The sequence below is a fragment of the Colletotrichum chrysophilum genome (assembly GCF_026319265.1).
Source record: "Colletotrichum chrysophilum strain AFK26 chromosome Unknown scaffold_16, whole genome shotgun sequence".
In the NCBI taxonomy this organism is placed as follows: domain Eukaryota; kingdom Fungi; phylum Ascomycota; class Sordariomycetes; order Glomerellales; family Glomerellaceae; genus Colletotrichum; species Colletotrichum chrysophilum.
In genome coordinates, this window is record NW_026517303.1 from 1,331 (window position 1) to 225,572 (window position 224,242).

At 55.4% G+C, this 224,242-nt stretch overlaps 50 protein-coding genes and 1 non-coding gene across 51 annotated transcripts; 28 read left to right on the forward strand and 23 right to left on the reverse strand.

Moving 5' to 3' along the window:
• Window positions 1–330: 330 nt before the first annotated feature.
• COL26b_002976 (uncharacterized protein) lies at window positions 331–1,745 on the forward strand (the record flags this gene model as incomplete). Its single annotated transcript, XM_053175882.1, has 4 exons — window positions 331–474; window positions 527–1,297; window positions 1,355–1,496; window positions 1,582–1,745. 4 exons carry the CDS (start codon window positions 331–333, stop codon window positions 1,743–1,745), a joined length of 1,221 nt encoding a protein of 406 aa, XP_053040049.1.
• A 2,243-nt stretch (window positions 1,746–3,988) lies between these two features.
• Window positions 3,989–5,539, forward strand: COL26b_002977 (uncharacterized protein; the record flags this gene model as incomplete). The annotated part of the gene is made up of 1 exon (XM_053175883.1): window positions 3,989–5,539. One exon carries the CDS (start codon window positions 3,989–3,991, stop codon window positions 5,537–5,539), a length of 1,551 nt encoding a protein of 516 aa, XP_053040050.1.
• A 926-nt stretch (window positions 5,540–6,465) lies between these two features.
• On the forward strand, window positions 6,466–9,004 carry COL26b_002978 (uncharacterized protein; the record flags this gene model as incomplete). The annotated part of the gene is made up of 4 exons (XM_053175884.1): window positions 6,466–6,555; window positions 6,609–6,854; window positions 6,893–7,593; window positions 7,648–9,004. 4 exons carry the CDS (start codon window positions 6,466–6,468, stop codon window positions 9,002–9,004), a joined length of 2,394 nt encoding a protein of 797 aa, XP_053040051.1.
• Window positions 9,005–10,957: 1,953 nt separating this feature from the next.
• Window positions 10,958–11,329, reverse strand: COL26b_002979 (uncharacterized protein; the record flags this gene model as incomplete). The annotated part of the gene is made up of 2 exons (XM_053175885.1): window positions 10,958–11,215; window positions 11,279–11,329. 2 exons carry the CDS (start codon window positions 11,327–11,329, stop codon window positions 10,958–10,960), a joined length of 309 nt encoding a protein of 102 aa, XP_053040052.1.
• A 9,426-nt stretch (window positions 11,330–20,755) lies between these two features.
• Window positions 20,756–22,414, forward strand: COL26b_002980 (uncharacterized protein; the record flags this gene model as incomplete). The annotated part of the gene is made up of 3 exons (XM_053175886.1): window positions 20,756–20,825; window positions 20,898–21,821; window positions 21,879–22,414. The coding sequence occupies 3 exons, from the start codon at window positions 20,756–20,758 to the stop codon at window positions 22,412–22,414; spliced, it is 1,530 nt and encodes a 509-aa protein (XP_053040053.1).
• A 5,028-nt stretch (window positions 22,415–27,442) lies between these two features.
• COL26b_002981 (uncharacterized protein) lies at window positions 27,443–29,726 on the reverse strand (the record flags this gene model as incomplete). The annotated part of the gene is made up of 5 exons (XM_053175887.1): window positions 27,443–27,470; window positions 27,532–28,462; window positions 28,609–28,900; window positions 28,966–29,262; window positions 29,316–29,726. The coding sequence occupies 5 exons, from the start codon at window positions 29,724–29,726 to the stop codon at window positions 27,443–27,445; spliced, it is 1,959 nt and encodes a 652-aa protein (XP_053040054.1).
• An 819-nt stretch (window positions 29,727–30,545) lies between these two features.
• On the forward strand, window positions 30,546–32,002 carry COL26b_002982 (uncharacterized protein; the record flags this gene model as incomplete). The annotated part of the gene is made up of 2 exons (XM_053175888.1): window positions 30,546–31,816; window positions 31,933–32,002. The coding sequence occupies 2 exons, from the start codon at window positions 30,546–30,548 to the stop codon at window positions 32,000–32,002; spliced, it is 1,341 nt and encodes a 446-aa protein (XP_053040055.1).
• A 777-nt stretch (window positions 32,003–32,779) lies between these two features.
• On the reverse strand, window positions 32,780–33,831 carry COL26b_002983 (uncharacterized protein; the record flags this gene model as incomplete). The annotated part of the gene is made up of 2 exons (XM_053175889.1): window positions 32,780–33,678; window positions 33,777–33,831. The coding sequence occupies 2 exons, from the start codon at window positions 33,829–33,831 to the stop codon at window positions 32,780–32,782; spliced, it is 954 nt and encodes a 317-aa protein (XP_053040056.1).
• Window positions 33,832–38,726: 4,895 nt separating this feature from the next.
• Window positions 38,727–40,319, forward strand: COL26b_002984 (uncharacterized protein; the record flags this gene model as incomplete). The annotated part of the gene is made up of 1 exon (XM_053175890.1): window positions 38,727–40,319. One exon carries the CDS (start codon window positions 38,727–38,729, stop codon window positions 40,317–40,319), a length of 1,593 nt encoding a protein of 530 aa, XP_053040057.1.
• A 433-nt stretch (window positions 40,320–40,752) lies between these two features.
• Window positions 40,753–42,471, reverse strand: COL26b_002985 (uncharacterized protein; the record flags this gene model as incomplete). The annotated part of the gene is made up of 1 exon (XM_053175891.1): window positions 40,753–42,471. The coding sequence occupies one exon, from the start codon at window positions 42,469–42,471 to the stop codon at window positions 40,753–40,755; it is 1,719 nt and encodes a 572-aa protein (XP_053040058.1).
• Window positions 42,472–51,100: 8,629 nt separating this feature from the next.
• COL26b_002986 (uncharacterized protein) lies at window positions 51,101–52,974 on the forward strand (the record flags this gene model as incomplete). Its single annotated transcript, XM_053175892.1, has 3 exons — window positions 51,101–51,808; window positions 51,884–52,786; window positions 52,882–52,974. 3 exons carry the CDS (start codon window positions 51,101–51,103, stop codon window positions 52,972–52,974), a joined length of 1,704 nt encoding a protein of 567 aa, XP_053040059.1.
• A 7,040-nt stretch (window positions 52,975–60,014) lies between these two features.
• On the forward strand, window positions 60,015–61,413 carry COL26b_002987 (uncharacterized protein; the record flags this gene model as incomplete). Its single annotated transcript, XM_053175893.1, has 5 exons — window positions 60,015–60,258; window positions 60,319–60,549; window positions 60,606–60,673; window positions 60,737–60,906; window positions 60,969–61,413. The coding sequence occupies 5 exons, from the start codon at window positions 60,015–60,017 to the stop codon at window positions 61,411–61,413; spliced, it is 1,158 nt and encodes a 385-aa protein (XP_053040060.1).
• A 4,251-nt stretch (window positions 61,414–65,664) lies between these two features.
• COL26b_002988 (uncharacterized protein) lies at window positions 65,665–67,777 on the forward strand (the record flags this gene model as incomplete). Its single annotated transcript, XM_053175894.1, has 5 exons — window positions 65,665–66,254; window positions 66,303–66,387; window positions 66,435–66,689; window positions 66,741–67,154; window positions 67,211–67,777. 5 exons carry the CDS (start codon window positions 65,665–65,667, stop codon window positions 67,775–67,777), a joined length of 1,911 nt encoding a protein of 636 aa, XP_053040061.1.
• A 709-nt stretch (window positions 67,778–68,486) lies between these two features.
• COL26b_002989 (uncharacterized protein) lies at window positions 68,487–69,989 on the forward strand (the record flags this gene model as incomplete). Its single annotated transcript, XM_053175895.1, has 2 exons — window positions 68,487–68,630; window positions 68,772–69,989. The coding sequence occupies 2 exons, from the start codon at window positions 68,487–68,489 to the stop codon at window positions 69,987–69,989; spliced, it is 1,362 nt and encodes a 453-aa protein (XP_053040062.1).
• A 3,792-nt stretch (window positions 69,990–73,781) lies between these two features.
• Window positions 73,782–76,329, reverse strand: COL26b_002990 (uncharacterized protein; the record flags this gene model as incomplete). Its single annotated transcript, XM_053175896.1, has 2 exons — window positions 73,782–75,857; window positions 75,907–76,329. 2 exons carry the CDS (start codon window positions 76,327–76,329, stop codon window positions 73,782–73,784), a joined length of 2,499 nt encoding a protein of 832 aa, XP_053040063.1.
• A 3,116-nt stretch (window positions 76,330–79,445) lies between these two features.
• On the forward strand, window positions 79,446–81,002 carry COL26b_002991 (uncharacterized protein; the record flags this gene model as incomplete). Its single annotated transcript, XM_053175897.1, has 3 exons — window positions 79,446–79,952; window positions 80,008–80,828; window positions 80,879–81,002. The coding sequence occupies 3 exons, from the start codon at window positions 79,446–79,448 to the stop codon at window positions 81,000–81,002; spliced, it is 1,452 nt and encodes a 483-aa protein (XP_053040064.1).
• Window positions 81,003–84,456: 3,454 nt separating this feature from the next.
• On the reverse strand, window positions 84,457–85,934 carry COL26b_002992 (uncharacterized protein; the record flags this gene model as incomplete). The annotated part of the gene is made up of 4 exons (XM_053175898.1): window positions 84,457–85,012; window positions 85,066–85,143; window positions 85,196–85,692; window positions 85,746–85,934. 4 exons carry the CDS (start codon window positions 85,932–85,934, stop codon window positions 84,457–84,459), a joined length of 1,320 nt encoding a protein of 439 aa, XP_053040065.1.
• Window positions 85,935–89,758: 3,824 nt separating this feature from the next.
• On the forward strand, window positions 89,759–90,753 carry COL26b_002993 (uncharacterized protein; the record flags this gene model as incomplete). Its single annotated transcript, XM_053175899.1, has 3 exons — window positions 89,759–89,786; window positions 89,837–90,272; window positions 90,324–90,753. 3 exons carry the CDS (start codon window positions 89,759–89,761, stop codon window positions 90,751–90,753), a joined length of 894 nt encoding a protein of 297 aa, XP_053040066.1.
• A 1,821-nt stretch (window positions 90,754–92,574) lies between these two features.
• COL26b_002994 (uncharacterized protein) lies at window positions 92,575–94,376 on the forward strand (the record flags this gene model as incomplete). The annotated part of the gene is made up of 2 exons (XM_053175900.1): window positions 92,575–92,877; window positions 92,949–94,376. 2 exons carry the CDS (start codon window positions 92,575–92,577, stop codon window positions 94,374–94,376), a joined length of 1,731 nt encoding a protein of 576 aa, XP_053040067.1.
• Window positions 94,377–95,029: 653 nt separating this feature from the next.
• Window positions 95,030–96,971, reverse strand: COL26b_002995 (uncharacterized protein; the record flags this gene model as incomplete). Its single annotated transcript, XM_053175901.1, has 3 exons — window positions 95,030–96,092; window positions 96,152–96,361; window positions 96,415–96,971. The coding sequence occupies 3 exons, from the start codon at window positions 96,969–96,971 to the stop codon at window positions 95,030–95,032; spliced, it is 1,830 nt and encodes a 609-aa protein (XP_053040068.1).
• Window positions 96,972–98,859: 1,888 nt separating this feature from the next.
• On the reverse strand, window positions 98,860–101,246 carry COL26b_002996 (uncharacterized protein; the record flags this gene model as incomplete). The annotated part of the gene is made up of 3 exons (XM_053175902.1): window positions 98,860–99,042; window positions 99,096–100,435; window positions 100,652–101,246. 3 exons carry the CDS (start codon window positions 101,244–101,246, stop codon window positions 98,860–98,862), a joined length of 2,118 nt encoding a protein of 705 aa, XP_053040069.1.
• Window positions 101,247–102,421: 1,175 nt separating this feature from the next.
• ATG10 (E2-like conjugating enzyme atg10) lies at window positions 102,422–103,268 on the forward strand (the record flags this gene model as incomplete). The annotated part of the gene is made up of 3 exons (XM_053175903.1): window positions 102,422–102,733; window positions 102,791–103,009; window positions 103,095–103,268. 3 exons carry the CDS (start codon window positions 102,422–102,424, stop codon window positions 103,266–103,268), a joined length of 705 nt encoding a protein of 234 aa, XP_053040070.1.
• A 62-nt stretch (window positions 103,269–103,330) lies between these two features.
• COL26b_002998 (uncharacterized protein) lies at window positions 103,331–104,022 on the reverse strand (the record flags this gene model as incomplete). Its single annotated transcript, XM_053175904.1, has 3 exons — window positions 103,331–103,621; window positions 103,675–103,891; window positions 103,940–104,022. The coding sequence occupies 3 exons, from the start codon at window positions 104,020–104,022 to the stop codon at window positions 103,331–103,333; spliced, it is 591 nt and encodes a 196-aa protein (XP_053040071.1).
• A 502-nt stretch (window positions 104,023–104,524) lies between these two features.
• Window positions 104,525–105,730, forward strand: COL26b_002999 (uncharacterized protein; the record flags this gene model as incomplete). The annotated part of the gene is made up of 3 exons (XM_053175905.1): window positions 104,525–104,747; window positions 104,806–105,633; window positions 105,690–105,730. The coding sequence occupies 3 exons, from the start codon at window positions 104,525–104,527 to the stop codon at window positions 105,728–105,730; spliced, it is 1,092 nt and encodes a 363-aa protein (XP_053040072.1).
• Window positions 105,731–107,491: 1,761 nt separating this feature from the next.
• Window positions 107,492–113,966, forward strand: COL26b_003000 (uncharacterized protein; the record flags this gene model as incomplete). The annotated part of the gene is made up of 2 exons (XM_053175906.1): window positions 107,492–113,640; window positions 113,699–113,966. 2 exons carry the CDS (start codon window positions 107,492–107,494, stop codon window positions 113,964–113,966), a joined length of 6,417 nt encoding a protein of 2,138 aa, XP_053040073.1.
• A 460-nt stretch (window positions 113,967–114,426) lies between these two features.
• Window positions 114,427–116,091, reverse strand: COL26b_003001 (uncharacterized protein; the record flags this gene model as incomplete). Its single annotated transcript, XM_053175907.1, has 2 exons — window positions 114,427–114,994; window positions 115,055–116,091. The coding sequence occupies 2 exons, from the start codon at window positions 116,089–116,091 to the stop codon at window positions 114,427–114,429; spliced, it is 1,605 nt and encodes a 534-aa protein (XP_053040074.1).
• Window positions 116,092–116,846: 755 nt separating this feature from the next.
• Window positions 116,847–118,394, forward strand: COL26b_003002 (uncharacterized protein; the record flags this gene model as incomplete). Its single annotated transcript, XM_053175908.1, has 1 exon — window positions 116,847–118,394. The coding sequence occupies one exon, from the start codon at window positions 116,847–116,849 to the stop codon at window positions 118,392–118,394; it is 1,548 nt and encodes a 515-aa protein (XP_053040075.1).
• A 1,074-nt stretch (window positions 118,395–119,468) lies between these two features.
• COL26b_003003 (uncharacterized protein) lies at window positions 119,469–120,383 on the reverse strand (the record flags this gene model as incomplete). Its single annotated transcript, XM_053175909.1, has 2 exons — window positions 119,469–120,129; window positions 120,187–120,383. 2 exons carry the CDS (start codon window positions 120,381–120,383, stop codon window positions 119,469–119,471), a joined length of 858 nt encoding a protein of 285 aa, XP_053040076.1.
• Window positions 120,384–120,665: 282 nt separating this feature from the next.
• COL26b_003004 (uncharacterized protein) lies at window positions 120,666–121,133 on the reverse strand (the record flags this gene model as incomplete). The annotated part of the gene is made up of 2 exons (XM_053175910.1): window positions 120,666–120,904; window positions 120,959–121,133. The coding sequence occupies 2 exons, from the start codon at window positions 121,131–121,133 to the stop codon at window positions 120,666–120,668; spliced, it is 414 nt and encodes a 137-aa protein (XP_053040077.1).
• A 752-nt stretch (window positions 121,134–121,885) lies between these two features.
• FPR4 (peptidylprolyl isomerase fpr4) lies at window positions 121,886–123,537 on the reverse strand (the record flags this gene model as incomplete). The annotated part of the gene is made up of 4 exons (XM_053175911.1): window positions 121,886–122,091; window positions 122,147–122,801; window positions 122,858–123,331; window positions 123,454–123,537. 4 exons carry the CDS (start codon window positions 123,535–123,537, stop codon window positions 121,886–121,888), a joined length of 1,419 nt encoding a protein of 472 aa, XP_053040078.1.
• Window positions 123,538–124,552: 1,015 nt separating this feature from the next.
• Window positions 124,553–125,398, reverse strand: COL26b_003006 (uncharacterized protein; the record flags this gene model as incomplete). Its single annotated transcript, XM_053175912.1, has 2 exons — window positions 124,553–124,767; window positions 124,834–125,398. The coding sequence occupies 2 exons, from the start codon at window positions 125,396–125,398 to the stop codon at window positions 124,553–124,555; spliced, it is 780 nt and encodes a 259-aa protein (XP_053040079.1).
• A 1,317-nt stretch (window positions 125,399–126,715) lies between these two features.
• COL26b_003007 (uncharacterized protein) lies at window positions 126,716–128,885 on the reverse strand (the record flags this gene model as incomplete). Its single annotated transcript, XM_053175913.1, has 3 exons — window positions 126,716–127,863; window positions 127,964–128,189; window positions 128,322–128,885. 3 exons carry the CDS (start codon window positions 128,883–128,885, stop codon window positions 126,716–126,718), a joined length of 1,938 nt encoding a protein of 645 aa, XP_053040080.1.
• A 9,080-nt stretch (window positions 128,886–137,965) lies between these two features.
• COL26b_003008 (uncharacterized protein) lies at window positions 137,966–138,713 on the reverse strand (the record flags this gene model as incomplete). Its single annotated transcript, XM_053175914.1, has 3 exons — window positions 137,966–138,007; window positions 138,061–138,304; window positions 138,361–138,713. The coding sequence occupies 3 exons, from the start codon at window positions 138,711–138,713 to the stop codon at window positions 137,966–137,968; spliced, it is 639 nt and encodes a 212-aa protein (XP_053040081.1).
• Window positions 138,714–141,989: 3,276 nt separating this feature from the next.
• Window positions 141,990–143,647, forward strand: COL26b_003009 (uncharacterized protein; the record flags this gene model as incomplete). Its single annotated transcript, XM_053175915.1, has 2 exons — window positions 141,990–142,181; window positions 142,316–143,647. The coding sequence occupies 2 exons, from the start codon at window positions 141,990–141,992 to the stop codon at window positions 143,645–143,647; spliced, it is 1,524 nt and encodes a 507-aa protein (XP_053040082.1).
• A 1,341-nt stretch (window positions 143,648–144,988) lies between these two features.
• COL26b_003010 (uncharacterized protein) lies at window positions 144,989–146,131 on the forward strand (the record flags this gene model as incomplete). Its single annotated transcript, XM_053175916.1, has 4 exons — window positions 144,989–145,093; window positions 145,153–145,397; window positions 145,464–145,813; window positions 145,881–146,131. 4 exons carry the CDS (start codon window positions 144,989–144,991, stop codon window positions 146,129–146,131), a joined length of 951 nt encoding a protein of 316 aa, XP_053040083.1.
• Window positions 146,132–146,512: 381 nt separating this feature from the next.
• On the forward strand, window positions 146,513–146,584 carry COL26b_003011. The gene has a single exon. It is a non-coding gene; the product is annotated as a tRNA-Asn (tRNA).
• A 281-nt stretch (window positions 146,585–146,865) lies between these two features.
• COL26b_003012 (uncharacterized protein) lies at window positions 146,866–147,909 on the reverse strand (the record flags this gene model as incomplete). The annotated part of the gene is made up of 1 exon (XM_053175917.1): window positions 146,866–147,909. One exon carries the CDS (start codon window positions 147,907–147,909, stop codon window positions 146,866–146,868), a length of 1,044 nt encoding a protein of 347 aa, XP_053040084.1.
• Window positions 147,910–150,415: 2,506 nt separating this feature from the next.
• On the reverse strand, window positions 150,416–153,126 carry COL26b_003013 (uncharacterized protein; the record flags this gene model as incomplete). The annotated part of the gene is made up of 5 exons (XM_053175918.1): window positions 150,416–150,434; window positions 150,521–150,647; window positions 151,086–151,587; window positions 151,690–151,986; window positions 152,035–153,126. The coding sequence occupies 5 exons, from the start codon at window positions 153,124–153,126 to the stop codon at window positions 150,416–150,418; spliced, it is 2,037 nt and encodes a 678-aa protein (XP_053040085.1).
• Window positions 153,127–158,012: 4,886 nt separating this feature from the next.
• COL26b_003014 (uncharacterized protein) lies at window positions 158,013–159,382 on the reverse strand (the record flags this gene model as incomplete). Its single annotated transcript, XM_053175919.1, has 2 exons — window positions 158,013–159,193; window positions 159,298–159,382. 2 exons carry the CDS (start codon window positions 159,380–159,382, stop codon window positions 158,013–158,015), a joined length of 1,266 nt encoding a protein of 421 aa, XP_053040086.1.
• A 1,624-nt stretch (window positions 159,383–161,006) lies between these two features.
• On the forward strand, window positions 161,007–161,996 carry COL26b_003015 (uncharacterized protein; the record flags this gene model as incomplete). The annotated part of the gene is made up of 2 exons (XM_053175920.1): window positions 161,007–161,800; window positions 161,849–161,996. 2 exons carry the CDS (start codon window positions 161,007–161,009, stop codon window positions 161,994–161,996), a joined length of 942 nt encoding a protein of 313 aa, XP_053040087.1.
• A 281-nt stretch (window positions 161,997–162,277) lies between these two features.
• COL26b_003016 (uncharacterized protein) lies at window positions 162,278–162,555 on the forward strand (the record flags this gene model as incomplete). Its single annotated transcript, XM_053175921.1, has 2 exons — window positions 162,278–162,352; window positions 162,406–162,555. The coding sequence occupies 2 exons, from the start codon at window positions 162,278–162,280 to the stop codon at window positions 162,553–162,555; spliced, it is 225 nt and encodes a 74-aa protein (XP_053040088.1).
• A 409-nt stretch (window positions 162,556–162,964) lies between these two features.
• Window positions 162,965–164,941, reverse strand: COL26b_003017 (uncharacterized protein; the record flags this gene model as incomplete). The annotated part of the gene is made up of 1 exon (XM_053175922.1): window positions 162,965–164,941. The coding sequence occupies one exon, from the start codon at window positions 164,939–164,941 to the stop codon at window positions 162,965–162,967; it is 1,977 nt and encodes a 658-aa protein (XP_053040089.1).
• Window positions 164,942–169,511: 4,570 nt separating this feature from the next.
• Window positions 169,512–170,612, forward strand: COL26b_003018 (uncharacterized protein; the record flags this gene model as incomplete). The annotated part of the gene is made up of 2 exons (XM_053175923.1): window positions 169,512–170,039; window positions 170,094–170,612. The coding sequence occupies 2 exons, from the start codon at window positions 169,512–169,514 to the stop codon at window positions 170,610–170,612; spliced, it is 1,047 nt and encodes a 348-aa protein (XP_053040090.1).
• Window positions 170,613–171,544: 932 nt separating this feature from the next.
• Window positions 171,545–171,947, reverse strand: COL26b_003019 (uncharacterized protein; the record flags this gene model as incomplete). The annotated part of the gene is made up of 3 exons (XM_053175924.1): window positions 171,545–171,619; window positions 171,697–171,847; window positions 171,910–171,947. 3 exons carry the CDS (start codon window positions 171,945–171,947, stop codon window positions 171,545–171,547), a joined length of 264 nt encoding a protein of 87 aa, XP_053040091.1.
• Window positions 171,948–176,688: 4,741 nt separating this feature from the next.
• On the forward strand, window positions 176,689–177,549 carry COL26b_003020 (uncharacterized protein; the record flags this gene model as incomplete). Its single annotated transcript, XM_053175925.1, has 3 exons — window positions 176,689–176,760; window positions 176,813–177,008; window positions 177,059–177,549. The coding sequence occupies 3 exons, from the start codon at window positions 176,689–176,691 to the stop codon at window positions 177,547–177,549; spliced, it is 759 nt and encodes a 252-aa protein (XP_053040092.1).
• An 11,271-nt stretch (window positions 177,550–188,820) lies between these two features.
• On the forward strand, window positions 188,821–190,112 carry COL26b_003021 (uncharacterized protein; the record flags this gene model as incomplete). The annotated part of the gene is made up of 3 exons (XM_053175926.1): window positions 188,821–189,121; window positions 189,202–189,519; window positions 189,571–190,112. The coding sequence occupies 3 exons, from the start codon at window positions 188,821–188,823 to the stop codon at window positions 190,110–190,112; spliced, it is 1,161 nt and encodes a 386-aa protein (XP_053040093.1).
• Window positions 190,113–191,911: 1,799 nt separating this feature from the next.
• On the reverse strand, window positions 191,912–192,446 carry COL26b_003022 (uncharacterized protein; the record flags this gene model as incomplete). The annotated part of the gene is made up of 3 exons (XM_053175927.1): window positions 191,912–192,257; window positions 192,307–192,374; window positions 192,438–192,446. 3 exons carry the CDS (start codon window positions 192,444–192,446, stop codon window positions 191,912–191,914), a joined length of 423 nt encoding a protein of 140 aa, XP_053040094.1.
• A 4,035-nt stretch (window positions 192,447–196,481) lies between these two features.
• Window positions 196,482–199,886, forward strand: COL26b_003023 (uncharacterized protein; the record flags this gene model as incomplete). Its single annotated transcript, XM_053175928.1, has 1 exon — window positions 196,482–199,886. The coding sequence occupies one exon, from the start codon at window positions 196,482–196,484 to the stop codon at window positions 199,884–199,886; it is 3,405 nt and encodes a 1,134-aa protein (XP_053040095.1).
• A 5,883-nt stretch (window positions 199,887–205,769) lies between these two features.
• On the forward strand, window positions 205,770–208,120 carry COL26b_003024 (uncharacterized protein; the record flags this gene model as incomplete). The annotated part of the gene is made up of 3 exons (XM_053175929.1): window positions 205,770–206,088; window positions 206,142–207,713; window positions 207,768–208,120. The coding sequence occupies 3 exons, from the start codon at window positions 205,770–205,772 to the stop codon at window positions 208,118–208,120; spliced, it is 2,244 nt and encodes a 747-aa protein (XP_053040096.1).
• Window positions 208,121–209,862: 1,742 nt separating this feature from the next.
• On the forward strand, window positions 209,863–211,236 carry PPE1 (carboxyl methyl esterase; the record flags this gene model as incomplete). Its single annotated transcript, XM_053175930.1, has 3 exons — window positions 209,863–210,089; window positions 210,180–211,018; window positions 211,070–211,236. The coding sequence occupies 3 exons, from the start codon at window positions 209,863–209,865 to the stop codon at window positions 211,234–211,236; spliced, it is 1,233 nt and encodes a 410-aa protein (XP_053040097.1).
• Window positions 211,237–212,189: 953 nt separating this feature from the next.
• COL26b_003026 (uncharacterized protein) lies at window positions 212,190–214,937 on the reverse strand (the record flags this gene model as incomplete). Its single annotated transcript, XM_053175931.1, has 1 exon — window positions 212,190–214,937. One exon carries the CDS (start codon window positions 214,935–214,937, stop codon window positions 212,190–212,192), a length of 2,748 nt encoding a protein of 915 aa, XP_053040098.1.
• Window positions 214,938–224,242: the final 9,305 nt, after the last annotated feature.

Consider the following 224,242-nt stretch of genomic DNA (forward strand, 5'->3'; position numbering starts at 1 on the left):
TGGACAACACATCGAATATTACCACATCGTCGTCGTATATCACCTTGGTCGCTCCTCAGATCGCCTTTAGATTCGGCGGTTGCTCGTCTCATCCTCAACCATGGCGTACCCCGACATCGCGTCCCGAGGGGGCTGCCCTGCGCCTTTCATCTCTGGGTCCCTGTTTCCAGCCGACGAAGGCTGTAAGTGCCATCACAGTGGAAAGATTGAACAAGCCGTTAACCTCTCACAGTCATCAGTGGCCGTCTTTGCCAGAACTTGACAGAAACGCTGTCATGTTGTTTGCCATGCCCGCTCACAGACTGGGTGTACCCAGACTACTTCAACACCATGACAACAGCAGCCAACTGGGTTTGCGTTGCCAGTGCGGCATGCTGCCTATTTCTCCTCCTTTCCTGGGCCGTTTTGCCCGTCGACAAGACGTACAGACACTACCTTAGCATATGCCTGACGATTGCCGTCTTCATTATGAATGTGAGTTACCTCCCGCGAGACGGTGACCACCCCTGATGTCTGACTATATCAGCTTGGCTTTGTTGTACCCCTCGCCGCTGAGCCGGAGCAATGTTACAACGACATCACGCCTCACAGCATGAAGTCGAGCAAGGTTTGCGGCGCGTCTGGTGCATTCCTCCTGCTAGGAGGTTGGGCCGGAGTCATGTGGGTCTTCCTGCGATCACTGTCTCTGCATCTCCAGATCTGCTGGCAAGTCGTTGTCGGCCGCAACTTCATGATCTTTGCCCAAGCCGCCGGCTGGGGAATTCCAATCATTGGCATTGTCGTCGCCCTCGTCTTCAGCGGTGTGTCGTTTCGTTTCGGGGCTACCTGCCACATCAACCACAAGAACAGTCTTGCCGACTTCTGGATTCCACTCCTTGTGTTCGCCGGCCTCACAGTCATCATCCAGTTCGCCACGTTCGGCTACTGTATCAAGGTCTACCTTGCCTCGCTGGCAGACAACAGCGCATCCACCGAAGGCTCGAGCCTGCCCCAGTACTCTCAGAGCATCCGGACCATGACCCCCCGCCAAGCCTACCGACGAGTACGACGCGTGATCTCACTCCAGTGGAGAGGTATTGCCATCGTTCTCATTATCATTGCCGACGTCATCTTCTTCTCTGTCGTTTTCGTGTTTCAGGACAACACAGTCCAAGCAGTGCACGACGACAAGACCATCGCCGCAGACTGGATCACGTGTATCACCCTCACCAAGGGTGACAGAAGCCAGTGTTACGACAAGGCCAAGAACATGGTTGTCAACGAGGCGACCATCACGGCGGTCTTGATTCTACTCGCGGTAAGAAGAGCTTCCCCTGAGAAGTCGACGGGAACCCAAATACTAATTTGATCATAGATGAACGGCATCTGGCTGCTCTTCCTCCTGGGCCGATGGGCCATGGTCCTCGGTTGGATTGATCTTGTCACCTCCTTGGGAGGCAGGAACAAGAAAGAATTCGTGTCGGTGGATGCCCGATACGACGTCAAGAAAGATACCCGTGCGTACGAGATGCTGTCGAGAGACTCGAGCGCTGTTGTAACACCAGTTTCCCCAGTCAAATCCCCCGTTGTAAGTCCCAACAGCGGACGAAGAACGCCCGACTACTTTGGGCAAACAGCCCGCTACCAACCGCCGATGCGGTCCTTCTCAAGCCCCCGCCCGCCGCAAACACCACCCACTTGGGATGCGCGAGCGACGTACGCCCGGCCCGAGTCGCGAGCCCGGCCAGACGGGTTCGAAGACATGAACCCACTTGGGATGAACAGGATATAATGAGACGGAACGACGACGAATGGAACGAAAAAAAAAAAAAAAAGGAAGGAAAACAGTAAAACTCAAAAAAGGAAAAGAAGAGAAGAACGAGGAGGTTTGGGCGAGGAACCACAGTGTTCCATGTCCCCTCAGCTTAAAACACCTATTACCACCACCCCACGGACTCGGTTACCCAAACATGGTTCGCATTATTATCGGCCGAAGCATCTGGACACCACCACGTGCTGGTCATCGACATATCAGCCAACTAACAGAGATGATGTAATGTGGAGGAATAGTCGGCCTTATTTACTGGCCTTGTCACATATTTTTTTTTCATGAACAAAAAAAACCCGAACCATGTAATACCAGCGTCGGCGTCTCGGACTTGTTTAGGCAGCGAAGGGACGGGTACAATACCCACAATTTAGAGACTCTGTACTTTTTAGAGAGAGGGACGGCGGAAGGCGACAAAGGGAACGTCCGGAGCCTCACCGAGGGGGTGGGAGAGGGGACCCAGGTTTCGGGGCGGAAGAAGGCCCTTGACGGGATGGGCGGAACGAATCATGATTTGACGGGGGACGGACATGTAGGCGTTGTCCAAAGTCCGACGAAAATACAAAAAAAACAAGAGTCACGCGACACTATAATGCAAGTTTGCCTATCAAGTACCGGACCATGCAGGACGCAACAAGGCGATTGAGTGGTGAGGAATGAGAGCAGATCCAAAGTACCGAGCAAGGATCATGATGCTGGGTGTGTGAGGGTGAGCATTGCGCGTGTGTGAGTGAGCTGGCGTCGGCGGGATAAGGCAGGACAGCGATGGTCTGGCAAAAGTAAGCCCAGCCGGAATCTGCGGAATGGACGACTGGTTGGGATTAACGAATGATGCGAGGAGCGGCGGAGAGGCTAGCAGGAGTCACCACCCCATCCCATCCCATATACCGCAAATCTCTGCAGAGTGCGCCGGATCGCGCGTATTGTGAAAGTGTTGTTCCCAAGGTCCCGAATCCCAGCGGCGCCAGCCTGGCCGGGGGCCACGGGAAGTGGTGGTGGTTCTTGGTTTTGATTCGATTGATTGTATTCCCAACCCCCAATCCCAGGTCTTCCGCTCCGTCCGGCTTCTTCGGAGGGGGAAGGGGGGAGCGCACACCACACCCACGACATCACAAATCTGACCGTTCAGTCATGTAAGCGGGAAGTGCATTGCAGCAGGCGCCGCTCGGCTGCCCGACTCTCGTTCGATTCGCCTTGGCGTTTTCATAATTATAAGTAGTTTTGGGTGCGCAAAGTGAGTTATACCAAGAAAGGCTGTTTTTTTTTTACTGTTTTCCTCTTTCCATCGCATCTTCGCTTTGAAACGGATCGCATCGTCAACGCATGGAGGAGGAAGAGCACCCTGCGTAGAACCCGACTGTCGAACCACAAACACAAGGTGTATATCAAGCATCCCGCCGCCGCCACTGCCGACGAACAACGAACTGTTCATCCTGACAGCCCTACACTCGGGGAAGCTCACTTGACGAGTACCTTTTGCTGGCCCAGCCTGAGCAGCGTCCAACGGCAGAACCTCAGCAACGTCCTCACTCCGGCCCCATCGAGAGGTTCCATCACGGCGGTTGCATCTGAGCTGAAATTTGCCCGGCTGAACAATAAAGAGGCGAAGCAGCAAACGACGGATCAGAGGCGGGCATTACCGTTCAACGAATTCAGATACGAAAAGCCCTCCCTCAGGTGTCGACACTGGAGAAGACACAGCGCTACAGCATTGACATCTGGTCGGATTGTGCACCGTTGCGCCGGTTCCCCGGGAACGAAACGAACCCAAGGACGAGAGAAATAAGAAAATCGAAACAAGACGGCCCGCCCGTTGCACACGTTGCGATAAACATCGTCTGTGACGTGCATCCGTCCCGGCACGTGGCTGACAGCATCTACCTTGCCGCCAGCAAACACGAAGAGAAAAGCATTGTGAGGTTGCAAGAGGAAAAAAGAGAGAGAGTGTGTGTGAAGTCATTCCACTAATTACCTTACCTTACCTGTCGGCTTCATCGGGACAAGCTTTGCCCCGGCCATCTCCCGTGTCATTGAGGCTTTGTCCTTGCAGCAGTGGAGGGCTGTTCCCGCTGGAAACAGCCTAGCGGATCGAGCTGTGCAGCACCAGCATCAGCTACACCACCACGTTCTGATTGGCCAATCTCCATCTTTATCGCTGTCCAGACGCAAGGAACATCAGTAATGCCGTTCGCCGAGATCTTCAAGCTGCCCCCCGGCTTGCCGGCCAGGGTATGGCGCTGGAGCTCGGGACGTCCCCAGGCTGGGACACTGGTTGATGACATCGAGCAACCGAGCACTCCGCCAGCCAGAGGCGGTGTCTACTTCCCCAGCATAGACGATTCTGCGACAGCCGACCATGGAGCCTCCTCCCCCGGCCTCTGCTTCCGAAAGAGAACCCCGTCGTCGTCATCACCATCATCGCCATTTGCAAACCCGCCTTCAAAACCATCACGTCTAAGGCCCCTCTGCCACCTCGGCTTCATCAGGCTATCGCAGTTCAGGATGTTCCTCCTCCTGGCCTTCGTCTTCCTCGGCGGCTACGTCCACTACCTCTGGAAGGCCGAGGCCGCCCTCGGCGTCGCGTGGACCCCCGACCCGGAGACCAGGCTCTTCGAGCAACGCCCGCTGCTGCCCCCCATCAAGGAGACGAGCATCGAGGCCTACACCCTGCCGCTGCACACAAAGGGCCGCGACGTCGTCGACGAGCACGGCCGCCGCTTCAAGCTGCTGTCCGTCAATTGGTACGGCGCCAGCGACGAGCTCAACATCCCCAGTGGCCTCGACGTCCAGCACCGCGACACCATCGCCCAGACCATTAGAGGTTTGGGATTCAACAGCGTCCGCCTGCCCTACAGCGACGAGATGGTCATCACCGACCCGCCCGTCCCCGCCGAGCTGCTCTCCGCCAACCCGGACCTCGTCGGCATGCACGCCCTCGACGTCTTCGAGGCCTGCGTGACGGCCCTCACCGACGCCGGCATCGCCGTCATCGTCAACAACCACATCACCCACTCGACCTGGTGCTGCGGCGCCGACCCGTGCGACGCCCACTGGGCCAACGACCACCTCGGCCCGCTGTGCCGCATCAAGCAGACCGAGGAGGACTGGATCCAGCACTGGGAGAAGATCATGCTCCGCCTCGTCGACAACCCGCGCGTCATCGGCGTCGACCTGCGCAACGAGGTCCGCGGCCTCTGGGGCACCATGTCGTGGGACAAGTGGGCCACCGCCGCCGAGAAGGCCGGCAACCGTCTGCTGGAGATGAACAAGGACTGGCTTGTGATTGTGGGCGGCACCGAGTCCGGCAACGACCTCACCGGCGTGGCCGACCGCCCCGTCGTGCTCAGCGTGCCCGACCGCGTCGTCTACTCGGCGCACGTCTACGCCTGGTCCGGCTGGGGCAGCGTCGAGGGCCGCTACTCGAAGCGCGGCTACGCGTCCTTCGTGAAGGCGATGCGGAAGAACTGGGCGTACCTCGTCGAGGGCGACCAGGCGCCCGTGTGGGTGGGTGAATTTGGCGCGCCGCACCGTCCGAGTATTGGTGATGCAAACTACTGGAACAACCTGCTGCGGTACCTCAAGGTCATCGACGCCGACTTTGGCTACTGGGCCGTCAACCCGCGCAAGCCCCACGAGAACACCAAGGAGACGTATTCGCTGGTGGAGGACGACTGGGTCACGCCCGTGCTGGACTACAGGATGAAGGACATGGTCGAGATCATGCGGGCTTAGAGCGCACCGCAGTTGGACGACCGGGAGGAGTGCTTGCTTGAGTCACGGATTACGGAGCTTTTGGAGACGGTATGCATTTGATGTCTCGACTGAGTTTTAAAAATTAGGCGTTTGGAGGGTGAATTGGTACTTGGACGAGGTGCCAGCTTCGGATACCCGGCTACCTATTTGGTCAGGCACGAGCTAGAAATTTGAACATGGTGTGTTTGCGAAGTGCTTGTTACACGGCAATTGGACTCATGATTATGACCTTTATCTACGAGCATTGACGTGATCGACTTGTGTGTGTGCTGTATGTGCTGTGTGTTCTGCTTGTGGTCAGACTGTGAGACACAATCTGGACCGAATCCTACTAAACTCACCCAACGCACCCAACGCATTGTGCATTGAGAGCTAGTTCGTGACAATTGATGCCATCAACCATCGCGAAAGCATGCATCCACATTCCTGGGAGCTCTCTCATGGCCCCCCACAAACTGCAAATCGCGTGGGCTTGATGAAACGGTTCGACCCCTCCTCTCCAGACAGCGAGAAGCAGGGACCAGCAGCGGGGCGAGGGGATGGAACGTGGAGCTCACCTAAGCTTCTTATCGATAAAGCATAGGTGGTCCTTCCCTATCGATAAGCAAATTACAGTGGGACCACCCCTCCTTGCCTCTCTGCAACCCCTACGTGCCGGCCGCAAAGGTGGGCAGGCGGGCGGATTGTCGACAAACAAACCCGAAATATGATTAACGGACGGCCTGACCCCGCTGGCCACGTCTGACAACCAAACAGCTCTTCTTCACAACAGGCCCGAGGCTTCTTCTCAACCTTCTCGTACTGATTAAGAGCAAGGTTGATTTCCACCGGCACACCGTTTCCCCGGAAAGCGCTTATGTCGCGCTCGAAGAGAAAGAGAGGACAGGACTCTGAGGAGTAAGTCCATGGCGGGCCAAACGGGACAGCAGCAGCCCGATCGCGGCTTCCGCGAGGCTGTGCTGGGGAGATGCTTCGTCCAGGACGCCGTGGAACGGGTAAGTTCTATCTCCAGGGGAGCTGCTGGGTTGCTGAATCTCCGACCCCTCAGTTTGGCGACGGCGCCCCCGAGATCATCCGGCAGCACGAGCGCGACCACATCCACCAGGTAGCGACCGAGACGATCGTCCAAGGCGTCCCGACGGACCAGATCTTCACCGGGTCGGAGCAGGATGACCCCGCGGCGGCGGCGGAGCAGCAGCCGCTCGAGAAACACGTCCCGCGGATGCCGTACTATCGGAATAACCTGACGGCACTGTCGCAGCGATACAATGTTGGTGTAACCATCGCGGACGAGGTGATGGGATTCCGTTGACACACTCTCTTCTTTCGCAGCTTTACTTCGCGGCGTACGAGAACAGGATATTCGTCTACCGGCCCAAGAGCGCGCTGCGGCATGCGCTCCCCCGCGAGCCGAACCTGATACTGGCCACGAAGCCGGACAAGGTCGCGATCCACGTCGGCGGCACGCTCGATCCCCGCTTCCACCACCAGACGAACCACATCACCACCGGCTTCCTCGGGCGGGAGGAGGTGCTGGTGGCGGCGTACGACGACGGGTCCGTCATCGCGTGGTACGTCGGCTCCATCGCAGACTACGTCGACAGCCGGACGGCCGCCGTGCCGACGCCCTTCTTCCGCGACAACGTGGGGCGCTCGGCGTGGGGCATCGTGGTGCACCAGCAGTCGCGCCTCATCGCCGTCAGCTCCAACCGGTTCGAGGTGACGGTGTTCGCGTTCGCGCTCTCGCGGCTGCCCGAGGCGCTGTGGCGGCGGGACAGGCCGTACAGCCACTGCGAGGCGTGCGTTTTTAAGAGGAAGAGGAACTGGCGCATCGTGATTCCGCTCGGCGACGGCGGGCACAACATACCCAACATCTCCATCTGGGACGACGAGGACGGGTTCGCGGAGAAGGTCGTCGCCATCGACATCAACGGTACGCTGTGGATCCTGGATATCTGGAAGCCCAAGACGAAGGCGATCCAGATCCAGCACAGGACGCATGTGACGCACCATTGGAACTTTCGCCACCAGATGTAAGTCCCCTTTTGATACGGTGTGAAGTTGTGAGCTATACTTACACGTAGCAGGGGTTGGGGTGTTGCGGTTCTACCTTATGAAAGCTTTCTGCCTGCGTACTCGTCGGCAGAGTTGCTTGGGCTGGAGGAGGGCGACATTATGAATTCGAAGCCTCCGCTTGCTGGACGCTGGGTGGAGACACAGAAGAGCCTCGCCAATGTGCGCAACCACCCGTCACCCCTTTCTGCACAAGCGGTCCCAGAGCCCGAGCCCAACGAGATATTTGCTCTCGCTCCAATGGGGTTTGAGGTGCCGCCTTTGGATGGGGGAGCATGGATAGACGACGAACTGGCGGGAAATCCACCGGGGGGCAACGGGCCGGCGCTCACGATAGACGTTGACGACAGCGACGATGAGGAGGAGGAGGAGGACAGCGACAGCGATGGTAGTGCTCCGCTGAACATGCAACCGCCGGCCGAAACATTGTCGTCTGACTCTAGCGACACCGACGGTAGTGCGCCGCTGCACGAAGACGAGATTGAGGACGATAGCGACAGCGACGGTAGTGCTGCGCTGCCGAACTTCTTGGAAGCCCAAGACTGGTTTATGCAACTGCCCGTCAACTACCTCCCGGAACAAGATCCCCCCTTGACGCATGCGTACCCAATCGATGCCGCGCTTGGGGCATTGGAAAAGAACAAAGACCAACCAGGATGGCACACACGCATCGAATCGGAAATTGAACAGTTTCGCGACATGGTCTACCTCCCTCACGAAGGCAAGGCCTTCAGCTGGCCGGACTCGTTGACCGGAAGGGTGCGTTTCCACAAGAGGGAGAGAGTGCGGAACCGCAACACGGTCGACCAGGACCCGGACGTGCTGGACGAGCTCGCGAGCCGGAGCTGCATCATGCGGACCTACGAGTACGACATCGAGCTTAGGAGCATCAACATGGACGACGGCGCGGCGGTGGTCTGCCGGGACCCCATCAACTTCGACCCCGCCCAGAATATGTTCATGCAGCACGCCGAGCGCCTCAACATGATCATCCACGTGCCGGAGCTGTCGCTTGTGGTGGTCGGCTCCGCGATCGGGCGCGTGGTGCTGCTGACGCCCACCCGGACAGCGTATCCGCACGGGCTGCGCAGGGAGGGGTTCAAGGTTAAGAACGGGTTCCGGATCGACTGGGTCCTGCCGACGCGTGCGGACGAAGAGGCGGGCAAGAGGCCTAACAGGAGCCTGTACGGCATCGCGGTGGGCCCCGTGCAGGAGGCCGGCGCGCCTGGGTGTCTTTTGAGAGCGGACGGTGCGGCGGCGCCGTCGCCTGCGACGAGGCGGTACCGGCTTATGCTGCATTACCGCGACCATAGGATTTTGAGTTATGATATTGGAAGGGATGAGAAGGGGGAGCATCTTCTCGTCTTTTGAGCGTGTGGAAGTGGTCTTGAGAGATGGCGAAGGTTAAAGAAAGCGGATATTATTATGAAGTCTCGGTAGCACACGCAGGCTTCGGTTCGGTAAACATGGTTTCTTGGTTTCATGGACATGATTGGCGTTGAGGAGGGGGTTCTTTCCTGATACCCGGCCTATGGTGCCCCTATTTCAGGGGTCACTGGAGCGATATAGCTAGGCCTTGGAAGAATGCATTAAAATTTTGCAACTGCGGTGCTTCGTGTGTTGATGATGATTCCTTTGTGTCAAACGATCCCGCGGCGAGGGGCGGTTGCTGATGTTCTGGGTTCAGTGTCGAGAGGTTGAGGTGAGGGCATGGCTAGAGTATGCTTTACTGCTTACGAGGTCTGCTGCTGATAAGCTCTTGTGATTTATAAAAGAAGGCTTGGTTCGCATGGGAACTGATGTTCTGTGCAATTACATCGTATTCCAGTGAATGTACTTTCATTCTGATGAAGGCTGACATTCGTCCACCCTACGGCGCGAGGAGGAATCCTCGATGAGTTTGGCATTCTTTTGTAGATAACGTATGTTCTCAGTAATATCCCAGCAACGATGTGGAACGGCGAAACAGCGAAACGGCGAAAGTCGGACACGAGCAACGGTGTCATTGGTGCTTCAGGCTTTTGCGTGGCCTGAAGCTTAATACGACTGCCTATATTGGATGGACTGTGGCGATCAACGATACCACATTGTTTCAAAGATTTCTGGATGTATCGTTACGTTATATGCTTTACATACTTCATCCAAGCTGGCGTGCTGCAGCACGTTAAGTGAGTGTACCATCTCCAACCGAGCAAGTTCCAGTGACAGATGCTGATCTCTGGTGATGAGGTGATGCTTGGTGGTGATAGCATATAAACAGCAGTACGTCTCCTTTGATGATACTAGCCACGGCAAAATGATGCGAATGTCGGGGGTGTGTGTTAGAAACTAACAACTCCTCATAAGACTTTGCGTCCATGGGTTCGATTCGGTTAGTGCGAAAAGTCGTTGACGAAGATTTAGTCCTTGTGCGAGGGTGATGGTTTCTCTCGGTAGGTATTCCCGCGAATGAGAGCGTGGATGACAATGAAGACTGACGCCGATCTCATCGCCGACGTGGTTCAAAGTGCGGCTGGGCGTCTAAGATTGATGGAAGGTACCACGGAAGTAAAGACAGGTCTCTTTCGAATAACACACCAGACAACGACATATGATTCTGGTTGCAGCTGAAAAGGTAGTGGGAGAGGGGACTTATATCACGACCTCATAGTCAGGAGGTAAACGGAGGTAGGGCCGGGTGCTCTGCAGACCACTGTCAGCCTGGTTTGCAAGCCTAGCTCCAAAGTGCCATGGATGCTTGGATAGTCTGGAACACTCGTAATCAAGGGGTGTATAAAAGGCTGCTTAGCATGCTGAGTGAGCTTATTCTCCAGCATTGCATTCTATCGCGGTTGTCTGTGATCGACGACAAGAAGAAGAGTGTCAAGACGTCTTTGTCACGGTGTCTCAATGTATCATGCTCACCACGTCGTCGTCGTTGTCACTTGTCATCAGTCCTCCAGGAGACAGACCGCTATTCAATTGCCGTCTTTTAGCGTCACTACGTGAATATTCGCGCTTAATACGCATCTCAGAGTTATCCATCGCACTCCCCTTACGTCACCTATTCTTCAAAGGACCTCCTTCAGAAGCGCTGTTCCCAGACTAAGTCCAAGCAGAGAGCCAAAACAGAATTCGTTACAGTCTTTAGATCTTCAGGAAAATGTGCGCGTTATATACTTATATAGCCTTTAGCAATAGTCAACACAAGCAATACTGCGTTTATTTGTTCCACTTAATGTTAGCTTATTTAGTACTTGAAGTTGAGACCTAGATGCTTTGATTTATAGAGTTTTGACGCCTCCCCTACAGCCTATTGGACAAGCTTCGTACACTTTTCCACATTCAGAAGCAGTTGCCCCCATACTTATCCCCTTCCTGAGGGCCTGTGCTGGCACAGCAAGCTGCGTACGCGGAGATGAACTGGTTCTGGCTGAACTGTCCCAGCCCGCTGAACTGGCAGAGTCCGCCGTCGTTCAACCAAGTCCCCTTGCGATCCACTCCGTCAGGGAACGTGACTCCGTCTCCAGTGACACAGCAGGTGTTGGAAAACTGGTCGGGGTTGGCGGCACCGAAGCCAGTGCAGTAGCACTTGTACTGGGCCTATTCAGAAGATTTGCTATTAGCCAATGACCTATAAGGGCTTGGAGAAGAAATCGTACGCACGTTTGCAACGCCTGCAAGGAGGAGGAGACTCAATGACGAGAAGAACTTCATGATGACGAGGCTGAGCGCTGAGATGCAGACTTATGGTACTATAGTTAAGTTAGTCTCTCGAAGTATTATTCTCGTGATCTCCATCGTACTTACTGAGATTGCGAGCGAATTGAGCTACTTGATGATTGGTGTGATTGTGCCGTTCACTTCCTTCCAGTCTCAAAAGAACAGAGAGTTGTTTTATATCTGACTGATTGTACAAAACGTCCATCGGCTTCGGAGCCTGTGGGATGCGGCAGGGCCGGGCACTAACAAGAGGTTGATTGATTAAATCATATATTCAGAGTTCTCGTCTCCCCATATGGAGCTGACGGCCAGCCTGTAACTTTTTTTCGACTTGTCTGGCTTACACGACAAGATTGGTCTTCCTAACAGTAATGCAGCTGCTCCTCATACCACTTTTGCTCTTGCGCACCGCATGAGGAATTCCTCCCCGACTTCCTGTCCTGACCTCCAGCATCACAGTATGTTAGAGACTGAAAGATTCCCAAAGGCTAAGAGACGGTTATCTCCGGCTCCAAGGTTTTCAAGGGGCTTTTAGGTTTAGGACAGACTGCATAGCATCGTTGTTTTTCTTTTTAGTCCCCTACCGGCAGCAGTTGACAGTTGTCGCGTATCCCCACAAACTCTATGCGCGCGTCTCCCGCAAGATGTCGCAGTCCTCTGTTGCCCGCCAACGGATCACCGCCACAAACCGCAGGCTGTCAATCAACAACCAACGGACTTCGATGATGTAGATTCCTTCGACCCCCAATTGAGTGAGACACTTACACTACGCCTTATGTGCATTCATTCGGTGTGGGCAACAAATGAGACGAAGTTGTTAGACATGCACTATGCCAGGCAGGACCCCTAGTAGGCACTGTTAGAGCGCCTTAGCTGCTGTACTCTATGCCAAGGCCACCGTCCTTCGTCGGGACAAATTTCCTTCTCCCGTACAAGAAAGACCGAGTTCAGGATGGGAACAACCAATCCCCCCGATCATCATTGAGGCTGCTCACATGGCTAGGTCCATCCCGGACAGACCCAAAAACATGTAATGGCACTGATTGAGCCCGAGAAGACTATGAAAAGACGCGTCCGTATGCTTAAGCAAGTACAGGCCGCAGGATGTGCTCAGAACCCGGAGACAAACCTATCAAGTCACTAGAAGCTTTCTGAATAAAGAAGCGCATCGCTCTGTATGACTCTCTCATACAGAACGATGACTTACCATGGTGAGTAGGAAGACAAGAAAGATTAGCAAAGTTAGTCGCAAACTATGGGAAGGCACATTCTGCCGTTCCTCAAATGCCAAACTGATCTCACCTCTGCGGGCCTTATAAGCAGCTACGCCGCAAATGATTGGTTGTTCAAATGAAGTAAGTGATCTTGGCATTTCGATCCTAAGCTTTTCCAGAGTGCTATGCTGTCATCAGTCAAATCTGCTAAAGAGAATCGGCGTACTGCGCAAAGCCTACCATCGCCAGCATTGCCTTGCCCACATGACGGAGTATTCTCACGGACGACAGAGTTGACAGGAGGCGATGAAGGCTCGGTAACGGGAGGAGAGGCTTGTTGGCTGGTTTTCGATTCGGTTCGGCATGATACAACCAAAAAGCAAAACCGCTTGATTTCAACAGCTTGAACACTTCTTGGAGGCATATTTCCGGTTGTCTTTACATGCGAAATGCCGTTGCTGAGCGTCTTCATATATCGCCATGGAGCACGAGATGAAGACCAAGCGAATCCTCATCAAGTTGCGTCTCAACTTGGTTACAGAACCCGCGAGATCTTCGACTTGTTGCACGTCGTCATACGAATTATATATGAAGCGCATTGTTTGCCACAAAGCTACCGACAGGCACAATCGCGTACAATGTGCGTCTGCGCTCGTCTTCAAGGATACCCGAATCATTGCCCGTACATGCTTGTGACTAAGTAAGATTTGCCAGTCGCTTTGGAAATCTTCAGTTACTCCACAGCTATAATACTCAGAATAATCCTTAAACACTAGTCGAAGACAACGACTACGATCTCAGGGCATATCGCGGTGGTATACTACCTTGTGGCCGGTAGCAGCTCTAGGGAAGGGGAGCAGTAACTATGATCTGTGTTAGATGACGGATTTACAATCAATCGAACTTGGTCTTGACTGTCGATTCTCACGGTCTTTTACACTCGCATATGTATCTCCGCCAACGTTTTCTGGCTGTTGCGGAGACTACACCTGCCTCACGCTGAGAACTTTAGGAAAGACCCCAGAGACTTTTTAGATGAGACTCGACGATTCGAGGACCATCTTGGATATTTAAAGAGACAAATGTCAACCTGAAAACACAACGCAAGACAACAATGCGATAGAAAGCCGGCATTCCATTTCCTGCCTACAGTGAAGTGTTCCAGTGAGATCTTCCAACACTGGGAGTGACACAAAGTTCGGAGGTTGCAGAGACTGTTCTTCATCGCTGTTGGTGATGGTTTATTCCCAAGCATTTTCCTACTGCTAAACGCCAACTCTCAACTCAAGGCAGACCCACTCTCAGGTCCAGCTTGTTGATTATTAGAGACGACGTCTTTCTATGTCCGAACAAGAACGGGCATCGATTACCAGGCAATTTGGCTGACCAAAATGGGAAGCTCGAACCAGCAAGCAGCGCCTTTCATAGCTCGGTGAAGTCAGGAGCCACGATGCGTGTCCAATAGCCTATCCCAAAGGTTTTCGAGCTAATACCCAAAGCCACGAGCTCATATTTAGTTACGTGGAGTCACCAAAGAGGGTTTGAGACAACAATATCCTCTGCCGTAGTTGTTGTTCTTCAAGGCTCCGAAGTTTCTGCCTTCACCACAACGACTAGCCTGGCTTCAAACATGCGGAGTAGCAGCATAGTCTACCGATGAGATCAAGGCTTGGTTGTTTCGTGTTTATTCGGACACACTGTGCTCACGGCGTGGTATGACGGCGCCAGACGACAGCTTTAACGTGGCCACGTCCTGCGTTGCGGGAGATGGTACCTCAGTGCAATGTACGTGCTACTGCCAATGCCAATATGTGCTTGAACACAATCGGTGAAGGCCATCTCATTTCGTTTCCCTTGAAAGAACAGATATCACGAACAACTGTAGCCGACAGCTTTATGAAGTCTCGATTCACAGCAGTCAGGGCTGATGTAGACTTGAATTCTGGCTCGCGTACTTCCTGGCAAGTGCTGATACTCGGTTGGGGGGCTGTTTCAGCTCATGGCATCTTAAAAATCGCCCTGGGAAAGTCTCCTATGTCCTAGTTCAGCTTCAAGACAACCGTGGCTGACTGGAAATGAACCAAGTACGGTGAGAACTCAGTCATACTGGAAAAGATGCCATCGCCAGGCTCTCATCTCCTGGAAGCCCAGTCTAATGGCTTTGACATGCACAAGAAAGCCAGGCTATGCATCTCAGGCTTGACGAATTCAATCTCACAATCGGACAGCTCAAGTCAATAAGTCAATTGCCATGCGTCTCTCCAACCTATCACCAACATGACTTTTACGACTCTCCAGATGTGTCTCGTATGGTCACTCACGTCCAGTCACACGTCTGGGATGAATACTCTGCAGACCACATGAAGATAAAAGCACCCCTTGAAGCTACAATGAAACACTGAATCTCGATGCCCCGCCTTATAGAGCGGGAACAGAGCGTCTCATACATCAAGCTAGGTCAGTGGTGGTTCGGCCCGGACCTAGATCCAAGCAAAAATGTCGCTTGACGACGGTGTTTGGAACGAAGCGTTCTGAGACTAACCCGAGAAGAAGGTCATTCTCAGTAACCGCATCTATAGCGTAATCCAGCGATTTCAGGCCGAGGGACGTGAAGTACTCATGCAGCTGACCTTCTTCTTGATCAAAGAAGGTTTCGACTCAGACGAAGACTTCAACGAGTATCTCTGCGGCCTTCTTCATACAGTTGTCGCCAAGTAGAGATCCGATGGCGTTGATCTTGACCCCGTCGCATGTTGGGAATACCATAGTTGACAATGCCAAGATCAACACCTTCATCCTGCACTTGAGAAAGGGCTCTGGAAGAAGGTTCTTGATCACGCTGGCACCCGACGGCACAGAGCTTCTCGGACAGGGGGTCCTCTCCAACATCAACTACCCTGGGGTCAAGAAGGACATCGGTTTGGAGATTGAGTGCTACAATGCTGCTGGGAGTGGTACAGCGGGAGTATTTAATATCTCAAAATTTCTGTCTGGGACATGACGCCGCAAAATAAATTGGGTCGCCATCTTGAATACAGGCAGCTGGGCTCGGATGCATACCTATGACTTGAGAAGCCTTCTGCTAGTAACGAAGAAATGCTTGTGATTCCTAGTCCGACAAATCCACGCCTCGCCCGTGGCTTATACCATAGTTTAATTGGTAGACCAAAGAAGTGAAAAAACGGCTTTGTCGACGCCGAATGAGCGGGGATCGTCGACCATAGGCTCAGTGTTGGTAGAATACTGCGGTAAAGTATCTAACTTCAAAATCACGCACACCAAACTATTGGTTCGGTGGTTGGGAACATGCATAATCAAAACCAGAAGTGGGTGAATTTATAGATATCCGCAGATTACACACATTGCTTGTGGAGTATGCTGTCGTGAGGACAGCCGGGGCAGATGAAATCTACTGACAGTCATCAACGGCGCCACCTACATATGACCTCCGACACTTTGTTAGTCCACAGCAAGACATTTGGATAAATATAAGGCTTTCTAATGGCAGTACATGAGCCTTCAACCCGATCGTGCCTGACGATGTACAAATTTGGCCATTGTTCATCATAGCAGCCGGATGGAAGGGTTGATTCGTCCACGTTGAAGTCGGCGTTGACACGGTTGTAATGGCTTCCCAACCTCAGTTAGTAGCTGTGCTTGAATGTTTCCCATCATCTTTCTTAGTGTATTCGGGACTATTCATATTCTAACGTGAATCTTCGGAGATGGAGGAATACTGTTTGCTAGGCAACAGCAGTGACGGTGATCATTGTTGCTCTGACCAAAAGACCATGAGTGCTCAATTCAAGGTCTATGTTGCCATAATCAGCAAGCGGAAACTCGGCGATGGAGGTAGACTGCCACAGCACACAAAACGGAAGATGGTCAATCAGCGCATTGTTAGGCCCAGACTTTGAGAAGAATACTGGATAGCCCCTTTCATGCTGGACGAGCTAGAAGGTTTTCTACACCCAACCAATTGTCATAGTAAACATTCACTGGGCTTTTACCACACGTCGTATTCATGCAGCTTGCACTTCCCTCAAGATCAATGGCATTGTTCGAAAGCAGAAAGTCGAGTCCACGGACATGCCGGCCCGAGCGGCGCCGCGGAGTGGAGACGCCGCCTTCCGGAAAGGAGCGAAAGCCCCGATGTGGATCCCGCCTCCTTTGTGTGGGAACCGCCGCTAGAAGAAAAATGACATTTTGCTCTGACAAAGTGACCGGGGTCGTGATTGGGCCATCTGAGCGCTGATAAGGCTAAGGTTTAGCGCACTCGTAGGGGCCCGGAACAGGGAATGCTTCCCTGCAGACGCCTGTCGCAAAAGAAGAGCCTCCCCATGCTGCTTTGCTGCCCAGGGACGTCATTTTGGGTTGCCCCCCAACTCCGGGTCGCGATTCCCACCAGCGAGGTTTCAAAATGGGCGGACGTCGTCCGGACTGGGTGATGGTCAGATTCTCGAACGCGAGCCATATTGGATTTCAATGGGTTCAGCCCAGTCTCGTGTCGGCAGACGACAGCATGAAAGCTGGGGTGCAGCGTTGGGACGAAGGGGCATGACAGCGTACGGGGAAACATATATCGGCGAGTTCTCGTTGGATGACACGAAAGGTCTTTATCTTGCGTCCAGATGATGCGGCGTAATGGTGCGACGATATCTCATGCAGATGCCTGCGGCTGAGGTCACCTTTAACGTATCTGGAGGTGTCGCCGCGTCGCCAACGTCATGTAGTGTCTGATCTGATGCCTCAATTGTGCGCTGATCGACCATCATCAACGATTGTAAGATAGTCGCTGCGGAAGCTTGAAAACGAGGCAAGCCTCTCGCAGATCTTGGCAAGTTAGCGAACACTTCCACCTGGTCGACGGATAGCGCGTGGAATGTGGCGTCGTTGTCATCGTCCGGCAAATGTTTAATCGACTTCTGCCGCCTTTCCACGAGTTGATCGTGCTGCACTTTCATTGTTGATGTTGTGTCGTGAAAGCCAAACCGGCCTTTCGTCGGCAATTCTCGTGGGGTTCAGAGAGGCGATGCTTCTTTTACAAGTCCTTCAGTCCCTTCTCAGGTTCTTTGGGTCTGGTCGCACCTCGACAGCCCTCGAGAGTCTAGACAGCGACGTGCCCCATGGCATTGGAATCCAACGTGTGAACCCAGGTTTCTAGTAAACGCGAACCGTTGATTGGGGCTGCGGGAGCGCCCCAGCTGGAGATCGCCGACGGTGGAGGAAGCCAAGTTCGGGGCCTTGGGGGCTTTCTTTGCCATCGAGAGTGGCCCTCGGCATTTTGACAGTGCTGTGTTAGCAAACGAGTTTTAGGAGCACGACTAATGGATTTCCTATCCCCCCACAAGAGGCGCGTCTGCGGACGAGCGCGATGGGGCTGGCAGACTGAGTCCCGAAATCTCCCTTGACATGTGCCGAAAACGGAGCTAGACAGGACTGCCGGCAACGGAGTCAGCATGATAGTGGTTTTCGAGAATCGACCCTGGACACTGAAATTGATGTGTGCTTGCCTCTGTGCCTGTTTCTGTTGGAGGAAGTTATGGTCCGAGATTTTCGGGGTTCGCGAGGAAGAACATCTGCAGGTTGTCGTTCTGGTGGTTTGATCTGGCTGACAGCTCAAATCATGCCACACTGCATATGAAAGATAAAGTAGGCTCAGTTGGTTGGCCCTGGCGATGGCATGAGCCACGGCATGCATGACTGGTCAAGCCTTGCTTGACAGTCTGGGCCACTTTGGAGAATGTCTTGTCAGGAACGAACAGCCTGGCGTTCTCTCATTGGTCTCGAGGCACATGCTGGGCATCGGGGGTCTCTGTCCGTGATGGAGGGTGACCTACGTCCCAAGATCAACGTCAAGCCTGCATCTCCTTCAACTTCTTGGCCAAGCCGAGTGAATAAGAAACCACAATCGCCCTGTTGGTATCCCTCCTACTGAATGACTCCCTAGTTTGAAAACCTGTCAGCGCATGCCACGGCTAAAAAGCAAAGACGAAGACGCCTTGCGATAAGGTCGAGACATGATGGCTGACAGACGAAATGGGGGTGTTTTGGAGGGTGGAGGGGACGGGAATTGTCGTGAAGAGGATTGCCGTATTGGGGCGAATCGATTAAGAAGAAGCAAATGGATTGGGGGGTCCCCAGGCGAGTCCCACGTCGACGAGTCTTGTCCCGTCCGCATCAGTGGAGGGAGGCCGAGTGGGGCATTCCACTGCGATTGCCGGACTGCTGGGCCGCCCGTGCAAGGGCTGGGCTGCAGCAGTCTGTCGCTGGTTTTTAGGGGTGCTCGTCGCTGGAGACGAGACTCGCTCAGTGTTCGGCCGAGGCTGTGCCTGGAAGAGCATTTAGCACGGAACAACCTGACAAGCGGACGGGCAGCCACAATCCAAGCGATCACCTCTGAGTGGACCAGAGGCATTTCGTTGATTCAGCCCAATTACTGTTCACCACTGACAGGTCCCGCTACGCTTGCGCCTATCGGATCTCTTATCTGCAACCTCTTGGTCGATTCACGATTTAATTCATCCTCGGTGGGTGCCAAGCTTTGGGTCGTTGAAGCGAGAGAGGCAGCCCAAGAGCAGGCATTGGGTCAAGAAACTGTATTTGGTCTGTCGACGTTGAAGCCGTCGATAGTTTCGCTGGTTTGTCTTGGCAGGTTGTACTCTGGCCGGTGATGAGTACCTACTAGGTATGATGGAGTGTCGAGGTGGCAGTGTCGCAACTCGGTAGCTATGCGGTATTTGTCCAACATGATGCACAATCCGGGGGCCCTTCGCGGGGAAGACGTGCATAAGACGTTCAGCCGGAGTGAAGCCGCCAGCAACGGTCGATCCACGTCGGCATTGATAGTCGGGGTGAGGCGAGACAGAGATAGGGAATCGGGGAGATTTGCCCACGCGTGTCGGAGGGATAGTCGGAGAGAGGTGTCGCGGCCGGGTGCAGGGACAGGATCAGGTCAGGCCGGGGCGAAGGGACTGATATGGGAAAGGGACATCGGAAATTGATTGATGAGATACACAGTACTGTTAATAATCGTCAGCAAGCTCGTCCCCAGACTCTCACGCGGCGAGGAGGAACCAAAGCACGAGCTTAATTACCGCTCCGGGATACGTATTCTGCGCCGCGACCCGGTGGCATCGTGGCAGCCCCGTCCTGGTCTTCTGGAAAGGCAGGTACCGACTAAAGGGGCGGCGGTGATAGGTTCGCTCCTCGTCGACGAGGACCGACTGACGGACGTCGACGTGTTCCGTCAAGCCTTGCCTTAGCGATAGCTGGGGGAGGGACCTTGGGGGAACGATGAAGCCATCCATCTCCTTCCCGTTGCGCCTGCTGCTGCCACCAGCATCGTCGAATTTCGAGGGACAGTGCTCTCAGCACACAGGCAAGAGCCCAAGGTGAGGTGTAAGTGGTGGCGGTACGTATCTTTCTCAGACTAATGCGAATGACAATGACAGTGACATGAGCGCCGGCCTGAGAAAGCGTGGGGCGCGATAGGTGCAAGGGCATCGGAGGTACGTATCTTTCTACTGCGGTATTCGTAGACCAGCAGGAGCAGGAGCAGGAGCAGGAGCAGGGGTGGTGCCTTCTCGACCAGGATACCCCGAACGGCTGGGACGTGGTGTCCGGGTGTGATCCAGGTCGGAATCGAAGACGCTTTTTGCTCTTACACTCTTTCTGTTACCTCCACTTATTCCACCCGCGCCGAATCGTCCACTCACATGTCTATCTTTGCCTACTGGTCTGTGTTTCTCTTATCTGCCCGCTCACTCACAGCAACCTGTCAGTCACAATGATTACAATTTACACTCCCACAACGCCTCCTCCGTATGCGGATTGCCCACGCTAGCTCCGCCGTCCCAGGCAAGCAATCAAGGCCCCCCCCCAACCGTGAAGCCAGGGATCACCGCAGCAGTGCTCCATCCTGATGCTGCCGCAACCACTGCTTGATGCTCTGCACTTTTATATATGATCCTGCCCGTCCCTCTCATCCCGCAAGCGTCCTCCCGTTCGATCTTTCCACCCAGGCAATTCGTCTCATCCTGTACTCGACCTACCCTGGCCGCTAACCTTCCTCGACAGCTCTGTCCGACGGACAGCTTGCTTTTCAAATAACAATACTCCTTGACATCCCTCCTATTTCTCATCATCCCAACCTTGCGTGAATCTCTCCCACCCACATACGGCACTCACGCCCACAACCGCCACGATGTCTTACAGCCATACAGGAGCTCCTACGGAGTTCAATGGCACCAACGCCGACTTTGGTGGTGACTCCAGTATGTTCTCTTGCCAGCCAGAGAATCTGGATGTTCAATTCCACCATTTTTGATGCTAACCATCGTCGATAGCCACCACCAACCTCAACCAATGGTACCAATCCGGCGACCAATCGTACATTCTCGTCTCCGCCGCCATGGTCCTGCTCATGATTCCCGGTATCGCTTTCCTCTACTCCGGTCTCGCCCGCAGAAAGTCGGCTCTGTCCCAATTATGGGTCGTCATGATGAGCTTTTCCGTCATCGTCTTCCAATGGTACTTCTGGGGATACTCCCTCGCCTTCTCCGAGACTGCCACCAACGGCTTCATCGGCGATCTTCGACACTTCGGCCTGATGAAGGTCCTCGCTACTCCTTCTCAGGGCTCGCCTCTCGTCCCCGCCCTCCTCTACTCCTTCTACCAGATGATGTTCTGCGCCGTCACTGCCGCCCTCGTCGCCGGTGCCACTGCTGAGCGTGGCCGCGTCATTCCCTGCATGGTCTTCATCTTCTTCTGGGCCACTCTCGTCTACAGCCCCGTCGCCTGCTGGGCCTGGAACGCCAACGGATGGGCCTTCAAGTACGGTGTTCTCGACTACGCCGGCGGTGGTCCTGTCGAGATCGGCTCTGGTATGTCGGCTCTGGCCTACTCTTGGGTTCTCGGTCGCCGCAACGAGAAGATGATGCTCAACTTCCGTCCCCACAACATTTCTCTCATCACCCTCGGCACTATTCTCCTCTGGTTCGGCTGGTTGGGCTTCAATGGTGGCTCTGCTTTCGGTGCCAACCTCCGCGCTGCGATGGCCTGCTGGAACTCTTGCTTGACTGCCATGTTCGCCGCCATGACCTGGTGCTTGCTCGATTTCCGTCTGGCTAAGAAGTGGTCCCTTGTCGGCTGGTGCTCCGGTACCATCTCTGGCCTTGTCGCTGCCACCCCTGCTTCCGGTGTCATCACTCCTTGGGCCTCTATCATCCTCGGTGTTGTCGCCGGTGTCGCCTGCAACTTTGGAACTAAGAGTAAGCTAAAAAATCACCCGCAGCAATCCTTTCCATGCTAACCATCCCGCTCTACAGTCAAGTTCCTCCTCAAGATCGACGACTCCCTCGATGTCTTCGCCGAGCACGGTATCGGCGGTATTGTCGGCCTCATCTTCAACGCCTTCTTCGCCTCTGGCTCGATTATCGGTCTCGACGGTGTCAACGTTGGCCTGACCGGCGGCTGGGTTGACGGCAACTGGAAGCTTATGTACATCCAAATCGCCTACATTGTCGCCTGCTGCGCCTACACCTTCGTCATGTCCGCCCTCATCGCCAAGGCTATCGACATGGTCCCCGGCCTTCGCCTGCGTGCTTCCGAGGAGGCCGAGCTCCTGGGTATGGACGACGACCAGCACGGAGAATTCTCCTACGACTACGTCGAGGTCCGCCGTGACTTCCTTGCCTGGACCCCCCACCAGGCCGAGCCCGCCGCCGAGGGCAAGTTCAGCCCTCAACACGGTATCGAGGAGCACCAGCACATGGCCAACAACGGTGGAAGCAGCGGTTCCGACGAGCCCAAGCCTGTCACTCCCGATGGAGAGCTTAGGAGTGAAAAGGCCCCTTCATTGTAAAGGGCTGGGTCGAGTTGTGCTATTTTGAGTTCTAGATACCGTTGATTTCGACGCCATTTAGCGTCAGACGGCGAGGCGTTCCTACAGGATGGGTTTTTGTCTACGGATTTGATTTGATGATGGAAGGATATCCCGCGAAACGCGAAGCGAGCATACATATTCGTTTGTATTAATACCCATGATACAGTGGTACGCCCAAAAGCGAATTTATTCAAAAATTTACGATTACAACATATCTGAAGCCCAATTTTTTTGCGCAAGTGACCTACGTGCCTGTGGACACCAAAGTCCAGACGAACAGACATGCACAGAGTTTCTTCTGTGCGCCCATTACGAGCGAGCGTCACTCAATGTCTCATCCTTCACGACGCCCTAGGAAACATGAGAGCACAAAAACAGCGCACCAGAGTTCTTGGCGGATTCTTGCGGTGTCACAAGTCAGCGGGAGGGTGCGAAACACCGCCGTCAGCTTGGCACAGGCTTTATTCCTGTCCTTCAGAAATCTCATTCGTTCGCAAACCCGAATCGAACACCAGGGCCGGTCGCCCGACCTTGCTTTGCAATTCGGCAAACGGCGTGTGTGTGGGTTGTGCCCAATTTCCCCTCTCCATCTGTTGGACAGTGCTGCTGCTGTCGTATGTATGTACCTGCAAAAGTCATTGACTTTCCCCTCTGCTTTAGACTTTTCGCATGCGATTCAAGCGAGGAGAGTTTCTTTCCCTGCGGATGTTTGTGCCAATGTTCCCCGGATGAAAATTGTCTTGGCATTCTTTGCGTCGCCAGCGTTACTTTTCCATCCGTGGATTTCCAGTCGGGCTGGCTGGTCAGGCATGGCAGAGTTCGGCCGCAATTTGCTCTCTTCGGCCAGGTCGGTCTCGGAGACCGCGGGTGAGAGAGAAGCTGTCAGCGGATTCGTGTTCTCTCCCGGGCAACATGTTCCCTCCCTCCCCTGCTCTACCACCGTACATACCATGGGACGATTGAGGGGGTTTGACGACCAATTCGAGGAGGGATGCCGACCAGTGCGTCTGTGTTATTGTACACTTGGCGAGACCTGCTTTTCCCTTTCGTGGTCACTCAATATACTCTCCTGCGTACTTGGGCGAATCCAAGCCATAACCGCGGCATCGTGCCGCTGTATGTCGGTCAATCACCTCGGTCGGCATACATGAATCCTATGAGCAGCACAATGCCATGACCACGCATCCCTCGAGCACCCCGTCCAGCCCAGGCGAAAGTATCTCCGTCGCGGACGTACACAACACCGTGCCATACGGATACCGCAGCAACTAAACCACCTTCCTGCCTCAACGCACCCCCGGCTCTCTCTTCCGGGTTTTTGCCTTTGGGCATCCAAGGATGCCGCTAGCAGAAAAGCCGCGCCCCGTTCCATCGACGAGGACCCCTGAGGGGGGAGGCCACAATCCACATCGAACTGGCGCCGTTTCTTGCGATCCCCGGTAACCCTGTCAGCTCTCTTAGAAAAAAAAAAAAAAAAAAGTCTCCCCCTACCCCACCCGCACCGAAGTCGCAGAGATAAGGACTCGAACCGTGACTGGTTGTCAACCACCCCCTGGCTGGAGATTTCGACAATCAAATGTGCCCACTTTGTAGTTACGCCGTCTAGCCGTCGGCGAACTACGGAGCGGAGGGAGGCTTCTGAAATGGGTTTTTGGGCGTCAATGACAGGAAGGGCGTCCGAACTGGGGACGGGGGGCGAGATGGGGAGAGATTATCGGTGTGGGACGATATGGGGGTCACACTGGGAAGATGTGGGAGGCCATTTTGCCGATGGAAGAAGAAGAGAAGAGGGACAGAGGTGAGTGAGGAGTGAGAGGCGGGGGCTCTGAGGCAGCTCAGCGTGGGAGAAAGAGGAGCACCGGCCGCCAAGTGGGAGAATTGGGAGCAGCCGCCCATGGGGTTCAACGTCTTGGCACAAACTCAGTACGGGAGAAAGAGAGAAGAGCAGCAAGCAGCAGTCACACGCTCGTTCCGGTAAGAAGTGAGGTTGAAATACTGTGCAGCATCGCGAAATGTGCGTCAACCTGCCTCGCGATGCGGCTGCAGAGCTAAGAGACGCGATGCGCCCGCGAGATCTGGCTCTTTTCTCGATTTCCCCAGATTCTCGGGACGGTTCGCCCCTTGTTTATCTACGTTTTCTTCCTTTTTTAATTCTCCTTGGATGTCGTGCCGCCGAATGAAAAGGAATCCTTCCCGTCCAAGAGCCTCCTGGAGACCCGGGTGTTTGGATCTTGCGGGCGCAAAGGGTGGGTTTGGGGGAGGTGTCTGCGGGCGTTGCGGGCGCAGCGGCGTGGTGTTTTCGCCGGCGCTGGTGTGTGTGTGTGTGTGTGTGTGTGTGTGTGTGTGTGTGTGTGTGTGTGGCGCATGTCACTCTGCTTACCTACCCGAGTAGGTAGGTAGGTAGAAAGGCTAAGGCTGAGGTAACGCAGGGAGATAAGATAGCGATATGCATCTGGTTGTCGTTGGTTTAAAGACCTACCACACACCATATCTAACTTGAACATCACCAAATGACGGATGTCGTTGAAGAAAGAACGAAAGAGCCTCAATTGTGGAACACACGGAACGGCGGCGGTCTTGGCCGTTCCCGACGCGGCGGGACGAACGCACCGAAGAAAACGTGGATGGCTTTGCGTGAGGGTTTTCATCATGTAAATATCGCGTAACCGTTTGACCCCGACACCAGGCCCCCGGGGGGGGAGGGGCCCTTGAGCGAGGTCTTGGCTGGGCGTAGGGCGGACAAATCGGGGCTGGTGCCGTTGGGGATCGATCCTTTGGGTGAGCGTGACTTAGATTACCGAGGGGAAGGATATTGCGATGAAGGGATTGGTTTTTGGGTCTTTTGCACGATCTTTTTGATGGGTTCTTGGTGATTAGGTACTGGTTGTTGTTGGTTCGGCGGGTAACTGACGGAAGTTGGGGTAAGCGGGCTGGGGTGGGCGTTTACCCCAACATCTCCAGATTGGATATGGACCTCGGCTCAACACGTCGGTGAGCTGAGCTGATTGAGCCTTGATCGTGTCTGTGACGGACTTAAGAACATTGATGGAGATTGCTGATAACTTGCATCGACACAGGTAAGTGTTTGAGCTGCACGGATGCGACATCCAGCCTGATCCTTCAGATATCGCACGCCACCTATATGCTCCTGGCCCTAGAGCGCTGAGGTCACCTGGTCGAGTCGATGAGATGGCTTGATGCTTTGAGGTCGAGATTTATCGTATTTTTATTCAAAACGGAGTAGAGGCAAAGCTCTAATCTCGAGGTTGAGTCGATGTTTCACCGCTAGGTGTTCGCTATGCCGCGTGGCCAGTCAGCGATCGAGGCCTCGGTATCTTTCACCGATGATGGAGGGTTAAGATATCATTTGAAAGGCGAGCATGAGAGTACACTATGCTTTGATTGTCTTACTATGGGTTAGTGGCCGTCTCGTGTTCACTCAGTTGTAGGTTCGAACGCTTCTTGTCGTGTGAAAGCCGTTTGTGTTCTTACGTATTTGATGATGTGGCAGGGCCATGCCAATTGGAACCGTGACTTTGCTGCAGCACCCCCACTGAATGAAGTCACAGAGACTAGGTAGAATATGCAGAAATGATACTCGCTACTTCAATAGCACAAGTTGATCTGATTAGAATGGCTGAGGCGCTGCAAATGTCAGTCCGTCGTGACCCTCATCTTCCATTCCGAGATGATGCCCTTTGTCAACCTCGAGAGTTCAGTATTGACAAGAGTTTTGCTAGCCGGGCAGTGTCAGTTGGCCATCCGGGCATTGTCCCCTAGAACTATATCGTAGTGTACCTCATACATTAACGAGGACGACAGTAGAGATAGATAGGGATGACGATGGACGATGACGACGGCAACGACAATAGTGACGATGATAGCGAGTATAGTCGTTTCGACACAGATATAGGATATACGGATTATGCAATGCTTATGTGGTGGAGACTGCCCCGATAGCTAAGTAACACTGCCCGGCTGGCAAAACTCAGTGGCAAAAGAAGCATCTGATTGTCCTGTTCAAGGGCATCTCATGAGCTCTCTGCATATTGAACTTATGTCCTCGCCAGCTATGCCTAAAGCCTGATTGGGCTCCAGCGGACTCTCCATTGAACCGAGATTCAGTCTAGCGAGAGAGAGGTCGCTGGTCTGAACATTCTTCACAGTTCAAAACTCGGTCATTCGGGACAAAAGCTGTAACCCTGGTATAGCTCTTGTTGCAGCAACTTCATTGCCCTCCTAATATTCGCAGCATATCTGAGACCTTTCTTGAGTCACTGTGCCCTCCCTAAATCTAAGATTCAGAAGGCTTATGGGATGACCTGTCCTTGAAATCCAAAGACACCAGCCCTTCTCCGTCAACCTTGAGTGGAAAATAGTGATTGCTCAAAGAACCCGGGTTGCTCGACAGAGCTGTATCAGCGCCCCGCCATAACGGTAAATGGAGGCGATCACGGTGATCTTCAACTTTGTCGTGACCAAAAGCTACGCCACCGTAGTTCAGCGATGTTTCGGAGGCGTCTGATTGTTCATCTTCGCACGACTCGAAATCAGAGATGGCGCTGTCGTGCTTGTCATCCAGGCCTGCTCCATGCGAGGACGAGCTATGCGTCTCGAGGTTGAAGTACTCGATGTAATAGTCCTGGATATCATCTGGCGCCCCCGGCGGATGTGAGACTTGGTTCTTTGCCATGGTGTGGTTCGGGTCCCAAAACTCTTGCATCCATCAGTCAAAACCTGGAAACAGTGGGTGACATAGGTTTTGGTAGTATCGGTTCTCGCGCTGGTCAAGCAGCCGCTTGGTGCGGTGATAGTGTATCGTCCAGGAAAGCGCAGCATATGAAAGAAAGGGTTCGGTTTTGGGGCTGACTTCGCCTGGCGGTGAAGTCTTCGATGGTTTGGCTAAGCAGTATAGGAAGGCAACGCAGATGTCCAGAAGGAGTGTATTGGCGTTGACGAGGGAAAAGGTGGGCTGAAAATGGTGGAGCTGGCTCTCATGAGGCGGACCTAGGAGCGGATTTGTGCTGCGTTTTCTCTGTGCAGCCGAGGTCTTCGGCGCCAATAAGAACTCTCTTGCTGTTTCGTGTACTAGATACACTTTCTTCTTGATTATACGAATGAAATGGCCACAGACATGTTTCAGGTGGTTCTCGAGGGGGTACACGAGTCCATACTCTACGTCGTCGAATGTCAGCTTTGCACGGCGTCCCAGGTGTCTTTCCGGACTTCCATCACCGGAATCATCACCATAGGGAGCTACAGTAAGTGCGATACTGACTTCTTCGATCGTGAGTGGTCGTGCGGCCGCGAGGATGATATTAAGCATCTTTCTAGCTTTCATAGGTTCCGGCCTCGATGCGAGGAGTTCCGAGTAGACGCTGAAGATGTCTCTCGTGTTGAGAATTCCATCAAGATCTCGTCTGGAAGCCCCGCTCTCGACTTTCTTTTCCAAGAGACTCAACACGAGCGAGACCCAGAGAAAGGTGCGATCAGCTCGCTTCACGAGCTCGGCTTGCAAGCTCTTGAGGAGGCCGACGGGTAGACCCCGGTCAATGAGGTCTTCGATTTTCGCAGCAACCACCCGAGATACATCGTCACTGATCGATTCCGTCTCATCTTCAGCCCTCAGTCGCATCATCTCGTACGATTGTCGACGGGCTCCTGAGCCACTCGTGGACCTCCTGCGTTTGCCCAGTGCGACTTTGATCTGATTCTCAGGGCGGCTCGTTATCAGTACCCTGAGTTTGGATTGCTGCTGCAAGCCGTCGCTCGCGAAGTGTTCGGCTATGCAGCGCAGTAGAACCCCTCGAGGTTTCGGTTCACATTCGTCTATTCCGTCCAGGATGCAGATGGTAGACTTAGCATCGCCGTGAACGGTCGATTGGGAAAATGCAACCCATAGTTTTTCAATGCTTTCCAAGTCCTCTCCACGAAGTTTCTGGCAGCGCGTAAGGTCTTTCTGCTGGGTATAAAGCTGGTGCAGAATAGCCTGAATCCCCCTTGCAACATCAGACTGCTCCTCGTTGTCTGATTTGAAAAAGAAGTAGCAAACGTTGAGTGCATTCGCTTGTGAGAGTTCCTTGAAATGGTCGACGAGGTAAGAAGCGAACACTGATTTCCCGCAACCCGGGTCGGCCGATATCCATAGAAGAGGAGACCCAGTTGATTCGTACCAGCTCTAAATTTTTTGTGTTCAAAGTACCAAGTGCAAGTTCCCTCGATTGGTGCCGGGTTTCTGGCCCTATGTGAAGCGTAGTTGGAGCTATTCAGTGCTGTCATGAGATTGTCTGATTCCAGAAAGATGGCCTTTTGAGCGTCATCTGCCAGACGACCAAGCCTGAACTTGATAGCGGAGAACCTCTTTTCCGTGATCGTGCCGAATCGGCACATGCCTCGGTGATCACTCTCGATGGCGATGGCCTTCTCGGAAGAGTGCCCTAACACAGCCGAATCTTTCTCGACAACCTTTTGTGAAACATCAGCACCTTTGTTGCAAATGTAACTGACAAGTTGGGAGTCAATCCACCTACCAAGGTATTCAGATAATCCATCTTCAGTGTTTCATAGCAGGAGATGATCTTGAGACTAGAACAACGCTTGAGGAATGCCTCTGAGATATTGGCCATGCGCTTAGAGTTTGGCTCAAGGTCCTTGGAAAGCTGGGTATTGGTGTTTGCCCCGAGCGATGCCGTCTTCAGAAGACGTGTCGTCATCGTGCTCCAACTTGCAAGGGACAAGTCCTTGTGTGGTGTACCAAAGAAGAAGACTCCACTGATTCTTTTGGCGAGGAACATGTGCTCGTCGCTGTCAAGCGCCTTCAGATACGCCTATGTATGACTATCAGCTTCAGAAGTTCTCAAGACGGCTGACGAAGATTGACCTGCTTAAACACAAGACCGCCCAGAGAATGGCATATAAAGATGAGTGGGCGGTCCTGCTCCTCGATAGATTCTCTATCGGCCAGCAAACCCTCCAGAAGTCGGCCACTGAAGACATCGATGTCTGACGTGGACTTGCTAAATTGGACCGTAGAATTGTACCAAAATGACATGACTCTTGCCACCGGCACAATTTGGGGAACGAAACTCCTAAGCCAATTGGTGCCGGTTTTCTCGTCGGTCCAAGTCTTGAGATAATGGCCGTTCAGCCCGTGGATGGCAACGATATCGGTTCCCTCGAGCGCGGCCGAATGCCGAGGGACAATTGTATGGAGGCCATAGTCCGGCTTTTCAGTAGATGTCGTTGATTTGCCCGACTGACTCTTGGATCTGGAAAGGAAACTCCAGTCCATCGCTGCTGTTGCTCTGCTAGAAGCTAGGCAGCTGCACACCTGCCGTCATCAACCAGTGCCTATTACCGGTTTGCCCTTTCATGCTGATTGATCTGCGGGGTTGGCAGTCACGTCACGTGTAAAGCGAGCCTGATTCTGCCTGTGCCTGCAGGTGCAGGTGAAGTTGCAGTAGTGAGTTCTGATATCCCCAAAGTGATTGGCTAATTAATGGGATGTGATGGTGGCAGTTGTGGCTGGACATGGAAGGGGCAATGAGTAATTCACACTGAGTCAAATATACGAATCACGAGTTTGTCTTCAAAAGCAAAAGACGGCCATGGCATTCTCATACGACATCCGCCGGGTTTTGGTTTTTTGGCGAGAGGCAGATCGCTGCACAAACCAACGAATGTCACAGTTTTCTTGCACTTCCCACTTTCCGGGTCGCCAGGCATCCATCGGATCTTAATAAGAGAGACCCTAGTTGATGGCTTGACCGCATGCGGCTGATCGAGCCGGAATCGTCAATATGTACTCATCGAAAATGTGTTGGATCAAGGGAATGTTGTTGGGTTGTTGACAAGTCCCCAGTTTAAACGCTGTCAACTCCTGTTAGTGAACTACTTTCAATTGCGACAGGCAGTCACATTATCAAAGCCAGTACATTAACCCATGTCTTTCGCAGAGGCAGCCATTTGAAAGGTTGTTGCGGGGGCGGGGCATCCCTTCGTGTTGGACACTTGTTTGTCAATCTCCCAACTTCATCATCGCTGTGGACTCCTCAGCAGACTACATATTTCGACCGCATACCATAAAAGTGCTTACCTTGCGCCAGAAACCATGGATAGCGACGATGAAGAGCATAACGACTACGGTTATCCCGGTGATGGACCCTGGGAAGATAATGACCCCTGGGACAATGATGACCCCTGGGATGATGACGATCACCTCGGGGCTCATGATCCCCAAGCAATGTTGAGCGCTCTTCTCGCTATGGCCGGCGCATCGGCCGGAAATTTCGGAAGTGGCAGCGATGACGGTCAATACGATCCTAGAGAGAAGTTCGCTCGGGAAATGGAAAGGCGTATCGATCTCAGGCGCCAGACATGGACCTGGTTCGACATTGACTGGTCAAAAGATCGCGGTTATTATGACCCGGTTGATGACTGGGATTGTGGGGATATGATGAGCAACACACCTCCTGAATGCAACATTGACCCTCGCCCTGTTCTTCACGATCGGAGATGGACAGACATCCAGATCTGTGATCGCGGCAAAGAGCTATGCACCGGAGAACCTCAGCCGGACGACCTTGCGAGTTGGAGTCTCGGTGCCATTTACCAGCGAATGACCGACATAGACGAGCTAATGCTTCATATCAAAGACGTCTGGCCTGTCAAGATGTTCGAAATCAACTCCGTGCGGGCCTCTGCCACAGTCGCCCTCAAAGATGCCCCTCCCAGCCATCATGTGGACCTTGCCAAAAGGCTTCTTCTCGAACACAACATGTTGCGCAAAATCACTCTTGAGCGTTCGCGGTCATCTATTAGACCGCTTACCCTGCTCGATGTTCCGCCAGAAGTTCTCGGCTTCGTGGCGGAGCACCTCGACGGCAATGACAACGAAGACCCCAAACAGGTCGAGAAACCATACATGGCACGCGGCTATCGCGACATCCAAAGCCTTCGCCTCACCTGTCAGACCCTCAACATCGTATCTTCGCCTGCTCTCCTGCACTGTGTGACAGTTCAGATGACGAAGAGTTCTTTTGATCGATTCAAATACATCGCTGAGCGCCCACACTTGCGCAACGGCATTGAACGAGTCCGCATTTCGCTTGGCTATTTCTGCGCCAATGTAGCAGCATCTGCATGGAATTTCGCGGCTTACGCGGTGTGGATGCTCGAGTTTGCGCTTTATCGGAAAGACGAGAGGGGGCAGACCATCCTACACAGCATTATGGCCTACAACGAGGATGCGAAACCGCGACACCAGCAGCTTCAGGATCTCTTGACCTCTTGGAAAGACCTCCGTGATACCCCGAGAGATGGCGCTGATGGAGAACAGAGATGGCTGGCTCTTTTCCGTCAACAACATGCACTCGTGGAGATGTATGAAGCCTACAGGCACAGTTTGAATGAGTATGAAGCGGTTCGACAAAACTTCGTCCACGAAGTTGTCAATGCACTGTCTCAGATGCCCCGATTCACTCGTTTGGAAGTATCAGATTATCTATGGAGGTCGCAATCGATCAGTACCGTGTGCGGGGATTTGGAAATGGCGTTGGTCCGCGATGAGAACTTCATGAGGGGAGACCGCTACGTAGGACTCTTCACGAAGCCGATGCAATGGGATCGCCTTGCGCGATTCTCGCCCACGGGGAGTGATTCTTCTTTTGAGACTTCACCTCACTCATGCACGAGACGTACTTGAATTTCTCAGTCGGCGACTGGTATCTGCCGTCTATCATGAAGCCCAGGCAATGGGCGCGGCCACTTTTGCTTTTATTCCACGCCGTGTGCATTGATTCGACAAGGCTTAACAGCTTCATACGGGATGGGCCGATGCACTTTCGTGAATTCAAAAATATCTGTATGGCTCGAGGAACCTGGACAGAGGCGCTGGATGTGATGCGCGAGAAGTACGATCTGAGTGCCTACGACGCGCCAAAAACTTCCTTTACCGCCACCCATTCGCTTTTTGATCTTCGTGGCGCCGAAGTTGGGCTTATGGATGACGATGAGCAGCACGCTGCCTTTGAGACCACAATTTCTGGTCGCCCTTCAACTTGACGTGCATATCGCTATATCAAACACGAGACAGAAGACAACCCTTTTCGGCCTTTTGAGCAACATATTGTGTAAGACTCGGGCTTAAACCCCTCAGCCGGTGCCAATTCTGGAAGACGACTACGAGACTGGCTTAAATTCAGATAGAGCAAGCACCTCTTAAGGGTTCCGACAGCAGGAGACAATCAGAAAATTAAAGCTAGTTATCAGTTTTAGATCTTCAATTGCTTTCCTCTAAAATAGCTCTTATCATCGTCGAAGTGCAAATAAGTCTACCTCCAATTCTCATGACCTCACACCCTCCGTCTTCAACTTTTGCCACAGCTTCTCTTCCTCCACCAGGATGTTTTTCCCGCTGAAGTCACCCTCAAAGTCGATGTCGGGCAGCAGGCTCTGGTACGGCACCACACGTACCCTCACATCCGACCTCTCCTTGCTCCCAAACTGCATAGCCTCGACAACTTGCCCGTCGCCATACGCGGCGTCCGTCACGATGCGCAGCATTACCTCGGCACACTCCGTAGCCGACATGTTCATGTCTTGCTCGCGAACTTTTCCTACGCAGTACGGTTGGAGCACTGCTGGTGTGAACGTGGTCGCGGGGCACATGGACGCGACTCGGATGCCGAGGCGGGCCTTCATCTGGGCCAGGCTCAGAGTGAAGGAGTTGAGAGCGCCCTTAGTGGCGTTGTAGAGCGGCGTGCCGATGGTTGGGAGGTATGCGCTCAGGGACGACACGAAGATCAAGTTGCCTGCAATCTTGTTCTGCAGCCAGTAGTCGATGGCGATCTGAGCGAAACGAATGGGCCCCATGGCGTTAACGGCGAAGATGTTGTACACTCCGGGGGTAGCGTTTGGGTCATCCTTGGCCAGCGGCGAGACACCCGGAAGATCCCAGAAAGAGCTTGTTGGAGGCTCCCTATAGATTTGCGTCAATACGTACTCCATGCTACTGAGGCAAGCCCATGATTCGTACCAGATGCCAGCTCCGGGGCAGAGAAGGTCGACCCTGCCAAAAGTCTTTAGGGCAAACTCCCACGTCTCTGATACCTGAGCCCAGTTGGACTGATCCATCTTGTGATAGACGGCAGATGGCGACTCATCTTTGGATGGATGGGGATACTTGGCGATGAGTTCCTCTGCCTCCGGACGCAGAGCAATGTCAGCAAAGATAACGGAGCAGCCTGTTGTTAGCAGCTGCTCGGCAAATGCAAGGTTGATACCTAGAGTGGATTTCGATCAGACCACGACGTTCCGGGTATATCAGGGGTTTAGCACATACCACTGCCAGCGCCGGTGACGACGGCGAACTTGCCCTTGGCGTCCCAGGAAGTCATTATGCCTTTTGAATACAAGATGTAAGTTTCGATGATGTTCAGGTCAGTTTGAGCCAAGAACTGAGGGGAATGTTAGTGCATTTATGAAAATATCTTCAACAGAAAGTGGATAGCGCCGCTGCAGAGTCCCTTTTCCCATGGGACAAAGTCCGAGGCATTGTGGAACTCGAGACCCTGGCAGCATGAAGAAACAGCTCATATTGTAACCTTTGATGGACCAACGGTTGGTTCAGAGATTCTTCATATGCAAGAGCCAACGTTGAAGCAGGGGTTATGTGGATCCAGACTGTCCAAATGGTCATAAGCCAAGGGTCAAAAGCATCATATGTCTTGGTGCCGAGCAAGACGATGACTCGAAAAAGCAGACCCTCTTTCAATGTGATGATGACCTGGGGTCACAATGTATGTTGGGTTACTGATGCAAAAAGACCTTGCGCCAGGCGTTGCGGGATCTCAACGGTTTCTGGCCACAGTGAGGGCTTCTGATGGAACCGCGCCTCGCATCAAAAAGGCCTCATGATAGACTCCGAGACAACTCCCGACTTACCGGTCTTACAATTCCGCTCTGTATGCAGGTGATACGTTGTTTCTGACAGACAGGCTGCAAGGCGCTGAGCTGCGGGAGCCTGATTCTGTGCCCATGTGCCCCACCTTGACGACGATGCCTTCATCAGCTCCTCCACCCTCCTCAGCCGTCACATACGACCATACCCACTGGAAAACTCGGGATCCCGTCCGATCTCCCATAGATAAGCCAGTGAGGGATGGAGTAGTAGTTGGGTCGGTGACGACCGGCGAATGCCCGTTGTTGTATGTTTTTGCCCTTTCTGTATCCTTTTTTGAAGCTGGGGCGGAGGGGCGATTGGTGGGGATGTCTTCATGACGTATGGTTGGGGACGATGTGTCGGTTACCAAACTCCTCAGGACCATCACGCGTCTAGATGAAACGCAATTTCAAGCTGTGCAAGAGGAAATTTACAGTAAACATATGCAAAGTCTTAGCTTCCTGACCATCGCTGAACAGGTGGAAATTTAGCATCTGGGTTGAGGCCGTGAGTAGAAGCAGTAACCTAGCAACAGATAGTCAGGCATTAAACTCGCAGATTCATGCATATTAATCGCAAATGTTGCTCTTTAGCTCGGGGGATCTATAAGAAGAAGAAAAACACAACATTCTCGGACGTTCTCGGCTAATGCCCTTACGTGGTCGATTAAAGGCAGGCGCCTGGTCATTTTAAGAGATTTCCCTGCCCGGCTTTGTCAACGTCTGACTTTCAGCACATCCATCACATTGTAGAGAGCTCTCACTATGGTGCAATCTCGACATTTGGTAATGGTCCGGATTTCACAAGATGATCTGGCATACCTGCCTCGTTACCTTGCGTTACCTCCAGTTTTGGACCGAAACCCGATGCCATTCTGCGGTGTGAGGACAGATCAGTGTACATGACGAGCTCACAAGCTCTCTAATTGGGAAACAATCCAATCGGATTTGTGGAAGGCAGTCCCGATCTGCGCGACATTCGTGACATGAGAGCGTAAGTGCCCGGAACAAAGCACGGCAACGGATACGCCCGAGTTTGAGCAGAGAGGAGACGGACGAAGAGCGTGAAAGCCCATTCAGAAATTCCGTGTTAAATGATGAAATGTCATCTCATATTGGCTCACGCGCCTCCCCAATTTGTGTCTTCGTTATTCCAGGGACAAACAGTGCATGGGCTAAGTAATATCCCTACTCCGAAGAACATATGTACATACAACGCATTCGGTATAGGAGGTGATCTACATTTAGTCAACTGTGTATTTTGAATATTGAAAATACTTCCTAGACAACCCAAGCCGGAGTGGGCACCAACGCTGCTGAGGTCTAAGAGGATCTATATTCCCATAAAGTATGAAGCTACAACGTATGAGTTGAGACAGCGTCTCAGCGATGCGATTTTCCGCCGGCCTGGTTTAGCACGCGGCACAGAGTGAAGCTCCTATGCTACACGTTGTCCTTAAAGTGGCATGTTCAAGTGCCCTACTGATACTTGCACCCACGTGTGGTTTAATACACTTCAGAGACCATCCGTAGTCGCCACCGCAGGAGGCACGTCACAGCCCCGACGCCGCCCACAACCATCAGACTTCCCCTTGACACGTAGATTGGTAGCCCGTCGGGTATTGTCAGTCAAAAGAGAAAGTCTCATGAAAAAGATCACATGCAACACCGAGCATTCGCTGGTCGTCTCCGACCCAACTACTACTTCGGCCCTCGCTGGTTTATCGATGGGAGAGCGGACGGGATCCCGAGTTCTCCAGTGGGTATGGCCGCATGTGGTGGTTTCTCGAAGATACTGACTGATGTAGCCGTGGAGTAACTCCTGTCGGCAAATTGGCTCGCTCAAACCCGATCCCTTGCAGTTGCGCCTGGCGAGATATGCTCCCAACAGGATGCCATGTGCAGCATGTGAATCTTCACCGCTTGACTGACGCTCGACGAACGATAGCGAGCTCGATCTTGTGCCATCATGTCAGTTCAGGCTATCACAGGGCAGTTGGTCTCAGGGGAAGGAGTCATCTCCAATCAGGAGAAGACATCGACAAGGCAGGCCGTGGTGACTCTAACGGTCTCAACCAGTCAGAAGCCCGCGTACAACTGCCATGATGTGAGATGGACTCATGTTCCAGACAAACTGCAGCGGCCTCACCCGAAGCAGCATGCCTCATTACCCAACACGGAAGTGAACCCTCCTGGACATCTCCGGTCTAGGGAGAAGACAGCCACTAAGCGCCACAGACGCTGCCCCTGCCTGACAGCACTCACTATACCTCGAACCACAGAACCCCATCACCATCGCATGCGCTTCATAGCCCTGTCGTCATGATCACAGACAGACAGCCAATGGACGAGAGCAGCCCCTTTGGCCCCTGTCGTCTACATCGCACAACGTCAAAGCTTGGCTGCGTCCTTCGCGACAAACGGCATCACCAACTCACGGGATGTCAGCCGCACCGCAACGTCGAGCCAACGGCCTCGGTGCTGCCTGATCTATTCTTTGATGAGAATCCGGCAGTTCGGGACCAATGACGAGATGAGGGGGCGATGAGAGGCCGCTCGCCATCATCCCGGGGTCGTAGCCATGGTGAGTTGACCGGACTGGCCGTTCCTACAACCCTCTGAGCCCTCCCGAGTCTGACAGCGAGGCATTCTGGAAGACGGAGGCATCCTGGAAGAAATGTTACCAGCAATCCGGTATGCGCAAAGCAGCACTGCAAAAAACAGGAAGCCTTGTGAGGTCAAAGTGACGGCTGCCGTGGGTCAAGAGTGTGGTTGGTGGCCGCGTGGAAGGCGGCCGTGGAAGGCTGTGGATGGCTGTTAGTCTAAAAATGGACCCCACCCGCGACGGTCTGAGTGGAAGGAGAATAGGATGCCGGAGGGGACAGCCGGCCCGTTCGGCGGCCGTGGGGGCTGTGTGTGGTCCGTTTGCAGCGTAGTTCGGTGGGTTCCAGCGGCCCGTTTGGGCGGCCCAGAGGGAGGCCAGTCCCGCCCTACACCAGCGGCCGACGGCGACACTCGGCCAATGGGAGCGCTCGGCAGGAGAGGGAAGCCGTGGCTGAATGGAGAGGGAAGGACGGTGCTGCTTCCCCTCGAACTCTCGGACGGTGAACAGCGCTGTGGAAGCCAAAAACCAGTGGATTAGGTAATGGAAGCCGCCTAACCTAAGCCTTGAACGGCGTGGTGAGCGAAACATTACGGGGGACATCCATCCCCTCTCGGTCCAGTGTTCCTCGGTGTCGGCCGTGCGGTGCGGCGTCTCCACTTTTAACATCTTCACTCCAGGTCGTCGACCAGGGTGTCGCCTACTCTCAACTTCGACTTCGACTCTTTCATCGACACTTGGCCAGGGTCGCCATCGCACTCTGACGAACCACAGCGCACGAAACAGGCAAAGTCGTCGTGTTTCTGCTCGTCGTCGCATCGTCAAGTCCCCCTCGTGCTCCTCCCTCTACCCCACAGCGCGTATGCTGTCCTATCTCGACGGCTGACGGGGGGCGAGAGAAACAAAAAAGGTCTTTGCGCGCAAGAGAACGGATCATTATCTCATATTGTTCATGCATCGAAGCAGTCCAGGCGCCAGGGGGGGCTCCCATGCCCGCCGCCTGCGCGCGTCTGAAGTCTGCGGTGTCTGCTTCGCTTGCTCAAGCTTCTACAAACCACCTGATCTGGTTTCACAACCCCAAACTCTGTCGCGCGCCGCCCAACTACATGCGCTCAGTCACCACTCGCAAAGCTGCGGGCGGACGACCTCTCCTCTCCCACAATCCCGGGACTACGGCTCCCATGAAGGGGGGTTGACGAAGAGAGGGCGGCGCCAGGGGTCGGGCTGCGGTAAGGCCAGCGCAGACACGCAGGACCACACTGACACTGCGACTGGGACTGGAGAAGGACAGAAATGCGGGCTACGGAAAATGGAATTGTGTCTTTCTAGAAGGTCAATCTGACCAGCTCCTCGACGCAGGGGCATGCCAGCCAGTAGCTGCCCTCACTTTGCCATTGACTCCCTTCTCCCGCGCATCCCACCCCCTCCTCCTGCTTCCCATATCATTTCCATGGGACTTGACGCCCACCACTCGCGTGAGCACTTGGCCCTGCCCAGGTCTCGTCGGGCCTCCTCCTCCCACTGCCCCCTGGTTCCAACAATAATCCAGCATCGCCAACGGCATCTTTCCTCTCTCTGGCTGGGGGTCTCTTCATCGTTGGCCTCACTCAGCCCCTCCCCGCCCCTCCCCCGGCATACGTGCCTCGTCGTGCCTGGTCTATAAGAAGTCGATGGACGTATCACCATGGAGACCCCTATCAGCGCAGTCTCCAGGAAGCATATAGGACTCTGCCGCACCTTCTCAGCCTAATGTCTTCTCCCACTGCCGTCCCAGTCTCCAAGTTCAGAGAGCTTTCTCTCACCAGGATGCCTCCCACAACCAGATCGCAGGCTCAGCGGCAAGTGCCCCAAGAACAAGACGACGAGGACTCATCCGAATATCATGACTCCAGCTCCGAGTCCGAGTCCGAGAGCGGCTCCAGCAGCGACGACGCCATGAGCGAAGACGACGACGATGACAACGGGGAGGGAGACGAGCCCGACGTTGTCACGTCTCCCTCCAAACTATCTTACAGACTCGACAGGCTGTCTCCCGAGGACCGCAAACGCGTCCGCAAGACCTTCAAGAAGCCGCCGCAGCTCTCCCTGAAGCTCTGCCTCCTCCACGACAACCACTACGGGTTCGAGATGACGGAGCTGGTGCACCGCTCCATCCGCATCGGAGGCCCCGGCAGCCGCTGGAACGGTCTTCACTGCTCCTGCAGGGCGACAGACAGCCGGGACGGGCTGCCTTGCAAGCACCTGATCTGGCTCCTGGACCAGGTCGTCAAGCAGACGCTGTACGACCACGACCCGTCGTCTCCGCTGACCATGACGCCCGGCGGCTTCCCAGAGGAAATCGGAGACCCGTACAACGACATATCAGCTTTCCATTCAGACGTGCTCGCCGACGGCCTGCACGTCTTCAACCCCGACTTCGGAACCGGAGACGACTCCGACGACTCGGATGCCTCCGACGAATCCGACGAATCCGATTCCTCGGAAGAAGGCGACACATCGCGTCCTCTCGACCGGCCCATCCCGCACCGCATCCAGGAAGTGCGCGAGATGCTCTCCGCCATCTCCTCCAGCGCCCCAGAGGACTTCCGCCCCGACCTCCTCTCCTCGCCAACCTCCTCCTCCCGGCGCAGCAAAAAGAGCCCCATCAAACGGCGCGACCTCGAGGCCACAGTCTTCCGCATGCTCCTCGCCAACGACGAGTTCTTCCACTACTTCCTCTCCCAGATGCGCTCCACCGACCCCGTCAACGATCCCTTCCGCAAGCTCTCCCAGCGCGTCGACCGCGTCCTGCACGAGCTCGACGCCTTCGCCGCAGGAGACCCCTCCCGCCCCGCCTCCGCAGAAGGGCCCCGCGACGTCGCCTGGGCCGCCCGCCACATCACCGGCGTCGTCGCCCTCATCCGCACCAACATCTTCACCCGCGAGCGGCCCCTCGAGCCGTGGGAGCGCTCCAGCGCCGCCCGCGCCCTCGTCCGCATCCTCGCCGGCGTCGTCGAGCGCAACCGCGACTTCGTGCCCCCCGGTCTGAGGACGGCGGCGTCATCCGTCCCGCGGCAGGACCGGAACCTCTTCCTCCGCCTCGTCGGCGACCGCGACGAGGGCTTCGTGCTGAACGTGCTCGACCTGCTCCCCCCGGACGCCGCCGCGCCGTTCCTGCACACCCTCGAAGCCATCCAGGACCAGCTGGGCGTCCATGGCGCCCCCGCGAGCTACGTCGAAAAGTTCCGCTCGCTCATGTCGCGGCTGAGGAGGCGGGCGAGCGTCGCGTCCTCCTCGACGCCTGCGACGGGATCCAAACGGCAGAGTCAGGGCCCGGATCGAGGCAGCAAGAGGGTGAAGTGAGTCGCTGTCTCTTGTACAGAGAGACCTCCTCGTTGTCACCTTATGGAGGGGACCGGCTTTCCTACCATGCTTCACTTCTTCTGGCTGGCTGTCTGCGACATTTGCCTCCGTCTTTTTCCACCCTCCCCTTTGATCACAAACCCTCTGTTCATCACAGTCGACATTTCCTTGATTTTCTGTAGTTGAATATCCCCCCAGGCAGGTTTCTTTGCACACACACCATCTTTCCGTCTAGACTGCCCAGCTGTTGTACATAGAACATTGAGCCCAAGGCCCTATTTGGGTGCTTGTGCAAGAACTGGTGTACATTTATCTTAATCGGAGTTTTGTTCTGTAATTTAACATACCATGACCCATCACTCAAACTCATCTAGCCCCCTCCTCCTATTCATTACATGATTAAGTGTGCGTCCTTCTCATGACAAGCCTCTCGTCATAACTCTGCCTGCAGTTTTTCCAGCTGTTCGAGTACGTCGCGCAACGAGGGTCTGTCAAAGTAGTTGTCCTTCCAACCGCCTTCTGCCTTCATCCGCTCCCTCATGGCCAAGAAGTCTTCTGCCCAGGAAATCTCCTTCTTCCACCAGGCTGATGCGGCCTTCTTGATGTCCTTCTGGTCATCGCCGTTTTCCGCATTCGTAAACGCCATCTTGCTCCCCTTTCTGACGATTCTGCTGTTAAGAGTGGCTCGACGTCCGCGGGTGCAACGATCAATGAGAGCCCTCAGTTTAGGCGGTGTCCTGAGGTAATCCGGAAACTCGATATGCGCTTCTCGACGGTAGGATTGCCAAATAGAGGCTTGCTGCGGAGCGCCAGCGCCTTCAAACAAACACCACAGTACTCTTCCAAGCATATACACCTCTGAAGATTCCTGCTCTTGGGGACTCAGTCCCCACCAACAAATATTGTAGCCCCTTTCGGGATTCGTGTACTCTTCTCTATCCTGAAGCGACTCGAAGTCCGGGCACAACCTCTTCAAAAGTTCAACATAGTGGTCTTTGGCATCGTCAGGCATATTCTCGTCAGTGGCCAGGATACGAATGTACTCGATGGCGTTGACTTCTGGTGAGGCGAACTCGCACCATACCCCGCGCTGTTCAAAATCGCACATGATGGCGTCTCTATTTTCAGACAGCACGACGTTGTCCAAGCGAAGGTCTGGGTAGAAGGTGCCAGAGGTTTCCCGATAGTGTACCACACCGGAGGTGATCTGTGTGGCCCATTTGAACTGCTCCGCCGGTGTCAATGTGTTGCTTGCCTGCAAAAATGGCACGATGTCCCTCATCGTCCCGTATCGGTGGAACTCTAGAGTAAATCCAAGGACCGCCACCTTACTTCCGAAGGTGCACTGCTTCGTAACAAGATGAACTGGCCGTGACATGATGCTCGGGTGTGGCTTTGCTGACAAGAGTAGTTTCATCTCATGATACAGGTATTTGGTGTAACTGGTCAAGGTCTTGAAGATCCATTCGGTGCCTCGGATCCGAACGAGACATACGCTGTCGTGAATCTGCTCGACCACGTGTACTTCGGATATGTCAACGCACTCGGGCATCTCGACTGAAGGACCCCACATTTCAGAAAGAGCGGCTGATGAAAGTAGCTGGCGTTCTAGATAGTAGGTAGGTGCGACTTCGATCTGAATGGCCCTGGTATCGAGCGATAGATCCTTGAACACGATCCGAGACCCAAAGGGTACCGAGGTAAAGAGTGACCCGGGTTCGACGAGGCTCTTGGTCCAATACTGCAAAGCGCGGAGGATGTGCTTGGCAACGTTGAGCTGTTGTACCCGCGTCCGGTCTCTTGTATGGAAAGCCACGTCAAGGTCCAGCAGTTGGCGAACCTCTTGTGACTGGGTCGACTGTTCCGGGATGAAGGCATCGATGCGCATCGGTGTGATGGACTTCAGGAACAACGGCAGGACGTAAAACTGAGTCCCGAGGCCCGTACAACCGTCAATCCGCCAGAGAGGGTCGGGGAGGGGATCGAGACTGTCAATTCGGTTCTTCGGATTGAGCTGGGACGCATCCCAGTCCGCCGATAGCGGTTGCCTTGAATCGGCATTGTCATTATGGCTAATTTCGCGTCTCGAGGCGTCAGTGAAGGCGGCCGTAGGATGAATAATGTCGTGTATTATGTCCGACGCCAACTCCATCTTGTGGCGACAACGACGTCAAGTTTCAGAGGCCCAGTGAGACCAGGTCGTCCAATAGCGCAAAGGTTGTATAGTGAAGATGTTTCACGGCATCGAACCACGTTGCTTGTGGCAGTCAACGTCAGAGTTAGCGACAGACAGGTGGCGCGTGGGGGAAGGACGGGTGATCAAGTGACGGATCGCCGAAGGCTGGGTTGTTGGTCGCGTCGAGCGATGCTGTGAGACGTTGGAGGACGAAAGAGGGCGGGGGGATGCTGAAGGTCTCCTCCTGGCTGGCCTTATCCGCGATGAGCGACCAACGGGAACTATGGAAGACGATGGCGGGGCGACCGGGGAGAGGCGCGGAGGTTACGGGTTCGGCTGGGCGTGATCGTGGACGTGGGTATTTTGCATGATTATGCTGGGATCCGATTTGTGTGTTTGTGTGCTTGCCCTGCAGGTAGCTGCAGACAGACGTCGACCGGCGTCTGGGAGGGCGTGAGCTGATTGGTTGGGGCCGAGAGGGCTGACTGCGGGAGCAAGGAAAATGATGTTGGTTCGACCGGAGAGGGAAGTGGACTTGACTGCCCATGTGCTGGTGCCAGGGTCCAGTTCAGTCGCGAGTCGCGAGATGTTGGATCCAAAGTGGCTGGGGAGGGGGGGAGGTTTCGAAGCCCGAACTTTTGCAGACGTTACCTTAAGGTATTTTAACTTACACACCGAGGCAGTCGGACAAGCGCGGATCAAAAACGGGGTGGTCCTGCAACGGCAGTGCCGTCCACTCAGAGAACCAAGTGGCGACTTCCATTGCCTGTACTCCGTAAGCCGCATCGCCTTGGCAAGAGCCACGGCTTCCCCAGGTAAGGTGACCGACGTCAGATAAGGTGATATGTGAGGTGAGGCAGCTGCTGGCTGGCTGGCCAGGCAAGTCCTTCCGATGAGATGGCTGCTTGCTGTGTCGTGCGTGCCTTCTAAGTTGTGGAAGGCAGGCACATCACATGTTGGAAGAAGGTGCGATTCTGAGAGTAAGCAGCATGTACCTTGAGGAAGGTAGGTAGATGGGCAGGAGATTACATACGTTCCTTCCCTACATACCTTCCCTTCTTACCCATGGAAGGTAGGCAAGTAGGTAGGAAGGAGGCAGTGGAGGCTAAGGTAGAAAGCCAAGAATGCAGAAGCAAAACAAACCTGGAAGCTCACGGTCGAGGCCAGCTCAGCTGAAACTGCTTTCCTTGCCGATGGCGGTTGGAAGCTGCATGGCTCCTGCCTTGTTAGGTTCGTTATCGGCCTCGTCGTTTCTTTTTCCTCTTCACGGACGCCTCACTCCAACAATCTCCAACGGCCACTTCGCTGCCCCTCAATTCAAAAGGGCCCCGCCATCTCCCAGACCCCGTGTCTTAGACAAAGCACTCGTAGGGCAGTGAGAGCGACCAGCCGTTATGCAGTGTAAAGAACCTCGCCTTAGGCGGGTGGTTGCTAGCCCGGCTTGTTTCATTCGGGAAGACGGCTGATTGCAAGCTTGGGTCCAGATCGCGCCTGAGCAGAGGGCACAGCAGGCGGTATGCGGGCAATAGCCGCCATAAGCTCAAGTGGGAATCCCGTTGGCCAGAGACCGAATATATTACTTGAATGTGATAGATGATATAAATGCCATCCTCAGTCGCCGACGGCTGACGGCCGCGTAATCGGACCGCTTGGGACTGGCACAGTGGTACCTCCGGCGACAGATGCAAGCCATGCAAGCAGCACATCAGGCCAGTCGACACGGGAACTTGCCACTAAATAAAGTGCAAGCCGTTGACGTGAGTAACCGGACTTCGGACATGTCGTACCGGTCGTTTCGGTGTCGCGAGAGCTGGATGCCTTACTCGCAGTGACAATCCATCTGGCGGATTGTCCAGAAGCCCATCTCAACAGTCCATGTGTCAGCCAAGGCATCGCAGAAGGAACAAATCGCGGGAGCGCCCGCCTCGAGAAGGAAATAACAAGACCTGGAGAGCGCGGCATCTTTTCAAGGATCGTCACAAGAGCTGCCCTGTGCTTCGAGACCGTACCAGGTCCGCATGAGCACTGATACAGAGTACATCCCCCTACATTACATACGTGCCTGGGTACGTTCCATTGCCCTATATGGTAAGGTACGGGCGGGCAGACAGGCACAGCTTCGTACCTAGGTATGATGGCATCGTCAACTAACAAGGTAGGTAGATAAGGTACTAAGGCAAGGTATGTCGGTAGGTAGGCAAGAAAAAGGCCAAGTTGCTGGAATATCTGACGATGAGGGGAGGAAACAAACACGCAGCAACAGACGGGACGGACCTTACCTTCCATGCCTCTCCACTCCTCCTTCCCCCAACCACCACCTGCACCTGCCTCACCTGAAGTCAGAAGTACCGTGCTTGCCCGTGGTCTGTCTGCCTCGCCTTGCCTTGCCTTAGGTAATGCGCCTGCTTTGTGCCGTCCCGTCCGTTCTGGGTGCCGGGCAGCATCCAATGGAAGGAGGCTCCTGCCGGCACGGAGGAAGGGGCACATGAATGCCATTGGCAGTTGGATAGGACGGGAAGGAAGGCAGTAGGAGGCGTCAGAGACATACTGGCCCAGGCCCTGCCATCACCAAGCTTGTCTCGACCAGGCAAGGTGCCAGGAACGTCCAGCTCGAAGTTGCCATGAAATGACGCTAGAGACGCCCTTCCGTCTGTCCAAGGGCTGGGAAAGTTCGACGCTGCATCCGGAAGCAGCTGCACTTGAGATGCACCCCACGTGATGCTCGAACGCCAGCTGCACCTTCATCGTGCTTTCCACCCATTCATCCATCCACCCGTCCATCCGTCCATCCCTCGCCAATCCTCCCCAAAAAAAAATTTGACTGCTGGGGTTTGCTTTTGTGCCAACCCAGAGTAGTCCGATCGCAGCCGGATCTACTGCTCCTCGATTGGCCGGTCCAGTCAGTCCCGTCATCTTTCACTTCGGCGTTGCTGCACCATGTCCTTCGCTACCCTACCTCACGGCCGCTTTACCCCAACTTTCGGAGATCCTTGAGATCATGTTCATCCCATCTGGTCCTGGCACTCTCCGGCGCCACCCTTCTTCCGACGTCCTGGCCATACGGCACCTCTCGGTCTCTCGCTTTCCTCTCTCAGTTCTGCGCCATGCTTGTCCATCGTGCCTTGCCGCCACTGTACAGCACGTCCAGCTGTTGGAGCAAGCGTCGTCCTCAACAAATTCTGGTCGTCCATCCCTTTGATGAGATGCTGTTTCCTCTCTGCAAGTCACCAAACCATCACATCATTCGCTGCTTGTCCTCCATCACCATGCAGGTTCTGTGGGGGGCTTGCGAGACTTTGACCACTGCCGGCAGCACCATCTTTGGGGGTCAAGAAGGGCCGGACGGGGCCGTCCTCTCAGTTCCAAGTACAGAGACGCCCCTGGGATAACTCAAGCAATACTGCAGCCATAATATGGACGTGCCTATGAGTTCATGAAAGGCCGCACAGCCTCTGTCCGCCTACAGATGGAACAAGACGACGACCCTTGCACTTCCTTCCCCTCAACAACTTCCCCGAGAATTGTTTGAGCGGCTGGCCGCCCAGGCTGAGTCCAGACGCCGTGTACGCCGAGCTGCATTTCGGGAACCAGCCGCCTCCCCTCGCCGGTGTCAATGCCACCGTGCCGCGACCCTGGAAAGAACCGGTTACCCATTATAGCCGCCTTTTCGATGGGTCAAATGGTTGCTTGCCACGACAAGCGCAAATCTTGAGAAATCATCACCGTCTCTCTGCCCACTTTCGAGGAAGTTTCCCGATGAAAACCTGGCCGTCCTTGAGGTTCGTTCTCACCGGGTGGATATATCCACTCCTTGCCATAGGCCGATGCTGGTGCCCGAGTCTCCCGCCCGCCCGCTCGGCCACTTTGCCTTCACCGAGTGCAAGGTTGGCCTTGCTCCGGCGGAGGCTAGAGTGACGGAACGTCTTCCGCAGGTGGACCATGCAAGTGCGGCTGCACCTACATTACATATGGAACACTGTAGGTTATTTCGACCTGACCGAATGCCCGCAAGTTGTTGACAAACGACACAGATCCGACCTTCATCCAAGGATACCGCCTGTTCAAACAATCCCCACGGGCTTGTAACCCTCAGCTTGCCGACTTCCAGCTGGGGAGGTCTACAAGCCTAACTCGGAAGAGCAGTGCCTCTGCAAGTCCGGTAATGGATTGACGGTGCCGGGCTTTGAACTCTCACGGTTGAAAGCTCTCGTTAACTCTTCGTTGATGGTCTTGGCATACACAGAAGTTGCCAGAAAAAAAAAGTTGACCACTAGCGACACCTCGATCGGATTTGGACCTCCGCGTCCGTTATTCGTCAATTCACATGTTGCCGGCCACTGGGCCAGGGTGTGTGGCAGTGGGCCACCCCCAATCCTACCGTCCCGCTCCTATCAACTCCCGCCAGCCCAGAAAAAAAATATGCTGCATTCCAAGGTTGCCGTCACACAGAAACGCAAGTTTCTGCACGGATACAGCAGCGAGGAGGACGGAAGAAGCGCAGAGCATTGGCGAGAAGTCCAACAGTGGTGGGAGATTGACGTGTTTTTCGCACGAGTGGGCCGCAAAATAATTCGCGCTACACTAGGAGACATGCGAGCTACCTAGACTCACGCACACCCTCATTTGAACGTCCCGGGGTCTGTTCATACGATTACGGATCGATTCTCTCGGCTCGTTGGGTAACCATCCACATATAACACTCCCAGCTCACCGGTTGCCCATTTGAGCTTAAACCAGCCACGGTATCCTGCGTCCCTCTACGCCGATGCCCCTCACTCCCCGATGCTTGCTTTCCTTCTCGTCACCGTCACTGTTGGAAAGACAAGACAAGACGAACTTTGTGCACCCGACGGGCGACCAAGCTTGGTTCAGGGATCGAACTCATGTACTTTGTGCGGCAGGTGCGAAATACTGACTTCACCTCGCCTCACACAACTGGCACGGCTTCATGCAGAGAAACGTCGGATGTTGATTTGATACGAGGCCATTAGTGGGTGGTTCCCTGACCTCATCAGCTGCATCGATCAAGGCGTCCGTTATTGGTGGTGGCCGCGCATGCAGGGCCTGCTCGGCAGGCTCCCTTGCCATTGAAAAGGCCAAAACCGTTGACCGACATATTTTCCAAGAAGAGATGGGGAGTGTTTGCTCTCTGCCGGGACACCATTTTGCATGATCCGCATGATGCACCTCGTCGACCGTCCAACGATTTGACAGATGCGAATTCCAGAAGAGGACAACCTTTCGTGGCCGAGAACCTAGAAACCGCAGCCTGGTACTCTTCTGGAATCGACGGGCGAGCTGCAGATAGCGCGGTCAATTGCTGGGTCGTCGCCAGCTGTGTCAAATCATCAGTCGCCTGGCGGACCGCCATCCATGGATGACGGCTAAAGCAGGGGGGCGGCGTCAAGGGCGGTCAAGGCTGTCTGGTTGGACATGGGGCTGGCGAGACGCAAAAGTGCGTATCCTGCAAGCTTCACTTTTTTTTTCGACAATCGGCAGGGCTCTTCACACAGCGTCTCGCTTGACGGCCCAGCGCCGCGGCGCGGCCTGGCCATGTGGACTTGGGCAGCGGTGGTGTTGGTGTTGGTGTTGGTGTTGGTGATGGTGGCAGTGGCAGTGGCCTTGTTGGTAGGTGTGGTGGGTGGTGTACGCACGCCCGGTTACTGGACCAGACACGGCTACATCATCCTCTAGAGCGGAGGATGCTGATGCTCCTCAATCATATGTAAGCCACTGACAGAGTCAACTGACAGCCTGGCCGATCGGCCAATAGACTGGGAAATCAGCCAATTGAGAGTCGGTATTCGACCAACGGAGCGCCTTCGATCCGACAAGATGGAGAAGAAGCTTCTCCCCCCAAATCCCCAAGATTTTTGTCGACCGTTTTTCTGGGACTGATGTCGTGTCTATCTCGGCTATAGTGGAGGCGACAGGGGGGCATCATCGCATTGTGCCTCGAAGAGACATTTCCATCCACCACACCTTTGCGCCGTCTCATGGACAAGCGGTGACGGCCCCTGGGTTGCGACGGATGCACTTCCCTAAAGAAAACCAACAACGAGGCTCTTCCCAGCACCCACACATACGATATAGGTGCCAGACCGCGGACGTACACACCTCTTTGACTTAGCTCCTCCAGAGACTTACCAACCTGGTCAAAGAGGTGAACGGTGTCAGACCCTCGGGACCGTGGCGCTTTCCGATGGAACGTTGAGAAGCGTGGAGGTCAGATTGGCAAACAGATGATTAATGAGCCAAATCCGGGGGGTTTGCGGCCGCAGGGGAATTGGTTGGCTGCCTCGGCCTGCTGGTAACATGGCACGGTACAGGGTGTTAGCCGGGCGATGAAGTATGATGACTCCTCGTCTGGTCAGATCACGTCGTCGCCCGCATGGGGTCATTAATGACAACTTCACGTAAGCACTCGCACCCGAAAGCCCACATGTTAGGCAATGCCTAGCCTTGAGCAACCACTCGTCTCCCGAAACCAACCGAGGACCCCGGAGGCCACGATGCGCTTTCTCGTTGGCGGCGTTCGCTGCGGTAAATGATCATGAGAATCAGCAGATCCCACGGCTGAGATTAGCCTCGGGGTCTTGCTGGCGCTTAGTCTTGGGCTCTCCAGCTAGGCAGACGGAGCAAACAGACAGCTGCTGGTAACACAAGAAGAGACGCAACGGAAAGGTAGAATCAGGATCAGCACTGCTCACGACATTCGGTACCATGGCGCCCTCTTCCCCACCCCTGCTGCTCTGTTCCCATCAGACGGGCAGCCTGAAATCCATCCACTCGGCAGGGGCGGGAAGATGCTCGGCTCCTCCTCTCGCGTGGCGTGGCGTGGCCTCAGAACCCCTGTCCTTTTCATGAGTACCCCTCAGACCGGTGAAATACAATTCAGCACGGGTGCAGCCCACTTCCTCAACTTCTCTCACCGAGTCTTCTCACTTCAGCCTCGACTCCTTCGACAGAGACTGACCGACCAGCACAGGCACGCCAATCGCCAGCAACAGAGTCTCTATCGGCACGCTCTCTGATCTTAGCCAGCCCGCGCGCGCAACGTTCTGCTCCACCGCAGGAGACATTGCTAAAGCGAGCATCGAGAACCCCAACGGCTCCGAAATCTGGTCGCGAGCAGGCGAGACAGCGCGAGACGCCTGGGCTCAGACCACGACCAAAAAGCACGTTGCGACAGCAGCGAAAAGCCAGCAAGAAGGAATCCGGGACGCAGAAACAGCGACAGAAGCAGACGCACCTAGACAACAGAGCGGTATACCATACCAATCGAGCACGCACGTACACTCGCAGCCAGATACCGTTGAGAGTCGGCAGCACAGCGCACACTTGCCTTGCCGCCTTTTCCTTTCGTTGTTTCCCCCCGTTTCGGCCGAGTGTCTGCTGTCAAACAGGGCCTGTCTCTCTCTGTCTGTCTCTGTTGCTCTTCACAATTGCCCATTCTAGCCCGACTCCCTATTGTTCGCTTCCACTCCTCTTTTCTTTCCCCTACACTGACTTGTTCTTCCTCCGCCTCCTGTTTCTCGCCGAGTCATCAACCCTCCTCTCCTTTCCCCTACCTTACCCTCTTTCCAGTACTCCACTCGCGCACAAGGGGTGCCATTATGTGGCAATGGCTCTCGTGAGACCGTAGCTCCCCCACCCCCTCCCGGTGAGGCGCAATTTTCTACGCTGCCCTTGTGCTTCGCTGTGCCTGCTCACTCCTGGCTGCCTGCCTGCTGCTGCTACTGTTGCTGCTGCTGCTGCTACTGCTGCTGCTGCTGCTGCTTGTCTCTGCTGTATACATTATACACGCCACCGGTTGTGGTACTTCGTCTCGCTACTAGGCTCTGTCCAACACACCCTCTCTCGTCGCATCAATCATGGTAAGAGATGTCCCTGCTTCCCGGCTTGCGGCAGCGTGCATGGGATATATCACCGATCTTCCCCATTGTCCTTCCAGCCCAGCTGCCGTCTTAGCACCCGCATCATTGCACACACGCTGTCCCCTCATATCTTTTGTTAGCCCAGGCTTTTCTATCTTTGCTGGTCACGCCCCCTCCTCCGTTTGCCCTATCACCCAAATGTGCGGTGAATTGATTTCGTCTTAGAATCATCATAATCTCAAGAGGCGCCGGCCTCACGGCCTCGAGGACGAATCTCCTTTAGTGCCAGCGCAACAGAGCTCGCAGCCTCTCCTAGCTCCTCCTCCATTTGACTTCCACTGTCTACACCCAGACCTCAAACATCAGATTAATCAAATCGCATCCTTCTACAACCTCCAAGGGTACCAACTTCATCAAGCAGCCCTGGAAACTTACTTTGGCACATATTACGACCAGCCGCCCAAAAGACATAGGCCATTACCAGAGAACTCGATGTCTTCGCACATGCCCGGCGGTTCCATTGCTCAGGGCTCTTCGGAGAAGTCTCAGCAGGCCATACACTACGGTCAACATCATTTTGCTGATGGCGAACCGGGACCTTCCGCCGGTCTTCATGGTTCTGGTCTTGCAACTGGGCTAGTTGAAGGCATAGCCGGCCTTCTAGGAGGTTGTTGCCAAACGTGCTTCTCTCCTTGTACATTTACTGTTCCTGAGGGTATGTACGCATCATGTTTCCCGGTGTCCTAGTTTGGTCGTTTATTCACAGGCTATCAGGGTACCAGCTCGTCCCAGCACCAAGTGCCTTTGACTATGGAGCTACCACCGGTTATGAGGTCGAGAAACGGCCTTCAGTGAACGTCGCTCAACAGGATGTCTATGTACCGACAACCATACCGCCCAACGAGTCCACCGCATTCTCGAGCGCAGACTCTGGGCTGATGGGCACCTACGTGACGAGCTATCAGTCTGCACAAGAAAGCCCGAACCAGGCTCTGACGGTACCGCCTGCTGTATCCGACAACCTGGTATACACTGACATACCGGTGCCTGCCTACTACACCAATGCTCCAAATGCCTCCGCTCCTGACGCTTCTCAAAACTCGTCGGGCATCACCAGCCATCCTGCGCCCACGAATGATTTGCTCTCAACTCCATACAATACTGCACTCGTAGGTCCATCTCTACCTCCAACCATGCAACATCAACGGGACCTGGCCGCAGTGGCCTCGGAATATCCGTATGCCATGCCGGAAATGTGCGTCAAGGATGAGGACATCGGGCAATCGGGCTCGGCTTCTCGGCTTGATATCGTCTACTCTCATCAGCGAGCCCCGGCCTCGAAGCGTGGACCGTTCAAGGATATCAGGCAGCGCCAGGAGACGGCCAACACCAGGAAGATTGGATCGTGCGTGCGCTGCAAGATGCAAAGAATTCGCGTGAGTAAAGACCAGGATGCGTCTGGACAGACGTCGGGTGAGGCATCCCAGAAAGACGACTGATGATTTGACCAGTGCGTACCGGATCCCGACGATGAAACCGCGTGCTGCCTTACCTGCAAGCCCAAAGCGAATAGTATCCACCACAAGCACCTCTCTCGTCTCCCTTGTATCCGTGCGAAGCTCACTGACGTCAAATGCATGAAGCCGGGCCAGGTGCATGGGTTTGAATGGACGCTGCGCTGGGGAGACAACGGCCCTGTAGACAACATCGCCAACTGGGCGTCTTCGGATGTGAAGATCATCAGAGTGACGGAGGGCTACGCGCGGGGGATGTCGGTGCAGCTTCACGTGCGTGAATTTATTCCTCAGCCAGGCGACAAGCTGGAGCGTTCTTGGGTGGGACCGGATGGTTCGAAGAAGTCGGTACCGATTCCTCCCTACGCCATAACCGACCTCGATGAAGCCCAGGCAGCGTACCAGGACTACATCAAAAGGGGCGTCGTCGACTGCTTCTCGTCGTTAGTTGAGGGCGTAATGGGCGCCCGGGATCATCTACTCTTCACAACTTATAGCAAGGCTTGGCAGCTTTCTCAAGATCCGAGAATCTCTCCAGAAGAGCGGGAGCTTTTGACGCAAACTTTGGAGCTGTGGGTGGCGGTTCGCTTAACCACAAAGTCGGTGGAGATTGTGGGAAACGAGACGCTCGGCATGGACCGTAACATCCTGGACAACAGCAGCCCACAGCATGGAAAGATCCCTCTTCCGCCAGTCATGGGCGCCCAGCTGGACTTAGTCCTCATCCAGCATATCCAGACGAGGCTCAGACGCGACATGCTGGAGAAACTCCAGAAGATGACCCAGCAAAACAAGCAGAAGACATGGCTGACAACGTACCTGGTGACATTCATACTACTACACAACATTGCGCTTCTGGCAAACCACGATGCATCTTACGCCAGAAAACACGGGATGAAGGTGAGAAGACTAGAGTCAGAACGGGAGAATCGATTAGACTTGGGACGCGACGCTTTGTATTTGGATGGATTGCTGACAGATGACTGTCATTACAGACAAAGTTCGCTCGAGAGGCAGATGTTCAAGAGTATCACTGGGGTACGTACGACTGCTGGGATCGAGTGATCTTTTATCGTCCCAGCGAGTGATTTTGTTGAGTAAGACATGCTGACGGACCACTGGTGGATAGGAGGCACGATTCTTCTGGCATACTTCCACTACTGCAACAAGAACGTGGCCCCATTTAGCGAAGACTGCAGAGATCAGGATTTGCAACAGCTGGCTCAATTGGACGAACAAGCGATCCAATTTGTTCACTGGACTCGATCACAGGTCATGGCACACAGTAAGCGGGGTTTCTTCATTTTTTCACGATGCGGCGGAGCCATTCAACCACTCCACTGATCTTGGAGACGATGATCTCGTGCTCTTAATGTGCCAGATGAGGGGCAAAGGACTCAGCTGCGTTGAGACTAGTGACTAACGTGATGGAAACCAGGAAACGAGTGGGACGAGCTTTACGAGGACAACGCATACGAGAAGCCATACTTTTTCGTCAGTCAACTCTTCCAGCGAGACTGGCGACCCCAAGACTGGTCAGCCCATGACCTGGAACCCCGAAACTTGGAAAACTGCGCGTGTTAGGCGAACCGAGGGTGGAATTGCCGTGGTGCGTGGCGCGAGCGGGGAGGATCTCCTTTTTCTTTTTTCCACTTTCATCATGTCTGGGACCAGGGAGGGATGCACTGCAGGGGCTTGCAGAGGCGCAATGCGAGCAGGCCAAAAGAGAAGTCGTTGGCTTTCAACGTCTGGCATGGAATCGGAGTTTTTTAGGCCAAGCCCTCGCCGGTTCTACCGCCTCTACTGTGCTGGGACTCTCGATCGGAGATCTGTCCATGTCTGTCGAGTTTGCCGAGCGACGAGGAAGAATGTATTTTGGCAGTTCCTTTTGTCGGGATACCATGTTTTTTTCGTTGCGAAAGAATGGGGATGCCGGCGGAAGCCATAACGATGATGACAAGCGGAGAAAATGTTCAGCGAAACACTTGGCGTGTGTATGTGCGCGCGTGGCCGTTGTAATGTATTGCGTTATCAAGCTCAAGGTGCAATTTGCCGTGAGGGATCAAAATCACAAGCGTCCAGTCATGTTTGTGTTTCGCCGGGTGCAAATAGGCGACAACAGTCCCGATCCGGAGAGGCGATGGAGCTGCAGACGACGTTGGGGGATGGAATGGGATTCGTACGATAATTCAGATACTGGTTCAGTAACGAACGTCGTTTATCATTCCTTTTGGCTGGTGGCATCGCATCAGTGGCCATCACATGAACTCTGGATTCTGTTGGAATCTTTGACGAACCATGTCTCGGGTGGGTTTGTAGATCAGCGATAGGTGTGCCGTTGGACAGGGTCCTGCATGTGTCCTGCAGTCGAGTGTGCCGTAGAAGGTGTGGAGTCCAACGCCATTCGTAGGAGTCCTTCACCGGCCGTCGCAGGCCCCCGCCATTTCATCACATTTCATCTGCATCTCTGGTTCGCGGGCCGGGCCAGTGCTGTCAAAAAAAACTTAAATCCCAGACAAGACAGAGCTCAGACAGGCTGATGGGCACAGATAAACGCGCGCAAATGAACAGCAAGAGAAAATCGGAATGTAGCCCTCGAGTGGCAATCTGGGGATCAAGGGGGTGGGAGGAGAGGGGATCGGAATGGAGGCTGGGGGTTTCATGGAAGGGGGGGTTCGAGATTGGGATGTTGGGACGGGGATGGGGATGGGGATGGGGATGCCGATGGAGGGGGGACGGGAAATTGGAATGGAGAAATGCGGTGTGGTGTTCGTTTGTAAGTAGACCAGTTCGTCAACATGAAGACGGGAATGAAGGAGCATGCGCCGGTCTAGACTTTTTTTTTTGTTGGTTCGACAGTCACGATTTCCTATCTCAAGAGAGTGCTTGTGGCGAGATTGAGCAGAATTTATTACACGGAGGGGTAGAAAAAGAAAATGGTGGAAAATCAACAAGAAAGAACCATGAGGGTCCCCTGACGTGCCGTGCCATGCCATCCATCTGGCTTCGCAACACCTCACGCATCCGAACTGGCTATCCGTGTCGCTTGCCAGGAAAGCTCCCACATTCTCTCGCTGGATGGGATCGAATCCCCTCGGCAACTATTCGTACGGTCCGGATCCGGTAAGGAAACCCAGCCGGCCAGCGGGTGCGCAAACTGCCATTGGCCTGCAGGTCGCAATGCGGCCACGGATTTGCAAGGTTCCCGGGAACGGAGAGGTCGGAGAGGAGGGGCGCGAGGAGCGTTCAAGGGTGGATGACGGTCACCGGTCGAGGTCGTGGTGGTGGGTTGGGCGATGAAGTTCAATGAGGTGTAGTCAAGAGTGGAGAAGGTGAGGTCGGAATCTGGGCGATACGTTCCCGTGGCCCCACTCCCCCATCCCTTCCACTGGAAGTCCACACTCACTGTCATCGGACGGCGGGCGCCAGCCATCTGTGGGAAGTGGCAGGGATGTGACTCGTCAATGGAAGGCGCGTCCGGAACGGCTTGCAGTGGTCCCAACCATCGGTGTCAGGGGTCGCGGCTTCTGCATCCCGTTCGCCTATTCTTCGGCTGCCTACCTCTGTGCATGGGCCCCAGGCGCAGACAGAGCAGAAACCAGTAAATGCTTTCCCGGGACATGTCCAATTCAACATCGCCAACTCCCGATGGGACAGCCGTCGACGTCCCTCTCCAGTCGTCGTCTCCGGCTTCCCCTACGAATACGGACTGGACGTGGACGGGACGCACAGAGTCTGCTGCGACGTCGTCTTCAACCGCCGCCACACCAAAATTCCCTTTTTGCTCTGCCTTCTCTTTATGGAGTATGTCTGCCCAGACAGACCCCTCGGGCCTTCTCCATCAGCCCCCCCCTCTCCACCATTGCAGGTTCCCTTCTTTGCTTTTTCCTCATTCTATCCTCGGTTTATGTATGTCTCCAGTTGCTCGCGTCTGTGGGACAAAACGCCTCTACCCACAGCACAGCAGCGCAGATGCAGATACAAGGTATCTTTTCGTTTACGGTACGTATCTCGTACTCGAGGTCCCAGTGCGTGCCTCTAGCGGATACACGTCGTCCTGAGATTCTTCATTGCTTTTCCCGTTGGGACACAGTTACGTTACCCATGCTGTCGACTCCACGTTCCGACATGGATAGCTTAGACACACTCACAATAGCGCAACGGATTCTGCCAAATCTGCAAGAAAAACCCTCCAGCCAGCTGCGAAAAAGCCATCGCTGCAGTTCCCAACTTCGGGGCATGCAACCAAACAAGATTCGGCTTCAATTTTCAACCACATGGCTCGACTTTTTTCCCACTTGTTTTAGCTACCACCCTGGACCTGGAACACATCGCGGCGTGCAGGGGGCCCTGAAGCCGCCTGCGATTCGTCCTCGCTCCATCTGATTTACGGCTTCTCGTCCAGGCTCCCGAGATCGAACAAGGTTGCGTTGGACAAACGACGAGCGCCGCAACCAACAGCAGGCCCGAATGACGAGATGCGCCAAAGCAAAGGGAACCTCAGCTTCGGGTAGCCGTACTTTGAGGCACGGTAGACGCTAATCTTCTCGCCTACAACCGTCCCAAAACCAGCCCAGGGCCACGACAGAAATGAATCGGTGGAAAGCAGCGCAGCACGCCCATCGTCGTCGCGCTGTACTGCTATTACCACATTAGCTTGAGGTGAAGGCAGTTAGTTGACTGGCCAGTCCAGTCTGCCCACGCTCCATCCAACCATCAGCACCATGACACACATTCACTGGATGGCACAACATGGATCGGATCGACCATGGTTTGCCAACATCGACCTCCCGGAGCGCACAAAGCCATTTTACTGCCCGGCCTACGGGGCCTGGAAACGCCAACCACACCGCTCGACCGTGCCTGGTGCTCCCGAACACCCGTCGACCCGTCATCGCCCCGACGGCTTCACCTCCTAGTGCACGTTACACAGCGGACATAAAACGTCCATGCTGATCATCTCCCGCAGCGTCGCGACTTCTGTCGAATTTAATTTTTTTTGTTCTTTCAATCCCTTTTCCTCACCCCTTCTCGATGCCCGTCTCGTCTCGCGGGATCTTGGTCGATCGTACGGATACACTGGCCAAAGAGGCGCTCGCCACAAAACGTGGCTTTTGCTCTCCTACCAAGGAAAGTCGTCAAAAACATTGTCTCTCAGTGCACGCCCTGGCTCCACAGCACCCTGCCCTGCTGGGCAGCTCCATGGCTGAGAAGAGAGTTGGTGATCCATGTTCATCCAATGTCGAGCTCCCTCGTCCGTCTCTGTCGCTGGCGCCGCGGTCCCCGTTGCATCCCTCCTCTTATCCACCACCGCCTGGCTTGCTTCAATCTGCATGGAAGCGTCCGTTTGTCAATCCACATTGGAAAGACTTGGTCACCACTTGTCTTCGATTCCCGTCACGATCCCGTCATGGAATAGAAAGGCGACATCCGTGCCACCACGAGGATGGAGTTCCATCGGAGTAAGTCTATCTTCCTTCCACTTGTCTCTAGCGCGCATCGGATCAATCCCTGTAGCTAGCTGCCGTTCTTGTTGCAGGCCAGCAGCTAGCAATCCGTTCGTTCGTTCGTACGTGCGTATGCATGTAGGTACATACAATCGACGAATGCCTAGGCGCACAGCATGCCCAAGCCAAGATACCTACACTACACACATCATCAACAACACGGATGAGCGAAGGCGCATCCATTTTTACCCTAGCTTGGTCTGCAATTGGCCCTCTCGACTGGTCTGGTGTCTACATTTCAATCTCGGTTTTCGTCCATCGGATTCTTGCGTCTATTTGCTCAATTTCTTTCTATCCCTCGCGACTCGCCACACAGCTGTCGTCGCGGAGGAGGAAAAAAAAAAAAGGATTTTCTGGACCCAACGACGAATGGACGTTTACGGATGCGTGCCCCTCCCGCAGCCACTGTTTCTAGCCCACCCAGCTCCCCTCATGCATCGCGTCGTCGTCCACGTCCCTCCACCCTGTCCAGGTGTCTTTTTTTGCGAACCCCGCCGTCTCACATGAACCAACGTCCATTGCTTAATCAACTCTTATTCTCACACTCGTTCTGCTGTCCACACCCATGCCCGCAAAGCCAAGGGCATGCCTGCTGTCAGGATACGCAGAACAATGACAGGATGAAGCAGCTGGGGCTGAGCTGAAGCACGGCACTTCGCTGGATACCGACCCTAGGTGCGCGCGTGCGCGCGTGCGCATCGTACCTTTTTTTTTCTTTATTTTTATTTTTTCTATTACCATGCTGGATTCAGGTCGGTTCATCATAATCACGGCTCAGCCTAGCCCGGCCAGCCCCAAACCATCCTCTACTCCCCTATCTTTTCTTCTTTTCCGCCGGGTACCTGCGAGGTTGCTATGCGCTTTCATCTCATGTCGTCGCACTGGGCCGTCTGGCTAGCTACCTCTTTCACTCCTGTCGAGGACAACACACAACACACGGTAGGGGATCGAGAAAAAAAAAAAAAAAGGTAGCCAGGTGCAGGTACTTGGGTCCCTCCTCACCGGTTCGGGACAGTGCTTTCTTTCTGTGCCTTTCCTTCCTTACCTTTCCACGTCCCATCCCGCGGCGCCTACCTCAGATTGTGGATTGTGGATGAAGCAGGTGCAAATACCCATCTTTCTTTCCCTCCAGTTTGGAAACACCCATGACAGTGCTTGCAGCAACAAATGTAAGGCAAGGCAAGGTTGGCTTGCTAGGAAGGCGTGTGTGTTACTTCCTTGCCGCATCTATTCCACTCCACGTCTGCCTTTCTCTCTCTTGCCTCTCTCTACCGGTATCCATACCTCTTTCCAAAGTCGTTTGTGTATCGATCGCATCTAGTGCACCTGCGACTTGTCATTCTGCTGCTCCTGCTCCTGCTGCGGCTGCTGCTTCTCATGCTCGTCTCGACTTGCACCTACCTTACCTTACCTTACCTTCGTGCTTGCTTCCCGTCCCTGCCTCATCTGCCTACCTTGCCATATTTTTATTTTATTCTGCACACCTTACCTGAGGTAGCTGCGACTCCATCTCCCTTCCGTTCTTTGGTCCTCTGACCTCATTACTGTTTCTTCTCCGGCCTTGACTTAAAATGTCTTGACGGGACCACTGGGAAACTAGCATCGCATCGCATCACACATCGTCTCACTTACCTCCCCCAGTCCTCCCAACGGCCCGGCTCACCAATCCAGCCCTTGCCTCGCCTTACCTTGCCGCTCTCCCGCACTTCCTGCTTCCGCGCGCGCACACGCATGATAGGTACGCATTAAGCAAGCAGCGGGCATCTACGGTGTCTTGACGGGATCGTTGTTTTGTTCACGGTACCCTCCCCGTACATCATCGTCGCCGCCTGTCTCTTTTCTTCCATCACCTTTAGTTCGCCAAAAACCCCTACGCGGCGGGCAGGCGCGCGCATTCGGGTACTTGCCTTCCCAGGGTCCCAGCAGACCATACGGTCACCGCGGCTTCCTGCCTTGCTATCTCGTCGTTGCCCGTCCCGTGTGTCCTTCCTCGCGAGGAAGAGGGAAACGAAGAAAAGAAAAAGAAGGAAACTTGGGCCATATCACACCCACCGCTCAAACAAGCAGTCGGTCCCTTCCTTCACCGACTGCAACTGCCTCTCCTACCTGGGAAGGAAAGGGGTCCCTCGAAGGTATATTAGTTTCTTCGTCTGCCAGATCTCATGACAGCTCCTCACAACCTCTTCCCCAACAGTTTCTTCTCCCGCCCACGTTGACGACCCGACCCGCGTCTCTTACTTCCATCTCAATTTCCCGTCCTTCCTTTGGAGTTCTGCACCAGCCCAGACTGTCTCTGCCGCGTATATACAGTCGCTCCCACACGGGAAATCTTGTCATCTCTCACTCTCCCACACGCATACACAAGGCATCGCTGCTCTTTGTGTAGCTTCCTTCGAGTGATACTCCAAGCCTTTCCTTGATTCGGGTCCTTCTCCCTCCCTCTATCTATCTCTCTATCTCTCTACTTCTTCACGGCCGTCGTCGTCTATTACGTGCTTCACAACGCACAACAGAGTAATATCGGACACCCATCTCCAGGTTTGTCGTCCCTCGACCCGGCTTACTCATCGCGGAGCCCCGTCGTTTCTAACATGTCGGTTTTCAGTTCTCACATCAGCAAGATGGCGTCCACTGCAGTTGGTCCGGTCATGGGTGCCGCCGCGGCATCTGCTGTCCACCATATCCATCACATCGACTGTAACGCTCCAGTCGCGGATGTTCCTGGTCTCCCCACCGACTTTCCCGAGACACTGGACCTCGAATCAGCCTGGGCCGGCCCGCAATTCACCCAAGAGTCGCAGTACACGTACAACCTCACCAACACAGACCTCCATGAGCTGATGGCTGCGCTGAAGCACTTCAAAGGTATGTCGACCCCGATCCCTCTTCAAACGGTCTGACCGTTGACATTTCTCTCCGAAACAGCCTTGGGCCTTGACGGCGATCTTGTCAACCCAGACAACTTTCCCCTCCCTACCCTGGGAGCCGCCCTTGACCGCATCGCCCACGACATCCATCAAGGCAAGGGTTTTGCCGTGGTCCGCGGCATTGACCCGCAAAAGCACTCGGTTGAGGATCTTACGGTACTCTATCTTGGCATCCAGGGGTACATTGCCAACCAACGTGGCCGCCAGGACAAGAAGGGAAACATGCTTGGTACGTGACGTTGGCTTAACCGTCCGTGCTCAGCAAGATGCTAATTTCGTCCCCAGTTCACATTGTTGCAGACAACACCACAAAAGCCAAGGCGGATCATCACCGTCATTCCACTTCATCAATTGTAAGTACACCTTTGCCGTCATCGTCGTCGTCGACGGCCTGCTAATTCGGCCCTCTCTTCCAGACGTTTCACAACGAGGAGTCTGGAGACATCATCAGTTGGTTGACCAGAGCCACCGCTGCTGCTGGTGGCAAGTGCATCATCGCCTCTGCCCACACTGTCTACAACGTTCTCGCCGCCACTCGACCTGACATCATCCGCACACTGTCTCGTTCCGACTGGCCCTTTGCCCTGTATGTCTAACTGTCTCAGTGTGACCCGACATACCCGAGCTGCTTTCCTGACTTGCTTATAGTCCCAAGTTCCAATGTCGTCCCATCCTCTTCCACCAAGATGGCAAGATCATCATCAACTTCGGCCGCACGCCCCTGATGGGCACTGCTGCGCATCCCCGACCGGCACATTTCCCCACCCTCACCCCTCGTCAGATTGAGGCTCTCGATGCCGTGGAGACCATCGCCAAGGCGACACAGATGGAAATCCAAACCCGCCCTGGTGACATTCACTTCATCAACAACCTCGCAATCCTTCACCGTCGCGAAGGCTTTGTCAACGGCCAAGCACCCAGCGAGAAGCGCCATCTCGTTCGCATGCGCGTACGCAACGACAAACTGGGCTGGTCTCTCCCCGAGGAGCTGAAGCGCGAGTGGTACGACGCCTTCGAGAAGCCCGCCGACCGTGTCTGGCACCTGGAACCCATGCCGGATGCCTTTTTTCCTCTCCGCAAGTACCCCAACTAATTTTGCTGTCTTCCGTTACATGTTCATGCCGGGGAACTTTGAAGGAGCATCGTCAAAGACTGGAGAAGGGGCGTCACGGTTGCATTTCTTCTGCTTGCATTGTTTATCCCTGGGAACACGGGCTCCCTATGGCGTGGAGCGACTACTGCATCATCTATTATTTGCTTTTTCCCTCACCGTTCCCTATTACCCTGGTCGCCTCAAAAGTTTATTCCCTTACCTTGTCATTCACGGTCAGATGAGCACGGAGTCAATGGGAGTTCGCGAAGTAGAGCGCGGGCAAGAAAAAAGCATGTATACATGGATGGGATGTAAGACCAGGAGTTCGTTGTAATAGAAATTAATTACCCATTCACCGTCTTTCCCAACTAGTGAGGATCGCAAGCGCTGATCATTGACCGGATGTTCCAAACGTGGAACATCGGACTTTTTTTTCTGGCAGAGATATGGGCAAGACAAACCGGTGTGGTTTCGCCTCAGTCAAATGTCAACCGCGTGGCTGCAGGTGCGGCGGCCACTGATCACACGACCGAGGTGCTGGAACTCTACAACCATGCAGCACCGGTCAGAGAGCCGCGAGCAATCATTGGATGCTCCAAGACATCGGTGAGCGGGTGCCAATTCCGGGAAAGTGGACGTCAAGCCAAATTTTCAACTGGCCATGGCCCCTTCGGATGGCCGGCTGGCCGACTGATTGACGACCTCTGTCTCGAGCAACGGGATGCTACAGAGGGAAAACACTCGGAGCAAAGCCGGCTTGCGTGTCCGGTTTGTGCAACTGCGAGATGGTTGATTTTTCTGGAAAAGATTCCCATGGTCAAGCGCAAAAAGCCGGTCAGTGTCCTCCATACCGGCCTGCAGATGGAGATGCAACGGGACACGACAGCATGACACGAACGAACGGCCGCTTGACTGTTTGCGGATTTGAGTTATCGGGATTTCTTCTTTTTCTTTTTCCTTCAACGTACGAATACGTGCATGTGACGCTCCCGTGTCAAGCTCGCGATGGAGAGAGAGGGGACCAGCAGCAGCAAAAACGAGAAAAAGCAAACACTCGAGGACGACAGGCATCACTGCCCGATATTCCTATGAAAGGGGCAAACGGCCATCAGACAACATGTGGATTCCGGTCAGAGATGCCTTGACCGGTCAAAGGCTGACCGACACTTGGGCATGGAAGGCCGCAGGCGTTGGGGCCAGGGAGTGGCTTCAGCAGTTCTCGCCAGTGCTCACCGGTAGTGGGCGGCGACAGTCGTTTCAACGTGTGGCCAAAAAAATAAAAATAAAGAAAAGCATGCACAGAGGCATGGCCCCAAGCGATGTCGAGTCTGCAAGGTCTGCCGACGACAGGACGGTAGACGAGTGGCTGCAGGCTTGACGGGACGACGACACGCGGTGGTTTGACGTCTGCACAACGGCCGGCCAGGCAGGTGGTGTCGCTGCCGAAGAGGATGCATGTTCACATCGGGTGCATGCGATTGCCGGATCGTTGGCTGCTATGGTCTAAGTTCCCGGGGCCTTTCCAGGGTTTGGTTGCTGGTGACAGGATCGAATGTCGGCTGGGAACGACGACGCATCGCTTCCGTACAAGGGATGGGATGATATGGGGATGAGGAAGGACGGTGGACGCATTGGAAGGAGTGGACATTGAAGGGGAGTCGTGTGGGAACCTTTCTGCTATCTTCGGAAGCGCGTCGGCTCTGTATCGAGACCCCTATGCCGGGATATTTTTCTTTTCGACTGTCTTCAATGTTGAAGGGTCTGGGGTTTTGGTGATGACGATGATTGCTCTTGACGAACACCTTCCCATCGTGGGCAGGCAGGTCAAGGATGGGATTTGCAGCCTCTGCACGTATGCGTACACAACGAAGCCAGCAGCAAAGAGGAGAAGCAGGAGGAAGAAGAGGAGCGTCAGGGTTCAACGTGTTGCGCAATTGCTTTTTGAACATGCACATGGGTGGAGTTTTCTTGGGGATCGAAAAGCGACGCTGGTCCGACGTCGGTAGTATGGATTTCTCTGCGTCGGTCTCAGTTGCAGCGTGGCCCTTGACCTCTTCCTTTTCGTTTGGCGGCTGTTTTGCTTCTCCGCCATCTTGCATTTTTTTCTGACTCCCAGTTGTTGCTATTTCTTTTTCGCTACCAGGAACACACTGTACATGACCGGGGAGTTGTCATCGTTTCCTAGCGCAGGCGATCGATCGAGGGAGATGAATGGGGTCGGGAGTGAGAGAGGGGCGTCTTTGTAAGTGAGACTTTTCAAAGTTGCCTGGGGTTGGTCGTGTTTTCGGCGGGCAGTATGGGGAGACAGATAACTTTTTTGGTGCATCATTCGCAAAGGGCGCTAAGAGGTTTTATTTGGTTCTGCTTTTTTGCTTGTATTCTGCCTTATCTTTGCTTATTCGACCTGCCTGTGCGCCAAGCCGCGTCTTTTTGTAAAGGATGAGAAGGAAAAGGAAAAAGAAAGGATGATGGGTCGCTAGCAGAAAAGATGAGGCAGGGAGGAGGGGTACTCTTGAGAACGGGTAACTAATCAAAAAGCGTCCACGGCATGCGGCCAAGAACCTGAAATGGGACCATGCGCGGTCACTTTGGATTATTGAAGTGTTAGTTCGGGGTGGGCACGATGTCAGTTTTGCGTATTTGCGTGGTATCGTGCGCTTGTGTCAATGTGTGTTGGAGCAGGGGTGTGTGTGTGTGTGTGTGTGTGTGTGTGTGTGTGTGTTGTGTGATAGATGACAGTCTCAACGACGGTGGGGTTTTTCTCTCTGCTCGCTTGCCATCCGGTGCCGTCTCGCGAGAGAGGGGGAGGGGCTGGAATCAGAGCTGACGGACAGCTGAGCTCTGGTGGTGACTGGTGGCTTGATTACGGAACAGCAGCTGGGACGAGCCAGCAATGTCGCCGTTGAAACGTGGTTGGGCGGCGTCGAGGATGAGGATGCGTCTGGGGGAAAAAGAAAAGGGCGTGATGCAAGTGTGGTTTGGCTGGATGACAGCGGACGTCGGCTGGAGCTAGTAGTCGAGGGTTATGCCTGTATCTGTCTTTTTTGAGGTTTGCCTTTGCCTTCCCCCCAAAGATGCAGTCACGTGAATCTGCAGACGGTTCGCGAGACGTAAGGTTTGGATACTGTGACGGGAACGTAGCTCAACGACGGTGGCCAGTGCGTGGACGACCCGGGGGCAGCTGTCGGCGATCCAATTGGCCAATGGTCCGTTTCCTCAGGACCGGATCCATCTTCCCGTTGGAAAGCCAAGACAGGCCAGATGGTCCAGGCCGTGCGTCGAATGAGATTGCCGCATTCAACGACACCTAGGTGCCGCCCCCCTAAAGCCAGACCAGAGCCTCCCTGAACTTGGAATCCCTCCAAACGACGCGACGACGCCTCTATCGCGAATCCCATCACACGCACCACCGCCGTCCATCCGCCATCCAGCACATCCCAGGGCTGCTCCCGCGGCGCGTATCATTCGCAAGCATCCGAGAGATTGTCCTTGCTCTGTTTGCTTCGTTTTTCCTGGCCCCCCTTCTCTTCACCTCAGCGCGTCTCTTTCCGCCTGTTCATTCTGCTTTCGTCCGGGGTCTTGGGCCCCCTTTACCCGACTTACCCGTCAAGGTGGCCAATTGGGTGTGACGGAACACCCATCCCGATAGCTGGGGGCAACGTGCCTTAGTCCGACAGCTCGAAGAATCTCTCGCCCCCTTTTCTGCATCGACGGGCATCCCGAACGCGACCTCGCTATCTGCCGTGGGTTGCGCCTGCATCATCAGTCCAGCAATCCAATCCATCCACCTAGCTACCTCTGAAGGATATTCATGGGACCGCCGCGGTACACTCGGATGTGAAACGTACCCCGTCTGACCGCCAACCTGCACCTCGGTATTGCACCTGCCACACGCCCCTCCCACGTCACGTATTTCAAGGTCACACCTTTTCTCCTTCTGCCGCTGTCATCGGGCTCGTCTGGCTGGCTGAAGCAGGCCCAGCGTATCGTTGCTTTCTTTGTGTGCGTTGGTGGTGGAGCAGCCCGCCATCCCGAGTCATCGACGCAGTACGTCCGATAGGCGCGCCGTCCGACGTAGCGTGCAGAGTGCGCGCGCGCATCTCGCGGTGGTGCTTGCTGCATCAGGTTTATCCGTTTGACTTGACGACGTCAAGTTGCAGCGAAAAGGGGAGGATCTCGTTCGTTTTTGTCGTTGCAAGCCGTTGATCCGTCTTGGCTTTTGACTTTGAGACTGCCGCGTGACGTGTGACAATGGCACCCCGTCAGGCCGGCTACCTCCGGGTTCCCGGCGAGGAGGAGTCCCCGTACGGAGGACAGCAACTGCCCCGCCGAAGCCGCTCCGGGTCCTCGGGGCGGAGGGAGAAGCGCCTGCCCAGCGAGAAGCCGCTGCCTGCGCTGCCGCCGGGTACGCCGGCCGACGCCACGTTCCCCATCAGCCTCGACGATGACGATGACCACAACGTCTCGCCGAGTGAGCGGAGCTACCGCCGTGCAACGGTCGCCATTGGCCTAGCCATCCTCGTTACCATTCTCGGTTTTCTGATTGCGTTCGCGGTGCTGGGGTTCGGGCTGGGCGTGGACGGTATGAGGCACGGGCCGGATGGGATGGCCAAGAACTTTGGGGGCGATGATTGTCCGTGTCGGCAAGACCCCGATGTGCCGCAGTATTTCAGGACGAGCCCGGAGCTGTGGGCCGGGCCGACGGCGACGGGAGCGGCCGCCTTTATGGCGCAGACGAGGGTTCTTCCCACGGGCAGCTTTGTCCCCAACGCGCCTCTGCAGACGGATGTGCCGATTGAGGGAATGAAGGGAGGGAATGAGAGCATCTTCAACATGATGGGGTGAGTCTTGCCGCCTGGGAAGGTGGAAATGAGTGCTGACCGCGGCAGATATCTCACGCCGTATCAACCGAGTCCTGGTTTCGGTGTGGAGGAGTATGCATTGCCTGAGGGTGCGGACATTGTCCAGGTCCAGGTATGTAGCCCCCAGTGTGAGTCGAGGGCTTGACTGACATGTACCAGATGCTCTCTCGCCATGGGTCCAGATATCCCACAATGGGCTCCAACGTCTTCGACTTTGGACAAAAGGTTGCCAAGGCCAGTGACACGCTCAAGGCGATGGGCGCGCTGAGCTTCCTGAACAACTGGAGGTATCAGCTGGGCCATGAGATTCTTGTCCCCAAGGGTCGTCAGGAGTTGTTTGACTCTGGCATCCTGCACTCGTACATGTACTCTTCGCTGTACAACCCCAACAGCAAGATCATTGTGCGGACGACGGTATGCTCAGCATCTGTTTGCGACCATTCTATATGACTAACGCACTTGTAGACGCAAGACAGGATGCTCAAGTCCGCCGAGTACTGGCTCGCGGGCTTCTTCGGTCTCGAGTGGACCAGGAACGCCACCATCGAAGTCATCATTGAGCAGGACAGGGCCAACAATTCCCTCGCCGGCTACCTCAACTGCCCCAACGCCCGCAAGCAGAACGGCGGCGACGAGGCGGCCAAGATTTGGGTCTCGAACTACCTCGCCAACGCCACGGCCCGTCTCAAGGACATGGTTGATGGCTTCGACTGGACGATTGAGGACACCTACGCCGCGCAGACCATGTGCCCCTATGAGACGGTCGCCTACGGGTTCAGCCGCTTCTGCGACCTCTTTACGTATGAGGAATGGGTTGGCTTTTCGTACTCTGTCGATCTCGCTTTTGCTGGCAACAATGCCTTCCAGAACCCCACAGGAGTAAGTCACTGTCACGCATGGTTGCCCTTAGGGATGTATGTATTGACAAAACGCAGCGCGCTGTCGGTATCGGCTGGCAACAAGAGGTCATTGCCCGCCTCCAGAACCACACCCTAGGCTACTCGGGCTCTCAGATCAACGTCACGCTCGACAACAACACGGAGACCTTCCCCCTGAACCAGAGCCTCTACTTCGACTTCTCCCACGACACAAACATCGCCTCCATCCTGACCGCGTTCGGCTTCAAGCAGTTTGCCCAGCTGCTCCAGCCCACGGAGTACCCCGGCAAGCACAACTTCACCGTCTCGCACATCACGCCTTTTGGCGCGCGCCTCGACATCGAGATTATCAAGACGCCGAAGCCGTTCAAGGCCGACCGTTCCGGGTACGAGGAGTCCGGCGGCGAGACGAAGTACATCCACTTCGTGCTCAACCAGAGGACGCTCCCGCTGGGATGGAGTTTCCCCGAGTGCGACGTGGAGCGGAAGGACGGCTGGTGCGATCTGGACACGTTCTTGGAGGTGCAGGAGGAGATGCCCAAGCTTGCGGACTACGAGCGGGCTTGTCACGGGGACATTGAGACTGTGCCTTACGGCGTTGTGTACGATGGCCGACCCATGTAAGCAAAGGAAAGTGTGACGATTAGTGTGTTTGCGTGGTTTTGTTTGTGTACATATTTCATTCGTTTCCCCGTCTGCTCGACGGACGGCCTGTGTCGTGTTTGGGTTCCTCGGGCGTAATCAAGGTCTTTAGATTTTCTTGGCGTAGATGGGCTGTGCAACGCCCACGATTTCACCTTCTTTAGCTGTCTAATTTCATGCAAAACCCCTCGCGGGGGAAATTATCGAGATACTGACGCTTTGAGAATACGAGACTGGTGCCTGGATTGGCCGGGACCCCGCGAAATGCATTCCGGGGATGCTACCACCACTGAGGCTATGCACAGGTTTTAGCGTGTTTCCTGCTTCACAGCCTCCTTTTGAGACACCTTTACGATGTTCTGTATCAACAGCTGGCTTGTTTTCGCGTGTTTTGAGGGCTTTCCCTTCTGTTTCTTCCGGGTTCACGATCCTGCGAGAATGCTAGAACGGAGATGGACTCAGGAGTGTGACTGGAAATTTGAAGTCACTGACGTTGACATGCAAGGGATGTCATTGTGGGGCGACGGGCTCTGAGCTGAGGGTGAGATTATCTGAGGCTGCACGACGAAATTGTCTTGAAGATGATCTATAAGACGAGGGGTGATCTCTCACGTTGATGGGTAGATCTCGGCCAACAGCAGACCCTACTACTCACATTCGTTTCAACAAGAATACCACAATCGTTTGAATCATGAGATCCGGGGCCCTCAGCGCGGTGCTCGCGTCACTCGGCACCGTGACGAGAGCGCAGAATTGCACCTTCGACTCAATCACGCCCTCACAGGACCTCGTCTGGTGCCAATGCGAAGGCGACTACCTCTGCGCCAAACTCGATGTCCGCAACCCAAAACCCACCCCCTCACATCCTCACTTACTAACCTCTCTTCTCACCAGGTACCCTTGAACTACCTCAACCCGGGACTCGCCCGCGCCACCGTCCCGCTCATCAAGCTCCCCGCGGCGCCCTCCTCCCCAGACGGGCCCTACCGCGGCGCCCTCCTCCCCAGACGGGCCCTACCGCGGCATGATCCTCACCAACCCAGGCGGCCCCGGCGGCTCAGGCATCGAGCTCATCAGCCAGAACGGCGCCCTGATCGCCCAGGCCATCGGGACCAACTACGACATCGTCGGCTTCGACCCCCGCGGCATCGGGCTGAGCGAGCCGCGGCCGAACTGCTCCGCGGGGATCCTCGCTCAAACACAGCAGTCCAGGGAGGCGCCGAGGCTGCAGGACGCGTACTTCCAGTCCTTCATCGACTTCGGCAGGGCGCTCGGGGAGCAGTGCGCGGAGCAGGCCGGCGGGTCGACGGGGGCGGGGAGGCATATGACGACGGCCGTCACGGCGCGGGACATGCTCAGCATCGTGGACGCCTTCGCGCGGACGCCTGACGGGGCGCGCGCGGCGACTAATGCTAGCCTGCTGAACTACTACGGCATCAGCTACGGCACGTTTCTCGGGCAGACGTTCGCGAGCATGTTCCCGGACCGCGTGGGGCATGTCGCGCTGGACGGGGTGGTGGACCCGGCGGCGTTCCAGGCGAATGGGACGTGGCGGAGTGTGAATCACCTCGATGGTGTTGTTGGCGCGTTCTTTGTGTATTGTCACGCCGCGGGGCCGGAGGCGTGTGCGTATTACACGGGGACGACGGCGATGGACATCTTTGAGCGGTGGAAGGCGTCGTTTGAGAGGCTGGACGCGGGGAGGGCGACGGCGGAGGGTTGGGGGAATAGCAGCGAGATCGCGGCGGCGCTGTTGACGTTCAAGGTCGGGATGTTGGCGATGGCGGTGCAGCCGCTGGAGATGTTCGGGCCCGTGGCGGAGGCGCTTGTAGGGCTGGAGCAGGCGTTGGAGGGCGGTGTCTTGGGACAGTGGACGGAGCAGGTCAACGGGCTGATTGGGGATCCCGGGGTCGCGTCGTATGCTGCGACGAGCCCGGAGCAGGGGCTCGGCGTGATCTGCTCTGACCAGGAGAACAAGCAGTACGGCAAGGGGTTGGAGGAGATACGGGGGCTGATTGACCAGCTCGAGGGGCAGAGCGTTATCGGGGAGACGTGGATCAGGTTCACGCTGGGCTGTACGGGTTGGAAGATCAAGAGCGATGATGTGTTTACGGGCCCGTATGGAGGTGAGACGAAGGGGAGGGTGTTGTTTGTGAGCAACACATTTGATCCGACGACGCCGATTGAGAAGTAAGTCTGCTGGTCCCTCGAGTGCTGGTTATCTGTCTTGCTTACTCCATTTACAGTGCTATTTCCAACGCCCCGAGCTTCAAAAACGCGAGGAGACTGACGATTGAGGGCACGGGTGTAAGTCTAATCTAGTATTCTGTCGTTGATTATCCGCCTAGGCTAACGTGGACACAGCACACCGGCACGGCAACGAACAATTTGTGTGCTTACGGGGTTGTCAAATCTTACTTCCAAGACACGATTTGTGGAAAAGATATATACTGTCCGCTTGAAACAGGGCCGTTTGGGGTTCAGTTGGAGGGTTCGATCCAGGAGAATCTCGAGGCAGCGGGCTTGGAGAACCTTCATGACCTATTTTAGTTTCCCCAAACAGGGTCATGTTCAGCTTACATCGATGAAAAAACTTTCAACAAAGTATGCCAGAGTTTTCTCACTGAGCCTAGCCTTCTGATACACTCGCAACTCTGTAGTTGGCACACCAGGTCTTGCGCACTCTTCTGGGGCGATGTCTAATTGCACTTCGTTTGTCCCCAGTAGCCAGTACTCTCTGTGTATTGAATGGTACTCTATGCAGTTTAAGCTTATACTTGATTAAGGCACGTTCACGAGGCTTTTAAAAGTGAAGGAAAAGTCGTCGCCAACCACACGTATCGTGATGGCCTCCACATCCACCGCTAAGGGTCACAAAAAAAAGGCAAAAACATACAACAACAGGCATTCGCCGGTCGTCACCGACCCGACTACTACTCTGTCCCTCACTGGCTTGTCTATGGGAGAGCGAACGGGATCCCGAGTTTTCCAGTGGGTATGGTCGTATGTGGAAGACATTGAAAGCGAAGAGGCTCATGGAGGCTTCGTCGACAGGATCATCCTGGGCTATGTGATAGTTGCACACGTATTGTCTACAATGAAGTTCACCCTCTGCTCTGTCTTCATCTGTCATAGAATCTGAGCTTATAGGATAGTATTACGATTCTCAGCGTCTAGTCAGAGGGATCGATTCAGGAGAATCTTGAGACAGCTGGCTTAGCGAACCTCTACGACCTCTTTGAGTGTCTCAAAATATAACCAAATTGCAGCTTGCACGCAGTTATTGCCTTCTAGCCTGTTCGTATATGGCCTCGGCCTTTTTGGGTCGGCCCTGGGGTGAGGGGATATTGTAGCTCAAAGAAGCTAAGGCTGGAATTGGATGCACCACGCCGGCGACTCTTGTTACTGTGTTGAATAGCACACGCCGTGGGTAGCTTGATGTAACAAGTTGGACTATTTTTTCGAGGCTTTGACACATACTAAGTCTACAACAGGAGCAATGAGCCGTGGCTCAACGGGTATCTTCTGCCATGCGTGCACTCGCTAGTTGCAGTAACAATCGCAGTCGCCCTTCGGAGTAGCCATCCATCGTCCGTTGTCACCACTTTGGCACTGCAATATTTTATAAGCAAAGGAACTTCAGGCCTTGATTCAACGACAAGTGGTGGAATACTCACTCTGCCTTCGCATAAGCTTGCGCACCTGTCTGAGTCGGCAGCATTGCAGTTAGACTCCCACTGGAAGAGCAGCATGGTCAGTAAAACTACATCATGTAGACAGCCAGGGGCTATGGTACGAACAGAAGGATCTCCGATTGAGGCGCAAGCCTGTCCAATTTGTAGATATACTTCTGCCGCAGTTGAAGAGACACAGACCGCGGCTGCGATGGCAAGGAGTGAGAAGCGCATAGCTGAGGTGTAAATTTGATGTGATCGGGACAGTCGATTGCTTCTGAGACTAACGCAATGATCGTCGAATGGTGGGAAACAGTAACACAGCCTTGGATATGAATATTAAGCGGCTATACTGATATCTTTAAGTACCCCAATTGGATCCTTGCATCGGCAGGTGACTTGAGATGTGGAATATATTGGAACGAGTCTTGGTTTCTATCTTAACTTTCTTTTAGATTGAACGGTATCAGATTGTCAAGTACTCTTACAGTCGCAGAATAGCAAAACTGACTCATACAATCAATCAAATCACACCTTAAAAGCAGTAAATCTAATCGATCTATGTAGCGTTTAGTAGCAGTTGCGTACATGAACCGCTCAATCATTTTACATGACACAAACCTTATCCAGATTGTCAACAAATCGTCGTTCCAAAATCAGACGACATGCCCGGGGAGAAGAGCACCTTGGGTTTACAACTCTCCTGGAGTCTACCTAACCCCGCATTCTGATGTCCATTCTCAAGGCCTCAGTGCTGTTGCAGGCAATTAGGATGGCGAAGTCAAGGTCTGCGGCCTTCTCAGTCGTAGTAAGAAGAAACTTCAGGAAATCGACACCACCAACTCGCCCAAGTCAAACTGAAATCGCCTGCAACCCGAAAGGTCATCTACAGTTCACTCCGAATCGCAGGAGTTGAACGAGCCTGAGTCATTGACGTCCGCAGAGACGCCAAGCACCTCGTCCAAGGGCTTGGTTCATATTAAGCCTAGTTGACGCATGCCCCGACTCAGCTGCTTCCTCGCCTCCTACGGTTTCAATGTTCTCCACGAAATTCCGGCACCCTCGGAAATCGCAATGCTCTTAGAAATCAGAAAGCTCTCGAAAAACATACCAGCTATATCTATTCGTCGACAGGGTTATCCGGGGCCACGTGATGATTTCACAAGCACTTTCCAAGACAGATTTGAACTTATGCGTCCATTTTGCCACTGCCAAAGCCTGGTCGTGTTCATCCTCACTATCCCGGCTACTTGCTGTGCTCATCGCCACTGACCACTCACACCCGCAATATCTGAACCTCATTGCCAATGGTCACAAGCACCGCAATAATCGGCAGACAGCAATGATGAAAATTGAGGACGCACGCTGTATTTCTTGACGCAGCATGCGAGCTTACAGGACAGTCGTCCGATTCTGTACGGGCAACAGGGTCGAAGTTCGCCTCGACCCAAAAAGAAAGCGAGACCGACACATCGGTTGGCTTGGTTCCTGAAGAAGAAGAGTTGTGATTTTGTGAAATATACTACTTAAGCAGTTATTGCAAGATAAATATCTTATGGGGCAGAACAACATGGCCCTTCAGAAGAAAATACGAGGTTCTCTAAATCCCTCATGGTTCAGGATGCAGAGAATGGCCGGGGAACGTCTGCTCCATCTTGCGCCTACCACCGTCACTGAAACGCCACTGCCGAGCAGCGACCGAAGAGAACAAGACGCAAGACTCTTGAATCCACGCCTGAATACTCCGGCGCCTGGGAAAACGGAAAGAAGCGGAACGGTTGGCCCATCTCCTTCGAAGGGATCCATCCAAGCCACCGCGCAACCAACGGATCTCCAGAGATCACTGATCAATGTTATCAAAACCAAAATGTTCAACACGCCCCACGATTGGCTGTCCTATTCACAGCGCCTCAATAGAAGACTCATTACATAGTCACTGTCGGTCCGCCGTGAAAAATGTGGTTAGGACCGTCCATTGAGAGATCCTTTTGGACGGTCGTATTTGAGTCTAAGAGAACCCCTCAAGTAACGACCGAGGCCGCATTGCCGTATCGCCAGCCGGAGACATAGTTACACAAGCAATTCGCCAAACGATTCAGCAAGACCATTTAATATTATGCTGAATATCTCGAGCACAAAGCTCTATATACAAACAAACAAAGCGTAAATGACAAGAACAACGTCTGAGTGTGTGCCTCTTCATAAACCTAAGCACCACCTCTTTTTCATGATTCATCCACACCAATCTAACAAATGTTTCCCAACATGGGTATCAATCGCTAATCCAGTATTCCAGAAAAAACCATCCCTTTTTACTCGCTAGAAGTGTCCGGGCTCTTCGGGCCCGGCTCGACCTCCCCGTGTCCCTCGCTGTTGGCGATGGCACTCTGCAGGGCACTCGTCAGGTCGACGTGGAAGAACGGCCTGTTCAAACCGTGAACCACGACACCTCTTCTCTTGGTGGCCAGGCCCCTTGTGCCGCGCTCGTGATGCAAGCCCGTAGATGACACGGGGTCGATCGCGTCGTACGCCCCGCTCTTACCAGACTCCTCGTCCGCGTGACGGGAGTTCCTAGCGTGGGACGAGATTTCCTTCTCATTGGCCTCCTTCTCCGCGACCGCCGCAGCCGACTCGGCTCCACCAATCTCGGCAACGCTGAAAATGGACTTCCAGCGGTGCTGCAGGCCGTCGCCGCGGTCGGCGGGGAATCCGAAGCCTGCGGCGACGAGGGCGCGCTTGGTCCAGCGGTTGTTGATGCAGGCGATATGCCAGTTGACCTTATCGGGCGCCGCATAGCGGTCAAGCTGGTTGCGGACGTCGATGAGCTGCTGGATTGAGGTGAGATCGACGTTGTTAACACAGCTGAAGTCGAGGATGACGGCCTTGAGCGTGGGCTTGTTCTCGGAAGCGGCGATCTGGGCGGCGGCCTTCGAAGCCTTGCGGGACGGGCCGGGGTCGTTCCAGGGTCGGTCTCCGAGGCGACCGTAGCTCTGGAGGTTGGTACGGCGAGTGCGCTCGAAGACGTACTCAGTGAAGTACTCAAGGGAGTGACTGGCGTTCGGGTAGTTGAAGCCCTCGGAGAAGCGGTAGATGAAAATACCGGGGTAGGGCTGGTCGAGCTCGACCTCGGGGTTAGTACCATCGCCGTGGTCGATCGGGAGGAAGACATTGCGAGCCGCGTTATCGCCGGCATCGAAGGTGCCGTACTCGCCAACGACTTGCCTGTGGTCTTCTCCGATGACATGGTCGCCGATAACGGAGTGGATCTTGACCTTGCCAAGGAATCGGCCCTGGCCTCGGAGGATCCGCCAGAAGAGGAGGGCGGCGGAGATGACGACGGTAGCGTAGATGCCGTTCTCGATGGAAGAGAAGACGGTCACGAAGACACCAACGAAGAAGATGAGAACCTCGAAGGGAGAGACACGCCAGAACTGGTAAACAGTGTTGGGAGGCGTAATCAAGTCTCCGACGGCGTGGATAATGACGGCGGCCAGGGAGGCGCTAGAGATGTAGAAGAAGACGGCCGTCAGTGCGTAGATAGCAAGCAAGACGATGAGACCTGTGATGACACCGGCAAAAGGGGTCCTGACACCAGCCTTGGACTTGATGGCGGTACGGCTGAAAGATCCGGTAGAAGGGTACCCGCCGAGGAACGGAGCGATGACATTCGTAACACCGATGGCGACAAACTCCTGGGAGGGGTTGATGGTGTAGTTGTTGACACGGCCGAAGGACTTGGAGATGGCGACGTGCTCGATAACAAGAACGATGATACTGGCGGGAAGGAAGGGCAGGAAGGCACTGATGAGGTCGGTATCGATCTTGGGGGTACCGACGTCCTGGAATCCTCGGGGAACATCGCCAAGAATCTTGAACATGGGGTTGTCGCGCCTGTGCATGTTGACCAGCCAACTGATCATGGTGTAGAGCAGGATGACGAAGACAGTTCGCAAGGTTGACAGGAAGAAGAACAGCTTCGACCTCTGGGGGTATTTCTTCGCGGCGGTGGTGAAGACGTATCGGAGGAGGTAGAGCCAGGTCAAGGCAGTCAGGCCCATTGCCGCATCCATCTTGGTCTTGGGAAGGTTCTTCAGGGTGTTGATGAGGACCATGTAGGTAGCATCACGAGTGTTGACACCCTTGATACCCAGCAACGTCGTGAGCTGACCGACCGCGATGCTGATGGCCGAGCCCGTCATGAAGGCGGAAAGCGAAGTCAGGGAAATCAGGTTGACGATCCATCCCATGCGAATCAGACCGATGAACAGGATGATGGCGCCCGCGATGATAGCGAGTGCCGATGCAATCTGATGTCCTTCGTACTGGGGGAAGTCGGCTTGAACATCGGTGATGAGGTTGCCAACGACAGTTGACATGACAGCGACAGGCTGGGGTCTGTTAGTAGCGCACAAAACTATGCTTCAGGGGCAAACTTACGCCAATCGTAATATCCTTGGATGTAGCAAAGAACCAGTAGAGAATAACACCCATGAAGGATGAATAGAGACCGAATTCGGGATCGAGCTTCGCCAGCAGCGCGTACGCCATGCCCTGAGGGACGACGACAGCACCAACAGTGACACCGGCAACCAAGTCACCCATGAACCACTGCAGGTTGTAGTGACCAATCCAGGTGAGGAAGGGGAAGAGGGAGCGGATGTACTGAACAACCTCTTCGCCCGTGGGCACAAGTTCGAGGAACCATTCTGCGGTTGTCGGCTCCTCCTCGACGAAGGTGTCTGAAGACTGAACGGAGAAGACAGACTCTCCACGGAGCATCTCCTCGTTCTCGGGCCTGTCGAGCTTGATGCCCAAGACCTTGGCCAGGCCGTGGCCGATCTTTGAGCCTGCGCCCGGCATGTTGGTTGAATTGGCGAGGGTTGAAGTGGTCGGACAGGCGGCTAAGGAAGCGAGTAACCAAAGGTACTTGCTGACTCTCTCTCAAGGGAAGACGCCCCCAAGGATATATAGGACTCGCTGGGGCTACCGTGCCACACACACGAATTGGGCCCTTGCAAACTGCCCCGGAATAAACCGACTGAGCGGTGGGTGAAAGGAATTTGAACCAGGGTGCGATATATGAGAGCTGAATGTCGCAAGAGGTGACTAGAACGCTTTCAGGCCTCGAACCTCGACGGAGGTGGCGGTTTGGGGTAGTAGGTGCGAGATTGACACCTCCCACAAAGCCCTTGCAAAGTTGCGCAATCGAATCAAGGGGATATTAATTGGTCGAGACCCAACTCAATGACGAGTTCGTGAACGCCCCCCGACTCAGGCAGACAGTAGTGATCTGACGGCGTCTGATAAGGCCAACTGGTGCGCTCGCAATCACACAGCTGAAAAGAAAGGTGTGTCCGTTTGGGACAACAGTGACGATCAGGTGTCAATGTTGAAGGACCGGAGGGTGTTGCGCGCGCGCGAGGCGGTAAAGTTGTGCAACTGGAACGGAAGCTCTTCAAAGCTCTTCGAAGCTCTTCAACAGGTTATTGAGGACGGGCCTCGAGGTTATTAATTGAGTTCAGAGACTTCGGTAGTGGAGTGCCAAGTGCCAAGCAGAGGCTCTACGGTCCTCCCGCTGGACAAGACGATGGATCTCGTGGGCCAAGAGATGTGGCTCCGGGATGACGGCGGCAGCCAAGAAATGAAATGCTGCAGAGAGGCCGAGGAGAAGACGACGGCGAGAAACGAGAAAACCCTGACGTGGGGTGGGCGAATCACTCAGGATGCGACTGTCAGGGAATGATGGCGCGGCTTTAACAGGCGACAATGTCCCAAGCACGGGTTGGAGGGAGCGGAAGAGTCTTTTGTTATGGTGGTTGTACGGGCACTCCTCCCGCGATGTCGAAACCGGGGCGATGTCGCCATCGAGTCTTTGCCAGACCAAGCTTAGCGGGGCCTCCGATGGGGACGGGATATGCTGCGAGTCCAATTATCTTATACCCACAACGCGAGGAGGTACCCGCGCGTTGTTGGTTATTTGATATTGGAATGACACAGGCAGCGGTACAAATGCAAATGCTCGCTCAATTGATTTTTTCTTTAGGCGCCAAAGACGGAAGAATGCCCGCGTGGGGGAACGGGCGACGCTCGAGGCGGTCTCACTCTCGGAGGTATGCGTCGCGTGGTCAGCCAAAGAGACTGCAAGGTCGAGCCACGGGAGCACCCAAGTTGTGTCACAAAGAGTGCGGATGCAGAATACTCGAAAGAGTTATTTGTACGTACAACTCGCATGGAGGAAAATCCGGGTCCCCTATCCCCGGGTGGACATTTTGCAGAATGCCAATGCCTGGAGTGTCGTCAGTCATGGAGCCGGGGCGAAATGTGCCTTGATGACAGAGGTGATAATATGGCGATGTTGAAAAATCAGAGCTGACGGTCGGATGAGGTATGTGCATTCTGTTGTGCAACAAGTGTTCCAACAGAGGGGTCGAGTCTCCAGCGAACTACCGCTTTGGGTGCGGGATTGGACGATCTGACCAATGAGGTTCAGCTTCCGCAACTCGGCGATGGTGCAATAGCACCCTTGTTTGAGGTGATGGCTAGTGGAGCAGATGGGTGCGGAGATGCTCAACCTGGTTGGCCCATTTTTGAGATGGACTGTTGCTATTGAGGCAAAGTGCGGTACGAAGCTTTCCCTGCCGTGGATGCCAACCGGGCTGTTCCCTGACCTTGTCGGAATTAAACTCCAAAGACGCCGACACGGTCGGAACGCCTTCGCACAGAAACGGGCCTCAATGGTTCCAATGGCTTTTAGACGTGCGAATCAGACAGGCCAGGCGTTGGCTGGACTCGACTGGAGGAGGCCATGCCATCGTAGTGACAGATGGATGAGAGTCTGGAGAGACAGGGGACGGGCTGGCCCCCAGGTCCAGGTGATGGGGTTTGTGGATGGGAGCTCGAAGGACGACTCTGTCAGCTTTGGCTGGAATTCGGATCCGTGACAAATCGACGCTGGACTCGGGGCTCCGTCGGACGGATGTGGTTGCGGATGACCAGACGTCATGGGTGTCCGCATGTACCACAATGCCAAGACGCCCACGACGCCGCATGACGAAAGTCATGCGACACGTGTTGATGACTAAGATTTCGCGAGATTGTTCTACCGGACCGGATGCCTTCTCAATTATGTAAGCGATCTATGTGGCGATGCAGCTGGACTGTGGCTTCAGTGTGGCGCATCATCTCTTAAATTCCCAAGCATTCCCGAGGGCCAAATGCTTGGGATATCCAGGTCAGTCGAACCCCTTTACCGTGCATTACCAGCCACCGGCGCACCACCGTCCGGGACTGTTGACTCGGCGACTAGGCGTCTGGACGCACTGCCGAAAGAAAAAGAAAAAAGAACAAAATGTTATGTAAAGTCTTGGCGCCGTCAGGAAGCGATCGCCTTGAACGACCTGGAGGCTAGGTTCAACTCTGGAGGCTGGATGCCCTGAAGCTCACTGCTCCGATTGCCTTCTTGGGCGAGAGCTGAGTGCATCAGCCACTCAGGAGCCGCAGAAGGCGGGAGCTGAAGCCTCGAGGCCCCCAAACCCCCGGACAGCAACGCGTAAAAACACGGCCGCTACAGCGACCGCGAACTCCCCTACCCCCCCTCTCCGGCCCCCTCCTCTCACCGGGCAACTGAGCCGCCTTAGTCAGAAAGGAAACATCAGCAACACCACAACCATCGCTGCGCTCCTCTGCCTGTGCCTGTTCCATCGGCAACACCAAAAACTGCAATCACCAACCTCCTCACCCCGCCCTTGGGCCAAAAATAGCAGTCCACGAGGTGTTCCTCACCTCGCTACACTGCAATTGCCCCCTTTTTGTGCTGGGCATTATCGTTCTCTATCCCCAGGGCTCTACTTTTTGTCTGGATATTCCCGTATAATTCGTTGTAATTCCCAATTCTTAGAGTGAATGTAGCCAAAAACCACCCCTGCCTACGTTATCAACCTTACCTTATTCCGCATATTCCCCTTCCATTCGCAAACATGCCGTCCAGTCCGACCAGAGATCCATTCACCGGCCCCCCGGCGCCGCATGCCTTTGTGCAGTCACACGCGAAAACCACCGAGCTGCTCCCGCCCCCCTCGCCGCGGACGCATCGCGCCTTGCGCAAACTGCAGTCGGCGCACAACCTTGGCTCCAAGGCCGCCCTCCAACAGATCCCGCCCCTGCAGCCCTCCTTGATCGCGCAGCAGCGACTGACACAACGCAACATCTCGCCCACGCGACGCGATGCGAGCACCTCCTCCGCCATGAACGTGAACAGATCACCGCAGCGAGGACGGTCCAACAGCGATGCGACGAACCACCACCACCTGAACGCCATGGCTGCCACGAAGCGCAGCATGATGGGTATCAACCCGCGGTACCTCAACATGTCTCTGCACCAGCTCATCAAGGACGGCCCAATCGAAGGAGATTCCGTCGAGGCGCTGGGAATGGCCCGTCGCAAGGTCTTGAGCGAGGGTATCAAAAGCGACAGTGACGGCATGGTATGTGCTTCTCCCCTACCTCACGTGCCTCTTAACCTAATGCGCCATTGAACAGTCTACGCTGCGTATCTACGTCTGGATCATCCTTCTTGACACTCCTGTCCTCCCCACCGACGACTATCTTGCTCTCATCCACCGCGGCGCGTCCCCGGCGTACTCCAAGATCCGCAACGATACTTTCCGCACCCTCACCACCGACCCGTTGTTCCGCCGACGCGTCAGCGAGGCAAGTCTCATCCGCCTCCTCAATGCCGTCGCCTGGCGCCTGCACGACGCTCGCGAGCAGCAGCGAAGTCGCGATCGCGACCGCGACCGCTCGCTCAGCCGACCCAGCACCGGACGAAGCTCCATATCCCACGACAGCTCGAACTCGACAGCCACCGCGCACTCCACGAACCCCGCCTCACCTTCTGCCCGCAATCGCGCGCGAGCTTTGACCTTAACAACGGAGGGCTCCGAGTCTTGCCACGCTGCCGAGCCGGGGACGTATGTACAGGGAATGAATGTGTTGGCAGCTCCCTTCCTATATGCTGCGCGCAGTGAGGCCGAGGCGTTCACTGCGTTCTACACCCTGCTCACACGGGAGTGCCCCGGATACATTCGAGGCGCAATGGATGGCGTCCACAAGGGGTTGGCTCTGGTGGACAAGGTCTTGGCGACTGTCGACTCCAAGCTGAGCGGATACCTTCACTCCAAGGGCTTGACAGCTGAGATCTACGCATTCCCTTCCGTCCTGACATTGTGCGCCTGCACACCTCCGCTACCCGAGGTCTTGCGCCTGTGGGACTTTCTCTTCGCCTACGGGCCTCACCTGAACATTCTCTGCATCGTGGCCCAGCTCATGGGCATGCGGGACCAGCTGATGAGCTCGCCGAGGTAAGCTGCTTTGCACAAGTTGGAGTATCAGATCACTAACGAAAGTCCAGCCCTAACAAGCTCTTGCGCTCGTTCCCTTCGCTCCAGGCGGATAAGATTATTGAACGCACGCTCTGGATCATTGAGAGAATACCACACGACACATACGCCGCCATTGTCACCCACGCCCAGTGACAGATCAACTACGACCCAGGGGTTCGGAACACGAAAAGACGAGTCCTTTTGTGATGAATGTCGCAACACCCATTGTACTATACCAAAGACCTTTACGACTTGATGATGGAAACTCAAAAATACGGATGGGGGTACCGAGACGAGGCTTAATGATACGATGCAGCCACGGGTCCAGGAACACGAGAAGCACGATGAAGGGGGGATGACAAAGGAAGCACGTTGCGCCCCCTGATGTATATATGTTGAACTTAATTAATATGATTTTATGCCGACGAAGGATGTCTGGTCGTCTGACGGGGTGGCGTGAAGCCCTCCTCAACTTGACACAAACATGAGGCCGTCGCCATGAACATCGTTGGAGGTTTGCTGTTTTCCGGGCTCATCCAAAAATGAAAATCTCGGCTGCGCTGCCGGATAGGTTACGCCTTCCTACCTACCTTGATGATACAGCCAGCAACACCTACAAACTGATCCGCATGCAGGGCTAGTATGGTGGCTCAAGTAGGCTGGCCGTTGGCAGCCGTTGCCTAGCGTCTACTGAAAGTGACGGTCAAAAGTGCAGACTTATGAGCATGGTAGGCTCGGTCTTCGAAGGTAGAGCTGGGCTTTCAGCCTTTTTCTTTGTTCCTTCTTTCTGTGTTTCCTTACTTCAGGATTCCATCTACCTGTATTATTCCCAAGGTCACGACTACTGCTCCCGCTTCCCGAGTTCATCTTACGATAGCCATCATCTTTCGTTGGTCATCTACTATATTCGGTGTCCGTTATCACAACGAGAGAATACATCAGGACCACCAGAGAAAGTGCCATCTTGGGTAAGGGGATCATCAGCTTATGCTTCTACGTATAGAAGACGATGGTCAAGAACATCATTTTCAGTCTGTTGTCATCAAACACGTCGTGATTATCTATCTGGTGATATTTCTGTAGGATTCCCAGCTTCTACGACAGGCGAAAGATGTTTATATCATTTTTGCTGGGGCTCCTCTACGCATGGCAACGATCAGTGAAGACCTATTTGCGTGAATCCGCTAGCGTCCAATTATGATTGATCTAATATACGAAATAGCTTAGGTTTATTGTCTTTGTCTTAGATTATCCTGGTCAAAATCGTCGTGCTCTTTCTTCTCCTCCAGGCCGTTGGAAGCATTGTTGCCCGTCAGGAGCTCACCTGTTTGGAGATACATCTACCGCAAAGTGACAGTGAAAGATCAACACCACCTTTCAGGCGTATTCTCAAGTATAGTAATCAGAAGAAGAGGGAGACTGGCGGACAACATTGACCTGCAGAACTCCATGTGCCGACAGCAGCAATGAACTAAATCAGGTGCTAAATGGGGCCATTTCAAGATTTCTGGTATAATCCTCCCACCACCATCATTGCCGCCCTCAAGTATTGGATCACAAACCACGAGAATTCATAGATGTGTTCAAACAGAATGACAGTGCGCTGAAGTCTCTAGACATCCTGCCCAGTTGTCTGTGGGCCAGAGCGGTACCTACTCTGCTACTACGACTTTCTATAAAACGGACATAGATTGCAAAGTGGCTATAGACTGGGCTTTCTCCGTAATGTAATCCCAGGCTTGATTCGCTCGACTCTTGTGGCTGACACTTCTGGTAGTGATTTACGTCAAATGAATCCATACCGAGCAAGGCGCTGTGATTAGACAGTTCTGATCACAAACGTGATTGAAATAAACACGAAACGTCTGAAGACACGGGCGGATAGTGACGAAGAAGCAACCACAGGTATATGTCTATTCAACAGAACCTAGCATCGGCCCAACTTCTGAATAGCTTTCACTTCCATTACACTTTCAAGCTCACCAACCCGGCCAAATTGTCAAAAAAATACAAAGGCAGACATTGGTTTGTGAGAAGGTAGTTCTTCGCCGTCAGATATCCTGTTGCGTAGTGACTTGGGGATGCTCATCTCCTCAAAGGTCTGCTTTGAGGAAAAGCAGTTTACGCTGCGACTATCTGGTTATATGAATGATACAACACAAATTATGGTAGAGTGGTTCTTCAAATTGATCATAAGTAGGATATCCGTTGTCCTCCAGGACCTCCCCGCTAGAACGTGCTCATATGTTGACAAATGAATGAGCTGGAATGTGGCAGCCGATGATAATAGCTCCGTTCTAAGTATCCTAACTCTTTCGAAGGACAATACTCCATCCAAGGCGACAGATACTGGTGATAATTTCAGCTTGAGCTTAGGTAGTATTGCCTTGAGTGAGTTGTAGCCTCACTTGTGATGTTTGCATCCCGCATTGCAAGGGATGATCCAATAGAAGACAGACGGAAATGACATCCATTGCTTTGTTGTTTTCAGCCATCACAGCATACTAAAATTATATTTAACCTCGAGCAAGAGAAACTAGCAGTAGTGCTGTGATACAGATAAACAGAGGCGAACGCGGGTTGGACGAACAGGGCTTTTTCGGCACACTATACAACAACAGGTCAAGGGTCTTTTAATTTCTCCAGAGAGCCCAGATCATATTTTTTCTTCAAGCCTTCAGGCTGAGCCTCAGGGAACCCTTTCCGGATTCATGACGACTCGATGGTGAAATACAACCGTTGCTACAGGTCAGCCCAGCACTATCTTCACAGGTGTAGTTTTTCTCAAGCATTCACATGCGAATAACATGAAAGTGAGGGTGAAGAACAACGACGAAACCAAATGTCGCATCATGCAGAGAATGCCTGACTTTACAGAGCCTCACCAGGCGAACCCGCACCGAGTATACGAGACGCGTCTTGCTGACTTCTCCTCTCGAGATGGAATTGACCGTGTCGTAGTTGTTTGATTTGAAGTGTGCTGAATGAAGTTCCCAACGTATTAATATACTTGCCGACTGACATATGATGTGTTGACTGCCTCTGTGGTCGTTAGCTGCCTTGTGTCCCAACACCCCCCATGTATGAGTATAAGTTGATTCTCTGTGAGGGACTTTCTTTCCTTTCCGCAGAAGCAATGATAGCTGCTAGAAAATTCGGTGGACGCGAGGGCAGTATTGGCGGCGATGATTTACACAACACGCAATACATGGCTTCACGTTCATTTTGATCGAGTAGGCTTTGGAAAAATAACAAAATATTGCTTCGTCACTTCTAAACATTTCTGTAAAGCTATTCGTGATTGAATAGGGATTATTCAGACTTCGTACCCCTAGCGATGTTGTTTCGTCATGCTAATCAAACTGTCATCCCCTCTCGACTTTCTACTACATACATACAATGTCCGATCTCGTGTTGGACAATTTTCCTTTCTTATCATACCTTTGTCATGAATCGTCAAACAAAAGAAAACAAGCCTTGGTCAAAGTACCCGGCTGCGTGACATCCCCGCGATGTAGACTTCCCAGCACCCAGCACCCAAAACTCCAGTCCCTCCATCTATAGTTATAATCGCTAACATCTTGGCAAATGGGTATCCCAAACTCCTCTACTGCTCCAACTTTGAACGCTGCGCCTGATCATGCGCCATCTTCTCCTCTCTCCTCGGTCTCTCGTCGTCGTCGCTGCTACTGTGATCAGACACACACGTCGTAGACGGCAGGACATGATCTATAGAGTGCGACGTGATATCGATGGTCGTGCGGACGTTGATCACCGGCCTGGGCCAGGGCTGAGGCTCCCGGTGCTGATACCTCTGCCCGAGGTCCGACGACGGCCTGGACTCGGGGTACTCGTGCTCGTCGCTGCCCCTGTCTTCCCGGGCGGTCTTGTTGAGCTCAATGTCAGAGCCCTCAGGCGACAGCGCCCTCTCGATGTCGTCGTACGTGCGGATGGTGGAGTCGCTGTGGTCTGTGATCCCCTTCGTCCGGGGAGTGGCAGCCTCTTTGTTGATGGGGTGGCCAGAGCTGGGTCCTGAAGGACGGGAGTGTTTGCTGTTTGTGCTCCATCCGAAGCCCCAGCCTTGGAAGAGGGGGCGCATGCTGGTCACTGAAGCGGCGATAATGCCGAGGGCGGGCTCTAGTACGGTCCAAATCGCGATGTCACTATTGACAGGATGTCAGCATCGTCTCTGTGACAAGGTGGCGGTCATACTTACATCGTCTCGTATAGGAAGTCCGTGGAGATAGCGAGACGTCTGATGAAGGGAATCCGAATGATGAGAGCTACACCGGCACTACCATGGCATTAGTAGAGGCGCCTGTCAGCTATGGGATTCATTCACTTACACCATGCCCATGCTGAGAAGCACGGCGACCAACGCCTTGGTCCGGCGGTTGAGATTGACATTCCACAACAAGGCTATCGGTAACAACCCGATACACCAGTCCGAAACCGCCGAGATAATGCTGTGCGCGATGGTGGCGTCGGGGACGATGTTGTAGTTGATGCATTTCCCCTTCTCGCCGTATAGCTGTCTCCAAAAGTATGAGGGCGGGCTGCACTGGAACGTCATGATGAAGAAGTAGGCGATGGAAATAAGCAAGACGATGACCATGTTGACGTAGATGACCCATCGGTGGACCTTGTTGAGGGCGAGTCGGAGGAGTAGCAAGCAGATGGACGTTCGGATCGCGAGGGTGATGGGCGAGTAGATGACTTCGCAGATGTACCACGCCCTTAGGGAGATGGCAGCTTGTTCAACCGTGAGCTCTGTGAGGTGTTTCCCGGTGGCGCCTTGGATGACTCCGTGAAGCGCGACGGCGCCGTAGACTGTGTACATGATCTGTCCTTTATGTGAGTATGGCTGACGGGGAATCGAGACATCTCCAGACTTACCATTGCGAGGAAGATGAGGTAGTCATCTGCTCCAACACTCTTCACGATCCGTACCTTTACGTACGCTCTGGCGAGTGTGAAGAGGCCAGCCGCGATGAGGAAAGACAACTGCACTGCGAACAGCGTCATGCCACGGTTGTGGACATCGCCGTGAGCGTCTCGCGCAAAGATTAAACTCGTGTTGTCCATGTTGACAGAATTACAATAGCTTTGTTTGAGGAACAAGGAGAAACCGCCATCAACCGTCCCATGATCATGGGATGGGGAGGGGACTTATAAGTCCAGCCTCCAGGCAAAGTCGTGCCGGCCCCATCTGTCAAAAAAGAACTCCTCTGGTGGGGGGCCTAGAAAAAGAAATTGAAAAAGAAATACGGCGTTCATGGAGGGTTCTCTGGCGGTATGACGGCGAGCGGGTTTCTTGATCAGGTACGTCTGCAAGCCGATGGATTGAGGAGCACACTCGCATCTCCCGTGCAGGGTCGTGCAGGGGTCAGATACTTCCGTGTCCCAGGTTTTGAGTGATTCGTTGGGAAAGTAAGATCAGGGCCGTCTATATACGGACTGCTTGTATGCATACATGTAGGAACGATATTGCCAGCTGACAGGTGCCCATCTTCGAAGCCCTGGTATGTCTACGGCCCCGAGTGGCTCCTCTGCAAGTGGTATGCATCTTGAAAGAGGCGAGAATCCACAGCTGGAGAAAAGAAACCCCCACTGTCAGAATTCGGCTACCAACATGATCGAGAGATCAGACGAACAGAGACTGCTGGTGTAACAGGAATCGTGGCTGGACGAGTGATTTGGAAAGAGGAGTCGGGCAGATACTACTCCCGAATGCTACGACTTCCATGAGAAACGGTCGACTGGCGGCGTGAGAAGTGCCGTCGCCAGGCAGAGAAACTGCCCGTGACCAAAGCTCCTCTGACCGGGTCTCTTCATCCTTGATTCCGGGTATCATATGAGACTCGGTTCCTGAAGCAAGATTGAAATATGATATATCTCGCATATCAGTCCTAGGCTTTGAGGGTTGGATCTGAAGCCCACATTGTGGGATCTTGGCGCCGCCTGATCACAACCGTGCTTCTAAGCCTCGATTACCGAAGGCATGATGTGTCACCTTCTGCAAACGCAGAATGTTGCGTGATGCCGAAGATGTCTTAGCTATCACGTCTTGCAGATATCACAGTGGCGGAGGGTCCGTAGCCGTCGAACGATCTGGAGATTCGTCAGTACGCTATGGCCATTCGAATCCCACGAGAAGAAGAAACCATCAGAACCAGCTTTGGGCCTCAATTTTGGGAACAAAGAGGCCTTCGCTCGATCGCTCACTTCTCGTTTGTGATATCCGGTATGGAGCAAGCTCGATTTTAGCCGTCTGGCTCGTTGCTCTCTATCGACCTGGTCCACATCAGGTTTAAAATATTACCGCCCCCATCAATTTCGATAAACTTTTCATTTTTCGTATTGCGATCCAGCAAAGTACCGACGGCGATTTCAAAGTTCCGCCTGACCGTGAAATTAGCACGAGGTAGATTGCTGCTGATTCTGATGGGAGACACAGAGCTACCCTGGATGATCCGTCCGAATCCTGCCATCTCCTTAGACTCTCCTCGGGGCAGGGCTGGCAAAGGGTGTCGTACGATTGTAGGAAATAAGGCACGTAAGGTAAAGTGACATGCATATCACCCACATTGCAAGATGGACAGGTGCGATGGGTGGGTAGCAGCCGAGAGCTACATCCCAGGAGTACCGGCCGTAGGCCCAAAGCTCAGCCTTTCCCGCCCCAGGTCCAGGGGTCCTTTACGAGCCACTGGGGCACGTCGGATTGATCGGCCAACGGTCGTGAGCGCTTGGCCTGCGAGGTTGTCGAAAATGTGGGCGCGCAACGGGGAAGACGGCCCAGGCCAAGCCGGCGCAAGAGTCCAAGACTTCAAGTGACCTGTCAAATGCAACAGAGTGGGCAATGAGCAGAGGACCCGGACTGTGAGCAGAAAGGATCGGATTCTGGCCGTATATTCGTAACGGCTGACGGTTGCTTTGTAGGATGGGCAAGAGAAAAAAAGAAAGGTGTTGGCGCTATGTGGAGGGGAAGTCGTGGTGGAGGTCGAGCAGCAACGCTGCGGAGGCCAGGGTGGCACAGGCCCGGGGGACCTCCGGAGGCAGGGGCCGAGGATTCATCTCGCCAATCGATTGGAAGAGGGCAACTGTGCCAGTCACGATACCGAGGGTTCCTACTGGGGCAGATCTCTTGATGCTGGGCAGGTGCCGCGGTGGCATTCGGAGCGGGACATGTTTGCCTGCCAACGTCTCAAAGGTTGCATCTGACAAGAGCTTGGGGCAGCCTACCGGCCGAAGCGCACTTCGAGGAAGGCCTTTGATGTGACCCGGCCTGCGCGGCATCATGCTGTGCTTCAGGTTGCGAGACGCCCAGGGCGACGTCGAGATCTGAGGTGACAGCTCACGAAGCGGACCCGGCGCTCCTTGTCCGTCCCTGGTTCCCCGGCTGCACAATGCATTGATGTGGGATGAACTGTACTGGGCCGGGCCATCAAGTTTTCGTTGCCCTGGCCGAAGCCGCGCACAAAGAAAACTCTGTCGAAATCCTGCAGCCTGTTCCTTTCTTTTGTGGTTTCTCGTGCGATCGATTCGAAGAGTATTTTCGTCGTCGCTGTTGTTGGACCCGATACACGAGAAATGACCAGCCAAAAAAATGACTCGTCAGTTCAAAGTATCTTTGAGTGGTCCGGAGACCCTCTCCATTATCCGCTACTTTGGCAATTATGCGCCGCTACTGACTCGCTCGGTTTCTTTTCTTCATCTCCTCGGGTCTTTTGCAAAATGTCTCTCGGGAGTCGGGAACGGCTTGCCAGCCACGTTCGGACTATGTCGGGCAGTGTCTAGCCTTGAGAAATGGCGCAGAGAAGTTGTCTCGTGGTGTAGTGTCGAGAACACCAAAGGTTGCCCGTGTATATTAAAAACTACAGGAGTCACCGTTGTCCTCGATACCCTCCAATTTTGCTTGGGATTAGATACCGTCCACTCGACGCAGGAAACTAAAGGCTGGACTGCCAATAACAGCTCTGATATGCCGTTTTGCCATCGCTGCGAACGCCGGCGCTGGCCTCTGGAAAATGAAACCTTTTGGCCCGAGGTCGAGCCGTCGAGGAAAAAGAAAGCGTTCTAGTTTGATGGTCAGATTATGACGTTGCGAAGGTGGGTCCTCTCTCGCTTCAGGACACAAGTGGCTGAACAGCGGAGGAGTGAGGGGTAGAGCCACGAAAAGTGAAATAACAAACAACCGGAGCTTGGTAAGCGTACTTCGGACGTTCAAATTGGGACCGCTTCGGCCTCCGACAGATGTTCAGAGATGTGCCCCACATTGACACCGATCGCCGTTGTAGTCGCGGGTCTGGATTGCGGAGGCGGGGCCGAGATGCACAGACCTTCCGGCCGAAGTCTCCGGACGATCGATCGAAGTCATTACGTCGACATTACCGTAGCGAGACCCTTTGAATCAGTTGATGTGAGTCCTGCACAATGCTGTGTCCCATCTGTTGTTTCGTACGCACGTGGTAAAACCACTTAGGGCAGTGTAGAAACGATTGAATACATCAATCGGTTCATCAAAAAGAAGATACCGTTGAGCGGTGAATATGGCATCCTGGAGTAAACGCTCCGGCCAGGGCCGTCAGCAAGACTGCACAATCTTTTGCCGCAAAGACACTGATTTTGGTGCATGCATCATGACGAGCAAGGGAGTAGCGCCTGGGCGTCGACCATGTAATGTGCCTGCAATTGCAGTCACGATGACGTCGATGATGAGGTATGTGGATAACCCGCCTGCACCATGCCTTCCTCGGTCGAAGACATATACAGAAGGAAGCCGCTTGTGAGCTCATCTCAATCATCCGACGGTGCTTCATTTGTGATTTGCACCTTACCCAAACACCACACTTCAGAGTTTCTCCAGCCCATATTGCAAACCAAGATTACACGAACGCACTTGCGCCAAGATGACGGACAAGTCTCAATTCCAAGAGGGTATGGCACACAATGCCTCTGTAATAGCACCAGCACTAATTGAACACCAGGCCACAGCGTCCCGGTGACGGATCAGAGCTTCCCAGGAAAGGAGGGAAAGCTGCCCATCACCCCTCAGTTTGATCGCATTCCAGACGGCCATGGCGGCTCAAAGCTTTACCAAGCTGCTGGAAAGCTCAAGGACAAGAAGGCCATCATCACAGGTGGCGACTCGGGTATCGGTAGAGCATCCGCCATTCTGTTCGCTATGGAGGGTGCCGACTCACTCATCGCCTACCTGAAGGAGGAGGAGGAGGATGCACAGGAGACCAAGAAGCGCGTCGAGGCCTACGGCCGAAAGTGCTACCTGGTTCCCACTGACCTCACCGACCGTGCAAACTGCCAAAAGGTCGTCGACGCGGCAATCGAAAAGATGGGCGGCATCGACATTTTGTTCAACAACGCCGCATACCAGATGATGAAGGAGAACATCAAGGACCTCTCCGAGTACGTGAATGACCTTTGTATGTGAGACTCGATCACTGACGGTGCTTTCAGGGACCAATGGGTGCATACGTTCAACGTCAACATCCATTCCTTCTTCTACCTCTCCAAGTACGCCCTGCCTCACATGAAGAAGGGTTCGACCATCATCAACAACGCGAGCATCAACGCCTACGTCGGCCGTCCAGACCTGCTTGACTACACTTCGACGAAAGGTGCCATCATCTCATTCACACGAGGCCTGAGCAACCAGTTTGTCGACAAGGGCATTCGTGTCAATGCCATCGCTCCAGGACCCGTCTGGACGCCGCTCATCCCTGCCACGATGAACGAGGAGGCACAGAAGCAATTCACCGCCCCAATGGGCCGTCCAGCGCAGCCCTCTGAGATTGCGACCTGCGTGGTGTTCCTCGCATCGACTGACAGCTCATGCATCAGCGGCCAGACAATTCACTGCAATGGTGGAACCATCGTCAACGGTTAAGTCGTGAGAGTTGCACACATTGGGCCAGTAGGGCACGTACACTAGTCTAGTAATTAGCCGGTGCAACCAGATGAATAACGTATGACCCATTTAATCTTCGGCTTTACATCCGACGATGCAAGCCTCTTTGCGGGGTAACTTAATCAGGCCAAGCCTTAGTCTCGGTCTGCAATAATGCCTCGCCATTTCAAACAGATGGCAAGAGAAGACAATCGTGAGCTCGAGTTGTCTAGAAGCTTGCCTCGTTGATCATCCCCAATAATTGCTTGGAGCATCGTTGGAGGCACTGGACGCCGTAGACGGCAGAGCTAACCCATTCGGGAGGACAGCATGGATGAAACAGGGGACCGGGATGAAACATGCCCAACCACAGGCCTGACAGGCTGCTAGCCAGCTGCTAGAAGGCAGCGGGGACGACGCGCTTTGCATGACCTGCATTTCGAGAGTGGTTCTGATGCATTTTGTGCATATCCGTCCATATTGAGGCGTATTACCACCGGATCGGCGACTTCTTTTCATTGGACGAGGTGGACGTCTGCTGTTTAGAGCGAGACCGCAGTAACGGTCGCGCCCCTTTATCTTGCTTTCGTTGTTGACTTGACTTGACTTGACTTGACGCGACAGAGCCGAGCTTCCGTGTGTTTAGATAGACGTGCCAGTCGGGGAGCTACGGTGGCTTTCCCGGGCAACCATGTGCTGTTGAGTTTCCGTGTCAAAAACGTGTATTTGCTGAGGCTCGTGGTGAGATAGTTTTGCCACGTAAACTCTGCGGCAACAACAACACAGCAGCGCCGATGCAAGCTTACGTTGGGCGGGTTTGATGGCGGCTTAGATAAGAGTCAATGACGGAAGGGCAGTGGATATGTTCGCGTATCTGATTGTTTCACCGCATCACGGGTCGCGGATCTTTTAGCCCCCAGATTCGCAAATTGTCAAAGTGCCTTGCGGACGACGGGGTATCGATGCTGGGCGCAAACCACTCCACGGGTTTCTGCGACATGACAAGTCGAGGCTTTCTTCGGGTCCCGAACATGTTTGGGGAGAGCTTGACGTCGTTCCCGCAGGCAAGGAGCAGGACGGAGTCATGTCGCCGTGTTCTTGGGCGGCGGGATGCAATGCAAACAGAGATCGATGGGAAACTCTATTGAAGCTTGGTGGTATTGCTGCGGGCCGTTGCTAAGGAATGACATTCTGACACGGGGCAGCACCGCGCGACTGGGCAGCATTCTTTGTACTCTTTTAGGCCGGCAAATAATGCTCCTCCCCCTCCGTCCCCTTTGTCTTCCCAGCAGGCTAGGTAGTGTAATGTAGCTAAGGTAGTCAGTCGTAATCCAATGACAGGACGGCGCTGACTCTGGGGGCCTGCCAGAAATGGGCCCCTCCCATGGTGCCTCCCATGGTGCCTCCTCCAAAATGGAAGGCAAGCGTGGGCATGAGCGTGGGACGTGTCGCGCTTTCCCCTTCCTCGTCGCTCCCTTGTCGCAGGCCCATCCCTTCATTTTCCTTCTCCCCCTTCCAGAACAACTCATCTGGTCTGCCACTGCTTGTTTTGGGCTGAGCCACCCACACGTTCTCCATCCGTTGTTTTTTCCTTTCTTTTTCACTTCTACAACGAGTGTCGCCGTCGACTCCTTCATGCCTCTTGTCCCTCTGGCTTGCTGCTCTGCTTTCTTCTGCCGTATCTGCTTGGGCCCCTCGAGCCGTGCACTCTAGCAGCTGCGAAACCCCACAAGGATCAAGTAAACAAACGAATACCCTACCCTCTGTCGCATCGCATCGCAGTCGCATTCTTCACCCGAATACACCCACGACGCCGGCAACATGTCTGCCACGTACAAGCAGTTTCTGGCTGCTCCCAACTCGTCGCTGCTCGCGCCGAACGCCACCCTCCTCTACATCACCACCACCACCACCATCAATGGACCTACCGACATCATCAAGCACCTCAACACCCAGCGCAACCAGCTGAAGAAGAAGAAGGAGGACATCCTCGACGTCGTTGAGGGTCGCGATGCCATCGCCGCCGAGATTGAGACCTCGCTGGAGTTTGTCACCAGTGGAGGTGCCTACCTGCCTGGCCTTGACGACAACTTCTTGGCTGACCGCACCGTCCACCTGCCAATTGTTTGTCATGCCCCGCGCTCCAGGAGTCTACACTTGAGTGCGCGACCAAGCTAACACGAGGCCCTCCACAGATGCACGTCGTCAACTTTGACAGCGAGGGCAAGATCGCCCAGATCCGCCAAAGCTGGGACCAGGGATCACTCCTCAAGCAGCTCGACATTATCGGAAAGTCCGGCCGCAACTGGCCCATCCGTGACAGCCAGGAGCAGATCAAGATGATCACCAGGGGCCTGAAGGCCACCGGCAAGGTCACCGACGCCCCCGACACCAACGAGCTCATCAACCGGTCCCGTGGCAGCTCGACCAATGCACTCCGCGACCCCCATGCCTCCCTCTCTCTGTTTGCGCCGAGAGAGCAGCAGGCTGAAGAGGGCCCGGCCAGGTCCGTCGTGTCACCTTATGCGGGTACCCGACCTCAGCAGCGGTCTTTCAACGATATCATGAGCGACGAGCCTGCCGACGAGCCCGCCTCTCCCAGCGCAGGACGCGATCGCGTTGCTCCCAAGATCGGTGCCGGAAAGAACTTCCAGCCCAGCCGCCTGTTCGACGCGGACGAGCACGCCCACGTCCCCGACAGCCCCGAGGAGAAGACGTCACCCGAGAAGTTCATCCGTCCCAACCCCAAGAAGTTCCAGCACTTTGACTTTGCCGACGGCTCGGACCCGCAAGACACCCCCAAGCCCGCCGACGGCCGCCCGAAGGCCGGCAAGCACGACAGCAGCTGGGGCTTCGAAGACTTTGTCACCCCTCAAAAGGTCAAGCCTACCAAGACTCTGCGCACCCAGGACGTGCGCCACTGGGATACCGACGTGACCACCGCCGTGAAGGAGACCCCGGTCGCCCGTCCCGTTCAGCAGAAGCCCCGCCGCGATGCCGAGCCGCACTTTGAGTTCCAGGATGACGGCCCGGACGGCGAGCCTAGACCCGCCGGACGCCCCAAGGGTGCGGCGCACAACACTGGTCTGCACCTCTACGAGAACAACCTGTACAGCGAGGACGGCAAGCCCCTGCCTGGAACCGATTCTGATCAGGCCCTTGGTAACATCACCAATCTGAACAACCGCCACAAGGACTTTGACCCTCACTTCGCCATGTCCGACGACTCTCCCAGCCAGCAGGCCGGCCTTCAGCAACGGCCCGGTGTTAGCGACGCTCGCAAGAAGGCGGTGAACATGATGAACGCCAACTGGGAATCCTACGACAGGTCCCCCGCATCCCAGAAGGAAAACATCGAGCCGGCGCCCACGGGCAAGGCCAAGGGTGGCATTCACATTGCCGGCGATGGCATGGGCTCCAGAAAGGCGGTCGAAGACCAGGACGGCGACAAGCGTGGTATCAACATTGCCGGCGACGGTATGGGCGGCAGGAAGGGCACCAACCGCAACTGGCTGTACGGTGGAGATGACGACGAGGAGGACACCCCGAAGGCCGTTCCGCCCAAGGGAGGTTCCAAGCCCGCTGGTCTGACCGCGGCTCAGAAGAGCTTCTGGGACTTTTAATCGACGCCTCTAGATCGGCCCGCCGCATACACCATACGCGCAAGACCTCCGGGGCCACCCTTCTTTGTTTTGTTACGACTCAGATGTCTTGCATGCTGCCCACGATTCACGGGAGCGTTTATTGTTGCGATATTACCAGACCTTGTCTTGTTTACTCCAGAGCGGTCCAGCGCCTGCCCAACTCTTTGGGGGGATGCCTAGCCGAGAAATGCCTGGATGTAAGAATGTGTATTAGCCCCATCCCTACCAGAGAAAGAAGGTTTTGTTGGATCAGGGGTGTTGAAGAGTGAGGAGAGAAAAATAGGGTCCTCTGTTATTGTAAAGTTGCAAAGCCCATGATATCCAACAGACAACTTATTCCTATTCATTCAACGCATTCTTGTTCCATGTGAGATGCCTACCTGTGCACCCAGACTAGGCCCGGGCCGTCTCGTGCCAATGGACGATGTAACATGTTTGCAAACTGGCGGAGCAAGCGAAGAGCCCTGAAAAACGAGCTTGAGAAAATTTCATTTCATTACTGCCAAAGGTCTGAGACCAGGAAACGTCCCTCCTAAAAACTGGTATCCACCAAAAGTTTCCCATGACATCCAAAACGCCGCGCTAATATCCCATCGCTTACAATTCCCAACCAAAGAAACACACACAAAAACTCAGCACAAAAACTTGTAGACCCGCTTCCACCTCGGCCAAGTCCTCTTCTCCTCCTCCTCCTGCGCGACGAGGATGCCGAGGTTAAAGTCGCGCCGCCCCGTCGTGAGGTCCATGGCGTCGGTCTGGATGAAGGTCGTGCGGAAGTAGAGCTTGTGGGCGATGTAGAAGATGGCGACGATGGGGAAGGCGGCGTACCTCAAAAAGAAGTTGCGCGCGACCCACGAGGCCTCCTCGTTCTCCCAGCCGACGGGGAAGGCGCCGACCCAGAACTGGGCGATGAGGACGAGGATGTTCATGGCGAGGCCGCAGTATGAGCCGGTGACGCCGACCTGTGAGCGGAAGGCGAGCTCGTGCAGGCCGTGGCCCTTTGCGCGCCAGGCGTGGCGGAAGCGGATGTGGCACAGGCAGATGGAGGCCCAGGTGAAGACGGAGGAGAGGCCGGAGATGGCGAGCAGCCAGTCGAGGACCTCGTCCTGGGCGTCGAGGTCGGCGAGGTAGGCGATGAGGCCGACGGCGGAGGCGACGCCGATTGCGGTCAGGGGGCGGCCCTTGCGGTCGACGTAGGAGAGGAAGCGAGGCGCCTGCTGCTGGTCCGCGAGGGCGGCGAGGGTGCGCGAGGAGCCGAAGACGGCGGAGTTGCCGACGGAGAGGACGGCGATGAGGATGACGGCGTTCATGACGGAGGGGAGGACGTCGATCTTTGCGTTCTCGATGGCGATGACGAAGGGCGAGGTGGTGATGTCCGCGGGGGAGGTGGCGCCCAGCAGGCGCTTCTCGTTGTACGGGACCAGGAGGCCGATGAGGGTCAGGGCGACGACGTAGAAGAGCGTGATGCGCCAGAAGACCTGCTTGATGGCCGTCGGCAGGGACTTGCGCGGGTTGGCTGTCTCGGCTGCCGCGAGGCCGACGAGCTCGGTGCCGGCGAAGGCGAAGGCCGCCGTGACGAAGACGCTGCAGAGGCCTTTGAAGCCGTTGTGGAACGCGCCCGGGTCGTGCCAGTAGCGGCCGCCTATATAGCCCGAATCTGGGGTGCCGCCGCAGTTGAGGACGATTCCGAGGAGGCTTTGAGGGCGCGTGTTAATGAGAGGCAGCCTTATCGAGGGCGTTTGTATGGGACTTACATGAAGCCAATCACGGCGATGACTTTGATGATTGAAAATATGAATTCGGCCTCGCCATATCCTTTTACGCCGAATAAGTTGATAGCTATGATGCCGACCAAGAAGATTGTGACGAATATCGCTTTGGTGATGCGTCCGTCCCAGTACGTTATCGTTATGGAGGCGGCTATGATCTCAAGGGGAAGCACTATGAGCCATTGTAAGGCGTAGCTGTAAGGCGTTAGTCTGAAGTCGACGATGCGGACCTGTACGAGTGAACTCACTTCCAACCCATCGCAAACCCCCACGAGGGGTCCAGGAACCGCGTCGAATACGCCGAAAAGGAACCCGCAACGGGGAACGCAACGGCCAGCTCTCCCAGCGCCTGACAGGTGCAGTACAGCATGCCGCCGACCAGCGAAAACGCTATCAGCAACGACGCCGGCCCGCCGACCTCGAGCGCCGTCCCCGATGCCACGAACAGGCCCGTGCCGATGGACCCGCCGATGGCAATCATCTGCAGGTGGCGGCCCTTGAGCTTCCTCGACAGCAGCGAGTTGGAGGTCTGCAGGTTCGCGTGGTGGATGTCAAAGTAGTGCACGCCGTTGAGGACGCGCTCCTCGCCGCCACCGGCTTCCTCCATGTCGATGGACGAGTGCTTCGGCCGCGGGTGCTGGCCCGGGTCGCGGCGGAAGGACTCGAGCACGCGGGCGAAGACGCCCGGCGCCGGGGACGGGTCGTAGATTGGCTCGCGCCGCATGCTGTAGCTGCTCCCCAGCGTGAGGGAGTCTTCCTTGATCTTGAGCGTGCTGAGTTCCACGTCTTCGTTGTAAGGCGCCATTCCCGTTGCTGCTTGTGGTGGGCAAGGCTTCGCCGGGGGGGGGGGGTATAGGGTTCTCTGTGGGTTTACACCGCTTCGTCGCGGGGTTCGTCGATCGTCGTCGGCACGGGACTGGTACCGTGATTCCGACTCGCTTGCGATATTCGATGTTTCGATCGATCGGCGTGGCTAACGGACTTTAGGCGTCTGTCAGCTCCGCGGAGGACCTCATGCCTGTCGCAGAAGGGAACAGGGTGGTGATGTTGGCCGCTTGGGAAAATGCCGTCGGGTGGTTCGAGTCGTATGTCGGGTATCGTGCTTCGTCGTCGTAGCAGATCGCCTGGCTTCGCAAGATTGCAATTCAAAGATTTGAAAAACAACGGCGCGACGCAAAGGAGCCTGGCTACCTAAGGGGGTTGGGTGACTCGCCCGTGTAGGGAGATGCTTATCATGCTGCTGCGGCTGTGGCACACCGAAGCAGCGCAGTCCAGTTGCCGCATTGGCGTCGAGAGAGGATGGGCTGGCGGCGGGAAAGGGTGCCTTTCGCTGCTATCTGGCGACAAGGATGTTGCCCGCAACGCCAATCCATCCAACCTGTCGGCGACAAGACGAACGATATCCTCGAACGGGTTAAAGGCCGGGCTGGGGTGGTCAAGGTTCGTTCGGCGAATGGGGGGGACGAGTCGCCGCGACCCAGGCCCCCGATTGAATCCTTTTAGCTTCCTGCCAGGGCTTGTCTATCTCTGGTTCTCTCCCTTGAAGTGTCACATCCCGCGCTGCTGATGATGGACGTGGTGTGTACAAATATGTGTGTGGTACACATGTGAAGAAAACCCACACCATTGTCTCCCGTTATCTCCATCTCGTTCTTGGTATCCTCGCTTCCCGCATCGTCGCAATCGGCAAGGGGAGGCACATGCTTGTCCGGGGGCGCCTTATGGGGGTGCTCCAGCGCCAGCATTGCCCGCCTTCCACCTTTCGATCCACTGACTGACATGCGGGAGAGATTCGTACACCGCACTGGCCAGCTGTAGTGGAAGACCCCTCGCTCGCCATCCCCTGCCTCTCGATCCTTCAGTGATTGTATCCGTGACCTCTTACCACCTGTTTGGGAATTCCTCAGGTTTTGACGATTCGCAAATCAACCTAGCGTTACGCCTTGCGTCGTCTCTTCTAAGCTTCGCTTTGCCTTTTCGATATACTGCGCAAGATCGGCTCGTCCCGCAACGTTTGTTCGTGCTTGCCTTTGCGTTGACAACTGACACCCCCGCGCACGCACGGATGAGGCCCCATCGGCAGGCTGCCAGCCAAACTCATCCCATTTCCTAGGCGCCCAGGCCGTCTTGCGTTGGCAAGGAGCGCCGTGGCGGTTTGACGTGATCAATTCTGGGACATCTCTTACTTTTTTGCGCCTCAGCATACGAGCTATCTTGAGTCTTATCGAGCGTATTGTTTGTGATGGATATTTGGAGAATCAGTCTTTCCCGCCGTCTCCTACATTGCTTTGAAAAATTGTTCCTCTCTTGCAGCGGTGCTCTGAATGTCCATCACTTCGAATCTAGAGGCTCGTCTTGAGGGTTGTACCATCAATCATTCTTTAAATCAACGGCTGCATTATCACTCCCATCATATGAATCAAGGTACATCACAATGCTTCGTCAACCCGAACGCACGCTTACAATCTTCCAATGACATCCACTGGAAACATTTCTTACAACGCGTTTTGTAAAAGCCCAAATCACTCCTTGTACAACGCCACCTGTGCTAGTCGGCATGGATGCCTGCAAAGACACAGTCATGCTGTAATATAAACATAATCCCACACTTGCTTGGTCATTACAAGACGGGGAAGACAGTAGATGACGAGAGACGACCAAGACATGGATCCTCATCAGTCAAGCATATCAAATCAAGCCCACGGCTGCACCTTGAGCTTGCCGTTTTCCCTGGGCTTGCGCGACCATCCCGTGCTGAAAAGCTTGCCCATGTCGAAGCGAGGGAGGGGGTGCGCCTCCGTGTTGAGGACAATCTTGTCCAGGGGGAGCAGGTCGTTGGGAGAGAAGAGGAGATAGAAGTACTTGAGAGTCTCGGCCTGATGGAGCATGTCAGCAACCACTTTATCAAAGCTAGGAGCATGTAACTTACCATCCAGAAACTTTCCAGGTTGTCACGGACGACTGGGGGAATTGTGTTGGCGTTACTCAAACTGGTGAAGCCACCGCCGTCCTCGACCGAGGTGTAGTTGACGAAAGACTTGAACATCTCCCAGCCCCAGTCACGGTACTTCTGATCTCCGGTGATTCTCCACATGTAGAACAAGCTCTCAACAGTCTCTGGACGCTGCAAGTTGTGGACATCCATGGCGTGGACGTCGTAGTCCTCGCGCCACTTGGCGTGCGGGTCGGGGTCGAAGGTCGAAGGCGGATTATGGGAGGCAGAGGCAGGGGCCGGCGGGCTGTCGACGTTGAAGTAGGTGATTTCAGCGGCGAGTCCAGTTGCCATCCATTTGTACATGCCCCAGCAGGTTTGCATGAGCTCGCGAGCCAGCTTCATGTCTGCGTCCTTCTTCTTGTTCCACGTCGGCAGTCTTCTGGCTTCGGCTTCAGGAATACCCCCGGTAGCTCCCAAAGCAATCGTCCCGGGCATGAAACACACCAAGTGGTCCATCTTGGGAGACAAATCGTTCGAGAGACCGTTGGGTCGCTCTCCGAGGACGGTGAAGCCGGAAGGCTTGCTGTATGTGATGAGATGCTTTCGAACTCCCTCCAGGGCATCGTTCCACATTTCCAGGTAAATTGGCTCCTGCTTGTTCGTCTGCAGGTACTGCTTGATCAGGTACTCATAGTACGAGTCGCCGCGGGAGCCCAGGCGAATGTTGTCGCCCCTGAATTTTCCGTCCGTGGCGTAAACGAAGATGGGGACCAGGCCGTCTTGGGCACCGTTGTCGTCGACAACCTGCATGGCCTTTTCAACCTTGTCCCAGAAGTCCTTCTCGCCGGTGAGCTTGGCCAAGTACTTGAATTCGAGTTGCAGAGTCGTCGCCTCGGCAGTCGAGGAAGCACCGCCATCCGCGTGCGACTGGATGCCCTTGTACTGAGCCAGGTTGACGCTGGCCCACGGGACTCCTGACGGCGAGTCGAAGGCGGCCATCAAGCGATCGGCCAAGTCCCTCGCCTTCTCCAAGTATAGGTCTTCGCCGGCCTGGCCGGGGTCGTCGTCCTTTGTGGCAGCTAGGTCGGGGTATTCGTTCGAGAGGTAGTGGGCTGAGAGAAGGCCACCGAGCATTCTGATTGTCGTCTCGAAAGTATTGACGTCCTGGTCCTGGTCGTAGGTTAAGCCTGTGGCGAGCCATTCCCTAGCGTGAGCCAGGCGCGATGTCTGGTTCATCAAGATCATTGTGTCCAGCGAATCGACGATGATCCATCCGAGGCCCTTGGGCGCCATCTGCCGGCCTGTCTTCGCAATCGGGTGGTACTCATCGTAACCTTCAATTCAACATGTCAGCCTACACATCCAAAGAAAGTGCGTCGCAAATCCCAGCTCTTCTTGAGCCAGGTGCCACCTCGGTTGACTGTTCGGCGCCAACCCATGAGAGGCAAGCTCCCCAGCTGCAACAAACCCGTCGCCAATGCTGTCAAGCTCTGGAGCGGTCGCAAATTGGCATCGGCGAGCGGCCGCTTGTGATTGTAGTCTCGACTTACCCCATGCGTAGCGCTCGTAGGAATCCCAGCTGAGCTGGAAGGCCTCGACAACTCGTTCTCGTCGTTTTGTCCAGTCCGCCTTCTTGCCTGCTGGCTCCGCCGAGCCCAGCCATCCGTTGGTCAGCTGCGACGCCGATTGCCGGGTCTTGGACCCCTCGGAGAAGAAGCCAAACCACCAGAGGCCGGTGAAGAGCAGCAGCAGGGTGCCGATTATGGAGCGCTTCCTGCGCCAGAGGGGTCGCCACCTCCGCGAGGCATAGTACGGCTTGTCTTTGTACATGGGAAGCTGGCCCTTTGTGCCCAAGAGGTCCTCGACTCGTCCCTGGACTCCTTGGAAGAGGCCTTGGTTGCGGGCTCTGCTGTTCGCAGCGCCCGAGCCCCAATACCGATCCTCCAGTTGTCGCTGCGGGTTGCTGAAAGAAGGGACATTCTTGGGGACATTGAATGCCATGTCGATGTCGTTCAGGGCGTTGGCCGCGTTGGCTCCGGCCTCAACTGCCTTCTCCTTGATGTTTTGGGCAGCGCGGGCGGCGGTGATTTTGAAGACGTTGAGAGCTGGACTTTTGTGTAGATTGAAGGGGTCGCGGACGTTCATATTACACTCTCAGCATTGTCGCAGTGGAGACCTGGCGGTTTCGAAGAGACGCAACGGGCTGGGAAGGTGCGATTCGGCAGCGCGAGCCAAGAAGAAAGGGCAAAAACGAGATCACCCCCGGCAACGAAGCACAGAAAATGCAAATGCAGTCTACATCAATGGATGCGAAAGAGCGACTGAGACATGCGCACGCGAATCTCGATGATGTGGACTTTTATTGACTGGACCGGAGAGGCGGTATCACCCAGGCGGTAGGCGGGCCACCTAGCCAACTACCTTGCCTACTACCTAGCTACCCAGGCAAGGTACGAATACACCACGGACAGTGACGACTGTTGCCCACCAGGCGCAAATGAGCATGTCCATCTTTTCTGTGCTGTGACCTTCATCCATAAAGCCTCCGTCCTTTTTCTTCTTGTCGTTTCTGTCTCTCTCACTGTCCGTAGCCCACCCGTGCTCTCGTCTGCTTCCTGAGCTTTGGGACTCACCTTTGAGCGAGTAGTCCGTCGCGCCCAGAGCCTTCGGCACGGTTTAGCAGGCTTGGCCTCTCTTCCAACCACCCTTTGGGACCCCTGGACTTGGAAAAGGCCACCTGTAAAAGCCAGAGACCAGTCGCCAATGGCGGGCGGGCACTCCGGGAGATATGGCTGAAATGTGGATGCCAGGAGAAAAGAAGCCCGACATCTCCGGCGCGGCTCTTCGTGACCCAATGGGTGACGCTACTGCGCTGAGTGAGCCACTGTCGGGTGGACATTGGATGGATGTCACTTCTGTGAGTGGCCTGGACTGGGCCCCGTCACTCCCCTGCCAAAGTACCTACCCGCCCAGACCTCCGCTTCCCGTTGCTCGGGCCGGTGGGGTCTGGAAGGGCACACAATCGGCAGCAAGCATCATCAACGTTCCTGAGGTACTGAGACCTAGCGCGCCCAACACCGACGACTTTGATATCGGCCTGTCGCAGAACGAGATGAGAGCATCATAAGGCACACCTAAATTCCAGAAGGGATTGGAAATACGCACAGCAGATCGAACTAAAGTGGAAGACGAATCTTTGGTGATATATCAAATCGCGGCCGGGGTTCATATTCACCAAATATAGCAAATTCATCGATATCCAGACCCCGTCTGAAGCGAAGGGATTTTTTCATACCGACAGCGCCTAACAGAGACCAGACATGTCGTTCAAGGACTATCCATCGCTGGCCCCAGAAGAGTTTGCGGAAGCGTGCCACCACTTTGACAGCCAATACTGCCGCGCGACCTTGGGTCCCCTTCGACAGCGATGGAAAATGAGGGTCTGCACGGCGTTGGACACCTCCTTTGCGATGGGCGTCGAGTACACAACCTACCTGCAAATTATCCGGCCGCTGGAAGCTACACTGGACTGCGGTGATCTCTCCTTGGTTCTGGACAAGTTCTCGTTTGGAGACGGAGAGGCGCCTGGATTAAATGACGAGGCTATGATAGATGCTGAAGAGACTGATGAGGTAATGTCGCCCGATCTATCCTCGTGCGGCTCTTTGCCTGACACTACGAGATGACAGGCCGCCCTTTCCAAGCCGCGCGTCCCAGACGCCGGACATGTTGTCTATGAGGTTCACTTGCACCCGACGTATCGGATGCCATGCCTGTGGTTCACGTTGCACGGGCTGCCAGCAGACGAGCCAGCCTTCAATCTCGATACAGTCTTTCGGAGGCTAGTACCCGACGAATACAAGGACGCCCTCCGCAAGACGGGCGGCATCGGAGGCATTTCCGCCGATGTGAGTGCGAACCAGCTGTGAACCAGTCAATTATAAGTTCTGAAAGAGACCATTTGTAGGTCTGTACTAACACATCATGTCGTAGCATCACCCCCTGACGGGACTTCCCTCTTTCTTCATCCATCCATGCCTCCTCGGAGACGCCATGTCGGGGTTCGACTGTTCCAAGGAGCAGTACATGATGCTCTGGCTGGGCCTGGTCGGCGGTTGCGTTGGGCTCTGGGTGCCCAAGGAGATGGCCACGGATTCCTCCGGCTGAAGCACGCTGCATTATTCCTGCATCTCCCCTTGCTGAACTAGACTACGAGACCCCGCGGGTGCTCAATCGTCGTCGCTGTCCTCTTCCATAGCGACGTCACTGTCGTCATCCTCCTCCTCGTCGCGCTGCCGCTTCTGGCCCCGGTCGGCTGCTTGTGCATCGCTCATCGGTTGGTCACCGCTGGGAGCGGGCTTCGATGCCGCCGCGGCCTCGCCTGGTGCCGGAGCGTTGAAAATGCTTTGCTGCAACTCGGTGACTTCGACATTGGAGGCTCCGGCGGTCGAGTTCGGCATCTTGTACGTGCCGTCAAGCTTCGCGACGAAGTCTGACTTGGACTTGGCGTACTGGATCGACTGGTATCCGGTCAGTAAACGCATTTTCCCGCGGAGTGGTTTGGAAAACACACCAAAGGACGGCCGAGGAATTCAAAGCCCTCAAGAGATCGCATGGCTTGTGTGGCTGCTTGGATGTCGCGGAAGGTGATGTGTGCTTGTCCTCGCATCTTCATGGTCTTCATGGCGACAATGTCGAGAACCGGACCGTACGTAGAGAAGAGCAGATAGAGCTCCGTTCGAAGGTCGTTTTTCTGGATCTTTGCGGACGGGAGATTTGTGACGTAGAGCCTATAGACCATTAGCACACCGTCATGCAATCAGGAGCTGTGAACGTACGTCTGATTGGGAGAGATCTGGGAAACTTTGGCGGGCAGTGATGAGTTGGGCGCAAGGCCGCGAGGAGGGGCGACGGCTGCCATTGCAAGTTCGGTCGACGCGGCAATGGATTGAATAAGTCGTGGAGTGGTTCGTTTCAAGGGTTCGCAAGAGTGATCGTGAGCGCGTCGCGGGTCTGTTGTTGTGTAACTGTCGCGATCTGAATTTTTGATCTTCGTCCGGCCACCGCAGTTTGGCCTTCGGGAGCTTCCTTACTAGCGCCATGCTTCAATTGAGGGGACACCCCAGGGTGGCCTTATGGCCTGAAGTCGGTGCAGACTGAGCGACATGCTTTGCTGAAGCAGCTACGTGACCTCTGCCCCACCATGAGCAGCCGCTCGCGGTACACCGCATTGTACGCAAAGCAGCGTCTTGGGCATGTACCTAGGTGGCAGGTAAGCAGCGCATCGTCTCGCACTGCCACTCGACACTCAACATCCTCTGCTCTTCTCCACCAACACTCGTTCCCTTCCTCGACATCTCCCGCCATTCGACAAAGTAGCGGTAGTAGAGAGCTATACTCCTATCGCAGACGAAACCCTCATCATGGCGCCCCCTCAAGTCCACCACCTCTTCCACGCCCCCATCGCGGACCACTCGTTCTCAGCCGACCGCGAGACGCTGGCCATCGCTCGCGATTCCACCATTGAGCTTTATGGACACGCCGGCAACTCCTTCAAGCTCAAGGACGAGCTGAAGGGGCATGACAAGACCGTCACCAGTGTCGACATTGCTCCCAACAGCGGTCGCATTGTCTCCTGCTCCCAGGGTATGTCGATGCCTGCACCAGCCCCTCAGTCGGTCCCTGAAGCTAACCAGTTCGCCAGACCGTAACGCCCTTGTGTGGGAGCCCTCGCCGAACGGATACAAGCCCACTCTCGTCCTGCTCCGCATCAGCCGCGCCGCTACCTTTGTGCGCTGGTCGCCGTCCGAGACCAAGTTCGCTGTCGGTTCAGGTGACCGCGTTATCGCCATCTGCTACTTCGAGGAGGAAAACGACTGGTGGGTTTCCAAGCACTTGAAGAAGCCCATCCGCAGCACCATCACGTCTGTCGCGTGGCACCCCAACTCCGTCCTTCTCGCCGCCGGATCTACCGATGCCCACGCCAGAGTCCTCTCCAGCTTCATCAAGGGCGTCGACCAGCGCCCGGAACCCACCGCCTGGGGTGAGAGGTTGCCCTTCAACACCGTCTGCGGAGAGTACCTGAACAACTCTGCCGGTTGGGTGCACTCCGTTTCCTTCTCGCCCAGCGGAAACGCTCTGGCTTTCGCCGCCCACGACAGCAGCATCACCGTCGTCTACCCCAGCGCGCCCGAGCAGCCCCCTCGCGCCGTCGTCACCATCTCTACCCAGCTCCTGCCCTTCATGAGCCTTATCTGGAGCAGCGAGGATGAGATCATTGCTGCCGGCTACGACTGCGAGGCGTTCCGCTTCAAGGGCGGTGAGGGCGGCTGGGGCCTGGCCGGAACTCTTGAGTCCAAGGGCCGCCCCGGCCTCGAGGATGCCCGCGAGGAGTCCGCGCTGAACATGTTCAGGCAGATGGATCTCAAGGGCAAGGTCAAGGATGATACCCAACTCAAGACGGTCCACCAGAACACCGTCACCAGAATCCGTTCGTATGAGGAGTCAGGCGGCAACGTCACGAAGTTTACTTGTAAGTTGCACGACCGTCTTTGTCTCTTTGATTACCATGAAACTGACTTGACACAGCTACCGGCGTTGACGGAAGAATTGTCATCTGGAGCACTTAGACTACCCTACATAGCAACTTTGAATGAAATACCACAGTGTCTCAACCTACTCTTCTAGGCCTCTTCCGTACTTTCTGCCAGGCTGTCGTCCCGGCCAGCAGACCTTCGAGAAGACCGGTGAACAAGTTCAGGTCGTTGCACGCACGTATTTAAGATATCGTCAACCCAGGAGCCCTTGGCTGTTCGTCGGCGGACTCTCCAACTCCTCTTCTCAGCCCACAACATGGACTCTCCAATCTCCCCGAGCGAGTTCATCTACAACCCCCGTGGACGGCAGCGGTCGGTACAGAGCGCGACTCTGTCAATCGGTAGCCCCGTGCCAGCGCAACTAAGACCCGCAGAATCGGACGTTCAACATGGGCTGTCATACGGGCCGCAACCGCATCGACTCGACGCTCAGCGATGGCACGTTGAGTTCCGCCAACCCAGTCCAGATAACAGCTCCTGCATGCGCCAAATTGACCGAATATGCTTCGAAGCCGCTCAGAGGTACGTAGACGGCCAAGTCAACAGACATGCGCATAACAATTATCCGGCCAACGACGAACCTCACCGTCAATATGCAACAACCAATCACGGGACATTCAATGGCTTCTTTCAGATTGAAGGATACTTGTTCTCGTCCAACATCAGGCGCATTTGCGATGGGCTATGGGCGCGGTCATGGCAAGAAAGACGCGACATCTACCGGGACCGACAAGCAGTTGGGGACATGGCGAATCTCCTTGACTGGTCCTACACGATTTCGCATGTCGAAGACGACGATACAAAGAGTCGGTCGGAAGCAGAGAGATGTAAGATAGATGCTGCAAGGAAGCTATGTGCATTCCTAGGAGACTTGGAGAGCTGTGATGAGATTGAGGAGCTGGTGTTGCTTGAAAAGGAAGCCTCTCCTTGGCTGAGTTGAGCATTTGGCAGAAACCCAGCAGACATTGAAGCTCGCAGCCTCTTTGGTTTAAGTTAGAGAGGGACACGTGGGGTGGCGTCTTTCAGCGTCACTATGCAGTATGTCTAATCATGATAATCAATATCTCCACTTATACTGAAAATGTCTTCAAAGTCTGCGATCTTTTGCAAGCGTTCATAAAAGTTGAAAAGCCAGATAGAATCACGACTGACTGACAGATGCAGCTGCTCAGGCTATCTTTGACAGTCTCTCAAGAGCTCCAGGCAATCAGCGGGGTACATGCAGCTACCTACATTGATAGCGGCATGTGCCAGCAAACCACAGGTACCCTTGCCCCTGCCACCACTCAATCGTCCCGGTGTCCAGCGTCGTTGACCTCTCACTGATCTAATCCACCCCACCAACACCAAGACCGACCGAACCCAGGCCCGGTCCCTAGCGTGGGCCTCCCAGCTTCCCGCCGTGCCTTTTGTCAACCACCTTTGAACCGCTGCATTATCCTTTCACAATTTTGAGGGGAAACACGTCGTAAACGGTCGGCGATAAATATCGCGACCTTCCTTGCAGTAAGTCCTTTCCTTCGTCAGTGCTGGTTGTTCCTTCCCTGGATCTCGACAGATCTTCAGAAGCATCCAAGTTGTCTGTCGCACTGCCCGCCAAGATTACTCACCGCATACGCAGACAAACGACCCGCCACGCCGCATCGCCTGAAGGACCCCGCCAAAGCTCATTGCTCTGCCGAACGAACGACTTGCGAAGACTTCCACACACCTCTCGATACCACAACTTTGCTCCCTGGCTCTGAAAATTCTTGGGCAATCACACACACCCACCGACATGACCCAGGCGGCATGATGGAATCCTCCATGTCATCCCCAGAGCGCCAGCTCTGCGATCGCCTCAGAGACCTGCCCAGGAGATGGAACTTCCAGTACGACGACAACGCCCACCATGACCTCCTCGACATCCTCTTCTGGTCATTAGCAGGCGGCGACCGCTACATGCCTCTCTTCTTTCCGTCCGGTCGGCCCTCCCACAACCACAAGCTCCACGACGCCCAGGGCGCAGTCGAAGGCGCCGAGTACACCGAAGCCGCCCGCGGCAAGCGATGCGGCCACATATTCAAGCCTGGAGAGGCCTCCTACTCGTGCCGAACCTGTAGTACAGACGACACCTGCGTTTTGTGCAGCCGATGCTTCGACTCGACAGACCACGCCGGTCACATGGTGCGCATCAGCATCTCGGTTGGAAACAGCGGCTGCTGCGACTGCGGTGACGACGAGGCTTGGAAGGTCCCCATGTTCTGCACGATCCACTCCGAGACCGACCCGGATAAGGCAGAGGGCAAGGGCAAGCAAGCGGCCGGCCTGCCGGAGGACCTGGTGCAGAGCATGCAGATGACAATCGGCCGTGTCTTTGACTACATTTGCGACGTCATATCGTGCTCGCCGGAGCAGCTCCGACAGGCCAAGACCCTGGACTCCATTCACGCCGATGAGGAGCTGTCGCGCCTGTCCCCAGAAACATACGGCGAGGGTCCTTCCGATCACACCGAGTATGCGCTGGTCCTCTGGAACGACGAGAAGCACACCGTGGAGGATGTGCAGAATCAGATTGCACGAGCCTGCAGGACCACAGAAGCTCAGGCCCTGGAGCGCGCCACCGAGACGGATCTCATTGGCAGAAGCATTCTCAAGCGGCTCGATGACCTTGATACCTTGCTCGAGATGGCCACGAAACTGGAGCACATCAAGGTCACCGTCACTATCCGGTCATCACGCGACACATTCCGAGAGCAGATGTGCGGCGCAATGATAGAGTGGCTCAGTGACATTTCGGGATGCAGTGTCGGATCGGACCATGCCATCTTGAGGCAGACCGTTTGTCAGGAGATGATGAAGCCTTGGAGGAAGGGCAGCCTCGGCACGCACGCTGTCGTGGGCAAAGACGGCATCTATGATGAAGAGCGATTCCTCAGAAACCTTGAGCAGTCCCAGACCTTCACGCAGCACGTACTTTTGCAAATGCAGCGCATAGCCGCTCAGCAGGCAGCGCGCGCCTTCGATGCTAGTGATGACGAAGATATCGACATGGGCAGAGGGAACGGCACTCCGGACAGCGACGCGGGTGACGACGACGACGACGATGATGAGATGGACGACGACGACATCATGATGGTGGATGTTCGGGCTGAAGCTCCCGGGGACATTGGCCTGGAATGGCGCGGAAACGACCAGGCGTTGGAGGAAGACGAAGCCACCATGGCCGGGTACCCGCCGCCTCCGCCTCCACCAGCACGGCGGGCCGCGCGGGACCGCGACCTGACGCCCTCAGATTCGGATACGGCCGAGCCTCTGATAGCCCCTGCCATCTACGCCAAGGCCAACCTTGAGATTCCCAAGACGCCGGGTCAAGGAGACAAGGTCCCCTCTCCTAAGCCGGGAAGGTACTGGCTCGAAACGCCGCCCGGATACATGAACCGGGAGAACGTCCCCCCCGCCGAGGACGTCTTCCAACGCGTTCGTCTTGATTGGCTCATCCTGTTTGATCTCCGCATGTGGAAGAAGGTCAGAAATGACCTGAGATCCCTCTACATATCGACAGTCGTCTCGATACCCGAATTCAAGCGTATTCTCGGTCTTCGCTTTTCCGGACTATACACCACCTTGGCGCAATTATACTTGATCGGTGACCGAGAGCCAGATCACTCCATCATAAACTTGTCGCTGCAAATGCTTACCACGCCGTCGATCACCGCTGAGATCGTGGAACGAGGCAACTTCATGACAAGTTTGCTCGCCATCTTTTACACATTTCTCACAACTAGGCAGGTGGGGTACCCCTGGGACGTCTCATCGAACGCCGTTCTCGCATTTGACTCGGGATCAGTGACCAACCGGCGGATGTATCACTTCTACCTGGACCTGAAATACCTGTTTGGTTCGCCCCATGTCCAGGAGAAGCTGCGTAGTGAGGAGCGCTACCTGTTGCAGTTCCTAGACCTCGTCAAGCTGCACCAAGGCATTGGTCCGAACGTTAGGGCGGTTGGGGAACACGTCGAGTACGAAACAGACAGCTGGATTACGGCGTCACTGGTCACAAGAGAGATCAACCGACTGGCTCGACAGTTGGCGGATGCCTTCAGAAACGTCCCCGAGAATGAAGCGCACCTCGTGGCTCAAGCAATCAGAATGACAGCCAAGGCCGTGATTCTGCACTCCGTTGGCGCGGAACGCCACCGTTTCAAGCAGGCAGAAATCAAAGATGAGGTCAAGTTCAAGACGCTGGGTGACTTCGAATTCGACAACGAGTCGTCTCGGTACGAGGTTGTCAAGTTCACCGTGGAGGAGGATCCAATCAGCTTTCACCACGCCCTGCACTACACGCTCTCCTGGCTTATCGAATGCGGAAAGTCTCTGCCTGCTTCGAGCATGAAGGCTCTCCTGAGCTTCACCACCCAAGATTTGAGGCTGCCACCGCGCACCATGGGTCGCAAGATGATGCCCAAACGAGACAACTCCCCTGAAGACAACCTCATGGCCACCTTTGACTACCCCCTCCGTGTTTGTGCTTGGCTCGCCCAAATCAAGGCCAACATGTGGGTGCGCAATGGCATCAGCCTTCGCCACCAAGCCGCCACGTATCGTGGAGTCAGCCAGAGAGATGTTTCACACCATCGTGACATTTTCCTGCTTCAAACTGCCATGGTAGTCGCCGATCCGAGTCGTGTTCTTGCGTCCATCATTGACCGGTTTGGTATGGAGAAATGGGTCAAGGGCTTCTTTGAGCAAAAGTCGGCGGCTCAGGATGACGTGCAGCATCTCGACGTGGTTGAAGACATGATCCACCTGCTGATTGTGCTTCTGAGCGACCGCACCTCTTTGATCGCCCCTGGGGATGAGCCCAATTCCAACATCCTTGCCATTCGCCGCGACCTCACCCACATTCTGTGTTTCAAGCCCCTCTCGTTCAATGAGATTAGCAACAAGTTGCCAGAAAAGTGGCAAGAACAAGAAGACTTCCATGCTGTCCTGGACGAGATGGCTTCATTCAAGCCCCCTGAAGGCGTGTCTGACGTTGGCACTTTCGAGCTGAAGCCTGAATTCGTAGAGCACATCGACCCATACATTGCTCACTACAACAAGAACCAGCGAGAGGAGTCTGAGCTGGCGTACCGCAAGAAGATGGCCATCAAGACCGGCAAGCCTGTGGAAGAGATCGTCTACGAGCCCAAGCTTCGACCCATCCCCTCAGGTCTGTTCAAGGACCTGGCCGCGTTCACCGGTACGGGCATGTTCGCGCAGATCGTTTACTACTCTTTGCTGTACCCGTTGGTTGCTGGCCGCCTCACACCAGGCGTCCCCAACACGCGCATCGAGACCTTCCTCCAGGTTGTTCTCCACCTCATCCTCATTGCCATCTCTGAAGACAAAGAGGACGAAAGTATCATGCCAGACGAATCGCACAGCTCCTTCATCTCCATCGCCTTGACGCGTACGGCCCGAAGCAACTTCATGCAAGAAGCACCCACTGCAAAGACAATTGTCTCTCTGCTTGACATGATGTCGACCAAGGAGGAGTTCAAGGCATGCCACTCCAAGATCGGTCTCATTCTCAAGCGAATGCGTCAGAAGCGCCCTCGCAATTTCGAGAACGCTTACATGCGATTGGGCGTCTCAGTCGACCGCATCGATACTGCCTCGCCAGCTACTAACTCGGCCGAGGAGGAGCGAGAGCGGAAGAAGAAGGCGGCACTCTCTCGCCAGGCCAAGGTCATGGCACAGTTTCAGCAGCAACAGAAGAGCTTCCTGGAGAACCAGGGCAACATCGACTGGGGTTCCGACCTCGAGGATGAGGATGAGGTCGAGCAAAACGTCGATCGAAAGAACAACTGGAAGTACCCTACAGGGACCTGCATCCTTTGCCAGGAGGACACGGACGACAGGCGACTCTATGGAACCTTTGCCCTCTTCAATGAAAGCATGGTTCTCAGGCAGACCGACTTGCAAGATCCTGATTTTGTGCGGGAGGCGTTCCATACCCCCTCTAACCTGGACCGATCTGCGGAGGATATCCGTCCCTTTGGAGTCGCCCACGAGAACCGCGAGGAAGTCGTCAAGGTCAATGCCAAGGGCGAGAAGTTTGCTGCGGAACGCCAGACGATTGGCAAGGGGTTCCCCTCAAACTTGTCCCGTCCTGGACCCGTCTCTACCGGCTGTGGGCATATGATGCACTTCAGCTGCTTCGAGATGTACTTTGACGCAACCAATCGCCGGCATCACCACCAGATCGCACGTCATCATCCAGAGAATCTTAGGAGACAGGAGTTCGTCTGCCCTCTGTGCAAAGCTCTCGGCAACGCGTTCCTGCCCATCATCTGGAAGGGCCAGGAAGAGTCATTCCCTGGTCCCTTGCAGTCCCAGCATATCTTCAGAGACTTCCTCGACACTCAGATGAAGTCAGGATACTACATCCTCGGCGCCAGCCGTCCTCCGGATGAAGTCCAAGCATCGTTTGCCAAGTACACTGATGGACATGTCACCAGCGCCTTGGCGGAGAAGGCGTCGCAGCTAGTTGACGAAGCTTGGTCGGCCGATGATTCGGGTCTCGACTCTGTTGTTGTCAACACGCCATTGACGAATGTGTTCCCGACAGCCACCACGCCAGTCTCGAACCGCCGATCGCTGCCGAGCAACAGCTCAACCATTGTCGGCGAATTGGTTCGGGTCTACCGCCGTCTTCGCGATACCATGTCGTCCAACGGTTTCGAGTCTCGCCACACCTACCCCGCTCGTGAGCTTAGAGAGAAGAACGAGCTGGTTTACAGTGACATCCTGGCCAAGCTGGTTGGCTTCTCAGTTTCTGCTGCAGAGATACAACAGCGAGGCACAGAGGCACAGTATGGCTTGACGTTGCTCGAGAAGATTCCTGAGCAAAGCCTCACGCACCTGCGCATCTTGGCTGAGACGGCAACCTCATACATCGCAACTGGCAGCCTCAAGGCAGGCGGTGATAACTTGATAGAGCAGGAGTTCCGCAAAAACAGCGAGCGCCAGCACGTGCAGCTTTTCGTCTCTCAATACTTTGGACAAGAGACGGAGACTGTGAGCCGACCGACCGACATCTACGCGCCGTTGTTGGGACAAGACCCCTTCATCTTCTTTTCGGAGTGCGTGTTTGGTCTGATTCCTGCCCAAAACTTTGACATCACCCACATTCTACGACTATGCTACCTCGCAGAAATTGTCAAGGTTGTCTACCACATGGGTCGCAACATTCAAGTTTCCACCTGGGTCGGTCATCTTCTGAATAAGTCCACGCAAGATCCGGCGCTGAAGAACTTTGCCGAATTCTGCCTTGCAATCACCAAGGTCCGCATGGAGATCAACGTGTCTTCCCACGAGATGCCCAAAGACCTGGGCGAGAACCGCGGGTTCAGCCAGCCCGAGTTGGACAACTTGGAGGGCTACTACACCTTTGTCAAGAAGTACGCCTTGACTTTCTTGAGGAAGAGCATCGTTCTTCTTTACGTCAAGTACGGCGTCGACTTTAACAGCCACGTCTCTCCCCAACCCGATGCGGACGAGCTGGAACGTCTGACCGAAGCCCTCCGCGTCCCGACGTTCGATGAAATGTGTGCCGCGGTCACTGACCACGGCCCATCCTGCGGCTGGCCAGCTTCGACCATGGGTCTGGTCAGCGGCTGGATCCGGCACCAGATCATGTGGCCTGGAGATTTTGACGGCAACCTTCCGAATACCGCTCTGATCAGCCACCCCGGCATATTCGAGCTGGTGGGACTGCCCAAGAACTACGATGCCCTCATAGAAGAGGCCACCAAGCGCAAGTGCCCCACGACCGGCAAGGACGTTTCCGACCCCATGATCTGCCTGCTCTGTGGTGCAGTCTTCTGCGGCCAGGCGGTCTGCTGCCTCAAGGAGGAGACGTCATCCGGAGACCGCGAGCCCCAGAGGGTTGGCGGCTCGCAGCAACATATGCGAAAGTGAGTAACCACATTGTTGACCCCTCGCAAATTCCTTACTGACTGAAATCGCGTCCAGGTGTCAAAAGAACATTGGCTTGTTCCTCAACATTCGCAAATGCTGCATCTTTTACCTCTTCCGCCTCTCGGGCTCCTTCAGCAGCGCCCCCTACATTGACAAGTACGGCGAGACGGATCTCGGACTGCGCCATGGCCGCCAGCTGTACCTTAACCAGAAGCGCTACGACTCGATGCTGAGAAACACGTTCCTCAGCCACGGCATCCCCAGCTTCATCAGCAGGAAGCTGGAAGCGGAGATCAACAACGGAGGGTGGGAGACGATTTGAGAGGCGGAGGTCAACTGTTCGTATGTACAAACGATTGAGTTCTGAAAGGAAGAAAGGGGCCCGACTTTCGCGAGGTTGGGCAATGAACGGAGAGAGAGGGACGGAGTACATTGGTGGCTAGAGTTATTTTCCCTCCAGTGATAGCCCATTTAGTGGATAGACTTTTGCGCATCTCCATCTGCTGCGATTCGGTTGCGCGTTGTTGGGGGCGGGACACGCAAGGAGTTTTCACGGCGGTCGGCCAAATTGTTTTGATCATCACATCATGGTACCTTAGATCACATAGCACATTGCATCTTGATGCGAAGAAGAAAGCTTTTCCCCTCAAATTCTAGGTCCTGACCCGAGCAGACATCTCCTTTTCCCGTGGTATCAAATGTAGGTAATAATAGTAGTAAATGCTGGGACTTTTTGAGTCTCAAGTATATTGTTGCGCCCTTCACACAGCATCAGTCATTCTTCACGTCCCGCCCATCTCCATGTCTTCTTCCTGCTTTATCGGCGGTTCCGTGCTGCTCGCTTCGTCGACCTTGTCCGCCTCCGCGTGCCCATTCGTCAAAACAGCATCAGCGGCGGCAGCATCACTGCCGTTGGCGACCACCCGCCTGAAAATCCGAATAGACCCGTCCTGGCCCGCGCTGACCATGTTGTTCCCGTGGACATCGACCCAGAAGCAGACGCTTCCCTTGCCGTCCCGGTCCTGTCGGTGCGCGGGCATCCTCTGGACGACTTCCTTGGTGACTACGTCCCAAAGGAGAATCTCGCCGTCCTCGCTCGCCGACGCGATAAAGGCCCCCTCGTCAGGCACGATGCCGAAGCATCCCCCGATGGCGAACTTGTTGTTCGCGTGGCCCTGGTACGTCTTCAGGACGGCGCCCGAGACGTAGTCCCACAGGCGGATGCTGTTGTCGAGGTTGAAGGCGAGGACGAAGCGGCCGTTGGGCGAGAAGCAGACGGAGGTGACGGCGGGGTTGTCTTCGTGGACGAGGGTGCGCAGGCATTGGCCTGTGTATGTATCCCAGATACGGCTGTCACCCTTCGTTAGTGTCTCATCCAAGGGGAAGGGGGGGGGGGGGTGCTCTGCTCACATCAGTCCGTCGGTTGAACAACTGACGACCAAGGTCCCGTCGCAGCAAAAGTCGATTCCGCTCACGGGGTCACTGTGCGCGGGCAAACTCCTCATCAGCCTCCCCGCCCTCACGTCCCACAGGAAGACAGCCTCGTCGTAGCTCCCGCTCGCGAGGATGTTGCCCTTGGGCGAGAAGGCCAGGCAGTGCACGTAGTTGTGGTGCCCCAGCAGCGGCGGCATCGGCCTGTGGCTGCTGCCCTCCTTGGCCAGGACGCCGCCCATGCCTTTGGCTGTGACCTTGGGCCGGCCCGTGACCCTGTCCCACAGCCGGATCGCCTTGTCGTCGCTGCCGGACGCGAGGGTGCCGCTGTCGGGGCTCCACGCCACGCAGCTCACACCCGCCATGTGGCCCACCAGCGTGTCCATGTGCTTTCCCGTGTCCGCGTCCCAGATCTTGAGCGTGCCGTCCGCCGAGGCCGACGCGATCCACCTGCCGTCGGGCGATATCCGCACCTGCGACACGGGCTTGCCGTTGTGGCCGCTCAGCACGCGCGTCTCGCGGTAAGTCGGCCGCACGGGACCCTTGCGTGCCGGTGTCGCGGGGGTGACTGCGCCTCCCGTCGTGACTTCAGCGTCCTCCTCTGCGCCAGGCGAGAGTCGTAGTCTGCAGTCGACATTGTCTGCGAGGCTCCGCGAGGATGACGAGCCGCGGGACGTGGAGGCGGGCGTCGGAGAGCGCGAGGGTGATGCGGTCGGGGAGCGGGGTGAGCGGGAGCGAGAGCGCGAGGAGCGGGAGTAGTACGCCCCGTTGAGCTCGTCGTCGCTTGGGGACCTGCTAGGCGTCATGCTAGGACGGGCTCGCTGGGTGGACAGGCGGCGGCGGTGGGTTGTCTTTGTGCGCTTTGCGGCGACGGAGGCAGCCAGCTCGTCGCCGGTGACCGTCAGCTCGTCGGGGGAGCTGTAGCGGGGGGTTGCTGTCTGGTCGAGGAGTTTGCGACGTTTCGGGGGCGGTTCGGGGAGGGGTGTGGAGACTGCTGGGGAGTTGAGGTCTGGCATTTTCCTGGGACCGTCCGCGGTCGTCGCGTCGATCTTGTTGGGTCGGGGAAGCCGCAGGTTGTGAAACTTCGATATGTCGGTATCGAAGGCAAGAAGGGGAAAGTAGGAGGAACTGTCGGGCGGCGAGGGAAAGAGGCCAGGACAAGGCTGAAAGTGACGATGGACATGAACTTTTGGAAGCAGCAGCAAGGAGCAGCAGCAGGGAGCAGGGGGCCTGACGTTTGGCGGTAAAGCGCACTGCACTCACTGTCAGCCTCGTCCCACCGCACGGATCGCCAGAGGGTCGCTGGGGGACGCTAGAAACAATTCAGCGGGTCTGGAATGCTGCAGTGACACTGCGGCTACCGATTGGTCAATGGGCGTTTTGCTGGTGGAGCGGCGCCGTTGAGGTGCACGTAAAAACGGGGCCCTCCCGAACCCCCGGCCGGCTGCCGACGGAGGAGAGAGTTCACGGCGCAACGTCATTTTTGGAGAGTCAGTCTGAGCGATGGGCGATGGCTTCGTCTCATCTTATTCAAGTTCAAACCTGAGGCTATGATCATGAAGCTTGGCCGTTTTGAAGAGTTTTCACTCAATTTGCATTGCTGCGGAACATTCGGCGCACCTTTGACCGCACCGCATCCGTCCATGCCTCAATGCAACCAGATCTAACCGCCCTCATCATCACCACGCCCATCAGCCCAGCTTCTTAAAAAAACACTAGCTAGCCCCATCCATCCTACCACACCCACACTCACCCCGCTACCACCGCCAAGATGGAGAGCCCGTACGAATCCGCCCAGCTTCTCAGGCAACACAGCTCACCCGCATCCCAACACATCCAGATGCAATCCCTCAGCAGCCTCAACAGCGTCAAGATGGACAATCCAAATGACCTCCGCCTCCTGACCTTGAACTGCTGGGGTCTGAAGTACATCTCCACCCTCCGCGCTGCTCGCCTCGAAGCGATCGGCCGGCGCATCCTCTCCCTCCCAAAACCGCCAAACATCGTCTGTCTGCAAGAGTGCTGGGTCACAGCCGACTTCGAATCCATCCGCCACACCCTCGCCCCCATCCTCCCGCATGCAAAGTTCTACTACTCGGGCCCCTTTGGCGGCGGCCTCGCCATCCTCTCGCGATGGCCCATCGTCGAGTCCTCCATGCACCGGTACCCTCTCAACGGGCGTCCCACCGCCTTCTGGCGCGGCGACTGGTACGTCGGCAAGGGCATCGCATGCGCCCAGATCCGCATCCCCGTCGCCGCCGGCGAAGACGACATCGCCACCACCAGAGAGCAGACGCTGAGCATCTTCAACACGCACACCCACTCCCCTTACACCGAGAACCAGCCTGGCGACAGCTACCTCGCCCACCGCCTCGCCCAGGCCTGGGAGATGTCCAAACTCTGCCGCGGCGCCGCGGAGAAGGGTCATCTCGTCCTCGCCATGGGCGACTTCAACATGCGGCCTCTCAGCCTTCCCCACCGCATCATCACCGCCCACGCCCCCGTCCGCGACGTCTGGCGCGAGCTGCACCCGGACTCGTCCCTCGGCGCCGTGGAGGACCCACTCGAGAAAGCCCGCGGCCGCCCGGCGCCCACCGCGGACTTCAACCTCCACGAGAACGGCGCAACCTCGGACGGGCCCTTCAACACCTGGCGCTGGCCCAAGCACCTCCAAAAGAAGCTCGGCGAGGGAAAGCAGCCCGTCGTCATGCCCCCAGACACGATTGATCTCAAAGGCAAGCGACTGGATTACATCTTCTTCGGCGCGCCCACAGATCCAAACGGCGGGGAGTGGGTCATCAAGGAGGCGGAAGTCGGCATGGTAGAGCCTCATCCCACCCTGGGCTGTTCCCTGAGCGACCACTTCGCCGTCGAGGCGACGCTGTCATATCACCCTACCAGGATCCGCAGAGATCCCAGGCTGTCCGCCAGGCTGTCCATCCAGCTTGAACCCTACCTCCTGCAGAGCCTGTCCCTTTCCGATGCTGAGTACGACAGTATTCTGTCCACGGTGCGTGAGTACGTCACGCGTGAGGAGAAGCAGCGTTTTAACAGGGGTATGCACTTCGCTTTCTGGTTCACTGTTCTTTGGGTCTGTCTTATAGGCGTGTGGTGGAGTAAGCACAACGCTGTGGCTTTCATTCTGATGCTCTTTAGCAGCTTCGGTTTGGTCGCGGGTGTTATCGATGGCCTGTTGTCATTGCTATTCTTCAACACAGAGTTGAGGGCCCTCAAGGAGTTCGAATGGGAAATGAAAAATGCCAAGGGTCAAGCTCTTTGGAAATCTGGGAGGGCCTCAGGGATGGAAAAGCCTATGTGAGCGGCAACCCCCAGAATAGTGTCGATGGCGATGATGGGAGAGCCTGTATATACACGATAATGTTTATGTCTTATTTCTATCCAATACCTCTGGTTCGTTTACCTCATCAAACGCCATTACACCACTAGCCACCTCAGTTTAAAATGTTTGAGCCGGTTGCAGGCTTTCAATCTGCGAAGGGTACGCGAACGTTTCGCCCTGTAATACGGCATGGTATGGTTCAGCGTCATACTGTGCAGGAGCCGGCCGGAGCCTGCTTCGAGGCTTGCGCCACGAGTAGCCCAGAAACGCCGTTTGCTTCCTCAGCTGCATCACTTCATATTTCGTGTCCGGGTCCCTGAGCAGCATGTCTCTGGGTCGCTTGCGTTCCTTTTGACCATACTTCCTGACGTACTCTTTCAAGCCATTCTTCCCATCGTAACTTAGCCTTGAGAAACATTCGTCAATGTCGCGATCGATTTGCTTGAGCCGCGTTGAGTCGTAAGGCTGCTTGATGGCATTCATTACAAAAACGACGTGTTCTTCTCTGTAATCACAGGCCGCAAGAGATCTCCTTAGTTTAAGCCAGATTCGGTCGGGGATGGCCTCGTTCCCGTCTACTACATCTTGACCATCAGAGCTTGATGACTCGGACCAGTCACTGATGGGCTCGTCTTCTTCGAAATAACGGGTGTCGAGGTCGCCGCGGATGAGGGGCAGCCACTGTGGCGTTCGTTCACGCAATTGAGACCATTTGATCCCTCGAAACCACGGATGTCTCTTGATATCAGAAGCATCGTTCGGAAACACGTACTGGCGCCGGATGAGACCTTGGTCGCGATACTGCGGAGACGAAAGACGGTGATGCTTCTCCAGAAGCAAGCGGTTAATCAGATCTTTACATGCGTCTGATACTGGAGGTTCTTCGGGAAAAGCCAAGGGTCCCTTGAAATTCTGTCCACAGTTAGTAATAGCAGGTTTTCAGCAGTCCGTATTACTCACGGTGATGTTCTTCTTGGTGTACTGGCGACCCTTATCAGAGATGAATGGCGTATACCCGTAAAGGCATTCATAAAGAATGATTCCGATGCTCCACTAGTCGCATCTGCCATCGTACCTCTCACCCATGACGACTTCTGGAGCCATGTACTGGCTGGTGCCCACAACGGAGCGAGCATGCGACCGGCGCGTGGCAGTGGCTCTCCAGTTGAGAAGATCATCGACCAGAAGGCAGTCTGAGGAACCACGTGGACGATTATTTCCGTTCCTGTTCTCCTGCCCCAATCGCTCCCTGAGGAGTAGCTTGCTGCCTTGGACAACTTGGAAAGGAGGCTCGTGTCGTGTAAAGTTCAGCTGGCATGAGCTCTGCTTTTGTGCTGGATCCGAATTTGACTTTCGGTCTTCATAGTCTCCGTTGAGGGCGAATGTCTGTTTCGAGAGCAGCCCTTGTCGTTGCCATCTGTAGTACGAAGTGTCGTGAGACCAATGGTCGTCGAACGCAAGGCCGAAATCTGAGATCTTGAGATGACCGTCAGCGCCAATGAGAAAGTTGTCGGGCTTCACATCCCGATGAATGCAACCTAGCCTGTGCGCTTCCTCAACACAGAGTATCATCTCGGCAATATAAAACCGTGTCCGTGACTCGCTGAGCACTTTTTCTCGAATCAGCAAGCCTAGGAAGTCGCCCCCAGGCATGTAGTCCATGACAAGATAGAGATTCGCCATGTCTTGGAAGCTGAATAGCAAGGGGACAATCCTGGCGGATAGTTCTTGGTTAGAAAAAAAAAACACCAATAGCAAGAGGCAAGCTCACCATTCGGAATCTGAGGCGGCGACCAAAAAGTCTCTTTCCGCCCGCAAGTGACCTTCTTGGCAGCTTCGAATCATGTCCGACTTTCGAATAATCTTCATGGCGTACACCTCATTGTACTTTCTTCGGACGTACTTATCTCGAACGATCTTTCGGACGAGCTTCACGACACCAAAGCTACCCTTACCGAGGATACTCATGGTCTTGAAGTCATCAACGCATAATCCAAGGGGATGCCCATGCTTGCTGTTTCCCGATGCCTTCGTTGACCATGTGGACAAGATCGACCTGCAGCCCTGAGCTTTGTCGACTCTTTGCTTGCGGAGATTGCTAGACTCTTCCTAGAAGCACAAGTCCATCTGCTGCTGAACCTCCGTGTTGGATAGATGCGAGTGGTTCAAGTGGTGCCGGAGCGCCCAGACACGCTGTCGACGCTGCTCGAGTGGCCCCCTGTGCGCACCACGAGGAGAAAGAATCTCTTCCTAGTAGCTCTCCAAGTAGATCTTGGCTGCGGCGACCTTCTCGATGGTTCGAACCCTCTCAACGTCAACTGGCTGGAGCGGGGGAGCCTCGTCTTCTTGCGATCGCTGCGATCGCTGTGAGGTCTCTTCGGCGGCCGCGAGCCTGCGAGGGCTCTGGTCGCGGTCACCGTTCATCCGGATCGGGACCTTTATATTCTGGATCAAGCGAGAGAAACTGCTGCTGCCGCTTGATCTGGGTCCTGCCTTAACGTCAGCGTCCACCTCGACGTGTTACTCATCTGGCACGGCTGTACCTGCAGAGGAGATACTGAGCTTGGCCCAGCCCTGGATCTTGCGGATCATTGTCCCGTTCTCATGGCGAAGTTTCATCGGGTGGTTTGCCTTGGCGTGGACGGGACTCAGATGGACAGATGGAAGCGGTGCGGTGTACAGCGGAGTGCTGCTGGAACGGCGAGGGGAGGCTTCCATGGCGACGATTGGGTAACTGGCGTGATGTATAAGTTTGCTGATAAACGATCTGTATGAATGACGTAGAGTCCAAAAAGAGAGACGGAAAGCCGACCAGCGATGGGTGCTTGATCTGGCGATGTGTCTGTGGACGTTGATGTTTCCCGGGTTTCAGAGCAAAAGGAAGACGACAAGATAAGTATTCCAGCCACGTTCAGCAAATGACACTCAGCAAGGGATTGGCTTCCGGCAGGGGCAATGTCGTCACTCCTTCTGGTGGCAAGAGGCATGTTTCCACGGCAACTGGCCACCTGCCGAAGCATCACGAGACGGATGGAGCAGCAGGTCCGGGACTAAAATGGAAACAGTAAGGAAATCTTTTCGTTAGGAAACCGAAACTAAGTACAGACCGACCGGAAGAAACCATAACCGGTGCGAAAATTCCTACAACGGAAACTCTTTTGTGGTACGCCAACCAATGCAGTGTAAGTCCTCGCCTCGTCATCCCATCCAACAAAATCTGCTTCCCGCAAAGTGATGATTGCAGATCTTCACAGATAGCCACAGGTCGGAGACTCTCCATTGCGGCACGGCGCAAGCATATGCTCGCAATCCCGCGAACACACATCATTATAAGGGATAGTCATCGTCTGGACGCCGGTGCCCAGCTAGTCCAAGCCATCTTCGTGGTAGACATGCCAGGCAAGTATGTGTACAGTAGGGCACCCTCAGTCGGCGTCTCTTCGCCGAAGGCGGGCATATCGTCAAGACATTTACTTGATCTCAAGGAGCTTGACGTCGAAGGTCAGGGTGCTGTTGGCGGGAATGCCAGGCAGGCCCTTGGAGCCGTAGGCAAGGTGAGCGGGGATGGTCAGACGACGCTCGCCGCCAATAGTCATGCCGAGGATACCGACATCCCAGCCCTTAATGACCTGGCCCTTGCCGGCCTTGAAGGAGAAAGGCTTGCCCTTCTTGTTGGCTGCAGGCAGAGTTAGCATAGCGAAAATTGAAGGATCGTTATCATCTGTGCTTACCATCGAACACCTTGCCATCGTCGAGCTTGCCAATGTAGCGAACACCGACGGTATCGCCGTTCTTGACGGCGCGGCCAGAGCCGACCTTGCGGTCGTCAATGGTGACGCCCTGGACGACCTTGACGCCGACCTTGCCAGCCTGCTTCGCCTTCTCAGCGGAGCCGGTAGGGCCCTGCTCGAGGTTCTTGGCGAACTGGACCTTCTTGTCGGACTTGGGGGTGGACTTCTCCTCGGCGGCGACGGCCTCGCCCTTGTTGTTCTTGAGCTTCTTCTTGTCCTTCTTGGACAGCTTGGACTCGTCCTTGCTCTCGGCGATCAGGTCGTCGAGGCTCTCGGCGGCGCGCTTGTTCTTGCCCTTCTTGGTCTCGACCAGCTTGGGGGCCTCCTCGTCGTCGGAGTCGACCTCCATGACGCGGGGGTCGGCGGTGTCGTCGAGGTCATCGCTGTCCTCGTCAGAGACCTCGCCCATGGCGTACTCGAGCTCATCGGGGGAGAGGTCGTACTCGCCGTCCTCGTCGTCCTCGTCCTCGCTGTCGGAGCCCTCCTCGGCATCGATAACGTAGTTGCCGGTCAGGTGGACAGTGTGGGTACCAGAGACGACGAAGAAGACCTTCTCGCCCTCGGTGACGGTGATGTCAAGAGGCTGCTGGTAGTTCTGTAACATTGTTAGCGGGGTCCTCGAAGGCGTCTGTGGGTTGTGGCGCAACTTACGCGCTCGGTGTCGAGAGTGCAGATGACAAAGTTCTCGAGGTCGAGACCGTCCTCGTCGTCGCTGTCCTCCTCGCTCTCCTCATCCTCGTCGTCGTCGGAAGCCTTGGCCTTGCCCTTCTTGCTCTTGCCGTTGGGCTTGGCATCGTCCATCTCCTCGTCAGAGTCCTCCTCTTCTTGGGCAGCCTCGATCAGCTTCTTGAGGGCGTCGGCCTGCTTCTGCTTCTTGGACTTGGCGGGGTCGCTGGGGCCGCCGTTGGGCTCGTCGTCATCATCAGAGTCCTCGTCATCGTCGTTGGCGGCGATCAGAGCCTTCATGTACTCCTCGTCAATCTCATCATCACCATCCTCCTCGAGGTCGTCGCCGAAGCGCTGCTTGACCAGGCGGAGGGTAGAGCGGGGGACAGCAGGGATGTTTCCGTCGTTGTCAGCCTCAGGCGCCTCGGTAGGGTCAATGGCGGCCATGGTGATGCGGAACTGCAATTGCACAATCAGTCACTGTCGTGAGGCGAATGCGCCGGGCGCGAGTAGCAGTCCAGCAGCGATTCGCGCGCTGGCGCACCCCAGGCTGGGAGCCCAGAGGCGAGGAAGATACTTACAGTGGCAGGGAAGTCGGGAGAAGCGGGAATGAGGACATCGCCAGGAGGGATCTCCAGACCGTAGAGAGCGACAGGCTGGGCCATTTTGCCGGTGTGTGAAGTGTTGCGTTAAAAGAAGTGAAAAGGATGCCGCGTTCGGACTTGTACTGGGAATAATTAAAACGTCAAAGGAGTCAAAGGACCGTTGACTTGAGAATGTCTTGTTTGGGTATCGAGGGAATTGGGGGGGGGGGGGGAGAGATGAGAGATGCAGTGGAGGGAGAGAGAGGTTGTACAGAGAAGGTGAGGTCCAGGTAGAAGAGCTTTTGCCTGAAATTTTTTTTCCTCATCGACGCCTGCCCGGGACCTTTTTTTTTTTTCTGGCGTCGACCCCACCGCCCAAGGCACTAGCGCCGCCTTATCGGTCTTATCCTGTCATAGCAACAGCTGCACAACGACGACCTTGACAGGGAAGCTGCGTCCGGGGAAAGAACTGCATAGGACCCTTGCTCAAGAAAAAAAAAAGATGGACTCCAGTTGCACAATTGCGGACGGTGAGGATGGTGATGGAGCCACCGAGAAGCATCCGCGCACACCGCTCTGTTCTTCCTCCCGCTGCCTCGGCGCGATCCAGCGCAGTTGACATGGGTCTTGGATAACGTCTGAGACCCGCTCTGATGCGATTTATTGGGAGTCTGGCCCGCCGTTGCACGTTGCAGAGGCAGGACATCCGGACTGGAATGCACATCATCTTCACGTCTCGCAAAGACTGTCATACATCTCGAGAGATGAGGATAAATGGCAGGATATCTGATGATACCTTGACCTTTTTCAAGAAGAATTCTTCCCTCTAAAAATCTGCCAAAACCGATTTTTAATAAAGGCTCTGAAAAGAAACTGGGTCTTCAAAACCAACGTGAACCCGCCGTTACAGAAGTAGGACTCGAATGCACACCATCTTGACCACGTCTCGCAAGGCCTGTTATAGATGCTCTGTCTCGAAATTATTTGACGGATGAGGATATCTCTCCAGTGACAATTTGCGAAAGGAAAGATACTAGGAAAAGACAAGCTGTCTTAACAACTCCGTCACACAGCTCACATCTCATCCCCTTCTCGATCACACGCCCTTCGCCTTGCCTGGCCTCACGAACCAAGCCTTGACAACCTGCCACACAACACCCAAAAAGTACACCGTCTGCCCCTCCCCGTAGAACTGCCCGCGATCACCAACATCCGCCATCGAACACGCAATCTCAGCCACCGGCCCCGGGAAGTGCTTGCTGTTCCTCCTCGCATACGCCGCGACGAGGTCGTTCCCATTCGTGATCCCACCTATTCCTCATCATCAGCAAAGCCTCAAAAAAAAAAAAAAAACAAGAGATGCAAAACAAAACTCACCACCACTCCAGAGATTCCCATCCTGAACCCACCGATACCTCTCCCCCGAGAACTTCGTCCCGGGATACTTCTTCCTCAGCAGGTCCTGCACCCCCCTCGGCCCGCACACCGTCCTCCCCTCCAACAAGCCCGCCGCGCCGCACAGGAAGACACCCGTACACACGCTCAGTACATCCGTCTCCTCCCTCTCCGCGTGAGCCCTCAGGAACCCCAGCACGTCCTCCTCCCACTTGCCCCCCGGATCCGGCCCGGGGACGAGCAAGATGTCGAGCCGGCCGGGCTGCACGTCCGGATGGGCAATGTCGTGCGTCGGCGCGATCCGCAGATTCGACGTGATGGGAAGCAACTTCGTCTCAGAGGCGGACGGAGAATAGCCCGCGGAGGTGATGTACGATATCTCCACGCTGGGCGCCAGGTCCCGCATGTGCTTCGGCAGGAGGTCCATCGACTCCAGGTCGAGGTACTCCCTGGACATCATGTGGAAGATGTCGATGCAGGACAGGTCGAGGAGTTGGACCTCTCCCGGCACAAAGACGCCGATCCTGACGACGTTCGTGTTCGCCATGCTGGGACGCTCTGATATTCAATGTCTAGTTGTCTGTGGAGGTTAGCGACGAATAACCAAAGTATTCAGATGTCTCACCTGATCTACCCGTAAGCTGGAAACTCGAGTTGAAAAGCCTCTACCGGTCAGCTCTAGAAACCACATGCAAAGGACCACCGTCGTCTCTTGTATCGTATTTAATGCCGCGACAGCCTCGCTCGACCACCTCACGCCAACCCGACGGCCCTTGTGGCTCCGGACGACGACGGAGTAGCCCCGTCTCCGGCCCCATCCTCGGCCGGCTCTTACGGCCTCTCAACACCGTTGTGAGAATGGGCCGGCCGCCGTTGGCTGCAGGCGGGGAAGCTGATTGGCCATGGCATGACCAACTTCCGAGAGGCGTCGGGTACTGGCGGTCATACAATACTCGACTGTCGTGCTGACATCCGCTGGGCTTAAGCATACCAAAGCCGACGACACGCGGCCTCCAAGTCGACGTCTATCGTCCGGACGGGCTGATGCTGGTTACGTGTTCAGCCTCTCATCCACAGAAACGACCCAGCCGCAGCAGCTGACGAATCTGCAATTATCAAGCACGACGACACACACGAAGGCCACATACACACTGAACAGCGAAGGGAGAAATGTCTACAAATTCACATCATTCGTATTGTTGGTGGCAACTGTCTTCCTATTGACCACTCCCCGATCCACGTTCTAGCGTTGCCATGATCATGAATCGTTCTATGTACACACAATTAAATATTATAGGACTCGTCCATTAATGGGTTCCCGGGATTCTGTGTGTCGGCCTCCCATCTGTTGGTTGTGAGGAACCCACTCTCAGCTGTTCCTGCCGGGCTCGTCCTGTCCCCAGCGGATGCGTCGTCTTTGTCACCCTCTTGGCATCTTTCTGCCTCTGGTGGTTTGAACATTGTCATGCTGGCGTGGATATGTCCTACTCCGTTCGTTCCACTCCGTCTTCCGTATAAGCGAATGCACTTGGACGGCTCTCTCGCTCGTCAAGTTCCTGCGTGTTGCTCCGAGAACTCCGGTTTGAGGCCCCATGAATCCCCAATATCTCTAGAATGCCGATACCATGCCATGCCATGCATATCAAGAATGCCCTCATCTATTTACACATGAGGCTTCTCAGAGCCCCAACGTCTTCAAACACGTTAAATCGAGTTAAAAACCGCCGTTTGGTGGGTCTTGCTAGAATTGGGCTGTGCGTCGAATCGAAGGAAAAAATAAAAGGAGCCAACGCCGCCTATGCCAAGGAGCGCGGTCCAGTCGAAAGGTAGGTAAATGATAACAGTGAAGGGAATATAATTGTCGTTACGCCATTTCGTCTGCTGAAAGTGATTTCGCCCTTTGTCGGGTGACCTTTTTGCTGACCGAGTACACCAGGTCCAGCGTCCAGAAATGGCACAGCTGGGCCTGGGCGCAGGGGATGGCTCCGTAAATGGGAGCCACCAAGGGAACCATGGCGTAGTCGATAAAGTTCTTCTTGACGCTGCGGTAAGAGAAGTTCATGCCGTCGGAAAGACCGGCTTCGGACATCTCGCGCTGGCGGGACTTGACGCAGATGCGGTGGAAGCTCTCGTACAGGAACAGGTAGAGTGCAATCTCCATGAAGCCGAGAGTGCGCAGAACGTTGCAAATGTCAAAGATCCAGCGGAGGTGAGCGACCTCCTCACTGCCCTCGGTGACCCAGACGTACAAAGTGGAAGCGACGACGAGGATGGTCATCTGCAGCGGCAGGAAGTGGGCCTCGAACAGACGGTGGAAGAGGTAGACGATGCGTTCCCAGTTAGGGGCCTGGAGAGTGTCGTGCGTGACATCGGAGAAGATGCCGCTCTCACGGGGTTGCTCGGGGTTCTCCTGGTCAAGAGGGGCCTCGGGGACGTAAACATCAGAGGCGTCGCCGAGAGAGGTGTGCAGAGGGCGGAAAGCGCGAGAGGTGTGCTTGCGCTCTTGCCAGAGCTCGACGACCTTGCGGAGAGCGTATCCGGAATCCAGAGCACCCCACATGTGTCTCATAGCCTGCTTGTACCGGGCCTGCATATCCGAGTAGAGTCCGCGCAGACCCTTGGAGCCGTTGCCGCAAACGTTGCTCTGGCTGACGGGGCTGAGCACGGTTCGGACCGTCAAGTTTCCGTTGAGTGCGAAAAAACACTTCAGGTACATGTGCAAATCCTCACCGATAGCCTCGTTGTCGCAGTCCCAGCCACCGACGCGGTCGACAAGATCCAAGGGAACAGAGTAGACGGACGTGGGAGGCGCAATGGTCGAGCCGCCGTACAATCCAGACATGCCACCGGCACCCCAGAGGATGTCGGCAACACGGACAATGGCGGGAACGGCGTGGGCATTGCGGTCGAAGATGATTGGGGCCGAGTAAAGGGTGGTCTTTGCTGTTTCGGGGTATGATAGGTGCATGGTGGTAAGCAGGGCGAAGTAGTTGGCCGAGAGGTGGCTGTCGGCTGTAGATACCCCACGTTTTGGTCAGCGAATCATTCTACACGCGCAAACATTGGAAACATTGACTGCGGCAGAATCTCTGATTCTGACAAGCGCACGTACCGTCAATTCCTGTAATGATCACATCCTTGCGGGCGGTCATTGAGTATTTTTGGCTCAACTTGCGGGCAGCCCATGCCACGTTGCTTCCCTTTCCGGCGGACTCCCCTGGGATGTCGGAAGGGTGAACAGTGTAGTCGATGCCGCGGAACTTCTTGACGAATTCTTGGATGAGAGACATGGCCTTGAGCTCGACGTTGGGCTCACGCTGCTCCATGCCCAGGTAAACCTAGAGGGGTCCGAGTTAGCGGTTGGACGCATGATTCGGGGCGCGCGTCGTCCAAAGCCGGAGAAAAAGTTTGCCGTGGTTGCGAGTGCTCGACCGGTGGATAGAAGACAACATGTGCAGAAATGGACTTACGTCGTAGCAGCTGCGAGCCTGAGGGTGCGAGGCAAGGACCTCAAGGGTCTCCTTCAGCGTGTCCATCTCCTCCTTGTAGTTGGGAATGATGATGGCGTGAATGACGCGGTCAGGTTCGCCATCGGCGTCGGTGTAGAGCTCGGGCTCGGTGTCGCCAGCTTCGCTACTGGAGGCGGAGCAGCCGTGGGATGAGGTCAACGTCTCGGAGCTGGACAGGGAGGTGGAAGAGCCGCGACGGCGATGAGAGAACTTGTAATCCCTCAGGGTCTTGTTGCGAGCGATCTTCTTGAGGCTGCGGGTCATGTCGAAGACGGCGTAGCAGCATCGGATAGGGAAGGCGAAGACGAGGATGTGAATAAACAGGCAGTAGTATGCGAAGATGACGGTCCAGTAGCCGGCGCCCTTGAACGTCGGCGTGATGGCGCTAAGGCTGTCCTGATGCATATAATTGTAACCTTGTGCCGAAGCAGCTGATTCTTTCGAGATAACCCAGTAACTGAGAGACAGCAGGGCCAGCATGGCCAAGCCGCCTGCACGGCGCGAGGCCCAGGCGAAGAGGGACATTGTCGATGACCGACTGAAGCTATGGGTTGTAGATGGAGGCGGCGCGATACCAGCGATAGGGGCGTCGTCGACGGAAGAGCGACAGAGAGGTGAGTCGTCGACGGCAGAAAGGCGACTGCGAGGTGTCTAATCTGTCGAGGCTTGGATAGGGAATGTGCGAAGCCCGGTTTAGGTTGCTCGAGGGAGGGCGAGACCAACAGCTGCACAAGCAACGGACGGATGAGGGAGAGGAACGGAGGGGGGAAGGAGGGAGTCAAGACCAAGAAGCAGTCGAATGGAGCCCTCTTACCCAGCAGGTCGGACAGCGGTCTCTCGCACGCGCGCTCTCTCTCTCTCTCTCGTCACGTAGGAGGAGGAGTGGTTGGAGTAGTGCAGGTGGGAGGGTTGGCAGAGGGGAGGGGAGGGGAGGAAGAGAGAGGAAGAGGAAAAAAGGGAGGGACTGGAGAAAAATTAGAGTGCGTCTTGTCGGATGATATTCACGAGGAGAGAAGTGCAAGCTAATGGATACGGGACGGGACAGAGAAGGAGAAGGAGGGAAAGAAGTGCAAGGTTAGGTTGAGAGAGTGGATGATTTTCTTGGTTAGGACAGGACAGAGCCAGAGCAGAGAGCAGGCCAGAGGACGGGACTGTGACATGGAGTGTGGTGTGGACACTCGCGCGCACACGGTACAAGTGAATCGAGGCCGTCGGCGGGACAGGGGAAAGGGGGGGGCGGCAGCAGCACTTGTTGATTCTTGGGGGGGAGTTGAAGGTACTGATGGAGATGGGAGCTGGGAGCTTCGTGCGTGTTGTATTGGACCAGACGAGACCTGGAGGCCAGGCATGTACCGGGAAGCGGGTAAGGCTCAGAAAAGGTACTTATTTTATGCAAGTGCGCGCCAGCGTCAGAGCCAGAAGCAGGCCTGAAGCAGCCGCACTTGTTTTGGGGGGCCAGCCGGAGGTGGAAGTACCCTCGCCAGCTTTGAACTCTGAAAAGATACATCAACACATACTCTGTACACTTACCTCATCCACACCGGGAGGTACCTACCTCGATGGAAACACTACCCATAGAGGTTATGCAGCTGTAGGAAGCAGATCGAAGCAGTGAACAGCACCTGCGCCAGCCAAAACATGAGCCAAAGCACTCAAGCAAGACGACAAGACGACACAAGACAAGCAGCAGCAGCAGCACAGCAAAGACTGCGGACGCAGGACTGCTCTGGAGTGGGCGAGGAAGGGGGGCAAGGAGCGTCTGGATTGGCGAGACGACAAACAAGGGGCCAACCCAGCAGCGGTGATGGCAGCCGTAACAGACTGGGGTCCAAACTGGAGCAATGGGGCCAGTCGAGCTACCAGGATATGCCTATGAGCTCAGAGGAGAGAAACCTCGATAGAAGCGATGGGCAACGAGATGGGCGATGGGCCAGTGTGGCATTGGCTGGGCTGGTCTGGTCCTGAATGGGGGATTGATTGGACTGTCGATTGGGACTTGCTGCTGGGAGGGCATCCCATTGGCCTGTCACCGCCGAGCCTGAGAGAGGCCCCAGACAAAATGGGGATGGGTGGTGCCGCCGTGCGTGCTCTGGCTAGCGCATCTCTTGCCCGCCTTCTCTCACATCTGTGGTGGGCGGGCTGCCTCTGCCACCGCTGCTGGTGCTGGTGCTGGTGCTGCCGCTGCTACACTACTGCTGCTGTCTGTCGTGCGGGTGCTTCTGCAGATTTGATGCTGCTCACCACAGTCTCCCGCCTCGACAATTGCGTTAGCGCGAAGTGGGGCATTGGTTCGCAGATGACAGGGGTGGCACGGTCGCGACAGGGTTGGGTTGCCTTGGGAATTTTCTGCGCCTGCACTGAATCGCCCCGCGGGAAATGAGCAATGAGAAATTACCGGCTAAGCGGCCACGCTTGCACCGCCGCACTGTGTACTTGCTGTCCAGCACCTCATCAGTCTGCTCTGCTGTTGGAAGCGGCAGTCACCTCCAGCTCTGCGTGGTTGCCTGCTGTAGACAGACTCTCGACACTGCCTCACTCTCCGCTCTGCGCCCACAATTCCCTCTCGACCGCTGCGGAATGTCTCCTTTCGCCTGCCATGGCGTTCGCAATGCTGATGCCCAGAGAAGCTTCAAACCTTTCTAGCTCACTCCTACACTCTCAACTCTTCCTGCTCTTGTCCCTTTGCCCAGCCACGCGGGGCCATCAACAAGTACCTTCACTTGCTCCATGGCTTTAAGTTACGGACAAGCACAGCAGCAAAGCCAAGCTAGACAGCTCCCCAAATCGAGACACATCGTAACACGCATCGCGCGGGTTCCCCTTCAGGTATATTGCTGACCGCTGCCGTAGATTCGTCTGCTGCGCTCTCTCGTCGTCGCCCGTCGTCGCCCGTCCTCGTTGCTTGCGAGTCGCTACCCGTCGGGCAATGGCTCAGCCGCACTTGGCAGCTACTGCTGTCTTCTTTCCGCGCCCGACTGTCCAAGACTCTGTTCTGTGGTCTGTTCCATCAGCGCTGTCTTGTTCTCTGCTGTTCTGGCCGTCCGCATTCAGATGCCAACAAACCGTGCCTTGCCTGGGCAGACAGGCAAGAATTTGGAAAGTGCTCGCACAGTGCGGTCATTTCCGCATCCTCCAAGCGGCGTCAAAACAACAAGAAAAGAAAAAAGAAAAAGACAGGGCCTTTGGGGCCAAGGACCGCTTTCTGCCTGTGCTAGGTTTCTACCTGGGTACCTACTTTTACCAAGCACCTACGCTAAGAACGCTAAGCTGCTGTAGGGTCGCTCCTCCCGCTCTGACGGACTGGGCTGGCTCTGGGTCGCCCAAACGGCATCCCCTTTGGGGGATTTGGAAAGAAAATAGTACCTTCCCCACTAACAAATTTGCGATGCATCGCCTGGGGACGCCACAGTGTTGTGTCCACCGCCCAAGACTTTTGTGCAAGGCACCTGCATGCCCCACGGCAACCAGGTCTCCCCTACGGCTCCCCACTACACCAAATGCTGACCGGCCCAGCTCTGTCGAGGTCCGTCTTCTCGGTTGTCTCGTCAGGGCCCGGAGAACAAAGGAGGATGGGACCTCATTGCTCGAGTGCCCATTATTGTGTCCAACTGATGGCAGCTTGGCGGCCAAAAGCCGACGGGAATAGGAGGAATTGGCTTTGCGGAGATGGATCGGAGGAGGATTCGGCATGCAAGGCCTCCTTTTCCAGCGTGCCAGCATGCCAGCAGCGGTAGCGTTCACGTTGGATCCTTCTCCGCCGCAGGCATCGGATTTAGTAAGCTACTTTTTTAAAGCTGCTCGGGGGCGGCGTAGTAAGCCGTCTCGAAGCTTAGGTTGACCACCTCACACGCCGAACAGCAAGCCATCTGTCGTCACGGGCGTCTGGGAGAAGCTTCACACGTCTTCTGCCATCTTGCCCTGCTGGGAAACAGAGCTTCGTCCGAGGAACTGGCTCGTCAACGGCGGCGCCGACGCAGCAGCTCGGCTCGTGGAGAGCAGCAGTCGGGTTTGGCTTGGGATGTAAGTCGGTGAGGACGGTACCTGCCTCGTGTAAGTCCAAGTGACGATCAATGCCTTCCTCCTGCTGCCTTACCACATCTGCCTTACTGCTGCTGGTTGGTACGTATTCACCAACACACCAACAGCGTAAGGTAGCTCCTGTCAACTTCACCTCAAGCACATCATCCACCTCGGATCTCTGAATCCTTTCATCCCATATCTGCACCTTATCTTGGAGGCCAAGAGGCCAGTGCCATTGTCTCCCTCCATTCCCCGCCCCCAAGGCCCCTGGAAACAGCAAGCCAAACACTCAATTCCTGCGAGCCACCTAGCGTGCTTGTGCGCATGTCACCGACAACGATCCAGCTGTTTGCGGGCTACGAGCCGCTCCTCTCCCTTGCGACAGCCCGTCCACTGCCATACTCGGCCGTCTTTCAACTCGCTCCGTCACCGGGTCTGCCCTGGCTGCTGTCCTGTCGTCTTACATGCTCTTCATCGCACTTGCGCCCGGCCACGAAGGGACGGTCTTGTTGTCTCCGTGAACTGGACGGGCTGTGTTGGTGATCCTCGGTCTCGGAATATAAGCGATTTGCCCGTGGCGCGCATACTGCGCGAACCCGTGTGTGTGCCCGGCGCAGACGAGCTAGCATTTCGCAGCCACGCGCCATGGATCCCGCCATACGTGCCTCAGGGTTACTGAACAAAGACGGTTCCCCAGGCCACCCGTCGTGGCTGCACTTCTTTGCCATGCGTGCGAACCCGGATCGAGATACACGGCGGGCAGATGCTGCTGCTTGTACCACGCTACCTAGGGACTACTGTCGAGAGAGCTTCAGGTCAGTTCGTCGACCACTGCGACAATGGCACGGCTAGCGTGCCATGCACTGCACTGTTGTCGCTTCTCTCCGTCCCGTCTGCAAGTGGTACGTACGCCAAGCGGAGCAAATTGTGGCTCAGCCAGGGCTAGAGGCGCTCGTTGCTGTTGGCCACATCCTCGCCGCCGCAGTGTATTGGTGATCGCTGGCGATTCTCCCAGCGAGGTTACAGTTGTCTACTGTCAAGAAGCCAGCGGCTGGGGCTTGGAGCCCAGCATGGCCTGGCTACGTGTGGCTGCCGTCGTCATCGCTGTAGCCATGCTGCGGCAACGTCGTCATAGGAGCTGGGCGAGGGATGCCGGTGGAAGAGGGTCGTGGATAGAGAGACGACAAGCGAAATGCGAACGCGCCCACGCAAGCAATTCGCGACATGGACATCGACATCGGGCAGACAGGGCAGGCAATGCCAGGCGGGACAAGGCCTCTGCTGCTGTCTGTCTGTTTGCTTGCTTGCTTCCTTGTCCGCCTACAACAAATGTCATCCCATGGCATTCGATCTTTGACGAGACCGTCGCACGCATTGCCAGGGGTCACGACGATTGATTGCGCTCTGCTAAACTAGCTCGTGGCCGAGGCCCTACGATGTTTTTTCTTGGTCGTCCCACCATCGCAAACCTTCATTTGGTGCCAATCCCTCGCCGAGTCTGACATTTGCCCAAGCCAACCAGCCAGCCCAGTCACAGTGCGTTCCCCTCCTCCAACACTACTCATCACCGGCTGGCGAGCCGGCCTGGGATCTCGTGGCGAGCCGGGATACCGCTGCTGCGAAATGATGGGAGACTGAGACCCATTCTCCAATTTTCGTTCCCCTCGTTCTCTCCTATTCAGAGTCGCAACCACCAAATGAGAAAATTTTGAAGCGCAAATCATTCAGAAGAGCGAAAAAAGCATGGCGCTCTGGCCAGGCCTGTAAGGATCCAGCCGCGACGGCAATCGGGACGGGAGATTTCGACCTGCAAGTCGCATACGTGGTGGTCCTAGTCACACCGCCCGATATAATCATGTGCTCGACAAGCGCATATCATCATCATAATGATGGCTGGTCTTGGAGTTGAACAACAGCCATGGCACCACGAGGAGCCGCAACATGTCGTCCGAATCACCAGCGCCGCCAGCTAGCTCTTTCGAGGTCCTGCGCTCACCGCAATCCCAGCCATCTCGCATATCCGTGCTATCGCAGTTGATGGCATGACTTGGCGCCTCTCCTTCGCGCCTAATGAGGAACAGCAACAGCGAGGTCAGACGCGTGCTATGCTAATAGTAGGTAGGGCGAGAAGAGTGAAAGTATCGGTGTATGAGACTTTTGAGATTCGTATGCGACACGAGCACACCAGCGAACATCTCACCACGGTGCACGGAGACGGAGTGGCGCTTCCAGGGCCCAAGGACTAAGGCAGGCAGGGAAAAGACGGCGGCGACCATCCCTGCAGCAGATTGTGCTTGTCCTTCCAGCGCAGTCCCAACTCAAGAGGTATCTTAATGGTTTGGGTACTTGACGTCTCGCCACGCCGCCTCCCTCTGGCCAAGTATCGCTCGGCTTATAGAGACGTCTCCGCAGCCCTCCGCAATTTCAAAATCACAAGCGAGTGCTTGCTTTTCGCCGTACTGGACGATGCAGCCTTGAGAAGAAACGGATACGGGCTTTTGTTCGTCAGCACGACGGGCGAGCGCATCGAGCGCTTCCTGGTTTTCGCGAGCTGGTTGTATCAGGCTGGAGACACGCTGAGGCGATGTGCACATCATCCGCTGCTTCAGCTGAGGAACGCTGATAGAGCAGAGGCCATGGCATCCCCCGCGCGCTCCCAAGACTTAATCAGCGGCGGCATCAACAAGGAGATACCGGTGCCGCGGACTTCCATGGTCAATGGGCCCGGTCGGTGACATAATGACGGTTGGCACCCAGCGCAAGCAACAGAACAAAGTGAAAGGGGGACGTGCCGGATGGTGGGGTGGACAAACCCTTGGCGGGCCGGCGTTTGAGATTGAACGTTTCTGAAGCTCCGAATCTGACTGGCCGCTGTGGGCCAACAAGGCCGGACCTGGAGTTCCAGGTTTCCACGTACGCGATACCTGACCAACCAACCAGTCAGTCCTGCCAGAAGAATTGCCCGGCTGCCAACATGTTTTCTCGTCAATTCCATCAGGCTCTTCAAGGAGGTCGCCGACGGCGTCTTGAGGCCTGCTGGGCTGGGATCGGAGTCTTTGTGTCGGTTGTCAGTTGCACTCAACCTCCCCAAGACTGGCCACCCTCCAAGCTTGGTATCGCGGCACCCACGTTGACCCGCACCCGCGGATCGCCATTAACTACACCACATGCAGACGCGTCGGCGGGTGATTGGAAAAGGAAAGCAGGCCAAGGGGCCAGGAAGGCTGCAAAGGCGTGCCCTGCATTTCACATCCATCACACCACCAACGGTGAACGGCTGCGTCTGGTACTGCACCACTGGACCCCATCCACATATATGTGTCTCGGCTCCTTGGCTCGATCCAACTGCCATCGACAGTGAGTGATTGTAATTTACTGATATCGCATTTGTCTTGGCTGTCTTGGTGGTCCAAGAGACTCACAAGTAACCAGTCACGCTTTGCGATTCTTATTGGCTCCTTTGCCCACGATGACTGCCAATGTGGACTTGCAGTTAAAGTTGGAAGCACTTGACTCGAGTTGGTTGCGACCTCGGTTGCAAGGCACGCTGATTCATCAACAACAACGAAATCGGTACAATACATCCGATGTCGAGGGGCACTTTAACGGGGTTGACGGGGTTGAGCCATGGGCAGCATGCGAGCAATTTCGCAAGTCTCAGCAGCGAGGCTGCTCTCTAAAGAAACCTTGCGCACCTTCTTGCCGTCTCGCTCGCAAACCACCTAACCCACGGCATGGTTGAGGGTTCGCCCTTGAGACATTCACCCCGTTGACGATGGAAGCTCTCAGACTCGTCCGGTTGATGGAAAGTGGCATGTCTCAACCTATTGCGACACAGAGGGTTCGCCCCAAAAGCCGTCGGGCTGCCATTCTGCACACCCAACTCCCAACGAGTGTATCGGCGGACCCGTCTAGTCGGCCGACGGGGAGCCAACTTCTGCGTCGAAATTCAGGAAACGATCTTGAAACAGGCTCCTGCAAGAACACTCAAAGGATGGGCACACTTTTTTCTCCACGCCGCACGCAAAGCGAACTCTACGCAACTTCCGCGCGTGCAGATTTCAGGCACCCGGGAGGGTGGTGAGGGACGTATGTAATTCGTTTGGGAGCCCAGGGACTTTTTCTAATGTCCGACGGGTTGTGACAGGTTCATGAACTGGAGACAACCACCATCTCGTCGCCGCCCTCCCCTACCATTCCTTCTTTCAGACCTGTTTCTCGAACAGTCTGGCCCAAGCGACTGTGAGACATTCTACATCTGATCAACTTCAGTGACAGCAAGCTGACGGGGCCCTTTTGGCACCCGCATGCCGCATGCTCCCTGACTGAGTCGAGGGGGGAAAGGCTGTTCTGGGACAAGTACTTCGTCGAAGGCACCGATGAAACGGCCTTGCCCCAGACGCCCTCCGACCAGGAAAAAGCCAAAAAAGAATCCCCCGGGTTAATAAAGTCTCACAAAAGCCAACGTACATCATCCCCGACAGCCGGACGGATCGACCAACCAGTCAGCGTACGGGGCTGACATTTGTCGTATCATGCCGGATCCGAGGTGAGACCTTTGGCTGCCCTGTGCGTGCGCTCTCTGTGCCATACGGAGCAATCCTCAATCAAGCCCACGCACGCGTGCTTCGTTTGCCATGTCGCCGGACCGCTTGATCGACGACCGGCCATATGCCGTCTCGGAGTCCCCAAGTGGCGGCGGGCCGGTGACGGGGAACAAACTGGACGTCCCGCATGCCATGTCCCAACGGCCTCGGCAATTCTTAGCGGGCCTGGTATGCCGGGGGGAGTGTGTCGCGGCAGTCACAGTGTCACAATGGCATTCACAGGGCTGAACGGCGTATGTGTCGGATTGCATTAATATTCAAGATCGCAAGCAATGACAGCATGACGAAAGATTGACGTTGGTCGCGCTCTCGAATATGGTAGACCGTAGTAGTACCAGCAGTCTCCTCCCATTGGAGACTCCAACAGCCACGCTCTCGCTTTCCATGTCCGTAAACCCGCTGCTGTCCGTATCTGCCGGTTCTCGGAAACGCGGCTCGAGGGATTACAACCCAAAATCCCTCAACTTTTGTTGCCCTCCGCCGGGGTGCATACAGCGTCCACCTAGTAGTGATGAGGATGCCGAGATATCTTCGGGCACCTTGCCGCAAGAGCTCCATCTCCCAAGCGAGGGCGGGGAGCGGACATGTTCGGTCGCCCCCTCGCTTTCATCTCGCCCCGACTAACCTCTTATTTCCCTGATGGAGGACCTGTGCCGAGGTGAGATTTGATACACCAGGACCTACGGCGTCCTTCCCGCCCAGAATCCCCGTCCCCGTCAAGTCATCAGTTCGGGTTATTCCATTCGTGGTCGGGGATATGCCGGAACAGTTCGTGGTAATAGCAACCATGCTTCATCTGAGTGATCACGGTCAAAGTAAAACCCAGCCCCTCATGATACAAGAAAAACAAAAATGGCCGCTCTGCGGTAGCTTGTGGCACAAGACGCCGGCCATTCTTTCTGTTCACAGAGTGCCAGCCAGAAGATTGCGGTCGTGACACATATGCTGGCCGAGGACTGTATCTGACACGGCAGGCACTCAGACGACCTTCTCGAAGAGCTCCTGGATTGGTTTCGCGGCCTGTATCGGACGTTAGCTTTGGCCTTCACACGGATAGCAGGTGATGGACTGACATCGATGAACTTTTCCAAGTCCTTGTCCAGATTCGCCAGGTCGTCCTTCCTCTTCTTGTTCTCGGCGATGAGCTTCTGCTTCCTCCCCACGAGCTCCAGCCGCTGCTGCTCGAGGGTCTCGCGCTCCGCGCGCTCGTGGCCGATGCGCGCAATCATGACGGCGTTCTCGTCGGCGTCGGCGTGCTCGGGGAACTGCGCGAGGAACTCCTCGACGGGGATGAGGGGAAGCTTCTGGTAAGTATGACTGCGCGATTCGCGGTCAGCAAACTCTGGTTCAATGGGTTCGTGACTGCAACGTACTCGTAGGACTCGCACGCCTCGATCTCGCCCTCGAGGTGTCGCTGTTCGTAGTATAGGTTCTGCAGCTGCAGGTGCAGGCGGTCGACCTCGTGGCGCGCCTCGGCGGTCTGCGCCTTGGTCTCCCTGGCGGTGAAATTGGCGGCGCGGTGCAGGCCGCGGAGGTGCGAGATGTTGGTGAGCAGCAGCTTCTGCTCCTTGGAGAGGCCCGCCTGCAGCTCGGGGATGAGGGCGTCGCCGGCCGCGGACACCTCGGTGAGGAGCTGCAGGAGCTTCGCGGCTTGGTCCTGGGCGTAGCCGGAGGTCTGCAGGACCACGGACAGCTTCGGGTCGCATACCAGATCGTTGACCGCCATGGTTTGTGGTGGATGATGCTGCGGAGATGGATTCGGGCGGGTGGGAGATGGTGCCGTCGATAGTAGAAGCGTACAACGCGGCTGAGTCGTTTGGGGATCGTGTCGTCGGTCTGACCCCGGTTTGCGCGACCGCGTTCGCAAGGCTGAAGGATGAGATCGGAATCGGACAGGGGGGGTGGTGGTGTTGCTTCGGAGGGCGGGACAAAGAACGGCTCGGGCGTCGTTTTGGCGGGACGGACGGGGGGCCCTTTCTTTGGTGCAAGGGACAGAGGTACGTACGACGGTGCGTGTGCTTCTTCCGGTCGTCGGGCCTCGCTCGCCTTGCTTCGTCTCGCCTCGGATCAAAGAAGTCTCAAAGAATGGGGAGCTCAGCTAGGTAGAACAACGCAACAGAAGCAAGGCGGAGTGGGAGAAGGCGGACGTTGCAGAAAATTGGTGCAGCCGCGGGGACCGTGCCCCAGCGAGGTCGGGTTTACTGGTCAGTGGACGCGGGTAGCAGGACGGTGCTGCCGCCATGCCCGCTGGTCCTGCAGACGGACGGCGTGCCGTCCCACCCATGGACTCTCGGAGGGTACCTGGGCCAGTCAGTCATCTCAGTCATCCATGCGCGTCCCACTGGCTTAGTTGGAGGACGGATGCTTCGCTGGACTCCCACGCTTGCTTGGCCTCGGTCATCGTTTCCTTGGGACTCGTCAGTCTTCAGATGGCTGAGCACTGAGCAGTAAGCTAGCACTACGTTCCGAGGCGATGATGTCTGGAAAGACAAGACACGGGCCGTAGGGTACGGCAGGTAGGGAAGATGGAAGGAATGTGGAATGGGATTTCAGTCTTTGAGTCTCTACCAGGGCACTCCTCGAACGGCCGGGCACTACACTAAAGCCGGACATATGTTGGGCATGAGATTGGGCGTTGTCCCGAATTTCGCTAGCAGGCGTTTATCGCCATGGCGCTTGGGGCTAGACATGTCGGCCTTGAGGAATTGCCATCACCAGGCACGCTAGGGGGCGGACGAGTATCGGAGTCTTGTGAGAGAGCGCGGATGAGCATTGGGAAGAGGGAAAGAGAGCGAGACTGAAGATGGCAAGACCAAGACTCCGAAACGCACGGCATTGCGCAAACAAGTTTCTCACCGCATACTGCATCTGGCCAAGAGTCTCGAGCTACCTTATGCATATGCTCCTCACCAGGGATCGTCAAGCTACATATGTATTACTGATTCTCAACATCCTCTGCCATCCGCCGGGCTCCTCTTCAAGCGCTATCAGCTGCTTTCTTCAGAGAAGTGCGTGGGGGGGACGCAGTTCACTCATGCCTCAACAGGCACATACGCAGGACGTCCTCCACCCATCCGCAAGGTACGACTTGCTCCAATTGGGCGGTCACAGGCATTGACAACGGCGGCCCAGGCCCGAACCTGCAGCAATGCGGTGTCTTTCAGGGCTGTCTGTCTTGGGTTGCACAACCTACCTAGGGATTGGGACGGGACTGTCTCCCCCAAATCCCAAATCCAATGCATGGCGGCATGGGTGTCGAATGACGCTATTGGTGGCGCGCCTGATCCGCCACGATGCGCGCTGGGCCGAACTTTACCGGACGTCCATTCAGAGAGGGCCATAGGGCCGTCCCTCCTCCGCCGTGGCCCATGAGTGCATTCTTCCCATTTCCGCATTGCGCGCGGGAGGATCCCTTTTCTGGGCAGTCCATGTGCTGGCTGTTAGCCTGCTACAGACCTTTTGTCGTTGTTGTTTTTGCGCTGCTGGACATGTCCATACAGGCTTCGTATGCAATCTCAAAACCCACCTTAGCAAGCGTCGAGAACCTAGCAGCAAGAAGTAGTAGTAGTAGCCATGCAGTAAGTTTTTAAGCAATGCAAAGCGAAAGGCGAAGCGGCAGACGAGTCCAAAGATTTTCCTTTTGCCGTTTGTTTTCTCCCACTTCCCTCCGGTGCGGATCTCTCTTCTCCTCCTCTTCCCCATCCTCCCCCATGACCATTTCGTCCACCTGCTCCGAGACCGAAGAGAGACCCCGGTCGTATGCTCGTGTATTCGTAAGGTAATCTATTCTCCTGCTCCAGCTCATCGCCCAGCCTTTTTGGCGGGCTTATTGGTCCTATTCATCTCCTTCGTTGTAAATCCCTTTCTCTCTCAATCTTGACTTCTCATCCTTCTTCCATCCTATCTTGTGTCTATCGTTCTGTCCGGCCGGCCTTCGGTGACCGACATCTCATCCGTGCCGTCCTTTTTGCGTATTCGCCGCACGACTCGGCTCCTAACGTTGGAGACCGCCACAAACAACAAAGCACTGTAGCAGCGGCAATAGCAGCAGCAGCAATAGCAGCAGCAGCAATAGCAGCAGCAGCAGCAGCAACGGCAGCCATAGTAATTCGTCTCATAATTGTGCTCGAATCCGCTCAACCGCTCTCTGTCTCTCTTGCCCCTGCTCCCGTCCTCCCAAAGCTCCATCCCTATCTTCCCGATCTGAGGCACATACATACCAAAAGGCTGGACGAACGAAGACTACCTCACACCCACACACGTGCAAACAACCTCCTGCAGTACCACACACAGGGAGCAAAGCAGCGTTCACAAGCCAGTCGCCCCAAGAAAGTCACAGTTCGCCTCCTCCTGTTCCTCGTCTCGCCGCCCCCGGGCTGCTGCCACAAACCACACTCTTCAGGGTCCAGGCATCTTACGGATCTGCACGTCTTTTTACCTCTACCTGCGCACTCTCTTGGCCCCCCGACCAATCACTACCGCATTGTTGAGATCCCGCCCGCAAATCGGCCCCCCTCCTCCCTCAACAGACTAGAAGCATTTTATTTCGTGGAGAAGCCAAGGAAGGAAAGGAAAAAACCGATAGCATAGCGCCCAAAATCCGCTCTTCCGCCGTGTCCCACTCACACACACAAACCCCCCCATTCTCGCTGGGCCCCCCCTTCGGACTTTGAGCATAAGCCAATTGATTCCCTCGCCTCCCACCCGTGGCTTCGCAAGTCAACACCGACGGCTCGCCGCAACTGCAACCCACCACAACTAAACACAACCTCGAACGCAGAGCCGCCATCATTTCTGCTGCAATATACCGGGTGCAACCTGTTGCTTGCCAGCCCCAGGACTCCAACACTCCGGTAGCTTTTACTCGTTACAGACCGGCGGAGACTTAATCGGCTGCAGGCGTTTGTCTGTATCCCTTCCTGCCGAGGCCGAACCCCTCGAGCTTGGGAAACGACTTCTGTATCGTTTAAAACACAGCAGAGTAATGGACCCCCTCGTCAACATGACCTCGCTCAAGTCCCCCTGCTCCGGCGCCGCCGTCCACGACGACGAAGACATCGCCGTGGCTACCACCTCCGGAGCTCAGCCCGAAGGCACCGAACTCGCCCGCAGACGACGACACTCCTTCTTCATCCCTAGACGCAAGTCAATCGTCAGCCACATCATGGACGGAGAGGAGCATTTGCTATTGAAGGTGAGTTTTGAGGCGGTGGTTGTAGTTGCGGTTGCATGGGTGTTTTGTTTTGTTTGGTTACACCTCCCCCACTACACCCGAGCATCGGACCAAGAGAAAAATGACTGACATGTACTTCGTTACACCAACAACAGGTCGACCTCTTCCTCACCGAACTCGAGCGCCGCCTCGAATTCATTGAGGAATACGGCGAGCTCACCTTTGACACCAGCATATCCCGCGCCTTCTCCACCCTCCAGACCGTCCGCGCACGATGCTCCCACGCCTCGGAGGAAGTCCTCGGCGCAGGCCGCAGGCGCCTGCACATCATGGTCGAGACGTTGGAAGCCCGCTACCAGGACGCCCTCGCCTCCGCCGAGTCCCTAAACGAAAAGGCCCGCGTCGGCATCGAGCTGCTCGACGACATGCTCACCGAGTACGAGAGCCGCGCTTACAAGCTTCGCGAGCAGAGCCTGGCCAGCGCTACGAGCGCCGCCGGAGCCTTCATGTCCGAGGGACGCAGGGTCGTCGACGGCGGTATCGAGCTCGCCCGCGAGGTCGTGGACGAGAGTATCGGGCGGGCCAAGCGTGCGGCGGAGAGCCTCGAGGAGACGATTGAGCGCGCCATTGAACGCGCGAGGACGACAAAACTGATCACCTACGACGACCTGCCCATGCCGTGGCGCATCAACCCGCACATCCGCAACGGCTACCGCTTTACCGAGTCCAAGCTGGAGTGCATCTGGTCCGCCTTTGGCGTCTCGAACGAGCTCGTCAACATCTGGTCTCACGCCATCGGCCTGTTCATCGTCCTGGCCGTCGCTCTCTACTTCTACCCCCGCAACGTCAACTTCTCCCTCAGCACCAAGACCGACATCTTCATCGCCGCCGTCTTCTTCTTCACCGCGTGCCTGACGCTGGTCTGCTCGACCATCTGGCACACCATGAACGCCGTCGCGGACGTCGACGCAATCTCCATCTTTGCGTGTGTCGACTACACCGGCATCTCCCTGCTGATCGCCGCATCCATCGTGACCACCGAATACACCGCCTTCTACTGCGACCCCGTCAGCCGCTGGACGTACATGTCGACCACCGCCTTCCTCGGCATCGGCGGCGTCATCCTCCCCTGGCACCCCACCTTCAACGGAGCAGACATGGCGTGGGCCCGCGTCGCCTTCTTCGTCGGCCTCGGCGCCACCGGTTTCCTGCCCATCCTGCAGCTGTACTTCTCCCACGGCCCCGACTTTGTGTGGACCTTTTACACGCCCATCGCAAAGTCCATCTTCGTCTACCTCCTGGGCGCCTTCGTGTACGCCAGCAAGATCCCCGAGAGGTGGTGTCCCGGCATGTTCGATTACATCGGCGGCAGCCACAACCTGTGGCATCTGGCCGTTCTCGGCGGCATCCTGTTCCACTACACGGCCATGCAGTCCTTCTTTGCGGATGCTTTCCGCCGCGCCGAGGCAGAGTGCTCCATCTACTGAGTGAGGCACCTGCGTCTTTGGCAACGACGATTTCATGCAGTTGGCGTTGATGGTTCCTGCAGTGAGCTGTCAATGGCCACACTCAGTCCGGCTTCGAGCCAAGGCACTCCACGGCATGCCAGCACAAAAGAGGGCATATAGTCCCTCAGGGTGCGCCTTGATCACGTCGTGGGGAAAGCCACCTAAACTCCAAAAGGCTCGGTAAGGTCGAGCCTCTAAATTAAACTCCTCCAAGGACACGCTTTATGTCGGTCGACGACCAAATATCCAAATCCAGGGACTATTGAAACTCTGGGCGATGATGAGAAAAGGCTATGACGAGGCATAATGTTCCAACCCAGGCGGCACGCTTCAGGACGCCTGTATTGCTTCGACCTCTTTGCGACTAGCGATTGTAGAAGCGGACCTGATAGAGTAGAGTGCGTTCCGTCAGCATAGAGAGGCGTAGGAGCCACGTTACATGTGAATAGTAATATAAATGGATACCCTATGTGTATGATCCCGAGACCTCAATTGCGTTGTGTATAGATGAGTAGAGACGAGGCCATGTTAGATGCATTTGTAAACTCTGCAATCGAATTGTCAATCTACTCTTTCCGTCTCCGAATGTCTGCCATCCAGATAGATTCGATCAAGCCATCCGTCCCAGCCTTCACGACATGCCTGGCCTGCAATTGGCCTCGCTGGCTCTAGTCACCGAATTCTGATCTCCGACATGATGCCAGACTTTTCCAGTATTGTCCATATGCGAACCCCCCCTTAGAGTCTGAGGCTGGGCTTCGCGTTTCAACGCCGTCTATTGGCCGCAGCTCTAGGAGGACCAGATATACGCGGAGGCAATCGACCATGGCACAAGGATACATCAGAAAGCGTTGCTGTCATGTCGCCAAAGTTGGGCATTCGAGGATGCTGCTTCCGAATCTAGTAGCAAACCGCCGGAACAGCTCCCGGACATCAAAGTCCCAGGGGGGCCTCTTGACGGCAAGCTGCGCAAGAGGAGGACGTCGGGATAGATGGTGTGTCCGATAACGAGACGACAAGGCTTTGGCCGAGACTTTGGGATTCAAACTCCGCCAACTTTTGTAAGGATACTCTCCGCCGGCTGATGGTCTGCACAAGTCCGCACACCATTTTGTTCTCCCCCGAAAAGTCCGCTGGGCATGTCTGCTGGGCGTGTGAAATGCGTCACTCGCAGAGTAGAAAACGTACACCATAAAAGGCACACGCCGACGCAGGTCTCGTCGAAGAGACTCCCAGGCTCGTATTACTCTGATCACATCTACTGTGAAACTGAGTGGACTTGAAACTTTCTCAACATACATCCCCCTGACCACATCCAAAATGGTCGTCGTCGCAGTCGCCGGTGCCACTGGCGGCATCGGCCGTGCTATTGTGGAAGCCATACAACAAGCCGGCACTCACGATGTGATCATCTTCAGCCGAAAGGTTTGACCCCTCAAGTTCTGCCCCAGGAGACATTTCCTTTTCATCTCAACATTCCCCAGGCCAACCTGACCCTTTCCAACGAGCTCAACGTGCCCATCATCGAGGTCGACTACGCGGACGTGGAGGCCACGACAGGGACGTTGGAGAAACACAACGTCCACACGCTGATTTCGGCCTTGACTACCACCCAGTCCCTGAAAGTACAAGACCACATCCCCGAGATCCAGCTCATCCAAGCCGCGGACGCCGCCAAAGCCACGCGACGATTCGTCCCGAGCGACTGGGGCATCCCCTTGGACGAGGGGTAACACACATCCCATCTTACTCCCGCCTCCCGGAGAAAACTCGGAGCTAACCAAAGCACGTCCAGGGACCGGGACGTCCTGTTCAACGCAGGCTTCAAGCTCGACAGCAGGAAGGCGCTCGAGGAGACGACGGACCTCGAGTACACGTCCTTCCACAACGGCTTCTTCCTCGACTACTGGTGCATGCCCGCGGTGAAGTCCCACATGACCCCCTGGACGGTCGTGGTCGACATGGCGAGCAACGCCGCGGTCCTGCCCGGCTCCGGGAACGTGAACGTCACCTTCACCCACACGTCCGACGTCGGGCAGTACGTTGCCGCCTGGCTCGACGTGCGAGAGTGGGAGCCCCGCACCTTTCTCGTCGGCGAGACGGTGACGTGGAACCAGTTCCTTGCCATTGCAGAGGACGTCAAGGGTACGTGACGTTTGCCGCCGTCCTCTCAAAGAGCGAACTGCTTTACTCACGAAGGGTCATCTCATAGGTACAAAGTTCTCTGTAAAGTACGAGGGGGACGAGGTGTACCGCAGCGGGAAGGCGACGATCCTGCCGTCGCAGAAGGTTGGGCTGCACTGGTTCTCCGAGGATACCTTGCAGACGATGCTGTCGTCGTACATGCTTTTGTTTGATCAAGGCAGGTTCGATCTCGGCACGAGGTCGTCGAATGCCCAGTTCCCCGAGATCAAGCCGATGAAGGTTAGGGAGGCGTTGGAGAAGGCTTGGGCGAGGCGTTGAACATGACGAGAGGAGCATGTCTGTCGATATTCGAGCATGTTTCTTGAGGAACGCCGGGAATCAGTAGCCACGAAGGCTTGCACATTGCATAATAGCGTGCCGATCCTGGCTTGGACAGAAGGGTAAGCCTCTGCATATACCAGATCATCCATATTAGTTAATAGTTAAACCCATCTGGTTCGAGAAGATCTCGACATCGATTATGATAGTGGTGAGTAGAGACACTGTCAGTCATACCTCACACAAGGTTGAACCATCTCTCAACAGTACTTTGATATGAGTCAACCACCCCTTCGACCAACCTTTCTGGAATCTCAACCTTGTATCTGCCTCCATCCTTCATTTCCCGACGAAGACTCGTCTTCCTCAACAATCCACCAAGGCGCGATAGCTCAGAGGCAGAGCGTGGCTCCATTAAAGCCAAGGCCCCTGGATCGAAACCGGGTCGCGCGAAAATGCTTCTTTTTTGCACACCTCTTTCGCTCCTCTCCCGTAATATTCTCACTTGATGAAACTTTCAGGTAATAGCACATGGCAAACCCTCGCTCTTCGATGTAGTCAAATTCAAGAGGAAGCTGAAAAGTAGTCTCGCTAATGTGATGTCAACGCCCTTGCAATCTAGCCAATATTGTAGCTGACAGTCATCCGCACCCCTATAATCATGTAAACATATGGCTCATCTCATTCCATCACATGCACTCAGTCTCCCACTTGACCCATTTCGTGTTCGTCAATCACCTGGGGGGGTCAGGCACTGGCGGCGGCGGATACCTGGCCAGCGTCTGCGCATTCGACTCGTCCGAGTCCGTGTCCTCCTCAAAATACGGTTCTCGGTACCCGTTAGGATACAATCTTCTAGGCCCAACTTGATCAGCTGGTATTCTTCGAACAATGGCGGTGGATGCGCCCACATCTTGGTACGTCGGACCCCGTCCCCCGCTCATCTGTATTTCCGGTCTGGACCGCGGCTTGTCTCTGTGGGAGGCGGACCGCCCCGGCGCGCCGCTCCGCTGGACGGTGATGTTCATCCCTTCGGTTCTCCGCCGCGGACGCGGGCGGCCGACCCATTCCGCTTCCGTCTGCGGGTTGTCCGCCGCGTGCCTGTCGAAGGCTCTGCGCTGTTCGACGGGCGACGGGGGCGCAAAGGGGCTGCCCCGCGGCTCCATCGTCTCGGCTCTGTACATTCCGTTAGGCCACATCTGCTGCGAATGCCGTCGGGCGGTCGGGCTCGTTCCGTAGACAGTCGAGGCAGGCCGTTGCGAGAGAGGACTGGGAGCGCCGTAGCTGTTATCCAGCTCGCTCAGGGCAACCTCCACGCCGGCCTGGATGGCTCTCTGCATCTGCTCCGGGTCGAGCCGGGAGCTGAACGAGGACCGTCTGTCGAATTCCAGCCTGGGATCTTGCCGGCCTTGGATCCGGTTCGCGTACTCAGGATCGAGCTGTCGCCTGCCCTCCCACAGCTGGTCCATCTCTAACTGGTTGAGATCGGGCGGCGGCGCGCCGGGTCTGCCGGCCCAGTACGTCCGGTCATCGACAGACCGCGCAGGTGTCGAGTACATTCGCATCACATACTCTGACCGCGGCGGCCCTGGTTCAGAATTCATGTCGTTCTGGAACAGCTCGTTCCGGATCTCCCCGAACCCAAGCTTCATCTTCCTGTCCATCTCCCTGCTGAGGACGGCAATGTCCCTCTCACGCTGCGCAGCTTCCATAGCCTGCCTCTCTCGCGCCTTCTCGCGCTCGAGGAGACTGCTCATGGTCCGCTGGACGTGCTCCATGTCGACTGACTGCGGCTGGATAGGGCGCGGTTTTGGCCGGGACGGGGTTCTGCCCTCATAGCGAGGTATCGGCTGAGGCTGTGACGGCACCGGGATTCCATAGTACGGACTTTCACGGTCTGTGTACGACCTGGGCGAAGGGTCGAACGGGTTAGCCCGGTGATGGCCGGATGACGGCGGCCTCGGGGGTGCGCTGTTCGGATACTGGCCTGGGGGGTAGTTGTACCCGGCCGCTGACGGGTATGAATAATACGGCGGCGATGGGTCGACGGGATTCGGGCTAAAGGGGTTCCCGCCCATGCTTCTGGAGAACTGAGGTAGATTCTGGGTCTGGACATGCGGCGGCATCGGGCGTGCTCTCGATCCTGGGACCGGAAATGGTGCGGATGCGGGAGCGAAAGGGTTCGGGGGGCGCTCGGTGCTCCTGTGCCGGTGATGGGACCGGCTGCTCGGACGCCTCCGGGGGAACCCTTCGGGGAATTGCGACGGCGACGACGATAAGTCAAATTGCACACTCTTCGGTCCGTGATGCGTGCGCGTCGCCACTCCCGGCTCCGAGTCGCTGTCGTACAAATCAGACTCGTCGGACGTCATCTTATCGGCTGTTTTGTTGCGGCGCTGTTGCGTTGGGTATCAAGGGTACCGGATGGCCGATCACGGCTCAGGCACAAGCCGAATCTGAAGAGCGCGGGGCTAATTCAGCGGGAAATAATTCCAATGGGGTTTTCGATGATTATTGAAAGAACCGCTATCGACGCCGACGGGCTGAGGCTAGAAAACCAAATGTCATGATGTCGAGACCGCACGTTGTGGGGTGCGTAAAGGTAAAAAAAGGTCGTGAACGCCCGACGGTCCCAAGTGAGGAGTGATGGGCGTGTTCTATGAGCTGGCAATGGTCACACACATCCCGCTTCCCCTCCAATTGGTAAAGTGCGGAGGCATGAGCCGTTCATGCAGCTCCGTTCAATCAACGGCCGCCCGCCCTGCCCTCAATCGTGTTCAAGCAGGCTGTAAGGCAACCGGACCTTTCTGCAATCAGCAGCCTGGTGATGTCTTCTTGCTTCAGGGAGAGAGCGTACTTTTGCTGCGACCTGCGGCCTGGATATGCGACCTGCGCGCTCCACCCAAACCGAACCCAACATCGCGAGCCGTTTGGCCTGCTTTGCGAGGCGGTGCGTTAGTGCAGCTGATTGCATGAGTCGCTGCAGTCGAGAGACCTGGTGCGTCCTTATTGGGTTGCACAAGTGAGGCTGTCGGGCCAATGAAGTCGGGGGACGGCATGCATGCCTGTTGATGACCTTGGTAGCTCCATGCGGAGGGGATACGCCATACAGAGACCCAGTTGCGGGCATGGCACGATCATTTTGCATGTAAAGTGGACTCTCATCGGGCGTTTGTCGAAGATTGGGTTTGTGGTTTCTTGAGGCTCTGTGGGAGTTGGCTCTGCAATGGGACTTAGAAGTACTGCTCAGTTGCCCGTCATACCCCTGGAAGCATTCTCCAGGTCTTTTTTTGGTTTTTCAACATCAAGACTAACTGAGATAATTTCAATCGGGGTTCATTGAGAAGAGTTGTTTTGTAGATGAGAGAAACAGCCCGTGTCATGTTACTGCCTGGTCGCCAACAGAGTTATGCAGGAATGATCAGAGAAAACACCAGGAACAATGAATTATTCTCAAATGTGAAGACCTGTATGTACTATCTATGCCCTCGTAATTCCACGCCCGTATAGACGCAAAAAGGGGTATCCATCATTATCACCTAGACCTTCGATGTGTGAGAGGAGTATTATTGTAGCGCCTGCTGGTTCTGATAGTCTGGTTGCTCCACGGAATTTATCGCCAGTGTCCCCTGAATAGTATCACTGAATATCATTACCGTATAGAATGTTGCTAATACAGTGGCGAAAGGCGTGGTATTTGAACACATAGATACGGTGGACGAGAGGCGTGCATTGAACAGTTCTAAGACCTCAAAGTTAACAAGAGTCTCGGTCAACCCATTGAAGTGTTCTTCGACTTAAAGAGACGTATTAGCTCCTAGACGGCGTTGTCAAACCGGGAGTCTAGGCATTGCCGTGTGTCGGGAGCCCCTTGCAAACTCCATGCAATCTCAAGCATCATCATTCCCTCAAGTCCAACGATCATCCTGCACCATCAGACTTTCAGGCGGCCCCAATCCGTTCGCTCTAACGCCCCCAAGATCAACAACAACCTTTTGTATCACAACCCCAGGCTCAAGTAGCCAAACTCCCAATTCATGTCTTCCAGCCTTCAGACTTCCTCCGGTTACATTTGTCGTCACATTCCACCCTCCGGTAATGACAGAATCAGCCCATCCCTCTGGATCCTCTCCGAGTCCCGCGTCACCAACCGGTTGTACAACTATAGCCTCCTTGTCGTCGACAGCAAAAGCATACCTCAGCGGCCGCGTCATATCGTGGTTTCTCGAGCCGCCAAGATACATCCTCACCTTCACGTCTTCATACTCGGCAAACGTGAAGAAGTCATATCGCAGCTTCGGCGCTGTGGATTGAGTCAATGACTCGACACCTACTGGCCAGAGTTTGACTCCCGAGTGTGTCTTGCCGTAGAATGAGAGTTCAACGTACGAAACCCCGTTCTTCGTTTCGATGGCAGAGTAATGCGCTGCTTCGATGGATACCACGCCGTCAGACTCAATCCAGCGTCCGGTCAGGTCCTCCTCGACAACGGGAGGATTGAAAATGGGAAGTAAAACTGTGACCGCATCCTCTGTGTCATTCCTCTCAACGGTTAGTGAAGCGGTGCTACGCCCTTTGGGGGCAGAAGACCAATCCACCTCGATGTTCACCCGCGCCTCATCCATATCTCCAGGGGCCTCAAGTGTCCCCTCATCCTTGTCCACCCCGGCCCACGACACGTTCGACTCAACCCGCCACTCAAATGTCCCATTCGCACGGCGAAATACGTCAATCCACCGACTCTGCCCGGGCGGCAAGTACGGATCCATCTCTAACAAGACTATCTCCCTCTCATCCACATTACCCACCGCACCCTGCCCAGCAACTCCCATAATCCCGGACGCTGGAACATCCGCATCACTAACATACTCCAGGTTCGTCATGACGTCGCTGCTCGGTTCATACCACAATGTATATCCGATATGCACCTGACACATGATCCCCTTCCACTTACCCCCATTGATCCCGTTGTACTCTGCCGAGATTTCTTTATCCCGGGCAAAGGCCGCCCTCGCCTCCGTAGCAAGGCGATTCGTTGCCGTCCGCCGTTGCGCTTTATACAGCTTCCCCATCTCGGCCTTGATGTACAACTCGTTGACCGTCTTTCCTGCCTCGACGGGATGTAAAATCATTTGGTAGAAAGCGTCCCTCCAGGTTTCTTCGAGATCCCCGTAAACCCTCGAGGTGTCTTCTAACAAAGTCTCCCACACCTCAAGAGCCGTGATAGCCTCGTCATAGAAGAGCGTACTGTACACGAACGGCGGCATGTTGAGCGTCTCGTACTTTCGTCGGTTGACCAGCCGGCCGTATCGGTTCAAGATGTCCGCAACGGCGGACGCGATGTCTGGGGAGAACGTCTTTGATATCCACGTTTCGAGCCAGGTTGTCGTGCTCGTTGGCGTGAGGTGCAGAGACATGTCGTAGGCCATGTCGAGGAAATGGGTCATGGGTATCTCCTGATACGAAAGTTCAGCATATGTTATCATGTGTGTGCTTTAGGGGGAAATGATGGAAACCAAGCAATCTAAGAAGGAGAAGCAGAGAGGATTCCAGCTAACCAGAGGTTTGATGTCTCCCACATTCACAATCCAAACCTCCCTAGCCCCTTTCTCATATGCGAGGTGCATCTGCTCCCATGTTTTGACCAGCTGGATGGTATTGATCCACTCATAAATCTTGGGGCGGCCAACATAGTTTACGTGGTAATATACGCCAGCACCTCCCGTGCGCGATGTCTCGTTGGGGTACGGCGTGCGCAGGAGATTACCATAGTTATCGTCAGTCCAGAGCAGCGTCACGTCGTCAGGGACCTGGAGACCCTGCTGGTAGTATTTACCGACTTCCTGTTTCTCGTGCTAAGCGAAACCGCTCTCGTATCCATGAAATTTCATCGTGATACTCACCTTGTATAAAGCCCAAACTTTGGGCAAATCACTCGAACGACTCCCGTGAGTAGCGTTCAGAATCTCCTGCTGCACCGCAATAATCTCCTCCAGCTGTGGCGCAGTAAGCGTAGGCGACTCGGTGTCCCCCTCTCCCCTCATCCCCATCGTGTAAACCGTTTCCCAGTCCTTGCTCCTCTCCGCACCTGCCCTCATGAAAGCCGTCAGATTCTCCTTGTTCAGGCTCCAATCCCACCTCCCATCGAGGTCCCGTTCCTGCTCGCGGTACGCCCTCGCCATGGGTTCGTGATGGCTTGTCCCCATCACCACGCCAAAGTCGTCTGCGAGCGCCCCGTTTGCAACGTCGTCGACATATAACATGCTGTTTTTCATTGCGGGCCAGAGGTAGTTTCCCTTGAGTCTGAGGATGAGCTCGAAGACGTGAGCATAGAAAGAAGAGGTAAAGGGACGGTTGCGGTCGGATGAGGCGAGAGGGAAGCGGGTACGGGCCCAGGAGGTGAGGCAGGTTTCTTCGTCGTTGATAAAGATGCCTCTGTATTTCACGGAGGGGGGCCCTTGTGTATGAATTGTACCGGCGGGAGATAGATGAAGGGATGGCAAGGGTGTGACGGGAACGTCGGCCCAAAAGTACCATGGAGAGACGCCTATCTGTTCGGAGAGGGCGTAGATGCCGTAGACAGTGCCACGCTTGTCGCTGCCAACTACCGATAAGGCTGAAGAAGTACCCGGAAAGGGGTTCATAGTCACTTCGTGAGTGTAAGATTCCCATTCCCCCTGAATGGAGGAGTTTTGGAGCTTGAGGAGAGGGGAGTAGCCTAATGTTCCGATGACCAGGACGGGAAAAGTTGTGGATGTGTTGAAGGTGTCATAGACGATGGTGCTGTTCTTTCCGAGGACACGGCCGAAGTCGATGGAGAGTGACGCTGCAGCACGTTTGACGGCTGCGGTCTCGTTGGAGGAGAGAAGGATCACCGGGGGGTGTAAGGTAGTGGCCAAGAGGATGGAGTTGGGAACGGGTTTGAGATTGATGATTTGGGCGGCGCTCGAGACCAGAAGAAGCAAAAGCGTTTGAACACAGACAAGGAGCTTCATTGTTGCAACGTTGAAGCGGTATGTGCGAGAGATGTGTAGCCTGGGCTGAAGTATTGCGTTCCTGGCATCGTCTTGGGGGCCACCAAAATTAATGTAATTAATATCTATAGACCACGAACAATCCTACACACTATTCCGCGCAGTGATCAACTTCTCAATGTACAGTTTGTCATCGCTAAAGGCTGCTGTTGTCCCAAAACGATATTGTCCTTCCCCGCACTTCGTCCTCTTTTACGACGAGACGGCGATGACGGACCAGCGGACGTTGCGTTGCCAAGTGACCACTCTAATTATTGAGTCACACCTTTAATCTTTAAGGCTATAATGCATCGAGCGTCGTCAGTTTTGAAACTCTTACAAATGCCGCAGGTAAAGAACCTCGTAGAGGATAATTGACAGGACGCCGTGTCGAAGGTATGAGCAGCTCTGGGTTCAAATGAGACGCAGCCGAATCCATGACAGATCGAGTTCGTGATAGAACCTTCCAATATTCTTATTCACGCTCTCTTTTCCCTCGAACATGAGAGCGCCCACGCGTGTTGCCGTCGCGCCGCTCACCCACTCAACTACGATCAAATATGCTTGCGGCGCGAACCCTGGCCGAGGACGATACGTCCCAACAAGAAGACACCCCCAAACGCCACTTTTGAGACGCTCGAGAAACTCTACAGGCGTTTTCGTAGGCGTCTTCATACCCCTCGAAAGGCGTTGGTTTCCGATTGTAATTTCAGACCAATGACTTGGAGTCCGACCATTGCAGAACAGTGAGGGAGGAACGGACTGCGCTTCAAATCGAAGTGCGATAGGCGACTCCATTACATCACTTAGCCCATGATCCAAGTCCGTTCTCAACAAGGTAGATGATCCCGACACAAACTCGAGCTCGACCGCGCGCAGTATCGGATTCAATGCTTTCAGCGAGCTGAGAAATGGATAGCACATCCAGCGAATGGCGCCTGCCCAGCCTGCCCAGGTCCACGATGGGAACTCTCGCCTTCGACGTATAACTGTGCCGCTCTTGTGGTACCAACTTATAGCAATGAATATTTGTGTGTCGATCAGCACGTCTTGTGCTGGGAGTGAAACGTAGGGCAAGCCCGAGATGACAAGAACCGATGGCCTTCTCTTGGCCAAGACCTTCAACATCCCGGCAGCAGCATTCAGCGAGTCAGAGTCGTAGGTCAGGCTCCGCGTCGTGTATTGCTGAATCAGCCGGAAGAAGTCGACGAGACGGGGTGCAATCCTAGAGTCTCCGGCGGGGTTCTCCAAGAGCTCGTTTCCTCCGTGCCTTGTTGTCTCTGTTGGGGCCTGGGTTTCCGGCTGGCCCATGAAGTGACTCAAGAGGAAAGTCCCGTTCTTCCACTTTGTCCAATTGAGCGATTGCCGATCTTTGACTAACTCGATCCCTCCCAAGCTCTCTGTCCAGCTCGCGGTGTTGCATTCGAAGAATGCCTGTGTTTCGGTGAAGATGATTCTCCGTCGGGAGAGTAATCCTTCTTGGAACGTCCATCCTCGCTTCCACCAACGGGATTCCTTCTCGACGTACACAGCCGGGTGAGGCCCCATGTTGATAATTGCGGCACCGGCTACATGAACGATGTCTTGTTTGAACCGTTTGGTGGAACCCACGCCTGGTAGGCCATACCTTTCATCTGGGCCGGCAGCAGCCACAATGGTGGCCTCAGCGTTGCTGTAAATTAGGTCCATTTTGTTGATCTGGTCGCTCAGCTCTGCCGCGTTGCCCTGATCTATGCAATACTTATCAACCCATAGATATTGGTACCCAAGAAGCCTTGTGAGAGCCATGGCATCCTTGACTGAAGCCGACAGTTCTGATGGCAATCGACGATTGACTTGGACAGAAGAGCTCGAGGGTTGGGAAGTCCATACATAGCTCAATGCTATCCATTGCATACCATGCTGTGCAGGTTCGATTTGGAGTGTATTGCAGTTGATGAGTTTCATCCCTGGAATAGCAGCTGAAGCCACAGGCTTATTGCACGACAGTCCATGATCCTCTTTACAATTGTCGATCCACAGACGGGCCTTGCCATGGTCGAAAAGCGCTGGGATTTCCTGCGGCTTCAAAGGACTGGGCTGGCCGTCTGTAAGAACCACGTAAGACTTTCCATTATAGCCGTAGTCGTCGAAAAAGGTTTCATAAAAAAAGACTGTGTTCTTTGAAGTGACTACAACTATCAGGCTGTCTTGTGCGCCCGGAATAGTGTGCCTGACACCGATGCCGTTCTGCAGGTACGAGAACGCACGAAGCTCGAAACCTTGCGCCTCGGACTCGGATATGGAACACGAAAGAGCGGCGTTTGAGAGAAGATTGCAGAGGTCACAAGTTGCCTCGTCCCCGGAGACGAACCTCCCGGCGTCGTCATCGAGAATGATTCCCTGGGGGTCCATCTTTCCCTGCTCCAGCGCCCACAACGCATTCACAAAGTCGATCCGGAGACATCTCTCGCAGATCTGTTGATTAGTTGATGAAATATTGTTCATGACCAACAATCCTTCAGAGCCGACAAGAGGCTTGCAGAGCTGTGACCCGGCGAACGCTCGGAGAAGACATGGTGAAGCCTAGGATGATATTGTTTGGGAGAGCATGCAAGAGACTAAATGGCTGAGTAGATAGGCTGCTGTTGTATGCCACACTTTAAGACAGTCAAAATAAGAAGATGATTCGTAAAGGAAACGCATTGCTGCCTAACTGTGGGGGTGTTTCAATCGGCTCCCTCCAGGACGGCCAAATGGTAAGACTATTTGGTTGTCCTCGCCATTTTCCTCCTGAACTGTGGGGTCTTGGACCTAACGAAACGGCAAGTCTTTTATGTCTTTCCGCTCTCTATACTAGTTGGAATTTACTCCTTGTCGCTGGCCCCCTTTAGATACGGCGACCACCGCAATTCAACAACCCATGACCGTCTTTTATTGCTTACTCAAAGAGGTGAGTCCGAGACGTAAAGCATTTAAAAATGACTGAGACGTTGCCTCGAATGTTCTGCGTTTTATAAATCGTAATTTGGAAATATTTACTTCAAACGTGAAAGACCGGTTGTTCCTGGGATAACAAGGAGTACAACTTACGTTCATTCCTTCGTCTTGGGGGTTAAGTCTCTTACACATGAGATAAAAGAAGTCCTTCCACTGTAGGCAGAGTTATAACGACGAAGAATCCCTACTTTTTTGTTCGCTAGGATATTGCAAGTAAGTCCCCCTCGCTATCAATATGCCAATGGCGGCCCACTTTAGCCGAGGATGACCTTCCTAAGTAGCCGGAGATGTGGGGCCGCTGCAACCCCGAGCCTCGGTGTCGACCAATGTCCGTATCTCACATCCCAAAACACATCATTGTCACCCAAGACCACATCTATCCCTTTCATAATATCAGTGGTGCAGATGACGCGGCACAAAGATTCGATCGCTATGTCTCAGCTGTCTCCGTTGGAGGAAATGCTCAAGCTGGCGGAGACTGAACCGGTGAGTCCTCGTCTAATTCATCGTTCGCATTGACCGCCCTTCGGACGCCGCTTAACGTCAATTATCTTAGGACGTCTTCACTACCACTGCAGATCACTGGCGTCCGCCAGGGGGAAGGGGGATATACGGTGGGTAAGACCAGCGACGACAACATTTCTCACCAACCCCACTCACTGACCAATGGCTGACGCATCACTAAGGTCCATCGTCGCACAAAGTCTAGTCGCGGCCCAGAAGACCGTACGCGATGGGTTTCTATGCCATTCGATGCATTGCCAGTTCTTGATTGTGGGGAACGAGGCAATTCCAGCCACCTTCGCCGTTCAGAGGACCCGAGATGGAGGCTCCTTCGTCACCCGAACGGTCCAAGGCACCCAAGAAGGGAAGTGCATCTTCACGAGCACCTTGTCTTTCATGCGGGCGATCCCTTCTGAGAAGCAGCGTGTTCAACATGTTCCCACCCTGCCATCATCGAGGGGATCGCCGCCTGACGAGTCCATAACCAGCACTGCGACGGCCGTAGCACCGCAGCTGTTTCCCATCTCGATAGAAAAGAGCAACGGTCAGCCGGAGAACGCAAAGCTTCAGACGTGGATCCGCGCGCCGAGGGAAATTGCCCAGGGAGGTGACGTCGAGGTCCAGCAGGCAATCTTGGCCTATCTGTCAGATTGGGTCTCGATTTCGATCACGCCCTATGTGCTTGGGTTATTCGACTTTCCTGGAGGTTTCTCGAAAGGTGTCGAAACGTCATCTTTGGAAGGGAGTTCTGTTGGGATGCTCTCCTCTCTTGGTCATACCATCTACTTCCATGCGCCCGCCCGCATCAGAGCTGATGAATGGATTTTGCTTGTTGGCCATAGCCCTTGGTCGGGAGACGAGAGATGTTTAGCTTCCGCAAGGATGTTCGCGAAAGATGGTACCTTACTAGCGACCTATGTTCAAGAGGTGTGTACCCAGAAATATATCTGGAAAACCAACTAATGTTTGGCAGGGAGTTATCAGATTAAACGGCGAGCTCGATGGCCCGGCTGTGAAGCTATAAGCATTTTTCAATTATATCAACGGATATTAAGAGCTTCCTTTTGATGGTAGTCTCTATCTGTCGCAGTACTGAATGTTGCTGCTTGCACTTTTCCTCGTTTCCATGGAGCATACCACTTGCGATTCCCCATGCTAGTTCGTCTATCCCGGCCAAAGGAACCAGAAAGACCACGTGAATGGTACTCGACTGATTGAGTTTTGGATACTTCTGTCCAAGATGGGCCGTTTCTTGCTCAACGATTGCGATCACTTTATTAACTAAGTAAGTTGCCCTCCATGAACTTGAGAACAACAAAGTGGACAGTAAGTTAATGCCAAAGTCTTTGCAAACCCCACAGAGCCATTTGCGCTCCTACTCAATTTCAAGACATGCCCACAGCACCTCCAGCAGCTGCACCTGAAATCAGTCCTCCACCCGAAATCACCAGAGCCGGGTTTGCGGTGACTATACCCAAGCCTATGACTCCAGCGCCGAGCACAGATGGTACCAGGGCCATCAGCAAGTTCTTCCGACTCTTTGCCTTTTCGATCTCTTGCGCCAGCTCCTGTTGCCGACGCAGACTGTCCTGCTTATCCTGCTTATCCTGCTCATACTGATCCTTCAGGCTCTTCTCATACTCGGCAAGTTCTTTGGCCCTTTTGACGTCCCTCTCACTCATCTTCTTACGGTCCGCGGCAAACTCCTTCCTCAGCTCCTGGTAAGAGACCTCGGATTGTGCCAGGTCTTCGTTCAGTTTCTTAAGCTCCTTATCGCGTTTGGCTGCAAGCTCATCGGCCTCAGCCACTTGATCTCGGAGTTCCTTGTGCTTCTTCTTTTCAAACTCCTCGGTCTTCTCTCGCAACAGCTGTTCCAAGTCGACTCTAAGCGCTTTCTGGGCTTCCTCAGCCTTCCGCAATTTGCTTTCCATCTCTTGTTTCTGATTTTGGAGCTTCTCAGCTAGCTCGTAGTCCCTCGTCCGTAAAGCATCCCGGTGCTCTTTCTTCAGGTCTTGAACATCCTGCAACATTTTCTTCCTCGCTTCCAGCAACTCCCTCCCAACCTCTTGACCCGCGGACGTGTCTTCCAGATCCCTATTCTCCTCCACCAACTCCCGTTGTATCTGCAGCGTAGGCAGGCCGTAGATCTGTCGGCATTGAAGAAGGTGCTCCACGACAGCGGAAGCGGACGAACTGTCATTCTTCCACCGCATCACCTTACTTCCACCAGATCTCATCAGACCCCAGAACCCTTCGTCTGCCTTGAGCTCGGTCTCCCGGCGGACTTTAGCCGCATCGTTCTCTTCGTCACCCCACATGCTCGTCGTAAGTACGACATGCTTGTACGCGTCGTCGCCGCAGAGCTTCTTGAACATGTTGATGCTCCTTCCCGAAGAGCCGCTGACGCGGTTGTCGGTTATCCTGTGCATGTAGATTACCCCCGTAAGTCGCGTGCCTTGTTTGTAGCTCCCGCTCATGTAGGCGGCAATGTTTTTGAGGACATCGGTGTCGGAGGTAACTGTGTCGTCGAACCCCGGCGTGTCGATGAGATGTATGTTGCCATAAACTGGATGATGATAATCGTAAACTCCAGTAGCAGCCGTTACTTTCAAGTGGGGTTAGCATACAAACATGCAGATTCACGCCAAGTTTCCGTTAATTTCTACTCACGAGATCTCAGACCATGACCGATTGGAACTTGTTGCTCTACAAGCTGCGAGATGAATGTGCTCTTGCCACTTCCGGTAACTCCCATCACCGCAATGACGATATCCGAGGACCTGTGCCTTGAATTAGTGTAATCTCCATAGAAAGGCGATCAAATGCACCAACTCCGAACCCATGTTCCCAGGTGTGTGGTCTGTTTATATTATACTGGCAATTGAGAAGCAGGGGAAAGCAATGAAGAAGAAAAGGTGACAGAAACGAGAAACGTAGCTGGACGACCGAATATATATCGAAGTAAGGCCATTGTGAGGAGAACTGGTCCTTCCGGGAATTATAGAACATGGTTGACTTCAGAGCCTTACAGTCAATCAACTGAAAACAGTTTCCAAAGCCGCCATACCTGCTCGCTACGAAGCCGTGGGCTTGAGCCTGATGCGCGACTGTTCACTTGACTAACATGTCACGGTCAAAGCTGATCTGCCTGGAGTTGCGGCTGAAAGTTCACTTGAAACAAGGCTTTTCAGCTACGTTAAATGCCACACATCCCATTGGTTGATTTCGTTTCTTTGGATGGGATAGCAACCTTGTGTCAGAGTGGCGGTCCATGGCTCTTTGTGTGGCTTGCAACGGGGGATCTATCTCACTAACGCAAACGGCGGGCTTGTTCCGGATCGAGAAACCTCATCTGGTGGCCGGTAAGCCCTAGGGATCCAGAAACTTGCCACAGAAGTGGCATGAAACTGTTAATAATAAGCATTGCACCCAAAGCGCATACTGGACATGGTTAGACAAATGTTCGATTAAGGTCCTCGGGCGTAACGGCGTTCACGCAAGTCTCAGCCTATCACATCGCCTCACATTACCGACCGATCTCGGCACTGGTCACCAATATTATATTGAGGAAACGATTCAGACTTCAGCGCCGTCCAGACTTCGAAACCGTCGACTAACGGCGTTTTCAGCCTACTGCTAGCAGTTTTCATCTAATATGCGGTAGACGGACGCCTCAGTTCGTTCAGCCGCAAGTTCGCGCCTGCCTCGAATCCTGACTTTGAGCGCCCACCGGCGAGGTGTATATGCGATGGCTTCGTCCTCATAAGCACCTTGGTTACCCTGAGCATATGGGTAGATTTGCTCTCAACCAACCGAGGTCTGCGAAAGCTTATCCAGTTACAATATCCGTATCATTCGCATTAACGCATGTTTATATATGTGCTTGCGGTCTTCATCTTCATTTTCTTCCTCAGAGTTTCCACCGTCATTCAGAAAAAGAAGCCGGTCAAGATGGATTTTATCAGGCCTGCCCTCCCACCCATTCATGTCGACACGTCTCTGTTCCGAGGGGGTCAGAAAGCACGCGACAGCGATATCTTCATCGTTGTCATGGGCCTGACAGGTTCCGGGAAGAGCACGTTTGTCTCACACCTCACGAAGGCTTCGGTTCAGATTGGGAGCAAACTCCAATCCTGTGACAATAGCTATCTACATGTTTTTTAAACTGATTGTGGATAGGCACCAGGGAGGTCACGGTCTAACGGTATCAATACAGCAACTCTACCAATGTGTATCTGGTGGATACCCCTGGCTTTGATGATACCAATCTTTCTGACTCGGATGTTCTAAAAGAGATCGCCACATGGCTTACCGGTTCCTACAACAACGAAGTCAAGCTTACAGGAATACTGTACCTTCATCGCATCACGGACCCTCGCATGGGAGGGTCGGCGAGAAAGAACCTCTTCATGTTCAAGAAGCTCTGTGGCCCCGAAGCACTAAAGCATGTCGTCTTGGTCACGACAATGTGGGAGCTTGTGGATGAGAAGACGGGTCTTGAACGACAGACTGAACTTGAGACCACTGAAGATTTCTGGGGCTATATGCTGTCTAAGGGATCCAGAATTGAGAAGCACATGAACAATCCACAGTCAGCTCATCACATCATCTCTAGATTCATGTCACATTACCGCCCAACCACGCCAGTTTTGCTCGCTATTCAGGACGAAATGGTCAACAAAAACAAAAACCTCGATGAAACGGAAGCAGGCAAGGGACTAGAGGGCGTTCTTGCCAAAGAAAGAGAGAGGTTCAAACGAGACCTTGATCTAGCTCGCCAGGAGATGCAGGAGGCCATTGCCGCTCGTGATAAGGAGTCTCAGGAGGAGCTCATGAGACAACAAGCCCTGGCTGAAAGGAACTTGGAGCGTCTCCGGCGTCAGCAGGAAGAAATCAAAACAACGATGGAGAAGTTGCACAGAGAGAAGTATGAAAAGCTCGAGGCCGACTGGAAGAAAATGGAAGCGAAGAACAACAAGAAGGAGGCTCAGTGGGTTCAGGAGAAAGAGGAGTTGAATGGGAAAATTACATCCCTCTCAACTCGCATGAAGAAGTCCAAGACCCACGGGCAATGCGAGGTTGAAGCTGCCCAGATTCCAGCATGGGATAGAACCACCAGTCTCTCTATACGTGGCCAAGACTGGGCTTTCATAGGTCCATACCTATCGAAGTGGTAAGTCATCTTCAGACCAAGAACTTACAGGTGCTCAATTTCATCTAGGTCAGCAGCAGAGGAGATTTCCAAAGATATCACATCGATCTCTAAAGGCGACGGGTTCAGGATCAAGAAGCTGGTCTTAGGTGACGGGACCGACTCCTACTTCACCCATTATCACACTGGATATATTCTCACCAGATGCAACTGTTAGTTGACGCACAAACCTCTGAAGCCCTTTCTGACCATTATCTAGATCGTGGTAGAGTTCAACAAGGCTACCCAGGGCTTTATGAGTTTCTCAACTCCAAGAGGGGAACTGAGTGCCCAAAGTTTCTTTCGCTTGGTCCAGAGGGATCCTACTTCATTGCTACGAGGAAGAAGTCTTCATTCAAGTGTCACCGTAATGCGGAAATTGATTTCCAGGCAGGTTTTGCCAGTAGAATATGGTGGGGGTTCGAGGGTTCATACGTCATGGAGATGCAAGACACAACAATGGTTGTGAATCTCCGAGGCCATTATGCTACTCTGGGAGAGACACTTCTGCAGAAGACCAACGTGAAAATCAAAGTATGTCGTCCGATTTCTTTGGAAAGTCTCCATTGGTGCTGACAAAAACACAGGAGCTTGCTATGGATATCCATGGCGGCAAGGCGTTCGCTCTCATCATGGAAGATAAGACGGTTAAGTTTGAGACCAGTGGAGAGGACTCCAACTGGGATGTTGCTTTCAAGGAGTATGTGACGGTCAATTTTGGTTTGCGATGGGCCTAATTAGTTGACTTTTGTCGAACTTTATGTCCCTCAGTGAGGGCGTCTGTTGACGTCGTTCCTTGTGTTCCTCAACACCCATCACTGGTCATGGTTTACTTATGTCTTGAATCTAATACCGAGTATACATTAAATACTGCATCTGTCCCAGGCTTTACGATGCTTTTGGTTACCATATTGTCAACCCATTGGAAATATTACAATATTCTTGAATTATCCCTGTCTTAGATATTGAATACGCCTCGGAAATGCCGTTTTCTTTGTTCCGCTGGTTGCCAGTTTATTTACATCAGGTTGGTACAGACAGAACTATTGTGGATGCATAAACTGACCTGGTTCAGGTCTAAGTCCCCCACAGAGGCCAAATTGAGGCGACTCGAGACACAAGTCAAAGGCGTCTATCAGCCCCCCTCTACTTGCAGATTTCCGTTGCTCTAGTAGTGCCGTTGACGGGAAACAGCAATAGGCTGTCATACTTTCCACCCACGTGGATGAAGTGCATGCCCTTGTTACGACTCACTGGCGTCTCGACCCTCTGCTCATTAATAAAGGCCGGGTTGGAATCCATGTCACCTCCCAACTCGATCAACGAAACGTTCTGGCCGGGCTCGAATGTGCCTCCCGTCGCAGGCACCGGCACGATTGCCGTGCCAAAGCCGATATCAGCCTGGGCGGGAGTGATTGAGGCTGCGGCGATGTTTAAGCTGAGCAGCTCCCCCGCGTGGAATCTGAGAGCGGAGGGCCAAAGAGGGATATCCACGGGCACGATCTCGCCTGGTGACAGAAGCTTCTCCGAAGTGTGTACCAAGAAGGGCTCGAGGTCCGTGGAGAGGTCGGTGTCTAGCTCACGCTGTGATACGCGGAGGAGTCCGGTAGGTCCGATCGTGCTGGAACTCTCGCTGTCGGTGCTGGGAAATGCAGTGCCGCTGGAGGAGAGCTTCTGTACGGAGACGGAAATTTCCATGTCGGTGGCGTCAGGGGAGGACAGCCACAGGCGGAGCTTTGAATAACCGATCAACTCCATCATCTCAGGGACCTGGAAGTCGAGCGTAATGCCGGATGCAGAGCTGCTATTGTAGCTGAGGATAGTTTCGTTGGATAGAGGGGAGGAGGAAAGTGAGTTGTTGGGTTGTAGGTAGAGAGTCTTCGACTCGAGACCCGGGACTGGCCAGTCTGCGACGACGCGATCGAGAGTGTCCTCAGCACCGGGATCCAGAACAGCGAGGCGGATGCGCGGAGTAGACTGCCATCCATTATCTTCGCCTATGAGGTAGTGGTCCAAGAACTTTTGAAGGTCGGCTACATGTTCCGAGCTATAATAGTCCTTCCATTCTTGCGTATTATGCACTCTGAGCCACTTCTCCTCTGACGAAATGCGTCGGAATCCTTCGAATGAACCATGGGCGTGAAGAAGATTGGTATAGCTGGCCACGATGTACGCTGGGATCTTGATCTTCTCGAGCATTGCAACCTTGTCTTGCCAGTAGGGGGTGATGAGCCCCTCAGAAAGAAGCATGCGAGGGACGTCTTCCACAAACTCTTTGCCAGCAAAAGTGGTAAGAATTGACTCCTGGAAACCGGGTGCCGGAATTCCGCCTCTGACGGCAGTGTCGCGGTACAAGTCCGTGAGCCCCTCCCATGGAGCAATCGCCGTCAAGTGAGGCGGTTTTTCGGCAGCGATGAACCATTGCGACACCGCTAGCCACGAGTTGCCCGAGAATGCGACCTTGCCCGAGCTCCACGCTTGCTCTGCAGCCCACTCGACGAAGTCATACCCATCCTCACCCAGCTGGCGACCCCAGTATGTGATGTTGCCCTCGGACGAGTAGGCGCCGCGGCTATCTGGGTTGAGAATCGCGTAGCCCTTGCAGACCCAGTAAGCTGGGTCGGGGCCCTCGAACTTCTGCAACTCGGAGACGGACGACAAGTTCACGCCGGATCGACCCTGGACATCGTCGAGCCACTGGCCGCCAATTTCTTTGCCATAGGGGCTCCACGCGATGATGCTGGGCACGGTAGCATTCGTGGTTGCAGGACGGAAGATGTCGGTGTACACCGTGATACCATCGCGGAGGGTGACGGGGACGTCGCGCTCGAAGAGGATGTCGCAGGGCAGAGTGAGTGCGCCATCGCGACGGATGGTGCCGGCTTTGAGGGTCAGATTCTCCTGCTTGAAGCCAGGGTAGCGCGAGCGGGCTGCATCCAGAGGGAGAGGTCGTCGCTGGGTGATGGGGTAGGAGTCGTTGCCGTAGATTCGGAGGGCTCCTTGGACAATTTCGGCGCCGGTGGTGGTGTTTTGAGAGAGGGAGGATGCTGGAGACAATGTGACTAGGAGTGAGATGGCTGCGAGCCATGAGGAAAATGAAGAATGATCGTTTGAAAGCCTCATGGTGGGCAAGACAATGCGCGGATGATCCCAAGAACGAAAGAGTGGAAGCTGTGGTAACGGTGTGTTGAAGGAGGAGCGTGAGGTTGGATATGGCCTCGGTTTATAAATTGTCTTCTGAAAGGCTTAACGAGATCCTGTACCGAACCCATCCACGTCCAAAACTTCGCCACAGTGACCGTACGAGAGGCCCAATGGGACGTCCGCGGCAAGACTCAAGCCTCCGGCGCATCGTCAATTCAAATTAGTCGCGTCCATTGCCTCAAATTTCGGTCCACCGTGTGATCCTGGGAGCCTCGGTGTACCCGCCAGTCAGCGGGGTGCTTCCGATGAAGAAGCTATGATATTGTAGGAATTCAAGATGTTGCCCAGGCCCAGCTTGATTCCTGAAGACGTTCGAAGCCGAAGCCGGTGGGACGGACGACCTCCGGTCGTTCAAACTAAGACGAGGAACGTCAGTTGGGTCCACCTCGAGATGCATTGCACATGTGTGATTGGTTGTGTCGTACGGTCCCTGTCGACATTTAGCTTGTTGCTAGTCAGGGACGACCCTTGCAAAGCACGTATTTGGACTCGGTCCGTTGGTCAACCAGTCATTGGCTGTTCAAGTTCTTCGAGAAGCCATTCAAGAGATCGAATGTATTTTCCTCCAAGCAAAATGGCAAGTGTCAATCCCCCTTGAAATGTGACCCTCCCGAAAGCTCCTCTTCAACCAATGCCCGCACGCCGTTCGGGCCAGCAGCACGAGAATACGTCAGTTTCGCCCTCCCCTTTCCGCTCAAAAACTTGACCAACACGCCGGCAACCCGAGCTGCCTCGGGAACGTCACGGGACTCGGTAATCTCACCTAACCCATCTTCCTCAACATCCACGATGCGCTCCAGGACCCGCGCGGCAAGCATCCCTTCCAGTTGGCCATCTCGACGACGGGCACTGCGTAGGATGTGTATTGCGGCTCTTCTTGTGCTCGGATGTCGACATCGCAGAGCAAGTCTACATAGGGGCATGATGAAGCCGCCACCTAGGACAAAAGACGTGTGCTGCCAACGGGATGCTGAGGCGCCATATGTGAGCATCTCGATGAACTCTGGGAGGAAGTAATCCCAACCAGACTGAGGGCAGGTGTCTTCCGGGCCATGAAGTGTTAAATAGAGGTCCAATCGCCGGATATGAAGGAGTGCATGCGAATTCTCGTCGGTTGTGGAGATGGAGCTGGCATTGAAGGCTTCTAGCCAATCCCGATACATGCTCTGACAGGAAGTCCGAGTCGGCATACTTTGGACCTCCCGTGGCTTCTCTTGTTGCTCTGCCACGAATAGGCAGAGGTTTTCCAAAATTTCGAGTTGTCTGTTTGCTTCTCTGAGGCTGCCGAATATCGGCGGACATGGCCTTATATGTCTGAAAACAGGCGGCTTGGGTCGTACGTGGTGCTCGGTTTGAAGAAGCTTCGTAGTTGTCAGAGACTTTCCTGCCGAGACGAGGATTCTTGGATTGCAAACCTCTCTCATGTAAGAGTCTAGCCGTACAAACACAGACACAAATGGTGCAAGATTTTCTAAATTTGCAAGGGATGAGATGGAGGCTTCAAGCTGCGTCAAGATGCTGATCCCAGAGGAGATCAATTTCATAGCATTACGAGCGTTGCCGCAAAGTGTCTACAAGGAAATCAGCACAACTCAATTGCACAAACTGAGCAAACCATTGTATTAAACTGCTTACCTCAATACATGCGAAGACCACAGCAGACGCAAGTGAGATGGCATTTGCCGACTCCTTTCCGACAACAGGGACGAACAGCTGCTGCAGTGCTGTCTGGTAGTGCCGTAGCGCGTTGGCCGTCCGTTCGGTTGGCGGGGCCTGGCGAGGCACCGGCCATAAGATCGGCCAGTTGTGCATGTCCTCGAGCAGAAGCCCCAGAGCAACGGTCGCGTGAAAGATGGCGTCGTCGGCGTTGGCAAGTTGCAGAACGAGCCGTCCCCAAAACTCGCACTCAAAGCCGCTCGAAAGTGCCGGGGCGCCGATGATCTGGAAGAATCGATACGCTCTACCTTCTCGTTCGTTGAGAGCTAGGGGGTTGAGCGGGCTGGGATTTCGCCGAATTGGCATTTCGTTGTGCTTTGGGACCACAGCGTCCTGCGTGTCGCTGGGAGAGGAACGGTGGCAGTCGAATCCAGCATTGAGACCTGTAATACTTAGGCTGGCACACTTTGTAGTTGGGAGACGGCTTTGGCCCGCTTACAATTTGCACAAGGCAGCTTCTCGTCGCATTTGATCCTTCGTTCTTTTTGGAGACAGAGGTTAGATACTCAGTACCCCGAAATCACGGGAGATGCTCATTGACTGACTTCTGTAAGCTTGTGAGAACTCGGTGTGACGGAAGGGTCAGGGTCATGAACGAACTTGCACACAGCACACCCATTTCGGGATTTAGGGGCCCAGGCTCTTTTGCGTTGGCCGCGCTTGACTTTCGTCATCGCAGTGTCTTTGCTGTGAGGACACGCAGTCCTGCTGCAATAGCTTCATGGATGAAATCCTCAAGTGTCAGCTAATAATCGCGTCTCGGCCAAGTTGCAAAACCTGAGTCTGCCGCGCGTGTCGCCGTATGCGTGTATCAGGTTGTCTGGAAGTGTGTGCAGAGGTACGTGTGTATATGGATGGCAGCATGTAAATCATCCATTGTCAGTGGGGGGTCCTTCAGCGTGGCCCCCATTCTAAGGTATGATTACACTGTAGGTAGCACTGTCCCACCTTCGCAAGCCTACGGTATTAATGCCGACGCTTAGCCACGTAGCCATGAGCCACACAGTACAACCCCCTCCTCTGAACGGAACACGCAGGTTAAGATAAAGTATTTTAGAAGTAACGGCACGCTTACTTGGTCTTCAAAGCCCCAGAATTGTCTTACTATTAGTTCAAGTGGAAAATCCCTGGATTAAAGAGTGGCAGAATTGAATCCGCTGTGCTCCGAGTCCACACATGGATCAAGCCACAGCAGCTTTATTTCACAGGGCGAAGAGAGTCGCCGTTTCTTGTTACTAACAACATCCGAACATCATTGAACTACTACCCCAGCACGGAGGACGACTGGCCTGGAGAGGAGTCAAGCATTGATGTGTGCCTCATGGAGCTCTACGTATCTGACGGCAAGGAAACGATGAAGTATGGCTTGGTGCTCGAAGAGGTTACTCTAGGAGTTTTCAAACGCAAGGCGGCCTTTTCCATCGATTATCGGCGTCTTCAGTTGCTCAGAGCCAAAGAGCAATGAGGATGATTCACAGGGGCTAGAGGTTCACGGAAGTCTAGGGTCTCAGCAGCTCGAGATATAACTAGTCTGACGCCGTCTACAGCGGTTAGGTGTAATCGCGAATGTCTTTCCTTTACATCAGACTTACACTACTTCTACCTCTTCTAGTTTTCTTAACAGTAGCGATCAGACCATAACTTGCCGTGAACCAACTGCTTCCAGCTCACAGTGATTGTGACAAACGCCAACTGTTTGGGTTTTCGGTGTCATCATGAACCAGGAACAACACCGGCAAACAGGTTTGCTCGAAGTTAGGGTCGCGACTATACCCAAAGAGATCACCTGTGGCCTGCTTAGGCAGCCTGGCATGTCGCTTCAGCCTACCTGTAGATGGCCAATTCACTCAACAGCCAGAGTGACATCTAAGGCATTGTGGCATGATGCAACAGACCGGAGAGGCGATGTTGTCGACTCCTCGTTCATCCAATTTCCTCGGAGAATCCAGCAGATTATGCGAGAGGTCGGGATGGAATACAATAGCTACCACACACAGATGGAGTTTCTTGGCATGCTGAATTGAACATGGGAAAGTCAAAAAGACTTGGTCCGACATCGTGCTGGAAGCGGATGTTCTGGAGACGATAAGGCAACTGATCCCTCAACCAAAGACACATAACCGAATCGGCCGGCTATGGAGTTCTTGAGCAGGGAAGCATCGGCGGCGCCCCCGAGTGCGGACCGCCAGGAACTAGCGAGACAGAATCGGTTCGTCCGATCGCAGCCCTGACCAGTTTGGTGGTGTTTCGCATTAAGCATCCCGCTCATGTCAAGCCACCTCTGCCGCCCTGACGGAGGTTATCGACCCCCTTCTGAAAAGTAAAAGTCTGATACACATTTGCACTCGACAATTAATATGATCGACCAGTTGACCAGCTGACTAGCCGCGTTAACTTAAGGGCTCTGAAAAGATTGCCAAGCTCGGCGTCACCGCAGCGTTGTCGGTAGTCCAAAAATAAGCAGACATGAGTCGCCAACCCCAGATAATCAATTTAGAGTTGCACATTCATATTCCTACTCATGCGCTCTTGACTCTCTATGAAATAAACCCCTGCAATAGGAGATAATTGTCCATGAACTAGAATGACGTCTCTACTGATTAAATAGATTAACTCAATTCTCTTTCGGGTTCGCTTTTGACGTTTTTTTTTACTTAAGACTAGATCTGCCGGTGCCGCGATGGCGCATGTTTGTTTTCGTGACAACCACTCACGCTCTTTCTAGCTCCCATCGCTCATTTCACCAGTTGTTAGCAGTGTCTCCCGTGACACCATGGCTAACGCTATTCACTCTTTTGGTTCGGGGAGCGTCCGCTCATTGTTCTTGTGGTTTCTGCTTCACATACTCCTAATCAATGCTTCGCCCACACCCCGCGACACGGTCGTCGTCACCAAGCGAGCAAGAACCCAGTTCCCCACGTTTGCTCAGGACTACGATGGCCGTGTGCAGAAGGGACAGTACTTCAATGATCTGTTCCCCCTCGACGATGCGAAGGCGGCCGAGTACAATGGCGGGGCTTCTGTAGCAAGTCCGTACCAGGACCCGAGCGTGCTGAAAGCGAACGGCTGGACTAGATACATCTTTTGGTATCCCTTTGAACAGGACACCGGCGATGTCGAGGCACCGTTCGGCGAGGTGAAGGACCCAGCTTTCGCTAATATGGGCCTTTCGATTGACAAGACGCCCGGCTACGATAACAACCTCGACAATGCATTTGGGGACAAGGATCATCCGGTAGATGAGACGGAAGCGGGCGAGTACTACTACAGACACGACAGAGAGTTCGGTCAAGGCAAGAAGGTGAGGGACGCTTACATGCTTATCTGAGAATTGCTGCTGACCCCGTTTGCTTAGCCCACGATGGCTTCCTATTCCAACGTGCTTGTTCCGGCCTCTGGCGCCTTCATTTTCGATGAAGACTACAGCCCCAGTTTTAGGAAGAGCGATTGGGGACTGGGTGACGTCCCCGACTTGGACACAATGTCGGATGTTGCCTTCTTCCAGTGGATCGACGCCTGCAAGGCGAAGAACATTCAACCAAACACCCTCAAACTCATCTTCGTATCCCACTGCACCAACCAGAAAACGTACGACATCGTTGTAGAGGCTCTGAAGGCAACCAAGTACAACAAGGTACCCAGCTACGCCGACAAAGCAGTGTTTGGCATGGATACTCCAGAGGGCCAAGCCATCCTTGGAACCGTATGGGGTAGTGCGACGTCTTGGATGCTTATCCAGCACAAGAAGGATCTTGGCTTGAAGAAGATTAAAGAAGTCGCCATCTGGGGCCTTGGAAATGGCTTCGCTTTCGAAGAAGACCCAGAGGGCGAGGTGGCCAACTTGAACATGAGGTTTGTCGTCGAGGACGCTTAAGTAGGAATACCAAAGCATGAACACATCCTGTACTTTGTCCGATTGCTAGCATTTTGATTTTGTGACCATGGGCTGTTGCCTAACCCTTGCTGGTCAAGGCTCTGCTGACCCAGGTTTTGCTGCTGGTGCTGCTGGTGCTGTTGATAATGTTGCTATTGGTGTTGCTAATGTTGGTGTTGGTGCTACTGACCAAGCCTCTGCTGCTGACCGAGCCCTTTATGCTGCCCAGGCCTTACTGTTGACCCAGATCTTATTGTCGTCCCAGACCTTGTTGTTGACTGAGACCATATTGCCCGAGGCCTTGCTGATGGCCCATGCCCTGCTGCTGGCCAAGTTCTTGTTGTTGACCGAACGAAGACGGAGTCCTGACGGGATCCCGAGTTCTCCAGTGGTTATGGTCGCATGGGATGGTCCGGCAGACTGTTGTTCGATCATATCGCAAGACGACAGGATGCCAAGACTTTGTACGGTGATAACGACCCAGTCAGCACAAGGTCCGGGCCAGAAGAGCAGGAACGTCCCTCGCCGCTTATCTCGGTGCTGCTGAAGCATCGAATTGCCGTTGAGCTGCCTGTTATTGTCCTGTACCGTGAAAGCACTGTCTATATCAGCCCTTAGTATCACAGTCGCGTCAGGACTCGCTATCCGTAGCAGTTGTGGACAATTCGTGCTTGCTTATTATGTGCATGACTCAAACAGAGCCTCTACCAATCCTTTCGTACATCGGGGCCTGTCCCTCCTCTCGACGAAGCGATGCCCTCCATATCCGCCGGGCGGACCGTCTGACCGGACCTCACCAAAGATGCTCCCCCCCTCGATCGAACGCGAGCCTCAGGCCCGCGGCGCAAAGATAATTCCAACATGATGCCGAACGCCTGAAAACCGTAATGTCTTTTGATGCCGTACGCTGATCTCCTTCCTATATGATATCACTACAACGCGATCGCTCCTCGTCGATTCTCCCGGATGTGGAGCATGCCCTGGATGCCGCAGAAGATGAAGAAGCCCTGCGTGAAGTCCCAGAGTCAGTAAATGACCGACGATGCATCTTGTTTAATGCAGTGGATGCCGGGACGCGACGTACAATGTAGACAAGGACAGCAGCGAAGAGGGTGCCAGCGACGGCGCCGCCGTTCTCAGGGTCATCCCTCCCTCCGACGAGTTCGGGATGGTTCTTGGCGAACAGAATGCTCAGGATACCGAGGATGACGATACCGAAGACGGAAATGACGGTGCTGCAGTGGTCCAACAGTTAGCCGTCGCGATCCTATCTGGCTGTCCGAAGGGACACACGTACCATTGCCATGCGGCGCCAGCACCAACGACGGGCTTCATGATTGCAGTGTGTTACTGGGAAATGTCCTCCTCGGATCGGGCTCGATGGGCACGGTGCGGATTTGTCGATAACCTTGATATGCCGGGCGTGATGCGTTATGTTGTCGATGATGAGGCCGATGCGGTCGACGGTGCTGTTGCTCCTGGCTCGCGAGGCTCCACCTTGGCCGCGGTGACGTCCAATGATCTTGCCTGATTTCCCAGGCGTCTCGGACCAGCATCAGCCACACATTGAGCTCCAGCCACAGGGCTGGTTTCCTCCGCTAGATGGATCCACTCTTCCCGTATCAATCATCGTGAACCCGCCCGGACCTCTGCCCTGCATTTCAATCCGAAATCCATACTGCTTTGCATGTTGCAGGGCTCGGCGCCGAATAGATCTTCATCGCGGGATTCGATCAAACCAGCAGGTTCACAAAAGTCTTGTCACTGCTGATCTCTCTATTCTGGCGCGATTCTGCTCATCAAATACTTCCGGCAAGTGGTCTCAGTCGATGCGGAGCTTCCCAGGCCTTCGACTGCGTCGGTTCTGTCCGCGAGCCCGCCGTGCTGCCCGGGTCCGCGGGTCGGCCGAAGGTTGCGAGGCTCTCTAACAATGGCGCCATCTCAGGCGAAGCCCGGGCACGTCTGATGGCTGCATCACAGAAGAGACCCTCCGGCTCACGCATCTCCCATTGACCAATGGTTTCGACTACGTCGGCACCAAGGCCTGAAACGCTCCTCTTCACGGAGCCGAAGTCAATACGAGCCGGAGTAGCGGATCGCTGCCAGTCTTTGGAGGCTCATGTCCACGGATCAGAAGTCTACGGTGGACAACCACACGACATGTCCCGCGCACCAAACTCGGGCCCGCAGAGCTATCCGAGCTGGAACGGCCGTCCCCCACATGACGCCAGCGAACGGTGCCGATCTGGGTGCTGGCGCGTCTTGTCAGCGGCCCCAACGGCTGCGCGAATGACATGTTCGAAAGACGGTTCGTCGAAAGGAAAGAAGATCGAATGCCAAGGCACGACCGTCCAGTGCTGGCAGGCTCGACAGCATTGACAGCAGCGCTTCGTAGGGCGAGCGCGTTGCTCTTCTGGGATAGGCCTGCCAGACGGCAGCGTCGTCCAAGTGTTCGTCGCTCGGGCATATCGAAACTGCGACCTGACCCAAAAGGGTCGCTGACATGTCTAACGGTGCACAAAAACAGACTTGGAGCGTCAGTCATACGTTTTTCTCTTGAAACAACTGGCACTCTGCAAAGTCCTCTGCCCACGGAGCTTGCATCTCGAACTCTGCACACGAGCTGCCCAAACGGGAAAGTGACCATTGCGACCCCAGAACGAGCCGCACAACTCGTTCGTTGCGACGGTAGGACGACGTTCTGACGGCGGTGATGGCATACTGTCCCCGAGCACTCACCAGATGACGGCCATCACTCGCGCATGATGAAAGATGCCATGCTCACGTTCAGACTTGGGACGAAGGATTCGCCCCGAGGAGATTGGGCATTTCGAGAACACATCTAGTCGAGATTTGACCTCTCCTATTCGCGCAACCGAGAGGTTCAACAGGAGTTGGTTGGAACTTGTGTATGTTTGCCAGAGTGTTTGCCAGCAGGGGAGGATGCTCTGAAACTGAAACATTGCCAGGAGTTGCCCATCTGCAACCACTCTGCCGATCCTCCGTTGGTTGGCACCATTCACTTTTTCTGACCGCAGCTGCCTATGAAGAAAGCCATGTTGGGGGCGAAAGTGTAACTGCATGTTACAAGTGACGACAGAAGCCCAGGCGTCAGGGGTGGGAGCCCTATCAACCGAGGAGAACAGTTGGAGGCGATCTGGAAAAGGTGTACAGCTGGTCAGCGCTAGCAACGCTGCCAATCGGTTCGGAATGGCAGTCTTTGGTTGCCGACCAACCAGCCAACGGGGCGCGGCAGGGGCCACTGGCTGGATGAGCCATCGACAATTAGGATGCGACATGCGATATTGGGAAACATTGGCAAGGTGCCACACGTGCCTGCGAATCCGGAGAAACAAAACGAGGGCAGTGCCGTCTTTGTGGGTGACACTGGCACAACGTCAGCTAAAAATGGCTGGATATTAAAGGCGTGTTTGTTGATGGGGTTCAGCCATGATGAATGTTTTGGGTTTGCTGTAGGCGAACTGATGAACAGGTCATGAGAGTCCATGACGACAAGGACGGGACATGACATGACAGCAGTTCCACGCCGCCTACCGACGAACCTCAATCTCGTGTGTGTCCTGGTACTCCTTGCCGTCTTAGATGAGATGTCAGCAAACTTGGGAACAACGGCACCCAGCATGAAGAATAGACCCGACGACAGTCCGGATATCACCGGCGAGAGTTCCGTTGACCGACTCAAGCGCAGACGCCGACTACAAGGGAACGCCCTGAAACAGTGAAAAAGAAAAAGAAGCCTTTCTCTGGCGAGGAGATCGGAAAAGCGGCGAACGTCTGTGTCCCAGCGTCAACCATGGACCAGATTTACCGCAACCCATCGTCCGTACCACCGTTTCTTCGCTGCTGCCGTGGGTGGCCGGGTTCATGGGTCCCGAGTGCCCCTGTAAGCTGCAAGGAGCCAGATGAATACGGGACCTTGCAGAAAGACGTTGTCATTCAAAACGCGCCATAGGGGGAATTGGTGGGCTGGGAGGAAGATGACAAGACGAATCCGAGCGAGCGAGGCGATGTGCTCGGATGCGTTGGGCCGTTGGTCCTCTTCCGTCGGTTTGTTCACCATGTTCTCATCAGGACACTCGTGGATGTTCTTGGGGGCGCTTTTGCTCGTGGCCCTGGGGTCTGGGGGCGGTTGGCCCGGCCGTGAACCAGCTGGCACTAGGGTAACCCGGCAGGCCAGGCGCACGCAGAGGGGCGCTGTCAACTCTACCCAAGGTAAAGTAAGTCAGGGGGGGTCACCTCAGGGCGCCAGCGGACGGCGGCCCCTAAGGTGGCCTAAGGTAGGGCAGCGAGGGTAGCGTGGCCCCGGGATCCCACGGCGGCTCCACTCGTACTCTAATCTCGACTCCCATTCCACGGGTTCCTCGTTGGGCGTCCAACTCACAATCACCACCAACCAACCAGCGCCCTCTATCCATCACACGCCAATGCGGCCACGGCGCCTAAGCGACCAAGCCGACGTTCCTGCCATTGCCTTTTCTTCCGAAGCTGACGTCGACGAACGGGACCTGCAAATCGAAGAAACCTCTGGCAAAGAAGAGAGAGGCTGGAGAATCACTCCGCATGCAGTCATCATCTGAAGAGGTTGGCAGTCACCACGACAGCCGGTCTGGGCTGTTTGTTTGGTCTACCTTCTTTTTTGACACACAGCAGCGCTGCATGCCGCGGCATCCTGGCGTCTTTCCTGTGTTCCCTCTTGGGCGATTGACTCGCCAGCCTTGTTCTCTTTGGCGGCTATCTCCATGTTCTGGGGCTCTGTTGCTCTGTGGCTCTGGGGGCGCGCATCGCATCTCGTCTGCAATGCCTGCTGCTGCGTGCTGACTCTAAACCCTCCGAGACCTCCCCCATGCTGGCATGTTTCTGTGATGCCCACTAGATTATTTCGATTGGCAGGGACAGGGACAGGTTTCTGCGTAGCGCGGTGCTAAGCCAGGTACGAGAAACAAAGTCAGACACTACCAGCCGTCTATTTGTTTTTGTCAAAGGCACCAACCGACATTCTGCGAATACTGGGGTCTGGTCTAGTGACTGAGGACCAACGAGTAACCCTGTCCCAGTTACTTCGCCCGTTCCCTTTGGTGAAAGATCTCCAACACAAGTGTGTGTGTGTGTGTGCTTCCGCTGCGTCTGCCAGATTTAGTTGCGTGTCTGGCAGATTTCGGCGTCTTCTGTGCGTTTCTTCCTCTGGCCGTTGCATCTGGACAGCCCATGGCCCCCGAGGTTGGTCTCTTGGCCTTACCGCAGCAACAGCAGCAGCAGCATGCAGGTCGACACAGAACCGATTTATCCGTTCCCTTCATTGGGCATCGAGGCCGTGAGTGAGCCGTGCCGCAGTAACCTTGCACTTACACCTGCGCCAACGCCAACGGCAGACTCCCCGCCCCCCTTCGAACCTTTCCTTTGCGTCCCCTCCCCTGCCGACCCTTTCTGCCTTCCCTCCCCTCCATCATCTCTTCTCCCGTCGCACAGGATGCGCACAAGGGCAACCCCTGGAGACCAGCCAAGATACGTACCCTTGCGAGAGACAGTGCTTCCTCGCCTGGATGCGCCGACGGCTAGGTGCCGTCCACTTCGCCCTAGGCCCCAGTCGTACACACGATGGATCATGGCATCCGATGTTGTTCTGGCTGCTTCTCTGGCTCCCGTTCCCTTCTTTGATTAGACCTGAGGTGTTGCAGGACAGGCTAGGGTGTCTCTTGACCCTGCCTTTGACATACATATGTGCCAAGGGAGCCTGGGGATATTACACCTTTTGCCAATCCCATCCTCATCACATCTCGCCGTGTGGGCCATATAAGAGTCGCCGCTCAACATCTCGTGCAGATCTCTCTATTAGAGTTCTGTCTTCAACCTCCGCTCCTTCCACACTTTCGACTGCTCACTTCCGTTTTCGTCAAGACGTGCCAGCGGTCCCTGCTTCTTAAGAACCACTCAGCCCCTCCCGTTCTGCTCATTGCTCTCGGTGCTCACCTCACAAGCCCGCCCTTGATCAACACCCATTGTGCATTCCAACCGCATCAGTCTGTTTATCACCACTCAAAGACATCACGAGGTCAAAATGCGCGCTCAGTCTATCGTCTCCGTCATTGCAGCCGCGGCTGTTGGCCACGTTGCCGCTCAAACCACAGGCGTATGCTCTGCGTTGCCCTCTCATTACGCATCGATACTGACATTGCTCACAGGAACTTGGTGATGCCACTGTCGTCAGCAACCCCGCTGGCTATGTCTACGAGGCTGTGCTCCCTGAGCAGCCGTTCTTCAAGGGCTCATTGGAGGGCAACGTGAAGGGCTCGATCGTCGCCATGTCGGCCCCCGACGGAAAGGGCGTCCAGTTCAAGGTCAACTTCTCCAACCTTCCCAAGGAGGGCGGTCCCTTCCGTGAGTTCACATTCTCCCATCTCGTCATGTCAAGTCACTAACATGTCCAGCCTACCACATCCACGTCGACCCCGTCCCCGCGGACGGCAACTGCACCAAGACCCTCGCTCACCAGGACCCCTTCATCCGCGGCGAGGCCACGCCCTGCGACTCCAGCAAGCCCGAGACTTGCCAGACGGGCGACTTGAGCGGCAAGCACGGCGCCGTTGGCGTTGACGGCTACGAAAAGACCTACGTCGACCCGTACCTCTCCATCGTCGAGGGTCCCGGCTCCTTCTTTGGCAACCGCAGCTTCGTCTTCCACTTCGCCAACAAGACCCGCATCAGCTGTGCCAACTTCAAGCTCATCTCCAAGCCGGACAGCGGCAGCACCCCCAGCAACTGCACCTCCTCCGCCGCCGGAACCGGTGTGATGCCGACTCCCACCGCGCAGCCCAGCAACACCGCCACCACAGTCCCGTTTCCCGGCGCTGCCTCGACCAGCGGAGTCTCCGTCTCGCTGATTGTCGCGGCCTTCGCTGCTGTCATGTTTGCGCTTTAAAGAGGTGGATGAGCGTTTGAATTCTTCCCGCCGACTTTGAAATTCATCGTTGTTCACGGCTAGACGGCGTACATGCTTTTCGGGTATCACAGACACCAGAGCGGATGTCTTTCGGTTCTACACTTTTCTTCTTACCATTAATGAGCAAGGCCTGATCCAGCGCGGAGTATGGCACAGCACTTTCACACTTCTGTACATACATCCCTTTGGTCGGAGTTTAGATGATACCAGGACTAGATAGGTAGTCCATTGAAAAGCCGATTTTCCAGTCATTAACATAGTTTTGAGTGTCCAACCACAGCGACTAGTGTGAACTCTACCATCTCAACACGCTTACTCGCGAGAGCGAGTTACGTACTACGTATGCGGTATGCGGGCGTGCACGTCGCTCGGATAAGGTCCCCGCGATAAGCACGGCGCGGCACGGACATGGATCTCTTGTCAGTGGCTGCCGTTCGATCGCAATGTGTCAAGCCAAGGCGTCGGTATCTCCCAGTCCATGATGGTGTGCTGCCCTCGTCGTCGATTGCGCGCACACGTGCGGGCGGGCGGGCAGCGGCGACTCACGCATAGGGCGCGCTGGTGAGCATGAAGAACGACTCGGACGGGTCAAAGTAAGATGCGGCTGCTATCCCAGCCATCTGGGCACATCATCCGCTCGATTACTGACGGCCCCGGTTGGCCGACTGGACGGGATGCACCACGTCAACAGGGACAGTGCCTGGTTTGTGCGCGCATTTTTTTCGTCTTGGGGGCCAGAGATGACAAGTGCTTGATGAAACGGCGAGAGGGGACGATGAGGGCGTTCGGAGGAAGCTTGCTTGCGTTCTCTCTGGTGGTGACGTCGTTGGGCGGGGAGGGGCCCCGAGGTAAGACGCCTGCTTTGGGCTGCACAGGCGCGGTTATGAAAGTGATTTTCCTACGGTTGCGAGCTTTTGGCATATGGCCGCGGGAGGAATGTGGGGGGATGGTTTCTCTGTTGGACATGCAGTCTTGTCTGCCCTCTGCGTCCCCTATGCAGGAGAAAGCAAATGTGGGACGACATTTCAATCGACAGATGCCAGCGCCGCTGCGCCGGAATCAGCCTAGGCCGGGGGGCCAGCAGTTCACTGGGGAGGAGGAGGCGGGTCGTCTGTATGCTTACTCGCGGGTTGTGTGTCTTGTGTCAAATGTTTCCGTTCGATGCTTGGACCGCCGGCTTGGTTTCATGGGAATGCCGATATTGGATGATATTTCCGGTCGTGCTGCGGGATGAGGGCCGGGGATGTGGGGCCGTGTGCGGCGCGACGGGTCGGCGGTGGTGCGGGTCAACGTGATCGTCATCCGCATGTTGGATACGCGCAGTCTGACGTAACGAATGCGATTGGAGCGGTCACCGAGCCCTCGGATTACGAGTTCCACTAGCAGAAGCAGATTTCCTGTAATTTCCGCCTATACATTGTCTTTCTGACTTGCACACCGGCCAGACCACCGCTCGCTCCGTGTGCCCCACCCCCTCCGACGGAAAAATCCAAAAATCACCGTTCGGACGCTCTGCCCACCAGCCCAGATTAGCCTTTCAGAGTTGAAATGCCGGCGAACTGACACGCACGAGGAGAACTTCTACGCTGGGCGCCGATTGCTTGGGTCAGGTCGCGCCCGCCCTGGGCTCGGTGGTTATTCGCCGCATCCAGTAGTCTGGGTACCCGTCGAACGAATACACACCCGGCCCCTTCCCTGCCAGCCCGGCAATCTTGGGCCGAAGTGTATGAGCCGCGCTTCCGTGTGTACTGCATAGTATTTTGATTACTTCCTCGGAGACCGAGGCTGTCTGAATAGGTTTCCGGCTTGGGGCCAGGGTAGGGCGGACACGAGAGTTTTGGTTGATCTTCACCGCATGCGCTGCTTTTTGACCTCCGGCTGGTTAGGCACCGAAGCGCTACTTACTTGAACAGCTAGCTCCCTGCTTTTTGAATCGCTGTATCCCTGAACGGTGAGTTTCCATAGTCATGGGATTTTGATTACCCCTTAGCCTCTCGCGAGGCGTTGAGTGTCTCGCGTATGACTTAAGCATCAATGTATACTAACCCAGGCCGACCCCTTTCCCTTCTCACGGTTCATCTCATCACTGACATTATGATTAGGCCTCCAGGCTGAGACTGTAGACCGTCTAGATGGGCGAGGCAGATCTTCACCGGGATTTTCTCTCCACACCTGCCAACCAAGCTATCACGAACTCGTCCCTTGGCTTTCAGGGCGTTTGACCATCCAAATTCTATCCTTTAACTTGTCTCAGTGGCCCCATGAATGTTCAACAACTACTACTTCTTCTGGAGCGTCCTTTGTCGTGGGCAGCTCCAACGTCTCGAAGCCCCTGAACGGAAGTCTATAAGGTAATTGTGTCAAATCACTGACGATCTGACAAAGTCAACGCCGTAGGCAGGTCGGTGCTAACATCAATGATTGCAGTCACCCAGCTGAGGTGTGAAGGGCTTTTCGACTGACGTCTCGCATCACCCCTCGGGGCTTTCCGAAAATGCGGCCTAGGTATGATGGGGAATGATGCTTACTCTGCACAGAGAAAACCACTCGGCCCGTCGTTTAGTAGAATGTCTCGCCGTCAGGTAGTAGACGGCTTCACTGGATCTGATTTCATGCCAAAGTCACAACCCGTCACGTTTCCTCGGTACTGCTAACTCGTAGTTGGCGCTCAAGACATCTTGGTTGGATCCCATACCATTGCTGTCTCGGGAGTTCGACGGTGCAGTGACTAGAAGGAGACGTCGGCTTGCAGACCACTCTTCTATGCACATACACCTTCCCATTGCCGCAATCAAGACCGTTGACGTGCTAATTAAGCTCTCAAGGGTGGCCTTCGTCAGGGTTCATGGGATGCCAGTTCCTCAGCTTCGGACATCGCTTGAGATCTTTACATACGCTGTGAGACGAACAATCCCCGAATAAGCGAGTCTTTTGCTGTACCAAAACAGATCCTTGAAGCGGGGGCTTTTGCAAAGGAGGCCTCTGGTCACGCACGCCGTACAGGCGGAGATGGGCTGTTGCACGCTTGCCAGCCGCCCGACCGAGACTGTTGTTCCTCTAGGTAACTTGATGGCGGTTGACCTCCCTTCCCTTGCCAAGAGCGGCACGCGTGTTTTTGCCATGCGGTGCCAGCGGCGTAAGTCCCCTCAGTGGAGTGTGAGGGGTCGTTCTCAAGCGCCCACATCGGTCCAGCTCTTTTTGGATGGGAGTTTCTTGAGAGAAGCAATAGCCGTGGTGGCTTTCCTGACGTACCATAGCAGGTTAAGCGTTTCCGTTTCGTACTCTACTACGTCCACGGCATCATCACGGCTGGTAATCCGAGTGTGGCCAAATGTTGTCAGTGCGGAGTTCAAGACGAGCTATGGTATGATTTCGTGCACTCCCTCCGTTGCCTTGTTTCCATCATACTCCTCTATTGCTAAGCTAGACGCGGAATATAGAGAGGAGACACTCTCTGTGCTCCCAACATCACGGAAAATGCTTCCCGTGCCTCTGAAGATTGACATAAGCACTCGCTATAATGCTACGCCGAAGATCAATGTGATGTACTCACTGAACCATGGTTCTGACTTTGCGGTTCACAGCAAACCCCACATCGCTCATGCCGTGTTTTGGTCTAGCCGTATCTTTTCCAATCTAGATTTCGGCGAGTCGTATGACGATCAGATATGATACTGGCGGTTGGCTCGTCTTGTTGGCTGTCGTTGGTTCTTCAGTCGGCGGAAGACCCTGTACTGTCTCTCCAGCAGGAGCTCAAGTCAGAGGCTTCAAGGTCTCTGGGAAGAGCATGACACGATTGTGTTCACTGCCAACTTCACGTGTTCTACGTAGTTGACTTCTTGAGTTGGATCGTGTCTTGATCAGACACATTGCAAGGGTCGGGTATTAGGTAGCTGCTGAGCATGACAAAAGTCTCATCAAGTTCGGCAGCGGCGTTCCTCTCCCGCTGGCCCTTGAATCCTGCTGCTTTCATTTCTCTTATGGTCTGCAGGCGTTGCTTGCGTGGGTTGAGATCACGCAACAGTAAATCTCGGGTTCAGGGGAAATTGACACCGGGCAGTTGAGCCAGTGAGCCAGGAGGGAAGGCCTTCACCGGCCCTGAAGCATCTGCTGCCGTGTGAGTGCTGCTGTGCTTGCGACTATTGGCGGAGAAACATGGAAGACGATGCTACCATGGTTCTAGAGCAACGGCGAAGACTGCTGCTTCCAATGCTATGTAGCTTGAACCCACTGAGGCACAGGAGACATTCAAAGATGCCCTCTCGTGTGTTGCCTGACTGCAAACACAAAGGCAAAATGCTCAGTTCTTGCTCTTGGTGCCAAGACTAGCTCAAGCGATGGTCCTGCTGGCAGAACCGTGGGTGGCATCTGACATTCACTATATCTGACACCGCGAACGAGGGACGGCGTTCGTTCTCGGGCGCTTCCGAGAGCCACCCGAGGATTGCGAACCCAAGGCAGGTGTTGACTTGGATCCTGCCTGTCATTATGCGCCTTCTTTCCGTCGTGGAGATCGGAGCACCTTACCGTAGTCTCTGTTCATGCCTGCTCTTCCCGCTCCTGCCGTGCCGTCTGAACCCTGTCACGAGTGGTAAAGGGAAATGCGAGCCGATGTCTTCGTCCTTCCCTGCTGCACGATAAACTGCAGCCAAGTGCATTTGATATCTGACCCAGACAAGTACGATACGGGTGCTGAGGGAGAACGAGTGGGATAGTGTGCCTGTGATGGTAACGGCCACGAGGTGAATGACAGCAGAGCAAGCCTTCCCAAAGAATACTAGGCAAATACTTTACAGGCCGCTGCAAGGCCGTGAGGCACGTACCTGACTCAACTCCCTCAAAACGTGCGATACGATCCAAGACATTGGGGTATGCAATCACCGCTAATGGGCGCAGCGCCAACCAACTGCAAGTCATCTCAACGTCGACAGTATCAACATCCCCCAACCCCGCGCTTCCAAGCCCCAATACACCGACCTATTCACCGCATAATCATCACATTGCAAGGCTTCCTGCAATGGGGCATTGCCTGGCCTGGTTCGAACTGCTCAACATGGCCTTGGACGTCGACAACCCCTTCAAAGGTGGACCCCTGCCGCGGTTGACTCGTCTCTGACCTCGTTCTAACTTTGTCGTCTGGACTCAAGGGGTGGATGCCCTCATCTGTCAGACTGACAGCGACAGCAGACTTCCGACCGCTGCCAAGGATTGCTTAATCAACACGGAGGATCCGGCCCACCTGCACACCTCCGGCCTTCATCTGAACCGGGCCGCCGCCCGAATTTGCCAAATATTGACCAACGCATCCCCAATGAGTGGTGTAGACACACAGCAGTGGCCGCTAAGGAGACGAAAAAGCCAATGAGCGGTGGGGTGAAGCCCTTGACTGACGTCGACGTCGGTCAGATCCAGTGACCGCACACCCCCAGGTTGTGTAGCAGGTCATCCGGAACGACGCCAGCTTTCGTGCCGGACCGGGGGCCTTTGAAAGCGCCTTCTCTGCGGACGGGTTCCTTGCATGAAGGAAAAAGGACATCCGACGGCCTGGGGATTGGAAGACAAAAGCCCGCGGGTCCACTGCCGAATCTCCCAGGGCGGTCCCGACCTGCAACAGGAAGTTCGGAGCTCGAGGGGCTGAGACCGCAAGGAGGCAACTGCCTTAAAGCGCAAGGGCTGGGTTTCCATGGAGGGGTTTGGTGGCGTCTGGCTCGTGGGTGGATGCCATCGACTGTCCTGATCCGTGCAACCAGATCGACAGCGGCATCCATCGTCTGAATTTGATTGGGATGCCGCATCACGACGATCTTCTCTGTGCGCAGTCATTCCCGTACGACCGTGTAACTGATCGTTCTTCGGCAAGTGAGTGTGCAGTGCGCAGCGGCGCAGACGAGGGCAGCTGCTGTCATTCATGCTCCAGGATCACGACCAACGAACGGCCCGGACCAGTTCGGCCAAATCCAGCCAGGGTGAGAGACACAACTCGCGCCCACAGGCAGGATATCCTTGTTCGGCAATGCTCGAACGTGTCTGGGCTGTCTGGTTCTGGCAGTTGGGGCTCAGCGTTCTCGCCAACACCCATCCGTCGGTTATCTGTCCGGCTGGTTTCTGACAGGTCCTTTCCTTAAAGCCACGCCAACGTCGAGTCCAAGTGCTGCACTGCGCAAAGCAGCTGGCTGGCTCAGAGTCGAAGCTTGCACGCACGAGCGACGGGTTTTCCTTTGTGTATCGGGAGTGGATTCAATCATGGGGATAAGAAAAATAGCATCATGCCAAGTCCATGTTGCTTCTTGTCAGACCTCGGGAACCTCGGTTGTCTGATGTGTCTGAGTTCCGAAGACGATGGGATGATTCAGATCTTGTTTGATCGACGACGACTTCATGGGACGACAACACCACGCAGACTCGCGGCGGCTCTGCCAGCAGCATCGACCAGGACAACAACAACTAAAAAATGCGGGGTTTGTGGAACTGTCCGGCAGCTTTGGACGGTCGTATCTTAGCGCTATCATCGGCTACAGAGGGCATCCCCGTTGCACATCATGCCAGATCGACTCCTGCAAGCCGAGGAGGACACGACACGGCGCAGGCAGGTAGGTGGTGGCGCACCATGGTCGACAATTCTCTCGTCGTCAGATCCAGTTCGTCCCAACTCTCAGATGATGCCACGGCGTCCAGAGCGCTGCGTTCTTTGGACGACTTTCAGGTCGCTGCTGGGGTCGCATGACTTGGCCCTGTTCCTGTAGACGAGCAGCCCGGACCAGGCTGTATCTCACCGCTGTGGATGTGGATAGAGCAAGCATCAACTCTGTATCAAAAAGGCCCAAGCGGTATCGCGGGGCTGATTGAAGGTGCGAGCCGATAGTGCAATCAACACTTTGTTGCTCCTCTTCAGATGCGCTCCTCCAAACGGCTCTTTACGAAAAGTGCAGATACTCTTAATCGGGATGCTCCAACAATAAAGATAGAGTTGTGTTGGCAGACGCCGGCAGCGTTGGCTCCATCCCACCATCTGCGCATCCCGCAAGGCACGGCACTTTTTGCAGCGTTGCATGATCGGATGATCTTGCCAACGCTTCGAGTCGAAGCAAGGACCAGGCAGTTCAAGCAGTTACCATGTAGCTGGAAACTGCTCGGCATCCGTGTCGCGGCCCGCTAGGCCTGCAACCGTTGACTGCAACGAGGACGACGAAGTTGATGCATGCATGACAGAAAGCGAGATGAAAGGGTCACTCAAAGCACCAGTCACGAGGCCAAAGCAAAAGGGCAACCGACAGGCGCCCGTCGACCCCAAAGTCCAGGCCTTCAACTCTGCCAACGCTCTTGGTGCTCTTACCCCTGGACCAGCGTCTAGACACTTTTTTTTTTTTTTTTTTTTTTCGGGCGGTTCAGAGGGCGGGGGGTCCACGGACTTCCATGCCTTCGACTTCTTGGGGCCACGAACGTGGTGAGGTTGCAACCCGCCGTCGGTAGCCCATCTTTGCTGGACTGGGCATGGGCTAGACGGGTTCCTAGGAATAAGAGACGATACTGAGGGCACATATAGGCCCAAGACAAGGCGAATGTGCCATCAGACTTTCCAGAAAGAATCATACGCATCGGGCAACACTGGCACTGGCGTAGAGTTCGTCGTCGAAGTTTATTTTGCAGACTTCTCATTCAACAGATCCACAGCAGTCAGAAGAGACTTCTTTTCGAAACCAACATCTCCTATCAGGCCCACCTCACCAAAGTACACCTCGGAAGCAAGCCGACGGTCAAGACAGCTTCTTCTTTGCGAAGGTCTCTGCAAAAAATAGACCCTGTGGCAACAATTAACGTCTGCTCTGCGCAATGACAGTCTCAGGGCCGTTGCTTTTCGTCCCATGTCAGTGCTTGGACATGCAAGCCAGGGTCCGCAAGACTGACAGGTTACAGCAGGGATGGATGCAAAGGTGGTGCGGCGCGACCCTCAACGGCCGCCCATCATTGACCCGACTCGGGAGTCGAGAGAAGACATCACGAGTTGAGACTGCGAGAGCCGCCCAGCAGAAAAGATGCCAACGGCTGCAGCGCCAGTGAGATGAAGAGAGACGGCCACATCCCCGCCCTGTCGCCTGGTGGTTGCATACGTCTCATTCAAAACGGGTATCCACCAATATCGACCTTGCTGAGGTGAATGAGCGGGTGCTCTCTGTGCCTGGATTATCTGCAGCGCAGCGTGCAGTGTCATTTCGCCCTCCGCTCTGTTGTCTGGAGTTGGCCACCCCTCAACGCAACCCTGTCTGCCCAGACCTACCACACCCACCCTTCCACACTTCCTGGCCCCCCGTCGTGATGGGACAGGGGTTTGAGGAAAGGGCCGCTCTCAGGCAAGTTGACGGCGTGTAGCCCCGTGCTTTCCTAGCACACTCCAAGAGCTCGCAAGATGAGCATGGGGTGTAAGATGGGGTGAGATGGAAATGTGACAACGACGAGCCAATCGTCACGCCGGCCGCCTTAGATGAGACGATGGATACCCAGCGCCTGTTATTCGACACTCGTGGTGCCTACCTACGAATGCCTACCTTGCCTAGGGTTGGGTTCACCGGCTGGCTCGCCTTGGGAGGCGTGCGTGCTTCCTGATGTGCAACACAGACGACGGATCGTGCAAGGGGCTCAAGAACGATCGAAGAATGGGTTCTGGTCCCAACCCTTCCGTCATACCTGGCGCTTATCAGGTCGACGTATTGCCCAGACAGAAAATCCGGAGCGGAAGGGGTCGCCAGAGAAGGCCTGGGAGAGAAGACCGCACGCTGTTCCGAGCGAGCGCTTCTCAGCATGCGGTTTCAGGCTCTTTGCGGGGGACCGAGAAAGTCGTCTATCCGGATTTGCCTTTCCTCTTTTACCTCATTTCCAGGATCACCACAACAAGATCTGGTACCTGCAGTAGCAGCAGTCTCTTTCACTTTCGTCTGATTGCTTCTCTCTCCCCTCCTCTCCCCACCTCCCTCCTCTTCTTCCCCTTGTCACTCGTTGCCGTGCTGTCTTTTGGGTCGACTACTCTGGCTGAGACCTCACTTCTCTGCTCTCTTCGTCTCTCTCACATTTCGGGGCGCAAGACCAAGCCGGGCAACATTCGATTCCTACGTGGACTGTAGCAGCAGCAGCAGGTTAGTCTGGTACTGGTTCTCAGGAATCATATCCGGTCGCCTTCGACGAGCCTTGCAACCTTTACCAACCCTTTGAAAATCTCACTTCGGCATCCTCCAATGACCGACGGACTGCTACGAGCCCCTCGCCACCTCTTGAAATCTATGCGATTCTTCCTATAAACGAGACTCTCTCCCCAACAACTGCCATCCCACCAGCTCAGCACGAAGCAGCAACCCAAGGTGCGTGTACTACTTCAGCTTGACCCGGCTAGGGTTTATACACGTTATATCGTCGAATTGAGCTTTACCTCCTTACTTCGCAACGCCAACGATCCGACACAACGAGAGAGAAGCGGTAAAAGGTTGAGCGAATAAAACGACTTCTGTCTGTTTTCTGAGACACAGCTGCCCAGCCCCCACGCCCAGTTGTCAACAAGCGGCCAGGCCATCATACAATCAGTACGCCGTTGCTTAGCGCGGACACATTCGACTAATAAGCTGAGACTGCCATCTGGTGGCGCTGGAAGGATACAGCCGTCTGCCGCGGTCCATTCGGCTTCGAACACAACTCCTCCAGCTGCGTGCTGTTAGTTAGGCACTCCCTGGATGCAGCTGGGAGCCAAGGTATGGGAATTGCCGTCACTACTCAGCCCTTCTGCAGTAGCCCTATTGCCTATCGTCTCATTGAGTCTCCTGGGCTTTTCACCCTCTTCCGTCATCCTAGTCCCCGTCATCCTAGCCTCCGGGCTCCGCTGGCCGGAGTCTCTCATTTTTCTTCCTCCCGCGTTGAGGTGAACAGAATCCTGACCAAGACCGTTCAGGCTTTAGAGGTCCAGAAAGAGTTGAAGTCTGGGTGGCAGGGGTGATTTGAGAGTCCAGGGCCGGGCCCATGATCATCGGACTCGGAAGGTATTTGTTGACTACCACATCAAGAACACGCGAGAGAGATCCCTGACACCTCTGGCGTTGACGGCCCGCCCGATAGATCAGGTACATCTCTCGTCACCACGCCGATTACGCACCCAAAAACTTGGATGCCCAAGTAACGTCGGTCGGTACCTTGGTGGTCCAGACAGGTTCCATGTTCCGAGAGGCAAAAAAATACATCAGTTGTTGGCCAGGATCAGCAGCAAGAACGGGTACGTGCCTTTTCATCATTCTTCTCCCCTGCTTGGGATTCGCCTCGCATCTCTTTGCCCTGGTGCTCTCGCTCTTTTCTCTTTTTGTGGTTGATGTCAGTCAACTTCTCGACGCCGTATACCGGACCGAACACGCTCCTAGGGTTGTATCAAAAAAATCTCATTGTACCAAAAAAATCTCATTGTACCTTTTACCTCGCAGCTGGCATCTTCCGGGCCCCTTGCTCGACCACCTCGCCCTACTCCCAGTGCGTACACGACCGCCTCGTGTATAAGACTTCGAGCCCAACGACTCGAATACACACACACACACACACAACTGCCGCATCTGCTGCATCTGTCTGCAGTAAACGTCGAGATACCCTGGCAGACCTCGCCCTCCTTCTGGGGCCCCTTCTTTCGCTTTCTGAGCTTGGGTTGCAATCAGCCCACGGCAAGAGAAATAAGTTGGGGAGCCGACCCAATTTTGACGCCGGTCACCTCACAGAAAAACTTCCAACTTTGGTACTCCATCCTGCCAGTGCCGCACTCGCAGCCAGGCTCGACCCTTTCACTCATCTCGATTGGCCCGTTGCCATCTTCGCTTCTTGCCCCCGTCCCGTGTCCGCATTGGCCCTGCGCCCGCGTTATTGCACGAGGAGGCGCTTGCCGGCCGCGAAGCTTGGTTTCCCTTTTCCGACGTCCATTTGTTGATGCTTCCCCATCAATCCCTTGTTGTGGAGGGAACAGACATCTCGCCTGTCACTTTGTACTCTCAGGGGTTACCATAACAACGTCGTCTTGATCGTCTGTTGCAAGTCACAATCGCTGCCGACATCGTCAAAGGAGGAGACTGCATCTCTGCTCTTCGGGATTCCGTCCTGGCTCTTCTGTCTCTACCGTCGTCCGAAGTTGCATCATCACCATATGTCACAGCAACCCCGCGGACCCTGACTTCGACATTGCTAAAGGACCATCAGCTTCGTGGCATCATTGGACGTGGGCGGCAGATGGTCTCCATCATGTCCTACCAGTATCCTCCCCTACCCAACACTCCCGAGGTGGACATGTCTCACCCCGGGTACGCGCCCGGCTACAGCGCGCCGGCTCCGGGTCCTCCGATGATGGTCCCGAGATCCCACGATCAATCAATCAAGGAGCGCGAGGAATCCTTTCCACAGGCGAGTCTGAAGTTGAAACGTTCGAGGACTAAGCCTAATGTCAGACCGCGGCAGGCCAACATCCCCGACCCAAGCCAGGCTGCGTTGGCGAACGACAAGAAGAGAAACAAGCTAGGTTACCATCGAACCTCGGTAGCTTGTGGTAAGTGCTTGTCTCTGGCCGTTCCGGTCCTCGCTGGACGGTGGCAGACCCGGGGAAACACGCTGACGATGCTCGACAAGGACACTGTCGTCGACGGAAGATCCGTTGCATCCCCTCGCCTTCCGACACCCTGGGTAGATGTATCAACTGCATCAGACTGAAGAAGGAGTGCAGCTTCTATCCCGTAGACCAGCCACCGGCACCGCAGTCGACAGAGGCGCGGCCAAAGGCGCCATCCCGAGCTTCGACAGGGCCCAAGGTCACGTCTGCGTCTTCGTCCCCGGCTATGGCTCCTGGCCAGTCGCCGGACATGTCCCAATACCAGCAGTATCGGCACGTGGCGATGCCTCCAGCAAACATGGCCCCGCCCGCAATGAGACCGGCGGGCGTCGAAGGGGGTAAGCTGATGCGCTTGATTGAAAGCTGAGGAGTTGCTAACAGCGTAATAGTACCCTCTGGCGCGTCCTCGTCCTCTCGTTCGTTTGACTTTCAGGGTCAGCAAATGGCAAATTGGATGCCGCATGACGCGGCTTCCGGCGCTGCAAAGCCTTCTAACCTGAACGAGACGTGGACGTCGTACCCGCAGGAGTCGCCAATCACGCCGTCCTTTTCGCCGTACACTCCTCAAGGGCCTGGCCCTGCCGGATGGGGGACAGCCATCAACACCGATCCTAACATTCGCGACGAGATGAACTGGACCTCTTTTGTACCAGCCGGCTCGGTGCCGTTCCCCGGCCAAGCCCAGATGCCGAACCAGTTCGCCGGCATGCCTCAAGGCCGCTCCTTTGGAAGGAAATCATCGACCATGTCGATGGACATGTACTCAACCCCGCTTGCCACTTCCGTGGCCGGTTTTGACCCGCAAGGCGCGTCTCTGTCCGCCGGCGCAGTGCCACCCGCGGGTTACGGATCTTGGGAGCAGCCGTATACCTACACCAAGTCGAGCGAGGGAGGATACGAATGGAGCTATGACGACAGCCGCGAGCAGTAAGCTCTGACGTGAAGACAAGGTCTTGTCGACGAAGCCAGTTCTCGCCCTCCCCGGAGACTACGGAAGGATCACTAGACTTTACAAGTCAGCTATATAACAACAGAAGCGGAGGAAAACAGGAAGCATTTGCATTTAACGGACCATTTTTGAAATTCAAAAGATACCCGCAACCGCTTTGAAAGCGGCGTCATGCAGCCCGGCGCAGTAACGGAAGCAGCATTTGAGCGACTTCGATTCTTTCATTGGGAGGAAAAGGAGAGAGCAGAGGTTCAAAAAAAGGGACTGAGGAGCTTGTATCCAAATTCAGCAAGGCGAGGACGTTTTTGAACGAAAGGATATTGGGGGGATTTTGAGAAACGACGCGGCCTTGCGACACAACCCCTGAAGGAGGAAGTGCATTTTGTCTGGTTCAGAGGCCCAAGCTTGACGAGGCCTGCAACACGGGGGTCACACGAGACGCCAAGTTATGGATCCTCGGGGCAATCGACGGCGCGAACCAGAGAATCATCATGTGTGCTTCTGGTCAGTTCGATTACAAACAGCTTATACGCAGAGGATGGGACGCGGCCTGCCGTTGCTGTTGCTGTCGTTGCTAACCATGACTTTCTGCGGTCTGGCTGGACAGTTTGACACGTCTACGCTCTGGGCCGATGCGATTTTTCTGTCGGAAGTCAAAGACATACGAGCAAGGGACGTCAAATTTGGGTGTGTGAACACAGGCGCGGAGGCGGAGTGGGTGGGGCCGCAAGGGAGGATGGTGCCGGAAACCCGGTTCACGGACGGAGCGCCGCTTCCCACGACGGCGCATAGTCGTGGTAGTGTCAACTCCACCTCCTGGCCTCGGCGATGACCATCAGCGACTACATAATCAGCGCGATCGTTAGGATGAGGTGCAGTTGGATGGAAGGAAGTACTGGTGGGAAAGGTTAAAAAAAAGGGGGAGCAGCATTTGGGGGGTACACACGCATTCCGGAGGGTTCTGACGACGGCTTCATGTTCGATTCTTCATTCTTTTTGCTTTCTTTCCTCGTTTTCTTCGATTCGTATCCTCTCTTTCACACCATTGCCCCCGCACTCGTTTATTTTTCCCTCCCATTCTCCGTCACACCCCCTTTACGATTATGTAGATTTGACGCTTCTGATTGATGAGCCCTTCAAAAACCCACATCACTTCCCCCAGACATGTTTAGGTAGTTGATTTGTTTTCTCTATGAATAGACCATCTCCTCGAGCGTACTGCTTTCTGCGATGGATGGCTCCTTGTGTTGATATACCGCTGAAAGTAACATGTATGACTCGGCGTCCTCCATGGCACCCTGAAGTGGTCGTGTACTATATCAAAGCCCGCGATGTCCGGCATGAACTCTTCGTCAGCCCAGTGTCATTGCCTTGGGCCGTATGTGAATAGCTTTTGATATTTCAAACACAGATGCCCTGGAATGATCGTACGCGATGCACCGAGATGCTGCCTGGCGATAACTTGGAGACGGCAACGTAGCAGATAGCAGACGACCTTTTTCAGCTGCCTCCTTGGGAGCCCTCTCGGTGGCCCAGCTATCGTCGCGGCTTTCAACCTGGTCAGGATCCCGAAAGCGTTGGCTCGGTCGTCGGGGTCTGGCGTTTCGAGACACGAACTGCTGCCGTGTCGTTGCCGTGCTTAGTTGTACCGGGTCCTGCCATCTCAACTCGATGAGGCCCCGTCCTAGTCTCCATGGTGACGAGCACCGACTCCGTCCGTCCAACGTCCTCCGCACTGCCTGTGCAATCCCTATGCTCTCCCATCCCATACCAAAACTAGGTCACTGCACCAGCTGCCACGTGAGGACCAACAGCGTCACGTACGCCGCCAGACTGAGCACGGTGAGCAGGGCGACGCTGTTGCCCGAGGTGCGGAACTTGCGGACGACGGAGACGGAGCCGTCGGCGTCCTCCTTGGGGGAGGTGAAGAACTGGCGGTTGCCCTCGTGGCGGCGGTAGATTGCGACGAGCATGACGGCGGCGCCGTAGACGGCGAAGAGGGCGCCGATGGCGTAGAACTCGGACGTGAAGATCTTGAGGATGATGAGGGCGAAGGAGAACTGCGAGAGGGCGGTGCGCATGTAGGCGCCCTCAAAGGTCCGCTGGGCGGCGCGGATCTCGACGAGTCTGGGGATGGTTAGACAGATGCTGGCAGACGTTAATGACGGAGGCTTACTCTTCGGCGGTCAAGATGACCGACCGTGCCCTGTGAAGGCGCAGATGAAGATGGTCTTGAGGGTTTGGCTGCGGCGTGTAAGCATCGAAGGCGAATGGTCACCACTTGAGTGGATTCCGAATGATACGAACCTGGAACATGTTGAGTTGGATGAGAGGTTCAAAAGGCAATCAAGTGTTTTTGCAATCCGATCAGTCCGACGCACAGAGATCGTCTTTAAAAAGGTGAAGCCCACGATGAGGGAAGGCAGTTATGAACATCCCCAGAGTCGACGATCACGAACGGCGGGTTTAGAGTTTCCTGGCAGGTGATCTCGGCCGCTGCTTGGCTCGCCGATGGTGTCGGGGATGCATCAGGTGCGGCTGATTAGATAAGGCAATAGCCGTGGCGGCAGCCAATGGCCGATGCTCATGTGGAGCAGCAGGGAGTACTAGAAGCATTCATCGCAGAGTCTCTGCCATTGCGTGCATGGCATGGCATGGCGTCGTGCATTTGTCTACTGTCGCAAGTGCTATCTGTCTTGCTCCCGCCCCAGGCCTGCATCGCATGGCTCACTCAGCTCGAGGGTCTGTGGTGGACTCTGACAGATGCAAAGATCTTGGCAATCCAACGCCGCAGCGCTTCATTGGCGCTGCCGGCTGACGGTTGCTAGATACGTTCGCGCTGCCATGTTCGGGTAGTGCACCGGTCCGGTCGGCGAGAGGTAATTCGTCAACAGGATGATCAGGTCGCCCATTTGGCTTTCAACCTCGAGCAATGTGACGCAATCAGGGCAAGTGAATGTCTCTGTCCACTGGTGCCAACAGAAACCCTTTGGTTCAGCTGGTAGTCGCCGGGGCTCGTTACATCGGCGATCTCGAGTGGTTTCCTCGCCTCTCCTCTTCTCGCACCTGTTTGACAGTGGTGCATCTTGACGACATCTGCCGGAATGCAATGCCCACGATGGCCGGGCCTGTGCCGCAGCGGCACACCGCAAATCGGGACTTCGGGGTCGGTGTGGCGCTGCGCAGCCTCCATGGTGCTTGTTCTGTGCCGTGGTCGGCGAGGTGCACCGCCCGGTCTTCCTTGTCCTTGAGGAACTGCTTGAGTGGTCGCCCAGGGTTCCCGACGTCGATAAAATAACCCGAGTGCCATCACCGCACCGCAGCTTGCGGCTGTGCTTAATGGTGCCAGACCCCCACAGATAGATATCCGTCCCTGGCGTCCGATGCGGCGCGACGTTTGCCATGTTTCGTGGATGCGAGAGCGATGACATGACCACGAGAGCGACGCGAAGAAACGCTTTGCTAGCAACGGTTCCAGCGCTGCAACAGTCAACGTGCCGCACCTGTCAGCCACAGCTCCGCGGGGATGCTATCCCGGAGCAGGGGCCGGACAATGACATCAACCGCTGCAGGTCTGACTGACGATCGCCAGGAGGTTCTCGAGGTCAAACATTGCGACGTCCAAGGAAGAAAGGGACGGGTCGAAATGTGAATCAGCCGGATATGGAAGTGTGCCTCTCGGTGAGCACAGGCTGACCGGAGCACGACCTGAGAGATTAAGCAGCATGCAGCAAACACCAAACCAAGCATCAAGCATCAAGCTCTCGAGGGTCGAGGGATGCGGCAGTGGCTGCTTTCTGTAACGTGCTGCGTGGGTGACCAAGGGCGTGTCTGTGTCTGTCTGCCCTGGGGCTGAGGAGAAAGCCCAGCGGGTGCATCAGAAAACGCCTCGCTCGTCGAAGGAAAAGTGGAAGAAGTGCAGCTGGGCGTGACATCCATGGAGGTTAGGTAGTCGGATACCTCGGTTCACAGCGAGGAAGCGGTGGGCGGCGGAGGTTCCTTCCAATCTGAGCCCGCCCGGCCCCCATTCCGCCCTACGGCCAAGTGTGCCTGTGGCTGCTGCTACTTGCTAGGTACATAGTGGCTGCGTCCTCCACTCACAGCGGTCCCTTGATTTAGGGGACCCACTATGCGGGGCGTCGTGCTGCGAGAGGCCCCGCGGAACGAACAAGACTTGGACTAAAATGCGAAGGGTAAGGGAAAGCGAGAGGACGTACTGCGGTAGACGGGAAAGAGGGGGGAAGCTTTTCGGGGGTCCAGCGAAGAAACACGCAGCAGCGCCAAATAAGGTACGGGGCCACTGTAGTGTAGGATTACCTTACGCAGTAGGTGTGCAGGTGGTGCTCCCTCGTACCTTGTGTCGGGTGGTTCGCATTTGCTTGCATTCCACTGGACGGATGCCTTGCAGCAAGGCAGCCAGAGGAACCCCTCAGCATCGACGTATGGTCCTTTCTAGTGTAAGATGCGCCGTCTGGCCAGTGGCTATCAGATGCTTTTCGTCAGATGTCTCTCAACTCTGCTCTATTAGCATTTGCTTCCTGTGAGAATGCACATGCCTCCTCGCGGCGGTTGAGGTTTCGGCTGAACGACTGGTCTGAACCCTCGACTGGTCGTCCATGACGATGGCTGTAGATGGTATAGACAGCCCGAACAAGCCAGGAACCTTATGGGACCTGGACCTGGACTGGGCCTGACTACGGCCTGCTGCCCCCTCTTCAACTGTAACCGCATCTCGTCGAGCAGAGGGCGGCGTTGTGGCGGCGCATTACCGCCTCGGTGGGCTGCGCATCCCGACCAGGATGTTGCCGCCCACACTCGACACGAAATCCGACCGAGACAACTCGATGTGGGATGGGATGGGATGGGATGGGATGGGAGCTCTCCTACGCAGTCCCAAGGTATGTAGTAGCTAGCTGAATCTGAACACAGGCAGCAGGACGGCCAGAGAGACAAGACAACCCAGAGACAAGCAGGTGATGGCACTAGACTAGGCAGACTGGACAGCAGCCCTAGACAGGCCCCGTCCCGTCCATCTCCATGTCTCTGCTGTCCAACGGCAAGGTACCTCAGGTAGATACTTGCTACTGCCATACTGGTGACGTTGGTTTGGCCTGCAGCAGAGGTACGCTTGACGTGCTGTGCTGTTCTATGCAGCACAGAAAACAAGCCGCCGACCTTAACTTTACGAACCTACTTGCTTTAGGTAGATACTTTAGCCACACCTCACTTGGCTTCCGCTCCCTTGGATCAGCTACCTGTGCAGCCGTACCTCGGGCAGGTACCTCCCAAGTCCCGCGTCCCACCCCCAACCTTCCAACCACACAGCACTCGTCCCTTTCGTCCCATCGTCCATCACTTGGGCATCTTCCTCTCTCTCACTCTCCCACCACCCTCTCCCCTCCTTCAGATCTGTCTGTCTCCAAGGCTTGTCGACTCTGCCACAATCAGTCCGATGCCACGACCTTAGGCTCTCTCCCACGCGCCTCGCCTCGTTTTCCAGTCTCTGCATGAAATCATCGAGTCTCGTCTAGCTTCTACCGCGCCCCGGACACTGGATTTCGAGCCTCTTTAAACATACAGATCGCGGATAATCAGTCGCATATCCCACTCCCGTCATCCCGCTCCGCGCTCCCTGCTGGACGTTCGAACCCCCGCCAAAACCACCATCCTCCGGTCCACCAGTCTCCATTTTGGACATCTCCCTTTTTGCGACCACCAACATCAGAAGAGCGTGAGCGCATCGCCAGAAGCCGCCATTACGGTCGCACCAGCACACGCTGTTGGCACTGCTGATCGTTAGGCCCATTCCGACCCTTGCTGCTTGTCCCCGGTTCTTGGTGCGGCGGCGCGCACAAAAGACATCAGCCAGCAGAATAAGCGCTGGTCAAAAGACGCCGCCAACCCACCTCTCTCTGGACCACCCTACCGCCGCCCCTCCACCACGGAACACATTTCTTGTGGCTTTCTCCCCCAGCCTGCCGAGGGCCAGACGTTTTTCTCCCAGAAACAACATCTTCCTCAAGCGCAGCCTTGATCTCGTCGGATTAACGCACATTTATTTGCCTCAAAAGTTGGCTAGCTTCACCATTTGATGAGGCCTGCACGACGCTGCCTCACTGTGCTTGCCAACACTCGCTTCGACCTGCCGTGTGTCGTGTAGCTCCTACAGCTTCTACTCTACGCAAGAACATGACATAGTATTCCCCAAGCATCGAGAGCAAACCTGCCTCAGCCTTGGACTCCAGTCACTTGACCAATTTCCAAGACTGGCCAACGCTTTGAACAATACCTAGATACTCTCCATCCACCGCCGTCCGCTGTTGCGCGCGCCCGGCTCAATCATCAGTCACCATGACTTCGACTTACGCCGTTCCAGCCTCGTTCCACGACGAGCAGGCGAACGAACCCCGCAACCCCTCCCCGCCGACAGGAGTCGATCAGCGCCGATTGACTGCCACCTCCTCGTTTGACCCGAATCACCTCTCGCCTGCGTCGCAACTCCAGAGCAGCTCCGTGTCGCCCAACTACAACGACACCCCGGCCGAGTCCATCTCAACCTACAGCCAGTACCACAGCGACTACACCAGTGACATGGATGACTCCCTCGACCCCTTTTTCGGCGTCGACTTCAACGCAACAGAGCCCGGCACGCCCTCGTTCCTTGGCCCGGAGAGCAGGACCGACAGTTTCGGCCAGAACGCCATCGCCCAGAGCTTCAGTGAGGCCCGGAAGCGCAACGGAATCCTGGAGGCCAACTCGTATCCCTTCACCCCCGAACAAACTGCTTCGCTCCACACCACGTCCCCGGGAAGCGACCGCAGGACGATTGCCAAGTCCGTGCCCGACCGCCTCCCGACTTCTATCTCACCTCAGGAGCTCCAGAGACCTTTCCAGGCGCCGTCTTTCGCCCCCTACGCGGTGCAGCAGCCTGTGCCCACCCTCCAGCCGACGCCCGACCCCAGCGGCAGCGGCCGTTCCAGCGAGGACGGGGCCGTGCCGTCCCCGGCCATGGCCGCCGCCCAGAGCCCGCGAGTCACCGTCTCCATGTGGGGCAAGGACGACGCCGAGCCTGTGCAGTCGATCGAGCGCACCTTCACCCCGGACGACGAGAACTCGTCGACGGCGCGCGGCGGCGGCATCAGCTCTGCGGGGGACCTGATTTCTTCGCAGGAGCATGCGCCATCGCGGCGCTCATCTCTCAGCCGCCGGGGCCTGGATCCCGACAACAGGCCGTCAGTCGAGGTCGCCAGCGTCAATGAGATGGTGACCCGCGGCGAGATTGAGAAAAAGAACCAGGAGGTTAACCAGTGGCTTAACAAGTCCGTCGCTCCGCCTCCGCCTCAGGAGACCGTGCAGGCCAGTCCCAAAGACGTGGCCGAGGATGAACGTCTGAACAGGCCCATTGACCTCGGTGACCAGACCGAGAATCGCCAGCAGTCGGGACAGACCTACTTTACCGGTGGAGGCGGCGAGATGACAGCCACAGACTTGCACATAATGCGCCAAAACAGAGTCTGGGGCGACGCGCCGACAATCCAACAGATCAGTGGACCCAGCACAGATAGGTATCAACCCGAGTCGTCACAAGCTGCCATCGCCCGCTTCAACAGGATGTGCATGGACAACGAGTCCATCGTCTCTAAGGCGGCCACGTGGGGCACCCGCCGCCGAAACTCCCTGCCCAGTCTACACGACGTGGACACCGAGAATGTCACGAGCGGCAGCTTATTGAAGAAGTTGTCCATCAGCAGGGGCGAGGGCGGCCGGAGACCGAGCATCCTGAAAGAGCTGCGCGGCATTGTTCGCCGGCCGAGCGCCACGTTCAAACGGTCGAGGAGCATCCACGAGGACGAGCCCAATAGGGCTGAGGCGTCGCCCCCCGAGAAACGGGAGAGCTTGCCCAGCCTCATGCCAGGCCGCACCGGCAGCTGGGGCACCAAGAAGGCGCCGACACCGAGCATCAACACCGCTCTGATCTCCATGGGCGGCACCGTGGCCTCCATCGGGACGACCCATGCCAGGACCGGCTCGATCAGTGCCACGCCCATCACGTCGCCCAAGAGCCCCTTTGGCGGACTGCAGGTCAGGAATACGCTGCGACGACCAAGGAGCAAGTCCGACCTGCCCAAGGGAAGCAGTGGCAGTGGCGAGACACACTCCAACCTCGTGGGCATGTGGAGGAAGACAGGCGGTCCGCCGGTGGCTAACCTCGCAAAGACTTCATCCACCAACCTCGACCTGGATGATGACGATGACGACGATGATGATTTTGAGGAGGGCGAGGGCAACTCCGAGTCTGGCAAGCTGATTGACAGCATCACGCCAAACTTTGCAGGATTTCAGCAGCACATTCTGAGTCTGAATCCGGACCTGGCCGACAACCACAACTTCCTCGTCGACCGAATCGCCCACCAGCAGGTTGTTCGGTACAAGACGCTCCTCAACGCCAGGGTCAAGCACCTCGGCATTGGGGCAGCCTGCACGAGCGGCAATCTCTGCCAGGCCCGTGGCGGTCGGCCCGTCCTCCTCGACCAGCGGGGTGACCTCCGCGAGCTCGACCCGTTGTCCACCGGCCTTGACTCCGGAGACGGGGACTCGACACCCATCGAGGGTGCCATTACCAAAGACAGCTTCCCCCAGGACATTCCCATGCCGCCCACCCAGTCTCTGCCGGCCGAGTTCGAATGTCAACTGTGCTTTGCGCTGAAGAAACCAAAGAAGCCGTCTGACTGGACCAAGCACGTCCACGAAGACGTGCAGCCATTCACCTGCACCTGGGACAGATGCAGAGACCCCAAGATCTTCAAGCGCAAGGCCGACTGGGTGCGCCACGAGAACGAGGGGCACCGCCACCTAGAATGGTGGACCTGCGACGTCGAGGACTGCCGCCATACATGCTACCGTCGCGATAACTTTTTGCAGCATCTTGTCCGCGAACACAAGTTCACCGAGCCCAAGAACAAGACGAAGGCGGCCATCAAACGGGCCGGTGGCATGGACCCGACGTGGCAGAAGGTGGAGCAGTGTCGCCATGAAACGACCAAGAAGCCCCAGGAGGAGGCGTGCCGGTTCTGCGGGAAGCAGTTCCCGTCGTGGAAGAAGCTCACGGTTCACCTGGCCAAGCACATGGAGCACATCAGCCTGCCCATCCTCCGGCTTGTCGCGGCCAAGGAGCTGGAGCCGGACACGATCATCAGCCCCGTGCAAGACCCGCCCCCGAGGACCATCTTCCCAGATCCCTTGAGCGCCACCTCGGCCGTCAAGACCGAGCCGTCTCAGCCGCAGGGCTTCATGAACCCGTACCAGCAAAACATGATGCCAAACAGCGGGTTCCAGTCCATGGATCAGTTTGGCTATGCGACGGGCAACGCCGGCAACTCTTTTGACTACATGTATGGCACACAGTACACGAACAATGGCCAGTCGATGGGCGGCCACAACATGCTGGGGGTCAGCCAACCCGTCAACCGTGGGTTCAACCAGCAATACCAGAATGCCAACAACATGGGCCTCTCTGGTAGCTTTATGGGCGCACAACAGTTTGGGTCAATGGCGCCCGACACTGAGCCCTTTCCCTCCCTGGATCAGAATGCCTTGGGATTACAGCAGCCCTCGCAGATGGGCTCCCAGATGACCTATGATGGGCTCATGGGACAAAACAGCATCAACAAGACCCAGTACGGCTCTCAGGGGTCGATTTCACCGTACTCACACTCGCCCCTCCAAGGCGGCGGTGGTTTCTATCCTCCCCAGTGAGGTGTGATTTGTCGAGAGCATATCCCGTCTTCAGATTGGCGCGTATTATGGATACCCCTCTTACCTTGTGTATTGTTATGTCGACTACAGAGCTGCTCAGGCAAGCTTGGTGTTTGGAAGGGTGAAATCTTTTTTTGAAATTTTGACGAAATATCTATCACGGCCGACACAAGGTGGGAGTGGCGAGGCGTCCACGAGTGAAATAGTAAACCGGATATGACGTGTTTTATCTACCAGCAGCGAGTGCTGTTGTTGGCCAGGACTCGAGTGGTCTGCTACGTTGTTCGGGCACTGGCCGATGTTGGGCAGGTGGTGACGAGATGAGGCCGCCGAGGAACATAGACAGCGGACTGATTCGAGTGGGCGGGAAATTATCATTCTTTCTCTTTGATAATGTAAAAAGCCCGGATAGACAAACCATACGCACTACGCAAAGCAAGCCTACCTGTTGTTATCTGATGGCAGTGCACGCACGCGATGTGACATGTTGCGTGAGATGGGACCGACCTCCCCCCTTGGGTCCACCAGAGAAGCATTTTTAGCACCCGTCAGTCCAATTTTCCAGAAGGGCCGACGAATGGACGAGAATCGATCTGGCGAGGGTGGGTGATTTGCGCCCAGCTGCCGAAGCGAGCCGGATCCCCGAGGAGTTATCGAGACGGACGCAGGCCGTTGGACGGATGGCAGAGAACGAACCAGGTTTTTGGGTGGATGGACCACAGATTACCAAGGCAAGAAGACGCAAGACCAAAAGCAAAAAAAGCGTGTTGCAATTCGCAAATGATGGAGAAGGGGTGGTGGGATGGGGATGGCGAGGACCCGCTTCATACGAGGCGCAATGCCTCCCCACCCGCCCCGGTTCACTGCTCGCTGTTCCTGAGCAGCTGCCAGCGCGTCGTGGGTTGTGGATAAGTGGTTAATGACGGGACGGACGGCGGGCTGGCGGGCGGCGGGCACAGGTGGATGATCCCCGATGCTGTCTTGTGCACGCAAGACGGAAGATGGCGGGGGGCTGTTGCATATCTCTGTTGCGGGAAGGAGATGGGAGGAGACGGACGGAGACGGGGGACGGAGGTTATTCTGGATCTGGTGCCTGATTGTCGGTATCGTGCATGGAAGCGTGCGTGAGGTAGAGAGGTGTTGGTGGGAGGTCCTTGTTAGAGGGCGTCGGTCTGGATTTCTTGATGGGGAAGGCATGGGCGGTTCATGGGCATGGATTTTGTGACGACGAGGAGGGCTTTGGACGGTGCAGAGTTGTGATGTGTGATGTGATGTCTCTCTCTTCTTGGGTTGAGCTGCGAGCTGAGACATTGTGTCTTGCCTTGCAGCTCGGCCCGGCCGGTTAGACGCCAGGACCGAGGGGGCGTGAACATTCCTAGGAGAAGCAACGGACAAGGCCTCCTTTGCAGATGGGCGAGGGAAAAGAAAGGCGGAAGATCAGGGCATTGTTGGGACGCGTTTCTGGCGCAGCAGGTATAGAATGCCGGAGGGGGATTATGACGAATGGGAGGTATATTGAGGTTCTTGTTAATGTGCTCTGCGCCGTCATTTGACACCGTGAGGTGAGTAGCGTGTCCCGAGGGGTCGGAGCACGGGGATGGCAATGGAGGCATGATGCATGTTTGGATGGGGAGGCAGCCAGTGACGGATGTTTCTTTTACAGTTTTGTGTTTCCCCGTGGGATAACTGTAGATACGGTAAAGTCTCTGGTTTTGTGACTACGCAGCAGTGAGAAGCACTCTGCATATACGAGAGGTTACCTAGGGGGTTGAAGCACACGGCGTTGAACCAAGGTTTCTGGCGTTTTGTTTCTGGTGATCGACCTGCGGTAGGGTGACAGTGGCATGACGGACAAACACTGAGACAGACACATTCCTCGGGATGGCAACCGTGAGGCACGCACGACGTTGCCGACTGGCGAGACCATGACGGCGGGCTGGGGAAGGGAGGGGAGCCTCTTGCTGCTGAGTACGGGGGTTGAGGGTTTCGTGATGGGCAGAGAGTCCCAGTCCCAGTCCCAGGGACGGGGAACCGAGGGCGAAGGGGAAGAAACAGACTTGTTTTGGATGGACGGTGACGAAAGACCGGGTTGCATTTCAAGGTTTTGAGGGGTTTGTGAGGGGAAAGACGAGGAGTGGCTCAGCTCAGCTTTTACGCTAAAAAAGGGTTCAAGTCGACGAGAGATCGGACGGGATTGACAAGATTGGCACGTCTGAGCTGGGGGGATCTGAGGCGTGAGTCGTTGCGTAAAGGCGCATCTGCTGGCGCATCCGAGCTGGAAGGGAGGTGGCGCATGCTTGAGGCGGCGGCGGCGGTATGCTCGTGCTGTGCGTCGAACCGTCCGTACTAGACCGTCGAGACGAAGGGTTCAAGCAGTTGACGGGCAGAACGCACGGCAGCGCTCGAACGGACGTGGCGCGTCACTTTTTTTCTTCACACGACCCGGTTTGCGCCACTGACAGGACGGCATGGCATGGCGAGCAGCAACAAGGCGCAACCCGGGGGCCACGGGCGGGAGAGAGGGAGCGAACGGGAGATGGGACGGCGGCAATGTAGGTACAAATTACGGTAGCAGTGTAATTCCCGACGATGCTTGATTGCTGGACGTGCTGCGAGGAGAGAGGGAGAGCATGGACAGAGAGACGGTCGAGAGGGTGGGATCACCTTGCCTTATCTCTGTGGGACACGCGCGGCAGTTGGGGCCGTTGACGTTGACATTGACGGCGCCGGATATTGGAAAGTTTGCTGTTAAGACGATGGCGAGGGTGGTATTGACGACTTATGCTGGTAATGCTAGCCGTGCGGTTGCATGCAAGTCGTGGTAGCGATGATGGATAGAGACGGCCTGGATTGTGACGTGGAGGGCTGGGTTATTTTTAATAGCAGGCAATTTTCCAGGGTATCAGTCAGCGAGCCAGCTATCAATCAATAATCGACCCGTTCGAGGGGAAACAGTGGTTCTGGCGTCTGGTTGAGGGAGAGACAGAGTCAAGACCAAGACAATCGAGCGGGAAAATTTCCCGTAGTCTCGGTGGTGAATTTCTTCAAGCCCCCGCCGAAGCCTACGAAGCGAGAAACATGTTCGACCTCGCGCTGGCATTCGTCGTCGTCGATTGATGATGGATGGCGTCTTTTCGTCTCCTCAGCGAAGAATTTGCTGTTCCTGCTCCTCCTTCTCCGTGATGATTGATGATGGCGCAGTTTCAGACAGGACCGGGGTCCGGGACCGGTCTGGTTCGGGATTCCCTGCTCTGGGCGTGGCGCCGGCCGCTTTACCCCCGCCCTCGCCTGCCCGCGGGGCCCTTCGTTCAATTGTTCATGTACATGTTCTCTGCCCACGCGAGACGCTCTGCCGTTTGCTCGTCGCTAAGAGAAAACGTTCAAGTACTTGCGTGAGAGAGGTCGAACGGCGTCAGCCAATGAGCCCAATAAAAAAAAAAGCCCCGTCGAGGCATTCGAGACCGGTTTAGCCACCCACCACCCACTACGGTAGGAAAGGAAAGGCGCGAAAAAAGAAGAAGGGAAAAAAGCACTCCCCTGTCGATCTCCTGGCCAAGCCCCCTCCGAGACCCCTGACTGATGCAGGGGCGCTTGCAAGTTGCAGCTCGGGGGGCGAGTGAGAGTTGTGAACGGTGCTGTTTCTTCAAGGCCCCTGATTGTTCACACCTACTGGATTTTGCAGCGTCTATTACTGCGTATGGACAGCACATGCCGCTGGGCGACTGGTCAAGCGCCCGAGGGAAGAGAGACACCGGAGGTTGGGCAGCGGTTCGTTTGTGAATCATGTCCGGCGGATAGGATTGTGTCTCAGCTCCACAAGAAAGAATGGACTGCCACGCAGATTTTCTATCTCTGTGTATCAAGTTCATCCGCTATTCATCGTTCAGTGCCCAGTGGTGGTTGATGCCTGCTATCCGTCGTTGGATGCCGGACACCAAACGGTGGTAATTTGGTGGCAGGTCGTAGTGAGCAGATTGGATTGCCAGGTACTCATGCAGCACGCGCATGGTGCAGAGATACTTCCGCCCGCTGCCTGCTGGAAGCAATTTGTTCCCTGCTGCAATCCCGGGCCCCCCAATCTCTTGTTTCCTCACCAGCAAGGACTCGCAGCGGCGACGGACCAGTCCAGACTGGCCGAACACACGACACCACCACGAGTCTAGACAGATGCCATCCAGGGGCTCGTTGCTTGTGCCGTTTGCCTGTACTGTGCGGTAAGGCACACCACGCCCGTCGGTCCGTCTGATACGCTACCGTATTCCTCCCTCTTCCCTGCAGTAGCTTCGTCCCAACTGCGCGCAGGACTCGCTCGACCGACCAAGCTAACAACACGAAGGCGCGCCATCAGACGGGACGGCGGACGACAAGCACGCCGCACCATGCCATGGCTGGCGCCGGTGCCGTTCCCGGCCATGGCAGTTGACGCTGCAAAGACTCTCTCCAGACTGCACAGCACAGCGGGAGATGACTGCCCACGGTACCTGAAAGCCCAACCTTGGGAAGACGACAGACCCAGTTCGTCAGCGCCGGGTCGCGCGTGGGCCGTCCCAATCCTTGGGTTATTACTGGCCATATGAGGCCCGACAGGGGCAGCGACACCTTTGCAGGCCTTCGGCTGGCTGAGAGGACTCCGTGAGCAAGGAACATGTCAGGGACGAGGCTCCAATCGAACTTGCGCCTAGTGGAGGCGGCCGGGGTATGGACGGGGGTGTGGACGAACACGACGACCTGCCTTTGCTTTGCGTCTGTCTGTCTCTGCTGCTGCTGAGCGAGTGCTTCGCAGACACAGCTCGATAGAGAGAGGGGACTTCTGGTCCAGTCCAGTCCAGGGTCCATGTCCACCATGTCCCATTTCAACATGGGCCTGTGGATGAGAACAGACGACGCTGAGGTCGCTTCCAGGCTTGGGTCCCCGTCTCCCGCCAACCATCGATCGCCAATCGCTTCCCCTTCTGCCCAGTTCGTGTTCGTCCTTTTCCCTCTACGTCCTTCTCGTCCCTCTTGGATCTGAACCACCCATCCATCCATCCTCCCTCCCTCCTCTCTCTCCTTCCACACCACACTCTCCACCACCACCTCCTGACCGGCGTGCCTTTCTCAGCATCGTCACCTTTCGCTCGTTTCATATACCCGCCCGTGGACTTTAGCCTCTTTTCTCGCCCAGCCACTGTCTCTCCTTCTCTTTGGCTGTATCCGGCAGACACACACACACTCTCTCTCTCACTCAACACACAAACACGCGCCTTAACAACTCCATCATCGCCTCACCAAACATAGGTTCTCGGTCTTGTCCCGTCGATCCAGCTCTCTCGACGGCGAGCACGAGGCCTCTCTCAGGCTCGCAACAGCAACACGACAAGGGCCCTGCAAAGGCACTCCGCTGCCCGCCCGATTTTCCCTTCTTTCCAGGTTGATCCTCGGCCGCCTTACTTTTCTCTCTCTCGTCCTTTTCTGTAGAGCTGTGCTTGCTTCTCGGTTACCTCTTACAACCTTCTTTCCAATCATCTCTCGTACTCTACAACCTGGTTTCCTTTGGTCTCACGACTCGCCCATATACCCACCCACCGACGCGACGACGACGACTTCGATAGCACTCACCCAGCTTCGACACCAGAGGACCCGACGACAACACACGGCTTCCATCTCTCACTCAATTCTGTATCAAAGCGTATCAAATTCGTGGACAGGGACGGCAAAGACTCATTGTTGGGAGTAACTTGGGAAAGAAAGAAGCTTGTAAAGGCTCAGAACGCATAGACTCTTTTTTTTGGATATACCCATCTGCGGCTTGGGGAAGAATCATCGATTCCCGAAACAGAAACAAACGACGACGAACCACGATCGTTTACCGAAAACCCCTTTTTATTTACTTCAAATCACAAAATGACGCGATCCGCGCCGAGTTGGGGCCCGAGGAGGCTGTTGGCCGTGGCCGCCACCTTCGCCACCAGCACCCTCGCCGACTCGATCCTCAAGACCAGCAGCTTCACCACCTGCGGCAACGACTCCGCCATCACCGTACAGAAGATTGACATTCAGTACAACAACGACGACAAGACCGTCACTTTCGACGTAGCAGGAACGAGCGCCAAGAGCCAGAACGTAACCGCTGTGTTGGATGTTACCGCCTACGGAACCGCCATCTACTCCAACAGCTTCAACCCGTGCGATGCCGGCACCTACGTCGAGCAGCTTTGCCCTGGTATGTACTGGCTTTTGGGCGAGACTCAAGACGCGTAAACTGACATGACACAGTTCCCGCCGGATCCTTCTCTGCCCGTGGAACCCAGAAGATCCCCGATGAGTACGCCAGCATGGTCCCGGCCATCGCCTTCCAGGTTCCCGACATTGCTGCCCAGGCCAAGCTGCAGCTCAACACGCTCGACTCCTCAACTCAGGTTGCCTGCATCACGTCCCAGGTCACCAACGGCAAGACCGCCAGCGTTGCCGCCGTCTCCTACGTCGCCGCCGGCGTTGCCGCCCTCGCCCTCGTTGCCGGCGGCGTCTCTGCCGTCAGCGGAGCCTTTGCCGGAACGAGCGCCGCCCTCAGCGGCCACGGCGGCGCCGGCACGATGAGCCCCAGTTTCACCGAGGTTGCTGGCTGGTTCCAGGGCATGGCCATGAACGGCATGCTCTCCGTCAACTACCCTCCCGTCTACCGCAGCTTCACCAAGAACTTTGGCTTCTCCACCGGCATCATCCCCTGGACCGACATGCAGATCGCGATTGACAACTTCCGCGGAGCCACCGGTGGTGACCTCACCAAGGACAGCATCGAGGTCCTCAAGAACAGCACCCTCGTCCTCAGCGACGGCTCCACCATTGACGGCAACAGCACCCTCTTCAAGGCCAAGCGCGCCATGGAGACCTTTGCCCTCCTCGCCAGAGACATCGAGACGAGCGTCAACGGGACGACCAGCGGCGACGCCGGCGACGACCCCGTCAGCACCATCAAGCAGAAGGTCCAGGGCATCACTGCCTTTGTCAACACCCTTAGCGTCCCTAAGTCTAACACCTTCATGACCGTCCTCCTCATCGTCGCCATCATCATCGCGGCCATCATCGTCGGCATTCTCCTCGTCAAGGTCATCCTCGAGTTCTGGGCCCTCTTCGGCAGCTTCCCCAAGGGTCTGGCCGGCTTCCGCGAGCACTACTGGGGATCCATCGCCCGCACCATCACCCAGCTCATCCTCCTGCTATACGGCATCTGGGTCCTGTACTGCATCTTCCAGTTCACCAACGGCGACTCGTGGGCGGCCAAGGCGTTGGCCGGTGTCAGTCTGGGCATCTTCACGGCCATCCTCGCCTTCTTCTCCTACAAGATCTGGAGCACTGCTCGCAAGCTGAAGAACGCCGAGGGTGACGTCAGCGGCCTGTACAACGACAAGTCCAACTGGATGAAGTACTCCCTCTTCTACGAGTCCTACAAGAAGAGCTACTGGTGGATCTTTGTCCCCGTCATCATCTACGCGTTCGCCAAGGGCACCATCCTCGCCGCTGGCGACGGCCACGGCATGGCGCAGACCTCTGCCCAGCTCATCGTCGAGGGCCTGATGCTCATCCTGCTCCTCTGGGCCCGCCCCTTTGAGCGCAAGTCGGGCAACGTCATCAACATCGCCATCCAGGTCGTCCGTGTCCTGTCCGTCGCCTGCATCCTCGTCTTCGTCGAGGAGTTTGGCATCGCCCAGACCACCCAGACCGTCACCGGTGTCGTTCTCATCGCCGTCCAGTCCGCCCTCACCGGCGTCCTGGCTCTGCTCATCATCTGGAACGCCGTCAACGCCTGCATCAAGGAGAACCCCCACCGCAAGCGCAGAAAGGAGATGGGTAAGTCTGACCACGCACATCATTATCAAAAGCACATTGCTAACCCCCCTACAGAGAAGATGCAGCGTGACATGGACACCCTCACGCCGCTCGACGCCCGCAACTCCCTCCTCATGGACCGCAAGGACCCCGAGCACGGCACCACCTTCTCCATGAGCAGCGTCCCCGAGAAGAAGGGCGGCCGCCCCGAGTCCCCCGACGCCTACCTCGGCGCTGCCGGCCACGCCCCGTACCACTCCCTGACGCCCAACACGCCTTACAACAACCCTAACGAGAGCAGGGACAACCTTGTTCTCGGCGCGGCACCCATCGCTGACAGGAACCCCACGCTGCCCAACGTCGGCGGCGGGCCCGGCTACCAAGGCGGATACGGAGGAGGCGGTGGCTACCGCGGAGTGTATCACTAAACGGTGTGCTGAACGGGAAAGAAAGGGGGACCGCTGCCGCCAGCTGGCGCGTTGCCGGCCCTTTTGAATGAACAATGAACATAGAAAACCCTACCCCAAAGTGTGGAATGTATGAACCCAATGGATATGTATCCGATACCAAGGCCATATCCAGAAAGAGCCACTTTATATCTCTTTTTCCTTATTTTTTATTTATATTATCAACCAAATTTCCTTGCCTAGTCTCTCATTTCTCCATACCAACATACCTCTGCGCATGGTCATGATGTCGACGGCTGTAGTGTTTTTTTAAACTCTCCTATGTATCTTTCTTTCGAACAGGGGAGGGTGGGAAGGACAGTGCAGTCGCTCTCCATGTACACTACAAGAAGAGTCTACCATAACCAAAATGGACAATTCTGTTTAGTACTTTTGACCGCAAGGTTTTTCTAGGGGTTTATTGCCATGGCAGCGAAAAATGGGAGGAGGGTGTTTTAGATACCTTTTTTTTTTTTTTTTTTTTCCTCCTCCCCGCCAAACCTACCCCCGCCGCTTTTCTTTCTCGCGGTGGGCTTCGATCAGTATATATACATTAGCTACAATGGATGGACCGCCCAAAATTAATACTGAACACGGCCTTGTTCTGCAACGGTGATGATCGTCGCGGTAGGTACCTGAGAGATCGTCGGCCAAGGGGGGAGGGAGGGGACGGACCCGCGCGCGCATGTCTTGGCCCTTTTCTTGCCGGCTTGGCTAGGCATGGTGGCCCATCATGACTTGCGTTGACGCGTCTCTCGGGGGTTGGGGGATCAACAGGCGGGCGAGATTTGAGATTTGCTTTGCAGGTGAGCCTGGCGAAGATGCCTGTGTTCATCGTTGGGTCTGGCCCACACGCCTGCCGAGCATGAGAGCTTAGCTGGAGGAGATGGCTTGATGTGTTTGATTGCGATGGGGTTGTTGGATGTCGAGTCGATGGACTTGCGCTGTATGGAGGAGAGGCTTCTCTGGACATGGTTGCGTGCTGCGTTGTTTAGGTCGTTAAGCACAGAGCAGACTTGTCCTGGCCTCCTTATCTACCTAGGTGGTCATTAGTAGCAGCAGTCTCTTTGTCGTTGTTGTTTCGCCCTGAGCCTCATGTCCCACGTTGCACACTATGTTCGTATCGGACGCAAGCTGAACAGGCGTCACATTGCAGATCATTTCAGAAACCTCGTGATGGAGGCAAAAATGCTCTCGCCATGAACATTTGAACTCTACAGAGACAGCTTTCCAAGACGTGTTGTTTCGACATTGAGGGGCGATTTCTATGTCTAGGTCCCTGGTTGACGCCGGGGCTCCGTTCCGGGGGCTTGCTCTTTTCGAATGTCCAGGTGCACAGTAAATAACGGAGATTTCCATGGACGTCTTCGCACAGTGACGTGCCGCCAGTTGCAGTGGCTGCGTACAGTGCCAACGGCGTCGCTGCCCCTCATCACCCCACTGAACGTCATCCACACACCAAACGGCGCTCCGATCTTGGCCTCGCATCGCGGTCAACTCAACCCATCACCTGCCAACTCCTCGCCGGCACCGGTTCTGCTCTGCGATATCCTCCGTCGTCTGCCGAGCTCAGGCTCACACGACTCCAAGACAACAGAATTCCTTTGACGGTGCAGGCCCGCCCCGGTCACTTGCTCAGACTCTCCAACCACACGGCGACAAAACAAGCACCTCGGCCGCCTTATCGCATGGACTAAGCGCTCCTTGGCAGCTTAACCCCCAACATGAGTGAGTTACAAAAGGCCTGGGCGAAGAGGAAACTCGACCCCATGCACCCCCTGCCGGAGCCTCTCAACGACCTCGACGAGGAACCAGAGCACGACCAGGTCCCAGAGCTGCCGGACCACCCAGACGACGGCGACTCCTCCTCGGCCTCGTCCGCCTCGTCCGCCTCCTCAACAGGCACCGTCATCCCGTCGCCCAGCCAGAACCTGTTCGCTCGGCCGCAAGGGTAAGGATTTTTTTGTTTCCAGTCATCTCCGAGGGGCGCCGCTGCTGCTGCTGCGAGGGAGAGGTTCGGCACCGCTGATTCGGCTTCTAGTGTGTCGCGGGGCCGCACGCTGGAGCAGATCCCCTGGACGACGTACTTTGAGCGCGAGCTCTTCCTGAAGCAGCCCGGGGACGGCGAGGCCCAGGCCGAGGCCACCGTCACGTACCATACCTACCTCAACTCGCCCGTGGACAAGGGGCCGCTATTCGTCATGCACCACGGCGCCGGCTCCTCGGGCCTCTCCTTCGCCGCCCTCTCGTCCGAAATCCGGAAACGCCTCCCCAATGCCGGCATCCTCTCCCCCGACGCCCGGGGCCACGGTTCCACCTCCGTCACCGACGGCACCGGCCTGGACCTCAAGCTCGACATCCTGACCGCGGACTTGTTCAACGTCATCCAGCTGACCAAGGCCCGCATGGGCTGGAAGGAGCTCCCGCCCGTCGTGCTGATCGGGCACTCCCTCGGCGGCGCCGTCGTCACGGACCTCGCCAAGACGGGCCGCCTCGGCGCCGCGCTGCTGGGCTACGGCGTGCTCGACGTCGTCGAGGGCTCCGCCATGGACGCCCTGCAGAGCATGCTGACGTACCTCTCGACGCGGCCGGGCGGCTTCGTGAGCCTGCAGTCGGGCATCGACTGGCACATCCGCTCGCGCACGATCCGCAACTCCGTCTCGGCGCGCACGTCGGTGCCGGCGCTGCTGGTATTCGACGACCGCGCCGATCCGACGCGGCCGTGGCGGTGGCGGACGGACCTCGCGGCGACGCAGCCGTTCTGGGAGGGCTGGTTCGTGGGTCTGAGCAAGAAGTTCCTCGAAGCACGCGGCGGGAAGCTGTTGTTGTTGGCGGGGACGGATAGGCTGGACACGGAGCTGACCATCGGCCAGATGCAGGGTGCGTTCGTCCCGTTGACTCGTTGCTATCGGCTAAGCTGACATGGACCAGGTAAATACGCTCTGCAGGTCTTCCCTGAAGCGGGCCACTTCATCCATGAGGACCTGCCGGAGAAGACGGCGCTGGCGGTGGTGGACTTTTACAGGCGCAACGACAGGAGCGCGCTGGTGCTGCCGCCAAAGGTGGGCGACCTGTTGAAGCAGGGCAAGAGGGTCTAGATGAGACTCTGGGAACGCACGCACGCACGCATTTTAGACTTTTCGGTTCTGTACATTCAGAGTTATACCCCTGAATCTGGCTGCGGCGTAGACGACGGTTGAGCTAGGTGAAGAACACGCAGGCCGTGTGACCCGGTGTGATGGCGCGTCAGCAGCTGATGGGCATGGGGCAACGCCGGGACACTGGGGTCTCTTGGGGGACGAAAGTTGATCTTTAGGGGACGATAAAAGCTGTGGTGTAGGCGGCCTTGTGAGCTGTCTCTGGACCTCTGGACCTCTGTACCGGCCTGCAAGACGCGGGCGAGAAGACATTACCAGAGGATGATGAAGCATCAAACCGCGGAAGAACCCAAGAACTAGACTCGCCGTGCCACGATGCCTCTGGTGGTCGTCTGGCACTGCTGGAAAAGCCTACGTGGCCCAGGATGAGCCAGCATATGTAAATGAGCTAGACGAGCAAAATTGACGTACATTCGCCAAACCTGAAGAAGCAAATTACAAACGCCCTTGATATCGCTGGCGAGTGGCTTTGCATGTTCTCAAGACCTGGAAAAATCATGGCAACGGGCAGCATGAGACAGTGCCGTGTTGTTATCTACATCAAATTTGCGGTCTCCCCAAGATGTGTTCTGTAATCTCCATGGTGTCAAGCATGCGCAGTTAAATCTCCCTTGACCAGTACGCCGTCACCTGGTGAGCCATTGGTGCGCGTACACAGAGAGCATGCCTACATCATGTCGATGGACCAGCTGTTTGAGAAAATCATGCCTTATGCCCCCGAATGAAGGTCAGCGAGTTTGGAAAGCCGGACCTCACAGGCACACTGCTCGTCGTGGAACGCATCATCTCCTGCTTGGGTATCATATTTATTGTCTATTTGTGGCTGACTACGTTGGAAATGATCAATCTCCAGCACGATAGAACCACCTTCGAGAGCAGTCTCTCATTCATGTTCACTTCTTCGGGAGCTTGTACTTTCCGCCCGCCAGCTCCAGCTCCCCCTCGGCAATCTTCTCGCCGAGGAACTCCTGCAGCTCCTCGTTGCTCCAGGGAAACCCGTCCGCGATGAGCATCTTCATCATCATGGCAATCTGGAAAAGCGGCATCGCCGGGCTCGAGTTGGTGAGCATGCCGATGATGAACTGCCAGTAGACCTGCCGCTTCTCCTTCTCCTTTGCGTCGAGCGCCGGCTTCTTGGGTGAAAAGTCGCCAGACGGAGGGGCGCGCGCGTCGCCGTCGGAAGGCCCGGCGGCGGACGCGTCCTTGTCGACATCGTCTTCGAGCCTCTCAAGGACGACAAACGTGCCGGGTTCGGTTTCACGCAGGACGCGGTGGCTCACCCAAAAGTGTATAGCAGAGCGGATGAGATCGTCATCCATCTGCAGCATCTCCTCCAGCTGTTCAACCGTACGCCGCACAGGGACAGCTTCCGGGTCGGCGTCGTCCTCTTGAAAGGCGTAGATGACGACGGCTTCGTACGTCTTGCACTCCTGCTCGACCGTGCGGTCCTCCAGCTCCAGATTGACCGTTGCGATGCCGAGATTGTTGAGCCACGTGAGCTTGCGTGAAGACTTGAGACGTTCAAACTCCTCATCGTAGCGGCCCTGCATTTCGACGACGGGGCGTGGCAGGATAAAGTGCTCCCTGTCCATGCCGGGCCAAAAGAGCCGAGAAAGAATCTTGGTGTGGTAGGACGGAAGGTCCTTGGATCGGCGAGGAGGACCACCGATGTGGCCCGTCCTGACGTTCTTGGTGATGGTCGCATCGACTCTCCTAGAGTCTTGGATATCTCTGATCATGACGTCGCAGTTCTGCAAAGCGTTCTCGCCGAAGCGCTTCTTGAGCAGGTTAAGCACTCTGATCTCTTGGGGGAAGTCTGTTTGAGTAGACAGCAGTCTGCCCGCAATAATATTTTGGAACTCCTTGATGAAGATGTCCTGCGAGCCCAAGGCGTTGATGAGAGTGCCAATGACGTCTTCGGACTTGGGGCGCTTGTAGTTCACGCCCGCGTCGACCGGATCGGGGATCCACTCCATGTCGTCCCAGTCCAGCTCCTCGTCATCCGTCGCCGGACGCCGCTGCTGTGAGGGGTCGTTGAGGAGAACCGCGAGCTCCACGAGTTTGGTTTTGCCGGCCGTGTCGACATCTTCCGGACTGGACAGCAGGCCGGTGACGACGATGGGGATGGCGTCATCTCTCTGGCACAAGTAGAGCTGCAGGGAATGGACCACTCGGTCCAGGAGTACTTTGGAGTGGTCGAGAGCGTGAAAGGTCCGAATCATGGAGATGTACACGCGAAGTATATCGAGCGTCGACCGTCCCGGGTGAAGCAAACGCTTCTGTAACGCTGCCGAAAACGTATCCGTCAACTGCAGCCGTCTCTGCGGCGTGGTGATGGCCATGCGCAGGTCGTCCAGCGCCCCCCTACTCTCTGGCCATTGCAACACAATGTCGAAAAGCTCGTGGATGCGCATGACTGCTAATCTCCCGACTGCAATCTCCTTCCACTTTTCGACATCGCCCCAGGCAATCTCCCCGCTATCAAGGCGCGCAAACACCTCGACCGCCAACCGGGAGTAGCGGTTTTCCACCCAATCACTGAGTGCAGCAATGCAGCGTGAAGGTGTGCTGTGCTTCGCTGCGCGAGCGGTCAGCGAAGACCGTGGCGCATCCTTCCTGCCGTCTGCCTTTGATTGCGCCCAAGCCCCGGCGAAGGATGTCTTGATGTGCTCGGCCATTGTTGCATCCATCAACTCGGCAAACAGCACTTGGAACCGCTCGCCCGCAAGGCCGACCTTGTGTAGTGTCTCGACCATCTGCAGCAGCTCTTGCCGCGCTGCTTCCGCCGCCGCTGCTGCCTGGCCATCCCCTTGCAGGGCTGTCTCCCAAGATCTCCCAGACGAAGGCCAGGCCTGCATGCCCAGAACCTCCCTCATCAAGCGACCCAGGACCGCACGGAGAGATTCCATAAGCGCCTGTGATATGGAGTTGCCGATGACTGCGTGCAAATCGCGCCGGAACTTGTCGACCGCGATGTCCGCCTTCCTGGACTCGAGACCCCGCACGACAAGAGACAGGCCGTAGAGATACTGGCGGTGGGCTGCTTCTAGCGTATGGATGCTCCCCAGAAGAACCTGGCCCTGGTCTCCGTAGCTGTTGCATGCAGACAGCAGGGGCAGGACGTGATGGGCGAAGTGGTGGCGAACCTGCTGGGTGTGCCAGGAGAGAATGTCCTCCGTGTGAGTGGCATGCTGGACGTGTCTCTCGGGATGCAGTACCAGGCTCAGACTGTCATGGAACTCGGCATCATGGTCCTGCGATTCCGTCGCCAGGGTCCCGAAGGAGTCTTCCGCGGCAACCGAGGCAGGTAACTGGATACAGGTCGTGACGACATGCCACGCTCGATCCCAGCGAACTTGGTCGCTGGCTTCAGTGGACTGGATGCCTGGGAGCGTCGACGGAGGGGATCCTGGGTGGTTCAAGGCCTTGCTGCCGCCGCGAAAGTGCGAGCGGGAGGGAGACTGGTGGTGTGGTGGCTGTGGTGACTGCGGTGTGCCACCGAATGGCTCGCTTTGCGCGGTGAACCTCTTTGAGGGTGTCGAATAAGGCGTAGGCTGCGAGATTTCCGTGTCAAAGACAGACTTGAACACCTTCTGCCTCTTGTTGGACCACCTCGAGGGCGGGTTCATCGTCAGGGCCATGGCTGCAGGCATGCACAAACGGCGTTCTCAAGCAGAAGGATTCGAGGCCCGCCTCATTGCAGATGTTGGGTTGTTGGCGACGTGGGCTGTCACTGGAGAAGTAGCAGTACTCTGTCGCTCTCGTGTTGCTCGATATCAAGTTATTGTCGCGATGTCGTCGCCGCCGTGAAGCGTCGTCGGTTTTGTTTACTCTCTCTGGTCGTGATGCCGACTAAGCGCTGCGCTTAGGTGCGTGTCCAAACATTGAATTTGGGGTGGTGAGGGTCCAGCCTATCGCAGAGCCGCGCTTAATCCGCCTGCAGTTAGCGCTAGCGAAGAGAAAGCGAGACAGGCGCAGATTGTGCTTGGCATGTGCGGATGCTGTTGAAGCACTGTTTGCGCACAGTATACTTCTGACCCCCATCTAGTGGCCACTGCATCGACGCCCTCCTTGTCGACTCCTCTTCTACAATCACGCCCTCCCCAAATTGCCTCTGTCTTCACAACGCTTCCCCGGCCATGTTATCTAAGCCATATGGATCTTGATCGTGCCTTTGAACGACCGTCCGGGTGCCAGTTTCTGGGCCCACGCGGGACCGCAAGTCATTGAACCCTCCGATGTGCCGTACGGTCTGCAGATTTCCTGCGATGGGAGACGTCGACCGAGCCGCCGCCTCCCTCATCCATCAATGCGAAGCGGTCTCCGCCTAACGCGCGCCCGCAGCCAATGCTCCTGCCGACTTGTCAAGCCAGAAAGGGTGCAGTGCTCGACTAGCACCGCCGTTTAGACGGTGAGTGTGGGGTAGCGACGCGAAGGATCAAGACAAGCGACCTCGAACCTGGCTTCACTTGCATGCCGCTACGTACAGGAGACAGACAGGGAGCTGCTGTTACTGCCAGCCAAGGGATAGGGGCTATGGCACGATAGAGAGTGGTACAGATACCTGCAGAGGCAGCAGCTGGACTCCATCTCCAAAGGTACGCCTACAAGTGTCATGAAGATCAGACCAAGACTACACTGCTAACAGTTTTCGCCTCCTAACCGCCACAAGCGAAGCACAGAAGAATTCCACGGCCAGTGAGAGACTAGCCGTGTTTCGTATTCAGCGTGGATTGGTCGGGCCAGTGCGCGACATGAAGAGCAATTTCAGAATCGTCCGAGAAGTGTACGTCGGACGATCGGTCGAGGCTTCGATATCGACCAGCACTCTCAAAAATGAACCAAGCTGCGGGCGTCCTGTCCATCCGCCAGCACCGCGGTTTTCAAACTAATCCAGCAGTCGTCGCGTCATTCGGGTGCCCCCGTACTGCGTATCTCGACATCGCGCGGTGTCGGCTCGCTCGTCTGTCCGGGGACATTCGATCAGGGTCTCCCCAGCGAATCGACCTATTGACAGGATGACGAGAAAAGTGGTTCAAACCCCGACTCGCCGTAGGCGTTACCCCAATCGGCCATCAGCCTGTCCGATCACAAGCCTTTCATGTCAAGCCTCATCCTTCAGAGGGGAGAGGGGATATGGCCCCCAAGACCCACGGGTTTACAGACCTCAGGAGCTGGTTCCGAAGGAGACAACACATCGTCACCGCGGGGGGGACTAATTCCACCGTCGTTGCGCCGAGAGAGGATGTCTTTGACCGACCCAAATTGAGAAGACCAAGTCAAGGGGGCCTTGCATCGTGTCGTGTTTGTTGCTTCCTTCACATGGCATGCCAGATGAGGTTTACCGGTTTCCAGGTCAGGTCAAGTCTCGTCACCGTCGTCTTCCTCTTCATATCAGGGGCCCAGCGTTCAGCCAGAGTCTGCAATCCTCCCGATCTGAACGCCCGCACATCAGGGGTAACGACTCCATCGCCATCCACAGCCCGCCCGCGAATCAGAAGGGGCAGAACACGACCTACTGCAAGCTATCCGGTGGCGCATTGCTTTCCAGAGCTTCCATGTGGGCGTTCCATAACCGCCTTATGAGCTGGCCCCTGCCTTGCGACCATCACTAGCCGTCGACCAGGACCGCTGCTTTATGATCCTTCAGAGTGACATTCGTCCAATACCCACCACGAGACGCCACAGGGAGGGCCTGCTGCTTCAGTCTTCAGGACTTACAGGGCTGTTACCAAGTGGAAGCAGCATAGGGCAGTGGATGGAGGTGCGGACGTATTGGAGGATGGTCCCGGCCGGCAGCGGCAGCGGCCCAAGCCACCCAGTTCACCGGTGGATCTGATTAATTCTGCTGCCTAGAGGCCCGTCTTGGATGGACTCTGGATGGTGTCAACCTCACCGCAGCGCGGAGTGCGCCATTCCAGAAACAACGAGCGAGTCCTACATCATCGTTAGTTTTCACGATCTTAAGTGGCTGCCCTGACAAGTTAATTTTAGGACCTGACGCATAGCATTCTACACCGATCCTTTCGCAGTGATCCGCGCTCAGTATTACTCTACCCAGTCGACATCGACAGCAAGGCACGCAATACGGGTTGAGAGACAACTCCGCAATGGCCGTTCCCTGGACTCAAGCAAGTGACAAACGGCAACTGCGTCAATGACGATGGTCCCCATGGTCGGTCAAGTCCAGAATAGGCTCCGGGAAAGGATATCGAAGAGACATCGCATCTCTACGACGAGCCTTCTTTCATCAGGATTTTATAGCATTGGGAGTCTTCTGCTGGCCGTATATGAGAACGAACCAGCACTATGCCGCAGAATCCTGAGAGGGGTCACAAGCGGCAGTGGACGATCTCACACATACCTCGTCGACTATTCCCACTTGCCAGAGTCCAGGAGGCGTTGAAAGAACATTGAGTTTTGGTTCGCATGACGGCCAGTAAGAGCCAAGAGAAGAAGACGCCGTTGAGTACTCTGCCCAATAGCAGCCAGTGCGAAGCGAAGGGCAGCATCAGAGCCTGTTGATTAATTGTCGTGCCTGCAGAGTGGGTCACTGACAACGGTACGAATACCACCTCGAGGTCATTCCCTAGAGCGGTAAGGAATGGGGACCACACGGATGCTACCTTGTCCTGGTCACCAAGGTACCGAGTGCTTGGACTCTCGCTGAAAGTCTTGATCCCCTCATCACGTGCGGCCGGCAGCTCGCTTGATTATGTAAAGAGTTCGTGGAGAGGAATCTTGGCCCCCAATCTGCAACGAACCGGTCGGGGGAGCCTCACGCGTTGGATGTCGGGAGGCTGTCGCCGTTTGACTTCACTTGAAGCCCCTACGCATCGCCATTGGCCACCCCACGCAGAAGGCTGTCTGTGTGCGCTCCTGAAACGACTTGCGGCATGGGCTTCATTCGAACGGCCGCGCGGTCACCCACGAGACTGCACATGTGAGCCGGGCCACCAAGTCTTCGAAACAGACTCGCCGTGACGTTAATCTTGACAAAATTGAGCCAGGCTTCTTGGCTTTCGGGGTATGGCAGGGCAGCAGGGTCGATCTTGACAACTCCGACCTGCTCACGGATCCTTGGCATCGTCGCAGTCTAGCCTGGCGTTCTCTGTCTGTCTACTCCTCCTGTGCTCGCTGCAGCACCGGGGGCTTCCTTGTGATGGTTAATGACGGCGGGCGGCCGACCGTTTGGCTGTGGGAATCCAGGCCCGGAGGAGAACACCGACGAGCCCGACGAGTACACGCCGTCGCAAACATTCACCGACGGGCGTAACGGGGCCGACTTGCCACGGACCTTGGGGATCTCTGATATCCACCAGGAGGGCCCTGGTGGAGCATGAGACCACTGTAACGAGCGCAATCTCCCTATGAGAACGCTTGGAGAGGGCTTCGTTCACGCATTGCCCATCCGCGGAGGGCATATTATTGCCTACTTTAGACAGTGCAGCCACCGGCTCCGTCGCGAGGGCCGCGTTTGATTATTATTTGCAGGGTCTCCATATTCTAGAGTACGCCGCATCGCACCCGTCCCGAAGCACATCGGGTCGTGCTCGGGGTATTCTCATGTTTGGGCCCAGAGAATCGGCCGGTTGGATACGTACGGGTTTACAAAGCATGGGCCACGGAGTTGCGCTCCGTCTCGACCTCCCCACCCCCTGACCCCCCTTATCTTATCCCTGCCTCTCTCACAGGACAGAGCTTCGAGCCTTCTCAGAGGCGACGGTCAACGATACATTGGGGCTTGCGTGGACAGCTGGACATGGCCAGCGTCGGCGACCAAACCAGGATATCGTCATCTCCATCGGGGTCTGAACCCAGCAACCCCAGGCTGCCGTCAGGGGGGGCCTGCCGGTTTCTCAAAGGAGCAAATGACTACACACGACCATCGAGCACAATTCCCGATACGTCGGATTCGTCGTCAACGTCGGGAAATGCCTTCAACGCAGCGCGCCTTCTGAGCAGGAGCCTAGGTTTCCATCTGTACTCACATCTCTCGCGTTCGTCTGACTGCTAAATCAGAGGAACTTTGGACTGAAAGTTAACTCTGTACGTTTACGAGCTTCGAACAGGCGGCTTACGGGAGTCCACCGCTAAGTTCCGATGTGGTTCGGCATTTTGCGGCACGTACGGTACATGGCCGGATGGATGTGAGTTGCGAGAGATTACCTCAGATTCCATCAGGTGTGGCCCTGCCTCTCCCACATCTTCACAGGGTGCGTCAGTCGCCCCCTCCTCTCCCGCAGACGGCCGCTCATCTCCATGCCTCGTCTCTCGCGCCTCGCTCTCCCAACTTGGAGAGCTCCCTGTAAGCCATGTGCCTCATAGGGCAGGGCTCGAGCTTCTTGAGGGGTCTGAGGGGGTGAGTGGAGGGCTGGGGTGTGGAGGCAGATGGACGAGCAGTTCTCCAAAGAGTACCGCAGAGTACATTGGTCGACCTCGAAGTGCAAAGAGAGTATTGGCCAAAGGGCTGGTCATTGCGATAGTTTCGGGTAGCGACTTGAACCGCCCGCTCCACCCTGGAATTTGGGGGCGGAGAGACTCCGACAAGAGCACAAACCAACGAGACGAACGATGAACCCAGATCCCAGCACTTCGGACGAGGACTCGGGACCGAAGGGTATATACTATGTATACGACTCGTTGTTATAGCACGGCGCAGTGCAAGGAAAGGCGAAATTGGAGAAATTGGAGGTGGCAGTGGGAACAAACAGCCAAGGGATGACAAGACGAGGCACGACAAGCAGCGGCTTCTGCGTTGTTTGACACGCTGCTGCTTCAGCTCAGCAGCGACGACCAACTGAGGTGGAGATGCTGCAAGAAAAGGTACTTTGGTGTTGGTGGAGACGCTGCACTGCGGACAAGTATCCACCGACCTGCACAATTCCCTGGCTTTCTTCACTTGTCATCCGCAGCCTTTTCTCTCCCCCCTTGTTGGAAGATGGACTGTCGGATGAGGGCTGACGGGGCACTCGTCTGCTCGCCATTTGGCTGCCAGTGGGCCGTTCATCGTAGTCCGGCCCGTCCACTCATGTCGAGTCTTTTTGCGTCCTCTCCCCGTCACTTGGACTGTCACCTCCAATGCCCTGGCTGCTCGCGACACCAACCGGGTGGCACCCACGCCGCTTTTCGACCTCGAGCTGCAATGCTGCGCTGCACTGCAATGCAGGTTGCCTTTCTCTCTCCCATCCCATGTTGATCGTACACCCACCGACGTGTGGGTGTGTACCTTGCCTTGGCTGCGTCTGCGTGTGTCTTGGGCTGGGAGGATGACACGCCCTTGACGCAGCGGTCACGGCAAACCACCATTAAGCTACACACGGCACACTTGGGCGCACTCTTGCCCGACACGCCCGACTTCCCGCGGAGCACCGCGGACGATGCGCGTGATTCCCTCGGCCGGCCTGGGCCCATTGGAGACGACAAGCGACCGACGACGGCATCATCGTCATCATCGCCCATCGACAACCACCAACGACAGACGCTGCAAGCCGCCGCCACCTCCTCCAGCGCCAGCGCCAGCGCCAGCGCCTTCGCCCGCCGTCTGCCCGCTTCATCCTTCTCGCCCTGGCGGCCCGTCCCAAGCCCCAATTTCCAAAAAAGCAACGCTCATCTCACTTCCACGAGGATAGAGATGAGTTGGCGCATCTGTGATTCGGCCTTATTTTGATGCCTAAACAGAGGCTTGTTGTTCTATCACACCGTCACTTGGGACCCTAAACCATACTCACATGGCGAGATGAACCCTCAACCGGCCTGGTGCTCTCATTCGGGGCGTTGTCACCTTGGACCGAACGTCCCTACAAATTAGGACCCGTCCTATTTCCATCGCGGCTGTGTCGGACGGGGAGGGGGTGGGAACGGCGGGGAAGCTACACCTGCATCTCCAATTCGCTACCTCGGGGTACCAGCGGCCAGGTACGTATCTCCCAGTTCTTCGTTTCTGGACGCTCGTCGCAATGCGAAAAACAGAGCACAGCGACTCTTTGGATGCTGAGCCGCAGGTTTTCTGCCATCACCTGTGCGTTTTCAGTGTGTAGGTTCTGCGGACGACGTCTGCAAAACCCAGCGCGCATGTACATGTCTGTTGCCTCAACTGAAGCTGGGTTGTCTGCGGCGGCGATCGCTACCCGTTGCCAGAGTCCTAGAGCCCCGAGCCCGGGTTCCAGGTTACAATCCAGGTCCAGAGACAGGCCCAGGTTCAGGTCCGTTGCAACGGGAGGCGGGTCTTCAATTGCCCGCTAGGACTAGTGTCGACAGAAGAGGCTTGGGTCGAGTCGATACCGCCCCTCTTCCGTGCCTTGCCAGATATGAAGATGCAAGTCGTCATGGCCTGCTTTGGGACGCTGCATGCCTTGGTCCCCTCTCGCTTCCTGCTCGAATGCTTCACCTCTGGCCCAGACTGCGGGTTGCAGAACGAAGACTGCGCGCTCAGAGAGCCATCGCTCGGCCATTTTGACGTTTGCATTGATGCTGCGACCTGGAAACGGGACGGATCATGATGGGATGGGAGGAACAGGCCCCGTCAAATCAGCACTCAATCTGCTTGTTAGGCCTCCGCCTTGTCTGCGTATGGCGCCGATCTTTGCACCCGCGGACCCATCAACTTGGTAAAGCATCTTTCGACCTCACGGCTGTTGAGTGTTCCACGGCAGGCAGCTGCATTGAACCCTGGGAACGGGGAAGACAAACAGCGTCTCCCGAGCATGGAGCCTCTCCGCCTGCCGGGCTTTCACGACTCGTGGATTCAGCCTCAAGATGCCGTTTATCAGTCATGGTCTAGAAAGATCCGCAGAAGACGATCAAAGCTCCGCGCCGTCTCTGTCCGGCACCGGCACGATGACCTCTCGTCTTCCCCCACTCAACCCAAAGCCTCTGCACAATTTCTTGGTACCGTCGTCGACTGCTCTGGGATGTCGGCAGGCGGTAAAGGAAGCTGCGCGCGTTGCGGTAATAGGCAGTTGCATTCACTTACACGTGGACGATAAATTGCTCCCGCCAGCCTCTTGGTATCAATAGCCCCACGATACCTGAGGTCCGTCGTGCTGGAGGACCGGGGCCCCTAGGAGTGCTGCTTCCTGGAGTTGGGTTGGGATTATTCCCTTCTGAACCCCGGCCCCAGACTCGACCGGATAAAGCAGGCCCTGCTCTCCTCCAAACTCGGCTCGACTGATCTTGACATCACCGGGAGACCCCCGGCCACAGGTCGCGCGCCCTTGGCAGGCGGCGCCTACGCAACAGCAGCGGGGGGGGTCCCTCCCCTTTCACCCACCAACCCATGGACGGAGAGCGACTCCGAAAGCCAGGTCCCCATCGCTTTTTTCCTTCTGTTTAGTGTGTTCTCCGCCACGCCCACACCTTGCTAGAACCCGTCGTATCTCCATATTGACGACTTGACAAAAGATCCAAAAACGACATCGGACGAAAGAAGCAAAGCACCTTGGGCTTCATTTCGCTGAATTCAATGTTCTTTTTCATTCGTTGTTTTTCTCGCGCGCCGTCCGAGGTTAGCTAGGTATCCATTCTGCACCATACCATGCACCGCGTACCCGTAAACCCGCGCGCCCCCCATCTCGTAATCCTTCCCAGCAATGCTTATTGTTCCCTTTGTAAGGTAAACGGGGTCTTGTTTCTTCTGCGAGGTCCTTTCTGCATGAAGCCGAGGCAGCTTTTCGTTTGTTGCATGCCTCACCCACGACGCACCTTGAGGAACGTAAAGAAGAGGAGAGGAGAATCAGAAAAATACGAAAATACAAGATACAGAAATTTACCACTGTTTTGGAAAGCGACAACTGTGACCTTTCCCACCACACCCCCCTCCCCTGCTCAAGGGTACCCTAGACCATGTTGGGACCAACTTTGGGGGCCTCTCTCCGAAACAGGTGACTCTCTCTCCCGCGCCGTTCATAGGCCCGTCAGAGGCTGCAGAGTCTTTTCGAGATTAAGAAAAAAAACCAGGGGTCTGGTTACCGTTGTTTCTGTTGTCTTTTTTTCCCCCGATGAGGTTAGCATCCATTGCGGGAGTCGTTCACAAGTCACATTGGAGCGGAGGGAGGGGGGGGGAGGGGGGAGGGAACTCCGATGACGTTCGGTTCTTAACAACATTTGCATTTGCATTTTTGATTCGTTTGTGTGTGTAATGTGTGTGTGTGCCATCGAGGCCCGACCAGCATACAAAAAAAGGTAGAAGAAAATTATGTACCAGACGTCTCTCTCTCACTCTCAATCAATCAACACCGTATGTCCAAAATAGGCAATATGTAAAAAACCAAACGACAAAAAAAGTTTGAAGGTTGGAAGAAGGTTGTGTGAACAAGAAGAAGAGAAGAAGAAGAACAGCGTTTTCCGTAATCTTTCGTTTCCTTGAGGGGAACGAGGTGTATTTCAAGAAACGCTAAAGAAAGGGTATATCTTAAAAGATGTGGAGAATAGAAAGTTAAAAAAAATTGGGTGGTGAAGAAGCGGCCGGGATCCCCGACGCCGCGGTTGTTGGTGGTGGTTGGTGTTTTGTGAACGAAAATAAGCCAAGAATGCCATCCCTTTCTCCATAAAACAAAAGTCCGAAAATCAAAGTAGCCAACGCAGAGCAGAGCAGAGCAAAAGATGACAGAAAAATAAACACCGTATCCTCCCAAGGCGGCGAGAACATGTAACCACGGAGGATAGACACGTTCTGACCGTTTCCCTTCCTCTAAGACAAAGCAAAGTCGATTTTTGATTCCCAAACCACAGCCTATCTCCTCCTCCTCTCCTCCTCTCCAAGCCAAAAGTCCTTTTGTTTTCTTCTTTCCCTAGGATGTACAGATAGAATGGAAGAAAACAGAAAACACCAAAAAGAGGGGGGCGGGCAGCGACGCGCAGTGCGGCGTTGGTCGTTCTCGTACGTTGTTGGTCGTCGCATGTCGGCATGGATGATGTGCGAGGAGCGGAAGAGCAAGGGGCCCAG